The following is a 239,098-nucleotide window of genomic DNA, read 5'->3' on the forward strand; positions in this document are numbered from 1 at the left end:
TCTTCATCCAAGTACCTATGTCTTCGTCTGAGTCTTCGTCCAAGTTCTTCGTTTGCCCCTGGCCTCTGTCCGGCCTGCCGCTTCTTGCCGTTACCTAGCGGCAGGTCTGAAAGGGCTTGGAATGGTCGGAGGACTGTTCATAAGACCACCATTGCGTTGTTGGTCTTCCTGAAGCGTGCAGGTCTGGTGGAGGGTCAGTACCTTCAGTCACCCTCGTCTTCACTCCAGCCTTGTCCCTGCTCCGGATTCCATCGTTTGTCTTCACTCCAGCCTCGCTCCTGTCCAGCTCATGCTCGGATATGCCTCGCCTGCCTCGGCACCTCTTCTGAGTTACTCTGGGGTCGAGCTGGGGTCCAAGGACACACAATCCCCTAGAAAGTGGAACTGCTCTTCTAGCGCTTCCATAACACCTTCTTCCTTATATTATCAATGTTTCTTTTTAACTTCCTGTTCCATGTAACTTTTTTTCTAAAGTTATTTTATACCCGTTCTATGTAAACCGATGTGATGTGCAAACGAATGTCGGTATAGAAAAGTTTAAAATAAAATAAATAAAAATAAGAGGGATCTGGATGCATTATCAGAAGACTAAGTTCCCTGTACATACCTGGATCAGTCCAGACTCCTGGGTTTTGCCTCCCCTCCAGCAGATGGAGACAGAGAAGTTTTAACAGACTCCGTCTTATACCCCTGAGGTGCCACCTAGAGTCTGTCAGTATTTCCCTGTCTCCAGCAGATGGTGGAGGTGCAAAACATTTAGTCTGGGTTTAGGTTAGGTGTTAGTTGTCAGTATTCATTCCTTAGGAATTTAAAAAAAAAAAAAAGGAACTAGAAAATAGGATTTATACACGGTTATCTGTTAAGCCTCCCAGGGGGTTGCTAGGTCCTGGTGGGACCATCCCCCCTGGTAGCTGAGGCTTGAGCAGAAGGTTGAGAACCCTGTAACTGCCAGCAGACAGGGGTGATACCGGGGGCCCGGTTCACTCACCCTCTGGAGAGCCACACAAGAAAAAAAACCCAAGAAATTCGCTGAGGTAATTATTTTAATTTCTAGACCGGCTTAGCATGCTCTTTAGCCCCTCCCTACCTCCCAATGCCGTTTTCGCCATCTGGTCGCGGTCCTACAAGCTCCCGGGTACTTTTTTCGGCTGTGCTGAAATTTCGGGTCTCGCTTCTAAATTTAGCCCGGGGATCATGCCACGTGGTGTGGCCTGCTCTACCTGCGGCAGCGCGCAGCTGTCTCAGGCAGGAGTTTGCTCAGGTTGTTTGTCAGGAGGGGAAGGCAGTTCAAGCTAAATCACGCAGCTCCAAGGCATGCAGGGACCCTGGGAGGCCCGATTTACTGCATCAGCCCCCGGATCCATTTCTCCTCAGCGCAGGGACTGAGGCCCTGGTTAAGAACGTTCAGGGAGCAGGAGAAGGCTGCGCTGGGAGAAGAGAGTTCCCCATTACCTTTTTCGCCGCATCCTGCTGTCCCTGGGGGGGGGGGGGGAAGGGGGCGATTTGCAGGCAGATTTGGATGGTTCCTCCAGGGATGAACAGAAGGACTCGGATGAGTCTTCTTCCTCATTCTCCTCTGAATTTGTTTATTAATGCATAAAATATTTAAAGCGAGAAAAGCAGCAAAAGGACAGGGCACTAAGGTGCCTCGTGATGTCCCAGCATCGATGGAGGCTGGACGAGGGCCCTCCACTCCTTAAGCGTGTCAAGGTACCCGGCAGCCTAGAAACTTCCAAGGCCAAATGCCCTCTTCATTCTCTTTCTTGTCCGGGGGACAGTTCATCTTCAGATGGTTCCGATGCAGGTGAGTCTCTGCCACAGGCCCCTGATCAGGGACCGGATGCTGATCCGGATCTTCAGCCCCACCCGGCCAAGCAAGTGGGTGCACCCATGGTAGAGTGCGATGACCCCAAGGTGGTTCGTCTGTTCCGGAAAAAGGAATTGGGTCTCCTTATCCCTGCTATCCTAGCGGAGCTAGGTATTGAAGTCCCGCCAGAAGATACAAGGTTTGGAGCTATGGATCTGGTGATGGTGGGGCTCAGAGGCCCGGCTCGATCCTTTCCCTTTTATATGTTGGTTAGTGATCTGTTGTTTAAAGAGTGGGACACTCTGGATCTTGGTTTAAAGGTACGTCGGGCTATGGATAAATTGTATCTGCTTCCAGAGGAAGCGCTGGATCTGCTTAAGGTACCTAAGGTGGATGCCGTGGTCTCAGCGGTGACCAAGAAAACCACCATTTCGGTAACGGGAGCCACCGCTCTGAAGGATTTGCAGGATCGCAAATTGGAGTTGCAACTTAAGAAGATATTTGAAGTTTCAGCGCTAGGGGTCCGGGCCGCTATGTGCAGCAGTTTCGCGCTGTGAGCCAGTCTCCGCTGGGTGCAGGAGTTGCAAGCCGCAGCGTCACTTTTGGAGAGTGAGGCAGCGCAAGTGGGGTGACTGGAGGCTGCAGTAGCTTACAGTGCAGACACGCTTTATGATCTGTTGTGGACGTCTGGCAGGACTATGGTCTCAGCTGTCTCGGCCCACAGACTCGACTCCTCTGGCTTAGGAACTGGGCGACAGATGTCTCATCTAAGGCTCAGCTGGGTTCCTTACCCTTCAAGGGTAAACTGCTTTTCGGGCAACAATCGGTGGACATAATAAAATCTCTGGGGGAGAATAAGGTCCATAGGTTGCCAGAAGATAGACCCAGAACAAGAGGATCCTTCCCGCAAAGGGCGAGATTTCGGGGAAATCGATTTCGCTCTTCGCGCTCCGCTGGTTCGTCCTTTCGCCAGGGTCTTGGCCGTCGATCGTCATGGAACCAGTCCTTTCGAGGGTGCTGGTCTCCCAGAGATGGAGCCCCACAAACTCATGGGGGCCCCAAATCAGCGCAATGAAGCGAGGCCGATCCATTCTTCTGTTCTGAGAATAGGGGGAAGGTTAACCCTTTTTCTAGAGGAGTGGACCAATTTGACTTCAGATCAATAGGTCCTCAGCATTGTAGAACACAGTTATGCATTAGATTTTGCTCGGCAGATTCACGACCGCTACATGGTTTCCCCTTGCAGTTACCACCAAAAGTGCCGGGCGGTCCAGGACACTTTATGACGTTTACAAGACCTAGGAGCCATGGTTCCGGTACCCGCAGGAGAACTCAGGTGAGGATGCTACTCCATCTACTTCGTGGTGCCCAAAAACGAGGGCACCTTTCGTCCCATCCTCGACTTAAAAAGGGTTAATCGAACTCTAAAGGTACCTCGTTTTTGGATGGAAACTCTCCGCTCGGTGATAGTGCTGGTACACAAAGGAGAATTCCTGGCGTCCTTGGACCTGATGAAGCTTACTTGCACATTCTTATCCACCCGGATCATCAGAAATATCTGCGGTTCACGATACTGGAACATCATTTTCAATTTTGTGCCCTACCGTTCGGTCTGGCGACAGCGCCCAGAGTGTTCACCAAGGTGATGGTGGTAGCGACAGCACTGCGAAAAAAGGGGATTCTGGTACACCCCTACCTGGACGATTGGCTGATTTGAGTGAACTCAGAATGCCTTTGCAGGGCTGCGGTTCAGAGGGTGCTACAGATGTTGAGCTCGTTAGGTTGGGTGGTCAACCCCGACAAGAGTCACCTGGTTCCCTCCCAGTCCTTGGAGTTTCTGGGTGCTAAGTTCGACACGATCCTGGGAAAGGTTTTCTTACCGAGGAGAGATTGTCCAAACTTCTCACTCAGGTGGAGTCCTTGAGATCCATGTCTCGTCCCAGAGTCTGGGATTATTTGCAGATCCTGGGATCAATGGCCTCTACTCTAGAACTGGTGCCATGGGCGTTTGCACATATGCGTCCTCTTCAGTCAGACTTGTTCTCCCGGTAGAATCCGCTCTCACAGAAGTTTCATCTTCTCCTACCACTGACGGACTTGGCGTGTTCCAGTCTTCTTTGGTTGCTCTCTCCAAGCAATTTGTACCGGTGCGTGGATTTGGAAATTCCCTCCTGGATAGTAGTGACCACCGATGCCAGCCTCTCAGGCTGGGGAGCAGTTTGTCAGGGGACGGCGGTACAGGGACTATGGACAAGGACGGGGTCCTCCTGGTCGATCAATCGATTGGAGACCAGAGCAGTTTGGTTGGCACTGCAGGCCCTCCTCCCCTTAGTAGAGGGGAGATCAATTTATTGAGTGTTTTTCTATACTGAGCACCCCCCTTCACAGGGTAAAAGTATGGGCGTTTTATTTATTCATGTTACCAGTTTTCATCCCCTCTGCTCTTCAGGGGGGGGCAGTTTGGTTGTAATGGAAGTTATAGTTGAATTTTCTGCTTGGGTACAGTGTAATACTGACAGACTCTAGGTGGCACCTCAGGGGTATAAGACTGAGTTCGTTAAAACTTCTCTGTCTCCATCTGCTGGAGGGGAGGCAAAACCTAGGAGACTGGATGATCTGTGGTACGACAAGAATGGAAATTAGCAGGTAAGAACCAATTTTCCTATATAAACAGATTGGTTGGGTGGAGATAAAGAATCTTCACATTTTTATAGATGGACAGGGAGCACTTAGATAAACTCTGGTTTTCATCTGGTGACTCTGGAGCCACTGTCAGAGACAAGATGCTGGGCTAGATGGGTCACTGATGTGACCAGTTTGGCTATTCTTATATTCTTATGCATAATATATGTTTCAGAAATCATGTCACAATATCTGATGAATATATCCTATGTGACCTTTGGGGGTAGACTGCAAAAAACAAAAAAAACAACAAAACCCCAGGAAATTCATAACATTTTTAAAGCATTTTAAAATCTATACTTTATTGGATGAAGGTCATCTTAGAAATGATGACCTGAAAAAATGGTTTTCCTTACTACTCATCATACAAAAATAAATTCAAAATCACCTCACTAACAGTGACACAAACCCCCTCCGTTACCAGGCACTTTGTGAACACAAAACCCCGCAAAAAGTCACTCAGGTAGCAAACCTGCTATACTAACACGGCACAAATTCCCAGAACTCAACTTGCTATGAAAAGGCAGCAATGCAAATATTCTACTGGGCCCTAGAACATCACTACACCTCCTATTGGGAAAACAGAACAAGCTGGACTGCTACAGATCCCTACACTAAACACTAGCAGAATACCTCACCTTATTCACACGAGCAGAACAGAGTAGCTCACCAAATACTGATTAAGTTACCACAAATTAGAACCTGAAATATGCAGACAAAACCAGAACTCTTCTTTGTAGTCCAGTCTTATTCCCTGCCCTCCTATTTCTGCATAGGGCCAGAAGCCCACCAGCCCTCCACCTCCTGGTGATTTCCCATCAGCACCTCGCCCCCCCCCCCCCCCCCAAATAGGACTGAGGGGAGCGATGAGGACTGGTCAGTCTTTGGGCTCCCAGCTTATTTGGTTTTAAAATCTGTGTGTGTATGTTTTTAGTCCAGAACAATCAGAACTAGGGCTGGATGCGATGCTAGGAGATTTCATTTACAGCTATTTGAGGATTTGTCCCTGTTTTATATCCCTTCCTAACTCTCTCATTCCAGTCATTGCTGCAGTACTCCGCAACCAGGGGCCATTCACCAGGGTTAATTCCAGGCTCTAAATCTGGCCACTAGGTGTCCCTGTTGTGCAAGGGTTGGGCCTCCACGGCCTCCAAATCATCCCTATCCCCGAACAGCCCAGGGAGCCAAGTCTTGGCCCGAGAATCAAACCCAGCTCCTTTATATGGCACTGCACAGCACTTGCCACTTAACCACTGGACAAGGCATGTGTTTATTTTATTTTTTTTATAAAAGGGCTGCTTTAGAAAAAGTGATCCTTACTCGCCTTCTCCCTTGCCAAAGTGAGGTTTGTGCTCATCTGAACCTCATGACATTTTAGCATTCTGTTACAAGTAACATAACTAAGATTTGCAATACTGGGTCAGGCCAAAGGTCCATCAAGCACAATATCCTGTTTCCAACAGGATATTGTGCTTATCCCTGAAATCTATCTTGCCAGGAACCTGTACTGTTTGGGAACCTGCCAGGTGCTTGTGACCTGGCAGGTTCCCAAACAGTACATAGATTTCAGGGATAAGCAGTGGATTTCCCCATGTCTGCTTTAATAATGGTTCATGGACTTTTCTTCCAGGAACTTGTCCAAACCATTTTTAAACGCAGTTACACTAACAGCTATTACCACATCCTCTGGCAATGAATTCCAGAATTTTAATTACGCGTTGAGTAAAAAAATATTTTCTCCTAATTGTCTTAAATATATTACCTAGTAACTTAATTGAATGTCCCTTAGTCTTTGTACTTTTTGAAAGAGTTAACAACTGATTTGCGATTACCCATTCAACTCCACTCATTTTATAGATCTCTCTGAAATCTCCCCTCAGCAAACTCTTCTACAACCCTTTTAGCCTTTCCTCATAGGGGAATTGTTCCAGTCCCTTCATTATTTTGGTTGGTCTTCTCAGTACTTTTTACTCCTAGGGGAATTCTGCTCGGCACAGAATTTGTACAGAATTCCCCTCCTGCACAGAATTGTAATATTTTGTGCAGAATATGGAGAGAGGCCCAGCAGGCCACAAGCAGAGCCCATCCTACTCACAGCCAAAGATCATAGCTCAGCAGGCTGAGAGCGGGGCCCATCCCACTTGTGGCTGAGGATCAGAGGAGCCTGGCAGGCTGCGAGTGGAGCCCTTCCTGCACACGACTGAGGATTGGAGGAGCCTGGTGTGCCACAAGCGGAGCCCATTTCACTCACAGCTGAGGATTGGAGGAGCCCGGCGAGCCATGAGTGGAGCCCATCCCACTTGCGGCTGAAGATTAAGCTCGGAGAGAGAGAGAAGACAGCTGCAGGTTGAGTCCATCCAGCCTGCAACAGAATGAGAGAACCGGAGGAAGAGCTAAGAGCTATCCTTCAGGAAGAGCAACCCACCATGCTGCTATATGAAGAGACCATAATTTTGGAAATCAAAGAGATATAGAAAGAAAAGGCAGTTCTTATAGACCACTGTAGGTAGGGGACTGAGAGTCCATCATGCCTATGTGGTAGGGGTGGAGTGTCCTTTCTTTGGGGGTGAGAAGAATATCCTTGTGAGAGCATGTGAGCATGTGTGTGTGTGTGTGTGAGAGAGAGAGATATGGAGCCTACATTAGGGAGTGTGTATGTGAGTAAGAGATTGGGAGCTTGTGTGCATGAGTGAAGTTGTATGAGAGGAAGCCTGTGTGAAGCGATGTGTGTATGTGCAAAGAAGGGAGCATGTGTGAGGGTGTGTATGTGAGAGGGAGCCTTTGTGGAGGGGGTGTATGCACGAAAGGAAGCCTATATGAGGGTGTGTGTGTAAAAGAGAGACAGAGGTAGCTTGTGTGAGGAGGTGTGTATGTGCAAGAGAGAGTCAGCTTGTGTGAGAGTGTGTGTGTGTGTGTGTGTGAGAAAGGGACTTCTAGGAGAACTCTATTCAAAATATTTTTAAAAACTATTCACCTGAGTAATAACTTTTCTCTATTACATTTTAAATTAATGACTCAAAGACTGATGTATATTGTGTTATTTTAACTAATATAAAAGTATGCAGAATATGTGTGCAGAATTTTACAATTTTTTTTACACAGAATTCTCCCAGGAGCAACCTTTTCTAATTCTGCTATTTTTTTATTTTATTTTTTTAGATATGGGGACCAGAATTGCATACAATATTCAAGGTGTGGTTGCACCATGGAGCAAATCAGAAGTATTATGATATTCTCTGTTTTATTCTCTTCTCCTTTTCTAATAATCCCTAGCATTCTATTTGCTTTCTTGGCTGCTGCAGCACACTGAACAGAAAATTTCAACATATTGGGCCGGATTTTAAAAGGGTTACGCGCATAAGTTATGCGTGTAACCCTTTTAAAAGCCCCCTGCGTGCGCCGAGCCTATTTTGCATAGGCTCGGTGGTGCATGCAAGCCCCGGGAGGCACATAAGTCCCGGGGCTTTGCAAGGGGGGCGTGTCGGGGGCGTGCTGGGTGGGCAGCATGAATTTCGGGGCGGGGCAGGAGGCGTGTTGGGGCGGGCGCCAGCTCAGGGGCGTGGTCGAGGCCTCCGGACCAGCCCCTGGGTCGGGTGATGGCGCACCAACAGCCCGCTGGCACGCGCAGAGTTACGCCTGCTTCGGGCAGGCGTAACTCTGCCGACAACGGTAGGGGGGGGTTTAGATAGGGCCGGGGGGGTGGGTTAGGTAGGGGAAGGGAATGGGCAGCGCGCGTAGGGCTCGGAGCGCGCAAGGTGCACAAATGTGCACCCCCTTGCGCGCGCCGACCCTGGATTTTATAAGATACGCGCGTATCTTATAAAATCTGGCGTACTTTTGTTTGCGCCTGGTGCGCGTAAGTTTATAAAATCTACCCCTTTATCCATGATGACACCTAGAACCTTTTCCTGGGTGGCGACTCACTCCCAGAGATACTACCAAATGGACCACCTTCCTGCTCCACATCCCTTAGACAGTATTCCCATATTAAAACAAATGGCTCATGTCACCTCTGAAATCTTAACCTCAATTATCAATCTCAGTCTTAAAGGAAGGAATTGTCCCTGACTTAATAAAATGTGCAATAATAAGACCTATATTAAAAAAATATAACCTTGATCCATCTGACCTGAGGAACTATAGACCGATTTCAAATCTTCCCTTGATTGCTAAACTCCTAGAAAAGATTGTACAAAAGCAACTAACTGAGCACCTAGAGAGCAATAATATTTTTTATCCCGCTCGATACGGCTTCAAGAAGCATTTAAGCATGGAAATCCTACTGCTAACGCTCCATGATACAATACTGAGAGGTTTCGATAGTGGTAAAAAATGTCTGTTAGTACTACTAGACCTACTGCAGCATTCGACTTGGTAGATCACAACATCTCAATCAATCGACTCATAGAAACTGGATTAGCAGACACCACTTTAAAATGGTTCCTTTCCTACCTTAACAATAGATCTTTTGAAGTCAAAATTCAAAATTGCACATCAAAGAAAATAAACCTAGAAACCGGAGTGCCGCAAGGGTCCTCACTGTCTACCATGCTATTTAACATCTATATGTTACCAGTATGTCAGCTACTGGCAGGCATGGGTTTAACCTACTTTATATACGCCAACGACATCCAGTTCCTGGTTCCGATTCAAGACTCCATTGAAAAGGCACTTAAAACAACCTCAATGTATCTAAAGTAATCAACAACTTATTAAATCATATGAAACATACTTAATGTCAAAAAAAACAGAAATACTTTTTCTGGATAGAAAAATGGTTACTGACAAACTTCCACCGCTCAAAGTCGATAACACCCAGACCGAAACTGAATTAACAGCCTTCACCAGAGACCTTTTTGGACACTGAACTTAATTTAAAAAAACATATTGCCTTAAAAGAAAAAGATGGTTATCATAAATTACTAACCCTTAGATGCCTAAAACCACCACTACTGTCCCTAAACAAATTTAGAACGGTATTACAACTACTAATCTTTACCAATACAGACTATTGCAATTCTATCCTACTGGGAGTCCCAGCGTCTACACTACATCCTTTACAGGTTCTTCAGAATTCAGCTGCAAGACTACTGACTGGGAAGAAGAAAATAGATCATATTACACCTGTATTGATATCTTTACATTGGCTTCCAGTAAAACAGCACATTGAATTTAAAATCCTTTGTCTAAATCATAAGATCATTAATAATGAACAAACAGACTTGCTTAATGCAGCAATCAGGCTTCACGTCCCTAGTAGAAATCTTTGTTCCGCTGATCAGGGTTTGTTAACAATCCCCTCGATAAGAACAGCTCAATTATCCGATGTACAAAACAGAGCTATCTCTGTAGCAGGCCCTAAAATCTGGAAATCATTGCCTTACGCACTCAGCCAAACCCCAAGATATTCAGAATGAACCTAAAAACCTGGCTATTCACTAAAGCATTTGAGGAGTCACAATAAGATAGCATCCGAATAACACACTATATACTCTTGCCCAGTATGAACCTTTTAATCATAATTCTTATCTTCTTTTATTTTACTTTTAAACAAGTAATATCTTGTTTTATTTTGTACTATATTTATTTATTGTTTCTTATATAATCTGTTTTATTTATAATCCTTTACGCAAACGTTTGCATTTCTTGTTCCTATGATATTTGTGAACCATTATGATGGCTTGTCTGAATGATGGTATATAAAAAATCAATTAATTAATCAATCAATCAATCAATAATTTAGGTTGCTCTTTCCTACATGCATCACTTTGCACTTGTCCACATAGGGACGGTAACTTTCAAACTAGCACATGGATGCACGTGTGCGCACTCATCAGCCCGCACCCAGGGATGTGGCTATTTTATAACTTGTGCATGTATATGCATGCATGTTATAAAATAGCTTGGCTGTGCACACACATGCGCCAGATTTTAAATGGGCATGCACAACTGCAAGGAAATGCTGCTTCTACCGCATAAACCGGGGGATTTTAAAAGAGGCATGCGCCAACCCCATTTCCAATTTTACCGCTTTGTCCCCAGTTTGCCCAGTTGAGATAGTTCTTCCAACCCCGCCTGGTTTGATAGCCTTCACTTCCCCCAGTCAGCCCCGACCCTTAAAACCCCTGCCGATATGCCAATTTATCTTTGTTTTATAACTTACACAGCATCCATAGCAGAAGTAAAGTTACGCAGCAGGGAGCATCAGCACATGCGCATCTCAGCTTCACATCCCCGAAATGCCCAAGCTCCACCCAGACTCTGCCCCTTTTTGAAAGCTTCCGAGATGTGCACACTGTGGCATTTCCGTGGGTATCCAGGTGGCTTTTAAAATCTGCTCAGCTTGCACAAGCCCGCTATATTCACGCATCCCCTAATTAATGTGCCTGTCAGGCTTTTAAAATTCATGTTTATAAATGTCATCTACCCTTTGGATGCCCAGTCTCCCAGGTCTTGCAAGGTCCTTTTGCAATTTCTCACAATCCTCTTCTGATTTAACAACTTTAAACGTAGTGCCAGCTGACCTAGGTCACCCCAAGGAGGCTGATCCATTCCTGGTTTTGTCCCATTATATATATATAATTCTATTTTTTTGGAAGGAATTCAACTCCTAGCATGCAATGGGGCAAATCCAGGACCTCTTTGGTTTGACTTGTTTAGATGAATAACCTTCCTGGCATATGAGATTCCCCATCTGACTTCCTATAGGATTGCCAGCTGGCCCCATTTTTCCTCCGACAGGCGGATCCAGTCCACTGTTTCATGGAGATGTAGCTCTGATCTGTCTTAGTGAAGCCAGCTTACATGTCTCTGACTTCTTTTTTTTTTATCTGTCAGCCTCCTGAATATTGGATGTTGTTTTTTGCACAAACCATCTCTGCTTCTGTCTTCTTCTACCGTAACATGCCAAGCTACACACACGTGAAAACAAAATGCGTCTGTCTGTCATCTACTTAATAACAAAAGCCTGAACAAAGCGGCCAGGCTCTGCTGCGAAATAAAACTAGTATAACCATAGAAAACCAAATTCCTTTGTCCCAGCAACAGCTCCAGTCTCTGACCAGTGCAGTATCTGGTGGGAGCTGGAATGGAGGAAATGAGAGTTATTTCTGAGAAAAGCTGACTGAAAAGGGGGCTCTATAAATAGACTTGTCCCCTGATCTAGGTCATCGCTGACAGGTTGATCTATTTCTGCCCCCATTGCATCTAGGGACATGTTGTTCCTGTTTCTCTAGGAAAGGCAGGACTGCAGGACCATAGATGCCATGGGGCAGAACAAGGAGTCTGCTAGGGCTGACCCAGTCAGGCGGCAACCCCACCCATCAACCCAGGGAACAGGGCAAATCGTCATTTGAAGGGAAATCATAGCTAAGGTGACCACTTGCCACCAGCAGGACATAAGAAACATGCCTGGTTCACCCATTTCACAGCATTTTGGGAACATTTCCCTTGGCAGCCAAAAAAAGACTTAACCTCAAACTCCAAACCACTCAACCCCCACCCAAACTAGAAATTGCGCTATTTACATCCAAATCCCTGCAAATCTGCCTAGTCTACGCCCCCCCCAGGCCTAATTGAACAAAACCCCTCACCCATCACTGAATATTTCACGGTCCACATCAAAACAGACCTTCCTACCATTATACTAGGGGATTTCAATCTCCATGTGGATTCCCACCCTACCACCCCTTCCTGCGAGACTCTACTGGACACCCTTTAAAGCCCTGGGTTTCAATCAAATCATCACCGAACCCACACACAAAGCAGGTCACACACTCGACCTAATCTTTGTGAACTCTAAAATAACCATTGCCACCCCCCCTGTAGTCACCCCTATACCGTGGTCCGACCACTACCTCATTAATACCACCCTTGAAACCAAATCCCCCACACCCTCCACACAAAATCACCGTAAAACCATCTCCTTCCGCAAACAGTGTAGTACAGAAGAGCTCACCCTAGCCTTCGACAAAATAACCAACAACATCGACCTCACCAACCCAGACACTGCACTTCACTCCTGGAACAATCTCACAACGACCGTAGCCAACGAACTATGCCCCATCATTCACAAAGAAATACCCATTGCTCAAGGCGAGAAAAGAAAACCATGGTTCTCAACCAAGTTAAAAACAATGAAACAAGACCTAAGAACTAAAGAACGCGCCTGGCGCAAACAACCATCCACTACACTTAAAGCTAGCTACAACAACGCCTTACACGCATACCGTCATGCGATTACCCAAGCTAAGCGTGATTTCCATGCAGCAAAGATCCATGACTACCAATTTAATGCAAACACCTTATTCACCTATGTCGCCGAACTCACCAACCCTAATACACCTACTCTCAACGAAACTATATCCAACAAAAGATGCGAAGAAATAGCTCTCTACTTCAAAAACAAAATCGACAACATTCTACTTCGCTTCCCGGCTAACACCACCCCCCTCCCCCCCATCCCCAATGACAAAAAGATCACCCTTAAAGCATTTGACCTCACCACCAACATAGAAGTAGAAGCTACCCTAAAAAAGATGAAACCCGCCACACACACCTCAGACACCATTCCCTCAAAAACCCTCCTCTCTATCACCCCCGCAATCACCAAACCTATTAAGGACCTCATCAACTGCTCCATCACCGCAGGCAGTGTCCCAGACCCCCTCAAACTGGCCATAGTCAAGCCCCTCTTAAAGAAACCCACCCTCGACCCCACAGACCCGGCCAACTACCGTCCAATTTCCAACCTTCCCTTCTTATCCAAAGTCCTAGAGAGGGTTATTAACAAACAACTGACGGACTTTTTAGAAGACCACAATGTCCTCCACTCTCGACAGTTCAGTTTCCGTAAAGCCCGAAGCACCGAAACCTTACTACTGGCCATGACAGACACCATAATTAAAGGTATGGATCATGGAAATTCGTACCTACTCGCCCTATTAGACATCTCCGCTGCCTACGATACAGTCAACCATCAAATACTAATGACCCGCCTAGCAGAAATAGGTATCACCGGCACAGCCCTCTCATGGCTCTCCTCCTACCTCACACACAGAGAATACCTAGTAAAAATTGACAAGCACGAATCCTCACGCATACCTATCACACAAGGTGTACCCCAAGGCTCATCCCTATCCTCCACCCTCTTTAATATTTACCTCCTACCCCTATGCCACCTCCACTCCGACCTAGGCCTGAATTTCTTCCTATATGCAGATGACGTGTAGATTCTCATCCCGTTTCAAGGGTCCATAAGCGAACCTTTGCAACGATGGGAATCTTGCCTCGCCACCATAAGCGCCTCACTATCCGAGTTCCATCTAGCTCTAAACACCTCAAAAACAGAATTACTCGTCATCTCCAATCACCCTGAACGTGTCACCCTCCCCATGCGACAGAACACCCCCCAAAATACTACCACTGCCCTCTCTCAGACCCAGTTTGTAAGAGACCTGGGCGTCTTTATAGATCAGAACCTAAGTTTTAAACCCCACATCAAAGCTCTCCTAAAAGGGGGTTTCTATAAACTTAACATCCTAAAAAAACTCAAACCCCTCCTCCACACCCACGATTTCCGCACAGTCGTTCAGACCACCATGCTCACGAAACTAGACTATTGTAACTCCCTGTTACTAGGACTCCCTGCCTCCACCATCAAACCCCTTCAGATTCTACAAAATTCCATGGCTAGAATCATAGACGGTACACGTAAAAGGGACCACATCACCCCCATACTAAAGGACCTTCATTGGTTGCCCATCTCCTTCCGCTCACAATACAAAACCCTCACCATCCTTCACAACTCCCTACATAAACACAATCACACCTGGCTCGATGAAATGCCTCATTACCGCTCCTCCGATCGCCCCACAAGAACTACCCATACAGGCACCCTCCACACCCCATCCCTCAAAACAGCTCATTCAGCTCACCCCAGAGGGAGAGCCTTCTCAGTCGCTGGCCCTACCCTCTGGAACTCCCTCTCCACCCTCCTACGCCAAGAGACATCCTTTCACAACTTCAAGAAAGGAGTCAACACATGGCTTTTCCGACAGGCCTACCCTGACGCAAACCCTGACGCAAACCAAACGTAATTTCTCCCCCCCGCCCCCCCCCTGCCCCTCCCCCTTTCAGTTTCCGCTCGGCCCGGCCATCCCTCACCCTCCTCTCGCCTGTCTTATTCCCTTTCTCCTCCCTGCCCCCTGTCACCCTTTCGTTTCCGCGTCACCCGGCCGCCACCCTTCCCTAATTTCCCCCCCCTCCACCCCCCCCTTTTTTATATCCTCTGAAGTAACTATTTCCCAGTTTTACCGCCTTCTTCAACTTTCGACGCCTCCGTAAATCTACGTAGTTAAATGACACCTATACAGTTCTCCTGTACATAGTCTCCCCCTACTCTTTTGTATTCTCTCCCCTTACCTCCTTCTAACTATGCTTTCCCCTTCCCCTCCTACCCCTTGCCCACCCTCCCCCTCCTCTCCCCCCCTCAATTCGGCTCCCATGGTTTCATTTTTGTACTGTTTTATTTGTTCACTTTGTTATAATGTTACATTGTTATATTATATTATATTGTTATATTGTTTCACTGTATCTCCCACCTGAGTTCTTTGTAAACCGGCATGATGTGCTTCACGAATGTCGGTAAATAAAAGTTAATAAATAAATAAATAAATAAATCTCCACTGAGAAGGAGCCTGAAAAGGCAGGACTGGCTCCTTTTGACCCATCGTGTTGTGTTGCTGATCTATATTAAGCTCCAAGGGCTCATCGAGGCACAGAGAAACAGACCCCAAAATGTACATTTTCATCTGGATTACAAATATTCTGAAAAACAGAAATCCAAAGCATTGATAAGAAATAAATATAACTGAGTGGTTACAATATGCTATTACATCTGCCTAAATAAATAAACCAATCAACAATGGACTATGCCAAAGTCTGACAGTATCACTGGTGCCACCAAGAGGGCACTAGAAGGACTGTTGAGATTAGTTGTAAAGTAATTCTGCACAACACGCCCACAGCTGGGGCATAGCTGAAAACGGGAAGGATAAGTCTGAAAAATGCACCAAATAACAGAATCCTACTGTTACTTTTGCCGGCCTGCGGGACACCTTTGCGAGTCGGCGTACTCACAGGCTCCCCAACCAGCCCTGCGGCAGGACTCCTCTGCTTCGCGGCTGAACACCACCCATCCCTTTTCCTCCTGACGTGCTTAGGTACGCAGAGGCGGGACTCCGTTCCACTTAAAGGGCCCACGGTGGGAAAAGGCCTACGGCACCCGATGAAGACATCAGCCACCCAGACCTACTTAAAGGGCTTCCTGGCACTCATTCCTTGCCTCAGCAATGGGTCAACTACAGCCTTGTAGTACGAGTTGCTGCAGTCCTGCTTTTGTCTCCCCCAGCCCTGCCTACCTGCCTTGTCTCTGAGCCCTGCCTGCCTGCCTACCTCTTCGCCTCTAGCTCAGCCTCTCCTCAGACTGACACTCAGATTGGCCACGGCCTGGATCTTGACCACTCGCCTGCTGCCTGCTCTGACCACAACCTGGACCTAGCCCCCTCTCGCCTGCTGCATGCCTCTGACCTCAGTCTGAACCACAATCAACCCTGTGTACCAGCTATCTCTGACCCTAGCCTTGACTGGGACTTCCCAGTGCTCAACTTCACGAGACTCACACCTAAGTCCTGCTGGTCCCCGGAATCCAAGGGCTCAACCTAAGGGGAAAAGGGCTGCTAAAGGTGAAGCCCTAGACCAGCCTCGCATCAGCCCAGTCCCACCAGCTGCTGGGGAGGACCTACAGGGCCTTCACTGTAGGGTGGGCCAACCTCCCTGCAGCAACAAGGGTCCACAGTCATTACAGCTGGGAGGAGATGGGAGTATGGACGTAGGTCAGTGTGTATTTGTGTTATTTTTATTTTAAACTATCAATATTTATTGATTATCCAACACAAAGGGGCCACATGTGTGTGTGTTTTACTTTTACAGTATACCTTTGTATGTATCTGTAACTATATTTGTGTCTGCTAGCAACCAGGGACATAGAAACAAGAACATGGAAACATGGAATATGTCGGCAGTTAAAGACCATAAGTCCCTTCTGGTCTGCCCATTTTCATTCCTGCTGCATTGCCATAGATTCCAGTTACCTCAAGCGTTTCCCTCAGGGCTTTGCAATAAGGAATCTTCTCTGCTTATCTCAAACTTTATTTAATTCCATTGCTTTTTAGTCTCCACTATCTCCCCTCACCATCCATTCTGAAGAAAAAATTTCCGATGTTGTCCTAAGTATAGCTCCTTAGAGCTTCATACCATGACTTCTTGTTTGAGAATATTATTTCCTCTGAAAAAGATTTATTTCTTGTGTATTGATACCTTTCAGGTATTAAAATGTCTTCCACCACTCCTTTCCTGTAGAGCAGTGCTTCTCCACCAGTGTGTCGCCAAACACTGGCAGGTGTGTCGCGTCTCCCGGTGTCCCACTGCCCCATTTTACTGTCCTTCTCCCTTTTTCCAGCCCCCACAGGCCAATTGGAAGCCTCGTTTCTTCCTACCCCCACTGCCCAATGGGAAGCCTCCTTCATTCTGTCTGCCCCCGTGCAAGCCAATCGGAAGCTTCCTCCCTTCTACCTCCCAGTGGGAGTAGAAAGAAGGGAGGAAGCCTTTGATTGGCCGGTGAGGCAGGCATCACATAGCCTGGGGGTGGGGTGGGAGGAACGGCAGTGTCGAATCCCGACGAAGCAAGGCCGCCACGGGAGCCCATCCCTGTGGCGGTGAAGAGGAAAACCCGACCCTGACCAAGCAAGGCCGCCACAGGAGCCCATCCCCGTGGAGGCGAATAAAGAAGGCCCGCCGGAGTAAAGCCGCAGCAGAACTGGAGCCCATCCCTGCAGTGAAGAAGATGTTTTTGTTGAGCGTTTGTGTGTGTGTGGGTGTGAATGGGTGCCTGGGAGAGAGCTTGTGTCTGTGGGTGTGAATGGGTGCCTGGGTGAGAGCTTGTGTCTGTGGGTGTGAATGGGTGAGAGCTTGTGTGTGTGAGTGTGAATGGGTGCTTGGGTGAGAGCTTGTGTCTGTGGGTGTGAATGGGTGCCTGAGTGAGAGCTTGTGTCTGTGGGTGTGAATGGGTGCCTGAGTGAGAGCTTGTGTATGTGGGTGTGAATGGAAGCCTGGGTGAGAGCTTGTGTGTATGAGTGCCTGGGTGAGAGCTTGTGTGTGTGGGTGTGAATGGAAGCCTGGGTGAGAGCTGGTGTGAATGGGTGCAAGAGCATTTGTGTGTGATTGAGAGCTTGTATATAAGAGACAATGAGTGTGATTGAGAGAGAGAGACTGGTCAGGGAGGTGATGTGTTTCTGTGTGTGTGAGAGAGAGACTGGTCAGGAAGATGACTGGTGTGAGAGAGACAGAGACTGGTCGTGGGGTCTAATTGGATGTGTGTGTGAGTGACTGGTTGTGGGCGCTAAGGAAGAGGACTGTGAGGCCAGAGCTTCAGCAGCCCTCGCTGCTTCTGGTGAGTGCTACTGGCCTGCAAGGGTAAGTAAAGGTGGCTTTTTAAATTTATTTTTCTTGATTGACTGCCATTTTAATTATTGGGTATTATGCAATGTCTGTTTTGAAATATTTTATTGATATTTGGACATGTTTTAATAATTTTTATGTTTTTAATTGTTGGATATTATTCTGTTCAGCAGCTGTTTTGTAACATTTTTAGTATAGCTTTACAATTATTTCTGTGTGGGACTCTATAGCAGCTTGGCTTATTCTGTTTTCTCAATAGGAAATGTGTTAGTGTTTAGGGCCTGGTTTAATAGTTTTATTTCATAGATAGGGTTGTTACTGGTTGAGTGTGTTCCATAATACAGGTGTAACTTTGTGCGGGTTAGTTTGTGTGCATTATTGCAGATCCTGGGACTATGTTAGGTGCTGTATTTCTCTTTCCATTTCTCCAGGTTCGCACTGCATGCAGAGTGGCTTTTTTGGTTTTCCATTCCAGTTTCTGTCTCCGTATTTATAATTTGTGGTCTTTTTGTCCTTGGTGAAGGTTGGCTTTGTGTGTGACCAAGGTGAGGTATTTTACTAGCCTGTAGGCATTTGTATCAATCTTATTTGTTGTGCTTTCTCAATAGGATATGCATTAGAGGTAAATTACTGTCTTTTCATAACAAGGGCCCCGGGGTATTGTGCCTGGTAGTAAAGGGAGCTTGTTTTGCTTTTACTGAGATGTCATCAGAACCAGAATATCTTTTTTGTATGGTGAGTTGCACAGGGTAATGCCCTAGATCTGCTCTGCACTCATTGCTGGGGGTTGAGGGGGTTCCTGTAGATACAGAGTACATGTTTACATTTAGCCCTGTGACGATCATGGGTCAGTGTGTCACGCATGTGAGAACCATCTGTCAGATGTGTCCCGGACAAAAAAAAGGTTGAGAACCACTGCTGTAGAGTATATATACAGAATGTAGATCTTTAATATTCATCTCATATATCTTTTGGTGTAGGTGCTGCATGCCTACACCTAGTTTGGTAGCTGGGGTAGTTAAAAAAACTAACTACAAGAAACTGTTCCCTTTTTTCCTTTTTCTTCCCCTTCTGCAGATAAGCTGCAGATAAACATCTCACCTCATGGCTAACTCTTTCTCTATCTGTCACTTCTCCAAAAAGATGGACCCATATTTGTATATGTAATTAGTTAAGAAGTCTAATTAGTTTTCAGTCTCCTGCCTATTATTGGCTACAAGGATATGAACATGTAACATACCACTTAGCAGACTTTTGCCTCATAGCTTAGTTATTTCAAAGGACGGTTAATTGTAATATCCACTCTTTCAGTAGTAAACATATGATGTCACTATTAGCCAGTGAATGACTTCTAGCCAAAAGGATCACATACTTCTTAATTTAAATTTATAAGACACAACTCTTCTCCACTTATTTACTCTTCAAGGGAAAACACATCTCTCAAGTGCCCATCATAAACATGGGTTGATTGCAATTCTGCTGTCTTTCAAAAGGATATTTAAGAACCTAAGAAATTGTCATACTGGGTCAGACCAAGGGTCTATCAAGCCCAGCATCCTGTTTCCAACAGTGGCCAATCCAGGCTACAAGTATCTTGCAAGAACCCAAACCCGGTGTGCACAGGTTATAAAATCATTGGGCTGCATGCACACGTGCGCCGGATTATTTATTATCTGTGTGCGCAGTGCCCGCAAGGGGGGGGGATTATGCAAGTTTTGCGTGGCGACGCATTGCGCCTTCCCCAGTTCCCTACCCTACCCTCCCTTCCCCTCTCCTCCCCACCCCCTAAACCCTTACCTTTTTTTTTCTTATTTTGTTGCTTACCGCGCCAACGGAGCAGTAGCAACTTGTGAGCGCCAGGATTCCCTTCCCCGGAACAGTGGCAAATGGCTGCTGTATCGGGCCGCCTCTAGCCCCGCCCCTCCCCGCCCTCAGACTGCCCCTTTCCTTTAGCACGTAACACAAGTTACATGCATGGCTGGGCCCCTTCTAAAATGCGCACAGTGTGAGCAAGGCCAGGCCGCTAGCAAAACCCCTGTTATCCCCGCTCACAGGAGATTAAAAATCAGGCTGTAAGTCAACTTGATTAATAGCAGGTAATGGACTTCTCCTCCAAGAACTTATCCAAACCTTTTTAAAACCCAGCTACATTAACTGCACTAACCACATCCTCTGGCAACAAATTCCAGAACTTAATTGTGCATTGAGTGAAAAAGAATTTTCTCTGATTAGTTTTAAATGTGCCACATGCTAACTTCATGGAATGCCCCCTATTCCTTCTGTTATCTAAAAGAATAAATAACCGATTCACATTTACCCATTCTAGACCTCTCATGATTTTAAACATCTCTATCATATCCCCCTCAGCCGTCTCTTCTCCAAGCTGAAAAGTCCTAACCTCTTTAGCCTTTCCTCTTAGGGGAGCAATTTTTATCCCATTTATCATTTCAGTCGCCCTTCTATGTACCTTCTCCAGTGCAACTATATATATTTTGAGATGTGACGACCAGAACTGTACACAGTATTCAAGGTGCGGATTCACCATGGAGCGATACAGAGGCATTATGACATTTTCTGTTTTATTCACCATTCCCTTTCTAATAATTCCCAACATTCTGTTTGCTTTTTTAACTACCACAGCACACTGAGCCAAGATTTCAATGTATTATACACTATGATGCCTAGATCTTTTTCCTGGGTGGTAGCTCCTAATATGGAACCTAACATCGTGTAACTATTTATTTTATTTATTTATTTATTTATTTAAATCTTTTCTATACCGTCGTTAAGAGGGGTCCGTCGCAACGGTTTACAATAGGGCACATAAAATAGGATGCTGCAATATATTAATTTACACAGGTGCCAAAATGATTCGGTACATAGTTTTAAAAAAAAAAAAATTGGTTTGTGATACAATACTGTCCAGAATTTTCTCTCAGGTTTGAAAATAATGCTATCTTTAAAAGTGTTGTTTTATCTTAGAGTGATGGGCGATAAGATAAAGTAATAGAATAAAAATACAGCCACACACATATTGATTGTATTGGTGTGTGTTGATGTTTGTTTGTTTGTACCTCACACTTCGCTGGCTTCACTATTCCCTCTTCTCAATTTGATAAGCTTGCTTAAATAGCCAGGTTTTTAAGCTTTTTCTAAAGGTTTTGCTGTCTCTTTGTAACCTTAACTCCAATGGCATGGTGTTCCACAGGATGGGTCCTGCCAAGGATAGTGCTCTCTCTCTTACCTGAGTTAGTCTTGCTGTTTTTATTGATGGAATAGTAAGGAGTGCTTTGTTGGCTGATCTCAGGTTTCTGTTTGGTACGTGTACGCAGAGGGCTGTGTTCAGCCATTCCGCTTTTTCGTTATGTATTACTTTATGTATGGTGCAAAGTGTTTTGTATTGTATCCTTTGCTCAACGGGTAACCAGTGTAACTCAGCTAGGGTTTCGGTGATGTGGTCTTTTTTACTTTTTCCGGTCAAAATTCTTGCAGTAGTGTTTTGTAAAATTTGTAGTGGTCTGAGTGATGTGTTTGGTAGAGCTAGTAATAGGGCATTACAGTAGTCGGTGCTTGCAAAAATCAGTGCATGGGTTATTTTTCCCCTATGTGCAACACCTTGCACTTGTCCATTTGGATGCCCAGTCTTCCAGTCTCGCAAGGTCCTCCTGCAATTTATCACAATCCGCATGCAATTTAATTACTCTGAATAATTTTGTATCATCTGCAAATTTGATAACTTCACTCGTCATATCGCTTTCCAGATCACTTATAAATATATTGAAAAGCACTGGTCCAAGTACAGATCCCTGAGGCACTCCAGTGTTTACCATTTGTTTAAATGAAAGCCAGTAGCTCAAATAGTTTTCCCTGCCTAGCTAAGACAATTTGAGTAGCAAAGAAGACAGCTTCTTGCCGTGACTTTTGAAGTCAGGAAGTCTCTGAAATTTCTTTTAATGGTAGCATAATGAGTTGATATTAATTCTTATGGCAAAGATCACATTCAGATCCGTTTAGACCTTTATAAAGGACAGGATTCCCAAATTCAGTCCTGCAGATTCTCTCTATAGAATAGTTTATTGTTACCCAATTATTTAAGCCAATTAATTGTGCTAAAGAATCTAGGGGTTTACTTACTATTTCATGCACATTGATACTTTGTCCATTACTGTGTCTCAAGAAAAAGACTGATTTAAATTATATAATGATATCATGGTAAGAACTTGTAATTCTCATTATTACATTTGGGGTTAAACTTTTTCTCAGTATTGTATCCATACGCTTGCAGTAAACAATAGGCAGGAAACTAAATATTAATGAGAGATCTTAAGGAATTACATATAAAAAGGTGCGTCTGTCTTTGTTTGAACAGAGAGAGAGCCATGAGGTGAGACATTTATCTGCAGCTTGGCTGCAGAGGAGAAAATAAAAGTACAAAGGGAAAGAAGTTTATTGTTGCTCTGAGTTTTTAGAATTACCCTGGCAAGAAATTCCTTACCCAGCAGACGGAAATAGGTAGTCTTGTTATTTTGTAGCAAGGGAAAGTAAGGGGATTTTGAGATAACTCTTGGTTTTATTTTTTAGATAAGGAAACAGTATTAGCAAAGCTCTTAGAGCTCACTAATATTAGGCAAAGATTTCTCACAATTTTCCTCAGAATAGAGAGAGAATTGTTATTTTTTGTGAGGTTCTGATGATATTACCTCTGTGAGGCAAGTCTGATCTCCTGATCCATGTGGAGTGCTGGAAATCACTGCAGATTTCCCAATCGTCCTGCAACTGCACCGCAGAGAAATTCATCCATACCAGTCGGAAATCACATGAGGTTCAAATGAGAAACCATGCTAGTATTCTGCCAAGTATTTAGATGAGGACTTGAGTGGCTCAGTCTTAATTTGCTTGAATTGAGAACTGAAAGGAAGGGCAAGGCTTGTGGTTTTTCAGTTTATAATTTACAAAATGCTAATTGTTCTCTTTTACAATGCTAATATATCCTGCTTTGCTGTACATATGAACAAAAGAAGTTGCCATACTGGGTCAGACCAAGGGTCCATCAAGCCCAGCATCCTGTTTCCAACAGAGGCCAAACCAGGCCACAAGAATCTGGCAATTACCCAAACACCAAGAAGATCCCATGCTACTGATGCCAGTAATAGCAGTGACTATTCTCTAAGACAACTTGATTAATGCTATGGGTTTCTGTCTCCTATAGAATTTAAGAGCTCAATATCCAGTGCTACTTAGCCGGATAAGTATCGATTTATTTGGTTAAGTGGTGGCCACTTAATATTTGGCTACATTCAGCAGCTGCCACTTAGCCAGATATTTAGTGGGTGGGCATAGCACTATTTTTCCAGTTAACTTAGCTGGATAAGTAGCGATATTGGTTCTTATTCGGTTAAGCTGACCTGTTAAAGTCTGTGCTGCCATAGAGCAAGTCCAAGTCAGCTGAATATAACCTATCCAGCTAAGTGGCGGTTTTGAAAAGGATATTCAGCAGCATGGCCATGCTGCCGAATGTGCCATATAAGTTATCCAGGTAAGTTTTGTCTACTTAACTTACATAAACATTTAATATTTAATATCTACCTCTAAGTGCCTAAATGTGTTATATAAATGTGCACCCACTGATATTCCTTATACTACTTGATAAAACAAACACAAAACATTCCTTTTTCTGTTTCAGCCTCTACTCACCCTCCCTGAGAGTAGAGGGTTAGTTATGTGGGTGTTTTATACCTGACATTTCTACATCACACAGTGGTGGAGTTATGTGGCCCCTTCCATAGGTGGTGGTTTACAAAATAAACCAGGGGTTCTCAACCCAGTCCTCAGAACACATCTAGCCAGTCAGGTTTTTAGGATATCCACAATGAATATGCCTAGATTTGCATGCACTGCCTCCATTGTATACAAAATCTGTCTCATGCATATTCATGATGGATATCTTGAAAACCCCATATCTTCCTCTCCGATTCTACCTGTTACCCCGCACCTTTCTGTGAGCTCTGCCCTCAGTCCCACCCACATTAAATGATTTCACAGTTTGTTGTAAAGTGCTCTTTTCAGTTTTGTAATCGTTGCTTCCCTTTTACCTCATCCCTTCTCCGTTCACAGTTTATTAAGTCGTTCCAGTGTTATCAAATTGTATTAAGTTGTTATCTTGTAAACCGGAGTGAAGGCAACCCGCTATACTTCGGTATATAAAAGCCCCAAATAAATAAACCTGACTGGTTAGGTGTGTCCAGAGGAATCCTGCAGAAAACAGCACATTAGTTGAGGTATTAATCCTCATAGGGGATCAAATGGCATGTTATCTGCTTGGGGTATTAGTACACACAATGCATGATTATTCAAAGGGAAAACCTCTTAGGTTCCCTTTAAACTTACTCTTCCACCTTTTTCCTTCCCACTGTACTCCGATTTTCACCCAGGAAATGCAACTGGGCTTGTGGGTGCTGCAAATGCTATGGTAGGATTTGTTGGGTTCAGGCTAACTTTTAACTGTTGGCCTTCAAATTCTGTGGCTCCTGGGGGTGGGGGTGGGGGGGAGGAGGAGGAGGGAGACAAGGTTCTACCTCCGCTGTGTACCCGGGTCCATGACCCTTCTGGGGGGACAAAAACTCGACCTCCACTTTATTGCCGAGTCCACCCTTTTCCTAGAGAGGGACCAACACCCTAGGCCTTATGCCTCTGCTCCACTGCTGGGCCCACACCTCTCCTAGGAGGACAAATGCTTTGCCTAGGCCTTATAGGGAGCAGGAATAGCCTAGTGGTTAGAGCAATGGGCTGCAAATCAGGCAACAGGGTTCAAGTCCTGCTGTCACTCCTTGTGACCTTGGGCAAGTCACTTTACCCTCCATTGCCTCAGGTACAAACTTAAGATTGTGAGCCCTCTGAGGATAGGGAAATACCTACAGTACCTGAATGTAAACCGATGTGATATCTCAGATCAAATGTCGGTAAATAATAAATAAATAAAATAGCATGCCCTCTCTGGCTGAGCAGAATTCATTTGTCCAGTGATTATAGCTCTTCTAGGTTAATGACCTGCCATTTGGCCTCCCTGGCTAGGAGGCTTTGCATTGCTCAGTGATTATAGCTCAACCACATCCATGCCCTGACTGTCTCCCTTGCTGGGAGGAGCTCTTTCACATCATCTTTTGTCCCCACCCGGCAAGCCAGCTGATCAGAAAGGGTGAAACGTCCTCAAAAAGAATAGTGTAGCACAGGCAGAGAGGGGCAGTGTTAGCTACACTTGATTTCGGTCAAAAACACAAATCTTGTCAGCAGACGCGTAGCCGCAGGTGGACCGGGGGGGGGGGGGGGGGGGAGGGGGCTATGCGCTCTCACTTTTGGCTCAGGCACACACCCCTAAGCAGCAGGGTCATGTCCTATCTGAGTCAGTCCCTTAAAGGTGCAGCGTTGAAATCGCTGGCAGCCCATGATCACCTTTAAGGAGACTAACGTGGGGGCCGATGTAATAAAACCAGCTCTAAAATCGGATTTAAATTTCCGTGTGGGTTTTACGTTACGCTGGCTATAAAGGAAGGTAATGCCAGGATTTTTAAAAAAGCACTTTATATGGAAAAAAACAAGCTCTTTTTTTTTTTTTTTGGTTTTTACTCATTATCCATTTGCATGCCATTGAGAGCAAATCCACACTAAAAAAAATGAGGGAAGACACACATTGAATGGGGAGACAGGCTCCTCCTCTCTTCCACCCAAGTTCAAAAATTAGCTGGGTCAAATGGGGCCGAATCCCCTTCCTCCCGCCCACATTCAAAATATAGCTGGGCCTGGTTGAACTTACAAAAATCCCCTTTCAGAATCTGAAAAGGAGGTTCAGCCCTGCCCAGCCATTTTCTGAATGTGGGTGGGTGGGAGGGATGGGGGGGGCATCAGAATCAAAGGAAATAATTTTAAAAGAAGTTATACGAGCAAACGTGAAACACTATCATAGCAATTTTAAAAAGTTATCTACGTGAGTAAATGGGGTTGATTTTAAGAGCATCGCGCATGCCAAAATGCCCACATACGCACATATGTGGACCGCACGTGAGCAACACGGATTTTAAAAACCACGAGTTATGTGCATGTATGCGTGTGCGTGAGAAAAGAAGAAGGGGGGAGGGGAGGGGCATGGGCGTTCCGGGGCGGGGCCAACACATATGCACCTAACTCCCAGTTTTGAAACCAGCGGCCACAGCGCCCAGCGGCTTCTTAGCCACGTAAATTTACTGCTGCTCCTGATAAGGAGAGAGTCTGCAGATCTCGTGTTTTTGGGATCACACAACAGGGTGAGGGATCCAGGTCAACGGGGGGAGGGGGGGGGAGTGCAGGATGAAGAACCAGAGGAGTCTTTATGACCTCGAGATAGTCCATCGACTTGCTCAGTCAAATTGGAAAAACTGGGAAAGTCCCTCCTGTGAACGTGTTTTAAAAATCTGCTTTCGTACGCGCTTTAAATCCGGCAAAGTCCTAAGGGAGATGCGCAAAGTAGGTTTGCTAGAGTAACCTCTTAAAATTAGCAGCATACTTATGCGCAGTAGGCATATTTTAGGTCATGTGTGTGCAAGTGCACGCATGATTTCAAATTCAGGCGTTATCGCCACTCACGCATCAATATGTGCGTGCACGAGTGCATGCACGCTCGTTTTAAAATTAGCCTGTCAGTGCATTTCCACGTGAATATCCTATGGACAATTCAATGGCGTGTATTGTAGCAATTTTCAAAAGCCCACTTACGTGGATAAAGTGCATTCACTTGTGTAAAACCCAATTTTAAGCGTGTAGATGCTTTTTAAAATCGGTGCCTAAAATGAAATTAATCCTTTCATTGACAGTTGACAGTGGAGGGACCAATCAGGGGCCAGTGAAGGAATGAATAAATTAATATTAAGTGCTGAAATAGCTCGGAGCTGTACCAGCATTGATAGCAGCCCTGGTGTCTAGGGTCCCTCCCCACCCTGACCCCCCAAAATGACCCTTGTGGTCTAAAGAGGTCTTCTAGACTCCTCCCAAACCCTCCCCCTGGTAATTCAAATTTAAGTCATTGGGGTTCAGTGGGGGCCTGGCATAAAAGTGACCTTGCCCCTATCATGTGACAGGGGCAAGCTCCGGGGACTGGACCTAGGCCACATGTCCCCCACTGAATCCCAATGACTTATTTGAAGTACGGGGAGTAAGGCCATCTCTGGGTTAACCTGGGTGAGGTAGCAAACATAGGGGCAGGAGGTAGAGAAGGCAGGGTATTTGGAGGGAAAGTCCCCCACGTTTGAGCTCAAATTCACAGAGATGGATCAAAACCTGCCATTCAAAGCCTTGCTTAAAACAGGCTGTGTTTATTGGCTACAATAGGTGCCTCTGTCATTTATTCCCTGGTGGCTCCTGGGTTCTTGCCTATCATGATCTGAAATCTTTGCCCTCTAAACCCCATCTTCTGGTGAATTGGGAACAGAGGTTTTAGATTACGAACGAGAAGCTGAATTCTGGCCCTTTCTGCTTCACCCTCCAGTCTAATGTGTCTTTAAGGAGCTGTATAACCTGCCTTAACATGTTCTGTCCCAGAGACACTCTGAATGTCTAGGGATATGGAGGAAACTGTGCCCCCAGCCTGTACTCAGCTTCCCCATAGCTGGTCGGGTTTTCAGGCTATAAGCATCAGATAGATTTGCATACAGTGGAGACAGCGCATGTAATGCTCTCTCTCGTGTATGGATTGCGGGTGTCTTGAAAACCTGACCAACTGGCGGAACCAGAGAAAAATTGGGTAAACTGCATGACCGGTGCAAAATCAGGAACTGAGGGGGAACGTTAAGCTCTGTGTGGAAAGGCTTGAAGCCGGATCTGTGCAGCCAGCGTTTGGTCTCAGCCTACATTCGGGCAAAAAGATGGCAAATTGGACCTCGAGGAAGGGGAAACACTTCACTCTTTACTACTTTCCAACAAATGGGTCTCCACAGGTTTCTGATGTTTCCAAGGACCTGCACTAGAGGCAAACATGTTGCAGAAATTTACAGCAGGAAAGTCTTTTCACACCCAGACATGCCAGTTCATGCTGAGCAGGTATTCTGGCCCTCACCTAGAAGTACAGACTTTCAAACTGATTCTGTCCCCAGGCCCATTAGGATATCTCTCTGTTTAGACCAAAATAGATTCCATGATATCCTGCTGAAGTGGCTAGATCCAGCAGGGTGTCATGGTCTGGCCAACACCCTACACAGGAGTTTTCATTCCCTTCTCACAACAGTTTGATTACAAGTTGATCAGGGAATCCAGTTGCCGAGTGGTGTCTACTCAAAAATCTCATGAAAGTGTGGGTCAAGGTCCTAGTAAACTTGAGTCTACTGGAACCCAGACTCTGCAGTTGCCAACCCTGTGACTTAGGGCTGTACGTTACAAAAAGGATATGGGTTTGTGCTGAATCACCAAAAAGGCTTCCAGCATCCTTCCACACAAGAGAGGCACTACAGCTCCACTCACGCCTAACCCCTTCTGGCACAGCGCGCCATCATGAAACCAGAGGGGTGCACTGAACGTTACCATTCCTTGGGTCAGAGAATGGATTTACTTCAGTTAAGCAAAGGGGTCTTACATCTGTAGAAGTCCCTCCAAGTATGGTTGCCAACTGGCTCCAAGTCATAAAGAACAGGCTAATCCAGTCCTGGCTTTACCCTATTGCACATGACAGAGGGTAAAACCAGGACTGGATCAGTCTGTTCCTTATGACATGGAGCCACTGGTAACCTTACCATCAGGAAAACTAGTGCAAGGGTTACACAAACATTTCACAAGATGTGCATGACCAGGGTTAGGCAAAGGCTGGCCACAGGCTGGCTGAGCACTTTCAAGGTTTTGCAATGTGTACAGAATGGGGGTAGCTGGCAGCCTCTGGTTTAGGTGTTCACAGGTTCAGAAAGACTTCTTTTGGAGGCCTGCTTCCCCTTTTGGTCTGTATTCTGGAAAATTCGTTTTGTTTTCCTTCTGTTGACTGTTTTATAATTGTACAATCATACAAGGGCATATATCGGCTTCCATTGTTCTGTACAGCGAGCCTTGTAATAATGCATACATTTTAATAAGACTAGACACATTTAACATCAAATTTTGCCTGTACCAGAGCTACCAAGTGGCTCAGCCCTGGCTTTCTGACAATCCCATCCTGCTGTTTTCTGCTATCGTCCTCACCGATTTCAAATGGCAGAAGTAGGTGTTTGAATGCATTAGGAAGTAAGTTCAAAAACCAGGACCAGCCAAAACATCTCCCTCTTTGAGCTAGGTGACTTGATATATCTGGACATTCCCTAATTAGGGAGCCTGATTTACTGTGTATTTCTTCCCCTCTCTATGTCTATAGAAAAAAAGATTAGCGAATCAGGCTCTATCATTCTCATTCTTGTCAGGGAAACAAATATAAGGAGGAGAGAAGTTATCACTGAGACAGAGAAAGAAACTTAACTGCCACCAGTCATTTCCTGTCACTTCCGTATGGTTGCCACCTCATCCAGGTCAAGAAGAGGAGGCTTAGCCAGGCCTGGTTTTGTCCTTATTGTATGCAAGGAGTTATGGTTCTGATTTCCTTAAGAAAAGTAGGTCTAAATCTTTCTGCATGCAATGGGGGAAAAACCAGGACTGAAGCAGCCTTTCCGGGTTGAGCCAGGTAAGATGGCAACTCTGCCCATCACTGCAGCTTTTACTTGCCTATCATCTGGTTTCTTCTTTGGCCCAATTCCTTTAATGATGTCAGAGAGCATAGTCTATGACATCACAATTCTCTTCATGATACTGATAGATTGGACTGTGACCAACACTAGATTGTGATGTCACTTGAGGAATCCTGCAAGCAAACACAAGGCCAATTCCAATGGAAAGGATGTTTATAGCAGAACACAAAGTTTTCCTTAGGAGGTAATGTTCAAAGGAGTTATGCATGTAACTGTAATATACTACTGTAGCAATTTTCAAAAGCCATTTACAAGTATAAAGTGTACTTACACATATAAATCTTATGGATAGTTCAAGGGCATATATTGTAGCAATTTTCAAAAGCCCTTTTACACGGGTGAAAACAGAGTTGCTTACCTATAACAGGTGTCTCCAAGGACTAGGCTGTTAGTCCTCACACATGGGTGACATCATCAGATGGAGCCTCCATACAGAAAAAAACGTATGTCAAACTTTGACTGGGCACCCTGAGCATGCCCAGCATACCCTATAACACATGTCCGTGTGGGATCCCTCTTCAGTCTCGTAACATAGAATTACAATTAATATAAAAAATAAGAGAAACCCAACTCCGTGGGGTGGCGGGCAGGTTTCTGAGAACTAACATCCTGCCGTCCTCAAAGAACATCTGTTACAGGTAAGCAACTCTGCTTTCTCCGAGGACAAGCAGGATTGTAGTCCTCACACAAGGTTGAATACCTAGCTACAGGCTGCTCCCCAAGACAAAAAGGGGACCACAAGATACTTAACCATGTGCCAATGGGCAAAACACCACCAGTGCTGTTGGTAACAGAGGGAGAGATAGCCTGAACCCAAACAGGCAGCCCTAGGATGGGACAGTTGGATTCTACACCTTGAACAGGTACTGGGACCTGTGCTTTTCAATATATTTATAAATGATCTGGAAAGGAAAATGACGAGTGAGGTAATCAAATTTGCAGATGATTCAAAATTATTCAGAGTAGTTAAATCACAAGCGGATTGTGATAAATTGCAAGAAGACCTTGTGAAACTGGAAAATTGGGCATCCAAATGGCAGATGAAATTTAATGTGAACAAGTGCAGGGTGTTGCATATAGGGAAAAATAACCCATGCTATAGTTATACGATGTTAGGTTCCATATTAGGAGCTACCACCCAGGAAATAGATCTAGGCGTCATAGTGGATAATACATTGAAATCATTGGTTCAGTGTAATGTGGCAGTCAAAAAAGCAAACAGAATGGTGGGAGTTATTAGAAAGGGAATGGTGAATAAAACGGAAACTGTCATAATGCCTCTGTATCACTTCATGGTGAGACCGCACCTTGAATACTGTGTACAATTCTGGTCGCTGCATCTCAAAAAAGATATAGATGTGATGGAGAAGGTACAGAGAAGGGAGACCAAAATGATAAAGGGGATGGAACAGCTCCCCTATGAGGAAAGACTAAAGAGGTTAGGGCTGTTCAGCTCGGAGAAGAGATGGCTGAGGGGGGATATGATAGAGGTGTTTAAAATCATGAGAGGTCTAGAACGGGTAAATGTGAATCGATTATTTACTCTTTCGGATAATAGAAGGACTAGGGGCACTTCATGAAGTTAGAATGTGGCACATTTAAAACTAATCTTTTTTACTCAACACACAATTAAACTCTAGAATTTGTTGCCAGGGGATGTGGTTAGTGCAGTTAGTGTAGCTGGATTTAAAAAAGGATTGGATAAGTTCTTGAAGGAGAAGTCCATTAATTAAGTTGACTTAGAAAATAACCACTGCTATTACCAGTATCAGTAGCATGGGATAGACTTAGTTTTTGGGTACTTGCCAGGTTCTTATAGCCTGGATTGGCCATTGTTGGAAACAGGATGCTGGGCTTGATGGACCCTTGGTCTGACCCAGTATGGCATGTTCCTATGTTCTTAACCTACTGTAGCATCGGCCACCCCTATCCAGACAGTAATGGGATGTGAATTTGTGGAGAGAACTCCACATCATAGCCTTGCAGATCTCCTCCACAGGAACTGCTTGCAAATGGGCCACCGATGCTGCAATGGCTCTGACAGAATGAGCCTTGACATGACCCCTAAATGCAGTCCTGCCTGGCATAACAGAAGGAAATGCAACCTGCTAGCCAATTGGATATAGTCTGTTTGGCAACATCAATGCCCAAACTATTCTTATCAAAAGAAATAAAAAGTTGGGTGGATTGTCTATGGGCTTCTGTCCACTCCAGATAGAAGGCTAAGGCTCGCTTGCAGTCCAAGCTGTCCAGTGCTCAACCACCTTGGTGTGAATGGGGCCTGGGAAAGAATATTGGCAGGACGATTGACTGATTAAGATGGAAATCCATCACCACCTTAGGCAGGAACTTAGGGTGGTATGCAAGACCACCCTGTTGTGATAAAATTTTGTATGTGGATAAGTCACTAAGGCCTAGAGCTCACTGACCCTGCACGCTGAAGTGACCGCCACCAAAAATATGATCTTCCAAGTCAGGTACTTCAGGTCACAGGTGCTTAGTGGCTCAAAAGGAGCTTTAATAAGCTGAGTTAAGGTACCAAGACACAGTGAGAGGCCTTAGGGGAGGCTTCAATTGAAGCAGGCCTCGCATGAAAATGTACAACCGTAGGCTGTACAGAGATGGGCGTACTATCTACACCATGGAGTTGGTTTTCAAGCCAGCCTCAGATAGGTGTAGAAGGTAATCAAGCAGTTTTTGTGTGGGGCAGGAGAACGGATCTAGGGCCTTCTGCTCACACCACATGGATATCCTCTTCCACTTCAGTCCATAGGACTTTCTAGTGGAAGGCTTTCTAGAAGTCACCAGGACCAGAGACATCTTCTGAAAGATCAAGTGGCTGCAGAATCATTCTCTCAACATCCAGGCTGTGAGCAACAGGGTGTGGAGGGTGGGATTCTGCAGCCTGCCCTGATTTTACATGATGAGATCTGGGGAAGTCCCCAGACTGATTGGTTTCTGGATGGACTATTCCTGCAGTAGTATTAAGCAGACCTGTCTTGGCCAATGAGGGGCTCTGAGGATCATAGTCCCTCTGTCTTCATGAAGCTTCAAGAGAGTCTTCTCCATTAAGAGAAATGGAGGATATGCATACAGAAGACCCTTGCCTCATTGACGAGCCAGGGCGAACGAGGCTGGTTTGCCATGTGACCTGTACAGGAAGCAGAACTGAGTCACCTTCCTGTTGCAGGCTGATGCGAAGAGATCTACATCTGGGCTCTCCCAGAGGCAGAATATCAAATTTGCTGCCCTCTGTTCCAGGGACCACTCATGAGGTCTGAAGGCTCCACTCAGTCTGTCCGCTTCCATGTTCTCCATCCCAGCCAGGTACAGGGCCCTGAGCAACATCCTGTGGGACAGGGCTCATGACCAGATCTGGACTGCTTTCTGACACAGGAGGTATGACCCCGTGCCTCCCCACTTGTTAACATATCACATGGCTATCTGGTTGTCGGCCTGGATCAGGACAACACTGTTGGACGGCCAATCTCTGAAAGCCCATAGGGCATACCTGATTGCCCGAAGCTCCAGGAAGTTGATTTGACAGGCACATTTCTGAGTGGACCAAAGACCCTGGGTGCCGAGCCCATCTACATGAGCTCCCTACCCCATGGTAGATGCATCTGTGCTTAGAACAATTTGAGTGGGAAGACTCTGAAACGAGATCCCTGTTCCTGATTGGAAAGTACCCGCCACAAGGACAATGAGTCCCCAAGAGATGGGGTGACTCAGATGCAACCCTGGAGGCTCTGAGTGGCCTGGCACCACTGTGATCTCAGGATCCATTGGGCTCTGCGCAAGTATAAACATGCCAAGGGAGTAACATGGATGGTTGCAGCCATATGACCCAACAGCCTCAACATGTGCCAGGCCGCTACCTGTTGGCTCTGTTGGATCTCTGCCACAATGGTCGCCATGGCAATGGCCCTCTGGCAGAGCAGAAAGGCCTTGGCCTGAGCCCTAACTAGCAGGGCTCCTATGAAGTCCAAGTGTGGTGATGGACTGAGATGGGACTTTGGGTTGTTGAGAATGAACCCTAGTGACTCCCTCATCCGAATGGTCATGCGCATGGACTTGATGGCCTCTGCCTGAGACATGCTCTTGACCAGCCAATCATCCACATACGGGAAGACATGCACTCCTAGTCTGTAAAGGTGCACCTCCATCATGCCCAGGTATTTTGTGAAGACCCATGGGGTGGACACAAGCCTGAATGGCAACACTTAGTACTGGAAGTGCTATGTTCCCACCACAAATCGAAGATACTTTCTGTCACTGGAGAACATTTTGACGTGAATGTATGTGTTCTTTAGGTCAAGGGAGCATAGCCAGACCCCTTTTTGCAAAAGGGGGATCAAGGTGCCCAGGAAAACCATCTTGAACTTTTCCTTTTTTAGAAACTTGTTCAAGGTCCTTAGGTCTAGGATGGGATGGAGTCCTCCTGTTCTCTTTAGAATCAGGAAGTACCTGGAGTAGAATCCACGCCCTCTTTACCCTGCTGGTATGGGCTCAACTGCTGTGGCCATTAAGAGGAAGGAGAGCGCTGCTTGTAGTACCTCCTAATGCTCTACTGGCCCCCAATGTGGGCACAGAGGGCAATTTTGCGAGACATCCATTAGATTTAATTGGTACCCCTGACAGACGATGGACAGAACCCACTGGTCTGAGGTTACACTGGGCCACTGGTTTGCAAAGAACCACAGACTGCCCCCGACCTGAGGGTCCAACGTTCCGGGTACGGGCAACTGGCTTATGCTCCTCCAGCCCAGTCAAAACCCAGTTCCCGTAGTTGACTGAGGAGCTGGCTATGGTTTTGGGGCTCTCTGCTTCCTGGAAAGGCCACAAGAGCTCTGATGATGTTGACGGGATCAAGGAAGCAAAGAAAGACTTCCTTGGCCCCAGTCTCGACAGTCTCCTGGATGAGAAGGATGGGTCCGGAGTACTAATGGAGAATTGTTGGAGGGTTTCATGGAGGTCCCAAAGTTAGGTTGAGGGTTGCTGTGGCCCATCTCCGAAGAGCTTCTCTCCAGTGCATGGCATGTCAGCGAGCCTTTCCTGCACCTCCAGTCGGAGATCCAAGGCATACACTCATGCCATTCTGCGGGCGCCAATTCCCATCTCGAAAATATCATAGGTCGCAGGGACCTTGTGTATCCCGCACGCCAGACTATTGGGCATCAGCGACACGAGTGTCTTCCTGCTGAGGCAGCTGCTCAGTCACCTCCTACATCTTCTTCCAGATGTCCCGTGAGTAGTGGCTCATGTACAGTTGTTAGGCAGTGATGCGGGCAATAAGCAGTGCCCTGAAACACCTTCCTCCCAAGAGCATCCATCACTCTGTAGACTTTCCCCATGGTAGCCGAGGAATGCATCTGTGAGCGTTTGGCTCTCTTGAGAGTGGATTAGACCACCACCAACTGGTGAGGCAGCTGATGCTTATCAAATCCAGCAGCCTTCTGGACGAGGTAGCCCCCCCATCCTCCTTTTTGTTAATAGAAGGCACTGTGAGAGGGTGTTTCCATATCCTCATCAGCAACTCCTTAAGGATCTCATGTACCAGGACAGCCACGATCTCCTTAGGAGGTTCCTTGCACTGTGCCTGGCATCCTCTTCTGTCAAAAGTTGAAAAGAGATTGCTTCTGCCATTACCCTCACAAACCCTGCAAAGGTTAAGTCCTCAGATGGAAACTTCCTTCATTTTTCTGGAAGAGAAGGGTCTGACAGAAGATCAGAGTCCCCGGAGGATGACTCAGTTGGATCATCCCCCCAGGGGTCATAGAGATCCTCATCCTCACTGTATGCTACAGGGGATAGGACCCTATGTGCTAGCCTACATCCAGTGGTGCAGGCACCAGTAGAACTGGATGGGGGACTACAGGCCTCTGAGTCTCTGCCAGCTTTGGTGGAGCTTCCTCCTCAAAGGAACCAACAACCACCACTGTATCTGTAGAGGGAGGCCCCACTGAGCACTGATGCTGTCCCGGGAACTGACACCAGCTGGGTCGGTAATGCACCGATGAGCACATTGAGCTTATCCAGACGCGGAACAAAGATGGGCAGCACTGGCCCTCGTGCCATCTTTGCCACAGGACTGAAGCCCTGCAGCGCCCGCTCCACCGCCAGCTGGACTCGGCGCTCCAGCTCCTCCTCAAATGTTGCCAATGGCAACACAGACTGGGAGGAAGAAAGAGTGGCCATATCTACTTTGGACCCGCAAGGGGGACTGGCGACTGGCACCAGGACTGGTGGAGACTGTTGCGGACCCCGAGCATCAATAGAGGATGGTTTTTCCTCACCACTGGACTGCTTCAGGAAAAAGCCTGTGCATCCCCACGCCCGGCACTGTGCATCGATGGGAACCAGTGCCGATGCTTCTTAGGCTTCCTTCGATGCTTGGCCCGATCTTTCCCCAGTGCCAAGGTCAAAAACTATGAACCCAGCGTCCTCAGCCCCACAGTTTTTAAGTGTACTTCATTTAAAAAGGGACGCAATCTTTGAAGAAGATGTAACTTGTAGAATGCACCTTTGACCACTCTAGCAATTTGAGGCTTCATTGTTAGTTTTGGGATCAAGTAGGATTAGTTACTATCACTGGAGCCTAACATTGCTTTGGTAGTAAAGAGGGTTTATTACAGATTACGTTTAGTCAAGCAATTGAAACCATTCATTGACTATAGGCCTTTCGATCAGAAATTCTATGGTATTGAGTACCATCAACTATTGTCTCCAAAATAGGCCGGTTGATACAGATGTACTAAACAATACTTACAAAAACATCTGTTAATAAGTCTTTAACTTTCCTTTAAGCTTTTATGAGGAATATTCCACTGGCGCCACTCGTAGAGACTTGACTAACATGTTCCTCTTTTAAATAAGGACCATCATAACATCCAGTGGATGTCTAAAGTATCAGTGTTTTCACCGCTTATTGGTCATAAATAGTCATCAGTCCGAGTTTTAAACTTTTTAGGCAATTTTTAAATTTTTTTTTGCTTGTAAAAGGTGAAAAGAACAATTGCTTCCCATGTTTGTTAGTGCCCATCGCCCGACACGATATGTTTTGACACCACTGCATCAGGGGCTTCTTATTCATCTCTTTTCACAATGCCGGATATGCAAAGTTTCATTTTCAATACGGTCACTACTTGTATGGCTTCATGGAAGGCAATTGTGACCGTGTTGACAATGAAACTTTGTATATACAGCATTGTGAAGAGATGCATAAAAAGCACCTGTTGCAGTAGTGTCAAAACATATCATGTCGGGCACGAACATGGGAAGTAGTTCTTTTCACCTTTTACAAGAATGAAAAAAATTAAAACTTTAAATTTACATCATAAAAATGAGGACCTCTAAAGGGTTGGTTGTGTTCTGGTACAAGGCTATGAGATGTTTTCAGTTTTATATTGTTTTTAAGCTGTATGTGCTTTTTAATTTTATTACTGTGCACTGCTTTATGTGGCGCAGGGAGATGGTATAGAAAAATCTTTTAAATAAAATCATGGCTTAATTTATTTTTATGTCGCCTATGCACAATGCCCTAGGCAGCTAACAATAAAACATATATAATAAAATCCATAAAATATTAAAACTGACATAACATCAAAATGAATAAGATCAAATAAAATTACAAAGGAGATGGTATCTACAACTAAAACAATATGATAAAAATAAAATAAAATAATATTGCAAAGAAATTAGCATCTGCAGACCAGACATCCCATTTGTTGGAAAACATAAAAAGAGGAATTAGTTTGAAAAAGTTTATTGTAAGCTAATCAAACAAATACAATATCTGGTACACACGTGTGTACACTGATGTGCACCAGGACCAACAGTAAAAAAAAAAAAAAAAAAAAAAAAAAAAAGGTACAGTTTACACATTTTATCCCTCATGTCCCAACAGATTTCCCTCTCCCCACCCGCCAATTGACAAGACCAGAATGAAACAAAAAGGTACTCAAAAACTGGGAAGAATAAAAAAAGGGGGGTGGGCTCCCCAGCCTAGAACAACCCAACCCTTATACCTCAGGGATAATTAAGAACCAGGCTCCTGGCCTCAGGAGACAAAGATTGAATATACTTATCCCAAAAGGATACAAAGCACACTTTACCCTTGAGGGATCTGGTAGTATTAAAATTTTCCTTTTGCATTAATACATGTAAATTATTCCACCATGTCCGATATGCAGGGGCATCCGGAGTTCACCGGGCAGCAAGTACAGCTTTTCTCCTCAGTGACCCTGCCCCATGGACAAAAAGGCGATCTCCTTTATCTACCAGAGTCTTCCTTATTGGACAGTCAAATAACACTTCCTCAGAGGAAAAAGGTAGAGAGCACTGCAAGATACGTTTGCACATCAGGGCAAGACCAAAAATAGTGCCCCAAAGATCCCCTTTCTACAGAACATTTGGGGCAGATCTCAGATGGTAATTGCCCTGCTTTAAACAACCTAATAGGTGGTAAGTATGCCCGCCAAAAAAAAAACCTTATACTGTGATTCCCGCAGACGTGCATTCCCAATTAGTCCAGGGATCCTGCCAAATGCAGAGAGCAACTGCTTCTCCGCTATTTGCAATGGTAACTCAGCCCCTCCATCTAGCCAATAGAGGCCCAAGCGCTGGTGGAGCTCGGAATATCGATAGAGCCTTAGAAAATCGAGAAACACCCATTTTCCACCTCTCACCAATTTGAATGAAATCTTCAATTTGTGCCTTAAACTCCTCCCTACGATTACTACTTGAAAGAGATCGCCAATAATGGCAAAGCTGATGGGACGCAAAGCGTTTAAAAAAGAGGGATTAAATGGAGATGCATACGGCTCTACCCAACCATGATAGCTGTGGGCCAGTCAATTTTTAAATGGATCACTGAGACCCAGAATGCAATCCTCTTTTTGGCAATAGTCCCCCTTCCAGGAAAGGCACCAGGGTGAATGTCCCTTCTTCAACCGTGTTGCCAAGTTCTCAGCAATGGGGATCAATAGTGGAAAGTACTGATACGAAAAAACATGAGACACAGAAAGAGAAAGCATGCCAGCAGATAATGAGCACAAGTAGGGCTGGTCCTAGGCCAAGAGATACCAGGTGCAGGGAAGGTGCTCCCGCCAATTATGAGGGCTCTCTTGGCACTCTCTCTCCACAATGAATATCTGGACAGCCCTCTCTCCGATAAAACACTCAAAGGCACAGTCAGCTGAGCGGCAGTGTTCCCTCACATGGGAATGCATGAATGAAGCAGGCGCCCCCTTGACTGTGGCAGCGTCTCTCGATCATAGTCGCCCACCGCTCGGGCCAGCTGTAATCACAAATCCCATCTCTTCTAACCATTTTCCCTTCCTGTTGCAACACCACAGGCTTCCTGATCCCTTCATTACTCCACAACTAGGCCCCCTCTGCGCCTATCCCAGGCTTTCTTTCATTGTTCCCATCACCACCTCTGGAAGGAAGTTCCGTATATCCACGACCCTCTCCGTGAAGAAGTATTTCCTGAAGTTACTCCCGAGTGTACCCTCCTTGGAATCTCATATCATGACCCTCTTGTTCCAGAACTTCCTTGCCACGGAAAAATGTTCACCTCTGTTGCACTATTTTTACCTTTGAGGTATTTCTGAGCAGATTGGATGGACCAACTGGTCTTTATCTGCTGTCATTTCGTATGTTACTATGACCTGGTCACCATGTGGAATAATGCTGAACTGTTACTAAAGTGTGGTACTGTGAGAATTGATCTGTGATGATAATAGAATAGGTCTAGATACCGTATTCGCTTCTAGCTATGGGTGTGATTATATATGTGCGTTACATGAAATGGTTAAGCAATTAAAAACATCAGAACTCGTGTGTCTGCTGATTGTCACATCAGAAGGATGCTAATAAAAAATTGGGAGAACCTGCCCTGACCTCCCATAATAAGGGCAGATACTCTAGAAACCCAGTTCTGGATTTCAAAGTCTAATGTGAGCTGAACATGAGGAATCTGCTCTCTCCCAAACAAACAAACTGTGAGCTGATCCAGGTTTTGCAAGTCCCATGCTTTAAAGCTTTTCACACTGAGCAACTCCCAAACGGATCTGTAAGATGAAGCACCGGTTTATTTGCTCCTTTGGCCCTGGAGTCTGGCAGTCTTTTGCTCCCACAGTGCCTCTGCAGAGTCAGCACTGAAAGGGCTATGGGGCAGCAAAGGTCCATGAAAGAGGTTATCTGCGGGGTCAGCTGAACAAAGAAGGCAAAGTTCTAAGGTGACAAATCCCACCAGGACACCGCGTGACAAATGTTTATTTTATCTGGTCACTTGAAGGACTTGACACATTTAGACATTTTCCCCAGGACACAAGGAGCAGAGTCGCAGAGATTCAAAATCAGCCCTCCCCCCTCTTCCCAATCTCCGGATCACAAGGTGCGGGCAAGTGGTACTACAGCAGCTGCACTGCTGGGTTCTTTAATGACGCTGGGACTAAGAGTCCACGCATCAGCCTGCCCTGATGACAGGAGCCATCAGTGTGTGATTATCAAGTGTTACGCGACTGTAGGACATCGGGGTGTGCTCAGCCGAGCGCACTGTTAAACCTGAGATTGGACGTGCGTCCACAGCTCCTTTTGCTATAAGGGGATTAGCACGCCCACAGCACGCTGCAAAACTAATAGCGTTCATGATATGCAAATGCATGTTGATGAGGCTATTAGTTATTTACAACACATGTAAAAAATAAACGTGTGCTGGACCTGCACGTTTTTACGCTCAGAAATTAATGCCTGCCCAGAGCAGGTGTTAATGTCTGAGCAGCCCAAAAGGTTGTACAGAAAAGCAGAAAAATACTGCTTTTCTGTACATCCTCTGACTTAATATCGTGTGATATTAAGTCAGAGGATCCAAAAGTTTAAAAAAAAAGTGTTGGTAGTCAAGTTAGACAAATGGACGCTCAGTTAACGAGTGTCCATTTTCCTAACCCAAGGCTGTGCACCGGTTAGGAAAACAGACGCTCGTAAAATTGAACGTTCACTTTCCTAACCCGCGGGCAGCCGAACTCTCCTGGGTGCCCGCTGCCAAGGAGGCACTAGGGGCTCGCAATAGACCATAGCAGCGCAACCCCTCATTTAAATATTGCATCGCATACCCAGGAGAGGTGCCTGGGCACGCAATAGAAAAGCGGGCGCTCAACACTGAGCGCCCGCTTTCAATGCACTTTTATTGCATCGGCTCCATTGTGGGGGGTAACTTTCAAAGCCTTTAATTTTCATAAAACACAGGCTTATGTATGTAAATGTCTTTTTATAAAATTGTATGGGGGTTGTGCACATTAAAGTTTGCATGAACGTGATTTCGCACATACTTCTATGTGCACAAAAAAGAAGCATTTCAGGGCAGAGCTGGAATTACACAAACATACTTTTGATTTTAAAAAGTGTGCATGCAAATGTACAAATTATGCTCTGCAAAGAGCAGGTGTAACTTTGTGCAGGTTAGTTTGTTCAAGTTATATAATTTTCAGAACAAATTTATGTGCTAAATCGGCATCACATACAAATTTCTGAAATGCATAAATTACGTGGACTGTTATAAAATGACCTTCCCTGTGTGCAGGTCTACGTATATCTATCCTCACCCATTCAAGATTGCTCTTTCATCACTAGAAGTACCATTTAAGTGTAATTTGTGACAAGCATCTAGAATAAAACTGCAGTATTCACATAATAAAGTGATTCTTATTTTGAAATACCACGAACAGAGAAGCACCTTTACACATCCTCTGTATTATATTATAATATTTCTTTTACCTTCCACGTGTGCAAAACCCACCCCTGGCCACCAGAGGGCGACAGCAGCCACTGAAATGCAGAATTCTACTGTAGGTCTCAATGAGGCAGATTTGCTCATCTGGGCATTCTGCTTCTACTATACTAGAAACAGAGATACCTGCCAAGGCTTTCCACGGCCTCCTGCTCCGTCTACTGTCCTGCTCCGTAAAGTCTTCTGTTATCCTAACAAGGAGCCCCTCAGCAGAGAGAGAGTTAGTAAATCACTAAGCAGGTTTTTCAGGGCTTTCAGATCTACACTAAAGACTACACATCAACCTCTAAAACCTATCATAAAGAAAAATGTCAGCTTTGCTGACTCAAGAAGTTGGGGAGGTTGTATAGCTCTCATTTAGCTTTGGCTTTCCATCCCAGTGTCGTTCATCCAGCCAGAGCCGGTGCTAGGAAAACATTCAGCCTTATGCTCCTTCCACTGTTATTTTTCAGACTGATAGGCCCAACTCCTGCTCTTCTGTCCAAATATTTTGATCATTAAACTCAACAATGATGATCCAACCACCACCTCCTCCCAGAACACTCCTGTAAAAACACAGAAGTGGACACAGGAAGGCAAATTTCAAAAATCATTTTTGTGGGTAGATATGAATTTACCTGGCTGAAAGGGCTTTTTGAAAACTGTCCACTTTAAAAGTGCCTAAAAATAAGGCCGGTTCAAAGGGACGTCTGTTTGTACTCACTCTTTGTGAACTGGTAGAAAAGGGCAAAAACTGAAAAAAGAAACATATAACACTTCTAAATTATGTTTAAATATCTTTATTGACCACAACCACAAGAGAACAATAAAAACAATGTTCGCAAGAGTACTGAGGATTCTGTAGAAAACAGAATTGTACCACAACAGAAAATGTGCAGATATACAAGCAATCAAATAATGTTACTTGCAGTATCCATTTTTGTTTATCACCCCCTCCTTATCCCCCCCCCCCTTTCAATTCTCCATGACCTAACTAGGCCAGACATCTGTTTCTGCTACATCTGACCTTTACTCAACAACCCAACTTCCCCCTCCCTCTCTGCTCCATATGGTCCCTCCCCCTCTGTGGTACCAGGCGCTGCAATGAGTTGGTCAGAGCTCAGCAGTCTCTGAAGTATGACTCCTTTGAAAGGGTATTGGGGGGGGGGGGGTTAACAAGTTGTAGCCCGTACAGGTATTGGCTAAAGGGGTTTAAAGATGAGATGTTTCAATTTGTTTCTCTGCTTTTTTTTGTGGAAACCAGAGCATTTTTGTTTAAAACAAACAATTTTGTGAAATTTTTCTATTTTTTACAATTTCAAAATGGCTGGCATTCCCAATGGCAAGCTTTTGTGAGCGTGCACAACAAAGTATGAACACACGTGTCCCCGCAGAGGTGGGAATCGACCTCGGCATGCACTACATCAACATTCCCATGACCAGCAAGAGCCAATCAGAGGCAGGGCTGCTGCAAGGGCATTAGGAGAAACATCAGGCTTGCATCTCTCCACCCCCCATTAGATTTCACCCCACCCCACGAGATTTTGACAACTAAACTTAACAGTCAAGATGGCTCACCAACACCCCCACAAACACAGAACTGGACATGGAAAGGGCAATTTTCAAAAGCCAGTTTTTTTTAAGACTGCCCACCCTAAAAGCACCCTACAGCTTATGTGGTTCAAAGAAAGCCTGCTCAAACTTTCCCTTTCAGAAGTGGTGCAAAGCCCATAGGTAAAACTACTCGCAGACTTTGCACAAAAAACACACAGGTCTGGAAATTGCTCCTATACTTTGGCTGAATTTTCAAAGATATTTACATGCATATAATCTGGTTTCATGCGGGCAAATGGCTGTAGTAAAATAGTCTGGGGCTCAGGGTGGGTGGCTGCACGCACGGCAGCCAATTCCACGTGTACTTTTTATGCACCGGGGGAGGGGGGAGTCGGCACTTACGCATATCCTTTTTTATTTTAAATGTGCACGAGCAAGTTCCATGCTCAGAAGCAAGTTCCACAACTCGGCCAGTTACCCGAGGAGTTTTGAAAGGAACTTATCCACACAATTTCACTTTAAAAATACAGCGTTTGCTCAGACTTCACCTCTATGCGGGCTGTTTGACAATGACGCTCCTTGATATAAAATGTTGTTTATAACTGTAAAACACACATACTGCCACTTTGTTTCAGAAATCATGTCACAATATCTGCAGTCTGTGCCCTCTGTGATCTTTGGGCACAGACTGCAAAAAAAAAAAACCCAAAGCAATAATACATAAAATGTATAAATTAAAAATAAATCCATACCGTGCTGGCTGAAGGTAATCTCTGAAATGAATGATTGGCCTGGCTGGCTGGTCTGAACTGGGATATTTCCCTTACTACTCACCATAAAAATATTTTCACATTTTTTTGTTACCTCAGAAGCAGGGACACAAAGTCCCTCCATTGCCGGACACAAAGTGAAGTAATAGAGAACCCTGAAAAAAAGACACTCAGAACTTAACCAAAAGATAGTCCCGGGGGTATTCTGCACTACTGCGGAGCACAGAATTTGTGCAGAATTTCCCCCCTGCGCAGAATTGCCAAATTCTGTACAGAAAACGGCAGAGGAGAACCCAGCGAGTGGAACGTGTCCTGCTCACAGAGAAGATGAAGGCCCCAGGGGTGTGAGATAGAGTAGGGGGGGGTAAGTGGGAGGAGGGTGCTTAAGTGTGGGTGTCAGAGAGAGGGAGCCTATTTTAGAAGATTGTGAAGTAGTGTGTGTGTGTGAGAGAGATTGGGAGCTGGTGTGTATGAAAAAGGGATTGTGTGTATGTGAGGGTGCTTGTTTGTGAGAGAGCGAGCCTGTGTATGTGTGAGACAGAGCCTGTGTGAAGGAGTGCAAGAGAGAGACATAGGTAGTCTGTGTGAAGGTGAATGCGTCAGAGAAAGGGAACTTGTGAGAGTGTGCATGCAAGAGAGAGGGAGCCTGTATGAGGGGTGTGTGTGTGAGATAATGAGGGAGCCTGTATGAGGGTGCTTGTATGTGCACTAGAGAGATAGAGCCTGGGTGTGTGTGAGAGAGAAAGGGACAGAGGGAGCCTGTGTGAGGGGCAGTACTGAGAGCAGGGTCAAACTCTGGGACTGGCAATAGAGTGGAAGGGGTTGAGCCTAGAGGTGGAGGGGAGAGATACTGGCAGGTGGAGGAGTTGGGGCCTGAGAGGGCAAAGTGGCCAGGGGAGTAGGGAGAGCGAGTGGAAGGGACACTCTTACAGTGAATTTCTAGGGAAATTCTGCTCAAAATATTTAAAATTCTGCATCTCTAAGTAATAACTTTTTTCTGTATTAATTGTACAGATCTGTATTAATTGTACTGTATCATTGTACAGATTCCATTATCTCTGTCTCTCTTTATTTCAAATCTAAATAACCAATCTAACCCTGCCTCCACTGAACACACAGCGCCACTTCTTACTGCAGTTACAATAACCGATAGACTTTCTTCTCTCACAATCTAATTTCATTAATCCATTTTTCATCAATCTCAATATAGTTATCCACGGGACCTAGCTAGAGTGTCTAAGAACCTTTTTCACTTGCAACTCTGTCAATTAACCCTAAAAAATGCTAAACCAACATATCCCTATCAGACACCATCGTCTCCTTCACAACATGTCCCCTATTCAAGAACTACCAATTAGAAATCCCAGATCTCTCATTCCAATCATGATCTCTCCCCTAACACAGTTCCTAGGACTAACTCTGCTCTCAGTAACTCTAGTCAATGCACAATCTTTGACCAAAAAGACTCATATCCTCAACGACTATCTTTTAGACAGTAACCCTGATATATGTGCCATCACAGAAACCTGGCTAAAAAACTCGGACATAGCACTAATTAACCAACTACCCACTCACAAATACGACTTTTTCTCAATTCCCAGACTTAAAAAACGAGGGGGTGGCTTGCTATTAGCCACGAAGAAAGAATTCAGACTAACATCATATCTTATTAAGTTGAAATCTTCAATAGAAATTGGATTATTCAAATCGAACCTCCTTCAAATACTGCTAGTTTATGCCCCCCCAGGAACCCTTGATGCTGACGCCTCCCCCCTTATAGAAACCATTGTAAAACATATTAACACAGATTCCCCTACCATAATTATGGGAGATTTTAACTTACACCTTGATGCTTCCCCACTCTCAGCCAATTGTGAAGCCCTCCTCACTTCTCTTAGCGCTATGGGATTCACTCAGATTATCAATAATCCAACCCACAAAGCAGGACATACATTGGATCTTATTTTCATCAATGATAATTTCCTCTGCTCTAGGGAACCTACATGTACCCCCATCCCCTGGTCGGACCATTTCCTGATAACGACCCTCTCCTCCAAGAATAAATCTATCACCACTCAGCATCTCTCCACTATTCACTTCAGAAAATCTTGCGCTTCAGACATTCTCAGCGAGCAGCTCACCAAGGAACTCACAAACCTAGATATATCCAACCCCAACTCTGCCGTGCTTTCCTGGCATAAGATCACGGAAAAGGTAGCAAACAATCTGTGCCCTTCAACCTCAAAATTAATTAATCCAGCAAAAAAAGGAAACCAACCTTGGTTCACCAGTGAACTCAAACGGATAAAGCAAGAACTACGCCAAAAAGAAAACAGATGGCGCAAAGCCCCTTCACCATCTACGCTATCATCATACAAAGGAACCTTACATTTTTACAGAACATCCATCCTAAAAGCAAAAAAACAATACTATGCCAATAAAATCCATGACCTCCTATATGATGCAAAAGCTTTATTTTCATATGTATCACAAATCACAAAACCAATTCCTCCATCAATACCAGACGAACAGGCTCAATTCAAGGCAAATGAGCTAGCCTTGTTCTTTCAACAGAAGATTTCAAACACTATCGCACTTCTTCCAACCAAGACAAACCCCTCAGCCTCATACACCTCTAACCACACACTCAAGGAAGCTAAATTCGACAACTTTGAACTAACTTCCACAAAAGAGATCGAATCCATCCTAAAGAGGCAGAAACCATCCAGCCACCCAACAGACAACATTCCCTCCAAATTACTGCTACTCATCCCAGACTCAATCGCAGGACCTCTGACCAACATCATAAATTGCTGCCTAACACAAGGTCTGTACCCAGATAGTCTAAAAAATGCTTCCCTTAAACCCCTCTTGAAAAAACACAATCTAGACTCCAGCATTCTAGCTAATTTTCGTCCAATCTCTAATCTTCCTTTCCTAGCCAAAATTACAGAGAAAGTAGTTAACTCCCAGTTATCAGATTACTTAGAAGAAAACAATATCCTTTCCTCTTCCCAATATGGTTTCCGCAAATCACACAACACAGAAACCCTGCTCATCTCACTAACAGACCATATTATTATGGGACTGGACAAAGGACACTCATTTCTTCTAATCCTTCTAGACATCTCAGCAGCCTTCGACACGGTCAACCACTCCATCCTCCTAGATCGCTTGTCAGACATTGGCATAACCGGATTAGTCTACAGCTGGTTCAAGTCCTTCCTTGATAACAGAAACTTCAGGGTCAGGATCAATAACAAAGAATCGCCATTGACAAATTCTTCTCTTGGCGTCCCCCAAGGATCCTCCCTTTCTCCCACCCTTTTCAATATCTACCTCCTTCCCCTTTGCCATCTGTTAACAAGTCTCAACCTCATTCATTACATCTACGCTGACGATGTTCAGATTCTGATTCCCATAACAGAATCCATCACCAAAACTCTCTCGCTTTGGAAAAATTGTCTTCAATCTATCAACAATCTCCTCAACAACCTAAATCTGGTCCTCAACTCCGCTAAGACTGAACTACTATTTATCTCCTCCAACCCAGACAACCACCCTCCACAAACACACCACAGTTATCATCTCACCCTCACTCAAGTAAGAGATCTGGGAGTAATCCTTGACAACCGCCTTAACTTAAAGACCATGATCAATACGACTACCAAAGATTGCTTCCACAGACTACAGGTGTTGAAAAGACTCAAACCCCTCCTTTATTTACACGACTTTAGGACTGTTCTCCAATCATTAATATTTGCAAAAATAGATTACTGCAGTGCTCTTCTCACTGGCCTTCCCAACTCATCCATCAAACCACTTCAAATGATTCAAAATGCTGCGGCCAGAATTTTAACCAACACCAACCGAAGAGAACATATTACTCCCACTCTCCGAAACCTACACTGGTTACCAATCTACCACAGAATCCTTCACAAATCTCTCACCCTGATACATAAGTCCATCCATAACTATTTTCATCTTGACCTTGAATTCCCTCTCAAACTCCATACTTCCATCAGACCAATTAGAGAAATCCATAAAGGAACGCTACAATCCCCTCCAACCAAAGCTATTCGCCTCGTCTCGACTAGGGTCCGAGCTTTTTCTTTTGCAGGTCCAAACATCTGGAATAGCCTCCCCGCAGACCTCAGGCTAGAACCATGCCTACTAACATTCAAAAAAAAACTTAAGACTTGGCTGTTCCAACAAGCCTTCTCGGATCCTTCAGACTCACAATAGACAAACAACCTATTCACGAGCTACGGAACCATGCTACTATTTTGTTGCCTATTATTATGATTATCCTAACTCCTCAGATAATATTGTTTCCTGTTTAATCTGAATCCATTACAACTTTTGTGTTTAAGTTATTGCCCTTCTTGGGCCTTCTATTCTTCTTACTTCTAAGCTGTAAAGCCTCCAAGTTTATAGTCCTTGTTTAATGTAACTTACTGCTCTCTTCTGATTATTTTGTACTGTTCCATTTCTGTTACAAGTTTTCTCTATCCCCCGTTCGATGTAAACCGATCTGATATGGTATTTAACCATGAAGTTCGGTATAGAAAAATGCTAAATAAATAAATTAATTTAAAATGTAATTACTTAAAGACTGTCATGTAAATTGTGTTATTCTGACCACTATAAAGAATGCAGAATTTTAAGTTTTTGTGTGCAGAATTCGCCCAGGAGGAAAAAGGGCACTAGCTCACAAAACTCAAAACAGAACAACCCTACCTCCAAAAAAGGCAGTTATGCAAATATCACTTCAGGCCCTAGAAGAGCATTACTGTTCTTCCCAGCAGGGAAAAGGAGAGGCCTAGTGGTTGGAATAATGGGCTGGGATCCAGGGAAAACACTTTCTCCACTGACACAGCATGTGATCTTGAGCAAGTCTCTTTATCTCCTATTGCCCGAGGTATCCACATAGACTGTAAACTCTTTGGGGAAGAGATTTATTGTGCTTGAATTCTGAAAATGCTGTACGCTGCCTTGAGCAGTATTTGGAAAGGTGTGGGGAACCTGTCTTTCTTCTTTTTTGCATTAATGATGTTATATGACTTCTTTATATATGTTATGCTGATTTGTTTAAATAAAAAGTTACAAATAAAAAATAAATCTGAATTTAGTATTAGCCATACACCTCATACTGGGGGAAAAAGAACAAGCTAGAGTCCACAGAAACTATCCGTCGCCAGAATGCCTCATGTAGGTCGTACACACAGAACACAGAAAGAAACCTCACAAAGTAAATGACCACAATTTAATAGTAGAAATATACAGACAAAAAATGAATTCTTGTCCACTCCAGCCATCTGCAGGACAGGAGGAAAGAGGGAAACAACCGTAGGTGAGAGGCTGGATTAGGGATCAGAGGGTTGTGCTCTGTTTGCTTCAGGTTCACCTCCCCTCTCCTGTTGCCTGCCTACTTCCTGAAAAAGGAGGAGATGAAGCAGGAAGCAGAGGGGGTGTTCTCTGTAGCCTGAGATTGGGAGGGCACCGTCCAATAAAGTCATCAGGGCAGAGCCTTTTGTGCTCATGCAGAGCTGAGGCCCCTGCTAGCACCCCAAAAACTGCTGTGCTTTGGGTCATTGCCCAAGTTTGCTTTGTCCACATTAAATTTCATCTGCTATTTGGAAGCCCAATCTTCCAGTCTTGCAAGATCCTCCTGCAATTTATCACAATTCGCTTACTCCGCATAATTTTTTTACTCCGCATAATTTTGTGTCATCTGCAAATCTGATCACCTCACTCGCCGTACCCCATTCCAGATCATTTATAAATATAGAAACATAGAAATGACGGCAGAAGAAGATGAATAGGCCCATTCAGTCTGCCCAGCAAGCTTTTACACTTATTTTCTCATACTTATCTGTTACTCCGACCGCTGAGTTCAGGGCCCTTATAGGTAACTTTTTTTATTCTAATTTCCTTCCACCCCTGCCATTGATGCAGAGAGCAGTGTTGGAACTGCATCAAAGTGAAGTATAAGGCTTAATGTTTGAGGGTAGTAACCATCATATCGAGCAAGTTACCCCGATGTTTGTATACTCATACTGCTCAGATCAATGCCAGATGTTGTCTGGATGTAAATCCTATTTCTTCATCCCCCCCTGCCGTTGAAGCAGTCAGCTGCGCTGGATATGCATTAAAGTGAAGTATCAGGCTTAATTTGTTAGGGGTAGTAGTAACCGCCGCACTAAGCAAGCTACTCCCATGCTTATTTGTTTACCCTGACTGTGCAATTCAGTTGGTTGTTGTCTGAATGTAAATCATCTTATCTTCATTCCCCCTTGCCGTTGAAGCAGAGATCTATGCTGGATATACATTGTAAGTGAAGTATCAGGCCTAATTGGTTTGGGGTAGTAACCGCCGTAACAAGCAAGCTACTCCCACATTTATTTGTTTACTCAGACTGTGCTACCTTGTTGGTTGTTGCCTGAATGCAAATCCTCTTTTCCACATTTCCTCTTGCCTTTGAAGCATAGAGCAATGTTGGAGTCGCATTAACCATTTATTGAATAAGGGTATTAATCACAGGTAGAAGCCGTCATTCTCGCAAGCCACCCCATACCTCTTCTCTTCATTCCCATCTTCCAGGTTTTATGGACCCAGTGTTTATCCCACGCCCCTTTGAAATCCTTCACAGTTTTGGTCTTCACCACTTCCTCTGGAAGGGCGTTCCAGGCATCCACCACCCTCTCCGTGAAGAAATACTTCCTGACATTGGTTCTGAGTCTTCCTCCCCGGAGTTTTAAATCGTGACCCCTGGTTCTGCTGATTTTTTTTCCAACGGAAAAGGTTTGTCGTTGACTTTGGGATCATTAGAACCTTTCAAGTATCTGAACATCTATATCATATCACCCCTGCTCCTCCTTTCCTCCAAGGTATACATATTTAGCTCTTCAATCTCTCCTCATAAGTCATTCGATGAAGACCATCCACCTTTTTGGTCGCCCTTCTCTGGACCGCCTCCATCCTGTCTCTGTCCCTTCGGAGATACGGTCTCCAGAACTGAGCACAGTACTCCAGGTGAGGCCTCACCAAGGACCTGTACAAGGGGATAATTCACTTCCCTTTTCTTACTCGATATTCCTCTCTCTATGCAGCCCAGCATTCTTCTGGCTTTAGCTATCACCTTGTCACATTGTTTCGCCGACTTCAGATCGTTAGACACTATCACCCCAAGGTCTCTGTTGCGCCCGGTCGCAGACAGCTGCGACCTTTGCTGCTCACCTCAATTTGCCCAGTAGCTCCAATTCTGGCTAAGATGGCTGCCTCTGCTCGCCGACCTCCCTGGCATTCCCGGTCGCCATCTTGAATCTGGTGCGACCTAGTGCACGCGCATGCTCGTGCCTGCCTCCTTCTTATGCACGTCATGTTGGGAACCTCGGGGCCGTCCCCTCCGCATGATGTCACTGCCTACGTGTATTTAAGCCTACTGGACTTTCCTACCTACGAGTTAGCAAGGATTCCATCTTGCTCAATTCCTTCCTCTGAGATGCTTCGCCTCACTGTTCCTGCGTTCCAGACTGAGTGACTCAGGTACCCGCTCTTCGGGGGTCCTTGCTGCACTCAGGGCTATCTGCTCCTCGGAGAGCCTTATCTGCCTGTCTCACCTTCTCCAGCTGAGTTCTTCTCGCTGCTTCCTCGGGTGACCCTTCACTGTTTCTGCTTCGGGTCTCCGCTGCTGCTACAATGTATTCTCTACTGCAACATCATGGAGTGAGTACAAGACCTGCTCTACACTACTGTTTCCATCCTGCTGTGCCGATCCACGCTGTCTTGTGCCAGTTGCCAACATCTATCTCTGGCCTACCCCACGCTGCGGACCACTACCGGAACTATCTCGCACAAGGCCTGCCAAGAAGCAAGTATTCCCCGGGTTACCTCGCTCTGCGGACTACTACCAGAGAATCCATCCCAGTTCTTCCTACTCCAGGACTGAGTTTACAAACCCGCTCCTCGGGTTTCTCCATTGCTGTATAATAAATATTCTCTGACACCTGTGTCCATCACTGCTGAGACCCCGCCTGTCATGGAGAGTCCCCAGAGGGCTCCTCCCTGTGGGTGGAGTCAGCTCTCTCCACGACCCAAGGGCCCACAAACCAAGTTCAAACATAACAGTCTCTCCTGCACCCAAGCTTCTCGTTTTATTCACAAGCCTCCTATGCGGGACCGTGTCAAAAGCTTTGCTATAATCCAAATAGATGACATAGAGTGCTCTTCCTCGATCCAATTCCTTAGTCACCTAATCAAAAAAGTCGATCAGATTTGTCTGACAGGAACTTTCCTCCTTGGTGAAACCATGCTGCCTCTGGTCCATCAATTCTGCTGCTTGTAGATAGTTCACTATTCTTTTCTTCAGCAGCGACTCCAATACTTTTCCCACCACCGAGGTAAGGCTAACCGGCCTGTAGTTTCCAGCCTCCTCTCTGCTCCCACTCTTGTGAAGTGGGACCACCGTCGCTCTTCTCCAATCACTCAGCACCTCTCCAGTTTCCAGGGATCTATTGAACAGGTCACACAGCAGAGCCGCCAGTACATCTCTGAGCTCTCTCAGTATCCTAGGATGAACCTCATCAGGCCCCATGGCTTTGTCCACCTTCAGTTTTCCTAGCTCTTCCCATGCATTATCTTCCGTAAACGGAGTTTCATCCATTCCACTCCCCTCCAGTTTCTTGTTAACTAGTGATGGTCTTCTCCTGGGTCTTTTTTTTAGTGAACATTGAACTGAAAGTATTCATTTAATATCTCTGCCAATCCTTTCTTCCGCTTGACTTTTTGCTTTCTTGATTACTTTCTTCGTCTCCCTCAGTTCCACCAGATATTCTTTCTTGTGATCCTCCCTTTGGGATCCTTTATATTTCTTAAACGCTGTTCTTTTCTCTTTTATTTTATCAGCCACCTCCTTTGTGAACCAGATAGGTTTAATTCTTTTCTTGCTCTTCTTTACTTTTCTAGCATATAAATTAATCGCTTCGGTAACTGCTCCTTATAGTTTGGCCCACTGTTGTTCCACATCTCTTGTTTTCTCCCAGCCGTTTAGTTCTTCCTCCAGGTACTTTCCCATTTCAACAAAGTCCTTGTTTTTGAAACACAAAACCCGGGTCTTTGTGCGACTTATCCGTATCATATTAGTGATATGAGACCATACCGTTTGATGATCACTGGTGCTGAGTGGGCGCCCGTTTGGACGTTAGAGACATTATCCCCATGAGTGAGTACTAAATCGAGTATAGCTCCCTCCCTCGTAAGCTCCATTACCATTTGTTTGAACAGAATAGGGATGTGAATTGTTTATCTGACGATTGAAAATATTGGACGATATTTTCAATCTCGTCAGATATCGGGGGGTCCCCGACAGCGATAGGAAACCCCACGATTAATTTCATGGGTTCTCTTATCGTTATGGGGGGGGGGGGGGGCGGGAAGAGAGGGCACTTAAAAGTAACACAGCCTGACCCTTTAAAATTAGTTCTTTAGTATCCCCCCCAAAATTTTTAAGTACCTGGTGGTCCAGTGGGGGTCCCGGGAGCATTCTCCCGCTCTCGGGCTGTCAGCTGCCAGTAAACAAAATGGCATCGATGGCCCTTTGCCCTTAGCATGTGACAGGGTATCCGTGCCATTGGCCGGCCCCTGTCACAGGGTAGGAGCAGTGGATGGCCCGTGCCATTTTTAAAGATGGTGCCGGCCCTCTCTTTTACCAGAGCTTTATACTTACGTGATACAGATAAGGCATTTTGTACTTGTGTCACTTGAGAGTGTGTGTTTCCGCATCACTGGTCTTACTCTACCAGAGCCTACTGTAATCCTGTTGATTTTTGGGTTCCTTGTCATCCTGTGTAAGTGGGGGGGAGACCCATGTGGGCTGCACAATTGTGTAGAATGGGTGTCTGAGTCACATGACTTATCCTACCTGAGCCCACTGTAAACCTCTTTTTCCTTGAGTTTGTTTTTTTGCGGTAATGAGGAATTAATTTTGGAATACTGTATAAATATAACACTATTTTGTTACCAATATGTTACAAAATGTGTCAATGGGGAGTAGTTAGTTAGCTAGAGGTATGGTTCTGAATTTCCACTGGCTGTCTTCTTACTGTCTCTTTAGAAGGAAACAGCCAATGGGAATGATGGATCATACCTCTAGCTAACGAACTGCCCCCCAATTGACATTTTTTAACTTATTGGTAACATTTTTTGTTAGTGCGCACTAACTTTAATTAGTGCATGCTAACAACTAGTTAGTGCCCCTAAGTTCTATTAGGGGGCACTAACTCCGGAATTAGAAACTGGTTAATGCGCACTAAAGGGGCTTAATGAACACTAAAGGGGCTTAGTGCGCACTAACAGAAAATTCGGAAAAAAACACGGAAAAAAAAAAAGAGCGAACTGCGGGAAACCGAAATTTCCCACAGAGGCCCGAAAACAAATCCCGAACTGGAAAAAAAAAAAAAAAAAAAATGACGCACATCTCTAGTCATAACGCCTCTGTATCGCTCCATGGTGAGATCACATCTTGAATACTGTGTACAATTCTGGTCGCCACATCTCAAAAAAGATATAGTTGCACTGGAGAAAGTACAGAGAATGGCAACCAAAATGATAAAGGGCATAGAACGGTTCCCCTAAGAGGAAAGGCTGAAGTGTTTTGGGCTATTCAGCTTAGAGAAGAGACGGCTGATGTGGAATATGATAGAGGTCTACAAAATCATGAAAGGACTTGAATAGATAAATGTAAATCAGTTATTTACTCTCTCAGACAATAAAAGGACTAGGGGGCACTCCCAGAAGTTAGCAAGTAGCTCATTTAAAACAAATTGGAGAAACTTATTTTTTATCCAGTGCATAATTAAGTTCTGGAATTCATTGCCAGAAGATGTGGTTAAGGAAGTTAGTGTAAATGGGTTTAAAAAAAGTTTGGATAAGTTCCTAGAGGAGTCTATAAACTGCTATTAATCAATAAGGAATAATAGCTTGGGATCTTTTAATGTTTGGGTACTTGTGACTTGGATTGGCCACTGTTGGAAACAAGATGCTGGGCTTGATGGATATTTGGTTTGACCCAGTATAGCATATCTTATGTTCTTATGATTTGAGATGATTTGGAAAGGCACACACCTGTCTATATAAGGTCCCACAGCTATCAGTGCATATCAGAGCAAAATTAAAACCATGAAGTTGGAGGAATTGTCTGTAGACTTCTGGGACAGGATTGTGTTGAGGCACAGATCTGGGGAAGGGTGCAAAAAAATTGCTGCAGCATTGAAGGTCCGAAACAACACAGTGGCCTCTATCATTAGGCTTGGGGGTGATTGCACGGAACAACAGTTGCTACCCTTAAGAGAAACATGGGGGTATCCTGTAGTGCAGCAGATACTACCACAAGAAGCTTGTTGGACAGATTGGATTGACCATTTGGTCCTTTTCTGCTGTCATTACTATGTTAAGTTTGGAACCACCAGGACTCTTCCTACAGGTGGCCACCAACCCTAACTGAACAATTGGAGAAAGAAGGGCCTTGGTCAGAAAGGTGACCAAGAACCTGATGGTCACTCTGGCAGAGCTCCAGAGTTCTGCTGTGGAGATGGGAGAACATTCCAGAAGGAGGACCATCTCTGCAGCAATCCACCAATCAGGCATTTATGGTAGAGTGTCAGATGGAAGCCTCTCCTCAGTCAGAGACTGATTTAGGAGTTTGCATCCCCTAGGCACTGTTGCGCCATGCCCGGTGCCACTGGGTGTGCAAACCGTGTAATTGCACAGGGCAGCGCACCCGGTGCGGCGGCTTTGGGAGCGGGGAGTGGCCCGCGTTGCCACAAGTGGACCAGTTCCCACCGGCAGCAGAAGACATGGAGGCCCATGCTGCCACCGGTGAGATTGGATCCACTGGCAGCAGAAGAAAACATCACGTCCAGGTGCTCCTTCTCTTCCCTGCCTGTGCGGTCCCAGAAGAAAAACGTTGCCGGAGCTGCACAGGCAGGAAATAGGAGGAGCATCGCAGCCACTGCTGAAGAACAGCAGCGTTTGTGTCAGGGCTTCTGCGTTATTCAGCGGCCCAAGAAGAGAAGTCCTGGCAACAGGGCCACCTCTGATCCCACCTCGCAGCGGCCCGAGAAGAGGAGGCCCGGCAGGAGGACCACTGTGGATCCCACCTCAAAATGGCCCAAGAAGATCAGGGCTGCCACGGAGCCCATCATGTGGCGACCCGCGAAGTAGAGGCCCAGAGGTGAGAGAGAGGCTGAGGCCCTGTAGAATGTGTGTGTGTGTGAGAGAGTTGAGAGACTGTGTGTGTGAGTGAGAGCCTATATGATCGGAGAGACAGCATGGGAGAGCCTGTGTGTATGTGAGACACAGCATGTGAGAGTGAGAGCCTGGGGGGGGAGGGGTGTGTGTGTGTGTGTGAGTGAGACAGCATTTTAAAAAGAGAGCATTTTAGAGTGAAAGCTTTGTATGTGTGTGACTGCATGTCAGTGAGAGAGCCTGTGTATGTGAGAGCAGGGAAAAAAAAAAAAAAGAGACCCTGTAAAAGGAATTGGCAAAAGCCCAAGAAAGGGAAGGTGGGAAAAAAAAGCCTGTGACCAACCAATTAGAAAAGTAAGATCAGACAGTAAAGGTAAAAAAAAAAAAAATCATTTTTTAATTTTTAGTGATTGGGAGTCTGCCTGGGATGGGTGGGAATGTGTGAGTACACGCACACATGCATGCATGGGAGCCTTCCTGGAATGGGCAGGGAGCAGTGACGTAGCTACGGGTGGGCCTGGGTGGGCAGTGGCCCACCCACTTTCCATTCAGGCCCACCCAAATTTCTTTGCAAGACTCTGCAGCAAATAAAAAGCAGGCAGCATCAGCAGACACCCAAGGGAGAAAAAAAAATTAATAAAACCAGCTGATGTGTTACGGCTCCCGTGTCCCACAGCCCCAGTAATACTTCCCTTTACCTTCTTCCTGCCCCCACGGGCCAATGGGAAACCTCTTCCCTTCTTCCTGCCCCCGCGGGCCAATGGAAAACCTCCTGCCTTCTTCTTGCCCCCGCGGGCCAATCGGAAGCCTTCTTCCTGCCAGTGGGCGGAGGAAACCTGTGATTGGCCGGTGGGGCAGGAAGAAGGGGGCATCGGGCTGGGAAGAGTGGCAGTGTTCAAGCCATGGGCTTGAAGTGCAGGGCAGGGAGGTGACTGGGGTGTGTGAGAGACAGAGTCTGGGCAGGGAAGTGACTGGGGTGTGTGTGAGAGACAGAATCTGGGCAGGGAGGTGACTGGGGTGTGTGTGAGAGACAGAGTCTGGACAGGGAAGTGACTGGGGTGTGTGAGAGACAGAGTCTGGGCAGAGAAGTGACTGGGATGTGTGTGAGAGACAGGGATGTGTGTGAGAGACAGAGTCTGGGCAGGGAAGTGAATGGGGTGTGTGTGAGAGACAGAGTCTGGGCAGGGAAGTGACTGGGGTGTGTGTGAGAGAGAGTCTGGGCAGAGAAGTGACTGGCGTGTGTGAGAGACAGAATCTGGGCAGGGAGGTGACTGGGGTGTGTGTGAGAGACAGAATCTGGGCAGGGAGGTGACTGGGGTGTGTGTGAGAGACAGAGTCTGGGCAGGGAAGTGACTGGGGTGTGTGTGAGAGACAGAGTCTGGGCAGGGAAGTGACTGGGGTGTGTGTGAGAGACAGAGTCTGGGCAGGGAAGTGACTGGGGTGTGTGTGAGAGACAGAGTCTGGGCAGGGAAGTGACTGGGGTGTGTGAGAGACAGAATCTGGGCAGGGAGGTGACTGGGGTGTGTGTGAGAGACAGCATCTGGGCAGGGAGGTGACTGGGGTGTGTGTGAGAGACAGAATCTGGGCAGGGAGGTGACTGGGGTGTGTGTGAGAGACAGAGTCTGGGCAGGGAAGTGACTGGGGTGTGTGAAAGACAGACTGATCGTAGGGTTTAATTGGTGTGTGTGCACGCAGGGCCGGTGCTTCCATTAGGCAAACTAGGCAGTGGCCTCGGGCGCCACCATTTGTTTTGGGGGGGGGGGGGTGTTGCAAACTCCCACCAGCATAAGACGTCCTGCGACAAATCCAATACCAAAGGAGGGGGCGCTGTGCCAGAGCTGCTGCCAATACGTAATCCAGGGGAGGGGTTGCATTACTGAAGGTTCGCCTCGGGTGCCAAATACTCTTGCACCAGCCCTGTGTGTGTGACTTGTGCGCCCTAAAGAAGACGACCGTAAGGACAGAGCTTCAGCAGCCGCTGCTGCTCCTGGTATGTGCTTTCAAGGGAAAGGAGTAGGAGAGTTGCTGGAGATGGTAAGTAAAGGTGGCATTTTAAGTTCATTTTTCTTGATTGACTGCCATTTTAATTATTGAGTATTATGTGATGTGTCTGCTGTTTTGAAATATTTTATTGATATTTGGACAATGTTTAATAATTTTTATGAGTTTTGTTGTATGTTATTCTGTTCATCAGCTGTTTTGAAACATTTATTAATATAGCTTTACAGTTATTTCTGTGTGGGGCTCTATAGCAGCTTGGCTTGTTCTGTTTTCCTAATATGAGGTTTATTAGTGTTTAGGAGCTGATTTAATATTTGTAGTGTTGCCTTTTCATAGATAGGGTTGTTATATGTTCCATAATGCAGGTGTAACTGTGCAGATTAGTTTGTGTGCATTATTGGAGATCCTGGGACTGTGTTAGGTGCTATATTTCTCTTTCCATTTCTCCAAATTTGCACTGCATGCAGAGTGGCTTTTTTTGGTTTTCCATTCCAGTTTCTATTTCCATATTTATAATTGTGTGGTCTTTCTCTACTTTGGTGAAGGTCGGTTCTGTGTGTGTGCCTGAGGTGAGGTATTTTACTAGCATGTAGGCAATTGTATCAATCTTATTTGTGGATGCAGAGTGTATGTTTACATGACGATAGCTTAGTAAATGACGGGGCTGGATAGCCTTTTTCTCCTGTCTACCCAGTTATCCTGTTCACACTGCTAAGGATACATCCCAGCTGTCAGCCAAAGGGTGTGACCACCTTCAAGACATCTCTTTATCCAGAAAAGTCTTTTTTCTGTTCTTCCTTTGTAAAGAAATGGGGATGAATGTCAGCCCCTGGACTCGATTCAGCAAATGTCAGCATCAGAGGAAGACTAAAACTAAATAGTTGAGCCATAGGAAAGGAAAAGAAGTCTTCAAAGATATTTATCTGTTTTATTGATACAGATTAATAAGGCATTTGCTCAATTATGGTAAATATTTTGGTACAACATTCCAGAGGGTTTTAAAACAGAATACTGCGATGCATGATGAGATATTTGTCTTTATAGTAGAATAGTATATGGTTCTTTGTAAGTTATGGGATACTGCCACTTGAGATCTCTAAGTATAATTGAAATGCTTCCATAACTATATATTAGATTTAGCATTGGTAGCTGCTTGAAGTAATTGAGTTTAAAATATTAAAAGTATAACAGCTGTAGCAGATTATTTAGAAATCTATTGTCAGGTGTGTGTGTGAAAGTATTTATCAATAAGAATATGAATTCCATGGCTCAGACTTTGTTTAGTGCCCACCCATGTTAACCTTGGGCCCAGCCAAAAATTCATTTCTGGCTACGCCACTGGCAGGGAGTATGTGGGAATGTGTGGGATTAAATGGGAGCTTGTCTGTGTGTGTGAGAAAGAGAGAGAGAATGGAAGTTGCCTGTGTGTGTGTGTGTGTGTGTGTGTGAGAGCAACAGGGAGAATGGGTGCTGCAGGTGGATTCCAACCTGCCAGCAGCTCAAATGAAGATGAGGGCCTGGCGCTGTTGGTAGATCCCAACCAAGGAAGAGCTGGAGACGCCCGTGGGTTTGCCTGAGAGGGAGCTTCTATGTGCATGAGCTTGTGTATGTGTGTACATATAAGAAAGAGGAGGTTTGTGCATCCCTCTCCCACTAATCCATGACGATCTCAGGGTGACTGGAAATCAAAGTTGCCAGGTATGGAGAGTGTGAATTCTTAAAATCCCTTTTAGTTTTATTTTTCAGGTGTTATTTGTTGTCTGCTGTTTTGAAATATTTTATTGGTGTTTGGGACATGTGCTTGGGGGGAATGAGTGTGTGGGGGCCTTTTATTATTTTTCACTTTGAGGGAGCTACAGTTCAGTGGCTGAGACTGGAGTGGTGATATACCAGACAACCATACAACTGGCCTGCATGGGAGGGTGGCTAGATAGAAGCCATTACTGAATAATGAATTGTGAGTTTGAAAATTTAATTTTAGTGCATACTGTCTGGAACAATCTGTGTAATGTCAAGTAATCCACAAAAATCTGATGGACATTTTAGGGGGTTAAATACTATTGCTTGCAACTGTATTTCCTCCATTACACTCACAAAAGTATTTTTAAGTGCTTTCTGTGTATAAATACCTTCTAACAAAAGTAGTTTTAATCTCACGTGTTTTGGGTTTGTTTTTTCTGCAAATAGTGCTTGTTCTTTCGTGATTACCTGGCAACCCTGCTATGCAGTTGCCTGCTCCAGACCTGTGGCGCTCTAGGTGGCTGCCCAGTGCTCCCACTGCTCACGGCCCGGAGGCCTCCCTCTTCTTGTAGCGCGAGCGGGATGGGCTTTGCTGGCGGCCGCCGACCTCCCGGCTGTCATCCGGAGCGGACCACCTCCCCCCCCCCCCCCCCCCCTTAGTATGCCACTGACCCCAGGTCTTTTTACAAAGTTTCTAATAATCCACACAGCTACCAAAACTAGAGAAGCCACTGTTCAAAACATTCAGCCTCCCCATGTTTATTTAGGTTTGGACTGCATCCATGGTCTCCCCATACAGGTTACCCCAATGCCTTCTTGAAAGCCTGATACAGTCTTGCCACTGCTACACAGGTTTCTCCCTGTAGAGACTGAGGTCTCCACTAGATGGCCTCAGTTCCCATTGCCTTGTTTAGGATTATAACTGTTTAGAGGGAGACATTATTCCTAATAGCACCTCTCCCAGAGGTTTGCTAGAGTGGATAGCCCTAAATCCATGAGGGGGGGTTAGGAGTGAGAGGAGGGAGGCAGTGCAGTTTTGCTTTCAAAAGGGAAAAGAGTAATTTCCTGAGTAACTGCTCCTTATTCTTGTCCTCCCCCTTTACCTATGATAATATGGGGTGCTGAGTTATATGGTTCTTATTAAGGGTTGAGTATATGCTTATAAATATTATTGTAAACCTTATTGTTTCTTAAGCAAGAGAATTCTTGTCAATAATGTTTAATATGCAAATAAAAATAAAATTCTAAAAAAAACCAGAGAGTGTTTTCAATGTGTTCTCCAAGTTTAGGCCCCCACCCTAGATAATTAATGAAGAGACACTGCCCTACCTGGTCTCGGTTATAGACTGGAGGGAAGAGAGTTGTTTTTGCCTTTTTAATCAGAGTATTGCTGGGGGTTTTTTTTACCTGCACCTGATATCCCCTCTCCAGGGGTGGAGGTGGGATCTATACACCCCTTCATCCATTCAAGAGGAGGTTGCAGAGGACCTGTAGGTAATAGATCCAGTGTTTATGGCAAGCTTGAGTTTTTCCATCTGATTTGTGAAGGAGGTATTTTTGCTGCCCCCTTCCTTTTAATGCTTAAATAAAACACAACATATGCCAAATCATCAGTACACTTAAACACTTAACATTTTGTGTCACGCCTCTCCTCTTCAAACCCTGACCTTACCCCCTGTCCGCTCTTCTCCCTTTGTATCCACTTATCAAAGGCATCCCAAGTTCTTTGAAATGCCAGAAAGGTATCTCTCCGCAGACCTATCAGCCGCTCCATGGAGTAAATGTGCCACAGATGTTTATAAAGTCCATCAACTCCTGGCACTTTTTGCGTTCTCCAATGTAGCACCACTTCACCCTTCGCTGCTAGCAAGCAGACCTGGGATATAGTAACATAGTAATGACGGCAGAAAAAAGACCAAAATGGTCCACCCAGTCTGCCCAGCAAGCTTCCCAAGGTATTAACTGCCGCTCCGTGTAGGTTACCCCCATGTTTCTCTTAAGGGTAGTAACTGTCGCTCCGTGCAGATTATCCCCATGTTTCTCTTAAGGGTAGTAACTGCCGCTCCGTGTATGTTACCCCCATGTTTCTCTTAAGGGTAGCAACTGCCTCTCTGTGCAGGTTACCCCATATTTCTCTTAAGGGTGGTAACTGCCGCTCCGTGCAGGTTACCCCCATGTTTCTCTTAAGGATAGTAACTGCCGCTCCATGCAGATTATCCCCATGTTTCTCTTAAGGGTAGTAACTGCCGCTCCGTGCAGATTATCCCCATGTTTCTCTTAAGGGTAGTAACTGCCGCTCCGTGCAGGTTACCCCATGTTTCTCTGAAGGGTGGTAATTGCCGCTCCGTGCAGGTTACCCCATGTTTCTCTGAAGGGTGGTAACTGCCACTCCGTGCAGGTTACCCCATGTTTCTCTTAAGGGTAGTAACTGCTGCTCCGTGCAGGTTACCCCCATGTTTCTCTTACGGGAGGCAACTGCCGCTCTGTGCTGGTTAAGCTTTTTTATTTATTCCCATCCTCTAGCCTTTTAGGGATCCACAGTGTTTTTCCCATGCCCCTTTGAAATCCTTCACAGTTTTATAGTCTCCAGTTCAGCATTAAATAAAGAGAGCTCAGGTTTTAAGTTTACCACACACGTGGTGTCACCCTTTATTAGGGCTTGCACCCATTTCCAAAATGGGACTAAGATAGAGCACCGCCACCATATATGAGCCGTCATCCCAATGCCCCCACAACTCCTCCCACATAATCATGAGGACCGCTGATAAATTTTCCTCAGCCTATGGGGCGTAAGGTACCAATGATAATATACTTTATAGGTATTTCAAATTGCTGGCTATGTTGGTTAAAGGGGCCAGGGGGTCTCGGCAGGTGCATGCTCTTCGAGACGCGCAACATCACCTGGTAACGGACACGGAGGGTATAAGACGGCTGTTCTTTGAATATTACACTAAATTATATAAGTCGGAAGGGTGGGATGGCACCCAATGGGACACCTTTGGTGAATCATTTCACCTCCCGTCTCTGACGGTGGAATTTCGTCATTACCTCAATGAGCCGATCTCAGAGGAGGAGGTCTCTAGAGTTATACAAAACATGAGTCCCTTGAAGGCACCCGGGCCGGACGGCTACAGTGCAGAATTTTATAGGTGTATCAGGGAACCCCTGGTGAAATTGTTGCCTCAAGTGTTTACTTCGTTAACAACCCAAGGGGCTTTCCCGCCGAATGGTAACCAAGCATATGTTACCCTGATCCCCAAACCGGGCAAAGATCCCATGCTTCCAGAGTCATATCGCCCCATCTCCCTGTTGAACGTAGATCATAAGATACTGGCTAAGATACTTGCAGACCGATTAGGGAAGGTTATGCCTTATTTGATAGACCCGGGGCAAGTGGGTTTTGTTAAACAGAGGTATGCCTTGCGCAACATTCGACAGGTTACACTGGCCATGGCATTATGTAATAGAGTAGAGGACCCATACATAGTAATTAGTCTGGATGCAGAAAAGGCCTTCGATAGGGTGGAATGGGGATTTATGTATCACATGCTGCACTTAATGGGGTTTAGTGGGTTCTTTTTTCAAGCTATTGAACTGCTATATCATAAGCCAGAGGCCTGTCTTCAGGTAAATGGGGGGCTGACTGAGCCTTTTTTGGTGGAGCGGGGGACAAGACAGGGTTGCCCTTTATCGCCCTTGCTTTGTTTGTTGACTCTAGAACCCTTTTTGCGGGCCATACAGGCCCATGCGGGAATTAGAGGTATACAATTTCGAAATGGGAGTCAAAAGGAGATATTCAAGTATGCGGCATTTGCTGACGATGTCCTCCTGTTTCTTACCTCACCTGCACGCTCTTTGCAATACCTCCTTGGATTGTACACGCAGTATTCCGCACTATCTGGCATGCGAATCAATTGGAAAAAATCTGAAGCGCTGGCATTTCCGGAATCCCTGGGGGAGAATTGGGGCCCATCCTTTCCTTTGAAGTGGGCTAAGGGGTCCATTAAGTATTTGGGTATACATATTGCAACAAATAAACAAAAGATATATTCATTGAATATTCAACCCCTCTTGAAAATTACGCAGGAAAAGCTTTCGGGGTGGCATAATTTGCCTCTCTCACTGGGAGGTAGAATTGCACTATTCAAGATGGTACTGTTGCCCAAGTGGCTGTATGTTTTACAGAACTATCCTTTGTTGCTGCTTTCTCGAGATCTCAAAAAGGTGGACCAGCTGATACGTCATTTTATTTGGAAAGGGGGAAAAGCAAGAATACCTTTATGTTGGTTAAAACAGCCTTGGGCGGCGGGTTGTATGGGACTCCCTAACTTGTACCACTATGGGTGTGCGGCGACTTTGCATATAATCAGAGGATGGTTACTGGGGAAATCTTCTTGTATTAATGTTTTGGCAGAAAACACCTTTACTAATCCCCTGGCTTTAAGCTTTGTTCTCATGGTCGAAGGTACCAAGTTATCACCCTTGCTGATTAACCATCCGTTGGTGAAGCCTCTGCGAAGGGCGTGGGGGCACTCTCGAAAACTTTGGGGGTGCCCCCGCGCTGTACGTATTTAACAGCTCTACGGGGGAACCCGGATTTTACCCCTAGGTCCACTACCAACTACTTCGCCAGTTGGCGGACAAAGGGGGTCACATATCTGGGACACGTGTTGGATGCAGCAGGGGTTTATATGCCCTTTGAGAGATTACAAGAAATTTATGGGATACCAGCATCACATTACTTTGGCTACATGCAATTGGGACATTATGTTCGATCCCTGGGAAACCCTGAACAGCACCTGGCGACCTTTCAAGCGATTGATGGCTTCCTTAAGTTAGATGCAGCTAAGGAACCATCTCTATCCACATATTACCGGGGGTGGGCTAAAATGTCCCCTAAGGAATCATATGCGATTTCTGTGGATCGTTGGAATAGAGAGAGCAGTTTTCAGGTGACTACCCATATTTTTGCGGGGAGTGTGCCGGGGGTCCTACCGGTCACCAGTAATATGTACTTTCGTGAGATGCATCTCAAATTTTTACGCAGGGCATATATTTCCCCTCACATTGCCTTTAAGGCGGGATTAGCGGACTCAGATAAATGTCCACGTTGTGGTAACGGGAAGGGGACATTCGCTCATGTTTTTTGGGATTGTCTGTACTCGCAAAGGTTTTGGCAACAAATTACTGCTTACTTGGCCTTATTGGTAGCGGAACGATTACCTCATTCGCCGTATTTGTGGTTATTTCACTGTATCACACGCTTTTTAATACCTAATCCAAGCCTCAGGGCTCTGATTAAAAAAGCAGGCCTCGTGGGGAAAAAAGTGATCTTGCTTAATTGGAAAGAAAAAACAGGACCATCATTCGGAACTTGGCGACTACAATTTCATCGCTTGATGCAATACGAACATTTGGCTTCCAAAACGTCGCCGAGGCTCCGGAAACTCTTCCTGCAGACATGGGAAGTCTATCTGCAAAAACTGCCACACAGAGCACGGAGTCTGGTTCTCAATGATTGAGTCTACGGGTGGTGGATCGCAAATGGACTGTTATGTTTCTTGGCTATAGATCTCTGGGGGGTGGGACGGGAGTAGGGGAAAGGGAGGGGGCATGTTCCTTTGTCATGTTTTGATTGTCTCAGAAGTTTGTATGGGGGGGTATAGGGCTATAAGGGGAGAAAATGCTGATAGCGGTGATCATCCACATGGGAAAAGGCATTGTATACGTTTTTTTTTAATATTGTGGTTTTGTTTCAATTACACAGGCTACATTTGTTACATGTTGGTTTTGTGTGTTTTGATCACTCAATAAAAATATATTGAACATATAGGTATTTTTCCACCAAGGCGGTCGATATGGAGGACTTGGCCACTCTCCTCCAGGCACATTCTCCATCTTCCTCATAAACTCTTTGTAAATCATGCTCCCACTTCAATTCATAGCTGAGCTTCCCTTTCGTTAGCGGAAGCAACCAGGCAGATACTCCCTGTATCCTCCTCTCTTACTCACCAAGACCTCAAATGCTCAAAGATCTCTTGTGATACAAGTACCCTCAGTATCAGGCTCCAGACAGACAATGACGCACTTGAAGGTACCCCAAGTAGTCAGACCCATCCAAATGATAAATATCTCTCAACTTTGCAAACTTTTCTACTCCCTTATTCCTACACAGCTGACATATATTTCAGCCATTTACCACTCCTTGAAATCTCCGTATCCCTTCCCGGGCTGAAACCTCCACTATGGCGGATAGCAGCTAACGAAGAATGGTTCCCCAAGAAGTGCCCCTTTGCCTTACACCACACTTCCACTGTCCATCTGGTGTAGGGGTTAGCAAAATCTCTCCCCATCTTACCCCAAGCACAATGCCAGGGAATGTGGCTTATTGGGTAATTTCCCACCATATTTTTAGTCTCCCACCAATCCATCGGCGCTCTCAGCTGAGTAGCCTGGTAATAATTTTCCAAACTGGGAACTCCCAACACTCCCATCCCTCTAGGTGTATATAGTATCTGCTTCGCTACCCTTGGGAGCCGCTGATTCAGTCTGAAAGCCAATAAGCTTTTTTCTGCAGCAGTGGTAACATCCCCTTGGGTAGATCAACTGGTAAAGTTTGATAGTCGTGTAACAATCCGCCCAAGCGGAGAGATTGTAGGTCCCGCCCAAATTTGCATCTCGCTATTAAGTATTTGAAAGAATGGGTTAGAATTTAAGCACCCTAAAGTACTGCGATTGTTTGATATCTGGACCCCCAAGTACTTAATGAGGCTTTTTGCCCATTGAAACAGGAAATTCCATCAGATTCTCTACTTGACTGTCATCTGAACTGATGCTGAGAATTTCCAATTTGGACATATTAATTTTGAAGCCAAATATAGCTCCCCTCCCCCCCACATATAGGTTTTAACTACCACTGTGAACTTTTTTTTATTGCTGCATTGTTTTTTAGGGCTCTGTAAATACGTTTGCATAATTTTATGATTTTTCTCCTGTCTATTTGCTTGTAGGACTATTGAGATTGTCTGCAAGCTGCACCACTATTTGATTACAGATCTGAAACACTGGCAGTCATACAGCCACTCCCCTGCCCCACCTCATCAATTCCCCCAACAGATGGACAGACTGGATCTGCCATACAGTCTTTTTCTGACATCATGTTTCCATGTTTTTCCCTGCATACAACACACCATACCTCGTATTAAATGCAATAAAAGTGTTGCAGCTTTCTACTTTATTATATATACAATATATATTTATTATATATATATTATATATGCCCAAGACAGTATCAGCTTTTACTCTCCTACCCTGCTCTGCTTCCAGCCAGGCTGAGAGTAGCAGCTGACGTGCTTGTCCAAGCCAACCTACACCCCTTCTTTCTGTTGTGTTATTGACCAGAGAGCTGCTCGAATGGCTGTATCTCTTCATTCATTCGTCTTAATATTGCCACCCTGAATCCATAGTAACACTCCCTCCCTAGTTTGCTGGCTCTGGTACCTGTCACCCCCAACCCTCCCCTTCACACTCACTTTAAAACTAGGGCATTACCAAAACGCAGGACGTGAGAAGACAGTTTCAGGAGGAGAAGAGGGGACAGACACCTGGCTTGCACCTTTCTAACTCAAACCTGCTGACCCACCTCCACCTCCTTCCCTCTGTCTCCTACACTGCCTCCAGTGAATTGGAGGACGTAAAGGGGAGGCATCATCCTGTGGGAGCGCCAGAGCCAAGTTAAGGGTGCCTCCCTGGGCATTCAGTCCAGGAGCTGTCTTCTTCCTCAGAGCTGACGTTTGGGTAGGGCGAGCTCAGCAGTTGCTTGGGATGTTATGAGCTGAGGAATGCCCTGGGCACTGCCAGCACCACCCATCCCATGCAGAGAGACTGCAGCAGACCCCATCCTGCCGTGGCTGAAGAGAGGCTCAGCGTGGCTGCAGCAGATCCCATCCCGCTGTGGCTAAGGAGAGCGCCGGGAGGCGAGGGCGCCATCAGTTGGCAGGGCAAATGTTTACCCCGGGCACCATTTGCCCTAGAGCCGGTCTTGTTCTTCCTTATGGCATTGTAACGAGGTGAGGTGAAATGTTATAATAAACTAGTTGGTAGCTCAGATTTAGTTTAGTTTGCTTAGCTGAGGCTAGGGCTTTAGCATAGGTGGCATAAAAATAAATAAATGATTTTGGAATCTAGTGATGGAAATAATTCTACAGTATGTGTGCTTTTAAAATTTTATATTATTTCATGAAATATAATAAAGAATAAATACAAAATAAACAATAATACAATTTTGTGAAAGAAAGAAAAAAAAGGAAATATGTCACACATCCACATAAAAGGGGGAGAAAGAATAAAACATAAGGAAAAATTAACTACCAACAAAATACTGCCCAAGTGGCCCACCTGAACTCATATCAATCTGCCTAACTTTATCTAACCAAAGTCCTCCAAATGAGAAGGATCAAGGGAAATAAACTTGCTCTTCTGAAACAATACTTCACATCTGCAAGGGAATCTCAGGAAGGAGGCGGCATCCAAAAGCAAGGACACCTTGTTTTAAAGAATTAAACTGCTTCCTTCTCTTCTTATAGTCTCTCTGCAAATGTTGTTACCTTCTGACTGATGAAATACTAAATCACAGTCAGAGTCAAGTGCAAAAGAGACAACTAATGCAGCACTGAGGTAATATTGTCCTGAGACATCTGAAGAAATTGAGATAGCAGAACTGGGAAAAGATGCTAATGCATCAACAGCCCCTTCCTGTGAGATTACAATCTTTCTATTAGGAATATAATATGAATTAGAAAGCAGGAAAGTTTTCTCAGAGGAAAAATGCAAGACTTCTGTCATATATTTTTTAAGGAACTCTATTCCCGATAGGAACCGTGACCGAGGAAAATTCAGAAGATGGAGATTTTTAAATCTCATCTTGTTCTCAACTGATTCCTGGTGAAGATGCAAATTCAAAACGGTCCTTAATCACTGCAGCAGCATTTGACTACCGAGAATTAATGGCAGTTGAATGAGACGAAAGTAAAACTTCAGCATCATTAATTCTCAAATCTAAATCAGATAATTTAGCAGAAGCCTTAGATGTACAAGCACATCACTGAGCCACAGGTTGAGATAAAGTTAGTTCAAGGCGAGCTGTCGCCCTCCATATATCTCGGAGAGAGATTCAATGGTCCAAAAGCGCCTTCTGTATTAAATACAGACTCCTTGAAAGCGGGAGCAGGAACAGAGAAATGATGGACTGCCCGAGTTCCTAAAGCAGATGGAGCCGGCAAGGCTATTTGTCCCACATTAGAAGAAATGCCGTAAGAAAGTATTCCGGAAGGAAAGAGATTGTCAACGGTCCCTGGAGATTCACCCACCGAACCCAGGCCATTTTCAGAACCAGTCTTTCTGGTCTCTAATAACTGAGGCCATTTGGGTGACACCAGGTGGAGGGCAAAGGTCTGGGCTCAGACAACGCTGGTAAGTCAGGAATAGCTGAGGGATGTAAATGAGCGAGATGAGAGTCCACAGGTCTCCTTGCCGGGCCTGACGCCATTGGCGAAGAAGAGATTTTCGCCCACATCTTGCAGCGGGGACCAAACAAGTCGCAAGGGGCGCGCTGCACCGCCGCCGCTTTCGCGGGGGAATCCCTGCAGCTGACGTCATCCGCACGCGCCCGGCCGCAGCCTCCTCAGCACCTCCTGCAGACCGGAAAACGCCGGCTGTCTGCCTCCCCGATAAGGGTGATCTGGGGCATCTTCCCAGGCCACTTTTTTTTCTTTGACGTCTTCTTGGATCAGGTTTTGCGAATATCTGGTAAATAATCTGTTTCGGTTAGGTCCTTTTATTTCGAGGTTTTTGTTTTTTTTAGTGTTTGATCATTTTATGGTCCCATGTCTTATATTTCTGAATTGTTCTGAATTTCCTTTTTTTAGTTGTAACCCTCTGCTGGGGCACATAAAACGAGAGAGCGTCTGAGGACCGTTTATGAGCAGAGCACCGTTCGCTGTGAGTTCAAGAAATAAAAAAGGTCGAGCAGATGGTGTAGTGGATCTGGCCCAGAGGCAAAGGCTGTGTTTCTCGTGCTAGACAGGGAAATATAGTAACACGGTAAATCAGAGCAGAAAAGACCCAATAGCCTGCACAGTAAGCTTTTTATTTTTAGGGTAGAAACTGCTGCTGCACACAACTGCAAGTTCCCCCTTGCCTTCTGTTAAGGGTAGTAACTGTTGCTGCTCGCAGGTTTCCACGTTTCTTCATTTCCATCCTTTATCCATTAGGGATCCGCTGTATTTATTCCATGCCTTTTTGAACTGCATGACCGTTCTCGTCTTCACCACCTTTTCTGGGAAGGCATTGCATGCATTCAACACTTATTTTTAGAGTTGCCAACTTTTCCACAGACCAAGACTGGACACTTGAATACACTCGGGGAGAGGAATCACAAGAAGGAGTGTTTAAGTGTTTGTTCCCCCCTCATTTACATTAATTTGCATACATTTCAGATCATCCACATTGATCTAATGGTATCAGGCCTATTATAACATGCATTGTTTGTGGGCTTGGCCCTCAGAAAGTCATGAATAAATTAAATTATTATTACAAAATGGTAAACTTCCCCGACAAAAACAGGATGAAGTGCCAGCATTCAAACAGTAACAACCTTACTCATAAAAAGGCTGCGTTGCAAATATTACACCAGACCCTAAAACACCAATACACTTCCTATTATGGAAAAAGAACAATCCAAGCTGCAATAGATTCCTACACAGAAGCTACATGCTAGCTACCTCACCTCAGTCACACATGCAGAGTCAGACACTTGCCAAAAACAGAATAAAGAGACCATAGTATAAATAAATACATATGGCAAGAACTGAACTGGAAACACAACTCTACATGCAGTACAATAATGGAAAAACAGAAACATCACAATTTCTCATAAAACAACTAATAAAACAAGAAATATAAAACATCAATTGTAATAGTAAACCATATTAATAGAGTAAATAATTCAAAACATCTGATGAACAGAACCTCTAATATTTAAAAGCTCATTTAAACTTAAAAACTTAATAAAATTTTCCAGCCACCAATAAAATATTTAAAAACAGAAAACACACATGCACTCTCAGATAGGCTCCATCTCTTTCTGGCAAACACACTCACACAGGCTTCTTCTCTCTTTTGCACATTCATACACCCCTGCACATAGGCTCGCTCTCTCACTCATACACACCCCTTCACGTGGGTTCCCTCTCACACAAACACACATCCTCACAAAATCCTTCGCTCACATACCCCCACTCAGGCAAAAAGGCTCTAAATCACACACACACACACTCCTGTCACTGGGCCTGTCATTTGGCGCACGCACACACACACTCACAGGTCGCGTTGAGGTTATTAGCTGCTTACTGCTCCTCGGCTGCGACCCACTGGCACCTTCATCTTCAGCATGAGTGGGATGGGCTCCGCTCATGGCCCATTGGGGCCTCCTTCCCATGCCTGGAAACTTTTGATTTCCAGTCACCCTGAGATTGTCATAGATTAGTGGAGAAGAGTGAAAGTGCACACTTTATCCTCTCTCATATACACAAACTCCCTAACATATGTATTCATTCTCTCTCTCACACATTGACTCTCATGCACACCACTCCTCTCTCACACACAAACACACTGGTTCTCTCCCTACTCCCTCACACACATACACAGGCTCTCTTCCCCCTCCCTTCCCACTCACACACAGGTTCTCACACTCAGGCTCTGCCCCCCATAGAGACAGGCTTTTTCACACTCACTGGCTCTCCCCTCCAGACACAACCACTAGTTCTCCCACCCACACACTCACTGGCTCTCCCTCACATATACACACACCCACAGACTCTCACACACACACTCAGACTCTCTCTCCCTCATATACATAGCTCTCGCACACTCACTGACTCTCTCTCCCTCACATACACACAGGCTGATCTCCCCTCACCCCACTCAACAGGCTCTCTCAAATTCTAGGGCTCCTCTGCCATGGGCGAGAAGGGAGATGCTGAAGGCCCCACCCCCTTCTCTGCTCATACATTTGTCCGACAGGGTTTGGATATCCTGCTGGCTCTCTACTAATTCCCTGCCAGTCGCTGCTCCTGATGGGAACCAGTCTTCTTCGACCAGCAAGGCTTGGGCTCCCTGCCGATTTACTGCTCCCGGGGTACATCTTTTTCGGCTTGCAGAGCTTGGGCTCCTGTTGGCCTGCTACTCCTGAGGCACTTCCTCCTTTCTCTCTGGGCCATGAAGGTCGGCACAGCGCAAGTCTTCAGCCACGAATGGGATGGCTCCATTCACGGCCCACTGGGGCCTCCCTCTGTCTTCAAAGTCGCCAAAAACAAGTAAGCAGGCAGCTGATCGGTGCTACGCAGCCACAGCTGATTGGAAGGAAGTCAGGGATAAATCACCCTTTGCTCGACCGGGCTTTACAGTTTCCAGTTACCATTTGTAACCGGACACTGTACAACAGGCTGGAAAATCAGGCTGTCTGGTCCAAAACCGGGCAGCTGGTCACCCTACTTATTTCCCCTCTATGATTCCTTTGACTGCACCCTGTTATATTCAATGTCTTCAACAGACTCTTCTGTTGATCGATAGATGCCTTACATGCACCCACACCTCAGGAATAAGGAGGGTCTCACGAAGGTATCTCCAAATACGGAAAACCTATTTTCCAATTTGGGGTTTCTAGCTGTCAGACAAGAAATCTTAAAAGTCACTGCTTTCTCAGGGTTCACGTGTTCTATACAGCATTGATTCAGCAGTAACATCAACACCAAAACACTCTTCCTCTAGTACTTCTCTTCTCAAATTAACATAACTTTTTTCTTCTTCCACTCTAGTAGGGACTAAAGAATTAGTCCTTCCACTTCAAAAGAGATGGAATTCAGTACTCGCAGTCCTCATACAGCTTCTTAATGCTGGTTCCAAGTGATCTGGTAGTCAACGATTCCCCTTAGGTGGCACTGCACAGAGACTGGGGTCCAGCAAAAGAAAGAGAGAGAAGCTCCCCAACTTTGGCTTCTATCATCTACTCAAAAGACCAGACAGACCCCCCCCCCCCCCCAATCCCCACATTGACCAACGCCTTATATCGCACCCATAGAAAGCTCGCCCTAGTAACTCTCCCTCAAAATCTCTTAAAAAATGTACCAATCCCTTCTATTGACCTTACTCATAATGACATTTAGTTTATTTATTTAAGCGTTTTATATATCAAACGCTTCCAAAAGAAGCTCACAACAGTTTACATTATCAGCGTTCATATTCTTGATCAACAGTCACATACTGTGTGGCAGCATTCACATTCTAGGTTAACATCATATCAAATACATATTCTAGTTCATATTCATACAAATTCTAGGACATTGCATTAACAACTATATAGTCTAGTCCATATTTATACATTTTTGGTTGATACAAATCCCAATACTGATTCTGCTAACATATCACCATAACCCCAAAATATTAAGCATCATCCCTTAACAAACTCTAGTGACAAGGACCTGATTTAGGGTCCTCATCACATAGTATTCTGATCCTGAGGCCAATGATGCAACGGCCTGGGTCCTGAAAATTATCCCCCCATGGAGGCATTGTGTGAGTTATATTATGTATCTGTTAATAATATACTTATGTTTTGCAGGTTTTAACTTGTGAACCGCCACGATTGTATAGAGAGTGACAGTATACAAATAAATTAAATAAATATTGCCTTGCTCTTCTCTTGAGGTTTAATTTTGTGTCTGGGGAGATTCATTTTTGTCTCAAACTTCTGGCCTGTTTTGTCCATCCCTCTTCACATTTTCTGCATTGAACACTATGTACTCCATTACAGAAGGTGTGTGAACAGGGTTCCCTTATGTTGAATGTTTTCCCATGTGGATAAGAGAAACTTGTTTTTGTTTTGTTTTTTTTTAACTCATAACCAGCCATAAAATTCTGCTGCCCCACTGTCACCTTGTTATCACTCTAACTTATCAACCATCTCCCCAATCTTTCTCCCCTTAACACGGCAATGTGTTTTATGATTCACTTATATTTTCTGGCAATGTTTTATTTTGTTCTGGACCCAACAGAGTGAGTCCCAATGCCCGAAAACTGGTCAAGAAATGTATTGTTAGTCCAATAAAAAGCTATCAACTTACATTATTGGTTTTGTTTGCTAACCTTTCTTTCCATAAATGAAATGTCACTGCTTCACTCGTGATAGTTCTGTCTTCTACCCTTAGTATATAAAGTATTTACTGCTAAAAATGCACCCATTGTTAATCGCTGGCATATTTTTCCAGGGATGGGAAGACAGCAGCAGTCCCGGACTGTCTGTGCCAGGGTTTGTGCTGTATAGATCCAGTCTGGCGGTTGTTTTATTAGAAGCAGTGATTGCAGGACATCTCAGTAATAAGCCTATTCCACACTATTTACCCACCCGGTTTAATATTTTATCAGCTGCCACAGTTGCCAAGATAGAGACAGGCAAAGAGTTAGAAATAACAGAAAAATAGACTTGCGGGTCTGTGCAGAGAAGAGCCTGCATGCAAAATAGCCAGCATTTTGGGCTTTTGCACATTTCAATGCACGTAGGGTCTGTTTGCAAAAAGAATGAGGTAGTAAACTTTCGTAGGTTTACTTCTGCTGCAATGCTTTATCATGAAAAGCAGCTCACTGGTGCAAAAAAAAAAATCAGAAAACCAGTGCACAAAGAATGTCTTCATGGGGTTATCTTTTCTGGCCGGGCCCAGATGAAAGTTTCCCGTAAAAGCTTGCCGCAGACCTCATTTGCAGCCCTAGCACACTTTCACAGGAATGGGCCGCGAACCTGAGGGGGAAATCCCGCCAGTTAATGCGTTGGTCCCTACCGGCTCTCACGCCTTTGAGAGGCAGCTTTCTCAACACATTTACTGAGTTTTATTTTTCAAAATTAAAATGCTTACTCTTTAACACAGTATCTTTGGGATTTGAGGCTGCAATGTTTGCTTTTCTGCACCCCGGAGCAAATTCCTTGGCCAGGGCTTGTGCGTGGATGAAGAACGAGAGAGAGAGCGCCTGAGCTTACTTCTGATATGGGCGAACCCTGGACAATTCCGAGCAGGGGAGAGAGGACTCGCGGTCCCAGCTGCAGGACTCTCGAACTGTCCTGGCAGACTCGGTCTCTTCTGCTGCTGCTGAGGGGCAGGGGTGGTTGCTGGCTTCCAGGATAGTGTAAGAGAAAATCATATTGGTAAAGACATGAAAGGGGAGGGAGAGAGGGGTGGGTGTGTGTGTGTGTGTGTGTGTGTGTGACTTCTTTCAGGCAGGAGGCCCAGGGACTGGAGTGAAATAGGAGAGGAGGTGGCTACATCAGCTGCTCTCGGCTGATAGCTTAATCTGGTAGGAAAGCAGTATTTCAGTCTGGTCTCCTTTACGCATTTTGGCCAGGGGGAAGCCCCTTTCCATGAGGGACTGCACGGACTCTAGATTTTAAAGACCCACAGGGAGTTCCTAGGAGTGTTTTGTGTTGGGTTTGTTTTTTTTCCCCCCACAATAAACAGGCAGGAGTGCAAAGGCGGCAAATCAAGGAGAGAGAGAGAGAGAGAGAGCGAAGGGCTGCGGGAGGCTCCTCACCGGTACAATGGGAAGCATTGCTAAGGAGCCCACGATGGGGCCCGAGCTGGGGACCCTGCAGGAGCTGCAGCTGAGCGTGAAGGACCTCACTTACATAGACCACTGCTTGCTGAAGAGGGACTACCACCACAGGTACAGAGCGAGCTCTTTTCTCCCCCCCCCCCCTCCCCTCTGTGGGCACGTTTAGCATCCAGACCCCTGGCAGACTCGGGAAGCACCCTCCTCAGACCCTTGCCTTACCCACAAATCTGACATCTTCTCTTCAGAGCAACCCTAATGGTGTGAGAGTAACTGGAGGCTTAACTCTTCTGCTTTGGCAATGGCCATTACTTTATCGTGGCCCCAGTGGGGTTGGGTGGCAGGGGCGGTAGCGCAGGAAGGGACCGTGCTCAGCTCCTTCGTATCTCAGAGCCCGCAGGTGAAGAGAGAGAGAGAGAGAGTTACTCTGGTGAATTGTAAGGGAGTGAATGCAGGGAAGATAAGGATGTCCAGGGGTGGCAGCCTCTCTCCTGCACCGGGAATCACTGGGCTCACCTGAAGGCCAGGCTTAAACTGCTGGCGCCCTATTCCCACCAGCTGGCACGACTGACGCAGGAACTTTACTCTCTGCGATAAATAGGCACAACTTTGAAATCTTTTGGGTTAATTATAGGGAATTCCATATTCGGCAGCGTTAAGCTGGAAAACTCACAGGTTATCCAGCTAAATGCCAACTTTCAAATGTGTGCCCATTTATCCAGTTACATTTTAGTCACTTATCTTATTGTCCACCTAACATTTAGTCGGATAAAGTAGGGGCGTTTCAGAGAGGAGTTACATTAGCCAAATAAGTTATCTAGCTGATGCCGATATTCAGTTAGCTGGCTAACTTTAAGATTGCAGCTATCTTCAGTACTGTGGCTGCACTATTGAATAAACCTCTAAAGTCAGCTGGATAGGTTTATCTGGCTATCTTTGCTATCCGGACAGTGACTGAATATTACCCTCTAGCCTCTATTTTTTTTTTTTTTTTTAATCCTTGCTCCTGCATAACAGTTGGCAGTTGGCCAGAGCAAGCCAAAAATCTGCATCTAAAAATATATCACCTTAAGAATAACAAATAATTTTTGAAAACGGAAATAAAATCTGCTGACCCATTGCTTTTTTCCCCCCTCCTTGGCTGAGATTTTGCTTTCCGCTTCACTGCTCCCACGGCCTTAGTCCAAGTGGACTCTGGTTCTCCCAGGGTCGGAGGGTTTAGCAACTGCTGTCACACGAGATATCCATTATATTGGATGAAAAGAAGAGAAAATGTTTTGTCACGGCCCGAGAAAAGATATTTAGAGAGCATGGGGAAGGAACCACCATAGAGATGCTGCACAAGGGTCCTACACACAAACACGCACACACGCACACACGTCAGCAGAAAAGGACCAAATGCTCCATCCAGCCTGCCCAGCAAGCTTATGGTAGTATCTGCCGCGCCGTGCAGGTTACCCCCAAGCTTATCAGCTTCCCAAACCATAAAAGTCAGGGCCCTGGCTGGTTACTGTCTGAATCCAATTCCCTGTTATCTCTTGCCATTGAAGCAGAGAGCAATGATGGAGTTGCATCAACAGTATGAAGGCAATTCTGCTAATACAAATAATAGTAAAAATCAAAGCCCCCAGTATCACTGGGTGGGGGGAAGCCACATAGTTTTGGTTACTTCCTGTGGGAGTAATTTTTCCATGTTTCAGATTTGATTGCACTTGTGTAAGCGATGGAAAGGTAACTTTAACAAACCCCCCCTCATTTGACTTTGTCGGACAACACCTCAAAATAACTATTAACAAACCTCTCTTTTGTTTTAAAAGCGGGCTATGGCTTCCCAGGCAAAACAAGCAGATTTTAAAGGGCCAGTGCCACTTTTCCCACCAGGTACCCTGGTGCTCGCCTACTAAAAACTTGCTCTGATAGGGCCAGCTCGGTGGCAACTGCCGTGGCTCTGCTATGCAAAATTACCTAGGTTTGATTCCTAGGCCGGCAGGGGCTGGTGACGCTACCCAGGCATCAGCAGCCCTAGAGGAGAGGGACTCTCAGACAGCAGCACCTCGTAGCCAGACCTAGGCTGCGCGTTAGCTGAGGGTCCCGAAAGAGCCACATTTGTAGCCCCCTGGGTGAGGACTGATGCTGTGGTATCTGGGCTGAGTTAAGGGGGGGGGGGGGGGAATATAAAAAATAGAAATAATTAGTAGGACTGCTGCAAACTCAAGGCTTTTTGCCCATATGTATGTGCCCAAATGTCCTTGGGGGAAGGTTATTGTAATTGTGTGTGTGCTTTTCAAAGCTTGGTAAGCAACGAGTATTATGTGTGGAGTAGATGAGAGGGAAGGGGAGGTTGGGAAAAGAGGGAATTAGGGAAGAGTTTGGTTAATCAATATAAATTTTTGGTGTACCTTAGAATAATTGTGGAGGGTGAGGAGGGTTAAACTTTAGCCTTATCCTATGTATGACTTGCACGTGGTGTATGCATCAAGTGATTATTTGTTGTCTTAAATAAAACAGTTTAACCATTAAAAACAGTGGATGACGGCCTGGGTATCTACGAATGAAGATTTGGGAGGAAACAGCCTCATCCCACTTTGACTTACTCTGATGCTTGCAGTAGCGTATAATACAACAAGCTTACGCCATCATGCTCGCCCTACTCTGAGCCCAGCTTGACTTGCATTCCCGTCTCACTCTCCCACCTCGCGTTGCACATACATGCAAACCTCTTCTCACCTCCCCACACGCCCCTCCCTGGAACTGAGGATCCTCAGGCGAGCAGGGACACGAAAAGAACACATGCAGGACTGCTAGCCTGCAATGCTACCTTGTCAGGCTGGACTCATTCAGACTAACACTAGCTAGCACCACTGCACCATACACTCATGTCTCACTGTAATGTCCACCTTCACACCTCCTGACGGATGTAATGGCTAATTTGCTCCCCCGTACGAGTCTGTGTGGTCAGGATCCTCGGGACGGAGCGCTGCTGGGACGGTGTGCGGAATGCAGTGAGCGCTTGTGGGGAACGTCATGGGGGAAAATGTGAGGTGCATATTCTGAGCGAGATCATATTCTTGTTGCAGGTTTTTAAATAATGATGGGTATCCCCCCTCAGGCCTTAGCTTCTAACTCAGTCCCTTTGCCCACAGACTGCCCACGTTCGGCCACCTGAAAATTCCTTTCACTGTGTGACCCACCCGTGGGCCTCCTGCTGCCATCTCCTGCCAGACGGGCCGATGCAATAAAATTTGCGGAAAGCGGGCGCTGACTTTTCAAAGCGGCCGGAAGAGGGTTTTTTTTTCTTTTTTTTTAACTTTAAAAAAAGTACAGATAACAGTTTTTTCTGCTTTTCTGTACTTTTTTTCAGTGCGCTCAGCTATTAACGCCTGCTCCGGTCTAAGACGCACATTTATCTTTTTGCATGCGGAGTGAATGAGTAATAGGCTCATTCATATGCATTTGCATGTGATGATCGCTATTGCATTCACTCTGTGTCGGACGCGCGTTAAATAGGCGCTAATCCCGTTATTGCATTAGGGGGTGGATTAGAGCCTATTTAACCTGCGTCCGACAGCGGGTTAAACAGTGCGCTCGGCTGAGCGCACTGGATTGCATGGGCCCCAGAGTATGCAACCTGCACCACAGCCTGCTTTGTTGTGTTTATTTCTGACTTCAGTGAACATGGATGGAATATTTTCCTAGCTCCTGTATAACAGTTTTTGTTATTTCCTTATGAATACTGCACCTTTAATCGTTCTTGTTGTTTATTTAGCCATGTTTTTCCCAAGATCCTGTGGGCTAGGTCCCTGCATGTGATTTTAAGTATATTTAAATGAGGCTGGGTGGTTTCTGAATTGTGGGCGCACTCTTTAAGCTTCTTGCCTTTAGCTTGCACCACCACAATGGTGGGCGCACTCTCTAGGCACTTCCTCCACCCCTTTCCAGACGCCGGTGATGTCAGTAGAGTGACTCTGAATATCGGGAAAGGGATAATGAATCTGGTAATGTACTACATGATGCAGTACAGGGCTGGTCTAAAACCCCACATGGAGGTCGATTTTACAGGGTTTGATTATTTAACTCATCATAGGTGGCTCATCCCCTTCTGTAGGACATTTTGTTAAGTTCCCACATTTGGGTGACTTGCACCTCCACGTGACAGCTTTAGGCTCCTCACTGCAGATTCTCAAAGTGCCAGCACTTTGCATTCATCCACATGGGTGACGCACCCAGCGCAATTTAATTTAGATTTAGATTCTGCCTTTCGTGACTGGTCAGCCACGTGGAAGCAGATTACATTCCGGTACTGTAGGTGTTTCCGAATACCCAGAGGGTTCACCATGTAAGGGCTCTCTCTATTAAACATTTATCCCCACAGACGCAGAAACCCTTTATTAAATAACTCCCTGCGTTTGTACCTGAGGCAATGCAGGCTGAAGTGAATTGCCCAAGGTCACAAGGAATAGCAGTGGAATTTGAACCCTGGCTTGCAGCCGCTGCTCTAACCATCAGGCCACTCCTCCCCCCCCCATACCGTGAGCAGACTGCAGTTAAGGTGACCAAAGGGCTCCCTATCAGAAGCGCACAGGCTGAGCCAGCCCTGGTTTTACCCCCCTGCAGAGCAGGGACCAGTTTTTTTCTGTGCCTGGGGCAGATATTTAGAATTATGCCTCCCCCTGCATACACACAAACACACACTTTTTGAGTTTTAGTTGTAAACAATGTGGTTTATCATGCATTCCACATGACAGCGAGCCTGTAATACTGATATAAGTAGTGTAAGTTATTCCATAAGGGAAACGTCTTTAATGACTATTGTCACAGCAGTAGAACTGCCAGCCCAGAATACACACTTTTATGTGAGAAAATAATCAGGTACAATACTGCGCCATACAATAACAGGCTGGGTCAGGGGTGGCCTAGCTCATGCATGAATGGCCACAAACTAGAACACAGCAGTAAAGACCCTTTTAAAGCAAAGCAGAAATTGTCCCTCTGCCCTCCCCATCCACCACTCTGCCCAACCTCCCTCTTTGTCTCTCCACACTCTGCCCAGCCCGTCTCTCCCTCCACCCCTCACACTCTGCCCAGCACCTCTGAACACTCTGCTGTTTCTATGTCCCTCTATCTCCCCAGCCTCTTTCACTGTCTCTCTACATCCTCACCCTCTCTCTCTCTGGGTAGATGGGCAGACTAGATGGGCCATATGGTATTTTTCTGCTGTCCCAGTTGTATATTTCTCTCCTACCTCCAGACTCTGGCTGGCCTCTGTGTTTCCATACTCTGCCCAGCTTCTTTCTCCTCCCCACTCCCTCACTCTGCTCAGTTTCTTTCTCCTCCCCACTCCCTCACTCTGCCCAGCTTCTCAAGCTTCTCATTCTCAGGCCGATTCTGTAAAGTGTGCTTGGTGGTGTACACTGATTAACACGGGTTTGGCTGTGTGTGTTTGAGGGGTTTCTATTACTCCTTATACTGTAAGGGGTTTAGCCTCTCAAAAGTGTGCAGCCAAACCCCCTGAAAACTAATAGCGCTCATCACATGCAAATGCATATTGATGAGGCTATTAGTTAGTCACCTGGGATACTGAAAGTAAAATGTGCGGCCAAACTACTCATAAATTAACACCAAGGGCAGGCGATAATTTATGAGCAGCCCAGAAAAGTGTACAGAAAAGCTGAAAATACTGCTTTTCTATACACCCTCCGACTTAATATCCTAGCGATATTAAGTCAGAGGAACCAAAAATGTAAAAAAATTTTTAAAAATGCCAGCCGGTCCGGTTAGGAGAACAGACGCTCAATTTTACCTGCGTACATTTTCCTAACTGATCGCTACCCGCGGGTTCAAAAAACTGACGCTCGTAAAATTGAGTGTCGGTTTCCTGAACCTGCCAACTGAGCCATCTCTCATGGGCCAAGGAGGCACTAGGGATGCGTAATTCCCTAGTGCCTCCTTGTAGCACGACCCCTCATTTAAATACAGGATCGGCCTGACTCTTCGCATCCTACCCAGCCTCTCTCCCTCATCATCATACTCTGCCTAATCTTTTTCTCTCTCCCTCTCCACATTATGGCCAGTCCCTCTCTCTACACAGCCCCAGTCTCTTTTCCCTGCCCCCACACTTTCACTCTGAGTCTCCACATTCTGCCAGAACCCCAAAGGCTGCCCAGGCTTTCATTCCTCCCCTCCTTCCCACATTCTGCTTAGTCTCACACGCCCTCCACACACTCTGCCTAGCCTCTCTGTCTTTCCTTCTTTCAGCAGTTTCCCAAACTTCCCTGCCCCCATGCTCTTTCTTGTTTTGCCCCAGCCTCCTCTTTCAAACTCCCATGGCTAGCAGGTGGGCTTCAGCCCAAGATATAAATGTAAAAAACGACTGTTTTATGCTATTATTTACTCACTTTTTACAGCAAGGTAGGACCCCTTTTATGGTGGGTGTCCCATTGAGTCCTGAGCTGGTAGAGGCTTGTTGCACCCTAATGTGGTTTTTTTTTTTACTCTGAGCTCCCGGGCAAGGGAAAGAGGGCACCAGGTATGAGAGCCAGGAGCATCCCCACCTCCCAGGGACAGACAGACAGGCAGTGAGAACCCTCCTAATGGGCTCCCCCTGCAGTTGGGGGAAGTCCCTGAGGAGTTACACGGCAAACCCGGAAGGAAAGAGCGGTGCTGCAGTCAGGAGAGACCGAAACAGAGCGCTTCAAGGCAGCCAGCAGGGCATCTGGGTTTGTCATTACTTTATGTCCCTCACAGGTTTTTGTAATTTTGAACTTACTTTTTTTTTTTTTTATGGCTGCGATCCAAGCAGCAATGCCGTTTAAAGGGGAGCTACAGTTCGGGGCCCAGCGGAGGTCCCTCCCAAATCCCAGAGGTGCCCTGGTCGGCAGGTCAGCAAAGTGCACACCAGCAGCAAAAAGGGCCTAAATGTGCTCCAGGCCCTTCTTAAAAACTTGCTGTATTTCAAACGGGAGGGGTAGTAGGAGTTGCTGCTGCTTCCTCCTTTCTGATCGCAAGCATAGGAGGAGGAGAGGGAGGGGCCAGAGGCAGAGTCGTGGTTGTCAGGGGTGGCCCCCGCAGTCCTCCCTGTTCCGACGCCCATGACCACGCTGATGCCTGCCCTACAGAGATGCACGGTACAATGCACAGCCCCCTGTGCTGCTGCTTCCAGGGCAGCCACCCCGTTTTTCCCCTCCCAGGCCCGGCACTGATCCCCTGCGGGAATGGACCCGCAATTCCAGTTTAACCACAAACCTATGGCTGTGGTGGGGCTGAGCCTGCCCCTTTTGACATGGCATGGAGTGATCTAGCTACCTTAGGTTAATTAGCCATTTATTGTCTCCAAGCTAGATTTAATAACCTTTGGGTTCCTAGAGGCCCCACCTCCAGGTTTCAGGGACGTTAGGTGGCATATAATGTGCCATCAGCCTTTGTGTTCAAAATCAGGCTCTTTCTTTCAAACTTTTTTTTTTTTTGTCATAAAAGTGGAATTCACCAGCCAGAGAAGGAAACACATGTGATCTAAGCTCAGTATATTCATGGAAAGGAAATACAGGGATTATTTTCTGCTTCTGGGGTATCTGCAGGGCCCATCAGTCTAGCACCACTCTTGAGTCCTATAATGATCACTTCTGGTTATAATAAGACTGCAGGCTGTGATAGCTTTTACCAGACTAGATAATGATGTACCTTAGGTTCTGAGACCACCATGTTCTTTCTTAAGCTCTGTCTGCATGGTTTGGAAAGGTCGAGCAATACTTCTTTGGATACATTTTGCACTGCTCCAAATAATGAAAGGTATCACAGCTTGACAAAGTGGCCTTTTTTTTTTTTCTTTTCAAAAACTTATGCCTCAATACATCTATTAATTAGTCTATAAGGTGTCACCAGACTCTGCGCTCTCTGCAAGCAGCACGTCTACAACAGCTCTGCACGTTTATTTATACAAAAGCTGACGATAAACAGGACAAAAGCCCCAGTGCTTCACAGAATGAATCCTCCATCACCTTTCCCCCCCCCCCCCCCCACTTCTTCAGAAGGCTTCAGGTAAAATCTGGGTTAGTTATGCATTTCCTTCCACTCCTTAAAACCAGCCAATTCACATTCATCCATCATCAATTTCTATTAGTGTACATCACACACAGCCGTTCCATCTCTCTAACAGACTGTTATTGTTATGCCTGTCAGTCGCAGACGACTGCGACCGTGAGTACTCACGTCCTGCATCGCTCTCCTGCCCTCCCCGGGGCTGCTCGCTGCGCAGGGCTTGTCTGCATCGCCGCGTTCCGCGGGACTCTCCTCGGCGGCATGGACGCCGCCGCTCCCTACTCCGAAGCTGGGCCTTCCTAGGCACGTGCGCGCGTGCTCACAGGCCCCGCCTTTGAGGCCTCTTCGGCGGGAACCTCGGGGGCGTCCCGCTGTGATGATGTCATCGGCCTCTCATTCATAAGCTCCACCGTCGCCCCCTGCAAACAGACTTGGCAACAAGTCCCATCCTGATCTGAGCTCCTGCGGATCCCTGAGACGTCGCCTGCTGCCGCTCCTTGGACCCTGTCTCGGGGGTCAGTGTGCGCCTCGTTGGGGACTTTCTCCCCTGGCCTACCCCGCTCCTTGGGCCCTCTTGGGTCCAACCCTGCCTTGGCTCCAGCTACTTGTGTCTCTTCTGGATCATTGCAGTATCAGTGAGTTCGTATTCTGGCCTCCTCGCTTCTCGGAGCTGTGCCTGAATCCTTATCTAAGACTGTCAGCGCTTACCCGCTCATCGGGCCGCTCCTTTACTCCAGATCTACCCAGTCCTGCCCCACTCCTCGGGGGCCGGACCCCAGCTTGTCCTTGTCTGGCAACTGTCCCGTTCCTCGGGTCAGCTACTGCTTGTCTCTGGCATGACCTCCGACCTCTGGGTTCCCCTCAACACCAGCAGCTGAGGCCGAGACCAGACTCTCCACCTGTGGGTGGTCTACCTTCTCTCCTATGTCCATCACGTTGCAGCTGCGCCCCTTGGGGGTAACCTCCCGGAGAACCTGCTTCAGTCTTCCATCCTGCGGGGGCTAGATACTGGTCCCTGGGGCCTCTCCATCGCTGTGCCGATAACCCGCTTCCTGACAGCGCGGACCTGCGGGGCTCCTCCCCACAGGCTGTAACAACTCGCGCCTCAGGCCAAGGGTCCACAAACCATAACAGTTATTGTGACAATATTTAACACTTAATTAGGGAAAAGAATTTCAAATGAAAGATATCAATGAGACTGAACTGGTGTCCAAATAAAAAATCTGGAGCTTAAATAAACACTTTGGTCCCATCGGTGGAGCTGATGGGCCGGAAGTGCTGGTGTCTCCGTTCCTGGGGGGGGGAGGCAGAGACACAGCAGAGCGGGTGAAGGCAGTTCTGAATCTTATTGCCTGCTTGCACTTCTGCGATCTTTCATTAATGCTGGAAGCCTGAGGCCCAACTTCAGGGGAATTTCTGACACTTCCACAAGTGAATTTTCAAAAAACGAACACAACACAAACTTGGGCAAAACGTGTGTGAGCGTGTGCGCGCATGCAAACTGGTATTTTAAAACCAGATCCTCTTTCCCTACAGATTTGTGTAAACACACAGTCGCATCTGGACTGTCGTGCTCATACAGCACTCACATGTTTACGTTGGCGGGTGTGCCCACACACACATAGTCACACTTCTACACACAGATCACAGCACAGATACTCGGATGTCTTACACAAATACCCAGTGTGGACCCTGAAGATTGTCCCCCACCAAAGTGGGGGACAATCTTCAGGGTCCACACTGGGACAAAGTCCGTGAGTACTTTTTACTTGTGGAGAGCCTGCACACTTTAAAACTTGTAAAGATCCATACTAGAGAAGCACCTCTGGACCTTTGTTTTGGCTTTATGTGAGGGTTAATTTTCTTTGGAAAAATAGCGCTTGCAGACTTGAAAACGAAAATGGGCTTTATTTTCCGATCCTGCCCAAAACACAGCCCTGGAAATGTTTCCCCTAAATGGCGCTAGAAGCAACACATATTGTGGAACAGCGTCTGTTGCTTCTCGCCATGCTGGGAGGGGAGTAATCTTCAGACAGCCACAAGTAAATTACTAGTTACTCACCAGAACGGCTTTTGAAAATTGCCCTCAATATTAGTGTGCTGTACAGAGACAAATTGTAAGACTACAACTCAAAGATATCAAAGGCTTAGCAGAAATATAGATAGCTGGGTGGATGTGAGGAACGCCTGGTAACATGTCTACCTGGTGTGACGTTGGCAGACCTCAAGCGTCACCTAGATAGGATTTTAGACAGTGGTGGAGAGGAGCCGGCTGTCATGCTACATGCAGGCACCAACGACCTAGGAAAATGTGGGAGGGAGGTTCTAGAAGCCAAATTTAGGCTCTTAGGTAGAAAGATGAAATCCAGAACGTCCAGGGTAGCATTCTCTGAAATGCTCCCTTTTCCACGCGCAGGTCCCCAGAGGCAGGCAGAGCTCTGGAGTCTCAATGCGTGGATGAGACGATGGTGCAGGGAAGTGGGATTCAGTTTTGTAAGCATCTTGACAACCTTTTGGGGAAGGGGAAGACTTTTCCAAAAGGACTGGCTCCACCTTAACCAGAATGGAATTAGGCTGCTGGTGGTAAATTTTAAAAAGAAGATAGAGCAGCTTTTAGACTAGAACAAGAGGTAAAGCCAACAGTCACTCAGTAGTGCATAGTTCAGAGGAAAGTATCTTTGAAGGATACTAATGAAACAGGAAAGTTAGGACAGCCCAACAGAGAGGTTCCAATAAAAGCAAAAGTAGTCCATGTGCCTGTAAATAAAGAATCGCCTGAGCTAAAGGATTTCCAAATTATCTCTATCAACTGAAAAGCAGGATATTATATTAATACAATCAAAAAACACACTTTGAAATGTGCATGCCAATGCCAAAAGTCTAAGAAGTAAGATGGGAGAATTAGAATGTATAGCAGCAAATGATGAGATAGACATAACTGGCATCTCAGAGACATGGTGGAAGGAGGATAACTAATGCGACAAGGCTATATCGGGGTACAAATTATATCCCAATGATAGGGAGGATCAACTTGGTGGGGGTGTGGCACTTTATGTCCGGGAGGCCATAGAGTCCAACAGGATAAAGATCATACAAGAGACTAAATGCACAGTGGACTGTATATGGGTAGAAATCCCATGTGTGTTGGGTAAGAGTATAGTGATAGGAGTATACTACCATCCACTTGGCCAAAATGGGTCAGACAGATGATGAAATGCTAAGAGAAAATAGGGAGGCTAACCAATTTGGCAGTGCAGAAATAATGGGATATTTCAATTACCCGAATATTGACTGGGTAAATGTAACATCAGGATATGCTAGAGACAAAGCTCCTGGACGGAAAAACCAACTGTTTTATGGAGCAATTGGTTCAGGAACAGATGAGAGAAGGAGCTATTTTAGATCTAATTCTTGGTGGAATGCAGGATTTGGTGAGAGAGGTAATGGTAGTGGAACCACTTGGCAATAGTGATTATAACATGATCAAGTTTGAACTAATGACTGGAAGGGGGACAATATGTAAATCTACAGCTCTAACTTTACATTTCAAAAGGGAAACTTTGATAAAATTAGGAAAATAGAAAAAAACATAAAGGTGCAGCTGCAAAGGTTAAAAGTGTACAACAGGCATGAACATTGTTTAAAAATACAATCTTAGAAACGCAGTCCAGGTGTATTCTACACGTTAAGAAAGGTGGAAGAAAAGCAAAACAATTACCTGCATAGTTAAAAGGTGAGGTGAAAGAGGCTATTTTAGCCAAAAAAAAATCTTCAAAAATTGGAAGAAGGATCCATCTGAAGAAAATAGGAAAAAGCATAAGCATTATCAAGTTAAGTGTAAAACATTGATAAGAAAGGCTAAGACAAAATTTGAAATGAAGTTGGCCATAGAGGCAAAAACTCATAATAAAACGTTTTAAAATTAAATTCAAAGCAGGAAACTTATGAGGGAGTCGGTTGGACCGTTAGATGACCAAGGGGTTAAAGGGGCTCTTAGGGAAGATAAGGCCATTGCAGAAAGACTAAATTAATTCTTTGTTTTTGTGTTTACTAATGAGGATGTTGGAGAGATACTGGTTCCAGATGGTCTTCAAGGGTGATGAGTCAGATGAACTGAACCAAATCACTATGAACCTGGAAGATGTAGTAGGCCAGATTGACAAACTAAAGAGTAGCAAGTCACCTGGATCGGATGGTATACATCCCAGGGTTCTGAAGGAATTCAAAAATGAAATTTCAGATCTATTAGTTAACATTTGTAACCTATCATTAAAATCATCCATTGTACCTGAAGATTGGAGGTGGCCAATGTGATGCCAATATTTAAAAAGGGCTGCAGGGGTGATCCGGGAAACTATAGACCAGTGAGCCTGTCTTCGGTGCCGGGAAAAATAGTGGAAACTATTCTATTTATTTTTATTTTATTTATTTAACGAGTTTTATATACCGTCATTCGGAAACGTCAAAATAACGCCATCATAACGGTTTACAAAATAAGGTTATAGGGATAAAGGGGTTAACAAGGGGTGTAAAACATAACATGTTATTAGGCTTAGTAGTAAACAAATTCATGCTTAAGATCAAAATTAGTTCATTCTTATTTATTTTATTTATTTATTTAGTTTTTCTATACCGGCATTCGTGATTAGAAATTACATCATGCTGGTTTACATATAACAAGGGGGGTGTGAAACGCAGAAATGTAGATAGCTGGGTGAAAAGCATAGAAAAAGCATAGCATAGAAAAGCAAAGTTGTGCTGATATTCATTTAATCATGAGGTTGTAATGGAGGGCGGTGATGATTAGTTGATTCTTTGGGTGGTTTGATATGCTTTGTTGAACAACCAAGTTTTTAATTCTTTTTTGAATGTTTTTAGGTTTTCTTGATTTCTGAGTTTAGTTGGGAGAGAGTTCCAAAGTTTTGCGCTTCCAAGGGATATCGCTCTATTTTGAGTAGAGGTGAGTTGATTTGAGTGCATTGGTGGTGTTTTTAGGAGTCCTTTAATTGCTGACCTCAGGTTTCTACTTGGGGTATGGAGTTGAATGTAGGGGTTTAGCCAATTTTTCTGTTCTTCATATATATTTTTATGTAGGATGGAAAGGACTTTATATTTGATCCTGTATTTTATTGGCAGCCAATGAAGTGATATGAGGGTTGGTGTGATGTGGTCATGCTTTTTGGCATCTGAAAGGATTCTTGCAGCTGCATTCTGCAGGATTTTGAGAGGTTGAATGGTGTTTAGAGGTAAGTTGAGGAGTAGAGAGTTGCAGTAGTCTTTATTGGAGAATATTAATGATTGCAAGACTGATCTGAAGTCATTATTTGAGAGAAACGGTTTTAGATGACGAAGTGTAAGTAGTTTATGATAACCGTCTTTAATTTTTGTTGATATATGGTTTTTAAATGAAAGTTTTGTCGATTATTACTCCAAGATTGCGGGCATGGTTGGTTGGAGATAAGCTTGAATTTTGGTTCATGAGATTTAGAGTCAGTGAATGCAGAGAGTTGTTCTTTCTGTCAAGCTATTCTAAATATCACAATCACAGAGCATATAGAAAGACATGGTTTGATGGAACAGTCAGGGTGGATTTACCCAAGGAAAGTCTTGCCTCACAAATCTGCGGGGTTAATAAACCTGTGGATAAAGGTGAACCGGTAGATATGGTGTATTTGGATTTTCAGAGGGCGTTTGACAAAGTCCCTCATGAGAGGCTTATAAAAAAACTAAAAAGTCATGGGATAGGAGGTGATGCCCTTTCATGGATTACAAACTGGTTAAAAGACAGGAAACAGAGAATAGGATTAAATGGTGAATTTTCTCAGTGGAAAAAGGTAAACAGTGGAGTGACTTAGGGATCTGTACTTGGACCGATGCTTTTCAATATATTTATAAATGATCTGGAAAGGAATACGATGAGTGAGATAATAAAATTTGCAGATGATACACAATCATGCAGAGTAGTTAAATCACAAGCAGATTGTGATAAATTGCAGGAGGACCTTGTGAGACTGGAAGATTGGGCATCCATATGACAGATGAACTTTAATGTGGATAAGTGCAAGGTGATGCATATAGGGAAAATAACCCATGCTGTAGTTATACGATGTTAGGTTTAATATTAGGAGTTACCACCCGGGAAAAAGATCTAGACATCATAGTGGATAATACATTGAAATTATTGACTCGGTGTGCTGTGGCAGTCAAAAAAGCAAACAGAATGTTAGGAATTATTAGGAAGGGAATGGTGAATAAAATGGAAAATGTCATAAAGACTCAGTATCGCTCCATGGTAAGACCTCAGCTTGAATACTGTGTACAATTCTGGTTGCCGCATCTCAAGAAAGGCAAGCAAAATAGTAAAGGGGATGGAATGGCTCCCCTACGAGGAAAGGCTAAAGAGGTTAGGGCTGTTCAGCTTGGAGAAGAGACGGCTGAGGTCTATAAAATCATGAGCGGTCTACAGCAGGTAGATGTGAATCGGTTATTTAGTCTTGGATAATAGAAGGACTAGGGGGCACTCCATGAAGTTAGCATGTAGCACATTTAAAACTAATCGGATAAAATTATTTTTCTCTCAATGCACAATTAAGCTCTGGAATTTGTTGCCAGAGGATGTAGTTAGTGTAGCTGGGTTTAAAAAAGGTTTGGATAAGTTCTTTGAGGAGAAGTCCATTAATTGTTATTAATCAAGCTGACTTAGAGAATAGCCACTGCTGTTACTGGCATTAGTAGCATGGGATCTATTTAATGTTTTGGGTACTGTCAGTACTTGTAACCTGGTTTGGCCACTATTGGAAATAGGATGCTGGGCTTGATGGACCCTAGGTTTGACCCAGTATGGCAACTTCTTATGTTCTTACGTTCTTATGCCTACTGGTCAGAGCACAGTAAAAACTAGTTAGTCTGAAACTGCATCATCAGCAAGAGCCAGGAGACCCTGAGGGAGGTGCAGAAGGTCAGGAGGTCTCCGAGGGTCAGGCTGGACAGATGGGGGATCCAGCTCTCTCTCTTCCAGCGGCTGGAATGCCAAGCCCTGCTGCTCTCAGATGCACAAGGACAGGGATACCCTCAGTGCTGGTAAAGAGCTCATGTTTTACACAAAGGGAACAGTCCAGCAGCTGAACTGGGGTACATGCTCTTCAGAGCAAAGTCTTTCCCACTGTTATTGAATAGATAATAAATGCATTACTCTCGGAGCTATGTCCCCAGCACACTAGTTTTCTGGTAGGCAAGTGTGTGTGTATTTAGGGAACCTGAGGTGGTGGGAGTGGAGGGGTAACAGGAAACTTTGGGCAACTTCCCATCTCCAGTTGCTTGCCCAATAGTCCATCAGAGTCTGAGACATTGTCCTCCCTCAGCTGACACAATATTGCTAGCACTATTACTACTGCAGTGAGGCAGTGCATATCATTATTACTTCTGTGACAAAAACTTTGGAACAAAGAATCACTACCCCTGTGCCTGGAGCTATGCTACCTTAAGTTCAGGAAAAACGCATCACTAGTGCAAATTTAGCAATATTTATTTATAGACATTTCATATTCCATCTTTTCCCAAAGATAGATTACAAGTAAATGAAATGAACAGAGGCATTTGGCCGGCTTACAGTGAGAAACCGAATTATTTATTTATTGTCATTTGATATTCCACCTTGCCTTCCCCTGAGACCCACATCCTCTGGCCTAACCACTTCAACTCCCAGCTAGAGAATGTATTATACACAACTCAGACCCCAAACTCTCTACACAAATGCTGGATCCCAATGCTATTCTAGATGCAAAATATTGCATTAGTGATGCAGCACAGATAGGATGTGTGTGTGATAGTCATAATGCAGGGCAAATCAACTTGCCTAGTCCTGCTTGAGTCTTCAACAATATGGACTTTTCTTTTACAATGTTTTTAACCTTAAGTGTCTGTAAAAACAAGTGCGGACCAGCCTAATGGAGGATTTGGGTGGGCTTCTGGGTCAGTCCTCATTGTAGCAAGGGATGGGAGGCTTCTGGAGGTGACACTCACAGACCATTAAGGTGACCAGAGGGCTTCAGGTCATCGGGGGCAAGCTGAGCCAGCTCTGGGTTTACCCCCATCTTGTAGTTCCTGCTTTCCTTAAGACTTAGAGCTCGACGCTCATAGATGCAGTGAAGGAAAGGCCAGGCTTCACTCAGCCTAGCCCTTAGGACCTGGAGCTCTCTAGTAAGGGAGAAGATAGCACCTCCCCACCCCCACACACTTTGCTGCCCCCAGCTATTGACCCGTTGGGCCTGCTCTTGTCACTCCATGCTCCCTGTCTGGAGATCCCTCCAAATCTCAGGCCACTGAACAGTCTTCTCCAAGGGATAGAAATGAAGGCAGAGAATCTGACGAATCATGACTGAAAGCTCACGGCTCCTCCTACCCCTCCCCCCCAAAGGTGGCAGAGAGCAGGGCTAGGAATGTTACCAAATGGCTGGGGACTAGGAGAGCAAGAAGAGGCAAGCTAGCGGGGGTGATGGCTAGCATTAGTGAGTCTGTTGGTTGAGCAGTGGAGATGAGGAGAGCGGAGCAGATATACTGCAGATGCAGTGGGCAGAGACAGAAAAGCAAGGCCTGGGAGCCCTCTAAAAGTAAATGTGAAAGAACAGGTGGAGGATGTTCCTGGAAGTACTCAGCTCAGCACTGCTGAGTGAATGGAAAGGAAACAGGGCTGGGAGGACAGTGGGGGTGGAAAGCCCAGGAGTCACTTTCGGTATCCCAAGAGAGGTGAATAAACCATATCTCTTTGACCTGACAGACTCAATAATCTTTTAAATGAGCAGTGCCTCTCACACATGCCCAAAATGTTATTAAAATCTTTTACCTCAGCCTCCCCCCCTAAAGAAGTATTCTGTATTTCCTGGACAGCATAAGATACCTAGAAGTACTTCAGCCTTCTTGAGATACCCCAAAAAGCAACAGTGGTGTCCTGTAAAGCCAACCAGCTATTCCCTAACTCCGATCTATTCTATAAAGTCATTATTGCACCAATCATTAAACTCTTTCTCCTAAACAAAATGGGTCTTTTTTTTTTTATATAATTGTGTGGATTTAAGGGCCAGCTCTCCACAGGCTGGTGTGATCTATAGGTTTCAGCACAAAACTGTAAAGAACATAAGAACATAAGAAATTGCCATGCTGGATCAGACCAAGGGTCCATCAAGCCCCGCATCCTGTTTCCAACAGAGGCCAAAACCAGGCCACAAGAACCTGGCAATTACCTAAACACCAAGAAGATCCCATGCTACTGATGCAATTAATAGCAGTGGGTATTCCCTACGTAAACTTGATTAATAGCAGTTAATGGACTTCTCCTCCAAGAACGTATCCAAACCTTTTTTGAACCCAGCTACACTAACTGCACTAACCACATCCTCTGGCAACAAATTCCAGAGCTTACTTGTGCGTTGAGTGAAAAAGAATTTTCTCCGATTAGTCTTAAATGTGCTACTTGCTAACTTCATGGAATGCCCCCTAGTCCTTCTATTATCTGAAAGTGTAAATAACCGATTCACATCTACCCGTTCAAGACCTCTCATGATCTTAAAGACCTCTATCATATCCCCCCTCAGCCATTTCTTCTCCAAGCTGAACAGCTCTAAACTCTTCAGGCTTCAGCCTTTCCTCATAGGGAAGCTGTTCCATCCCCTTTATCATTTTGGTCACCCTATCATTTGTTTTAATCAGACCTGCTTACAGTGTACTCCCTCATTAGAAAAATAATCCACCAGCCCTTACTGAACTCTTAACTTGACTTGCTTCTATGTGCAGAGCAAATGGGAATTTATTTTACATTTTACTGTGTATTTTTGACCCATCTGTTTTTCTGCTGCAGCAGGCTGCTCCTACTGTTTTCCCTCCCCCTCCATGACATCCTTCCCTCAGCACAGAAGATGAAAATAGGACAAACAGTCTGGGTCTCAGGGAAGCACCTTTTGCAAGGATTTAGGGAAAGGTGTGAGACATTCTGACATGACATATTCAGCAAAGTCCCCTGCATTCTGCTCTTCTCCTCTCCTGGGCTCTGGTGGGGACTGGCTGGGGCAGGGCTGAAATGACACATGAACTCCTGCAGCTGCTCTCTCCTCCTGGAGGGGGACCAGGACCCAGCTCAGATTGGATCATCCTTCGGGGATGCTGCTATCTCTTGAATCCTGCATTGGTTTGGCCCGGGGGGGGGGGGGGCTGGTTGGCATACACAATGTATTTCTGTCCCATAGTCTTCTCTCTCTGACTGGCGGCGGGGCCAGACACAACCCGCACCATGCCCTCTGCTTCTCTGATTCTGCAGTATGGTGCAGTACACAGTGCCCAGCCTGCCTTCTGCTGCCACCCAGGTTGGTCTGCATGTGCAGCTATGCACCTCACCCGGTGGGGCTGTGGTGATGGGGGAGGGAAGAAATACGCTGCAAGCATTCTCCTTTCCTTCCTCTGCCCAGTAATAGTTGGTCTTGCTGCACTATCTAGAGTACATGGAGTCGGTGTACAATTTTTTGTGGGTGGGTCCTCACTGTGGCACCCCCCCACCCCCCAAGCTTTGCACCCTCCCCTGCAGGGCAGCTGCCCCTCACACTTCCCACTGGACTCATCTTCCTAGGGCTCTGAATCACAGCAGCAATAATAACTAAAGAGCAGACACAGCGCAGAGCTCGGCTTCTCTTCAATCCTCTTTTCCTCCCTTCTTCAGACACACAGCACCAAGCTAGGCTTCTCCCCTTCCCTCCTGCTTTCTCCCTCTTGAAGGGAGGGGCAGCATTTAACAGAAGAGGGGGGTGGTGTTTAACAGAACAAACTGTCAGCATCCTGCTGTGGGCCCAATCCTCCATATGAACCAGAAGACTGGCCTTGCAGGCAGAATGCTGGCAGAGGGAAGGGGTGAAGACAGGCTTGGGGGGTTTTGCTGGAGGGGATGGGGAGGAGGAACAGGGGGAGTGAAGAGCAGCCAGGCTCTGCCACTCCACTGACTGGCTTATTATGCATTGCCATCCCCTCTGGAGTTGCCGCCTTGTGCATTGCACGGTTTGCACACTGGATCATGCCAGCCCTGGCTTTGAGTAGGATAGAGAAGGGAAATGGGCTGATAGAAAATAAGAGAAATAGGCAGAAGGCCTGGGAGAGAAAGGCACACACTGTTAGGGGAGGAAGAGAAGAGGAACTAGGAGTTAGGGTTAGGGTTTGGGGAGGACTTTAGAGTGGTGGTGGAAGAAGGGAAGAGGGGCTAAGAGAAGTGAAAAGGGCTGGGAGAGGGTCTATATGGGACAAAGAGAAGGAGGATGATAAGGGATATAAGGTAAAATAAGGGTTGTGAGGAGAGAGGGGTGAAAAGCGAGCAGGCAGAGGGAAGGAAGTGTGTGAGACTAGAAGGTGATGTGAGAAAGTAATAAGCTGTGGAGACTGGAGAGCAACATAATACAGTTGTGTGCAAAAATGTAGGCACTTCTGGTTAAATTGTATGTTTCAATGAATATCAAAGTGAAAAGAAACTGACACAACCTCTACATGGTAAAAAGTCAAACATCGTTCTGCAGTTTTTAATGCAAAATTACTATTTACTGATTTTAATAGATTGAAAATAATAAAACAGAAAATATGGCATATACAAAAGTATGGATATCTTGCCAGTAGATTCATTGCTACTTTTTTTTTTTAAACAGTTGTTAATAAGGCCCAAAATGTTGATCGACTCATTAGGCTTTCAATTAGTCAGGTGAAGACAAATCAACAGATGAACAGATACTTTGACCATTCTAACCTCCCAGGTTGTGATTGCTGTTCTGTCTACTTTCAACAATCAGGGGCTCCTTTAATCAACAGCTGCCTGAGCATTTAAAAATGAAGATAATCCACTTTTACAAAGAAGGGGAAGACTATATAAGCTAGCAGTTTCAGCTGAGATTGGGACATAAGAACATAAGAACATGCCATACTGGGTCAGACCAAGGGTCCATCAAGCCCAGCATCCTGTTTCCAACAGTGGCCAATCCAAGCCATAAGAACCTGGCAAGTACCCAAAAACTAAGTCTATTCCATGTTACCGTTGCTAATGGCAGTGGCTATTCTCTAGGTGAACTTAATAGCAGGTAATGGACTTCTCCTCCAAGAACTTATCCAATCCTTTTTTAAACACAGCTATACTAACTGCACTAACCACATCCTCTGGCAACAAATTCTAGAGTTTAATTGTGCGTTGAGTAAGAACATAAGAACATAAGAAAATGCCATACTGGGTCAGACCAAGGGTCCATCAAGCCCAGCATCCTGTTTCCAACAGTGGCCAATCCAGGCCATAAGAACCTGGCAAGTACCCAAAAACTAAGTATAAAAGAACTTTCTCTGATTAGTTTTAAATGTGCCCCATGCTAACTTCATGGAGTGCCCCCTAGTCTTTCTATTATCTGAAAGAGTAAATAACTGATTCTCATCTACCCGTTCTAGACCTCTCATGATTTTAAACACCTCTATCATATCCCCCCTCAGCCGTCTCTTCTCCAACCTGAAAAGTCCTAACCTCTTTAGTCTTTCCTCGTAGGGAAGTTGTTCCATTCCCCTTATCATTTTGGTAGCCCTTCTCTGTACCTTCTCCATCGCAATTATATCTTTTTTGAGATGCGGCGACCAGAATTGTACACAGTATTCAAGTTGCGGTCTCACCATGGAGCGATACAGAGGCATTATGACATTTTCCGTTTTGTTCACCATTCCCTTTCTATTAATTCCCAACATTCTGTTTGCTTTTTTGACTGCCGCAGCACACTGAACCGACGATTTCAATGTGTTATCCACTATGACGCCTAGATCTCTTTCTTGGGTTGTAGCACCTAATATGGAACCCAACATTGTGTAATTATAGCATGGGTTATTTTTCTCTATATGCATCACCTTGCACTTATCCACATTAAATTTCATCTGCCATTTGGATGCCCAATTTTCCAGTCTCACAAGGTCTTCCTGCAATTTATCATAGTCTGCTTGTGATTTAACTACTCTGAACAATTTTGTGTCATCTGCAAATTTGATTATCTCACTCGTCGTATTTCTTTCCAGATCATTTATAAATATATTAAAAAGTAAGGGTCCCAATACAGATCCCTGAGGCACTCCACTGACCACTCCCTTCCACTGAGAAAATTGTCCATTTAATCCTACTCTATGTTTCCTGTCTTTTAGCCAGTTTGCAATCCACGATAGGACATCGCCATCTATCCCATGACTTTTTACTTTTCCTAGAAGCCTCTCATGAGGAACTTTGTCAAATGCCTTCTGAAAATCCAAGTATACTACATCTACCGGTTCACCTTTATCCACATGTTTAATAACTCCTTCAAAAAAGTGAAGCAGATTTGTGAGGCAAGACTTGCCTTGGGTAAAGCCATGCTGATTTTGTTCCATTAAACCATGTCTTTCTATATGTTCTGTGATTTTGATGTTTAGAACAATTTCCATTATTTTTCCTGGCACTGAAGTCAGGCTAATCGGACTGTAGTTTCCCGGATCGCCCCTGGAGCCCTTTTTAAATATTAGGGTTACATTTGCTATCCTCCAGTCTTCAGGTACAATGGATGATTTTAATGATAGGTTACAAATTTTTACTAATAGGTCTGAAATTTCATTTTTTAGTTCCTTCAGAACTCTGGGGTGTATACCATCCGGTCCAGGTGATTTACTACTCTTCAGTTTGTCAATCAGGTCTACCACATCTTCTAGGTTCACCGTGATTTGATTCAGTCCATTTGAATCATTACCCATGAAAACCTTCTCCATCATGGGTACCTCCCCAACATCCTCTTCAGTAAACACCGAAGCAAAGAAATCATTTAATCTTTCCGCGTTGGCCTTATCTTCTCTAAATGCCCCTTTAACCCCTCGATCATCTAACGGTCCAACTGACTCCCTCACAGGCTTTCTGCTTCGGATATATTTAAAAAAAGTTTTTACTGTGAGTTTTTGCCTCTACGGCCAACTTCTTTTCAAATTCTCTCTTAGCCTGTCTTATCAATGTCTTACATTTAACTTGCCAACGTTTATGCTTTATCCTATTCTTCTGTTGGATCTTTCTTCCAATTTTTGAATGAAGATCTTTTGGCTAAAATAGCTTCTTTCACCTCCCCTTTTAACCATGCCAGTAATCGTTTTGCCTTCTTTCCACCTTTCTTAATGTGTGGACAGCTGGTAATCCTACATGAAATGGTTTTTGACCCTTTGAATGTTCACCCAAAAGCCAAGGGAATCAGGCAATTTCCTCCTACTCCTACAGATGTTCAGCTTAGTTGAAACTAGAGCTTCCTGGTGCCATGAGAGTCTTCATTCCCAACTACTTGTGGATTTTTTTCCCCTATTTTACATCCCCCTAAACTCAATCTCTTTACAGTGAAGGTTCTGAGCTGGAGCCATGCGCCAAGGCTCCATCCAGGATCTTACAATTGTGGGCCCTGAATCCAGCCACTAGGTGTCATCCTTGAGCAATAACTATTAGCCCCTCCCCATTGGGGGCTATGAATACTGCCTCCACCATATCCCCAATCCCAGCTAATCTGGGGAGTAGAAAACTTGATCTGGAGACTGAATCAGAGACCTTCTGCATGACAGTATGCAATACTTACCAACTGAGCCACCAGGCCAGCCATAAAGAAATATATTATTAAAAAAAAACAAGATGTAAGGACATGAAGGAAGTTAGGCTGAACTGATCGCTCAGTGTTAAGAACATAAGAATTGCCATACTGGGTCAGACCAGGAGTTCATCAAGCCCAGTAGCCTTTTTCCAACAGGGGCCAATCCAAGTCACAAGTTCCTGGCAAATACTCAAACATTAGATAGATTACAAGTTACTATTGCTTATTGATTTATAGCAGTTTTTTGATTTTTCCTCTAGGAACTTATCCATTTAAACCAGTTACACTAACTGCTGTAACCACATCCTCTGGCAATGAATTCTAGAGCTTAACTATGCGCTGAGTGAAATAGAATTTTCTTCGATTTGTTTTAAATGAGCTACTTGCTAACTTCATGGCATGCCCCCTAGTCCTTCTATTATCTGAGAGTGTAAATAACCGATTTACATTAACCTGTTCAACTCCTTTCATGATTCTGTTGACCTCTATCATATTCCCCCACCGTTCTCTCTTCCTCAGACTGAACAGCCCTAACTTCAGCTTTTTGGGAGAACTGGGTGCAGGTTCCAGATCAGATCTTCTATTCCCAGGTCAGCTGGGGATACTGAAGAGAGAACATTCACAGCCCCTGACGGGAGGGTCTCAATGGCAGTGCCTAGAGACCGGACTTAGGGTGCACATTCCAGAGGGATCCATGGTTTGTTGTCACTGTGATCAGGCCCGGATTTGCCCATAGGCTTTGTAGGCATGTGTCTAGGAGAACTGCGATGATAAGGATTGCCTCCTCCTCCGTGGGGGTGGTCCTTTCTGTGATGAAGCGTCCTTTTTGTGATGAAGCTTCCCGTCAGACTTGCTCCTTTAAAGGCACAGATACAGGCCGGCGGCATTACAGTGCTAAAGAATTGCTGCTGGCCTGCCCCTGGGCCTTTAAGGGGCGGGTCCGATGCGACTTTGCTGCTCAGAGGATGGAGCGATGCTTAAGAGAGGGCTGCCCCACAGAGGAGAAGACGTCCCTTTCACTGTGGTACGTCCTGGGGGGGGAAATCCCCTTCCCCGCCACTGCACCCCTGGCCTCCCTCCATTCCCCACGTGGCCGAAGTCAATCTGGATTGGCTGAGTTAGGAGGGGGAAAGGGTGGGGAAAACCCCCGGGTAATTGCAAAGGAAGGTTCCCAGCCCCAGATCCAACTGAACTGAAATCCCAAATGAACAGGAGGAAACTGCTGAGGGGCAGCGGGGATGGGTGGGGGAGGATATGAAATCCCTGAATCTCCACTAGAGAGGCCTCACTCATGGGCACACTTGGAGCCACGGTCTAAGTAAAGAATAAGGCCTTCCCTGACGGCAGATAGCGCCTAAAACCTGGATTCTTTCCTGTGTGCTTCATAGGAAAAGGATCTTATTTGCAGTGGACGAAGCCCCTGGAAACATGGACAGTGCTCCCTTGGCAGCAGAGCCCTTGTTATAATCTTTCATCACCTGTTCTGTCCAGGAATTACTGCTGGCTTTGGGACACACACTTTAGCGTTGTATCTATATCTGACATCAAACAGGGACCTCGTAGAAGGGCTGCGAGCGGGGACCTTTGCCAAAGTCATATCTGCTAAATAGAATAACAGGGACTTTGTAGTGTCCCTGGATCAGCGGGGCTGAGTGGGTCAGGTTCCTAGGCCAGAGTTAATTCTAGGCCTCTCACCGTTCAGAACAAGGCCAGGGCTGCTCTAGCAATACCGAGGAGTAGCAGCAGCTCAGTTTACCAAGAACCAGTCCAATCCACGTCAAAATCAGCAGCAGCCAAATGCATCCTTCCAGTTTCAGAATAAGCCATCGCTGTGCAGAGGGCAAGCAGCATAAAGCCAGGTAGCCTTCAAGTTGCCAGGGACAGTTTCCTGGTTCCCAGCTACCCGCTTTTCAGGTTATTGCCTCTCCCCTCCCCCCAGCATCAGACTCATCCCCTTCAGCACCTCAGCTTTCCTTGTGCTGAAAATTCAGCAATAGTGGTTATGACACTGGTCTACTTCCGCCGAGCAGGCCCCAATTCAAAACCCCACCAATTGCCAGATCGAACAGAGTATTCCTATTACTTTGACTGAGCGCTTATAAAACAGTCATGACCTAATAGGAGGATAATGTGTTCCTGTAACCAGGGCTGGTGCAAGGGCATTAGGCACTTTCTGCCTTGTGCCCCCCTGGTCGCGTCACACCCCGGTCTCCTACCTCATTCACGGCCGCCGAATCTCTACTTTTCTTGGCCGCAAGCGAGATAGGCTCCGCTCGCGGCACCACACGGCTGCTCTTCGGCACCCGCTAATGGTCGGCGCCATAGGTGACCGCCTAGTTCGCTTAATAGGTAGTTTATAATTATGAATTGTTACCGTACAATGATGGCACTTAACCAAGTTGTAATCTATACCACCTATGTGTTTATCGTTGTGCCCCTATGTAAACCGTTGTGATGGTTAACCAACTTAACGACGGTATAGAAAAGTTTTTAAATAAATAAATCCTTCCTGAAAAAGTGAGGACATTGTAAGAGAGCAAGTGCTTTGTAATATGATGATGTTTTGTAGGAGAACACATTTTTCTTTTAGTCGCAAGTGCTGGCAAAAATATCTGGTGAAACATGAGTTTTCCCAGGAAAACAAAACATAGCAGGTTTGAAAACAAGCAAGTTGCAGCTTCCCCACAGATGCTTATGTTTAAAGATGTCCTAGCAAGAAGGAAGCTCTAATGAAAGCCAGATGTAAGTGGTGAGCGGGTGGGTGAGAGGTCAGACCTTCCATTCCCAATCCCACCGTCACATGGCCTGCGCCATGATGTGTTGCCAGGAGCCCCCGCGCCACCATGTGGCAATGCTGGGATGGTGCTGCCAATCTAATTCCAGGTTGCTAAGGTGGAGCTTCAGGCCTGATTTTCCGGGTCCCACTTCAGAGAATTGTGCCGCTGCAAGACAATAAGGATCCAGATGCCTGGGAATAGCAGCTAAAGGTCAGAACAGAATGCAAGGAAGCCTGAGTTATGCCACAATGGTTACCGGCAAAGTTGCCACTGCACCCAGGCCAACCATGACAGGAGCCTGAATGGAATCTGCTTTGATGTGCCAATAGGCAGAATATAAATCAACACAGCACTACGTGTACACGTACCACAAAGAAATCTGAGGTCGGCAAATAAAGCACCATTAACTATCCCATCTGTTAAAACAGCACAACTTACCCAAGTCAGGGACCGAGCACTATCCCTTGCCGGACCCACCCTGTGGAACACAATGCCTCTGGAAATAAGATTACAAACTATTCAAAGTAAGGTTGAAGACCTGGCTTTTCAAACAGGCTTTTTATAAAGAGAAAGAAGAAAGTAAGTAAGGAAAAGCTGGCATCAGCAAACTTGCACCCGGCACATAGTTTCTATGCGCTGGACTCCTTTTCAATCTCTCTGATAACCTTAGTTAAGATGTAAAATTTCAGGTGAGATTTACATGTAACTCAACCATGAAACATGTAACAGAAGGATACATATACGTAATTCATCAATTAGTCAGTATTTTAAAATGCTTTGTAACCGGGTCATTAATGGCACTTTTTAACTTTAACTGTTTTTTTAATTTTATATTATTTGTGCCTGTTTTGTAAACCGTTGTGATGGTAAATAACAACGGTATAGAAAAGATTTGAAATAAATAAATAAAGTAAATACTTGATAACTTTCAGCCACAACACTGTGCTCACAAACTGGTTTTTATTCAGTCCTCGTGACAACCAAGACTACTACTCACCAGTCTTATTACAGAAGGCTTGGAGGTAACCTGCACAGAGCGGCAGTTACTACCCTTAACAGAAACATGTGGGTAACCTGCACGGAGCGGCAGTTACTACCCTTAACAGAAACATGGGGGTAACCTGCACGGAGCGGCAGTTACTACCCTTAACAGAAACATGTGGGTAACCTGCACGGAGCGGCAGTTACTACCCTTAACAGAAACATGTGGGTAACCTGCACGGAGCGGCAGTTACTACCCTTAACAGAAACATGGGGGTAACCTGCACAGAGTGGCATTTACTACCATAAGAAACTTGCTGGGCAGACTGGCTGAACCGTTTGGTCTTTTTCTGCAGTCATTACTATGTTACTATGGAGCATGGTTGGCCAGGACTTCCAGGGTCAAAGTGTCAACTTGTCCCCTGCCCCCTAAGGGACCATCTACAAACTCCACAGAAACAGGACACAAACATTGTTAGACAATCCCTAACCAATTAGCACTGTTGGTACTTAAAGAAACAGCTAACAATTAATAATCAGATGCCATTACACAATAGCTCCTGTTCTGGTTTTGCCCCATTGCATCTACAGACTTGTAGTTCCAATTTCTCTAGGAAAAGCTGCACCACAAAGTCAAAAACCTGAAGTGCATCAGCTTGTCAGGATGGACTCTAGCACCCTATCATATGTGTTACTGCTTATGTGTATCACAGACCCATGTATTAAAAGCGATGGGCACTTTCGCTTGGCTCTGCTATGGAGCTCAGGGTGCCAGAAATCAGCATGGGGGAGGAGGTCTTTGAATCAGAATTGTAAATATGCATGGTTTGGGGGGTTTTATACATTCGCCATTACAGTGCAAACACATGCAAAGAGCAGTTCTGGAAGATGCTCAAGTACTGACCCATCCATAAAGGTGCAAGCTTTGGCCGCAGGGTCGAGGTGGTGAAGAGATTGACACAGCTGCGTCTCTGAAAGCAGTCAGCCCTCAATAACAAAGCCCTGATGCTTCAGTGGGAGCTTGGAAAGAAGCAGCCAGGCGGGGCAGGGCATCTTCACCCCCATCAGCAATGGTTACATGTGGAGGGTGCTGGTAATATATTAAAGAGTCTTGAGAATTCCTTACATAGCTTACAAGCCTCCATCCCTTAGCTTCCCAACTTTCACCCTGCCGTGTTGGACTTTGGTGAAAAGGAAGAGCTTTACATAAGAACATGCCATACTGGGTCAGACCAAGAGTCCAACAGTGGCCAATCCAAGCCATAAGAACCTGGCAAGTACCCAAACACTAAGTAGATCCCATGCTACTGATGCAATTAATAGCAGTGGCTATTTTCTAAGCAACTTGATTAATAGCAATTAATGGTCTTCTCCAAGAACTTATCCAAACCTTTTTTAAACACGGCTATACTAACTGCACTAACCCCATCCCCTGGCAACAAATTCCAGAGTTTAATTGTGTGTTGCTAACTTCATGGAGTGCCCCCTAGTTCTTCTATTATCCGAAAGAGTAAATAACGGATTCACATCTACCCGTTCTAGACCTCTCATCTTTAAAGTTCAGTTACTGTGTCACAAACAGTTGAATACGAATGAAAAAGTTTACTCCTACAAGAAAAAAGTGAATATCTTGCTTTTCCCCCCAGTGGTTTCCTATCTTAGGAATGCCAAGGACTAAAAATCAGCTTTACTAAATGTCTCCAATGCCAGGCGAGCAGTGCCAAACAGAGTTAGTTTTCTTTTATGCTGGGTGGATGAGACATGACCACTGGTTAGGAAATGCAGCAAAATCCTAGTCTAGGAGAAGCTAGAATGCAGCACCAGTCTGACCAGTAATAGGCAAAGGGATGCTGCCCATTTTGTACCTGCGACAAAAGAAACACGGGGAAGGATATCTACCAAGCAAGGATGAGGGATGGATCCAGTTAGGAATAAAGCTGATGACTCATTGTGTTAGAGCCTCATAATTTAGGGCACTGTTTCCCAACCTTTTCAGGCCCAAGGCGCACCTACAATAACAAAAATGTTGTGTGGCACAGCAGCCTCCACGGGCAGGCAGTGCGGACACGGAGAGAAGAGCAAGGGAAGCCCTGAAAGTCCCACCAGTCTCTTCCAAACTTTCAAACAAAGTGAGTGAGGGGGTTGGGAGACCCATGAACGTATTACAATGGGCCAGTTCCCTCTATATACAAGTGGAGAAGAAGGGAGAATTTGGCGTGAGGCAGCCTACCAGCTCAGTTAGTAACCTTGGCTGCCACATGTGGCTACCAGAGCTCCTCCACTGCTGCTGCTGCTGCTCTTAATACTCAGAATGGGCCACATCCAGCACTCAGTGCATGCACTGCCACCCCCCCCCCCCCCCCCCCAGGATAAAGACAGAGGATGAAAGCACTAAACAAGGAAAGACGAGAAAGTGCTGTGTGCTCTGAGCGTGCCATGCAAAGTGGGGCCTGGCGTGCCCTGCCTGCTGCCCATGAATTGCCCCACTCCAGGGCTCATGCTGTAGATAGGAAGGAGAGGCCGGCATGATTGCACGCGCCCTCAGAAAGCAGCTCCTCTTATGTTTAAGAGCCGCCACTCGCTGGTGACCGTTGCTCTGAGGTGCTGAAAGCAGAGCCCAGGCGCTGATCCGGACCTGCGCATCGGGCAGTGAGTGGTGACTTCTCTGTGGCACAGCTGGATCAGGTCTGAAGGCACATTGATGGGGAAACTCTGAATTAGAACAGAGAGAGAGAGAGAGAAAAAGACAACGCAACAAAAAATTAAACAGGTTAAAAGAAATCCATCAAAGTCATTGGGTTGAGATGATCTCTTTCTAAGGCTGAAAAGGTGCCAGCTTGTGGGGCTGCTAAGCTTTCTTTCTTCCCAACATGTCCTGGGGCCAGGATCTGGCCAGTCTATATCTCTAAAAAAAAAAAAAAAAAAAGGCATCTGCTCTGGCTGGCTGTGTTCTTATTTGGTTTAACTAATTTAATTGGCAGATTAGGACATAACGTCTTGCACCAGGCTGCATTTCTTATTCAGAGTAGCTGTCCTCTTACCCAACGCATGGCATCTCACGTTGATTATGTATTATGTTCCCCCCCCCCCCCCCCCCCATATACTCCCAAGATGCATCTGGCATCTTCAGTCACCATGTCCTGCATTATGCCAGGGGTCTCCAAGGTCTCTGTACTGGAGACTAAGTTATCGTAACATCTATCAAATTAGCACATTTCTTGAAGGCTGCCCACGAACTAACATGTTCCCTTGAAATCTAGGACATTTTCTACACCCTCTACCTGCATGGGCTCAGCTTTGCTTTCATGTGAATGAAAAGAAACCTGGAAGCAGAGCCCATGGACTCTGGGAGCAGAGAGGGCTGGAGTTGCCTGTTAGATGTCCTAGGTACAGGAGCAGGGCCCCACGTGACCCTTTGCTTTTAAGGGGCCGGGACATCGCTGCTCAGAAAGTGCCACCGGGTGCCCAAATGAAGGAGGCAGTTCCTCTTTCAACCTGCCAACCCCTAGCCAGCTGCCTACCATGAGAGAAATCTGTGCCTAGGAGACCAAATGCACTCAGCGGTTTTCCCTCCATAGACACCAACTGGGAGAAGTCCCTCTTATTTTCTCTTTGCCCCTTGTCAGGTTCCTGCGCAAATGTCCCTCATGGCATACCACAGCTTTAAAAGACTCCAAACCTTGCCTCCTGAGGCCATGGCTATCTTATCAGGGACCTTGGATGCCCAGACAGGACGGCAGGACCTGGTCAATCCCTTAATGCTGGTATGGGTAAAAGGTGAATATTATATAGAGCAGTGGCTCTCAAACCTGTCCTAGGGACTCCAGAGCCAGTCTGGTTTTCAGGATATCAACAATGAATATTCATGAGAGAGATGTGCACACAATGGTGCGGTGCATGCAGATTTATCTCATGCATATTCAATGTGGAATCTTTGAAAACTTGACTGTTTATATATTTATTGAGTCTCATCAATGTACTGCATGTACACTGTACTTTATAAGAGAAGGGTGTGGAAGGCAAAATATAAAATACATGTAAGCAAAGTTAGAGAAGAATCACTGAATCCTGTTTTTCCAGAAGTAAGACCCCTTCCCCACCACAGCTCTACCAATGCACCTCACTCCTGCTATTCTAGTACTGACCCACACACAGTATAACTGAAACCTGTCCTGCAGTACCCTCTGCTGTTCCAGTACTGAGATCCACCCCCATACACAGCTTTGCCAATGGACCGCAGTCCTGACCTGCAGCACCATCTGCTATTCTAGTAATGAGACCCTGCACCCACACACAGCTTTGTTGGTGCACCTTATTCCTGCCATACCACAATCATTCCAAGGTATAGGTTGGGCACCATCAACATTTAATGGTGAGTGAAATTCTCTCATGAGGTAAAAATCAGTGGTTTAATTCTGAGGACTGACTGAGGCAGGGCCAGTGCCAGGGTATTAGGCACCCTAGGCAAATCTTATAGCCTTGCACCACCCCCAGCCCTGCCCGCATCACACAATATTAAAAATTATATATTTATAACCATAGATTTTACATGAAAAAGGACATTCAAAGTACAGTGTTCTGAGGTAAAAATATCATTTACACAACATCTTATTATATTTATTTATTTATTTATTTAACATTTTTATATCCCGAAATTCATGTAGCAATGTTACATATCACTTCGGTTTACATTATAACATTAACAAGCGTGTAAGAATGCGATTACATCGAACAGGGAGATAAACTTGGATCAAGGAATTGGGGCATAAAGAACAATGAATACAATAAAGTAATGAGATTCTAGACTAAACCTGGCTAAATATCTAGGAGTCACGGTACATGGTGCACATATTTGGAAATATTGAGGGGAGATTATTGGTATGGATTAAAAGCTTGTTCGAATAGCCAAGTTTTGAGTCTCTTTTTAAAGGTGATTGGGCACGGTTCCTTCCGGAGTTCTGGAGGTAGAGAGTTCCTTTGCGCTGGGCCCGCTGTGGATAGAGTTCGTTTATTTAATGAGGTTTTGATGGGTGGGGCGAGGAGAGTATCTCTATAAGCTGCTCTCACCGGTCTGGAGGGTATATGTGGTTGAAAAGGGATATTGAGTTCCAGTGGAATGAGCTTGTGTATAGATTTGTGTATGATGCTCCAGATGCTGCAAAATGCTACTGCCAGGATCTTAACAAATGCCTGAAGAAGAGATCACATCTCCCCCATTCTCAAAAAATTACACTGGCTCCCAATTCACTTCAGAATCCTCCACAAGTCCATCACCATCATCCATAAAACCATCTACTCGCAAGCCCCTCTCAGCCTCCAAATCCCGCTCAGACTACACTCATCAAGACCAATCAGAGAAGCATACAAAGGATCCCTACACGTTCCACAAACAAAAGTTACACACCATCAAACATTCAGAGATCGGGCTTTTTCTACTGCAGGACCATCTTTATGGAATGCCATTCCCCCTGACCTCAGACTGGAACCTTGCTTATTAACATTCAGAAAAAGGCTAAAGACATGGTTTTTTAGGCAAGCCTTTCCTGATCACAACTGACTCTCCTAACTTTCTCACCAGACAGACAACATCAACTTGTAAATTTCCTGTCAACACCATGTAAATAATTCCTCTCATTGTTACTGCTGAAGAATAGGCTGAGCAGAAAACCAAGAACTCCCAGATGCCTTTGCTGTATTGGAGCCTGTCAGAGGTGAATGAACTCTGGGTGCTTTCTGAAGCATGGCTTGAAGAGAATCTCTGGGACAGATTTGCTGGCAACAACAAGGGAGAGGCCTATTTTAATGGCTACATTTACTTCACAATGCAGGGATATTCGTTCTGCAGGGAAATCAGGATGCAAGCCTTTATCTTGCAAATGCTGGTTTCAATGACCTGAAACCAAGTTGAATGAACCCTGGTGCCAACCTACAAAATTGAAACCTAGTTCTATTCAAGACCCAGACTGTGAGTTATTTACAATAAACAAAGAAGAACAACAGAAGAACAGAAGAGAATACTTGCATCAAAGCCAAAGTGATACAGGAACTTGGATGATGGGAGGATGGTATCAGGAAAGATTAGTAAATGAATGATTTTTTACATTTGAATGGAGCATGACCTCACAAGCATTTCCTATACATGATAGATTGTCATGACAATGGCCTAAGGTATTTTGTAAGGAAGTCTTTGGCCAGTTACGTCATTCATTCTGGAAGCTTCGAGAATGTTAGATTTTAATTATATAAGTCAGAGCAGGGCAGCGATTTATTGAGATGCTAGTTGGTATAGATAGTGGGCACAATTGCATCTCCCAGAACACTTGTCTTGAAACAACTGAATAAATTATATTTTGAAATCTGTTTCTGAATCAAAGTGTTCTGATTTGCCCTGTCCGGTGTACACGAAATTATGTACATTTTGGCTACCATGAAGGGACATTAATAGCTGTTGTTATTATAATTATTAGCTGTAGTGCTAAGTGTGGTGGACACACTTTGGTGCTAGGTTCTTGGGTTTTTTTATCCAAAGATATTGAGTTTCCCAGGTTCAGACTGGAGGTAATCCCGGAGCATTTTTGAGTTCAAGAAGAAGCTGGCTGGTTCCAGGTAAACATCAACAGTAATTACTTTTCCAACAAGACGTCTGTAAGTATTCTCATTTTATTATCTGTATTTTTTGCGTGTTTGTGTGCACATGTATAGTGATTGTATGTTTCATTTTATTCAGGTATTTTGTTTTAGTTAGGTATTTTGTTCTCTCTCTTTTCTGACTTTTTTTTTCCCCCCTTCAGTCCTTGTGACTGCCTTAAACTAGAAACAGAAAAAAAAAAAAAAAAAAAAGGGATAGGGGTATAAGCTATATATTTTTTGCACTGGTGTGGGTTAAGTAGATTGTGGTATAGGGTTGCCATCTAGTGGACAATATGAAAACTCCGTTAGAATCAGTTTTTCAGGCTAATCCGCTTAATCGTAAGGACATCACAGACTTTCACCGTAAGTGGTTGAAATCATCTAAAGTATCATCAGATTTCATGTGGCCACCAACAGGCTCATTACAATCTTCTGTGCTGTTACAATTGCTTAAATATATTAGAGATTCTAAGAAAGGGAAATCGTTAGATAAGCATTTGCAGGTATTTGATTTATGGTATAGGCAGAGAGATTCAGTTACTACAAACACTGAGGAGCCCCAGAAACCCCCAGCGTATGCACCTGAGAATCCCATGCTTCATGCCTCTAGTTATTCAGGATTATACCCAGCATTGCCACAGTTTAATTTAGGGCATTTTCCAGTATATACTATGCCTAAAGACTTAGGACCTGTTAATCCACAAGATGTAGCCCCAGGATATAAACCATTGCAGTTGGATCCTCTCCCAGTGACTCCATTATCAGTTGTTGATAATTCAGGAGAGGGTAAGTCTGGGCAATCTAAGTCCCCCAGTGCTGGTGCTTCTGTTTTGCCAGAGGTGGTAGTTAAGCCAAAAATGGTTTCCCCAGCTTCTGCATTAGAGAAAGCACCAGTGGTAGTGCAGCCAGTAGAGGGAAATGTTCCTCCTCAGGAAGAATTACAGGACGGATGGCAGGAGATAACTTGTATTTTGAAGGGGTTAATGCATCCATCTAACACTGTGCAACCAGGTTTAACTGTAGATGAGTTAAGAAAAAGGTTTGGAGAAGTGCTTACTCTTCCAATATCTGAGAGCATAGAATCAACAGGGGACAGTGCTATAAGTATGGCAGGAGTGGATAAAAGCGTAAGGGAAAAGGGTAAGATAAAATCAATTAAGATAGGAAATTATTTTCCTAAACAACAGCCACCCCGAAAATGTAAGACGCAGGGCTGTATAATTACACATGAAGGGAAAGATGAAGAGACAGCTTGTAGAGATGAAAAAGGGGATCTGGTTATGATAGTTCAGAGTGGGTGTAAACAGACACCAAAAGAAATAGTGGCTGAGAAAGAAGCTAGTAGATATTATGTGGATTTATGGGTAGATAGGTTATCTAGATGGACTGAGGACAGGAGAGGAGATATGTCTCCGTATCCAAAACAGGGTTCTTTATCTTCTAGAGATATGAATGTAGCTCGTCAGTGTATTAGAGGTCCTTATGGGGATCCTGAGTGGGATGATCAATATATGAATGATGGTTTAATGGTATGGGAGAAATATGAAAACCAAGCAGGGGCTGAAGTTGCACAGTATCCTCTGTTGTTAGGGAGACCTAATGAAAGGGGTCAGGTTCTCCCTCGGTATACACCATGGCAATTTACTGATCTGACTAATTTAATCCTGCAATTGCCTCCGTTAACCAAGGGTGCAGGGGCATGGATTCGTGATTTTGAAAAATTAACTAGTGGATTGACATTAGCCATTGGAGATATAAAAGCATTATTAGCTAGAATGCCTGGAATTGATGTAGATGCATTGTTTAGACAGGCTAGAATGAGGGAAATTACATTAGCTAATTCAGATTATGATGGTAATCCTTTTAATCATTTTCGTCAGAATGTCTGGGAAGCTTTAAGGCAAAACTTCCCTACACAAAGAGATTTATCAACTCTTATGTCACGTGTATGGGATGGGATAACTGATATCAGACTGCATGTGCAAACAATGCAGGAAGATTGGTTTAGGCAGATGGAACAGCCATTTGATCAGCTCGGAATGTTACCTCTGTTTTTCCAAGCTTTAAGGAAAACTTTACCAAAAAGTGTCCAACAAAAATTAGATCTTGTAGTCAGTTTAGACAGTAAATTATGGCCAGAAATGTTTCGTACTATCTGCCATTATGGGGATTTGTACATTAGGGAGAAAAATAAGGGCACGGATGATTTGACTAAAATTCAAACTAAGTTATGCTCTCTTCAGATTGAACAGCTGAAAAAACAAAAAGAGGAAGAGACAAATAAGGTGATAGGGACAGAAGGAGTTAAAGTATGTTCAGATAAAGAAGTTGTGTCAGAAATACAACCGGGACAGGATGGGTGTAATGTAGGTTGCTCCCAGAATTTCCCACAGAATCATTCCCAGAATCAATTAATAGGTGCTGTGATTACAGCCAGAGGAAATAATATTCGTGGTAGAGGGATGTTGCGAGGCAGAAGAGGGATAGGTGGAAGAGGAATGTATGGGAGTCCATCACAAGGAGCTGGGTTTGGACCTGATAGAAGACCAGGAATAGACTGCTGGTACTGTGGTAAATTTGGGCATTATGCATATGAATGTAGAGCCAATCCGGATAATAACAGTACTGGTAATAGAGGGAGACAAGGAGGATTCCCTCAGTGGGATCCTGCAAATGAGATTCAGAGATATAGAGCAGGAAATGGGTATAATCAATGACTTTTAGGGGTGGTGCAAATTAGGGCAGGAATAGCAGATCCCATGTTGACAATACATATAAATAAACAACCGTATACTTTTTTATTGGATTCAGGAGCAACCAAATCTGTGATCACCAGACTTCCTGAGGGAGTTGCATTGTCAGATGAAACTATCTGTACAATAGGATTTAATGGACAGGATAAGTTAGTACAGAGAACTGAAAAAACTAGTGTGCAGTTAGAAGGAAAAGAAGTGATGAGTCAGTTTTTGTATGCTCCAGAATGTCCGGTAAATTTACTAGGAAGGGATTTGTTACAAGCCTTGGAAATAGAACTCTCATTTGCACCAAAATCCTCAGCACTACATTTTGCAAGACAGTTTGTTAATATAACACACAGAAAGGACCAATTTCCTAATGTGCCTGAGACAGTGTGGGCAACTGAGAATGATCCGTATGGTAAAGTGAAGAGTATAGATTCTGTGGAAATACAATTAAAGGCAGGTTATACAGGACCTAAGCGTAGTCAGTATCCTTTATCTAGAGAAGCACAAGAAGGAATTAAACCAGAAATTGCATCTCTTTTGAAACATGGGATAATAGAGTCTAGTGGTTCACCATTTAATACCCCGTTGTTCCCAGTTTTGAAACCTTCAGGGAAATGGAGATTAGTGCAAGATTTACGTGCACTTAATGAAATGGTAGTGGTAGAATATCCTAATGTTACGAATCCAGCTACTATTTTACAAACTGAGCCATTAGGAAAATGGTACACTGTTTTAGATTTGGCGAATGCATATTATTGTGTGCCTCTTGCTTGGCAAAGCAGGGAGTTAACTGCTTTTCAATATGATAAGCAGAGTTATCAGTGGGCGAGATTACCGCAAGGGTATGTAGAAAGTCCATCTATTTTTTCTAAAATTCTGTCTAAAGATCTTCAGGGAGTACGTACTCAACTACCAGTGGGTGTGTCGCTGATTCAGTATGTGGATGATTTATTATTATCAGCACCTACACGGTCTGCATGTATGACAGCAACTGAAATGCTTTTGCAGACATTAGCACAGGCAGGATATAAAGTAAATTCAGACAAAGCACAAATCTGTCAGTTACAAGTTTCATTTCTAGGATTGAATCTAGGAATAGAGGGAAAGAGTATTGGTTGTGCATTGCATGAGCAAGTGTCAGAATTGGCAGTTCCGCAAACAGTGAAACAGTTAAGAGGTTTATTAGGTTTGTTAAACTTTTGTAGATTGTGGATTCCAGCTTTTAGTACCAAAAGTAAGTCATTGAGAAGACATCTTAAAGGCAGCCCAGCTAGTGAAGATAAATTGATTTTAACTGAACAAGATTTGGAAATATTGCAGGACTTAGTGCAGTCAGTATTAAATGCTCCTAGTTTGGCTCTGGTTGATTTAAAGTGTCCAGTTGATTTATGGGTCTATCAGGGTTCGAATGGTTGGACAGCAGCAGCATCTCAACATAATAACAGCACTCCCATTGCTTATTTTTCTGGCACTTTTGGAGTGGTAGAACAAGGATTTTCTGACTGTGAGCTAGGTATTGTTGCGTGTGCTGATGCTATAGGTAAATTGCAGTCACATGTGCCAGGTATTCCAATTATATTGCATACTTCTCATGCAGTTAAAACACTTATGGGAGATACTCATATTTCCTTTTCTGCTTCTAGGCTTGGGAAATATTCAGCTATATTATTGAATTCTACAGTGTTACATAGGACTATTACAAACGCATCTAAATTTAATTTTCTCCAAGATTTGCTAGAGGGAGCAGTTGTGCTTCCACACACCTGTGGAATCACGGCTCTGCCTTTACCTGATAAAGTTGTTCTATCTAATGAACCTCTAGTTGCAGGAGATTTTTGGTTTACAGATGGGTCTTGTACAAAAGCAAGTCCAGGGTTTGCTGCTATTCAATACAACTCAGATGATCAAGTTCTTAGATGTGAGCAGTTTTCATTACCAACAGAAGTGTCTGCGCAAGGAGCGGAGCTCTGTGCCGTTTTATGGGTATTATTATATTGTTCAAATGAGTCGGTGACTATCTTTACTGATTCACATTATATATTTTCATCTGTTAATGAACATTTGCGCAAATGGAATAGGAGGGGATTTATTTCAGCTTCTGGAGAACCTCTTTCACATGTGCAGTTATGGGAATTAATTTTATCACGTTTACAGGAAAGGGGAGAGAAAGGATTATTAACAGCTATTTGTTGGGTGAAAGCTCACCATGCTGTTGATACGTGGATCTATAGAGGAAATGCATTGGCAGATTATGCAGCACAAGAGGTTGCACAGACAGCTTGTCAGCCAGCAGTGAAGGAATTAGTGCAGACAAGAGCACAAAAAGATACAGGTTTAAGAACAGTCCAGCAATTACAGGAGTCAGCAACTAGTGATGAGAAAGCAAAATGGAAATTAGCGGGTTGTACAGTTGTAAAAAATTTAGGTTGGATCCATCCGGCAGGAACTTTGTGTTGTGCTTTGAATGTTTTAAATCTGATGTTACATGAAGCTCATTGGCCGTTACATAATAGTTCTCATACAATGTATTTGAATTTGTCTCAAAGTATATGGGCTCCAAATTTACAAAGCCTTTGTTCGCAATTTGTGACCAGATGTCCAATATGTGCTACTGCGAATCCCCGTAGAGGTGCAGTGACCCCTAGTGGACATATTCCAAAACCACAGGGACCTTATTTAGAATGGCATTGTGATTATACTGATATGATCCAATCCTGTTCTGGCTATCGATATTTACTGATGTGTGTATGTCCATACACTCAATGGCTAGAAGCCATACCCTGTAAAGCAGAAACAGGTACTTGTATGGCAAAAGCTTTAGTGACCCATATAATACCCAGATTTGGGGTGCCAGTGAAAATTGTGACAGATAATGGATCACATTTCAGAAATGAATTAATGCATGCAATAACATCAGATCTGAATATCAAATGCCGTCATGTATCTGTATATAGACCTACATCTAATGGTTTGGTAGAGAGAATGAATGGAATTCTAAAAACAAAGTTAAGACAACTGATGTTGGCTTATGAGCAAAATTGGCTCACAGCTTTACCTGCTGCACTGATGGCAATCAGAATGAGCCCAGTGAGATCTATAGGACTCACTCCTTTTGAGCTGTGTATGGGTAGAGCTATGAATTTACCTCAACAAGTTGAGTATCAGAAACATGCTAAGGTACCAGATAACCTGTTTGTTTTTCTTAAAAATTTGCAGGTTGCAAGTCAACAAATACAGGCTGCCAGAGCTAAGCAATCCAAAGTGTTAGAACCTTCGAGGGTGTATGCAGTAGGAGATCTAGTCTATCGCCGCAACTTTACCCACAGAACTTGGAAAGATCCGGTGTATACTGGACCATACAGAATAACAACATTAACTCCTACAGCGGCTTGTTTAGATGCTGACACTACTTTTACTCATTTAATTGATTTGAGATTGTGCCCCAGCACAGAAGCTACTTGATGAGACTTTATTTTTAAATCTGCTTTTGCAGTTTCATGGGCTTGAACTGACTTTATTTTATTTTAAAGGATTCTTAGGAGTATTTTAAGGACTGTTTTGTTCTTCAAAGAACTAATCTATGACCAACGGAAGTATTATTTAGTAGCTGTATATTTCAATTAGATAGGTTACTAAGTTAGTTAATTCTTGTGTTTTGTTTTCTTTATTAGTGATAAATTTTAGAAATCATGTATCTATTTGTTTTTTATTTACTCTGTTCACTTCCTCACTCTTTTACTATTCTTTCCCCTGACCGTTTGCTTAATTTCTCTTTACCTACACATATACCTTTTTCTACCAATATGTGGTATCAATTGATGTATAAACATGCTATTACATCATACCCCAACACTCCTTGTATTGCGTGTTCTCAACATTTTCATACCACTAAAATGGCTGGTTTTGTTCTGACAATACCACTATCTCTTTCAAATGCTTCTTGCTACTATCATGCTCTTGCCTGTCCAGTTGTTGGAATGCAAGCACAAGTTTCTTCCCTTATTTCTTCTGTTACTTCTTGTTTTTATGGTAATCAGACTTTTGGACCTCCTTATTCTATTCCTCCAGCTGCTAATGCTAATCAATATACTAAATTTGGTTTTTCCCCTTCTACAATGCTTTCCTTGTGGAATGCATCTGTTATTAATGAGACTTCCCCTTTGTGTCCTCAGCATTTACTTCGTCAACTTAGTTACCTTACTTATTCTTGTAGAGAGAAAGAAAAATGGACTATATGTGGAACTTCGGAAACTCCTACATTATGTGTTTCTGCTATTCCTATACGACCTTCAATGACTTGTACTTTTACTCATTTTGCTTCTGTTATTAACACATGGCCACCTCCTTTTTCAGGCCCTTTGTTTCATACTGCGTTTACCCACTTTCCTTTTTGTTTTTCACAAAATGGTACTGGACCTTTTCTAGGTCTTTCCTCTTGTGATACTGTCTATCATGCTATATATTTAGAATTTGGTTCACAGCCTCTCATGGATGTTTTCTGGCAATGTGGTATTTCTGTCTATCAGTTTCTTCCTTTTCGATGGCGTGGTACTTGTGCTATGGTGACTTTAGCTGCTCCTGTATTTATTACACCTCTTTCTATATTTTCACCCTCTATATTTTCTAAACGGGTACGTCGTTCTGCTTATTTTACTCCAACTGATGTCCCTGATGAATTTAAATTGTTTAGTAGAACTGAATTGTTTTTTGCTTCATGGCTGACACCTGGTGTTCAAGCTGCAGCAAATGCTAAGTGGATTCAGACTATTCGTTATCAGTTTATGCAGTTTGTTAATTTGACTACTGCAGGTCTTAATGCTATCAATACTGAGCTCAGAGCAACTGCAATTACTGCTCAGCAAAATAGGTTAGCTTTGGATTCTGTCCTTGCGTCGACTGGAGGGGTTTGTGTTATCATTGGTACTGCATGTTGTACCTATATTCCTACAGCAGCTTATGAACATAATATGTCCTATGTTTTCCAACACCTTCGAAATCTATCGCATGTTATGTATACACAAGGTGGTATAAATCCTGATACGGATTCATGGTTAGATTCTATATTTTCTTGGCTTCCTTCCATTGCTTGGTTACGTAAATTACTATTTTCTGTATTTGCTATTTTCTGTATACTGATTTTTGGCTGTTGTTGCTTCCAATGTTCTTTTTCACTGTTATCACTTATTCGTTCTCGTTCTTCCCTATTACACATACCTACTTCTATCCCTGGTTCTCAATATGAGACAGTTCTTCTTGCAGAGACGCATCTTTTATAAACAATGTAATATGATAGGTATTTTATTTTTTAATAATTTTTAGTTCTTGTTTTATCTTAGTTATATTAGTATATGATGTACTATTATATGATTTGTAATATGCAGACTAATTTCTAGTAGGAATAACTCACTCTCTTCATACTATTAGTTTAAGTATAGTATTTTCTTCTTATGTAATGCAAATTTTAAGTGTAAGACTATCATTATGACAGTATGATATTTGTATTTTAACTATAGAACTGGAGAATTATTCTTGTAATTCAATTTGAATACTGATGTTTAATTAACTAGTGAATGCTTGTGGGAGCATCCTTCATATTAATTGGGAATCTAGAGGGACATACACCTATGCACTACACCTGATAAATACCAAGGTTAGGGGTTAGGTTACACTTTTAAAGTTCCTCTGTCATGGCTTAGCATCGAAGACTGATTGATGTGACACCTATCCATTAAAGGTGTCACATAGAGGGAAATGAAGAATAGGCTGAGCAGAAAACCAAGAACTCCCAGATGCCTTTGCTGTATTGGAGCCTGTCAGAGGTGAATGAACTCTGGGTGCTTTCTGAAGCATGGCTTGAAGAGAATCTCTGGGACAGATTTGCTGGCAACAACAAGGGAGAGGCCTATTTTAATGGCTACATTTACTTCACAATGCAGGGATATTCGTTCTGCAGGGAAATCAGGATGCAAGCCTTTATCTTGCAAATGCTGGTTTCAATGACCTGAAACCAAGTTGAATGAACCCTGGTGCCAACCTACAAAATTGAAACCTAGTTCTATTCAAGACCCAGACTGTGAGTTATTTACAATAAACAAAGAAGAACAACAGAAGAACAGAAGAGAATACTTGCATCAAAGCCAAAGTGATACAGGAACTTGGATGATGGGAGGATGGTATCAGGAAAGATTAGTAAATGAATGATTTTTTACATTTGAATGGAGCATGACCTCACAAGCATTTCCTATACATGATAGATTGTCATGACAATGGCCTAAGGTATTTTGTAAGGAAGTCTTTGGCCAGTTACGTCATTCATTCTGGAAGCTTCGAGAATGTTAGATTTTAATTATATAAGTCAGAGCAGGGCAGCGATTTATTGAGATGCTAGTTGGTATAGATAGTGGGCACAATTGCATCTCCCAGAACACTTGTCTTGAAACAACTGAATAAATTATATTTTGAAATCTGTTTCTGAATCAAAGTGTTCTGATTTGCCCTGTCCGGTGTACACGAAATTATGTACACTGCCTAAATTATTGTTTCTACTCTTCTTCTTTTCCTAGTTCTAATTTCCCTTGTTTTATTGTAACTTACTCTTCTGCCTCTCAACACCTGTTTTTCGTTCAAAGTTATCATTCCCCCTTGTTTTATGTAAACCAGCATGATGTGATTTTATCATGAATGCCGGTATAAAAAAGCCTTAAATAAATAAATAAATAAATAAATAAATAAATGATTGTTAGTACTTTTACATGCACTGCTATTGTGTCAACCAGAAAACCCTGCAAAAAAAGCACAAAAAAACCCCACTTGGAACCCATATGGTATTAGGCCTGTTGTAAAGTGCATTGGGTGTGGGCTTGGCCTTCGTAAAATAATGAGCAAACTGAATTACAATTAAAATATAGTAAACCTTCCATACCAAAACAGCAGTAAGTGCAAGTGCTTAAACAGCAACAACCCTATCTATGAAAAGGCAACACTGCAAATATTACACCAGGCCCTAAGCTGCTATAGATCCCTTCAAGGGAACTACATACTAACAGAATACCTCACCATAGAGGAGGAAGTGACGTCACCGGAACTGATGGCAGCACAACCGCTGAGCTCCTGGTCTCCCGCTGAGAAAATTTTAGTGTATGGCTTCCAAACGCAGCGAAATGGAGCATAAACACGATCGATCAGGTGACCAATACTGTGCCTTCAATCCCCAATGACAAACAAGGGCAGTTCCGTGGATTTGAGGCAATTCTCTTACTCAGCATCGGCCCCTAGGGCAAATGATGACAATTCAGATAAAATGGCGGCCAGGCCCGAGTTGGCAGTGACTAATCAGGAAAATACCTCGCAGTCTACAAAACCTTGCACTTCCCAATATGAGAACATCACCAAATCTGATTTCATCCACTGGTTTGAAGAAATCAACACTAACATTGGAGGGGTTAAAACTGAGCTCTCTCAGTTTATAGCTAAACTATGCTAGGATATAGGTGCCATTGGAAAAGGGTAGATGATATAGAAAACCAACTAGAGGAACAAATCGTATCCACAGACCAGCTCACCAAAAAAGTTAAAGATTTGGAAAAATTTTCTGAGACAACCCAAGAAAAATTGGAAGACTTGGAAAATAGATCTCGTCGATGTAATCTCCGCTTCAGAGGCATTCCTGAACTTGATGAATATAAAGATGCTAAAGTGGTCATTAAGCAACTCAGTAAATTTATTCTCTCCAAACATAGAGAAAATGGCGAGCTGGAATCTATACCTTTAGAGAGAGCACATCGGGCTCCGGGAGCCAGGAGAAATAACTTACCAAGAGACATCATTGTCTGTTACAGAGACTATCAACAGAAGGAGGAAATATTTCAAATAGCCAGGAGGGACAATCAAATACTACGGCAGGGCCACCAAATATTGGTTTTCACGGATTTGTCTCCACTCACAATACAAAAGAGACGAAACTTCCATAATGTTACTGAAGCCCTACGCAGGGAAAATATAAGGTACAAATTGTTGTTTCCCTTTGGCTTATCTTTTACACTGAGTGGCACTATGTCTAAAGTGAAAACAACTGTGGAAGCGCTGCACATTCTCAAGGAAGCAGATATTTTTGTATCTGTGCCCCCGGATTCTCAACATGATCAACCCTCTGATTCTGTTAAGGAAACACCAAGATGGCAAAGGGCTACGTCGGGGCGAAGAAGGCTGCGAAGAAATTCGGGGAGCTCAACTTCCTCCAGAAATGCACCTTCCTGAGCACCTCACCATGGAATATACAATGGATCATTTTTGTCAATTTGAAGGCCTCTGAGGTTTCTACATGGCAACCTCACTTCATTTCATTTGGACAAAGCATGCTATATTGGCAGCATACTGGTGGAAGTGCCTGGCATCAAGGTCAGGCCTTTACGGGCTACATACCTATGACCTCAGGATCTACAACCCACGGGATTAGAGCTACTGGAGCTCCATTCAATAATATGGCCTTACTTTGATGTAATGACCTGGTATTGAGTGTATTGGTTTTCGTTTTTAATAATGCTGATATGTTTTTATGATGTCTTGGATCCATACAAGTATTGTTTACTAAGGGTATAATAAGCTTGAGCAGGGGTACTACGGTGGGCCGGACCGAGACTCACTTCTTTCTCTCATACATCAGGCTGTTATTGTGCCAGCCTGATATGATTGGTAGGGATAGGGGGAGGGGGTGTGGGGTATATTGGGAACTCTGGGTTGTACTGCGTATGTTTCTGGGTGTCCACCTTTATCCTTTGTGGGGTATAACTCAGGTATATTTATCTATATTGCATCCTGGTGCTTTAACCGGGTTAGATCTAGTCCTTCGGGTACTCTTCTCTTTTCTAATTGTATCAGCGCTGTTTTTTTCTTGACATGGGCATGTTTCAAGGGATGCATGTGAACCAATTTTCATCATGGGTACATTCAGATTAGTTTCTTTGAATGTAAAAGGCCTGAACTTCCCATTCAAGAGAAATATGCTTTTCAAAGAGGCTAAACGTCTTCAAGCAGACATTCTTTTTATTCAGGAGACACATCTTAGAAGTAGGGATGGCAGGCTATTGCGGGTAACCGCCACTATCCACAGGTCTTTCTCACTCCTAGCAAGGTGTACAATAAATATGGGGGCGTTTGCATATTGATTGCTCAGCATGTTCATGCAGACTTTCAGGTTCATTATCAGGACACCGAAGGAAGAATTTTAGTCCTACGTATGGCTTCTTTCCAAGGGACATATCTTCTGGTCAATATATAAAGCCCCACACACGAACAACCTCCATCTTATCAAAATTTGCAACAAAATTTAGCCCAAATATCAGGGGATCATATCATAATAGCGGGTGACTTTAATATCACATTGAACCCTATATTAGATACGTCAAAAGGTAAGAATTCAGTATCCCATAAACAAGGTAGAGGCTTGAAACGTCTTATGGCGCATTTTGAGCTTATAGATATCTGGCGCTTTATGCATACCAATTTAAAGATTTCTCATTTTATTCAGCAGCTCATGACTCTTATTCTAGGATTGATATGTTTCTCATTGACAAACTGCTTATATCTAAAATAGTGGCTACCAATATTGATATTATCACATGGTTGGATCATGCACCTGGGCTGTGTGAAATAAATGCATTTCAAGAAGATATGGGACAGTGCTTCTGGAGATGTAACAATTCTTTATCTGAAGATAAAACCATAGTCAAACAGATTAGAGATAAAATTCGGGAGTATGAGCAGTTGAATAATACCAGAGAGGTTACACCAATGACTGTGTGGGAGGGCTTCAAGGCAGTGATCCGAGGTCAGTTGATAGCACAGGCTTCCTACAAGAAAAAAACACAAAATCAGCAAAGGCAATGATTAGAAACCCAAATCCGAGTTCTAGAACGAGAGCATAAAAAACATAGATTGCATGAAGATTTCCAAAAGCTATATTTAGCTCGGCAGCAACTACAACACATAAATATGTCTGCAACAGCATACCATTTAAATCTCACTAAAGAGCGTTATTTTGAAGGCGGTAACAAGGCGGGCAAGCTTTTAGCACGTGTTAAAAAAACAGAAGTCCCAGGCCCAAATTCTAAAAATCTGACATGCCCAGGGTCTGTTACTCTATAAAACTAATCAAATAAGGGAGCGGTTTGTACAATTTTATACAGATTTATATAGATTAGACTCTGATATTAAATTAGATGATGTCTCGGATTATCTATCTACGATAACTCTTCCTGTACTCATTGACCAGCAGAGAGAGTATTTGAACATGGAGGTCACAATAGTAGAAACTACTCAGGCGATTAAGGACTTGAAGCCCGGGAAGGCACCCGGAGTCAATGGTTTTACAAGGAAATTTTACAAAATGTATAGTGAACAAGTGGTACCTTTAATTACAAATGCATTTAATTCCTTGTTAGTGAACTCACAATTGGGCCCGCATTCCAACATAGTGGGTATAACGATTTTGCCAAAACCGGGCAAAGATGTCACGCAATGTGGCTCCTATCGCCCTATATCGCTCCTAAACATTGATTTAAAATTATTAGCAAAAATACTAGCTAATAGATTAGGGAGATATTTGCCTCCCCTGGTTCAAGCTAATCAATCTGGCTTTGTCCCTGGTTGCATGGCTTTGGACAATGTGCGCAGGGTTTTAAACCTGATTCAGGTTGCAAAAGGTAGACGATTGACATCCATTATGATGTCTGTTGATGCTGAGCAGGCCATTGACCGGGTACATCGGGCCTTTTTGTTTCAAGTTTTGGAAAAATATCAACTAGGTCCCCATTTCATTAAATGGATCCAACAATTGTATGCATCTCCAGAGGCACTGATTAAAGTCAATGGAGGCTATTCTATGAGATTTATGGTGGGGAGGGGGACGAGACAGGGGTGCCCCCTTTCTCCTCTTTTATTTGCTTTGGTTTTGGAACCCTTCGCTACCAATATTCATCATAATGAGGCCATCAGGGGAATTGATGTGGGGGGGATATCATATAAAATTTCGATGTTTGCAGACAATATACTTTTCACCTTAAGCCAGCCCCACACCACTCTCCTAGCTCTAGCTACAGAATTAACATTTTATAGCACGGTGTCAGGGTTCAAGATGAACTATGATAAAACTGAAATACTGCCGATCCACATTACTGATTCGGGACGTCTCAGCTTACAATCCTTATATCCATTTAAATGGGCCCCAAACGCTATCCGATATTTAGGCAACAATCTCATGGGTTCAGGGGCTGATCTGTTCCAACTGAATTATGATCCGTTAGCGAAAAAAAATTATCATGATTTAGTGGTGTGGAATTCTTTGAATCTATCTTGGTTGGGAAAAATCGCTACTGTCAAAATGCATATTCTCCCTCGATTACTATATCTATTCCAGACGTTGCCCATCTAAATTCCTGATAGTTACTTCAACCTTATGTGGAAACGTATCTTTGATTTCATTTGGCGGAGGCGCCCACTGCGCATAACCAGACAGATATTATACCGTCCAAAACTGAATGGGGGGGTTGGTATGCCACGTGGCGGCGCAATTGAAAGCGATTATAGATTGGCATATAGATCACCCCAAGAAACAGTGGGTCACCAAAGAAGAAACCTTAGCTTGCTGTAGGAGACTCGCAGGGCAGACATGGCTCCCCCGCCCAACTAGACACCTGGGCCGAGAATTATCACCTTACACTTCTCACACTTTACGATTTTGGGGTAGATGGAAAAGTGAATTGACAGGAGCTCAAACTATATATAGGAGTTCACCTATATGTGATAGCCAAGATTTTCCACCTGGTTTACAACAGGGCCCCTTCTCTCGATGGCACAGATTGGGCATTCGAGAGGTGGCACAGTTTATTGCTCACAACGAGCTCATTACCTTTCAAACACTCCAAGAAAAATTTAACTTACCCTCCTCTGATATATTTATGTATTCACAAGTTGCACACTATTTAGTTACAGCTAAAGTCAAACAACTGCTACCAATTAGTAAATCATTGTTTGAAGGGTTATGTTGTGTAGCAGGGACGATTAAAAATTTGATCTCTAACATGCGGGAAATCCCTAAACATGTATCTGCTTGGAATAAGCATCTTGGGGAGGATATGGACGAAAAAGATTGGGACATTTGTTATCAGTGCATTGGGAAGAGCTCTGTCTCTGCTCTGTTGGTGGAAAATGGGTATAAGTTATTTTTTTCACTGGTATATGACTCCTTATAAATTACATATGATTTATCCCACTTTGTCTAGTCAATGTTGGAAGAAATGTAAACAAGAAGGCACATTTTTACATATGTGGTGGGTGTGTCCGGGAATCAGCAAACTCTGGGACTCTGTTTTTCAAATGCTATCGACAATATTTGATCGCCCAGTAGCCAAGGAGATCAAAGTGTTGTTTACTCTCTTTTCCTTATCCGGATCTTAGCAAGGCTCACCAGACATTGGTAACTCACGTGCCCCTGGCAACCCGGCTGACCATAGTGGCTGCATGGAAAAAAGAAGCTTGACCATTGGGCCCAGAGGTGTGGCAAAGACTGGCTAATATTTATTATCTAAGTAAACTGACTGCTATACGACAGGATCGTTTGGAACATTTCCAGACATTGTGGCACTCTTATGATCATTGGGTGCAGGGCAACCCTGGTAGCTGAACTAAGTTTATCACTTGCCATATATTTTGCTAGTAACTTAATGGAGGATATGTGGACATTCTGGACATTATACTCCATGAACGTAGAATACTATACCCAGAGGGGTCGGGGAGGGGAACTTGGGAGCGGGGTACGGATGGTTAGACATATTTCTGTTTCAAGGTTTGGAGTTTATGTGCTATTGAGTCCATTGTTGTGTATGTTTTGTTATTTGAAAAGAATACCTCACCTCAATCACACACGCAGAACACAAACAGACCCTCAGAATAAACTGCAGAGCAAAGAGACCATAAAGTCTAAATACAAACAAAAATTGAACTGGAAATCACAACGAGCAAGACTGGGTATGTAGTGCAATAATGAAAAAACAAACATTACCATTTCTATAAAGCAATCAGAATAGTAAAACCTTGCTAACACAAAGAATATATATATATATATTTCAAAACAACTGACGAATAAAGCATCCAACAATTAAAACTGTTAAAGAATTGAAAAAATACCTCCCCCTCTCCATATTTGGGACCAATTGCTTTCCAGTCGCCCCGAGATTGTCATAGATTAGTGAGGTGGAAAGGGGGTGCCTACCAACTTTCTCCTGTCTCTTTCATATGCACACATATGTTCATTTTCGCATACGTGCTCCCTCGCTCTTCTTCCCCTCTGCAACGTACGAGCGGAGGCAGCACGGTAGATGGGACTCCTCCTCTTTCTTCCGGCTATGGCTGCCAGGGCTGTTCCTCTTCCTTCCTTCAAGCCCGAGGGTGCTGATGCTGCAGCCCTGCTCCTTATCTGCTGCAGCCTCTGTGCCTTCCTCTTCCTGCCCGTGTGGGCAAGAAGAACAAGGGAGCACAATCGCCGTGCTCCTGCCACCTCCCAACCCATAAACCGAAGGTACCCTAGTGGCCGCCTAGTCTGCCCGAGTACCTCCACCGGCCCCTGCATTAAGGCGTTTGAAAGAAGGGGAGAAAAAGGAGGCAGAACGACACATACACCCAGGGACGGAGGCTGAGACAGACACACCCAGAAAGAAGAGAGAGACACAAGGGTCCGTCTGCTCGTTTATTTATTCAGTTGCTAAATGTATTGTCATTTTTGTTACAGAGTTTTTGTGAACCGAAGCCTAGCTCTGGAGAAGATCAGATGTTTTGGCTTTGACATGGACTATACTCTGGCAAGTAAGCACTAGGCTGGAAATCTGAATAATGTATGAAAGAATTTCTCTAATTTAGTGTTTACAGGGAAAATGTTCGAATATGCCTGGCCCGTGTGCACCCCAGGACATATAGTGCAAAGGGGAAACTTAAGTTGTATAGTGCTACTCATTCTAAGGAGGTGACACACTGCCACACAGACATCACATTCATGACTATGTTATGTTACGTTGTACTAAAGCATTTACACTAATGAGCGTTTCATGCTTATCCTCCATGTTACAAAGGACAGGCTGAGCCAGTCCTGGTTTTATCCCCTTTTGGGGACCCATGGTACTGATTTTCCCATGGCGAATAGAATTTACGGGTCTGTGCATGGAGAGACCCGCATGCCTGCAAGATAAAGAGGCCTGAGAGGATGACAGAAGCCCGCCCTGCAGAAAGGAGTCACGCAGGTGCAGCAGCCAGGGGAGGCCATCCCAGGCCATCGGCTGCCCAGACACTGCAGTGAGAGACTTCCTGCAGAGCCAGCTGGTAACTAGAGGGCTACGCCCCCTTTTCACCCCCTTTCTGAAGTGCCCGGACTTCTCATTCCTCTCTTGCTTGAGGAATGGCCTAATGGTTAGGACAGCGAACCCTGAACCCGGGTCCAGATCCCACTTCTTCTGCTGATGTTCCTTGTGACCTTGGCTTGGACTCGTTACTTGTTTCCAGCTGCCACAGGTACCCGCTGTAAATTCTTTGGGGGAAGGGACTTATCATGCTTGAAACAAATGCCTTGAGCTAAAACTGGGAAAGTGGTCTAAAAATAAAACATGTTATTACTACCTGCCTTTCCATTCCCCTCTGGCCCTCACTCAGAAATCACTAAGCTTTCTCAGCCTTGGCATAGGAGACAATCCTCTGTTGAACACCCTCCCGTCAGTTCTAATTTTGAGGCTCTGTTATAGGCAGGTAGCACTTCCACTCCCGTCAGGCCTCTTCAGCCTAGCAGAGCCTCATCCCTAGGGGCTGGGGCCGCTGAAGTCAGCCCTGCCCTGCTGATTTATTTATTTATTTAAAACATTTTTCTATACCGTCGTTAAGTTAAATACCATCACAACGGTTTACAGAAGGGCACGATAAAGAGAAATATGGGTGGTATAGATTACAAATTACTCATGTGCTATCATAGTACGGTAACAATTTAAAATAATAAACTGGGTGTGTAAGTTAAACCTGATTGTTAGGAACAAATTAGGCAGAAAAACAAATGGGAACAAATGGGGCAGAAACATCGCAACAATATTCAGCAGGTACCCTTCTGGAGCAGGTATCAGGTCTCTTCAGCACTGGTGGGTCTGGGGAATTTCACTTCTAGGCCATCAGGTTAAGGATGTGCCAAATTAAAGAGACTAAAAGCTCTCAGGCGAATTCTCACGGAGGGATGGGCACACCTGACTGCACCATCCTAATGCACACTCATCTGCACTGCAGAAAGGAGAAGTCCAATAGCTCCATGTCATAAGAGAGAGAGGCTGATCCATGCCTGGTTTTATCTCATTGCATTCATGGAATTATAATTTCTCTGTGAAACTCAGGAACCACAAATTCATAAATGCAATGAGGCAAAATTAGGTCTGGTCCACCCTGTCCCTTGGGATGTGCTCCCTTTAACAGGGACTGAATCAACATTCTCTTCACCAGCTAAACTAGGGCATGCTCCGTTAGGCTTCATTAATTTCAAGTCGTCAGGAGCACTTTAGCCCAGCTTTCCCAATCTTTTCAAGCTTAAGACACACCTACATTAACAAAAATATTGTGCAGCACAGCAGCCTCCACAGAGCCAGCAGTGCAGACATGGAGAGGGCTCATATGGCCATAAGGAGAGCCAGGGAAGCACTGAAAGCCCCACCAGTCTCTCTTCCAAATGTTTAAAGAAAGGGCGAGAGGGGGTAGGGATGCACATAAAGCCATCACAATGGACCATCTCCCTCTGTGCACAAATGCAGGAGAAGGGATGAGCCGATGTGGTATGGGCAGCTCACTCCGTCACCTTGACTGCCGAATGTGATTGCCGGAGTCGGAGTGAGTCGCATGCAGTGCTCAGTGCACAGGCTACCTGGCTCATTCAGCCTGGAGATAAGACAGAGGCTGGAAGGATTTCAAAGAAGGAGATTCAGGAAGGGGAAGATGGTGCTGTGCGTGTGGCATAAAGCAGGGCCCACCTATTCTCGCCCTGCCTGCTACCCATGAATTGCCCCACCCCAGGGCTCATGCTGTAGATAGGAAGGAGAGGCAGGCATGATTGCACGCGTCCTTAGAAAGCAGCTCCTGCATGTTTAAGAGCCGCCGCTGGTGACCGTTGCTGTGAGGTGCTGAGAACAGAGCCCAGGCGCTGATCCGGACCTGCGCATCAGGCAGTGGTGACTTCTCTGTGGCACACTGGATCAGGTCTGAAGGCACACTGGTTGGGAAAGACTGTCCTAGATTGTCACAGAGAAGAAGGGCAGTTTGCCGAGTTAATTTACCAGCAACACCTGGAGCATGGATGCTGGTAAGGTATAGGCAGATGACATCAGGCCACACCACCGTGTCTTCAGAGGCGGCAGCTGGGTGATGCCTCATTCTCAATGAGTTGCTTTAGTGATTGTTGTCTTTGACAGGGCCCTGGCGGTATCTCACCTGCAGTTTATTTCAAAATGTAATTATGAGCAGGTAAGAACTGTAAAAAAATTCACATGCAACCTCTTATTAGTATACCACTTATGTTTTAGAATTACATGGTGTTATAAACTACTGGAAGTTCACTGCCAGCTCATTGCTAAGAACCTTACTGTGCCCAATGAGTTAGCAACTTCTAGCACAACGTTAGTCGCATGTTAACCGTAAAGTTCATACTGCAGGACCCTATCCCTTTCCTTCCGCCTGACAGAGAGCTTTGCTTACTTGGTGCTTTTGCCTGCCATTGAGAAGCTCTAGTTTTCTCCTTGTACCTGGCTACCATGTTAACAGTCACCCATTTCCTCCTTTCCTACCCCTTCTCCCTCCCCCGCGTAGACCCCCTGGTATAGCTTCCCATTATACTTGCCTATAAGACAGCACCAAGGCCCCGACGCAAGTGGAGGTCTTTCCTTACCAGTCGTAACCTGCCCTGTCTGCTCCTCCCCTTGCAGTGTATAAGTCGCCGGACTATGAAGAGCTGACCTTTGAGCTGCTGCTGGACCGGCTAGTTTCCATAGGATACCCTCAGGAGATCCAGCAATACAAATACGACGCGACGTTCCCCACCAGGTGAGAAACTTCCCTCAGGTGTACCGGGATGACAAGCGGGGCAGACACAACGCTGCTGGAGACTGGAAGAGGGTGGCAGGGAATGGGCGACACCTTCACATGTCCCATTTCATATACACATCCTGTGAGCACCCCTGCTTGCCTTGTTGGAGACAGAGCGAGAAGGACCTTTCTGTCTGATTGAGTATCGGCAGGTCTTGGGTCCTTTGCAGTGACATGACAGGATGCATTAGCAATTTGGCCTCAGAGACACGGCACGTCGCAAGGCGCTGTGCTTCCTTTGACAAGAAGACTTCTCTTATTTCAGCCCAATGATACTATTTTTCTACTTTCTCCCTTGCCGATGTCACTGACTCCAATTCATGTCACTGGAGGGTAGAAGAGAGGGGATCCTTTTCTCTCCCAGATCTCTCTCTCTCTCGTGGGTTTTCCGTTATTGGCATTAGGGTTACCAACTAGCTCCATTTTATAAAGAACAGGTAAATCCAGTTCTGGTTTTACCCTATTACATTCATGGCCAAGCAATTCTGCTCTTCTTAAGAAAAGTCCCTAATGACATGGAGCCAGTTGGCCAGACTGAAGGTGGGAAGAAAGCATTACATGTGAGCGTGCCAGTGCGCTGTAATTCTCCTATCACAGACCCATGAGATCTGGAGAACCAAGATCAAGCTCTACCTCCACCATCCGAGAGCAAATCACATTTCCCTGTGCTCTGAGCTGCAACCACTTTGGCAGTAGGGCCTGTTATCTATGTGATGTATCTTGTACAGTGAAATGTACATTTGGTAGTTCTTTGTAACTAATGTTCTGTAGGGGGCAGTTCACTGGGAGAATACATAGCACAAGAAGGGCTACATGTCTCTGCATGCATTTATCAAAATGGGAGGTGAAAGTCCCAAATGACTTCCTGAGCTGGTCTGACTTGGATAACGTGGCAAGTGAGTGTCTGGGACAGGGTCACCAGACGAGCCCATTGTCACTGGGAGATTTTTGTCTTGTTCGGAAAGCAGAATATATATTTCCAGTCCCATGGTCTCAATATGACAAGTGGAACTGCTCTGGGGTTAAAAGCTGCAACAAGTGAGAGAGATAAAAAGATTCTCCAGTGAATTTGGAGTCATCTAATTGTCTCTCAAACATGGTAGCCCTTATTCAGGGTTAGTATAAGACTAGAACCTCCAAGGCTTCAGTATTCACAGCATTCCCAAGCTGTATTTTTCTGGAGTCGCCAACCCCGGATGGTAAAGCTAGTGCCCCAGAATCCCCAGCAAAATCATTACATGTACAACAAACTTCCCAAACTTTTTATCAGAGTTTGGGAGGTCCTTGGAAAGTAAGCAAAACATCTGAATGGGCTCTGGGTTCTCAACAATACAGCTCTGCGTCCCAAGAGCACTGATGTAGGATTCCAAAGAACAGGACAGACTAAACATTTCCTTAAGGACCTAGATAGAGTCAGCTGGCAGGTGGCATGCTGTCTGAGACTGTGTTTACCCCTAACTCCCCCATTGGATACCAGGACCTTAGCTGAATTCCTGACTTCATCTGTCCCACAGAGGCCTGGTGTTTGATGGCCTGTTCGGAAACCTGCTGAAAGTTGACTGTAATGGAAACCTGCTGGTTTGTACTCATGGCTTCCGCTTTCTGAAAGGGTAAGTGATGGGGAGATTCTTGATCAGGGAATAGCTCCATAGGCTGTTAAAGGGCCAGAACATGATGGACTGCTACAATTCCTTGCAGAGAAACTACACACTAGCCTAAGGGTAGGCAATTCCGCTCCTGGAGTAGCACAAACAGGTTTGGTTTTCAGGATATCCACAATGAATATGCCTGAGATATAGTAACATGCACTGCCTCCATTGTATGCAAATATAACCCAAGTATATTCACTGTGGATATCCTGAAAACCAGACCTGTTTGTGGCACTCCAGGATTGGAGTTGCCTATTCCTGCACTAGCAGAATACCGTATCTCTGTAACACATGTAAAACACAGAGAGACCCTCACCAAATACAAAATAAGTGACCACAGACTAGAAATAGAATTATGCAGACAGAAACTGAACTGGAAACCCTCAAGAAGCCAGACTCTGTATGCAGTGCAACACTGGAGAAACAGAAATAGAAATGCATTTTCTCCTATGCTGTGCAAAATATAAAGATATCAGGGATGTACAGTTCCCAAAACTAAGAGAGAAAATCAAAGATTTCCTGAAAATATTGAGCAAGAAAAACATTCCTGACTTGAATGTATATTAATAACATTCTAGCAATTATTTATTAAAATCGTTAAATCATGTTACAAGTTACCTCGAGGACGGCTCCTTGCCCCTCACATATCCTCTTGTATATTGCACTTTATTTCGTTCCCCTTTCTTGTTTCCTACTCCCAGTTAAAGGCACCCTTGTTATAATGTAACTTTATACTCCTTCAATTGTCTCTTGTTTGGTTGGTTGGTTATAGTTACTGTCTGTTCGATGTAAACCGAGTTGATTTGATTTGTATCAAGAAAGTTGGTATATAAAAGCAATAAATAAATAAATAAATAAATAAATAAATTAATTAATTCCTGGGAGGAACAGAAGAAATAGCGGCTATAGCAGCAAAATATGTGATATCCTGTGATCAGACCAGAAACATAATGTAACCAGGGACAATATGGACCAGAACCAAAACCTGAGACTTGTCCCTGATATTATACTTTCCGAAACATGTAACTTTACTGTTCTTATTTAGTAATTCTTTCTTCACCTTTTTATTTTACTCATTCTGTGCATTGCTTTGGCAATACATATGAAATTGCCATGCCAATAAAGTTTTCTGCATATGAATCTGCTAGACTAGAGCAAGGCAACATCAATCAGGTTGTTGCTGGAATAAATAACCACTTTGTGTCACATCAGCTTTCTCCCACAGAAGGAAGCTCTTGGCACAATGCAAGTCTTAAGAAGAGCACTAGCAGTAAATTTGAAGATCTGAGCTCATGCCCAACATGCTCTGACTTAAGAGTGAAGTTTATTCCTGGCATGGTATGCATAAAACAAACCCACTTGGAGACACTGCCCCAAGAAACCTCAACTCACAGGTTGGAAACAGGCTGGGACTGGGGGTTTCCTTTAGCTAAGAACATTTATTTATTCTACTTTTAGTGCACATCTCATCATAGTGTGCTTTCTCAAATTCTCAATCCATTTGCACACCATTTGCTTACTGCATCAAGAGTTAACTCAATTTTTAATGCATGAGTAAATAAACTGTGCAGTAATTTTTATTCTCATGTGACAGGAGGACATTAGAGATTTATTCCTGAAAGAAATGTACTGAGTTGTCAAGTGACATCTACTTGTGGATTAGGATGATGAGTCATTAGGGCAAATATTTCCTAAGGGGATTTGGTATATTCCTTTAAGTAATGGTGCGAGAGAAATCCTCGAGGGGGAGTGTTATGTGGGTCAATATAAATTGGTTTTCAGTGAGGGAAAGCAATGCCAAACATGGGAGTCCAGTGGATTATTGCTGGGCTTCTTAGTGGTGTCCGATGGCACTCAGGAGGAAAATGGATCACAATAGCCTTGGGGAAATTCTATGGGAACTGAGTGACCTGTGCGGATGGGACAATAAGCGAGGATTCTGTGAGTAGTTGTGAGCTTTGCATCTCTTTTGGATGGAGGAAGATGGGAAGGTATTTTTGGTACTATGCTATCTGAGTGAAGATCTGGAGGAAGCATGTTTTGTTACTAATCGATGCTGTGAACCCTGAGTGGATCAGCAAATGTTTGCATTTGTTTAACTCTGGCTGCTGGAAACCCCAGAAATAAAAGTTTTCTTTGGTTAAAGATTTGTTTGAGATCCTCCTTTATCTCAAAGTATGGGCTTGAGAGAGGCATCTGTCAGTCCTTGGAAGAAGTTGGGGGGTGCAGTCAGAAGGGGGGTCACAAAGGGAAAAGAAATGTTGTGTTGAGTTTTCTCTGTCCAGCCTGATAAATATAATCCTTGCCTCTGTACCAGGGACCTTTATATTATCTGATTGACCCTTTTTTTTTTTTTTTTTGTGAGGCCATGAGAGACTGGGGCTTAGCTCACAAACAGACATCAGACACCTCTCTCCTTTTTATATGCACCAAAGAGGGGGTTAAACTCACATTTTATAACTTCAGCCTCTCAAGTAAGGGCTAGGGAGATTTCCTGGCCCTCACTGCTACTTTCTCTTGCATCCTCTTCCTACAGGTTTAGATTTAATTTTGTAAGCTGCGAAAGGAGTCTTTTGTACTACATATGAAGATGCTTTGTCTAATATATAAATTGTAATTTTTTTAATTAGATTTTGCAATAATAATACAGGAGAACCTTGTTTTAGAAATACATGGCAAATATAAACAAGCTGCAGCTTATTTAATAGAGGGTAGACAATAAATGAAGAAAAATATCCAGCCATCATGAAGAGGAGAAAAAAAAGGGAAAACAAAATCAGAAATATTACATTCACAAACTCCAAATGAGAGCCCGCCCACAGAAAGTTCATGGAGCATCACTTATACAACCAGCAATAGCAACTTTAGACTGCAAAAAGCTTTCTAACTGAATAGGATCCCCAAATATTTATTTCACACCTTGATACTGAATTAGGTATTTGCAAGGAAAACGCAACACACATGTTGCTCCCAGATCTAAAACCCTGGCCTTTCATCAAAAGAAAAACTTTCCTTCGCCTCACTGGGAAATATTTTGACCCAAGAAAGATTTATTTACTGTCCTGAAGAACAATTGCATTGTCTGTTTATGTTAAATTTGAGACCTAGTTTTATACGGAATATTGTTTTATCTGTCTTCTGGTTGGTTATTCAATTGTTTATTTGTACCTCGCTATGAGTGCAGCGTTTGATAAGGCGAGTAACAAATATTTTAAAATAAAATAAATCAATAATTACTGCCCACTGTCAGTCCTATTTCTAGGGGAGCCCGTTTGCGCAGCCAGCAATGCAAACTGACCCCCTGCCGCTCATACCCTCCTCGCCCAGACCAAAGGTTCCCGTGTGCAGGCTTTTGCCCTGGCACTGGCTTGTTTTCCATGCTGCAATCATTTAATGCCTGTGGCTCAGGCATTTCTCATGTGCTGATCCCATCCTGGGTGCGAGGAGGCGTTGTCGTTCCCGGTCATGGAGCCACAGCATGAAAGGGCTGCACTCTCCCTCCTCCATCCCCATCCTCGCCGGGCGCGGTTTTGGATGTGCCTCAGCAAACCAGGGATAGGCCCCAACAGCTGTTTGTCTTTAAACGTGTGTGTGAGTGTGCTTCCAAAATCCCAGGGCTTTCGGGGATTTAAAACCTGACCCCTTTGGAACCCTGTACAAAGAGGATTTTTCTCAAGTTAAATGAGGAAAGATTCCTCCTCTTATTTATTAAAAATATTTATATTCCGCCTCTAAACAGGGTCCTTTGCTAAGTGGATTACAAAGTGAGTGGAACATGTAGAGCAATAAAATGAAACAAACAAAGCACAGTCATTAAATAATCAGATATACAAGTAACTTCCAAGCTTTATACGTAACCATCGTGGACATTCTTCCTTTAGAGGGGAAAACAGAGCGCTCGTGGTCCCAAAATGCATTGATATAAAGTAGTGTGGTGGTTGTGTTTAGTCCACACAAATACTTTGAAATAAAGGTTAACAAATAAAACCAAAATAACTGGACCGACTTCAGGACTCCCCTAACCTGCCCTGGGTCTGGGGACCCCACACCCAGTCACAATGAATATGCATGAGGTAAATTGTTCCTGGTGCCTGCAAACGTAGCTCTATAGTCTAAAAATCGTATGGGCTGCGGATAGTCATTGCATGGCATCTGCGCATGCACAGTGTAATGACCTTACCTGGAGCTGGGATTGGGGAGGGCGAGGGCACCGGAAAGGCTGATGGAGGTCTCCCAAGCCCCCACCAGCACAACAAAGAGGAGCGGCGGCTCAGGCAGCGGAAATATTAAGAGGGGTTTCTCAGGCCCTCCAGAAAAAGGAAACGACAACAGAAAAATAGACTCACTGGCAGAAGAAGAGCTGGTGGGGGGTTTCCAGGCCCCATCCAGTTCAGGCGGAAGAGAAGCCGTGGCAGCCAGTAGAAGAGCTGGTGGGCGTTCCCAGGCCCCACCAGCTGCACAAAGATGATGTCGGGGTTCAAGGTGGGAGAGGGTGAAGGAGAGAGGAGGGCCAGAGTTGGTGGAGGAGGGAAAATAAGGAAGGGCCACAGCAGGTGGGGAAGGAGTATGGAAGAATAAAGAAGAGGAGAGGGATGAGCAGGGGAGCAGAGGGATGCAGTGGGAGAGAGGGGAACGGAGAAGGAAGCAGTGGGCGAGTGAATGGGAGAGGGCTGCAGGAGGGGACCTGTGGGAGAGAGGGGAAGCAATGGGAGGGTGAGAGAGAAGGAGAGCAGTGGAAGAGTGAGCATGGGAAGTAGTGGGAGAGTGAAAGGGGAGCAGTGGGGGAGGGGAAGAGCGGGAGGGAGCAGTGGGGCAAGTGAGAGGAGAGGAAAGAGGGAGCAGCGAGGGGGAGGGGGAGAGAGGAGAGATAGCAGCGGGAGAGTGAGATGGGTTTGGTGGGGGAAGAGTACACATTTCGACACCTCCATGCATCACTATCGACCATGCACACACACCCCCTAATCTCCCACCCCCGCAGCCACCCCCACACACAAACATGCACTTGCCCACACACATGCACCCCCAAATACACCTCCACTTGCACCCCAACAGTTGCACCCCCAAACACTTGCATGCATTTCCATACCCTGCATGCATATGCACCCCCCCACACACACATGTACCCCCCCATGGGCACATACTCCCACACACACCCATGTTTCCCACACACATGTCCTCCCCTGTCCACATACACCCACACATGCCCTCCACACACTGACTCCCACCCCCATACATGCACCTTCAGTTATTTCCTGACATCCACCTGTCATTCACTCCAATCACCCCAGCCCCGCACACATACACCTGGGGGGAGGTGAGGGGGAGAGTGTGCAGACACACACCCAACTCACTCCCCCCAGACATGCACACACACAGAGACATCCAATTCATCCCTACTATCACTCACACCAGCCATATAACAACCACATAGACACATATCAACTCACCCCCATACACACGGGGGAGATTGCAAGGGGGAAAGAGTCCATTCCCCAATACATACACACACAACTTCACCCTCACCTTCCCGCAACATACACACATGGAGGAAGAGGAGGGAAAATGGGGAGTGCAGTGGGCGAGAGGATGAACGTGCACCTATAAATACACACTAACACCCCCCACTCTCACACAGGTGAGGAGAGTGAGGGTGGGTGGAAAATGAAGGTGAGTTCCCCCTCCCTCCACACACACATACACACTCCATGCACATCCTGATACCACTTACACATTCACCACTCGCAGCCACCACACATACACACCATTCCCGCACAGATGAGATGAGGGATGGGGGGGAGGGGGGAGTAGGAGAGTACAAGGGAGAAAGTGCCCCCACACATCCCTCCCCACACCAACCCAACAACACATACCACCTACACCACTCCATACATATATACATACACTTCACCCATCACCAACCCCCCCCCCCACTACCACCCGAACCTTCCCCACCTTCATACACCTTTTTAAAAAAAATTTTTAATTTTATTTTTAATTGCGTTTCAATATTACACACAACAAAATACTTAGGATAATCTTCTCAGTCATAATCATATAATCCACATAGGAATTACTTCCTTATACTAACAAAGTATTCAAAATACTATTATCCTAAAACTAAGGAAATTATTAGGAAAATAGAGAACAAGTAAGATTTAGTAGTCTAAAAAAGTGAATTCTATGGATGCCCCATAAGAATATTTCCTGATGTAGTGCGTACCACACAGATGAGACGGAAAAGGTTTATTGATATGCGAAAAGAAGTTTTGGAATGAGGTGCTCAATTTAATTTAAAATATCCTTGTAGATGTTTTATTAAACATAGAGAAGTCAGATATGTCTTCAATTTCCCAGATCAGCTTCAAACTTATTTAGACACTCATTCTTAATCCCTCATGAATAAGTTTAAAGAGGGGAAACTTAATTAAAGTGTGGAAATAACAAGTGAATTGCACTTTTAATATTTCCTGTGTTGTGCTCTAATAACAAGAAAAATCTTGATGCCGCATGTAAAACCTAGGATTACCAGAAGTCCCTTTCTTGGGAATAGGATGCTCCACAGCCTGCCTTAGCTGTTTTGGAACCAATTCATCAATTAAGAGAGAGGTTGACCAAGGTTGTCAAGGTGTCCAAACACTGGGATGTAAGCTGCCAATAGACCCATGCAGGACAGGGATCCAAACAGCAGCAAGAAATCTTTAAGACCAGGAGGGGCGAAGCAAGCCCATGGTGTCTTCCCAGTGAAGGGACAGTAATGCTGGAATGAGGAGGATTTGGAGCTAGACTAGCTTGTACGTTTTTAACGTTTTCCTGGCAATAGTCCACGAACTTATCACAATCCAATTTTACCAAATCCAAAGATCCTTTAGCTGGGGTGATTAACTGATTTACAATAAAAGCTCCACAGGGCAAGTTAAAGACCCCTGCAGGGCATTAGTGTAATAGGTTTTACATGCGGCATCAAGATTTTTCTTATAAATTTTCCACAATAATTTGTTCTTGTCATGTGCTACAATAGACTTATTTTGATTATTTTAGTATATGTTTATTACAATTTACTTTGCCTATTTTATTGTGTTTTATTTGGATTATTTGCTTTAATGTTTATTTTCATTGTAAATCACTTGGTTAATTTGCTTTACATGCAATATATCTGATCTAATAAATGATAATAATCTTGTTTCTAGAGGAAGACTTTTGGCCATTCCTGTTTTTTGAATCTCCATCCCAATGAATAGTGGGATTTGTAGTCCTGGGATCTTCCATTTGTCATTGGCATTACAGATCCCAACATGCATCAGGAGGGGATGTCAGAGGGCCATGATGAACAGAGCCTCCCTCCAGAGTTCAGTCAGCACTTGCAGAAAAATATTTTAGAATACTAGATGAGTCGTTGTCTTATGACTTCTAAGAAACATTTTGTAACACATTCTACATTTTGCCTGGGCTTCCCTAAAAGCCAGGGATAGCACTTCCATTCTGATACCAGTGCTCATTGCTAGCGGTTCATATCTTAGTCAATAGGATATGAGGGATAGAAAAATTGTGATGCTGGTAGCCAAGAAATTCCTGACATGTTTCTGTTTGTAGGTAGGGCTCCCTGCAAAGGGAATATGAGGAACAAGATGGAAAAAATGCTCTAAGGCCAGTGATAATAAATCAGCCTCCTAGAGTAATATGGGAATTACTCATACATGAGTTATTAATTTACAAATGTCTCATATGTTTCTTACTTGCTCTCTTGAGCTTTTTTTTACCGAGTTCAATTGCATCTCACTTAGAGCTGGCAAAGTTAATTCTGCACAATATTCTCAGGGTAAAATCTGGAAGTGATCTATACTAAGTCCAAGTTTCTAGCCGGGAATAACTTGAGAAATAACTTGAGAAATTCGGTACATTCATTTTACAAGAGGAGTGGAGCAGATGTGGAAGTGCCGTCATGTTGCTGGTGTCTTTGTAGCCAGGCTGTATTGATAGCCCGGGCTGCATGGTTTTGGATGCGCTGTTGCTAGGCAGAGAGGAAGTTTGGTCCCCCGGAGCTCAGGCATATGTGGGTGTCCGGCTGGAGACAGAGCACTGAGGTTCCAGGGGCTAAGGTGGGATGTTTACAGGGTGCTGTCATGGCTCTAAATACTGCTTCAGTGACCTTATCCTTCCTCAATGACATGTGAATAATCCACTTTATAAATATGGCAATGTCCAGCATAGCTGGTTGCCTCCTGCATTCTTTCCTAACATCCTCTGCCTTGACCTCACTCAGCACCCAATGGTGTTCACTGGCTAGGATTCAGAGTCAATAAGGGGTGCAGAGTGCAAATTCTGCCCAGAGTTCCTGCCTCTCTCAAGTGTGCATGGTACGAGGCACTGTTAGCATAGTCTATTGTTGTGGCTATTGTTCCACATGCCATAGAGAAACCCATGTGTTCAATACACACACATCCTTGTACAGCTTGGATGCCACTGGATTGGCTGCAGGTTGCTTTGTGATGTCATACCTGTGATGTAACAAATGCAAAAAGACTATATATCATCCATTAACAGCACATAAATTGTAAACTATATATTAGAAAACTCCATATATATAATGTAGAAATCTTTATTAAATAGTCTTTAACAAAATATATTCACCTGTTCAAAATTAGATATAACTCATCCCATAGTATCACATTCAACAATAAAAAAAAACTCACCATATAATCACAAACACCATCAACCACACATACCTTCAATCTCATGCACTCATATCACACATATTAAAACACCATCAAAACATTCCCGATATGTTTCGCTATACATTAGCTTCTTCAGGGGTGTAAATGTTTTATACAATAATTCTGTGCACAAGAACCTCAATATAGCGAGTCATTCACTCTTCCAATCAGGTGAATACATTTAAAACAAGTTCCACCGGAGAGCCAGAAAGTTCACATGATAAACCGTCTTTCCAAGAAATTGTCACAGGGACAAATCGGCACTCTTCTTATGTCTCACAATGGATCCCAAAGTTGGTCAATCCCTTCATAATTGATGAAGATAATCTTCTTTTCAAATCGAACTAGCAGGACAAATGTCCAAGTAGGTTTTGACAAGAAAATAGCAGATCACCCAAAAGCTGAATTGCTGTTATTGCTCTCCACGGAGTATTGTCTCAGACTTGAAAGGAAATCAAATGCGACGAAATTCATCAACGGAGCACTGCCATCTTTCTCAAGGTCAGTCACTCCAGGGGAACTTTTTAAAAGTGTATTCATATGATTGGAAGAGTGAATGACTTGCTATATTGAAGTACTTTTGCACAGATTTATTGTATAAAAAATTGTTTACACCCCTGAAGAAGCTAATTTCATCGCGAAACATGTTGGGAATGTTTTTGATGGTGTGTTAATATGTGTGATGTACGTGTATGAGATTGAAGGTATGTGTGGTTGGTGGTATTTGTGATTGTATTGTGAGTTTTTTTTATTGTTGAACGTGAGTGTTGCGGTCTCCACCGCTTCCCCTTCTCTTACTCTGAACAGGGCTCACCTCCACTACTGGAAACGCCGCGTTCCGCACGCCCGGGACCCCTGCAGCTCCGCCGGTTCCTCATGGCGTCCGCCATTGCTTGCCCGTCTCCCCGCTGCCTCGCGCGCGCGTGAGGACGCACACTATGTGCGCACAGCTCCCGGAAGTCTGGCGCCGCCTGTGCTAACGACGCCACGCCCTAAGACTGATTTAACCGGCGTCCGGACGCCTTCTCCTTGCCTTGCAACGAGGTTCACTACTGCCTAGTAGTTCTGAGTTGCGCTTTCGTCTGTTCCTCGCTCCTGAACTGACCTTTGGATTGCATTGACTCTGCTTCAGCTTGCCGCCTGCCTCTGACCTCGGACCGTTCCTGACTCTGCTTCAGCTTGCCGCCTGCCTCTGACCTCGGACCGTTCCTGACCTTGCTTCAGCTTGCCGCCTGCCTCAGACATTGGTCCGTTCCTGGCTCCGCTTCAGCCTGCTCCGGTTCACAGCCAGCTGCAGGTCCTGTTCCAGTGTTCAGCCTGCTCCGGTTCACAACCAGCTGCAGGCCCCATTCCAGTCTTCAGCCTGCTCCGGCTCACAGCCAGCTGCAGACCCCGTTCCAGTCTTCAACCTGCTCCGGTTCACAGCCAACTACAACTCTGTTCCAGTGTACAGCCGCTCCGGTTCACAGCCAGCTCCAGACTCCGGTCCAGCCTACAGACTGCTCCAGTTCGCAGCCTGTCTTCAACTCCTGTCTCATGGTCCAGCTTGCCACAGGTGTTGTTGCTGCCCGCTGTCCTACCTTCAGCTGGTCCTTAACCCGCATTGCTGGCCTACAGACTTTGTGTTCTCGTTGGACTTTCATTGCTACACCCTCTGCCCAGGCTTTCTCTGTTTATAGACTCTGAGCTTTTCTCCTAAGTCCCAAGGTTCCAGGACCCTATGGGCTCCTCCTGGGGGGTTTCTGGTTCCCGGGTGAACACCGCTAGCCTGTGGCTCCGCCTCCTGGCCTACCCTGCCTCCCTGGGTAGACCGGCCCAAGGGTCCACTATCCTGACTGCAGCACCCAACTGCAACAGTGAGTCAAGTTAAAGCAATTTTGAATAGGTGAATATAATTTGTTAAAGACTGTATTTAATAAAGATTTATAAATTGTATATATGGAGTTTTCTAATATCATTTATGATGTATATACCTCTGTTGTATCAGCCAAGAATTATGTGTACCACATGTGTGCATGTCTTACCTGTGTATGTGTGCAGTAAGTTTGCATGCATGCTATAAATCAGGGCTTCCCAAAACTGTCCTGGGGACTCCACAGCCAGTTGGGTTTTCATGAGATGCATGAGATAAATTTGTATATGATGGAGACTCAATATATGCAAATTTAATCTCATGCATATTTATTATGGATATCCTGAAAAACCCAACTGGCTGTGGGGTCCACAGGATAGGTTAGGGAAGCCCTGCTATAAATGCTTTTGCTAGGTGAGTTGAATGTCCTGCTTCTAATGCACATTTCTGTAAGAGACAATTTATTTCAAAGGACTACAACAAGTTAGGGATTTCAATTCCAAGTATACATAAGCATATTCAGTTCATGGTGCTCACAAGCAGATCCATTCCACAAACAGAATATCCAGTGCTCAAACAGTTTGGTTACTTCACATTAATATGACTTCAACGTCACGTCTGATGAATCTCAGTGCTTGGGATCCTAAGCAAGATTCAGCAGCCCTCAGGCAACTAGAAAGGGGGAACTGTTCCCAGAGATCTCGTTTCAAGGACTAGAGCCCAATCTGGTTCCTCAGGGGCATCGCACGGGTCCCTGCATCAATCTCAATAACCCCCCTCCCCGTGAACCTATAAGCACATTTTCAGGGGAAACTGCCTATGGGGTTCCTGTCCACAACATAAATCACACATGAGGATTTTAAAATGAAATCCCTATGCATTATCTGTAATGCCATCTTCTCCTGGCCCTGCCCCTTTGCAGCTTAGATAAGAGTACCCAAGCTGTGAAACTGTGTGGGTACCTTACCCACTGGGGGAGGGGGGGGGGTATAATTTTCATGCGCCAATTTCATCTGTCTGAGTAAATTTATTTGAGAATTGCCCTCCAGTTTTTTGGGTTGGTTTTTTTTTAATGTTATAAAGGCTGAATTTACCAGTACTGTCCAATGGCTCAGGAAATAGGGCTTCAGTCTCTGGCCCAGCAAGCCCCCACTTTAAAACCAGTCCCTGATACCTAGATTTGTACAGCACCAACCCAATAATGCCTGCATCCTGTGGCATCATCAGGAATAGCTTACTCCATGAGCAAAATTCCACAGCAAGCACCTTCCATTAAATACCAGTTGCAGAAAACTGGTGCCACAGCCCTAACCACACCAAAAATGGTAACAATAAGGTACTGGAAGCACAAAAAACAGTATGTTTATATTTAAAATTGGAAGAGGAATAAAAAGTACACTTAGAAGTAGCATTAATATTTTAGTTTTCTTTAGTATTGATGATGTACACAGCCCTATACAATGTAAATATAGACAAATCAATACAGACGTGCAATGAATATTTACCACAAGCCATATATAGATGAGACAGGTCAAAGAGTTCCCTGCTCTAGAGAGCTTAGTCTAGGCCAAAGGAAGGGAGCATACAAGATATGAGCCACCTGAAACATTAAATCTAGCCCTGCTTGGATGCAAAGGGAAGAGAGGTCAGAGGGTATTTATAGCACTGTGTTGCTGTCTTCTCGCCCAAATGTAAGGGTAGATGCTATTGTTATCCAGGCTGGCAATGAGTGATCCAACAGCTGGGAAGCCCAGCGAACCTGGCAGCATTTCAGCCTTTGATCAGTGCACGTGGATGCTAGGAAACGTTAAAGGCATTACATTTTATGGTGGTTGGGTGAAAACATAATCCAGTTGTTTGTTTCTGACCCCCACAGGGATATACTGAAGGGTAAGTGGAACACAATGTTCCTGGACAGCAGAAAGGAATTGGAGGCAGGATCTAGCAGGGCCAGCTTGACTTGACAAATACAGCATGCTTTGCTTGCCACCCCTCCCCTTCTGGGCATGCGTAGACCCACCATTTGGAAAACATAGAAGCCCAAGCCAGATTGGATGGGGTCCTATCTTTAGCAGCTCTCTGTAGGCGACGTGCTGCGTTCCACACAGTAAAGGACTTTCTCAGAAAGAAGCCTGGTCCCTGAAGAGAGGCTGAAGTTTAAGAACATAAGAACATGCCATACTGGGTCCGTCAAGCCCAGCATCCTGTTTCCAAAGGTGACCAGTCCAGGCTACAAGAACCTGGCAAGTACCCAAAAGCTAAGTATATCCCATGCTACTGATGCTAGTAATAGCAGTGGCTATTTTCTAAATCAACTTGATTGATAGCAGATAATGGACTTCTCCAAGAATGTATCCAAACCTTTTTTAAACCCAGCTACACTAATTGCATTAACCACATCCCCTGGCAACAAATTCCAAAGTTTAATTGTGCGTTGAGTGAAAGAATTTTCTCCGATTAGTTTTAAATGTGCTACATGCTAACTTCATGGAGTGCCCCCTAGTCCTTCTATTATCCGAAAGAGTAAATAACCGATTCATATTTACCCGTTCTAGACCTCTCATGATTTTAAAGACCTCTATCATATCCCCCTTCAGTCGTCTTTTCTCCAAGCTGAACAGTCCTAACCTCTTTAGACTTTCCTCATAGGGGAGCTGTTCCATCCCATTTATCATTTTGGTCACCCTTCTCTGAACCTTCTCCATCACAACTATATCTTTCTTGAGATGCGGTGACCAGAATTGTACACAGTATACAAGATGTGGTCTCACCATGGAGCGATACAGAGTTATGACATCCTCCATTTTATTGAGCATTCTCTTCCTAATAATTCCTAACATTCTGTTTACTTGTTTGACCGCCACAACACACTGAGCCAGCTCTAGTATTAAAGGCAGTTTTCCAGATGTCATCGGGGTGGATTCTCACCAAGTTATACGCTCCACATAAATCCAGCTTTGTGAAGATGGTAGCACCTTGGAGATGATCAAATAGTTCAGAAATCAACGGCAAGGGATATTTATCCTTACGAATGATAGAATTTTAGACCACGGTAATCGATGCACGGTCTGAGTGATACTTCTTTCTTGGTCACAAAGAAGAATCCCATTCCGGCAGGTGACGTGGATGGACGGTAAAACCCTTTTGCCAGATTCTATTCGGTCATGGCCTTTGTCTCGGGTAACGACAGAGGATAGTTGCGTCCATGAGGGGCGTGGTTCCAGGAAGAAGGTCGATTGGACAATCAAACCGACAAAGAGGCGGGAGGAGATCAGACTTTTGTTTAGAAAATACATCCTCATAGGCGGCATATGGAGGAAGTATGCCAAAAGAGGTGGTAACCGAAGGAATCGTCGAAGATGGAGACACCTTCTGAATACAGGATTGGTGACAGGCTGGACCCCACTCTACCAGTTGTAGCGAAGTCCAATTAAATTGGGGGGAATGTTTCTGTTACCAAGGAAGTCCAAGCACAATGGGATGGATTGACATCCAACACCAGTAACTCAAGTTCTTCAAGGTGTAAGGCCCCTGTACGTAACTGGACAGGTTCAGTGGTCAAAGAGATACGGCCATGAAGTGGCTCTCCGAAGATAGAGGTGATACACAAGGAAGGATTAAGCGAACGGGTTTTAATACCCAGGAGTTGCACAAGATCTATGAGGATAAAATTACCTCCTGCTCCAGAGTCTACCAGAGCAAAAACCGGAAAGGACCGAGAGTCCCAAATTAGTGTGACTGGAACTGAGAGTTTGGGGGCCAGAGAAGTTGCACCCAAGTTCAGGGCCCCTACTGTCTATGCCCCTACTACTATGCCCTGGAGATTCCCAGACAGATGGGACAATTTTGTAGATGGTGGCCTGGGTCTCCACAATACAGACACAAGTCGGCCTGTCTTTGCCAGAGGTGCTCTTCCGGTGCCAGTTACCCTCGACCCAATTGCATGGGTTCTTCCGCCTTGACCACTCTGCTGTTACTAGATGTGGAGTTAGTAATGGGTGGTGAACGGGAGCAAACCTTCACGGGCCTCTTGGGCATCCAACTCTCCCAGTGACACTCTTGAAGGCGGTGGTCAATTCGGCCTATCAAATCTATAAGGTCCTCCAAGGAGGGAGGGAGCTCCTTGTTGCGCCCGTCGATCGCAGACGGCTGCGCCCTCTATTGCTCACCTTTTTCCTGCCTGACTCAGTTCCTTTTGGGAAGATGGCTACCTCTGCTTCTCCATGCCGACCCCTCCGGCATCCCCAGTCTGGCATGGGCGACTGTGTTCGCCATCTTTCTCCCGGAGTCACCTAGGGCACGCGCGCGCCCGCAGCCCCTTCCTTTACATGCGTCATGGCGGGAACCTCGGGGGAGTCCCTACCGCATGACGTCACAAGCTCTGATATTTAATCTCCGATCACGATTCCTAATATGAGTTAGCAAGGAATCCTCCATGCTGATCTCTCTACACTACCGGATGTTTCCACTCTGTGTACTCTCGCTCCAGGACGACTTAGGTACCTGCTCCTCGGAGGCCTTGTCTCTCTCCTATACACCCTCTGGGGTTATTTGCTACCAACGAGGACACCTAAGGCACCCACTCCTCAGGGGCCTTGCCTCATTCCTACACCCTCCGGGGTTACCTGATACCAACGAGGAAGGTACCCGCTCTTCGGGGGCCTTGCCTCGCTCCTGTCTACCCTTCAGAGTTGCCTACCTCCTACAAGGATGCCTAAGGTACCCGCTCCTCGGGGGCCTTATTTTGTCCCAGACCTCCGCTCCTCAGGGTTTCTCTCCTACTACAGCTACCAGCATCAGAGAGAGTACTACTGCTCCAGTTCTGTCTCTGTATTGTCTCATCTTTATCTCCATAGATCCTCGGCCTACCCCGCATCGCGGACCACTACCAGATCTACTCTCACTGGCCTTTCCATCTAGGCCTGGGTTCTCGGCCTATCCCGCTTCACGGACCACTACCGTACCCATCTCCCTTTCGGGACCTGGTGAGACAGTGTGCTGCCTTCCACTCTACAGTCTTCGGACAGAACATTACCATCTACGTTGCAGTATAATAAAGACTCACTTTCTCTGTGTCCATTTCTGCTTAGAGCTAGCCTATCATGGCAAGTCCCCGCAGGGCTCCGCCCTGTGGGAGGTGCCATCTCTTGCAGCAACCAAGGGCCCACACCTCAATGTCCAAAACACAACACTCCTGAGCAGCCAGCTCATCTTTTAATTGTGAGGAGAGACCATCCAAGCAAATAGCTCGAAGGCAGTCCTCCTGCCAAGCGAGCTCAGTAGCCAAAGTCCGAAACTCTATTGTATAATCAAAAGACTTCATTGTCCTTGACAAAGATGTAGTAGGCTGGTGCTTGCTACAGCATGCTGCCCTGGATCATCAAAGGTCCGTTTGAATACAGCCACAAATTGAACCAGTTCTCTTAGCAAGGAGTCCGAGCGTTCCCACAGGGGGGAAGCCCAGGCCAGGGCCTTCCCTTTGAGGCGAGACAGGATAAATGTGACCTTTGTCAAGTCGTCCTGGAAGACAGAAGACTGCAGAGCAAATTGCATATAGCACTGGTTTATGAACCATCTGCAGAGCTTGGGGTCGTCGTTGAAATGTGGAGGCACTGGAAGTACCAATAAGGCACATGATGAGGATGGAGGTGGCTGAGAAGGAGAAGCCAAAGTAGAAGCTAAATCCCGGTTCAGGACATTGAACCGGGTATGGAGACATCCAGTGGAGGCAGCCAATGCTTCCAAGAACTGCTGCTGTACTTGTACCTTGGAAGTCAGGTTGGTGATGACCTGGGAGGCACTCGGCTCCACTGAATCCATGGCCTTTGCAACCTGTTGCATAGGAGGTGGATCTTTGGGCTGCGGTGGGGTTGATGCAACCTGTAGGTGAGGGCCTATGGGTCCCCACCGTCAGCAGGCAGAGTGGGCTGAAGCTGTTACTCTTTCGGATAGTAGAAAGACTAGGGGGCACTCCATGAAGTTAGCATGGGGCACATTTAAAACTAATCGGAGAAAGTTCTTTTTTACTCAACGCACAATTAAACTTTGGAATTTGTTGCCAGAGGATGTGGTTAGTGCAGTTAGTGTAGCTGGGTTTAAAAAAGGATTGGATAAGGTCTTGAAGGAGAAGTCCATTACCTGCTATTAAGTTCACTTACAGAATAGCCACTGCCATTAGCAATGGTTACATGGAATAGACTTAGTTTTTGGGTACTTGCCAGGTTCTTATGGCCTGGATTGGCCACTGTTGGAGACAGGATGCTGGGCTTGATGGACCCTTGGTCTGACCCAGTATGGCATTTTCTTATGTTCTTATGGAGGCCACTGGTGCTTCACCTATACCAGCCCACGTTCCCCTCGGGTTAAGCCTTCGGGTGCCAGGGCCGGCAGGACTTAGGCGGGCCTCAAGGTTAAGTACAGGTAGAAGATGGTTCAGCCCAGAGACAGCAGCCAGCAGATGGCGTGGTCCTATCCTGGACGGGATATGGAACAGGAACTCAAGCACCAAGGAACTGAAGGTGCCTGAGCAAAGGGAGTCCGAAGCCTAAATAGTCCGTGTCCAGAGGATAGTGACAGAGGAGTCACTGTCAAGCTTGAATGGAAGCTGGCGGCACTTGGAAGGTGTAGCAAGTAACGTGGAACTCTGGACTTAAGAAAGTCTGAGGCAAAGTCATTCGTAGCAATGGTCAAGGCACGGAGAAGGCAGGCATGGTCAGATGTAGCAATGGTCAAGGCACGGAGAAGGCAGGCATGGTCAGACGGAGCAATGGCCAAGGCATGGAGAAGGCAGGCATGGTCAGATGGAGCAATGATCAAGGCACGGAGAAGGCAGGCGTGGTCAGATGTAGTAGTGGTCAGGCTTGGAGAAGGCAGGCAAGATCAGGCATAGCAGTGGTCAGGCTTGGAGAAGGCAGGCAAGGTCAGGCAAAGCGATGGTCAGAACCAGGAAGTCAATCAGCACACAGATGAGATGAACACAGAACAGGAACCAAGAACTTGGAGAAACAAGAACACGAAGCAAGGCTTACGGAGAAGCAACGAGTACGAGGAAACCTGGAACAGGAGACCAAGGAGATCTGTTGCAAAGGCAACGCTTCAGTGCGAGGCCTGAGCATTTAAGCGCTGAGGGAACTGACGTTATCATTCCTGTCATGGGCCCTTTAAACGTTTCACTGGTGTGCGTGCATGCGCCTAGGGAGGGGCGCGGCGCTGGCGGCATCTCTCTGCGAACCCTGCAGAGAGGCCCGATGGATGGAGGCATCCTGGCTGGAGGTCCCAGGAAGTGGAGCAGGGCTGGAGGTGCTGGCGGAAGTCCGAGGTCGGGAGTGGCAGCCCACTGCTGTCAGAGATGAGGAGCTGGAGCCCGAAGCTTATGTAGAGAGGTGAGAGGGCCGCACTGCGGGGCTGCCACGGGCAGCAAGCGTAACACAACCATTTTTCACTGGAAAAGAAGTTTTAATCCAGAACAGAAGTTCATGAAATGAGGCTCAAAGGGGTAGACTCGGGAGTAGCATTATAAAATATTTGTTCTTGGGAAGTGCAGTGGATGTATGGGCCAGCCTCCCAGTGCAAATGGTGGAGATAGAAACAGTAACAATTCAAGGAAGGCTGAGGGAAGTGCAGATAATCTTTATTTCTATGAAGCGCGACGGGAAAGCTGGAGATCTACTCTGGTCCATGGCACTACATCAGAAATGGACCCAGGCAGACTAGATGGGCCCTTATGGTCCTTATCTGCTTCAAATTCTCTGTCTCTCTGCCGAAGTGGAGGCCGATTAGAAGGAAGAGAGGTTAAAGCCAATAACAAACCAATCCTGATTAAAAATGCAGAGACACCATCACGTCCTGACAGGTAACAAGTCAGCATCTCAGCATAACAGATAACCTTTGTCTTTTCTTTGGTCCTGTAAACTTGTAATGTCTTCTCTTTTGAAGCACCAGGAGAACGTTAATGTAGTGTGTCTTTATTCCCTATTAAGGGTGGAAATCTGGAATTACTATCCCAACAAATTCATCCAGCGAGATGATACGAAGCGATTTCACATCCTCAACACCCTCTTCAACCTGGCAGGTATGTCCTGCTCTCTCAGCTGGCCATTTGTGTTTCATACTGCTTTTGCTTTTGTTTCCAGTTCTGTCTCCTGTGGTTCTGGGGACTGAGGACTCCTGATTTCAATTGTCACCACCCAGATCTCTCTTTCCCCGTCTGTCTCTCTCAGGGTGCGTAGCCCATCAGAGGCTGGCTCCAACTGAGGTGGAAACCCAGAGGTGAAGAGGAAAGTGACAGGCCAAAAATAAAAGAAGCAAAAAAAAAAACCACCGAGGACCTGACTCATTAAAGCTGTTCTCCCATTTTGTGTCTACGGGAGAAAAACTAAGTGAATCAGGCTCTTAAGTCACAGACAGACACAACTAATTTGTTCAGACATAGAAACATGATGGCAGAAAAAGACCCTATGGCCCATCTAGTACAATGACAATTTATTTTTATTTATATTCCATCTTTCGGCCCTTCAAAGTGGATTACATTCAGGTATTGTAGGTATTATCTAGTAGAGATGTGAATCAGAACCAGAATCAATTCCGATTCACATTGTGAAATTTTTTTTGTGCGGTCCGATCGTTTTTTTTTTAATCGGCTGCGCCCGAGCTGATAAACAAAAAACCCACCCCGACCCTTTAAAACAGATCCCTTAGCTTCCCTCACCCGCCCGATCCCCCCCAAAACTTTTTAAAAGTATCTGGTGGTCCAGTGGGGGTCCCGGGAGCGATCTCCCGCTCTCGGGCCGGCGGCTGCCACTAATAAAAATGGCACCGATGGCCCTTTGCCCTGCCCATGTGACAGGGTCTCCGTGCCATTGGCCGGCCCCTGTCACATGATAGGAGCACTGGATGGCCTGTGCCATTTTTAAAGATGGTGCCGGCCGTCCATTACTCCTACCATGTGACAGGGGCCGGCCAATGGCACGAATACCGTGTCACATGGTAGGGCCCCTCAATGTCATTTTGCATCTGAACAGGTGTTTTAGGAGGGACTTTCAGCACCTGGCAGCTAAGTTTAAGCACCTCTGTTCAGTGCAATATTTAGGTTCCTAAAAACAGCAGAATACAGGAGTCTAGATTAGGTTCCTAAATAAAGGTGCCTAGCAATTTTTAAAAACTTGGGCTCCAAATGGCTTTGCCAAGGTTAGGAGGAGTGTCAGTGGGCGAAAGAAGGGTTTGAACCCCCGTTTCCTGGCTCCGTCAGGCCCCTCCTTCTAAGGCATCATGCTCTGTCCTTGTTCTGGCAGGGTTGGTCCTGGTACTCTGGGTGGGATGTCTTCAGCTCCCCCAAGCACTTCCTCCTGGTGTCTCTTGGTGCCCACACTTGCCTTGTCTTCATCCAGTACCGACAGCGCACCTGATCCATGGAGCTCCTGCTGCATTTCTGTGCAGGGTTAAAACTGGTTTCAGATACCAGCCTGCCTTCTTTAGCGTGAAGGCCACCCTCATTTTTGTCAGTAAAGCAAGCATTCTTTTCACCTCATTCCCTCTAAATGCCATCAGACTCTTGCAAATATCAGGAGTTACGCATTGCCTTCCTCCTTCCCTCTTAAAAATGTTTCAGATGTTGCTATGTGTGGGATCTTGCCAGATCGGATCCTCACCCATCCTATAAGGCAGGCAAAATGGGCAATTTGTGCTTTTAAGGGTCAATTTTCTAAATCCATGAGGGGATAACTTTTAAATGCTGTTTCTACAGGGGCTGGGGAGGTAAGTACGTATTTGTGTAAAAACTTCTTAAAATTAGCTTTCAGTTACTAAGTGCTCTTGTCATTTTGACACCCTAAACTAAAGCATGTTAGATTGTTGGTTTGGGGTGAGAATAACTGTAATTCTGGGTGTCCTTGAACCACTGGGAAGATTTTGCAAATTGTTATTGACCTTTCTTCAAACGCTGGTTATGCTAAGGGTGATGGGGCCAGGGGCTCCTCGGTGGTAAAGCAGAGAACTGCTGATTTTATTGCCCATCCCATAGCTGAAAATGCTTGTGACACTGACAGCCACACAGCAGCCAAACCCGGCTGGAAAGCCAGACGTACAGCCTTTCTATGTTGGCATTGAGTAACCCTGTCACAGTTTGGGATATGCTCTCCCTGCCATTTCAGGACCCTAACTCTTTTTCTCTCTGTCTCTCCAGAGACCTATCTTTATGCCTGCCTGGTGGACTTCTTCTCAAACTGCCCCAGATATCTTAAGTAAGACCTTCTTATTTTCTCTGAGTTATCTTTACCAACAGCAAAATTTCTCCAGGAATTTATGAAAGTGTTTTTTTTTAAAGATGTCACTTCTTTAGACAAAGAGCAGTGAAACTAAAACCTTTTGTTGATGGCCGCAACACTGAATAACTGCAGGATTCAATTGGACGATACCAATTGAATAATGCGTGGCTTCACAAACGTTTTCTCGTTTAGCAGTTGCCATTGTTAAGTGCAGATTGCAGAGACAGAAACAAGTCAGCACACGCAAGAGCAGGATTCAGACCCGCCTGGGGCTTGTTAACTTTTCACAGGAACCATTCACTTCAGAAAGCAACCTTCAGGTCTGTAGGGAGAGCACAGTGCAAGTAGTGGTAAATCTGAGAGGCTGAGATCACACCCAAAGCCTTTCCCGGTGTGCACAAAACAAACCCGTACGGGGACACTGACCAGTTTAGATTACGTCATATTATGTAACCAGAGGGGGGGGGGGGGGGAGAGTTTAGATTGCGTCATGCTACGTAATCAGAGCGAGGGAGAGTTTAGATTGCGTCATGTTAGGTAACCAGAGAGGGAGAGAGTTTAGATTGCGTCATGCTACGTAACCAGAGAGTTTAGATTACGTCATATTATGTAAGCAGAGAGGGGGAGAGTTTAGATTGCGTCATGCTATGTAAGCAGAGAGGCTCTGAATTCTCTCTCAGAAGTTGGATCAGAGAGTTCTCCATAGCCCGACTATAAACACATCCCATTAACCTTCATTAGCTCAGGTAGGAGGCAGTGGGGGAGGGTGGGGGCTTTGCCAAGCTTGCTTTTTTTTTTTTTTTTTACAAAGGTGACCTTATAAAACCAATATCAACTGACATTTTTAGTTTACAATGGACACAAACAGGGGTTGAAGTGGCACGAGTTTGAAACGTGTAAGCAGTAGAACTAGTCGTCAAGACTTCAGCCCTGGCTACAATCTTTCATACACATTCAGAATTCAGTACATTCAGCCTTTTATGTGTATGTGTTTTTATATCTTAAATAGAAATCAATTGCCTCCCAGGAAGGAGTAGAGCCTCTCGGAAATCATATTGCCCTCAGGAGCTAGCCATGCTCACTCAGGACGGTGCTTTGCCCTTCTGCAGCTGGGAGGAAAATCATGTTAGCCACAGATCGTGGTGCATTGCATGACATGCTGTGTTTGTTTCACAGATTGGACAAGGGCTACCGCTACGGGAACCTCTTCATGTCTTTCTTCTCGATCCTGCAGGACGTGCGCGATGCCATGGACTACGTGCATGACTCGGTAAGGCTGCGTGCACGACTCAGGGGGCCCCCCAGCCCCTCCAACTCTGCCATTATCTGCCCTCTGCCGCTTGCTGGGGAATGCAAGAAGCGACCAGTGCAAGAGCCAGATACCGATCCGGCCACAGCTGCGATAAGGGCTGCTCCTTCTCTGCCACACTTTTAGAAGTGCAAAACGTTTGGGATCATTATTTGTGTACATGCTTTTTCCTGTCACGCTATCCCCCTTTCTAGAGGATGCAGGGTAGAGGCTTCAGGCACCACATTTTGGGGGGGGGGTTAGTGACACAATAATGCACAGAAGTTAATTTCCAGGAATTGCCTATTGAAAGAGCATTTGGCTTGGAAGAGCTACATTCATGGAGCTGAACACGGTGAAAATTCTTTCTGAAGTTTGAGCTATGTTTAATGACATTATCTTTTCACACCTGCTGGTTTCCTCCTGCTCCTGTGAGTTCCAGTAGGAACCAGGGTTGAGATCTGGCATTATGTGTTGCGGTCCCGACCGCCCCTCTCCTGACAGGGCTCAGGCCCGCCTACCTCCGCTCCAGTAGTCGCCGGATTCCGCCCGGTCCGGGCCCCGGTGGCCTCTCTCTTCCCACGTGGCGGTCGCCATTGCGGGCCTGCTCCTCTCCGGTCTCGCGCGCCCAGCTTCCGGAAGCCCGGCCCCGCCCTCGTGGCTGACGTCACGCCCGGCTCCCAATATAACCGGCGTTCAGACGTTCCCTAAACGCCTTGCAACGAGGTTCCCAACTTCTTAGTTGATTCCAGTTGCGTTCCTGTTGACCTCCAGCTGCCTGCCTCTGACCCCGGTTTGCTTCTGACTCTGCTACAGCCTGCTGCCTGCCTCAAATTCCGGGTTGCTTCTGACTCCGCTGCAGCCTTCGGCCTGCCCTGCCTTCACCTGACCTTCTGCTCAGCGCAGCCGGCTCCCAACCCTACCCGGGTATCACGAACTCTTATCTCACTCTGCCTGCCCTGGTTCCGGCGTCCCTGCTGGTCCAGACCTTCGACCCGCTCTTCCTCTGCTGCTGATAGGCCTCCGGCCTTCTCTCCGCCTCAGCCTTTCTGGACATTCTTTAACAGCGCCTAAGTCCCAAGGGCCCGGGTCCCTACGGGCTCCTCCCAGGGGGTCCCCGGCTCTGGGTGAAGCTTTGCCAGGTTGCATCTCTGCCTCCCGGCCTACCCTGTCACCCTCGGTAGGTCGGCCCAAGGGTCCACTATCCTCTCCAGCAGCATCAAGCTGCAACACTATGAGCCTTTATTCACAACTATCCAGGGATTTTTCCCACATTTAATATCCTCCCTTTCCTCACTTTATCCCAGTCTTTGCAGCAACAGTTCTTGGCCAGCAATTCTAAGCCCTATATCTGACCACTAGGTGTCGCCATTGCACAACGACTAACTCCCCCCTCCTCCATGGAGCTGAGAGCTCTGCCTCCATAGCATCCCTAGCCCCTGTGGTCCTGGGGAGTGGTGTTGGAACCTGTGGGAGGGTTCCAACACCACTAGGGAGTACTCCCGATTCCGGGGAGATGTGTGAGCTTGGATCATGACGTGACTGCAGAGAGGAGCTCTGTGGAAGCACCGCAGCAGGCAAGATGTGTCCAAGCATGGGAGGAGCAGGCTGACCACCGCCCTAACCTCTGCTGAACCTGCACACACTGGTAGAACCCAGCAATGCAATGCTGGTCTCTGGGGTAGCCCACCGGCCACTCATTAGCCCTTTTGGACCTGCCACTAGAGAGCGGCAGATGCAGCAGGATGGACAGAGGTTGAGGATAGGTGATGGTACTGGAACTAGGAACAAGACGGAACCTTGGACTTGGACTAGGCTTGAAGACTTGAACAAGGCAAGGATACTTGGAGCTTGGAACTCAGATGAGACAAGGACACTTGGAGCTTGGAACTCAGATGAGACGGGGACACTTGGAGCTCAGACACTTGGAACTTGGAAGGACTCACACGAAGGCTTGGAACTTGGAAAAGCTCACACAAAGACTTGGAACTTGGAGAGGCTCACACGAAAACTTGGAACTTGGAAGGACTTCAGGGAAGAACTTGGAACTCGGATAGAACGAGACAAGGATTCTTGGAACTTGGAACTCGGATGGGGCGAGATAAGGATTCTTGGAACTTGGATGGGACAAGACCACTTGGAAGGAAGAAGAACAAGGACTCAGGATACTCAGACTTAGACAGGCACTGCCCCTCAGGGCGCCCTACACAACTGACGTGGGCTGATCGCAGACCACCATGTCCCATGGCGCACCCTACACAACCTGAAGAGGCTGGTCGCGGACCATGTGGAGAGTGGAACAAGCACAGGACTGAGGCTCAGGACGAAGAGGAATCTGGGCAGTGCTCAAAGACAGGTCCAACTGGAAGAGGACTCCAGCCACCGGAAACGGATGCCGGATTGATACGGATTTACTCCCTGGAAAGGTCAGCTGGAGACGAGGTCTGGGCGAGCGAAGCTGAACCTGGAGCTTAAGGACTGATGGCATTTCAGGATCAGAACCTAACAAAGGACATCAGGAGCGAGACTTGGAACAGGGTTGGAACGTAGGACATCGGATACGAAAGGACACTGGTACCTTGGGACATCAAGACATCTAGGCTTTGGGACATCTATGGCATCTGGACATCAGGGACCTCTAGAGAGGAGGACCACAGGGACAACTGGAACATAATGGATGAAGACATCCGACGACAAGGGGACATCTGGACATCTGAAGACAAGAAGAGCTGGACATCAGGAAACACGGAGACATCAGGACATCTGGAGACAAGAGGATGGGATCCGTTGAGAGACCAGGACATGGAACGGAGATCAAGACGAAGGTTCAGGAACCATGGACGAAGACAAAGAACACCAACGCCATAGAGTGCCTTGAAGAAGTGAAGAGGGAACACAGAGGACTCCTGGAATGAAGAGCTGGAACTGAAGATTCAGGAGAGGTCCGACTCCATGACCAACTCCTTGCGAAGGCAAAGAGGAACTGAAGGCTGAGCCCTTTTGTAGGGCTGAAGAGGAACACCCAGGATGACATCACAAGGAGGAGCCAGAAGGACTGGCCCTTTAAATAGGCTGAAGAGGCGCGGCTCCGCGCCTAAGGAGGCAGGACCTTGGAGAGCGACGTCCTGCTACAGGAAAAGGAACCAAGGCCTTGACGAGAGCGGCTCTCTGCCGCGAAGAACAGAAGATAGATGGCGGCTTCCTGCCACGTGAAGAGGAGCTTTGGGGCAGCCTCTTGGCCGCAGAAGAGGATGGCGTTGTCGGCGCCCTCCAGGCTACGGGAAGAGGGACGTCAACGGCGGCCCCAGGCCGCAAAGAACCAGCGGAGTTGGCGGCGGCCTCCAGGCCACATGAGAGAAGCAAGTTGGGCCTAGCCACGAAGAGGCCTTGCAGTCAGCGGCGGTCTGCCCACTGCAGAAGAGGAGCATCAGCGGCAGCCACTTGGCTGCGAAGAAAGTTCAGCAACGGCGGCCTCCAGGCCGTGAAGATGGACGAGCCTTGATGCAGACAGCAGCGGCAGCGAGGATATGTCAGCAGCCTCCGGGCGTCGGAAGGCAGCGGAGAGGTAAGGGACTGCTTGTGAGCCTATCCCACAAGCAGGATCGCAACAAGCGGAAAACCTGAGTCAGGAATCAAACCCAGTTCCCCCCTCATGGTGGTATGCAACACTATCACTGAACCACCAGGCTGAAACGTAAAAAGTCATCTTTTTATCCTGGGGGGAGACTTTTAAGAAATAAGAGGCGATCAAATTAATTTCCTTCTCTACTCAAATAATGCATCCCCAGCTATCAGAACAGGGATAAGGGTAATTGTGGTGGGCAGAGTATATGTGTGACATAGTAACATAGTAAATTATGGTAGATAAAGACCAAATGGTCCAACCAGTGTTGCTTATGGTAGTAACTATCACTCTGCAAAGTACCACCATGACTTCTGTTAAGGTTGGTAACTGCTGCTCTGTGCAGGTATGAGGGAGGGAAACTTGCTCTGCTCCTCTGTTCTGTTTGGTGGGTAAGACTAGAGATGTGTGGCCAGTTTGAGGTCATCCTTGAACCAGATTTCTTTCAGCCTGGTTCAAGTTCAACAGAATTTTTGGATTCTCCCCACATCCACTGGGGAAATGTTTATCAGATTCATCAGAAGATGAGGCAGGGGATGACTCCTGTACGTGGTGGAAGGGGTGAATGTGGCATGAGTGAAACCTCTATTGTCTCCTTTGCATCTCTCCCACAGGGCTACTTGAAAGAGACAACTCTGAAAAGCCTGGAGAAATATGTCGTGAAAGATGTGAGTCCTATTAAAGATTATTTACACGTAGAAGTAAAGGCTTTTTGCAGACGTCAGGGAGTAAATTTTTTCTCTTTGTTTACAATTATTAGAGCTTTGATACAAAAGCGTGAGCAACATTATGAACACATTCCGAGCAGGCTAACAAATACACAAAACTCCCTTCTGTTCTGCTGTGTTCTTAGCACACAAGCACGTACATTAAATATTTTACGCGATTTTCCATAACAGTATACAATTCCACAATAATACGTGTGAGAGAAAGCTGGTAGTAAAAAGTAATGGTTTTAAATCCAAATATATTTATTAACATTTATAATGTTTATTATCCACCTTTATTTATTTATTTATTTATTTAAAATTTTTATATACCGACATTTGTTTGCACATCACATTGGTTTACATAGAACATGAATAAAATAACGGTTACATAGAGCAGGGAGTAAGAAACAACTCAAAGAACCTTTACAGGGAGTAGCAACGTTAAACCCCGCCCCCCCCCATAAATAAATAGGCATCGAGAAATAACTGTAAAATGGGGGAGGGCAGGGGGAGGGAGGTTAAGATGAATTAGGGATGTTTCAGGGAGGGGGAATCGTAAAGTCCAGGGGGGGGGAGAGAGGATTATGTAAAGGCCTCTTTGAATAGCCAAGTTTTTAGTTTTTTCTTGAATGTCTGGGTACAGGACTCTTGATGAAGGTCGGCTGGCATAGAGTTTTTTTAAAGTACATTTTCACCCAAGGCAGTGGGGTAGATTTTCAAAAACGGCGCGTTGGCGTACTTTTGTTGGCGCTCCAGGCGCCAACAAAAGTACGCGGGATTTTAGTAGATACGCGCGTAGCCGCGCAAATCCTGGATCGGCGCACACAAGGCTACTGATTCCGTGTAGCCGGCGCGCGCCGAGCCGCGCAGCCTACCTCTGTTCCCTCCGAGGCTGCTCCGAAATCGGAGCGGCCTCGGAGGGAATTCGCTAACGCCTTCCCCTCCCCTTCCCCTCCCTTCCTCTACCTAACCCACCCCCCCCGGCCCTGTCTAAACCCCCCCCACCTTTGTTGGGGGATTTACGCCTCCCAGAGGGAGAAGTAAATCCCTGCGCGCCAGCGGGCTGCTGGCGTGCCTAGACGCAACCCAGGGGCGGTTCTGGAGGGCGCGGCCACGCCCCCGGACCGCCCCAGGCCGAAACCATGCCCCCGGGCCCGCCCCCGAAACGCCGCATCCCGCCCCGAAAATGGCGCGCCGCTCGGCCCCGCCCCCGACACGCCCCCCTCGGAAAACCCCAGGACTTACGCGAGTCCTGGGGCTCTGCGCGCGCCGGTAGGCCTATTGAACATAGGTGCACCGGTGCGCAGGGCCCTGCTCGCGTAAATCCGGGCGGATTTACACGAGCAGGGCTCTTAAAATCTGCCCCAGTGTGCGTTGGTAGTAAGCACGGGGTTGTAGTCTGCTGGTACATATATTGTACTTGGTGTACAGGGTTTTAAAACTAACACTGGTACAGCTAAACAGACTGATTTATATAGGATGACCACCACACATATTTTTCTAACATGCCAATTATTTACTTTTTTAAAAATCTAGATGGATATTTTTCATACCTCGAAGAGAGACCACATTGTCCTATCCAGCCAAGGTCATTTTCTCCATTGCAAGGCATTCCCATGGTCTGTCAATACAGTCGCTAACATTCAGTCCATGCCTGGCTTTCCATTTAGAAATTAGTCCCACCCTAGCTGCCACCACACGAAGAGTGATTCATTTTAGCCTCGCAGCATCAATCCCTTCGACAGACATACCCCGCAGTATTGCTTCAGCACGCAGTGGGATCTCTTTTCAAGCTATTTTTCTAATCTGATTGCATATTAATCTCTAATACCATCATATATGGATATAAGTTCCATCTTCTTAATATCCCCTCCAACAATTACTTTATAAGAAACGATGCATGAAGAATGTGAAGACCTTGTGCCTAGTGGTTAGAGCTGCAAACAGAACCAGGGAAGCCAGGGTTCAGCTCCCACTGACCTTCCCTTGTGACCTTGGGCAAATCACTTTACCCTCTAGCGTCTCAAGTACCAACTTAGATTATAGCCCTCTGGGGCAGGGAAGCACCTAGCATGCCTGAATGCCACTCACAATTGCATCCAAACCTACCCATCCTCACAGGTATTAAGTACCTTCTCCTCATCTTCTGAATGACAAAACTTGTTGCCATATTGCCTGCCACTGCTCCTGACTAGTCGAGATATCTACTGTTGGGCCTTTTTCCATCTTTCACAATAATTCAGCCAGGTTGCTTCTAAATTCCCTGGAAAATTCTCAGTACTGGATATCAACTCTTTCTTAGTTTTCCTGTTCATAAAGACCTTTTCAATGCTTAGTTCCACTTCATGTTCAGACTTCCTTTTTTTTTGCCTTGCTTTGTTACAGTGAATCACCACCTATAAGCAAAACATTTATTAGAAGAAAGCCCAAGTTTTCCTTTTAGCTCATCAAATGGTTCAAGCCCTCCTCCTTTACATAAACCATCACACGTTTCGGTTTCCGTAACTCTTCTCTGCCCAGAGATCCATATCTTCCTGTGTTTATCCCAAACAGGCTCCCCACTTTATTCCTCTGTTTTGACTCAGTTTCTCCCAATTACGTTTTTACTGCCACAGGGTTGCTCCATTGTAACCCCAAAACTCTTTATTTTCATTACCTTTCCACCAATATAAACGTGATTGCAAGGGCGGGCACCAGACTGGGCATGCCGAGGGTCCTTCGTTTTCAGGTTTTATTGTATTTTTCCTGGGAATTTATCCGTGCTTATTACAAGAACAAAAATGCAATTTACCCAGAAAAATGACAAGTCCTTGTTTTTCCACTGCTCTCGCCTGCTTTTTGTTCTTGTTCTAATGACCGCTGATAAATTCCCAGGAAAAATAAAAACTGAAAATGACGCTCCCTAGGTGTGCCCAGGCCTCCAACTTAGTCTCTTTTGTCCAGTGTCTTGGGACTTTCCATTCAAAATAAAACAAAAATACCTTTGTAATCTCTGCAAATTATCTTTCAGTACATCTGGAAGTAGTAGCAGAGCTTGGAGATAATATTTTCGTATTACTCCTACCAATACATGATATCTTGACAACATTCTATATCATTGTATATTTTATGCATTAAATCCAGATAGTTTGCATTTTACAGTTCTTGAGTATCTTTTGTTAATGTTGCCCCTACGTATTTAAGAATACAAGAAGTTGCCATATTGGGTCAGACCGAGGGTCCATCAAGCCCAGCATCCTGTTTCCAACAGTGGCCAATCCAGGCTATAAGTACATGGCAAGTACCCAAACACTAAGTAGATCCCATGCTACTGATGCTAGTAATAGCAGTGGCTATTCCCTAAGTCAACTTGATTAATAGCAGTTAATGGACTTTTCCTCCAGGAACTTATCCAAACCTTTTTTAAACCCAGCTACACTAACGCACTAAAAACATCCTCTGGCAACAAATTCCAGAGTTTAATTGTGCATTGCATGAAATAATTTTTTCCAATTTGTTTTAAATGCGCTACTTGCTAATTTCATGAAGTGCCCCCCCCCCCCAGTCCTTCTATTATCTGAAAGAGTAAATAAATAACCACTTAACATTTACCAGTTCTAGACTTCTCATGATTTTATAGACCTCTTTCATTTCCCCCCTCAGCCATCTCTTCTCCAAGCTGAACAGTCCTAATCTGTGATTAACTACTCTGAATCATTTGTATCATCTGCAAATTTGATTACCTCACTCATCATATCACTTTCCAGATCATTTATAAATATATTAAAAAGCACTGGTGCAAGTACAGATCTCTGAGGCTCTCCACTGTTTACTTGAGAAAATTGTTTTTTAAATCCGTTTTTGTTTCTCCCTGGTCATATGTAAGGGCTCCTCCCTATAATTTATCTGTATATATCCTGGGATATGTAAGGGCTCTGCCTAAAAGTTCTTGTTTTATTGTGAACCGATGCGATGTGCGAACGGACATCGGTATAGAAGAGACTTTAAATAAATAAATAAATCAGTTTGTAATCCATGAAAGGACATTGCCTCCTATCCCATGACTGTTTTGTTTTCTTAGAAGCCTCTCATGAGGGGCTTTGGCAAATGCCTTCTGAAAATTCAAATACACTACATCTACCGGTTCACCTTTATCTACATGTTTATTAACCCCCTTCAAAAAAATGAAGCAGATTTATGAGGCAAGACTTCCCTTGGATAAATCCATGCTGACTGTGTTCCATTGTATATAATTTTTGTATCACAGGGACAGGGCAATCAGAACACTTCGATTCAGAAAAAGATTTTAAAATATAATTTATTCAGCTGTTTATAAGAAAGTCCAAGACAAGTGTTCTGGGAGATGCAATATGACTGCCCTCTATTAGTAATAACTTGCATCTCATCTAATACAGGAAGAGAGCCTTCTTTTATAATTAAAACATACAGTATTGCCGAAACTTCCAGAAAGGTGTAACCGCCCATAAACACATGATGCTGTTGTCATGACAATCTATCCTGTATAGGAAATGCTTGTGATGACACCCCCCATTCAATTGTAAAAATCATTCTATACTAGTTTTCCCTGAACCATCCTCCCATCATACAAGTTCCTGTATCATCCTGGCTTTGATGCAATGTATTCTTCTGTTCTTCTTTTGATATTCTTTAATTGTGTAAACACATAGCAAGTCTGTGGTTTCAATAGGAAACTCAGCATGAATTCCGTTTCTTGGCACCAGGATTTAATTAAAACTGTCACCTCAGGGGCATCTTCATTCACCTGGCTTCTGTTCGTTGAAATAGGCATCTGTAAGACAAAAGCCTGCATCCTGGACCCAGTTGTCATTAATGTCTTCCTGGCCTGTAATTATAGGCTTTGCAGAGCCTGCCAGTAGGTCGATCTCAGGGATATTCTGCAAGTCATGCTCAGAAAAGCACTCAGAGTTCATTCACCTCTGATAGGCCACAATACAGCAGAGGCATCTGGGAATTCTTGGTTATCTGCTTGGCCTATTCTTCATTTCCCTCTATGGGACACCTTTAATAGACAGGTGTCACATCAATCAATCTTCGATGATGAGCCATGATAAAGGAACTTAAAATGTGTCCTAACCACTAACCTTGGTACTTATCAGGTGTAGTGCATAGGTGTGTGTCCCTCTAGATTCCTAATTAATATGAAGGATGCTCCCACAAGCATTCACTAGTTAATCAAACAATAACATCAAAACTAATTTTCACTAGGTAGCTATTAGCTCTATAATGGAGCTATACAGATACCTGCATTATAAAAAGGACCTACTTCATAATAACATGATCACGTATGTTATCTGTCAGAATCAAGTAAGTACATAATAGTGGTATAGTATGTAAAGATATGTAAAGATAAGTACACAGAGAGACTAGTATGAAAGTACTATGTTTCTCATATAATACTAGATATCTTGGGCAAATCTTTTCAATGAATACTCTTATTATGAACAACTACCCAGGATAATATTCATTAAAATGGCAAACAGGGATATAATCAATGCACCTTACCAGAAAAGTAAAGAAACCAATAGAATAGAAGAAACAAGAATCAATAGAAGAACTCATACTGTGTTGTGCATACATGTTATAAAGGTGTTGCAAAGCATAAGACATATTTTAGTCATATGCTGTAGTGATGGAAGATCAAATACAAAGGCATATGCATGATAGGCAAAGGCATAGCAAAAGTCTGAAACATCATACTTAATTCTGTAGGGTATTTATAGTGCTATCCAGTATTATGACAACAACCCATAGCAGTGAAAGCACTCACTGTATGGACAGTCCTAATTCACTTATGGCAGTCATATGTCCAAGAGATAATACATCTGTGTATGGCAAGTATTAATTATTAAGGTAGATGATGGCTAGTAATACTGCTTCGTCTTCAAATACTTCTAGGGGAAATGGGGCTAATACCCTTCTCAAATGATGGTAAGTCTAAATATATTGGGGATAATCATAAAAATAAATGAAAGCTGACTCTGTGAGAAAGTCTTTAACATATTATGTGAACTACTTTGCAGAATTGATAAACCATCAGTGTAAGACTTTACACAGGGAAGGAAGGAATGTAATATAAATAAAAAACAGAACTAAGGAAAATTATATCTTCCCTTTTGGAATCCTAAATAGAAACCAACTAGCTTATAAGTCACAGATAGAGTTTATAGTGAAAGGACCAAGATAAGAAGAAAAGAACAATGAGCAATTAATATACCCAAAGATATAGTAATAAAATGTTACAGATCCCCATAGCAGAGCTCCTCATGTGTAAGGTATGTATTTGTTTCAAGGAGAACAATCTCATAATAAACATCACAAGCTACACTAGTAAAAATCTTTGTGAAAGAAAGTGAAACAGTCATTAGGTAAAATCTAGTAAATAGTGTCATAGGAAAAAGATATTCAAAGACGGGTTCAGCGAAAACATTAGAATAAGAGATAGAATATCGAGATATTAAAGATCAGCAAAGTGATTATTCTAAGTGCAAGCTGCAAAACAAAAGAATAGGAATAGCTTATAACTTAGGCTAGTGTGGAAGAGAAATATAAAGAGATCTCCCACTTGAACCCTACATTATCATATTTGAATCACACTGAGACACAGCACCCTCTATGTGATCAAAGCAGCTTCCATAGATAAAGATAAAAAAAAAAAACCTAGTACATATGCGTTTAGCTGATTCAGCATATAAGTATTATAAAGTCTAAGACTGGAAAATACTACTTAACTTGGAACATACAAACTAATAAAAACAGTATCACTTCAAATAATATCATTAACCTGAACACCTAAGTGCTGACAGAGAATGAAAGAACCGAAATTCTGCATAAAGTCATTCCCACAGAACAAAGAAAAAAGCAAAAATCAGGTATAAATTGTAAGCCTTGCAGTCCATATAATATATATAAGAAAGTCTGTGACCAAGAATAATTTCTGCATTCAGTGCGTATATAGTTCTTTTAGTAGGATTCAGTGATGATGGCAAGACAGAATCTCTTAACTCCTTAGATTAGATGCATGTGTTTGAAGTCAAACCTAAATAAAAGTGCAACAAATCCGATTAAGTAGTAAGAAAATACTTTTATGTCACGTACTCCCTATATTTAATTTGCCAAATAATCCCCACATTATTTCAAAACATCATGCAATGGTCTAGACCACAAACATAAATACTCAGACTGTACATTAAAACATATATGTCACAGCACTGACCACATAATACATGCATTCATTCATTCCTCATTGTACACATGTAACATAGACCAGACAACATGACAAACTTTTGAGCTCATAAAGAAAAAAAGTACTTTAAAAATATAAAAGAATCGGATCGATCCACAAAAGAAAACAAAAACTCAGGATGAAAATTAAAATAGATCTATTCAAAAATTGAAAAGGAATCAAACTGGAATAAACTGCATTCTTCATCTCCCATAGCATAGAGACAGATGTACTTTGTGCTTTGGTACCCTGAAAAGAAATCTAATATATAACAGTTAATATAATGATTAAAATTAAATTTAAAAATGACATTACAGGTTCCTTAAAAATCAAACTACTGTTATACCTTAATTCAGCAAAAAACAGTCATAAAGCTACTTTCCTTTCTATGATGGTCCACCTCTAGGAGGCGCTGTCCCCTGTGATAAGAGCTACTTCCTTTTACAAATCTAAAATCTTTTTTGTTTTCCTATGCTTGTAAACTCCTAACTCGCCTTCTAAAAGAGAAACTTAAAACAGACAACTTTGCACTTAATTAGAAATCAATTAGAAATCATTTTATTTCCATCCAATATGCATATGTTCCACAAAGTTCTTACTACCAAATCCTGTAAATACCCTAAATAGAAATACGAATCATTTCCAAAAGCACAGACATATCAGCTAGGAGTCTGGAAGTCTGCAAAATAAAAGGATGGCACATACTAATATGCATTAACCAAAAGTTTTTCTTACTGGCACATAAATAGATAATAGGCATTGCTGCTTAACTCTCTGCTGTTCACCGTCTCACAATCTTTCTCCTTTACATATCGTCTAACCAGTCCACAATACAAACATGTAATACCTGAACTCCCATCAAAATAAACAACCTAATTCATTCCCTTTCTTCTAAAAGTTAGCCGCTAGTAAAATATAATCAAAACTGGGAACTATCTATCATCCTGAGAATATAACATAAATACTGTAATTACCACATACTGCCGCATAAAGGTCATGCATATTAATGCCGTCCATTCATTTCTGACCTGTGTTTAATTTAAAATAAATCATATCTTCACACAATTAAATGCAACTAACTTACATCTTTTTTCTACTTTTACCCAAAACATTCTAAATTTCCCAGCACACAGCCTTCTGCATATTCATTCGTACCTACCAGCAGCATCATAAAAATAAATCTCTTCCCTCTTTAACATTACGTCATCTCTCATCCCTAATATTCACTTTCCCTATACTTTCAACACAAATTTCTGTTTTCACATTAAACAGATCAATTCATTAGTCCCTCTTCTATCACCTTTGCACTCAGTCCTATAACATACTTAAATCTCAAACCTCTCAGCAGAACTGTAAAATCCATTTTAAAAGTGACTCACTCCCAGGTTTTTTTTTTCTTTCTTCTCAAACACATTCCTAAGGGGGGTTCACCTCCTCTCCCGCCAAACAACTGTTACACTCAATGAATCGGTTTGTTAAGTGATAAAAACACTTAAACAGATCATTTCATTAAACTGGCATCGCTCTCATTTAGTATATCTATAGATTGTTTTCCTTTCTATCTCTCTGCCTATACCCCTGACCAAAGAAAAAACGATACATCCCTCTCCAATGATAAATCAAATCTAATTATGAATGGCTTTAAATAAACACAGGTTCATGCTTTCGTTCTTACCAAATGAAATAAAACACACTGCACATAGTGCTAAAATCTCTTCACAATAAACTCTCGTTAATCACACAATTCTAAAAGCATCTCTGCATTAATGGTGGGAAATAAATCCAAAAACTAAGAGAAACAGATAAGTATAAGAAAAATGTGTGAAGCTTACTGGGCTGCTTATTCTTCTTCTACGTTTACAGTAAACATAAGAATCCTTGTGGCCAGCCATGGCTACATCATTCAGCCCTGTACCAATTTTAATTTATTCCCTCCTTCTCCTTCTGAATCTACACACTCACAACTGCTCTACTCAGCCGCTCCCCAGGTGTAAAGTGAAACTGCTGCCGAGCCTAAAGCCATGCGGTCTGAGGACAAAAGACCCCAGACTGACTAGTGCTGGCTACCCCTCTGTTTTTCAACTGTTCAATCTGAAAATAGCATAACTTAGTTTAGATTTTAATCAAATCATCAACTCATGTCCTGTCTCCCTAACATACATTAAAAAACATTTTGCAAAAAGTATTCTGAACCCGATGCAACACACAATCTATATACACTGTACAACAAATAAAATAAAAACATTGATACTTACAGATTTTTTCCTTTTTTTTTTTTTTTTTTTCTTGGTACATACTCACAAAATGGATCCTACTTCATTCCACATCTGCTCCGAACTCATAATATTTCGGGATAACCTCCAGTCTACCTGGGCAACTCAATCTTTGGATAAAATACCCAAGAACCTAGTGCGAGTGTGTCCACCACACGTAGCACTACGGCTAATAATTATAATAACAACAGCTATTAATGTCCCATCTGGGGTGCCAAAATGTATATAATTTTTGTATCACAGGGACAGGGCAATCAGAACACTTCGATTCAGAAAAAGATTTTAAAATATAATTTATTCAGCTGTTTATAAGAAAGTCCAAGACAAGTGTTCTGGGAGATGCAATATGACTGCCCTCTATTAGTAATAACTTGCATCTCATCTAATACAGGAAGAGAGCCTTCTTTTATAATTAAAACATACAGTATTGCCGAAACTTCCAGAAAGGTGTAACCGCCCATAAACACATGATGCTGTTGTCATGACAATCTATCCTGTATAGGAAATGCTTGTGATGACACCCCCCATTCAATTGTAAAAATCATTCTATACTAGTCTTCCCTGAACCATCCTCCCATCATACAAGTTCCTGTATCATCCTGGCTTTGATGCAATGTATTCTTCTGTTCTTCTTTTGATATTCTTTAATTGTGTAAACACATAGCAAGTCTGTGGTTTCAATAGGAAACTCAGCATGAATTCCGTTTCTTGGCACCAGGATTTAATTAAAACTGTCACCTCAGGGGCATCTTCATTCACCTGGCTTCTGTTCGTTGAAATAGGCATTTATAAGACAAAAGCCTGCATCCTGGACCCAGTTGTCATTAATGTCTTCCTGGCCTGTAATTATAGGCTTTGCAGAGCCTGCCAGTAGGTCGATCTCAGGGATATTCTGCAAGTCATGCTCAGAAAAGCACTCAGAGTTCATTCACCTCTGATAGGCCACAATACAGCAGAGGCATCTGGGAATTCTTGGTTATCTGCTCGGCCTATTCTTCACCATTAAACCATGTCTTTCTATATGCTCTGTGATTTTGATCTTTAGAATAGTTTCCACTATTTTTCCGGGCTCTAAAGTCAGGCTAACTGGTCTATAGTTTCACACATTACCCCTGGAGCCCCTTTAAAATATTGGGGTTACATTAGCCACCCTCCAGTCTTCAGACAGGTGCAATGGATGATTTTAATGATAAGTTACAAATTTTAACTAATAGATCTGACATTTCATTTTTTAGTTCCTTCGGAATCCTGAGGTGCATACCATCCGGTCCAGGTGATTGACAAATTAAAGAGTAGCAAATCTGGCTTACTACATCTTCCAGATTCACTGTGATTTGGTTCAGTTCATCTGACTCATCACTCTTGAAAACCATCTCTGGAACCGATATCTCCCCAACATCCTCATTAGTAAACACAGAAGCAAAGCATTTATTTAGTCTTTCTGCAATGGCCTTATGTTCCTTAAGATCCCTTTTCACCCCTCAATCGTCTAATAGTCCAACCGACTGTCTCACAGGTTTCCTGCTTTGGATACATTTAAAAAAGGTTTTATTATGAGTTTTTGCCTCTACAGCCAATTTCATTTCAAATTCTTTCTTAGCCTGTCTTATCAGTGTTTTACACTCAACTTGACAATGCTTATGCTTTTTCCTATTTTCTTCAGATGGTTCCTTCTTCCAATTTTTGAAGGATGTCTTTTTTAGCCAAAATAGCTTTGTTTACCTCACCTTTCAACCATGCTGGTAATTGTTTGGCCTTCCTTCCACCTTTCTTAAGAGTAGATTTTCAAAACCGTGCACGTGCGTCCATGTGTGCACGTTCCCAGCCTGTGCACATGCATGCGCCGATTTTATAACAAGTGCGCGCCCAGTGCACGCATGTTATAAAATCTGATGGCCGTGCGCACATGTGTGCCGGATTTAAAAATCCACGTGCACATGTGCGGGCGACCAGCGATTCATGCATGCAGGAGAGGGGGATTTTATAACCTACGCGCAGCAACGCAATCGAGCCTCCCCCAGTTCCCTCCCAGTCCGCTCCAATTAAGGAGCGGACTGGGAGGGAGCTTTCCTATCCCTAACTCTACCCTTCCTACCTCTTCCCCTCTCCTCTCCTCTCCTCTCCTCCCCGATCCCTAACCTAACCCTACCTATCCCTAATTTTTTTATTTTGTTACTGCTCCTCCAGAGCAGAAGTAATCTTCCGGCACGCGCTTCCCCGGGCCAGCGGATAATGGCCCACCCCCCCAGCCCGCCCCTTCGGAGAGGTTTGGCATTTTGACGTGCAAGGGGGGATATGCATGTGGCTGGGCCCTTCCGAAAATGCGCACAGTGCATGCAAGGGCCAGCCACACACACACAATACCCATTATTTACGTGCGTGGCCCTTTTAAAATTGGGCTGTTAATGGACTGTGCTTCTAAGATTGCATTTTTAAACAATCTCCATACCTGTTATACACTTTTAACCTTTGCAGCTGCACCATTCAGTTTTTTTCTATTTTCCTCATTTTATCAAAATTTCCCTTATGAAAAATAGTATGAGAGCTGCAGATTTACTTATTGTCCCCCTTCCAGTCATTAGTTCAAATATGATCATGTTATGATCACTATTGCCAAATGGCTCCACCACCATTACTTCTCTCACCAAATCCTGTGTTCCACTAAGCATTAAATCTAAAATAGCTCCCTCTCTTGTCAGTTCCTGAACCAATTGCTCCATGAAACAGTCATTTATTCCATCCAGGAACTTTGTCTCTAACACAGGACTTCCCATTTGCATACAATGGAGACTCAGTATATGCAAATTTATATCATGCATATTCATTCTGGATATCCTGAAAACCTGACTGGCTGTGGGGTCCCCAGGACAGGTTTAGGAAGCTCTGCTCTAACATGTCCTGATGTTACATTTACCAAGTCAATATTGGGGTAATTGTAATCTCCCATTATTACTGCACTGCAAAATTGGTTAACTTCCCTGATTTCTCTTAGCATTTCACTGTCCATCTCATCGTTTTGGCCAGGTGGACAGTAGTATACTCCTATCACTATACTCTTACCCAACACACATGGGATTTCTACCCATATAGATTCTACTGTGCATTTAGTCTCTTGCATACTCTTTATCCTGTTGGACTCTATGCCCTCCCGGATATAAACCACCACACCCCACCAAATTGATTCTCCCTATCATTGCGATATACTTTGTATCCTGTTATAGAACTGTCCCATTGGTTATCCTCCTTCCACCAGGTCTCTGAGATGACAATTATGTCTATCTCATCCTTCACTGCTATACACTTTAACTCTCCCATCTTACTTCTTAGACTTCTGGCATTGGCATGCATGTTTCAAAGTGTGTTTTTTGTTTGCATTAACAACCTGCTTTTCAGTTGATAGGGATAATTTGGAATTCTTTAGCTCAGATGATTCTTTACTTATAGGCACATGGACTACTTTTGCTTTTATTGGAACCTCTCTGTTGGGATGCCCAAACTCTCCTGTTTCATTAGTATCTTTCGAAGATACTTTCCTCAGAAGCTTACTCTAGAGGGAATAGCCAGGGCCCTAACCTCAAACAGCACACTCCCTTCTCGCAGTGGGTCACCTGGCAGATTTTAGTCTCTATGACAAGGAGACACTAAAAAGTAACTTCTGTTTCTGTGACCATTCCTAGAAATAAGATCCGTGGTCACTTCTCAGGTCAGTAGTCTGATACTCATTTCAGTTGTGTGTCCTTAGGTCCGGATACCCCTCCTGCTGAGCCGGATGAAGGAGGTGGGGAAGGTGTTCCTTGCCACCAACAGCGATTATAACTACACAGATGTGAGTATTTCCAGTCACATTAGTTCTCCAGGTCATCAAGGACAGGCTGATCCAGTCTGGTTTTACCCCACTGCGTGCAGTCCTGATTCCATTAGTGAGTCACCAAGAAAAGCAGGACTGCAGGTTCATGCATGCAGAGGGGTAAAAGAAGGACTGGATCAATCTGTCCTGAAAAGATGGAGCCAGCTGGCAACCTGAGTCTATGAGGATCTGCTTTCTGGACTCAAACACTAAATGAACATTTATGCTCTGTGTGTGGTATTTATCCCCAGCAGTACTCTCCCAGTAGGGTTGCCAGCTTAGCTGATTCCAGGTTTTACCAACACACTGAGCCAGGCCTGGTTTTATCCCATTGCATGCAGAGAAAATGAGCTTTTACATTTTCTAGGTAAATTAGAGCCACAAGGCCCTGAGTGCAATCAGGCCAAACCAGCATACCTGGGAACTCTCCGGATTTGACCCAAAGACTCCGGCATTCTAATGGAATTGCCGGGTCTCCGGGCGAACATCTACAATCTCCGGGTGCCCTGCTGCTGCTGCGCTAGGGAAGCAGCCAGCTTGGAAGGCGCCTGATTGGCCTACATGGGCCAATTAAATGCCTGCTTTCTTTTCCCTGCCCTGTGATCTATCGGAGCACTGAGAGGAGAGAGTCACCATGCTGGTGGCTGAAAAGAATCTATAAGTACTGCGTGGGGAAAAGTTTTAGAACTTAAAAGTTTTGGGGAGAAGGAAACTATCGGGGTATATTATTTAGTGTGTTTCTGTGTCTGTATTAAATAGCTAGTGAAAGGGCAGGCAAAAACCAGGAGTTGTGTGTTTGTACTTCCCTCCCTCCCACCACCTCCCCAGCTCATCCTTTAATTTTTAGGCAGGTGACACTGTCACACTAAAAAAATAATAATAATCAGCCTTTTAACTTAAATTCAGAAATTTCCCACACCTTATCAAGAGTTTAATCATTCCCTTGTAGGTCACTACCAGATAAATAGTGAATAAACTAATAGATTTAAAGGACCCAAATTGTACGTATTCCTACTCCCATAGCAACCTAAACTTAACAAGGAACTGAACAAATTTAAGATGAAGGCAGCAGTCTAGCAGCAAGAGGGGGGCCTCCCTGTCCTTTGCACTGAGCATGATATTTACTTGCCAGTGAGAAGTTGTATGTGTGCTCCTGTCTGTCAGAGAACGAGTCTGATCTCTGGAGGCTAGAGCGGCAGATCTGGAGGAGCTAAAGTAGACAGAGGTATATAGATGAGACCTTCAGGGACATAACAGCCAATTCCCAACTCCAGTCTGGCAGCTCTGGTGATGCCTTGAAGGAGAAAGCGATCAGAGACCATCAACCTGGTGCAGTGGGAAAGGATCCTGTAGCAAGGACCTGCTCTCCAGGAGGTACATTGTCCTCTTGCACAGAGGATGTGTCTCCCAGGACTACTGCCCAGGAGGGAAGGGTTAGGTCGGCCATCATAGTTGGTGATTTGATTATTAGGAATGTAGACAGCTCGGTAGCTGGTCGACGTGAGGATCGCCTGGTAACATGCCTACCTGGTATGAAGTTGGCAGACATCACGCGTCACCTAGATAGGATTTTAGACAGTGCTGGGGAGGAGCCGGCTGTCGTGGTACATGTGGGCACCAACGACATAAGAAAATGTGGGAGGGAAGTTCTGGAAACCAAGTTTAGGCTCTTAGGTAGAAAGCTGAAATCCAGAACCTCCAGGGTAGCATTCTCTGAATTGCTCCTTGTTCCATACGCAGGTCCCCAGAGGCAGGCAGAGCTCCGGAGTCTCAATGCGTGGATGAGACGATGATGCAAGGAAGAGGGATTCAGTTTTGTAAGGAACTGGGGAACCTTTTGGGGAAGGGGTGAGTCTTTTCTGAAGGGATGGGCTCCACCTTAACCAGGGTGGAACCAGACTGCTGGCGCTAACCTTTAAAAAGGAGATAGAAAAGCTTTTAAACTAGAACAAAGGGGAAAGCCGACAGTCGCTCAGCAGCGCATGGTTCAGAGAGAAGTATCTTCAAAGGATACTAATGATGCATTAGAATTTGGGCATCCCAACAGTGAGGTTCCAATAATAAGAAAAGTAGTCCAAGTGCCTGTAACCAAAAACTCACCTGAGCTAAAAAAAATTCTAACTTAGCCCTATCAATTAAACAGCAGAATGAAAATACAAACAAAAAACAAACTTTGAAATGTTTGTATGCTAATGCCAGAAGTCTAAGACGTAAGATGGGAGAATTAGAGTGTATAGCAGTGAATGATGACATAGACTTAATTGGCATCTCAGAGACATGGTGGAAGGAGTTTAACCAATGGGACAGTGCTATACCGGGGTACAAATTATATCGCAATGACAGAGAGGAGCACCCGGGAGGCGGTGTCGCGCTTTATGTCTGGGATGGCATAGAGTCCAACAGGATAAACATCCTGCATGAGACTAAATGCACAATCAAATCTTTATGGGTAGAAATCTCCTGTGTGTTGGGGAAGACTATAGTGATAGTATACTACCCTCCACCTGGTCAAGATGGTGAGACTGACAGTGAAATGCTAAGGGAAATTAGGGAAGCTAACCAAATTGGTAGTGCAGTAATAATGCGAGATTTCAATTACCCCAATATTGACTGGGTAAGTGAAACATCAGGACATGCTAGAGAGATAAAGTTCCTGGATGGGATAAATGATAGTTTTATGAAGCAATTGGTTCAGGAACCGATGAGAGGAGAAATTTTAAATCTAATTCTCAGTGGAGCACAGGATTTGGTGAGAGAGATAACAGTGGCGGGGCCACTTGGCAATAGTGATCATAATATGATCAAATTTGAATTAATGACTGGAAGGGGATCAGTAAATAAATTCACATCTCTAGCACTAAACTTTCAAAAGGGAAACTTTGATAAAATGAGAAAAATAATTAAAAATAGTGTGCAATTCTGGTCACCGCATCTCAAAAAGGATATAGCTGCACCAGAGAAAGTGCAGAGAAGGGCATCCAAAATGATAAGGGGCATGGAACGGTTGCCCTATGATGAAAGGCTAAAGAAGTTAGGGCTGTTCATGATAGAGGTCTACAAAATTATGAAAGGTTATTTACTCTCTCAGATAATAGAAGGACCAGGGGGCACTCCATGAAGTTAGTAAGTAGCTTATTTAAAACAAATTGAAGAAAATTATTTTTCACTCAGGGCATAGTTAAGCTCTGGAATTTATTGCCAGACGATGTGGTTACGGCAGTTAGTGTGACTGGGTTTAAAAAGAAGGTTTGGATAAGTTCCTAGAGGAAAAAACTGCTATTATTTAATAAGCCATAGTAGCTTGAGATCTATCTAATGTTTGGGTACTTGCCAGGTACTGTGACTTGGACTGGCCACTGTTGGAAACAGGATGCTGGCCTTGATGGACCCTTGATCTGACCCAGTAGGGCATATCTTATGTTCCTGTGCCTGTGAACCAGTGGTATGCCTTCTCCCTTTTTCCTGACTGTGCTGGCAGGAAGAAGGGAGGAGGCCTCCGATTGGCCTGTGGGAACAGGAAGAAGGGAGAAGCTGACAGCAAAAGCAGCAGCAACAGCAAAAGATGCTGCTGCAGCTGCTATTGGCTGTAAGGAGGAGGTTACTACTACTGGTGAGTTTTGGGTAGGGAGAGTTAGTGAGTGAGTGGGGGGTATGTGTGCGTGTGTGTATATGTGAAGGGGCATGAATGTGTGTATGTAAGGGAGGGCATGTGTGTTTGTGTATATGTGTGTGTGTGTGTGTGCGTATATATATATATATAGATATAGATATATAGATATATAATGTGTGAATGGGTATGTGCATGGGGAGGGAGCATTATCAGGGGAGGGAAAATCATGTCTATGAGAGTGAGTGTGTGTTGTGTTTGTTTAGGAGGAAAAGAAGTGAAAGTGTGAATGAACATGGGTGTGAGGGTGAGTGGGCGTGTGTGTGTGTGTGTGTGTGGAGGAGGGAGAGAAGTGAGTGAGTGAGCATGTGTGTGTGAGGGGGTATATATGTGGGAAAATGAGAGGAGTAAAGGTATATGTGAGCATGAGAGAATGAGGAATGAGATCATGTAAGAATGAGCGGGTGTGTGTGGTGTGAAAGTGATTGTGACATGTGATTGTGAACATGTGAGTGTGTTAATATGTGAGTGTGTTAATGTGTGTGTGTGTGTATGAGAATACGTTTGTGCACATCGAGTCCCTCGCCCCTTCCTCTGCATTCATGGTAATCTCAGGGTGAATGGAAATCAAAGGTTCCCAGGTATGCAAACCAGGCCTGACTCAGTCTTGCCTATGTGCGATGAAAATGGCATTCTCCTGTTTGATTTTTCTTTTTTCAGGCGATAATGACATACTTGTTCGAGTCTGCGGATGGATCCAACAAGGTGAGTCTGATTCCAGCACCCTGAAAGACAACAATGTGATTCCCGAACCAATCCTTGAGGCATATCTGGGCAAGTTGGGTTTTTGGGCCAGCAACAGTGAATATGCATGAAAAATACAGGCATAGATGGGACCCCAATAGATGCAAATACAATGCTGAGAAAAAGGCCGAGAACCCATTTGGATGGTCTGTATGTTAGCACAATTTATTCTCAAAACAAGATTAGATCCTAATCTAAACTGGGGTTCTCAACCTAGTCTTCAGGAGACACCTAGCCAGTCAGAGTTTCAGGCTATCCACAATGAATAAGCATGAGATAAATTTGCAAATACTATGCAGATTTATCTCATGCATACGGTACTCACTGTAGATATCCTGAATGGCTGTGGAGTCCCTAGGAAAGGTTTGGGAAGCCCTGAGATACATCCTTTTTGTATGTTATTTATTCAGTAGAGTTATCTTGATTATTTATTCAACAATAAATATCCCTGTGAAAAAGTACATGAGCCCTTTATTCTGGTGGTACCTCCTTAAGCAGCAATAACTTAAACATTTCCTGTAAATGTTGACCAGTCTCTCACGCAGCCCATGACCCACAGTATATGCTTTGATCCAACAGACAGGGACAAACACCTCAAAGTCTGAACTGAATCCTTCAAACAAAAAAATAATTCCAACCCCAAAATCATCCTCGGTAAGATTGCTCGTTCCCGTAAAACACCCATGACAAATCTGCAATACAAAGAATGGAAACCCACAGAGCGAGTATTCCTTGTACTTACATAAAACCCAGAGATGGAAAAGCTAAGAAAAACCACCACCTAAGTCTGAAACATTGCAATTGTCGAGAAAACTCAAAATCTAGGTTTCTTATCACATTATGATCCATGCCTGACACCTTCGATCACCCATCAAACCCCCCTTACCACTTTCACCCACCTTTCCCTTCACACTATCATTGGAATGCCTTTTATAATTCACATATATTTTCTGGTAATGTCACCGTTTGCTCATTCTATTCTGACCTGAGGAGGAAATTATTAGCTCTCAAAAGCTAGGGATCTTCATTTTCAGTTTAAACCGATTTTCTACTCGTAAATTCCTGGATTTTTATAAAGATGAAGATTGGTTTAAACCAATTTTTACCCTAATTTCATAGGCATCGGAAGTGGGGGGGGGGGGGGGGGGGGGAGCGGCTGCAAGGGCCATGGCAACCGGAACAGCAAAAAGACATGATGAAGGCTTTAGCTTGGTGCTGTCACCCCCCTCCCTCGGCGGTGGTGGTCACTGCTGCCACTGCCCCTGCCCCTGCTCCCTGCTCACTCACCCAGAATCCTGGCCTTGCGGTGTCTCAGTTCCTCTTCCTGCTCTCGGCTGCTGGCGCCTGAATGACATCATCAGGTGGCGACAGCTGTGGAGCAGGAAGAGGCCCAAGACCTTGCAAGGCCTTGATTCTTTCAGAGGTAGATGACGGCATCGTGGCAGCGCTGGCAGGGGGGGGGGAGGGGACGACGACGGAGGACTGAAGGACGTGGGTGAAAGGATTGAGGGGGGAGGGAGTGAAGGGATTGTGAAAAGAATGAGGGGATTGTGGGTGGGGCAGTAAAGGAATGATGGGATTGTGGGGGAAGGTGTGAGTGAGGGTATTAGAGGGAAAGGAGGTGGGGATGAGAGCAAGTGGGAGTTAGAGGGAGAGGCTGAAGGAAAGGAGGGATGCTAGAGGAAGGAAGAGGAGGAGGCTGAGAAGAGAGACCTGGTTATCATTTTTGTTGGGGGAGGGCTCCCTTTTCCACCTCCTCCTTCTCCTTTCCACCCCCTCCTTTTGCTCTTTATTCTCCCTCCTATCCATATCCATACCCCTACCCTCCACAAGAAAACCAACAAAGGCTTGGTAGGCTCAGCATATAGAACTGAAAATTATGTTGGGGCGAGAGAGCCTTTGTTGCCTTTTGGGGGGCAGACCTCTCCTCCTTCTCTTCAGCATCCCACCTCACTATCCCCATCACCCTTCTCGTTAAGCATCCCAGATCTCTCCCCCCTTCCCACGCCTTCTTGCTTTCTCCCCATCTCTTTCTTCAGCAGCCTATATCTCACCCCATAGCCCTTCCCTATCTCCACTTCCCTGTCCTAACTTTTCAGTACACCAAACTAAGCTCCAATACTCACCTGGAAAAATGGTAATTTTTTCCCCCCACTGATTATCTCCCATTTTTATTCTTGTGAAAGTAAACCCTGATAAATTCCCAGGAAACATAAAAACAAAAAATGGAGGTCCCTAGGGATAGCTGAGTAACTTTCTTAGGCTGGAGGCAGTAACCACACTGACTCCAGCCTTTCTTCTTACGACCTGCAGCTTTATTTACAATTATCAGCATACAAAGGCAGAGACTGCTTACCTCCAGCAGTGTACGTCCCGCCATTACCTTATACCAGAGAGGCTGGGCACTGCCTCTTATCCTGCCCACGCAGCTTTCTCCCACTATGGGTTTAAGGTGTACCAGGCTAGATGCCTGGTCCCATATAGGGTAAAGAGGGGTTTATAGGGCTACTCCTTTACAAGCTGCTTAAAAACTGGATGAAGTTAGTCCAATAAAAAAGGTATCACCTTATTTCCCTGTACGTACCCGGATCAGTCCAGTCTCCTGGGTTTTGCCTCCTCTCCAGCAGATGGAGACAGAGAAGTTTTAACGGACTCCGTCTTATACCCCTGAGGTGCCACCTAGAGTCTGTCAGTATTTCTCTGTCTCCAGCAGATGGTGGAGGTTTAAAACCTTTAGTCTGGGTTTGGTGTTAGGTTTTTAGTTTGTTGGTATTCGTTCCTTCGGGAATCTTAAAAAGACAAGGATTTAGTAAAAACAAAAATAAAGAGAGAAGATATCTCTTTAAGCCTCCCAGGGGTTTGCTAGGACCTGGTGGGACCATCCCCCCTGGTAGCAGAGGCTCTGGAGCAGAGGGTTGGGAGTCCTGTAACTGCCCGCGGCAGAGGGTGATACCGGGGAGCCTGGTTCACTCACCCTCTGAATATCTGCACATAAGGGAAAAAAAAAACAACGCTGAGGTGATTTATTTAATTTCTGAGCTGGCCTAGCTGTCTCTTTCGGCCCTCCTTCCTTCCGTCGCCGTTTTCGCCGTCTTTTTCAGTTCTACGAGCTCCCGGGGGTTTGTCTTGGTTGCACTGGTTCTTTTTTCGGGCCCCAATCCTAATTTAGCTCGGGGATCATGCCGCATGGTGCGGCCTGCGGGCCGGAGTTTGTACCGGTTGCTTGTTGGGAGGGGAATGCTTTTCAGGGAAGCCGATTCCGGCGAAATCGCATCACAGCAGCTCTAGAGCATGCAGGGACCCTGGGAGGGCAGAATTGCTGCGGAAGTCTCAGGACCATTTTCTCCTCAGCACAGGTACTGAAGCCTTCCTGCGAATATTCATGGAGCAGGAGCAGGAGAAGGCTGCCCTGGGGGAGGGTAGCTCCCCGCCACCTCTTTTGCCGTGTCCTGCCCCTGGGGGCGGGGCGACTTGCAGGCAGCTCAGATCTCTTCCTCAGAGGAGGAACAGGGAAAAGACTCGGATAAGTCTTCTTCCTTGTTCTCCTCCAATTTTGTTTTGTTGCTGCATAAAGCCTTCAAAGCACGGAAAGCAGCAAAGAGCCAGGGTACTAAGGTACCCCATGAGGTCCCAATGTCGCTGGGGGCTGCGACAGGAGCCTCATCACTCCACAAGCGTACAAAGTCACACAGTGGCATAGAAGCTCCCAAGGCCAAACGCCCTCTCCGGTCCCTTTCCGGTCCTGTGGACAGTTCAGATACGGACGGTGCAGATGAAGGGGAGTCTCCTTCGCAAGCCCCTGGTGAGGGACCAGATGCGGATCAGGATCACCAGCTCCAGCCGGCCAAGCCAGTGGGCGCGCCTCTAGTGGAGGGCGATGATCCCAAAGTGGTCCGCCTGTTCAGAAGGGATGAACTCGGTCCATTTATCCCGGCCATTCTGGAGGAGCTGGGCATTGAGGTTCCTCCGGAGGACTCACGGTTTGGGGCTATGGATCTGGTGATGGGGCTCAGAGGTCCAGCTCGATCCTTTCCATTTCATATGTCAGTTACGGATTTTTGTTTAAGGAGTGGGACACTCCGGACCTTGGTTTAAGTTGGGCTATGGACAAGTTATACCCACTTCCAGAGGAAGCGCTGGACCTCCTTAAGGTCCCCTAAGGTGGACACCTCGGTCTCGGCAGTGACCAAGAAATCCACCATCCCGGTAACAGGTGCCACTGCCCAGAAGGATTTGCAGGATTGCAAACTGGAGTTGCAACTTTAAAAGCTTTTTGAGGTTTCCGCCCTAGAAGTCCAGGCCGCTATGTGCAGCAATTTCGTGCTACGAGCCAGTCTCCGCTGGGTGCAGGATTTGTAAGCAGCAGCATCCCTTTCTGCAAGTGAGGCAGTGCAAGCGGGGCGCCTGGAGGCAGCGGTAGCTTACAGTGCTGACACGCTTTATCGTCTGTTACGGACTTCTGGCAGGACTATGGTCTCGGCCTTGTCCGCCCGCAGGCTCCTCTGGCTTAGACACTGGGCTGCGGATGTTTCGTCTAAAGTTCAACTGAGTTCCTTACCCTTCAAGGGTAAGCTGCTTTTCGGGCAACAATTGGAGGACATGATAAAATCTCTCGGGGAGAATAAAGTCCATAGGTTGCCGGAGGATAGACCCAGGATGAGAGGATCCTTTCCTCAATGGGCGAGATTTTGGGGAAATCGCCAGTTTCGCTCTTCATGGTCCGCCGGTTCGTCCTTTCGACAGGGTCCCGGCTGCCAATCTTCTTGGAATCAGTCCTTTCGAGGGCGCCTGCCTGCCAGAGATGGAGCCCCACAATCTCATGGGGGTCCCAAGTCAGCACAATGAAGCGAGGCCGGTCCACTTTTCCATCCCAAGAATAGGGGGGAGGTTATCTCTTTTTCTAGAAGAGTGGACCAACTTAACCTCAGATCAGTGTGTCCTCAATATAGTAGAACAACTGTTATGCATTAGATTTTGCTTGGCTGATCTATGAGCGGTACATGGTTTCCCCATGTGGATACCACCAAAAATGCCGGGCGGTACAAGACACTGCGGTGGTGACAGGATCTAGGCACCATAGTTCCGGTACCCGCAGGAGAGCTTAGGTGAGGGCAGTACTCCATGTACTTCATGGTGCCCAAGAAGGAAGGCACCTTCCGTCCCATCCTAGACTTAAAGAGAGTCAATTGGACTCTAAAGGTGCCTCGTTTTCGGATGGAAACTCTTCACTCGGTGACAGCATCTGTACACAAAGGGGAATTTCTAGCGTCTCTGGATCTGACAGAAGCTTACTTGTACATTCCTATACGCCCGGATCATCAGAAATATTTGCGGTTTGCGATCCTGGGGCATCATTTTTAATTTTGCGCTCAACCGTTCGGTCTGGCGACAGCGCCCAGTGTCTTCACCAAGGTGATGGTGGTTGTGGTAGCGGCCCTGCGAAAGGAGGGGATTCTGGTACATCCCTACCTGGATGATTGGCTGATTCAAGCGAAGTCAGAACATCTTTGCAGAACAGCGGTGCAGAGGGTGCTACAGATGTTGAGCTCGTTGGGTTGGGTGGTCAACCCCGACAAGCGTCACCTAGTTCCCTCCCAGTCCTTGGAGGTTTTTGGTGCTCAGTTCAACACGATCTTGGGAAAGGTTTTTCTTACAGAGGAAAGATTGTCCAAGCTTCTCACTCAGGTGGAGTCCTTGCGATACATGCCTCATCCCTGGGTCTGGGATTATTTGCAGGTCCTTGGTTCGATGGCTTCCACTCTCAAACTGGTGCCTTAGGCCTTTGCGCATATGCGTCCTCTTCAGTCAGCTTTGTTCTCCCAGTGGAATCCACTCTCCAAACAGTTTCATCTTCTCCTCCCACTGACGGATTCGGCACGGTCCAGTCTTCTTTGGTGGCTGTGTCCAGACAATTTACGGCGGGAGGTGGATTTGGAAATTCCCTCCTGGATAGTGGTAACCACCGATGCCAGCCTCTCCGGATAGGGAGTGTTTTGTCAAGGAATGGCAGTGCAAGGCCAATGGACAAGAACGGAATCCTCCTGGTCGATCAATCGGTTGGAAATCAAAGTGGTTCGGTTGGCGCTGCAGGCCCTCCTTCCTTTAGATGGATGATCAGTGATCTCCAACAAGGCGACGATGGTGGCTTACATCAATCGTCAGGGGGGAACCAGAAGTCGTCCGGTGGTGGCAGAAGCTCAGCTTTTAATCAACTGGGTGGAGCAACACCTCTACAAGATTGCGGCCTCTCACATTGCCAGGGTGGACAATGTGCAAGCCGATTTTCTCAGCCGCCACCAGTTGGACCTTTCGTCTTCTGTGCACACGCTGTACCATGCCCTCCATGGATCTCATGGTGACGTGCCGCAATGCCAAGGCTCCTTGATTTTTCAGTCGGCGACGGGAACCAGGAGCAGAAGGGGTAGATGCTCTAGTCCTTCCCTGGCCAAAGGATGTTCTGTTGTACGTCTTTCCGCCGTGGCCGTTGGTCGGAAAAGTTCTGCGCTGCATCGAAGCTCATCTGGGCAAGGTGATACTCGTGGCTCCAGAGTGGCTGAGGCGTCCGTGGTTTGCCGACCTTCTGAATCTAGCAGTGGATGGTCTGCTGAGATTTCGGCTGGCTCCGAATCTCCTGCAACAAGGCCCCGTTTGTTTTGGAGAGATAGATCACTTTTGTCTAGCGGCATGGCTTTTGAAAGGCAGTGATTAAGGAGTAAAGGTTACTCGAATGCGGTTATTGCCACGCTCTTACATTCCCTTAAAACTTCTACCTCCATGGTAGTTTGGGGAGTGTTTGAATCCTGGTGTCTAGACTACGAAGTGCAGCCATCCAGGGCTTCAATTCCGGATGTTCTGGATTTTTTACAGGCTGGATTAGCCAAGTGGCTGGCGTTTAATTCCCTACGAGTTCAGGTGGCAGCCCTTTGTTATTTTCGTGGAAAGGTGCAGGGGGTTGCACTAGCCTCTCATCCAGATGTGGCTCGTTTTCTGAGCGGGGCTAAGCATTTGTGTCCTCCTGTCCAGAACCCCTGTCCTTCGAAGAAGCTCATTCTGGTTCTCTGCACCCTTTGTAATGCTCCTTTTGAGCCATTGAAATGAATGACCCTGAAGAATATGAGACTGAAGGTTGTTTTTCTTGTGGCTATCTCCTCAGCAAGGTGTGTTTCTGAGCTTCTGGCCTTATCTTGCAGGGAGCCCTTCTTACATATTTCTGAAGCAGGAGTCTCCTTAAGAACAGTTCCCTCCTTTCTCCCGAAAGTAGTGTCCTCCTTTCATTTGAATCAGTCAGTGGAGCTCCCTTCTTTCACAGGTTTGGATTCTTCTACTCCAGAGTCTAGGGATTTAAGGAAGTTGGACGTAAAGAGGGTGTTCTTGCATTACTTGGAGGTCACGAACAGTTTCCGTCTTTCGGACCATCTGTTCGTTCTGTGGAGTGTACCCAGGAGGAGTCATAAAGCTTCAAGGGCCACTATTGCATGCTGGCTAAAGGAAGCTATTGTTTCGGCTTACCTTGTTCAGGGCCGTCCGATTCTGGTTGGTCTTAAAGCTCATTCTACTCGATCACAAGCTGCCTCGTGGGCGGAATGTCAACAGGTGTCGCTGCAGGAAATTTGTAGGGCGGCTTCCTGGAAATCTACACACACTTTTGCCAGGCATTATCGTCTAGATGTCCGGGCCCCTGAACCCGGTTCCTTCAGGGCCAGTGTACTCCGAACGGGACTCTCTCAATCCCACCCTGGTTAGGGAAGCTTTGGTACATCCCAGGAGTCTGGACTTATCTGGGTATGTACAGGGAAAGGAAAATTGGTTCTTACCTGCTAATTTTTGTTCCTATAGTACCACTGATCAGTCCAGAGTCCCGTCCATGGGAAAACGGAGAGTCTGCGCGTCCGATAGTTAGTCATATTTCTGCAAGTTTACTGAATGCCCCCCTTTTTAGGGAAAGAGTGTGGGCATGGTTTCGTTCATTGAGTTGCAAGTTTTTCATTCCCTCTGCTCTTCAGGGGGAGGTTGTTTATGTGGAGGTTATGCTTTAATCTTTCTGCTTGGGTACAGTGTAATACTGACAGACTCTAGGTGGCACCTCAGGGGTATAGGACGGAGTCCTTTAAAACTTCTCTGTCTCCAATCTGCTGGAGGGGAGGCAAAACTCAGGAGTCTGGAGTGATCCGTGGTACCACAGGAACGAAAATTAGCAGGTAAGAACCAATTTTCCTATAATTTATTTTATGTTTCTGTTTGTTAACTTTTATTTCTGTTCAGACATACAGTACATGCTGAGTGGACTTCTTAGTGGAAAGGCAGAGCTAACATTTTATTTTTTCCTTGTCCTCTTCCCTCTCCCATTCCCTCTCTCCTTCTCATGCAGGAGGATGGAGAGATGCCCCGTTCTTGGCGTTCTTACTTCGATCTGATAGTCGTGGATACCCGGAAGCCACTCTTCTTTGCGGAGGGAACCGTCCTAAGGCAGGTGAACACGGTAGGTGACCGCCTGCATCACAGGGGGCAACTCTCAGTCCTATGGAACAGAAACTGCAGCCAGGGAATCCAGAAATCTGATTGGTAAAATAAGTGTGCATTATTGCATAGTGGTGCACGTTGCCACTGTTGCAGGAATCAGTGCCATGTCAGCTTTAACAACATAGAAACACAGAAACATAGAAATGACGGCAGAGGAAGACCAAACGGTCCATCCAGTCTGCCCAGCAAGCTTTCACTTTTTTTTTCCCATACTTATCTGTTTCTCTTGTCCCTTGTAAGTGACTTTTTGTTCTATTTCCCTTCCACCCCTGCCATTGATGTAGTTAGCAGTGCTGGAGCTGCATCTAAGTGAAGTATCAGTGCTGGAGCTGCATCTAAGTGAAGTATCTAGCTAATTGTTTAGGGGTAGTAACCGCCGTCATAGCAAAATACTCCCATGCATGTTTATCCAGCTTGTGCATCTCAGTCCTTGTTGGTTTTTGTCCGAATATAAATCATTTTTACATCATTCCCCCTGCCGTTGAAGCAGAGAGCTATGCTGGATATAATTGAAAGTGAAGTATCAGGCTAATTTGGTTTGGGGTAGTAACCACCGTATCAAGCAAGCTACTCCCCTGCTTTTTTGTGAATGCAAATCCTTTTTTTTTTCCATTTCCTCTTGCCGTTGAAGCATAGAGCAATGTTGGAGTGGCATTAACCGTGTGTATGTTTATTTAATTAGGATATTAATCTCCAGGTAGTAGCCGTCATTCCCGCAAGCCGCCCCCCTACCTCTTCACTTCATTCACATCCTCTATAATTTATGGATCCACAGTGTTTATCCCACACCTCTTTGAAATCCTTCACAGTAACGCATATGCAGTTATTCCTTTAATAGCCCTTGTCTGTAACGCAACAGCACTGCCCAAAGTGAAAAAATATCACCTGGCAAATGTCTGAGCACCATTTCCTTCGTATCTACTTGCTCCTAGATCTTTTTTTGTCCTAATGTATTTTGTTTCCTTAATTTTTGCACTTTTAGGAGTAAAAGATACATACAGTTTCATTATAACTAATTAAAGTTCACCTTCCTTGAGCCCATTTTTCAGCTCTCTCTGCAGTGTTCATGCTTTACGAGTATTAGCATGACGTCTGCACAGGGCTCTGATGAAGATCCACTTTTCAGCTGTCCATGCTGTGTTTATGCTTTACATGTATAGTGTGATGCCTGCATGCAGGGGCAGTTCTATAATGAGGGAGGGTGAGGCGGCCGCTTCAGGCGGCAGAATTTTGAAGCTGCAAAAAGTGCCCCTTCAAAATTCTGCCCAGCCTCCTCTTCACCCTGCCTCCCCCCACCCCCCAACCATTGTGCCACCCTCCCGATCCCCCTCCAAGACTCACAAAAACCTCTGGTGGTCCAGCTGGGGGGGGGTGGCCCGGGAGTGATCTGCTGCTCCCGGGCCGTCGGCTGCCACTAACCAAAATGGCGCCGGTGGGTCATTCATTGCTTCTACCATGTGACAGGGGCCCAGCCAATGGCCACCAGCACCATTTTGGTTAGTGGTTATGGCTACTGCAGGTTTATAACACCGGAGTGAAGGAGTATGGGACAGCAAGGTGGGCAGGGGGGCGTCATGCCCCACAGAGATACACATACATTTATCACAATTTAAGGGGAAAACTCTACAACTTTACAGACCTAAAATGGAAAGAAAAAGTGTTGGAAATCTGCTTTGTCTCTTCTCTTTTCTACACTTACTTGTGAAACAGAACTGCTGGGTTTAAAAAGGTTTTGGACAAGTTCCTGGAGGAAAAGTCCATTAATCACTATTAAGGTAGAGTTGCAGAAATCCATTGCTTATTCTTGGGATAAGCAGCTTGGAATCTGTCTATCTCTTGGAATCCTGCCAGGTACCTGTGACATGGCTTGGCCACTGTTGGAAACAGGATGCTGGGCTTGATGGACCCTTGGTCTGACCCAGTATGGCAAGTCTTATGTTCTTATGCTCTCAGATTTCTGCTCTGCTTCTCAGGATAAATGCAATGAATATTCATGGGCTGCATTTGTATGCAGCCCATGAATATGCATGAATATTCATGGAGCATGAACTCATCAACTGCTCCATCACACATGGTAGCATACCAGACCCATTCAAACTTGCTGTAGTAAGACCACTCCTTAAAAAAAACAAACCTTGACCCATCAGACCTAGCTAACTACAGACCCATTTCCAACCTGCCTTTCGTTTCAAAAATTTTGGAAAGAGTCGTTAACAAACAACTCTCCGACTTCCTAGAAGACCACAACATCCTCCACCCCTCACAATTTGGATTCCGGAAAGCATGTAATACAGAAACCCTACTACTATCAATGACAGATACCATCCTCAAAGGTATGGACCATGGAACCTCATACTTGCTCGCCCTCCTAGATATCTCGGCAGCGTTCGACACTGTCAATCATCAAATCCTAATGACCCGCCTGGCTGAAATAGGCATTGCTGACACCGCACTTTCATGCTTCTCCTCTTATCTTAACCACAGAGAATACGTAGTAAAAACTGACAGACACCAATCCTCACACATCCCTATCACACAAGGTGTCCCCCAAGGTTCATCTTTATCTTCAACCCTATTCAATATATACCTCTTACCCCTCTGCCAATTACTATCTGACTTAGGCCTCAAATTTTTCCTTTACGCAGACGATGTGCAGATTCTTATCCCAATCCAAAATCCATTGAGGAATCCATGCATTTCTGGGAATCTTGCCTCACTTCAATAACTTCAATGCTATCCAACCTACACCTAGCTCTAAACTCAGCAAAAACAGAACTACTCATCATCTCCACCCATCTTGACTGCTCTCCTCACGACACACCACAGAACACAACTGCTCCACAACACAAATTACAGGCTGTAAGAGACCTCGGCGTCCTTATCGATCATCAACTAAATTTTAAACCTTACATCAAATCCTTCATAAAGGGAGGTTTCTACAAACTAAATGTCCTCAGGAAACTCAAACCTCTGCTCCACACCAACGATTTCTGAACTGTAGTCCAGACTACTATGCTCTCAAAACTGGACTATTGTAACGCCCTCCTACTCGGCCTCCCTGCTACCACTATCAAGCCACTCCAGATCCTCCAAAACTCCATGGCCAGAATCATAACAAACACCCACAAAACAGAACACATTACTCCAATTTTAAAAGACCTGCACTGGCTGCCCATCTCCTTCTGCTCACAATACAAAACACTGACCATTCTTCACTGCGCACTACACAAACTCAACCACACCTGGATGGAAGAAATGCCTCGTTTCCGCACTTCCAACCGCCCCACAAGAAGTGCTCATGCAGGTACCCTACACATTCCTTCCCTGAAGGCTGCGCATCTGTCCCTCACCAGAGAAAGGGCCTTCTCCATAGCTAGCTCCTACCTCTGGAACTCCCTCCCCCCCTCTCTCCGAATAGAACCGTCTCTCAACAAATTCAAAAAAGGAGTCAAAACATGGCTCTTTAAGCAGGCATACCCCGACTCAATCACTACGTAGCCCTCTCCCAATTGGACCTCTCTAAGACTCCCACTGCCAGCCCTCACCTCCTCCCCTCTCCTCTTGTGCCCCCTCACCCTCCCCGCTTTCTCCTTTTCCATATGTACCCTCACCCTATCCCCCTGGAATTTCTGCATTTTGTAACCCCTGTATCAAGTTCTCAATGTTAAAGATAAAATTGTTTTTTTGTACAAAGTTTCTCTTTCTTTCTACTTTCCACCCTACCTATTCAGTTTTTATGTTATTATATATAATCATATAATGTTTTTATGTTGATCATATTTTACACCGTTTGCCTTTAACTATGATATGTTATTGTTCATTGTATTTCCTCCTTTTTCAGTTCAATGTAAGCCGATATGATGTGCTTCACGAATGTCGGCAAAGAAAAGCCTGCCTATAAATAAATAAATAAATAAATAAATTTGCTCTAGAAATCTTGTTAATTAGATTAGTTTAGTTTAGTTTGATTTCTTAACCACATTTCTAGCCAAGGCGGCACTACAGTTTGCATATCTTGGTTATTTTGAAAAAAAAGACCTGATGGAGGGGTGGAAAGGGGACTGGAGACAGAATTGCGATTCATGTGATGTGCACATTTTTTGTTCCTGTGATTCATATTTACTTGGGAAATTTTCACCATAAGAGCATGCCAGTGTTAGTGTGATTTCTCCATTATAGTGGCTCTACCCAACCCTCCTCTTCAGCTCGCAGTGAAGGACCTGAATTCTGAACAACACTTTGGCTTTTATTAACTCCTATGTTTGTTTGCAGGACACTGGAAAACTGCGCATTGGGACTTACACAGGTCCTCACCAACTTTGTGCTGTCTACTCTGGAGGTAAGCTCCGAGCCTCTGCTACAGTTACATCCCGTGGTGAGAGATTACCCCGTGCTTACATCACATGCTACAGGCTATAGATACCACAAAGGAACCAAACGTTAGATGCACATCCCAGAGAGTGACCTGCAGATAACACAGACAGACCAATGGTCAGATGTACATCCTGCACAGTGGCCTGAGATCACTTAGATTTATTAGTAGTAAAGTACAGTAAACTGTTCACAATATGTGATGCCCATTTACATATCTGTTAATCCTCCGGCTAACCTCTGGTCAAATATTGCTGTGCAGGATATCACAAAGGAACGGTGCTGCAGTAACACCAAAAGGAGCCATAGCAGTAGAAGATTTCCAGTACTGCAGGTGTTCAGGATTGAAAGCCTAGATGCAGTGGTGTACCTAAAGTATGTGGCACCCAGGGTGGATATTACCTTAGGCACCTCATCCCGCCCCCCCCCCCCCCCCCCCCTCAGCAACCCCTGGTTCACTCCTTATCTATCTCCTGTGGATCCCCTCACTCAAAACTAGCAAAACTGATAAGAACATTTCCAACGAGCTGATGAATAGAATAACATCCAATAATTAAGAGCTCATACAAAACTTACACATTTTTCTAAACAGCAATAAAATATTTCAAAATGGCAGATACATCAGACATCTAATAATTAAAACTAATAAGGACTGAAAAATTCCCCACTCTCCATAGATGAAATCTTTTGATTTCCAGTCACCCTGAGCTTGTCTTGGATTAGAGGGGCAGCACAAAGTTTCTTCACCCATACACAACCTAGGAAGGCTCCCATACACACACACACCCCAGGGATAGAGAGCGGGGATGTTTGTGGGGGAGGGGAGAAGCCCTATATATAGAAAACCTCCCATACCAAAACAGCACTAACTGCCAGCACTGATTTCTACCTTTGAAAAGGCAAAACTGCAAATATTATACCAGGCCCTAAAACACCAATACACCTCCTATTAGGAAAACAGAACAAACCAGCTGCTATAGATCCCTACACAGAAACTACATGCTAGCAGAATATCTCACCCCCATCACACATGCAGAACAGACACAGACCTCACCAGATACACAATAAAGAAACCACAAGTATAAATAAAAATATGCAGACAAAAATTGAACTGGAGACCGCTACAAGCCAAACTCCTTATGCAGTGCAATAATGGAAAAATAGAATCACCATTCCTCATAAAACAAGCAATAAAATTACTCTCTCTCTCTTTCTCACATACACACACACACACACGCTCTCTCATCATGGTCTCGCTTTCTCATACACATACATTTTCACTTTTTTACATGTACTCTCTCACACACAACTCACATGCTCTATTAGTCTATTTCATACATGTTATTGCTGTCTCACACCACATACTATACACTCACACTTTCACATGCCCTTTCTCTTACATGCTCTATTACTCACACACACTCTGTGACTCATGTGGGGTCTCTTGGTCTCTTCTTTGACTGTTGATGGAAGCCCTGAGGGCCTGTTCCACTCTTCACTTGCTAGTGGGATAGGCTATACCAGGGATGACCTTAAGAGAGATGAGGGGCCCCGAATGAATCAGCCAGAAAGGGGCTCCCTACCCATGATTGAAGGAGGGGTTCCCTTCCTCAAGATTGTATTGGATTCCGGCGCAGTCGCTCCAGTTTAGCCGTCCTCCACATCACTCCTCCCCCAAGGATGATCCTGGTTTCTGCCAGAAGTCAGTTTCTTCTTTTTGGCCCCGGGGCTTCTTTGCTTTTTGGCTGCTGACATATTGAGTTCTGTTGGTGTGGGTGGGGTGGGTGATGCCCCCAATGACACCCCCTCCTCACCCCCTTAGAACGTCATTGCATAGGTGCTGTGAACCACGCAATGCCAGGTATCAGACAGTGATAGGCAACTCTGGTCCCCCAGTCACAAATGCCACTTGATTTTCAGGATAAGCTAAAATATGCTAATCAGCAGAGTCCAAAGACCAGATGTTTGCAAATACGTGTGACTTCTTGTCCTCTTTTTCTACAGGGTAGGGGCACATTAGGGTGCGTGTTACATCCAGAAGAGAAATCCAGTCACAAAAATACAGTTCATTATGGCTTCCTCTGATTCCCAAACTCCTTTCAGGATACCACACAGGAACTTCCCAGTCCGTGAGACTCCCTCTTTTGTACCTGAATCAAACTGGCAATTTCTCTTTCTCCTCTATATACACGGAGCATATTCCATGCACCAGAATAAGATCATTTTTACTCCAATGTCTCTCTAAGGTTTCTTCTGATAATTGACTCTGGGGCTGATGTAAGAAGGTGTGCTCGGCAGATTACTGATTGACAGGGAGCTCTGCGCACATAAAATGTGCATTCTGCCGAGACCACCTTATTACATCAGCCCCAGAGTCTGAAAGGCGGAATATAAATTAAAATAAATAGTGCCCTTTCATGCAACTCCCGTGCTGATGATGGCATTAGCTATTGCCCCCCAATGCAGAGAACAGTGCTGGCTTCCCTTGTGCTGGAAACCTAACTCCTAGTCAGAGCTGGAATAAAGTTTACAGGGCTAATGTTATGTTCCAGTGTTGGATCCTGCGGTCCAGGTTTGTGCATAAAATATGATTTGTGTGTACAAAAAATGTTTTCTGCATGCATAAGACTTTTATGCGCACTGCTTGTTTTTTTTGTGTGTATAAATCATGAACTTGAGAGACTCCTTTTTCCATCTGAGTTTAAAATATGCACTCTTCCTAAGCAAAAGACTGAATAGAAACATTTTAATTTGAGTTTGTGTGCTTTTTAACTTACAGTGCATTATCATACATTTGCTTACTGCTTCAGGACTTAAGTATTTTGTACCGCATGGGTTAAAATTCTGGTCCTGTGGTAGAAATCACTGCTGCCAGAAACTCCTCAGTTACATAACACACACTCCCTGGTATTTCCACTTCTCCAATAATTCATAAATCTGGGTAACTCCCACTAAAGCAAGGAACTAGGGAAAGCTTTCCCCTTACTAGGACTCTTTCCAAGATCCCTGCTCAGAGGCCCTCAAGTTTGCTCCAAGCAGTTACTCCCTCTTTTAACATAGTAACATAGTAATAACGGCAGAAAAAGACCAAATGGTCCATCCAGCCTGCCTAGCAAGTTTCTTATGGTAGCAACTGCTGCTCTGTGCAGGAACTCCCATGTTTCTTTAAGGGTAGAACCTGCCGCTCCATGCAGGCTACCCCCAAATCTTATGTTAAGAGTAGTAATATTTACAATCAAAAACCAAGCAACTATCAAACCAATAACAAACTTACTGCGAACAATATTTTTACGTGGGAGGCAGGCTTCTTGATAATTCAGACAATATTGCTTGAATATGCTTTGCTTTTGGACTTGGCCTTCTGGTATCTGTTTGTTTGTTCTGTAATCTTAATATCTATATGTACTCAGTTATGTCAGTAATGCAAATATATATTATATATATATATATGTTAGATAATAGGATTAATAATGGCAATATTAGTAATACAGTGTGACACATCCATTACATAAACAGTCCAGTGTGGAAAGGCTCAGGGTAGCAGCGTTTTGGTCTGTTAGTCTTCTTCTGTGTTCCTTCTTCTCTTTTTTGCTTTGCCTGTTTGAATCAGTCTTTTATTCCTCCATATAGTAAGGGACCCCTTGAAAGTAGATTGGGTCAGAGGTAACCTTATCTTTCTGCCAGCAGAAAGCAATTGTGTTATGATCTGCAAGCAGTGGGGGATGTGTAAGCAGAAAGCATTGTCAGGCTGATACAATACCATGCGCTGGCCACAGTGCATGGCGTAACACGCGATTGGATACATGTCCGTAACCCCCGAGGCAAGACAGGGCTTAGCGCGGCCAAAACACGTGTCCAACTGAGCACGTAGCTAATAGCACTCATCACATGTAAATCTGTGTTAATGAAGGAATTAGCTATTCTCCCCCCATGCAAAAAAAAAAAATGTTGCACCTGATGTGCTCATTTTTACCCTTAGAAATGAACGCCTGTCCCGGAGGAGGCGCAATTCTTGAGCAGCCTAAAAAGTGTACAGAAAAGCAGAAAATACTGCTTTTCTCTAGTTCCTACGATTTAATATCGTGGTGATATTAAGTTGGAGGAACCGAAAGAGGAAAAACCTTAAAATAAATAAATAAAACCGTGTGCTGGCAGTCAGGTTAGGAAAAAGGATGCCCAATTAATGAATGTCCAGTTTCCTAACCCATGGCTGTGCACGGGTTAGGAAACTGGACAACTTGTAAAATTGAATGTCTGTTTTCCTAACCCACTGACCGCCACCTCTCCTGGGCACCCGCTGCCAAGGAGGTGCTAGGGGTGGACAGTTTCCCCAGCGCCTCTTTTTACCATAGCAGCCCATTTAAATATTACATCAGGTGCTTCGGAGAGGTGCTTCGGTGCACGTTAGGAGAGCGGGCGCTTAATCATGAGCACCATTTTCCGCACGCCAATATTGCTTCAGCCAGTGTATGGGGGGATTAGGTGTCAGGGACATTTCTTTGCATCCCTGCACATTTGTAAGTTGAGTTAACCGGTTCTGAGTTGACCAGGCCCAGAACCGGTTCTCTCCATGCCTCTGTATTGTTTGTGTGTGGCTCTGAATTCATCAATAGTCAGACTCAGGCTAATTACAACCTTTTATACAGTTACATGTAGCTATTTGCAGCGACGTGCTGGGGGCTTCAAAGTCCTTCTTTAACACAGACTCTATTTTCCTGTCCTGCGCATCCTTAAGGGCCTCTCCTCCTTCCATTAGTGCTCTTGGACACTGAACAAGCCAGAGCATCCACTTTCAGAAATCTGAACTTATCTCTCTTCTGTGACACTAAGGGATACAGTTTAGCTAAAGAGCAAGTCTCCCTTAATATTTGTTTCAGGAGAGATGTACTCCAGATCAATTAAACCCTTCACAGCTCTATGTAGAGGAAAGTATTTTGAGAGTTCTTATACCATAATCAGATCCTCGGCTGAAATGGCCACCTCTTTCTTCTTAATCGCCGTAATATTTAAGGTATGCGAGAATTGAGAAAACAAGGATGAAAGCTCCTCTTTTATGAGAAAGACGCACCATAGAAGAGCCATTCTTTCCCTCAGAAGGGAACTCATCCTCTTCCAACTGTCCCTCGTTAAGCATATCTGTAGGCCCCTTAAATTCCTCCAGGGAGTCTTCAGAATCAGAAAGCAACTCATCTTTCTTCTCTTCCTCACCCTTGGGCCTTTTTCTGTAAAAAGCTCCTGTTCCAGAGGGAACAGGAAGCATTGTAGCAGAAACCAGGCCCTTACTCTTCCCCATACAAAAACCTGATGTAAACCTTTGAGAAACTCTGCTGAAGCCCACTCTCTGTTCTCAAAAGCTCAGCCTCAATGAATTGGTTAAGTCTCTAAGGTGCCACCCATGTCATTTCTGCTGAAGTTGAGGCCCAGGCCATGGAAAAGGCCTGCAAGGCTGAAAAGGTATTATGGTTTGCTCCCCCAGAGTGGAGGAGTTAGCAATCTGTTAGGGTTTAGACTGCGAAGTTAGTAATCTGTAAGAGTGAACTCCCCAGGAGGGAGGAGTTAGCAATCTGATAGAGGTTTGCTTCTCCAGAGGGGAGGAGTTAGCACTCTGTTATAATCTCTGTGCTGCGTTGCAATCTGTTATGGTTCTGATGTCTGATGGGCGGAGACATTAGATGAGAGCTAGCACTCTGTTATGCTCAGCTCCTGAAGTGGGAGGAGTGAGCACACTGTAATAAATAGGTGAATCCTTGGGCCGATGGCAGCACCCCCAGGAGGATATCCTGAGAGGGACCACCGCCTAGGCTTGAGTATGGAGATAGACACAGATAGTTCTTTTATTAGACAGGTTAGTAGAACCACCAGAGGTGGCAGTAGTGAGCTGGTATGCCCGGCAGGGCTGAAGTCCCTCAGATACTGGAACTGCGATCCCAGGGTTGCTGAGCTGTAGGGAGACTATAGATAGTTAGTAGACAGGGTATGCTGTATACATATCCAGTAGTAGACGACAATCTCACATATAATCTTAAAGAGGCTCAGTTGCTGGAAAGAGGCCCTCGAGGAGCGAGTACCTGGTTCCAGGGACAGGTCTGAGAGAGCGGTGGCAACTCACGATTGTCTGTATCTGTAATGGCTTCTAGGCAGTAGAGAATCTTCAGAGTCTTCAGGAACATAGGCCCTCGAGGAGCGAGTACCGGTTCCTATCTGCAATCTGAAATAGAGAAAAGAGATAGGGATGTGAATCGTGTCCTCGATCGTCTTAACGATCGATTTCGGCTGGGAGGGGGAGGGAATCGTATTGTTGCCATTTGGGGGGGTAAAATATCGTGAAAAATCGTTAAAAATCGTTAAAAATCGAAAAATCAAAAAATCGAAAAACCGGCACATTAAAACCCCCTAAAACCCACCCCCGACCCTTTAAATTAAATCCCCCACCCTCCCGAACCCCATCCCTCGCCGGAACATCGTTAAAAATCGAAAAATCGGCACACTAAAACCCCCTAAAACCCACCCCCGACCCTTTAAATTAAATCCCCCACCCTCCCGAACCCCCCCCCAAATAACTTAAATAACCTGTGGGTCCAGCGGCGGTCCGGAACGGGCTCCTGCTCCTGAATCTTGTCGTCTTCAGCCGGCGCCATTTTCCAAAATGGCGCCGAAAAATGGCGGCGGCCATAGACGAAAAAGATTGGACAGCAGGAGGTCCTTCCGGACCCCCGCTGGACTTTTGGCAAGTCTCGTGGGGGTCAGGAGGCCCCCCACAAGCTGGCCAAAAGTTCCTGGAGGTCCAGCGGTCCAGCGGTCCAGCGGTCCAGCGGTCCAGCGGTCCAGCGGCCTCCTGACCCCCACGAGACTTGCCAAAAGTCCAGCGGGGGTCCGGAAGGACCTCCTGCCGTCCAATCTTTTTCGTCTATGGCCGCCGCCATTTTTCGGCGCCATTTTGGAAAATGGCGCCGGCTGAAGACGACAAGATTCAGGAGCAGGAGCCCGTTCCGGACCGCTGCCGTTCCGGACCGCCGCTGGACCCGCAGGTTATTTAAGTTATTTGGGGGGGGGTTCGGGAGGGTGGGGGATTTAATTTAAAGGGTCGGGGGTGGGTTTTAGGGGGTTTTAGTGTGCCGGCTCACGATTCTAACGATTTATAACGATAAATCGTTAGAATCTGTATTGTATTGTGTTCCATAACGGTTTAAGACGATATTAAAATTATCGGACGATAATTTTAATCGTCCTAAAACGATTCACATCCCTAAAAAGAGAGCGAAGCCCCCGAGGAGCGGGTACCCCTGGTAAGTCCGAGGAGGCAGAGTAGCTTGGATGAATCTGTATTCATAGACCGAGTTCGATAGTCCTTAGTCCTTGCTAACTCGAATAGTAAGCACAAGTGAAGACCTTTTATGTTGGAAGCGGATGACGTCAATACAGGGGAACGCCCCTGAGGTTCGTGCCCTTGCTGCTATATACTTCAGAGCGCACGCGCCCTACTTCATCAGGAACATGGCAGATCCGCAGCGTCGAGCCGGTCCGGGGACACCGGTGAGAAGCGGCATGGAGATACCGCAGCAGCAACCCGTCCATCAGGCCCGGAGGGAGTCGCCATAGAGGTAGAGAGGGTGGAGCGAAGGCGAAGAGCAGGCCCGAACGCAACAAAAGGGAGGAACTATCCCTTTAAGGGCTGCTGTCGTACTGCACTCCTACCCTGAAACAGCTGATGCTTGATCAGCGGGATTGGGTAAGGGAGTATCTAGCTTCTTTTCACTCACCTGGTAGGCTGAAGCCAGCATGGATGTCTATAAGAAGTGACGTCAGCAAACCTGTTGATCCCTAGCTCCATCTGCTGGTTAGTGGATATAACCCACTTGTCTGGAAGGGTCTGACTGGATGAAGAAGGGTTGCAACTTTAGCTGCAATTTTGAGACTAATATCACTCCTGTTCTTCTTATACTATAGAAATGGTGAAATTGTCCACCTTTAGCTTGGATATACCCTCAATAAGAAAACCTCAACCTGTTTCCAATAAAAAAAAAATCATTACTTGTCATTGACCCTTTAATTTCTTTCATACACTGGAGGCAGTCCAGAGAAGGACAACCTAAAAGGTGGAGGGTCTACATAAAATGACATATGAGGAGTGATTGAAGAACCTAAATATGTACACCCTGGAGGAGAGGAGGAGCAGGGTTGATATGATACAGACTTTCAGATACTTGAAAGATTTTAATGATCCATGGTCAACAACAAACCTTTTCCGTTGGAAAAAAATCAGTAGAGCTAGGGGTCACGATTTGAAACTCCAGGGAGGAAGACTTAGAACCAATGTCAGGTGGTATTCCTTTACAGAGAGGGTGGTGGATGCCTGGAATGCCCTTCCGGAGGAGGTGGTGAAGACTAAAACTGTGAAGGATTTCAAAGGTGCATGGGGTAAATACTGTGAATCCATAAAGGCTAGAGGATGGGAACGAAGAGAAGAGCCAAGGGGGTGGCTTGCTGAAATGGTGATGGCTACTACCTGCTGATGTTGTGTTCCGCGGCCGTGGCGCCCCCCCCAACCATGGCCTCCTACCTTGTCCGCGGCGTTCTTTCGCTGCGGGAGCCCCGGGGGAGGGCTCTGACTCAGGCCGTCGCTCCAGCGCGGCCTCCGATGCTGCTCGCTGCAGGGGGAGCTGTCCTGCTCCCCCCTCGCAGCGTCTCTCCTCCACAGGGGAAAATCCAAGATGGCCGCCGCCATCCTTAGGCGCGAGGCCGCGCCTCCTCTACAGATTTAAAGGGACCTAATCCCTTTAACTGGCTTCACCTGTTCCTGATCAGCCTGGGCAGGGGAAGTATAAAGGGAAGCTTCCTCCGCTCATTCAGTGACTTGGCAACATCCTTCAGCGCTGTCTAGTCGGCTTGCTTCGGTGAGTTCCTTGAGCTTTGGATCTTGTTCCTGTTTCGTCTTGGTGTTCCCAGTTCCTGACTTCGGATTGGCTTACAGTGATTCTCTGGTGTGCGACTTCGGATTGGCAAGCGGTGATTCTCTGGCATGTGACTTCGGACTGGCAAGTGGTGATCCCTCGGTGTGCGACCTCGGACTGGTGAGCGACGACTCTTTGACACTCGACCTAGGACTCCTTCTAGACTACCGTCTCCAAGGGCCCGCCTAAGTCCCAGCGGCCCGGGTCCCTATGGGCTCCTCCCGGGGGGCCACGGGCTTCCAGGGCGAAGCTCCAGTCAGCCCTTGCACAACACCCTGACCTCTCAAAGGTCCACCTAAGTCCCAGCGGTCTGGGTCCCTACGGGCTCCTCCTGGGGGGACCACAGACTTCCAGTGGTGAAGGCACAGCTCCTCTTCTCGTCTCTTCATCCGCCTCCGCAGTTGCTTCAGGCCCCAGTGCCAAGGGTCAGCTGGTCCCGTCTTCTGCTCTGCCTCGCCACCCGAAGAGAGAACTTACGGATCCTCCGAAAGGTATACCATCCTCCCATCTGCCAAGGGTTCACAAGCCTGAGCATAACAGGTGATTACTACCCTTATGCAATAAGTCTTCACATGGGTAATGCAACTCCAACATTGCTCTCTGCTTCAACAGCAAGGGGAAATGTGGAAAAGAGGATTTACATTCAGACAACATCCAACAAGGCATTGATCTGTGTGTTGCATCCGTCGGTCACAGACGGCTGCGACCACTCTGCCTCACCTGTTTTTTGCCCTTCTCCGCCTCCATGGGTAAGATGTCTGCCTCCAGTGCCGAGTGCCGAAACCCTCGGCGTTTCCAACTCAGCATGGGCGTTCCCATCTGCCATGCTCCTTCCCGTGGCCTCCTAGGGCATGTGCGCGCACGCTGCCTACACTTACCTACACGTCATGGCGGGAACCTCGGGGTCATCCCCACCGCATGACGTTCATACCTCCGGGTATTTAAGCCTCCGCTCTACTCAGAACGAACGAGTTAGCAAGGACCGGTTTAGCTACTCTGACCACTTCTAAGCTGCATGCTTAGACTCCTCGCTACACTCTGGGGTATCTCACTCCTAAAGAAGCTCTGGGCACCCGCTCCTCGGGGGCTCTCGCTTCCAACTACCCTTCAGGGTTTCTTCCACTAACTAGACAACCGCTCCTCGGGGGTCTTTCTTCTCTTTTCAGGATTCTGCGCTTCCAGGTACTCGCTCCTAGAGGGTCTATCCAGCTCAGAGTATCCTGCACCATGGACCTCGGGTCCCACCGTCACCATCCACCAGGGGGATTCCTGCACTATTCTTCAGTGAGTACCTCTATGATCCAGCTCTCCAATTCCACCCACCAGGTTTGGCTTATCCCACTCTGCGGAACACTACCAACCTTCTACATCTGGGTGAGACCTAGTCATCTGAGGCTGTCTGAACTTATTGGCACCTTGCTGGACTTCTGTGCCATATCCTCCTGCACCATTATCATCATTCTACAGCAGTACAATAAAGCTTTCCATCTCCAGTGTCTGCTCTCTGAGTCTAGCATATTGCTGTGGTTCCCCACGGGGCCCCTGCCTGTGGGAGGAGTCATCACTACTGCGACTCCACACTATGCCTCAAACCCAACACTGTGCAGTCTGGGTAAACAAGCATCGGGGTAACTTGCTTGATGCGGCGGTTACTACCCTTAACCATTAAGCCTTATGATTTACCTTTGATGCAACTCCAAAATTACTCTCTGCATCAAAGGCAGGGGGTGGCAGGAAATTCGAATCAAACAGTTACCAACAAGGGCCCTGAACTTGGTGGTCGGTGAAACAGATAAGTATGGGAAAATAAGTGTGGGAGCTTGCTGGACAGACTGGATGGGCCGTTTGGTCTTTTTCTGCCATCATTTCTATGTTTCTATGTTACTTATTTGGTACTCCTTTGGATTACGAGGAAGATGAAACTATAATCTGCATAAATAAAATATTCAACCCTCAGGGACTTTAAAATTTTACCTAAGGGGTACAGATAAATATAAAATAAGATGGCTGAGAAGGCCAATCCTTGTGGCACCCTGAACTCTATTTTCTTCCATGATGATGTATTGTCTCCAAATCAAACTTGTTTTCTTCCCATCAGAATAGAGGTGAACCAGTCTAATATCCCTACTGATTGCAAACAACTTCACATAACAACATGGTTGAATCAAATAGTGCTGAAAAATCAAGCTGGATACAGTAACACTGTTGGCTGTTACAGAAAGGGCGGTCTTGAGCGTGGGCAAGCTCAGAGGCCTTTGCAATCTGCTGCGCTGCCCTGGCTGGGAGCGCTAGGGGTGAGATGTGTGCCCCTTGCGGTAAGACGGACCTCGTCTAGGGTTGGAGGTGACCAGGCCCCTGCCGACCTGCATGCCTGGATGAGGCCAACCACGCAAGGTTGGTCTCTAAGTGGTCCTCTGACTACTCCCAGTCCTTTCGGACCTGCTACAGGGAGCAGCACAGGCGGCAGGCCGGACAAGAGACGAGGGCGGACAAGGGCTGCAGCTTGAAGGCTGAGACGAAGGCTTCAGGACTCAGGAGAAGAACACAAGGCATCGACATCCAGAAAGGCGAGCAGATGGAAGCTCCGGTCTTATAAGGCATCTGAGACTAGAGTAGGTGAAGTCTCAAGGCAACAGAAATGTCCAAGGCAAGGATGACTCTTACGGACCTTGGGAAATCCAGACAAGACGAAAAGGACTTGGAAGACTCAGACAAAGACAAGTGGGCACTGTTCCTCAGGGTGCCCTACACAGCCCACTACTCAGGGCGGACCCAATGGGCCATCCTGTTCTCTACACGCCCTACACAACCTTAGAAGGCTGGTCACAGACCACGCGGGAGCGGGGCATGCTCAGGAAAGAATCCAACTGGCAGGGGCTCCAGTGACCGGAAACAGGAACTGAACGGAATGGATTTACCCTCGGGGGTGGCCATCTGGAGGCCTCGAGGAGCTGGAACATTGCAGGAACAGACATCAGGAAGATCAGGTACATAAGGACCTCTAGCCATAGAGGACGTCAGGCCTTCTGGAACATCAGGAGGGCAGAGACGGAGGTCGTCAGGCTCAGGAAAAGAATCCAATTGGCAGAGGCTCCAGTGACCAGAAACAGGAACCGACGGAACGGATTTACCCTCGGGGGTGGCCATCTGGAGGCCTCGAGGAGCTGGAACATTGCAGGAACAGACATCAGGAAGATCAGGTACATAAGGACCTCTAGCCATAGAGGACGTCAGGCCTTCTGGAACATCAGGAGGGCAGAGACGGAGGATGTCAGGAACATCAGGACATCAGAGGCTGGGATCAGGAACAGCAGAACGAAACGAAGCGGGATCCCTTGGAATACTGGAACACCAAGCAAGAGCAGGAACATGGAGTCCAAAAGGAAGGAGCAGTTCCTCAGACGACTGGCTCATCATGAAGGCAAAGCTGACTGGAAGTTGAAGTCCTTTTACAGGGCTGAAGACATGCAACTCCCTTGGAGGAGTTTGGATGGGTCACATCTAGCTGGCCCTATAACTGAGGAGACGTGCTGCGGGCCGGCCCCTAGGGAGAAGGGTGTGGCCCAAACCAGGAAGTCCATGCAGACCCAAGCAAGCCTCAGCAGGCCCCAAGGACATTGAAGGCCTCCCAGGCCCTGGAGCAAATCCTGGATAGTTCATAGGCGAGACCCCAGCTTCGGAGTGGCCTCCAGGAAAGAGGTGAGAAGCCTCCCATAGCACAGCTACAGGAGGATTCATAACACTGGCCAGAGTAGGGGTGCACTCGTATTGAATTTCAAAGGGAGTTATGGTCTGTGAAGAACTGTATTTATTTATTTATTTAAAAGGTTCTTATATACCACATATACACACATTGGTGGATCTAGGCGATTTACAATTAACATACATAAAATCAATAACATAATCAGAGATAAAACAAGCAAAGGAATAGTAAAGATACAGATAACTTAAGGCACTTCTAAGAAAAATTAACTCTGGGGGTTTGGAAAAGCCATAGAGAATAACTAAGTTTTTATTGCTTTTTTGGCAGTAAGTTTGTTTGTTTGTTTGTTTGTTTGTTTGTTTATTTATTTATTTATTTATTTATTTAATTAAAGGTTTTTATATACCGGCATTCATGATAAAATCACATCATGCTGGTTTACATTAAAACAGTGGTGCACAGAAAGAAAAAACAAACTGGAACTGTAGTGCGGAAGAAAGCAGTTACAAAAAACAGGGATGCTTAAACTGGGAGAGGAAGGAAAAAGAAAAGGTTAATAGCATTTTAAATATTTACAACGAACAGTTAAATGAGCTGGTTGTGTTATAGAACTTGAAGTTGAAGTTGACGGATATAGTTTGGTATGGAGTTCCATAATTTAGGACCAGCCACAGAGAAGGCACAGATTCTAGTGAGGTCTAAATGGGCAGTTTTAACAGTGGGTATGTCGAGATAGGTTTTTTTCGGAGGAACGAAGGTGGCGAGGTGGTCGATATAAACGGAGAGTAGAGCATACCATATTGAAGAAGTATTATGAAGTAATGAGTGAATAATTTTCAAAATTTTATATTGTATTCGTTGAATTGGTAACCAGTGAAGTTGTTTAAGTATGGGGGTTATATGAGCATTTCGAGGGGTATTGGTAAGGAGTCTAGCAGCACAGTTCTGAATTAGTTGAAGTGGTTGAACTGAGTATTCTGGGAGACCGAAATATGGAGAATTACAATAGTCAATGCATATTAGAATTAGAGACTGTAAGACTGAGCGACAATCATTGGGAAAAAGTAAAGGTTTGAGGTTTTTTAGTAATTAAGTTCTGTAAAACATAGATTTTGTAACAGTTGAAATGTGAGATGACATGGAAAGTTTAGAATCAATAGTGACACCTAAGTTGCGAGCATGGTTGGCGTAATTGTATGGTGTGGTTATCAAAAATAAATGTTGAGGGTGGGGTGCAAGCAGAGCTGGGAATGGTAGTGTTATGGTTAATGGTGTTTGGGTGGATCCTTGGACACTATGGCAGCTGACCACGCCCACGGGGGGCAGTCCCGTGAGGGACCACAGTGTCAGGCTAGACTCTGAACACACAAACACAGATTTGAATCTTTTATTAAACAGTTTGAATGGCCACCAGAGGTGGCAGTAGTGAGTAGTGGTGTAGAGCCTGGCTGGGCACGTCTCACACAGAACGCTGGAACAGCAGATTCTCTGCAAGGCAGTGCTGAAGGGGAAAGAGATAGAGTTATGAGCACACAATAAGAATAACATTCAGAGTCCCAATGTAGAAATAGGAGAAGCTCCGAGGCAGGGAGAGCAGGCCCTTGAGGAGCGAGTACCTGATCCTTTAGAGCAGAGAGACTCGGTAGCATTGTACTCACTTAGCAGTAACAGAGATTCCACTAGATGAGAGTTCTGGCACCGGAGCAGAGAGCAGGCCCTCGAGGAGCGAGTACCTGGTTCCAGTGAAGCAGTACTGTGGAAAGAGATGGTTTCTGTACTCACTGATGGTAGCTGTAAGTTAGCTCTTCCAAGTAGAAGGATAGAGGTTGCAGGCAGCGACGCAGGGAACATGGGCCCTGGAGGAGCGAGAACTGGTTTCCTGATAGCACCTGAAAGAAGCAAAGAGACCCCCGAGGAGTGGGTACCCCGTTAGAGACCCCGAAGGGTAGTAAGAGTTCCAGATAACTCTGGAGTGGCAGAGTAGCTTAGGAAGGAAGAGCGAATCCCACCCATAAGAATCCTGTTGCTAACTCAACAAGCTAGCAAATACTATAGGCAGATATACCCGGAAGTCGTGATGCCAGAACAGGGGAATGCCCCTGAGGTTCGCGCCAACGTAGAGTTAAAGACGCCTGTTTTTCCATATATATGTTTTTATGTGTGTAGTGAAACCCAAATAATATAAAAACATATATATGGAAAAATAGGAAGGCGTGAGAAGCAAGAAAGAGGACACATATAAAATAAAATAAATGTGTTATAAAAATTGAATGTAAAAACCTTTTGAAGTAATAATATTTATAAACATTGATAGGTGCTATTTGTTTTTTAATTGGTATGAATGTAGTATGTGTGAGAGATGTATGAGTTAGTTAGATTGTAATTGTCTAGATAGATGTTTATGTACATTTGGTTTGAATAAATATGTACATTGAATTTGTAAAGACGGTATTTTCTCTATGTGTGTTATTGATGTATTCATGGTGAGGGCGCACTTTTTCACTTGGCCATAGGTACAAAATGGCCTGGCTACGGCGCTGGGTCTGTGACTTCTTACCAAGGGCAGTCAGTGAAACAACAGTTATGGAGGGAAGTAAGAAGGGGAAATCTCTGGATAGCTTTGAATGAAGGCTCATTGCACCACAGTTTTATTTGTGGACAGTTAGATTTGACCTTGATGCACAAAGGAACAAGAGGAAGCAGCTGGGCTAAAAAAAAAAACCCCCAACAAAACAGAGAGAATCAAGAAAAATAATTTGTAATGGTTATCAGTGTCTAATGGGAGATGACTCACCGCTTGTGCTAACCTCTTCTCCTTCTCCTGATGGCAGGGTCATCAGATATAGTGTGCGATCTTCTCAGGGTGAAGGGTAAAGACATTCTCTACATTGGCGATCACATCTTCGGGGACATCTTAAAATCCAAGAAGCGGCAAGGATGGCGCACGTTCCTGGTGGTGCCTGAGCTGGCAAAGGAGCTTCAGGTCTGGACAGAGAAGAGTGGTAAGTCACAGCCCTCCTCTCCTCGGAATGAAGAAATGGAGGTCTTAGGTCTGAATCTACAGCACAAGGCTGTAGTAGCCAAGGTTCATCTCAGAGAAACCGGGATTCCCTGCAGCTCCCGTTCCCCTTTTGATTTTCTCACCTTGGATAATGAATAAGGCAGGTATAAATCTTTTTAAATTGATAAATTTGACCAACATAAGAATTTCCAAGGATGATATTATAATGAACTTTCAAAAACCACATATGACACAGATACATGGTTTGTTAGGGCAAAAGACCAAAGAACCAGTGAGTCCATCTTATTCCGATTGTCGTGTGATCTCCAAACCTCATACGACGTCTCTGGATAATTCTGATGTTGGAGGGTCTTCCTTTAGGTTTCCAGGTAGGCATAGAGATTTTGCTCATGGGGGGGGGGGGGACACATTAGGGTCCCTGTATCAGCAGAGAATAGCAGGTAGAAAGAGAGGACACTCAGAGCAGCGATTGTGGTCACATCAGGATGAGACTGGAGAGCAAGTTCCACATTAATCCTGGAGGAATTAACATGTAAGGAGAAGTTTATGTTAAACAAATTTAACTTCTCTGTTCAGTTTGAACACAAATGCAAATTCATTCACATTTAATCCCCAGTGTAAGCAGATTTGGGAGTAAAGCCAGTTAACTAATCCAGGAGTGGTAGGGTTTGTATAGAAAGCAGTACTAAGGCCACAAGCCCCACAGGGGAGCCTGAGCCCTATTCACCATGCCTCACCTCTCTTTAATCCAATCTAATTGCTCCCACATCCAGAGCACTTTTTTTATTTTTATTATTAGGCACCCCCACGTAGCAGATTGGCTGGTGAGAGGGAGGGGATGACAGGGAGGAGAGGTTTCTGGGTGGGAAACTCTGGCCCTGATTTTAGTTGATGGGGAAACTGTGATGGTAACACTCTTGCTCCTCTGGAGACAGTATTGGAAGGTCTTCTCCACAACCCAGTCCCGTGCTGCTGTCTCGCCATCAGTTAGCAAAAGAAAGATGAGGAACAAATGATTAAGAGTCTCAGAGGCTGGCACTGGCGTCTCATAGAAAGGGAGCAGTATATCAGTCCGTGGCGTCCACCCAGATCGGAGCCGGCCTCTGAAGGATTAGAAGAGTGAATCTGAAGCATGCGTTGCAACTGTCCACACACCTAAGCTGAGGTTCACAGTAAAAGGGACTTTATGTTCCAGTCCTTGAACTTTCACCTACTCAAAATACTTGCTTCCAAAACTAACATCAATCTGTGAGGAAGAGGCCTTTTTTCGCAGCCGAGATCCAATCCCACCCATCTGTGTTTATTCTTTGCAGAGCTCTTTGAAGAGCTGAAGAATCTGGACATTTTCCTGGCCGAGCTGTACCAGTGAGTATCACGCTTCTTCCGTCTTATGCCATCCTTTGTCAGATCCGGCAGGCCTCGGTGCTGAGTGAAACGTAACGCAACTTAAGGAGAGGAGGGAGGCAGAGGGGAGAGAAGGGAAGAGAGAAAAGCAGGAGGGGAGGGAGAAGAAAGCTTAGGAACAATGAGAAGAAAACTTGGTAGAAAGGGTGAGGTGGAAGGAAATAGGGGAGGAGAAAGCTTATTAAATAGGCATGGAGAGACTGTAGCTGAACATAAGCAGTGCCATGCTGGGTCATACAAATGTCCATCGGGCCCAGCCTCCTGTCTCTGGCAGTGGCCAGTCTGGGTCACTTGAAAGAACCCAGCAGATCTCAATGGGGAGATCAATTCCTTCTTACGCCCAGGAGCAAGAAATGGCAATGCCCAAGGCTACCTGGCTAATAATTGTTAATGGACTTGTCCTTCAGAAACTTGCCCAAGGCTTCTTAAAATCCAGCTCTAGTACTGGCCTGGCCCACATCCTGCAGCATAAAGATTGTTATGGCAGAGCGGACGCATTGGGTGCATTGTGTTTTCTTTCCTCAGAAACATGGATAGTGGAAGCAGTGAGCGACCAGATGTCACCTCCATCCAAAAGCAGATCCAGGTAGAGAGGTGGGGGAATGGGCTTCTTATTGCTGAGTGTGTTACTCTTCCTCAGACTCCAACCTGCCACTTCGTTTTTGATTAAGCCTTTCATATTTTGACCTAGCGGGCTCCTCCTTCCCCCCCCCCCCCCCCCAGCTCAGTCAGGGCCTGCTGCAACCAGGACTACATTGCCCAGAAGTTTCATCCACAGCTTCCTCGGGTTTTCCCTCCACTTAATTTTCTCTCCCATGCTCCTGTGGCTGAGAGGCAGACTGCGGTCACCTCATGAACTTGGCACACTTGCACTCTTGAGTATTAGCTGGGACTCCCATCTGGGGGCGCTGGACGCTGCCTCTATAGCATCCAAAGCCCCAGTTGGACCTGGAAATCAAATCTGGGTCTCCCATAGGGTGGCCCTCAGCACTGCTACTAGGGCCATCGCCTTTCCTCCCCTTTTCCTACTCTGAATGTCTTGCTTTCCCACCGTGGCATGAGAGGGGAGCGCGCAGTGAGTGAGGCGGAGAGTTCAGCATGAGTGTCCTTTTCCTCTCCATTAATTCTGGGCTGCAGTTGGATATAGTCACCGGTTACCAAACAACCTCACCCTCTCCAGCAATTTATTTGCTTCAGTGTGAAAACAAGGGGCTATTGCCTTAAAATGAACTTGAGCCCACTTTGTGAAGTCCCCCAAATGGTCTGGATTTTCACGCTATATCCACACCAAACATTCCCAAGCATACAAGGGAAGTTTTGAATTGTGGTAACCCTGAGATTAGCAGGGGGAGGAATAATACAATACCAACATTCTCCTTTCACCAACACTCACCCTGCTAATCCACACTCTCTCTATCTCCCCCACAACCACTTCCCCCTCTCCAGGGATGACCCCAGCATTGTTGCTCTTCCTCCCTGCCACCCCCACTATAAATCACAGCAGCCTGACTTCTGTGCTCCTTCATTCTACCCTCAGTTCAGTTCCAACATAAGAACATGCCATACTGGGTCAGAACAATGGTCCATCAAGCCCAGCATCCTGTTTCCAACAGTGGCCAATCCAGGCTATAAGTACCTGGCAAGTACCCAAAAAGTAAGTGTATCTGATGCTACTGATGCTAGGAATAGCAGTGGCTATTTTCTAAGTCAATTTAATTAATAGCAAGTTCTCCTCCAAGAACTTATCCAAACCTTTTTTAAACCCAGCTCCTCTAAATGCACTAACCACATCCCCTGGCAACAAATTCCAGAGTTTAATTTTGTGTTGAGTGAAAAAGAACTTTCTCTGATTAGTCTTAAATGTGCTACATGCTAACTTCATGGAGTGTCCTCTAGTCCTTCTATTATCCGAAAGAGTAAATAACCGATTCACATTTACCCGTTCTAGACCTCTCATGATTTTAAACACCTCTATCATGTCCCCCCTCAGCCGTCTTTTCTCCAAGCTGAACAGTCCTAACCTCTTTAGTCTTTCCTCACAGGGGAACTTTTCCATCCCCTTTATCATTTGGTCACCCTTCTCTGTACATTCTCCATCGCAACTATATCTTTTTTGAGATGCGGCAACCAGAATTGTACAAGGTATTCAAGGTGTGGTCTCACCATGGAGCGATACAGAGGCATTATGACATTTTCCGTTTTATTCACCATTCCCTTCCTAATAATTCCCAACATTCTGTTTGCTTTTTTGACTGCTGCAGCACACTGAGCCAACGATTTCAATGTGTTATCCACTATGACACCTAGATCTCTTTCTTGGGTGGTAGCACCTAATATGGAACCTAACATCGTGTAACTAAAGCTTGGGTTATTTTTCCCTATATGCATCACAGGAAAATTAGTTCTTAACTGTTAATTTTCGTTCCTGTAGTACCAAGGATCAGTCCAGACTGCTGGGATGTACCCAAGCTGCCCTAAAAGGGGTGGGACCTGGAGAGTCTCGTGCAAAGCACACTGCTACCAAAAGAATCCACGCTCGGATCCTGCACATCTAACCGGTAATGTTTAGCAAACGTGTGCAGGGATTTCCAAGTGGCCGCCTGACAAATTTCTTGAGGTGAGACACATTGGCTCTCTGCCCAGGATTCTGCTTGCGACCAAAGAGAATGCACCTTAAGACCATCCGGGACTGGTAGTCCATGACAAATGTAAGCTGAAGCAATAGCGTCTTTCAACCAGTGGGCAATGGTAGTCTTTGAAGCCTTATTCCCTTTCTTAGAACCACTCCACAACACAAAAAGATGATCAGACAATCGAAACAAATTTGTGATCTCCAAGTACCGCAAGAGGACTCTACGGACATCCAATCTCCTGAGATCCTTATTCTCATCAGGAAACGCCGGTAACTCAACCGTCTGGTTGACATGAAAGGCCGAGTCTACCTTTGGAAGAAAGGAGGGTACTGTGCGAAGAGAAATACCCGAATCAGAAATACGCAGAAAAGGCTCTCGACATGACAAGGCTTGGAGCTCCGAAACCCGCCTAGCCGAACAGATAGCCACGAGAAACACCTTTAAGCGTTGTCTTTAAGCGTAGCCCGCTTCAAGGGCTCAAAAGGTGACCCGCAAAGGCTACGGAGAACTAAATTTAAACTCCAGGACGGACAAACCGCGCGTACTGGTGGTTTCAAGTGCTTGGCCCCCTTCAAAAACCGTATCACATCCGGGTGTGCAGCAATGGAAATACCATCAACCTTAACCCGAAGACCGCCCAAGGCCGATATTTGAACCCTGAGCGAACTGTACGACAAGCCCTTTCGTAAGCCATCCTGTAAGAATGACAGGATGTGAATTGTGGCCCGTCGCGGGGACAAACTCAACCCGCGACACCAAGAATCAAAGACTTTCCATACTCGTAATTAGATAATAGAAGTAGAAGTTTTTCTTGCATGAAGAAGAGTAGAAATAACCGCCTCTGAGTACCCCTTCTTTCTTAACTGCCTCCTCTCATAAGCCAGGCCGCTAGACAGAATCGGTCAGCCTGATCGAAAAATACTAGACCCTGCCTTAGGAGGTTGGGCAAGTGACTGAAGCGTATCGGACCGTCCACCGTTAGATTGATCAGATCGGCAAACCACGGTCTTCGCGGCCACTCCGGGGCCACTAGAATCACCGGCCCCTGGTGAGACTCTATGCAACGCAATACCTTTCCTACCAGTGGCCAGGGAGGGAACACATAGAGGAGAATGTGGGCTGGCCACGGAAGAACCAGAGCATCCACACCTTATGACCCGTAGTTCCTTCTGCGACTGAAGAAGCAAGCTGCCTTCGCATTCAGATGAGTCACCATCAAGTCCAGGCGGGGGGTTCCCCATAGTCTCGAGATCATCCACAGCGCTTCCTCGGACAGTTCCCATTCTCCGGGATCCAACCGCTGTCGGCTGAGGAAGTCCGCCTGAACGTTGTCGACCCCGGCTATGTGAGATGCTGCAATCCGGGCCAGGTGACGTTCCGCCCAGCCCATTAACATGTCCGCCTCGTGGGCCATGGGATGGCTTCTTGTGCCTCCTTGCCGGTTTATGTAGGCCAAGCGGTGCCGGTTTATGTAGGCAAAGCGGTGCCGGCCTCCTTGCCGCTTGGCCTACATAACCGGCCTCCTTGCCGGTTATGTAGGCCAAGCGGTGCCGGTTTATGTAGGCAAAGCGGTGCGGAAAGAATCCACACCGCTTTGCAACGTACCAGTGGTAAGAATTGTTGCAGTGTTAGTCGGACCGCCCTGGTCTCCAATCTGTTGATGGACCAATTTGCTTGTAACGGAGTCCAAAGACCCTGAGTGACCTCGACTGACAAACCGCCCCCCAACCGGAGAGGCTGGTATCGGTTGCCACAATTATCTATTGAGGGTTCTCAAGGTCTACCCCTTGCAGTAAGTGATCCGGAGTGAGCCACCAGTCCAGACTGGATCTGGCAGGTTCGAGCAGAGGCAAGGGAAGCTGGAACTCCTCGGACTTGGGATCCCAATGAGACAGTAGTGCTCTCTGCAAGGGTCTCATATGCGCAAGAGCCCAAGGAACTAATTCCAGGGTAGATGCCATAAAACCAAGAACCTGTAAATAGTCCCACACCACTGGTGTGGAGAGGGACAGCAGCCGCCACACCTGAGACATCAACCTGTTCATGCGCCCGAGAGGTAGCGAGACTTTGCCCACGACGGTGTCGAACCGGGTCCCTAAAAATTCTAACACCTGGGCTGGGATCAGTTGACTCTTTGCATAATTGACAACCCAGCCCAGGGACCGCAGGCGACGCAAAACCGAACAAACCGCCGCCCTGCAGAGGGCTTCCGACTTCACTTGTATGAGCCAGTCATCCAGGTAGGGATGTACTAAGATCCCTTCCCGTTGTAGGCTTGCGGCCACCACTACCATCATCTTGGTGAACACGCGGGGAGCAGTCGCCAACCCGAAGGTAGGGCGCAAAACTGATAGCGTTGACCCATGATCATGAATCTCAGAAACCGCTGATGGTGTTCTTGGATCCCTATGTGGAGGTAAGCTTCTGTCAAGTCCAAAGAAGCCAAAAACTCGCCTTTGTGGACTGCCGCAATTACCGACCTCAACGTCTCCATGAGAAAACGAGGTACCCGCAACGCCCTGTTGACCTGTTTGAGGTCCAAAATCGGCCGAAAAGCTCCTTCCTTCTTGGGCACCACGAAATAAATGGAGTAGCGACCGGTCCGGCATTCTGAACGGGGAACTGACACAATGGCTCCTAGAGCCCTTAACCGAGTTAAGGTCTGAAGAACCACTTGCTGCTTCTGGAGCGGTCCGCAAGGCGACACTAGAAAGAGATCCCGAAGGGGACGAGCAAAATCCAAAGTGTAACTGCGACTTATAATATCTAGGACCCACTGGTCTGAGGTAATTTTGACCTATTCCTCGCGAAACTGGGATAGCCGGCCCCCGATCTTCGGTATGGAGGAATGGGCCGGTGCCCCTTCATTGTGTTGGTTTGCTGTTGTGGGCGAAGGCATGGGCACCGGCTCGCTGAGGACGTCTGCCTCGAAAGGAATACGACCACGACTGTGCCCTTGAAGCTGTTTGCCTAGGGATATACGCAGATGCACCCCTACCCGACCGGAAGCGACGCTGCCCCCTAAAACGGCCCCTGTAGCTACCGGGCTGATCTGGGTTTATCCTCTGGCAGCTTATACCCCTTGTTGTCTCCCAAGGCTTTTATGAGTTGTTCCAGCTCATCTCCAAACAGTAGCTTACCCCGGAAAGGGAAGGACCCCAGTTGAGATTTAGACGAGGCATCCACCGACCAGTTATGGAGCCACAGGAGACGCTGTGTGGACACCGCTGAAGACATAGTGAGCGACGAAGTACGCAGGAGATCATACAAGGCATCTGCCGTATAGGCGACCGCTGATTCCATGCGGTTTGCCTGCTCAGCCTCTCCCGGGGGAAGGTCTTGGGCCGTCAACATTTGTTGAACCCAATGTAGCAAAGCTCTCTGCATAAGGCTACTACATACTGCGGCCCGCACACCCAAGGGGACACGTCAAATATTCGCTTGAGCAACACTTCCAGCTTCCTATCCTGAAGGTCCTTGAGCACTGTGCCTCCTGTCACCGGGATAGTAGTATGCTTGGCTATAGCCGTGACCGCCGAGTCCACCTTTGGAATTTTAAGGAGGTCAAGCGAATCATTAGGAAGTGGATTCAGTTTTTCCATGGCTCTGCTAACTCTTAATGAGGCCTCTGGGGTCTCCCACTCACGGGATACAAGCTGGAACAGCTTCGGTTGAAAAGGAAAGGTTTGCGGCTGGGCGTGAAGCCCCGCTAAAGCTGAATCACTCATAGATGTATCAGACATTTCCTGTGAGAGAGAAAGTTCCAGCTCCTGAAGCACATGCGAAATCAAGGGATCCAGCTCTTCCCTTCGGAAAAGACGGAGGACCTGGGGATCATCCCCTTCCACCGGGGTGGCATTGTCACCCGTATCCCCCATGCTGTGGGTGACTGCATCCTGAGACCCTGGGTCCCCCAGGGCAAATGAGTCAGGTAGCCCATCCCCCGGGTTAGAGTAAGGGACGTGAGATTCCGCCCTTCCCTGACCCATGGAATCCTTAAGGATCTTAGCTGGGCTAGAGACTGGGATTCCCACTCAGTCTCCGCCTCCATATAAGCCTTATGCAATAATAATATAAATTTTGATGAAAATGGGTGCTGTCGCTTTAAGGACCCCCCCGGGGGAATGGACGGAAGAGGAGCCGTGTCAGAAGGCAAACCGCGCGGTCTGTGCGGACTTAGGGCCGGCGGGGATAGAGGAGGAGGAGGGAGATCTTCTCCCTCCTCAGAGAAATCAGCATCCCCGTCCGAAGGAGGCAAGATGGCCGCCGCTCCCACGCTAATCGGGAGCGAGCCAGGCCTCTGCCTCTCGGCCACGTGAGCATCACGCGATACTTTCGGCCTTGTAATGGCCGCCCCCCCGTGCCGGTACCGATCGTCGCGAAGGCCCCTCGCCCCCGGGGAGACACCGGGAGGAGAGGTCTTCGCGGGAGAGCCGGAGCCCCGGCTCTCCACAAGACATACAAGCTGTCCCTCTCGGCATTGATCGCAGCCGGGTGAAAGCTCCACCCCCTCTGGAGGCCCGGGAGACTGCAGGCAGGCAGGCAGGCACGGCTGAGGTAAGAAACCCTGTCTAAAGGAATAAACTGCTAGCAAGTCAATTAAATTTCAATCTCCCCCCTTTTTTTTTTTTTTTTTTGAAAACTGACTACTCAACCCTCAGGGGACGGCGCTGGGGGAACAGAGGAATTGAGTCATCTCTGAGGGAGGGGGAGAGTGACCGGCCCACCGGTAAGTCTTCCCCCTCTGCTCACCGGGCTACTGCTCTAATAACTCCAGGAATTGGCTATAGGGCAATGCCCTGCCTTGCCTGCCCTTAGCTGGCTGCTGCAGAAACTGCTAAAAAGATTCAGAAAGAAAAAGTAAACTAACACCTTTTTTTTTTTTTTTTTTTTAAATGATCTAGTCAAAAGGTCTTTATGGTAAAATCAAACCTGTTGGGACAAGTCCCCAGGAATTTTGAGAGAATCAGGGCCGCAGGTTATGCCTCTCAATCTGCTGGAGTCAGAGAAAATACTGAGGGATCCCAGGTGGCAGCCCAGGTTATATGGGAGGTGCTTTTCAGCTTTTCTCTGACTCCATCTGCTGGAAGGGAGGCATAACCCAGCAATCTGGACTGATCCTGGTACGTACAGGGAACTTACACTTATCCATATTAAATTTCATCTGCCGTTTGGATGCCCAATTTTCCAGTCTAACAAGGTCTTCTTGCAATTTATCACACTCCACTTGTGATTCAACTACTCTGAATAATTCCAAGTCTGAGCCATGTCTGTGGCAGGCCCTCTCCCGTTTCTTCCCAGTGTTCTCCAGCCTCATCTTTTGCCTCCTGTTCGCTGCAGGCTTCATGGTTGGAGCAAACACGGTAGAACAGAAAACAATTGCTCTCATCCTGTTTCCTAAAGGGGAAGAGCTAGAGCAGTAAACAGAGATGTCTAGTGTTCTCCCCGAGATCCAGCAATTGATACAAATTCCCATTCCCACAGTGCCTGGATGAAATCCAGACAGTGCCTAGGAATGCTCACAAGCAAGGTAACGTTCGCTAGTGTTTGCTCTACGAACCAAGTTGCCCTGAATGCCAAGGCCTGTTTGGGGACATAAAGGACCACATTAAGAACCACTGGTTTTAGACCTGACTCCTAGTCACCTCCCAATAACTTATGCAGAATCTGTGACAGAAATCACACCCCCTGTACAAGTCTCTTGGGCTCTAGCCCCCAGGTTATAAAGTAATTTCACACTCGGGGCTGGTGAGGACGGCTCTTGGTACGGTGGTTTATTGGAAGTGTCACACCTCGCTTACAGCCATTCACTTTCCTCCCTCCTGCCCCTAACCCCTGTGCTTCCTTAATGCAGAGAGTCACCCATGAGATGGACATGTGCTATGGGAAGATGGGCAGCCTTTTCCGCTGTGGCTCCCGTCAGACGCTCTTCGCCAGCCAGCTAATGCGGTACGCAGACCTCTATGCTGCCTCCTTCATCAACCTCCTGTATTACCCATTCAGCTACCTGTTCCGAGCCCCACCCGTTCTGGTAAGTACATGCAGGGACAGAGGCAGGACCCATCCAGGGGACTCATAAGTAGGCAGTATTTTAATCAAGATAAGTCTCTAACAATGCCTTGGGTATGAACTTATGAATATAAATACTTACTTAAATGTAGCCTTCTGAATCGATGTCGAATACAGCTGCTCAAAGTCTGCACTATAGAATTGCTGTAATAAAGTTTTTCTTGCCATGGGCATTCTATCATATTGTATAGCCAAAGTACAAGTTTTCTTTCAAACATAGGCAGACAGTGGGTCGGCCCCATTGGACCTCCTGCAAGCAGCAGAAGTGTTTAGCTCCTGGACTTTTCTCCTGGCGCCTCAGCCGGCGAAGGCCGGGGATGCAGCTGAAGCAGAGGGGAGAGAGAGGAGCAATACAATAGATATTCAGATGCTTCAAAAGTATAAATAATGCACACAAGGCAAGCTGTTGTTTCAGTGGAAAGGAAGCTCTAGCACAAAAGATCTCGCTCTGAGGTTCAGCATGAGGTGGTAGACTTAGGAGTAACTTCAGAAAATATTCCTTCACAGAAAGGGTGATGGACGCATGAAACCACCTCCCAGTGGAAGTGGTGGAGCCAGAATTCAAGAAAGCTTAGGATAAGTACAGAGGAAGGGAAAGCCAGAGATTAACTGGGGTATCTCACATTGTAACTGGGAGTAAATTGGGCAGCCTGGGTGGACTTTACAGTTCTTATCTGGCTTCATATTCTAGATGTCAATCACAGTACCTAGGAAGAAGGGCGAGCTACCTGTTGCACATCGGTTAACACCCACTGGCTAACAGCACATTTATGGCAGGCTCCAAAGAAAACTGCTTTCTGTGGCCATTGTTGCTGCAATGACTGGGCTAGAAAATTGGGGCAGGGGAGTAAAATGATGGGGAAATCCCCCCATCGGTAGCTATGAATAAAGACTATAGCACTGGTAGGGGCTATTTCCGATTGAGTGGCAGGACTAAAGGAGCAGAGGAAAACGAAGTGTGAGAGGTAAAGGTGGATTTCAGTTAACGTTGGGGCCTGATGCTTCTGCCCTTGTAGATGCCACATGAATCCACAGTAGAGCATCTCCGTTTGCAGACGAGTGAATTTGGCCTCCTTTCTGGGCATCGCATGCCTCAGCTAAGTTTCAACAGACACCAGGTGCGTAGATCCATCCCCCATGCGCTTAAAGAGCTGCCCCTTGCTGCACCAGGATAGGTCCTGGCCCATGTGTAACACTCCCTGGGTATGACTTGTAATGCAAAACAGAAACCAGGAACCATGGTGAGTTAGGCAAAGAGTCTTCTGCCTCTTTTCTTCCTTTAGGGAACGAGTGCCCCCACGGTACAATAACCAAGATTTAAATGAAGGCAGGAAGGCTCTGCATCGGTGGGACAACCTCCGACCTCCATGCCACAAAAAAAAAAAAAAAATTGATCCTTGGATTTTTCTGTCCAAAATGGTGGAGCATTGAGTGGAAATCTATTCTGATAGATTTTTTTTGTCCAAATAAGCTTCAGTTACAACTGAGCGGGGCTTGGGAAATGGTTTTCTGTAAGAAACTAGATCCTCTCCATCCACCAAGGGCCACATCTTATATCAGTTGCTGATAACATTGCTAGCTTCTATTAAAAAGGAATAAAAACACATGCTGATTTTAGTTATGAATGTTAATTTTGTAAACCATTATGCTCATTACATGGAACAACAGTATATAAAATGTCTAAATAAATAAGTAAACCTGTTGATAGATGGGAAAAAAAGACAACCCTGAACAGCACTGCTCTGTAATGTGCTGTCCCTCTATCAGTGGCAACAGCAAACCTGTACCATTCTGAGAGAAGCTCAGAGGGGCTGTGAAGGCACCTCTCATCTAAAACAAAAAAAAAGTGTCAACCCACACTTAGATGAAATTTTGCCTGCCCCACTTATCTCAAAGTTGATTCACACTGACTTCGTAAAAGGCTGCCTGAAAGGTTAGTTTAATGCTCTTGCTTTCCATAATGAAGTTTGTATATAGTTTGTACAGTGCCTTCTACAGCAGGTGGGAGCAAACTGGGGGGGCTTGAACAATCCTGGAAGGAGGCACATTGGCTGCACAATCAAGGAAGAAAAAAGTGGCTGTGCTGTGGCATCTCTATGCCATCGAGGCACTGCAAGCTCAGGAGGGAGGACGCTGTCAGAACCTCATCGTAAGCACGCTCTGCAGCTCTTTTGGTGGGCCAGGGAGAAGAGCTGCTTACTTTGCGGCACTGGACACAGGAACAAGCCCAAGAGGAGCTGCCACCCTCAGGCCTCAGCCTGGGAGGAACTCCTGCGACTGCCGTGGCCCTAGGCAGGGAGAAAGCTGGCAGCTGTTCCTGCCGGTGGGGACGAAGACAGAGAAGTGGTGAGGTGGGGGAGGGGAATGGGCAAAGAGGAGGCGGGGAAAGGAGAATAAAGGCAAAACTTGTAAAAGAAAAAAGAAGGAAATCAAAACATGAGAAAATGAAGATGAGCAAATGAAGAAAATAGAGAAAAATGGGAAAAAAAATTAGTGAAATTAATATTTAAAAAAAAAAGTGGGGCATGGTGGGATGGAGTTTCTCTCCGCTCCTATAATATTGGGGCTGGCACCTAAGTTTTTTGAAAAACCTTCTAGCCCTTACCATAGTGATGTGTGGCCTGTGTGTATATATGATCTATGTCTCTGTGTGATGTGATGCCTGCCCATTTGGGCTGATACAATTTGAAGTGCAAAACAAGGTGCGTCCAAACTGGGCACATGTTTTTTTTCAACGTGCACACAGCCCCCTCTCCTGGGCGCTCGATGCAATAAGCAAACGAGCTGCTGCACAAAAAGGACGCACGAGGGATAAATTGTGCATCAGGCACCCAGGAGCGGTGGTTGTGCACAGATTAGGAAAACAGATGCTCAATTAACAAGCATCCATCTTCCTAACCGCACACAGCCACGGGTTAGGAAAAACAAACAGCCACTTGTAAATTAAGCATCAGTTCTCCTAACCTGACCGCTATCAAGATTTTTTTATACAGCTTTCTGTGGTTCCTCCTACTTAGTATCGGGACGATACTAACTTGGAAGAACTATAGAAAAGCAGTAATTTCTGATTTTGCTGAGTCCTTGATGTGCATAGACTTAATGCCAGCATGTACACACACAGCTGTCTGGACTGATCCGGGTACGTACAGGGAATTGATGCTTATATATTTCATTAAAAAGTATTATAGCAAATCCTTAATTCATCAGTCCAAAGCGATAGGTAAAGAGCTACTTTCTTGTAACAGGTGTTCTCCTAGGACAGCAGGATATTAGTCCTCACCCATGGGTGACATTAGATGGAGCCTGGCATAGAAAACTTTGACTAGCACACTGAGCATGCCCAGAATGCCACTATCCATGCGGGATCCCTCTTCAGTCTTATAATATAGAATTTGCGAAAAAATAATGCACCAAACTCAAAGAAAAAACCAACTCTGCGGGGTGGCAGGTGGGTTTCGTGAGGACTAACATCCTGCTGTCCTAGGAGGATACCTGTAACAGGTAAGCAACTCTGCTTTCTGCTAGGAAAAGCAGGATGGTAGTCTTCACACGTGGGTAAATACATAGCTCAGGCTGCTCCCGAACAAAAATCAAGACCGACAGGCATCCAACCAGGTGTCAACGTGCACAACAACCTCACAGAGGGAGACAGCCTAAGCCCGAAGAAAGCGTCCAAAGTAGGAAGAGTTGGTTTTCATGGCTGAAAAGGATTACGGAGGACCAACTGATCGAAACTGCTGTCACGTTGACCATCCTTGTCCAGATAGTAATGAGCGGCAAGGGTGTGGTGGGAACTCCAAGTTGCCGCCCTGCAGATCTCATCACTAGATACCACATGCGAGCGAGCTACCGAAGCTACCGGACAGAATAAGCCTTGATATGGCCCTCATGTTGCAGTCCCACTTGAGTGTAGCAGAATGAAATACAATCTGCCAGCCAGTTTGACAAGGTCTACTTGGACACTGTAACTCCCAATCTGTTCTTATCAAAGGAGATAAAGAGTTGCGTGGACTAGCAATGGTCTGCCATCCGGTCCAGGTAAAAGGCTAGGGCTCTCTTACAATCTAGGGTGTGCAGTACTCTTTCTTGATGAGTGTGTGGCCTTAGATAAAAGGTGGGCAGGAAAATAGATTGACTGAGATGGAACTCAGTGACCACCTTTGGTAGGAATTTAGGATACATGCGTAAAACCACCTTATGAAAAAGTTTTGTATAAAGTGGGTATGACACTAAAGCCTGAAGTTCGCTGACCCTGCGGGCTGAGGTGACTGCAACTAGGAAGTTGACCTTCCAGATATAAGTACTTCAGGTTGCAAGATCTCAGGGGCTCAAACGGTGCCCTCATGAGATGGTCAAGACTACGTTGAGGTCCCAGGATACTGCTAAGAGCCGGATCAGAGGCTTGAGCTGAAGTAAGCCCCACATGAAACGCCCCACAAGAGGATGGATTGAGAAGGACGAGCCATCCACCCTCCAGTGATACACTCCAATGGCACTGAGGTGAACTGTCACAGAGGTGGTCTTCAAGCCAGCCTCGGACAGGTGCAACAGGTAGTCCAGAAGTCTCGGGGTGCAGCAGGAGAATGCATCCAAACCATTTCCCTCGTACCAGACTGAGAACGTCTTCCACTTGAGGTTGTAAGACTTCCTGGTCGAATGTTTCCTGGACTCCACCAGGACCCGAGACATGCTTTCAGAGAGGCCCAGGGCCTTCAGGGTCATCCGGTCAACATCCACGCTGTGAGGGACAAGGCCTGAAGGTTGGGATGGCCCAGCCTGCCCTGATCCTGCATGATCAGGTCCAGGGCGGTCCCCAGACGAATTGGAGTCCATGAGAATAGATCCTGCAGAAGCAGGAACCAGATCTGCCGTGGCCAATAAGGCGCAATCAGGATCATAATCCCTCGGTCCTGTTGAAGTTTCAGAAGAGTCCTTGACACCACATTTAGGAGACCAGTGCCCCAGTGATGAGCGAAGGCATCGGAAACCGGTCGGCCATCCATCCTGAATAGGAAGCAGAACTGATCCACTTCCCTGTTGCATGGGGAAGCAAAAAGATCTATGTCTGGGGTCCCAAAGGCAGAAGATCGGATTTGCCACATCCTGTTTCAGGGACCATTTATGGGGCCGGAAGGCCTGACTCAAAGCATACGCAGTCACATTTTCGGCCCTTGGCAGGTATATGGCTCGCAGGAGAGTGCCCTGCAAGAGAGCCCAGGACCAGATCTGTACTGCCTCTTGACAGAGGAGAAACGAACCTATTCATCCCTGCTTGTTCAGGTATCATATTGCCACTTGGTTGTATATTTGCACCAGAACTACTTTGTTGGTCAAGTGATCCCGAAACGCCCATAGAGTGTATCGAATCACTTGGAGTTCAAGGAAGTTGATCTGAAGATACTGCTCCTGTGAGGACCATTGACCCTGGGTACTGAGGCCCGCAACATGGGCTCCCCAACCCATGTGGGACACATCTGTATTGAGAACAGCCTGAGGTGGAGAAACTTGGAAAGGCATTCCCACTTCTAGACTGGATAGGGTCTCTCACTACAAGAGGGATTGATGAAATGGCGTGGTGACCCTGATGCAAGCTCAAAGGTCCTGGGTGGCCTGACACCACTGCACTATGTAGTCAAGCAAAAGGCATGACATGAACCGGTGCTCACATGTGCCCCAAGAGACACAGGATCCGGTGCGCAGAGGCCTTGTGGCTACGAGAAATCTATTCTGCCTGGTACACCAGGGTCAGCGCTCTGTCCTGGGGCAAAAAAACCCTTTCCCTAGACCATAACAAACTTGGCCCCAATGAAGTCCAGCTGAAGTGAAGGAACCAGCTAGGACTTTGGGTAGTTGATTAGAAACCCCAAGGCCTCCAGGATCCGGATGGTGGAGTGAGAGAATGTAACTCTCCCTGCCTGGTGTCGCTCTTGATGAGTCAATTGTCTAGGTAGGTAAGCTCCCACTACTGCTAGGCATTTTGTGAAGACATGGGGTGCAGATACGAGGCCGAAAGGCAGTACCTGATACTGATAGTTCTCCTCTTCTACTATAAAACGGAGGTATTTCCGATGGCAGGGAGAGATCATAATATGAGCGCAAGCGACTTTGAGATCGAGGAATCAAAGTCAGTCCCCAGTCCTGAGGAGAATTTGGGCACCCAACGAGACCATTCTGAATTTTTCTCTTTTGAGAAACTTGTTCAATGCCCTTAGATCCAAGATAGGGTGAAGGCCTCCTGTTTTCTTGGGAATCAGAAAATACCTGGAGTAAAACCGCTTGTCCTGCTGATTTGAGGGAACAGACTCGACCACTCGAGCCGTTAAGAGGGTGGAGAGCTCTTCTCAAAGTATTTGCTGGTTCGCCACAGACCTTCATGAGGGACATGGAGGAGATTGTGGAGGGCTCTGTTGGAAGTTCAATCTGTACCCCTGCCCAATGATGGACAGGACCCCATTGGTCCGAGGTGACTGAAAGCCATCTGTTGACAAAGATTTGTAGACTTCCCCCCACTGGAGGGTTGTTCCACTGGGGGTATGGATTGCTGACAAACTCCCTCACTATCAGTCAAAACCCCGTGGTGGGGCTCTGCTGCGCGGGCAGGTACGGTTGAGGGGTGCATGGCTGCTTTACTTTGAACCTAGCTGGCACCCGCTGGTGTCTCACCTTTGCAGCCAGTGGATAATACTTCCACGGTCTGTAGAAGGGGCGACTTGAGGATTGCCGTGATGGCTTTTTGCCAGAGGACTGAGGGTCCGAATTGCTGGTAGCTACTGGAGGGTTTCATGGTAGTCCTTCAGCTGTGCTACTGCTTCTTTGATTTTATCTTCGAAGAGAGATTCTCCCCAGTATAGGACAAGTCCACAAGATGGTCTTGTACTTTGGGCCAGAGGTCCGAAGCCAGGCCATGCATCTAGCTCCAATGCCTGCCACTGCCACTCTTGCCGCTGTTTCAAACACATCATAAGCCAAATGGATCTCTTGTTTGTCACACTCTAGGCCTTGTTGGATCACCTTCAGGAAATCCTCCTAAAGTTGCTGTGGAAGGCATTCCACCAGATCCCGAACTTGTTTCCAGAGGTTTCTGGAGAATTGGCTCAGAGCTGATAACATACAACATGGACCCCCTGGTCCAGGGCCCTGTGCTCACAGCCTGGAGGGACCAAAGCAGGAGTCCCAATCTCTTCGATTTTTTTTAGGTGGATTCCACCACTATCAACTGGTGTAGAAGCTGGCGGCGTTTGAATCCTGTCGTGGGTTGCACCAGATAGCATCTGTCTTCCAGTTTACTGGTGGGATGGAAATGAGGTGCTCACATAGCTGGACAACCAAATCTTTAAAGATGCCATGAACTCGTACTGCGACCACCTCTTTTGGAGCTCCCACAAATTGCAGGACTTCCAGCATCATGGAGATGAAAAGGCATCAATTCTGCCATGGCCCTCACGAACCCGACCAAAGTTAAGTCTCCACCAGAAGACTTACGCCTCTTTTCAGGAGAAGATGGCTCGGAGGTTAAGTCCTCTGAGTCCTCCAAAGACTGGGATGCCTCACCCTCCCAAGGGTTGTAGGTGGTATCTTCCTCACTCTGTGTGCCCGGGGACATGAGGTGGAGACCCCAGTAAGCTTTTATGTAGAGACCCCGACTGTCTCGGCAGCACCAAAGGCACCGCTGGAACTGGAGGGTGTACTGGCACTGAAGGTCCTATGGGCACTGGGAGCACCGAGGGAATCAGTGGCGCCGACAGCATGGATCCTGAAGGACCAGGGAGGGCTAACACCAGTTAGGGTGCCTCAGTCAGAAGTGGTGCCTTTGACCCCCAACGGTCTATCCTCGTTGTCACTCACCAGGATAGCCACCGGTGGAGGCTGCATCGAGGGGGCCCAGGGCATCAGGGAAGGCTGTGTCGGAAATAGATCCAGCCACTCCAACAAAGGTGCAAGCACAGATGGAGTGGGCTCCGCTGGCAGCTGTCCCTGTGGAACTGGTGGCTTGATGCCCTGCAAGGCCCAGCTGACTGCCAACCACACACATCTCTTTAACTCCTCCTCAAATGCTGATGAGGACAGGACAGCAATCAGATCCTCCCCGGAACCGCAAGGGGGATCTGTGCCTTCCACCGGAATCGGTGGAGATCACCATGGCCCTTCGGGTACCATGGAAGACGAGGCTTCCTCAGCCTGGGACCGCTTCAGGGGCAGCATGGTTTAAGCTGGTGCCTTCCCGTGGTCAGACGTATGCAACGATGAGGATCGATGGTGATGTTTTCTTGGTTTCCCCTGATGCTTGGCCCGGTTTTTTCCTGGAACCAAGGGAGATGGCGAGAATCCAGGCCTAGAACGAGAAGAAACACATCGGAAGGTCCCCCTGCACCCAGTTCCAGTTGAGTATCTGGTAGCGGAGGAGATGCCAAATGGGTCACTAGGACCTCAGACCCTTTGGTGTTGATGCCCCCCGATGCAGATGTCGAGGGTTCCAACTTTTTGGCGCCAAACTTTTCCATTTTATCAAGGCGTGCACAACAGCTCTTAGGAGTCATCTGGGCACAAAATTTGCAGCCCGGGGCATCATGTGATGCCCCCAGACACAAAACACAGACCTCCTGAGGGTCTGTGATGGACATAGTCCTGGGGCACTTGGAGCAATGGCGGAAACCGGATGACATAATGGGAAAATGTGTGGCGCATGGTCAATATCCGGCGGCTACCAGGACGCAGCACCAGCGGGAATCAACTGCGAGCAATGAAAAACTTACTGCAGCGCCCGATAACTAACCCTGAAGTGCAGAGGGACCCAATGGTACTCAGGAAGGAAGAAAATAGTTTACCACATTAAAAAAAGAGCACAAGCTCCACGCTCGTGAGGCTTCAGTGTTGCGGAAAAAGAGAATGAAGAGGGACCCCGCATGGATGTGTGGATAGTGGCATGCTCACTGTGCCAAAGTTTCTAGAAACTTTGACCAAAGGTTTGTGGGCCGGGCTCCATCTGATGTCACTCATGTGTGAAGACTACCATCCTGCTTCTCCTAGAAGAAATTAATATTTCTTAAATAGTTAAGAATTTTAAAGTCCATCGAGTATGTATAGTATGTCATCGTGTCATTTACCAGCACTAGCAGGAAGCACATATCTTCTGTACCACCAAAGGTGAGGGTGCTTGCTGTAGGCCTCCTAGAGAGGATGGGCGTGTTCCCTACACACTAGACGATAGACCATTTAAAACCTAGGTGAGTAACATTGGTAAAGGGTGCAAAAACAGCAACCAAAATATACAAAGTAATTTAGATTGTAAGCTCTCAGGGGACAGGGAAATTCCTATAGGTACCTGAATGTAATCTGCTCTGAACTGCCTGAAAGGCAGACTAAATCAAATGAATACATTATTCTTGGACAAAATATGCAAATAGAGCTGCTGCATATTCAGTCTGGAGAATCTAAAAACCAGATGGTATGTGGCTCTTGAGAACCAAAGCAGAGAAGCCCATGATCAGAATAAAACCAAAGCTAACCATGTGGTCCTGCCTTCTTTTTCTTCAGAAGCTGAAAACGATACTTCAAGGAAACAGCGAAGATGAAGGAGAGGACTGAGCTGTTTTGCCAAGGTCACCTTAGACTCAAGCCACAGCTGAAGCCTCGCAATCCTGCTGCTCCATCTGCAAAGGAAAGGGAGCTCCAAGGGGAAGAGGACTTTATCATTAGGGCAATCAAAATTGTCACAGCAAAGTCAAATTCCAGAAACAATCAGGGGTAGCGAAGACAGATACCGTGGAAAAAGAAGAGACAGGCCCCCCATCCCCACAAGAAGAGTAAAAGTGTAATCCTAATCACTTCACAATGATGCTAAAACAGAAGTCATTCAGCTACAAGAGAGAGTCTTGCCTTATGCTAATCCCAACAGGCCCCAGGCAGAGGCTGTTACCTGCCAGAGAAAGGAAGCAGCACTGCATCACGGTGCTGGTAAGATTTTCTTTTATTACAGAGAAGTGCAGCAAGACCACGCAGAAATGGATAACTTTGTACAGCCAGCACTTGCAGGGTATTGTTTGTGCTGTATTCAAGGTAGCTTGGATGATTCCAGGGAATGATTCTGTGTTTTCCAGAAGAGCCCCATGTTTTGCAGTGTTTGTGTAAGCTTCCTCCAGGAAGTCTCCCCCCCAATGAGCATAATCACAGCTGACAGGACACCTTTCTTCTGTGTAAGCAGTAAAAGAGCACGAGGTTAATTCTGTTGCCATTTAATAGCCTGGTGAGAGGAATTGTGATTAGAGGATCCAAGCAAAGAAAACTTCACAGGGATTTTAGGATTTCAAGAATTAGCAGACATCCCAGCCTTTTATTGGAAAGAGTGCTAAAAAAAAAAAAGTGATGCAGTACTGACCAGAACCAATCATGGGAGGTGGCACGATACAAGCAATGGTTAGCACCCCCTGCTGTTCTGGTTTTGAGACTCCCCTCCCTCCCACACACTTTAGCCTTACCCCGCAGAAGCCCTGCGGTTCCAGTCCCAAGACCCTCCCCCAACAGCTCTGCCCATGTACCTCTTGCTCCTCCAGGCTGGAGACCCCACACCCAGATCTCTCCATCTTGCCCTCCAGCCTGCTCTACAGCTCTACCAATAAAGCTTACTGATAAACCAAACCTTTGGTCATTCCTCAGACCTGTCTGTGTTGACGACTGCATACTAATTTGAAATGGTAAAATAGGACCATCTTTAGGTTATAGCAGGGCCTGGTAATGAAATGGGGGGCTTTTGAGAGGCCCTGCCCTCACACACAAGGCTCAGAGTTGCCAAGTTACCCAGTTCCAGGAGGGAGACCTTTTAGACAATCCTGGTTATGAAATTACATCTCAAAAGCAGTGTGATATTTAGCGTTGGTCATGCTACCAGTTGAAATCAGTGCTGCAGGTCTTTTAATACATCAGAATGGGTTATCAGAAGTCTAGGACTGTCCTAAAATCTTCCTAGAACTGGAGCTGTGAAATCTATTGCCACCATGCTGTCCTTGTAACTGAATCCATGAATGGCCCAGCAACTTCCTCCACTTTGGCAGAGACGTGGCGATGAGGCCTGGATGCCTGAGTCAGTTCCCCACACCCGCTGCCAGCCTATGCTACACAGAACCATCTTTAGGCCTGTATGGTGCAATGCATACAGGACCTTGTGATGTCATACCTGTCTAAAGATGGCCCTGCAGGAAAAGAAATATTCATTTGGGACTAGACTAAGGCTGCTTTAGTTTGATATGTGACCCAAGGTCGGATTTAAAGGCCATTTACACGAATTACATTAGGGCTTCCCAAACCTATCCTGGTGACCCCACAGCCAGTCCAGTGTCCAGGATATTCACAATAAATAGGCAAATTTGTCTCAAGCATATTCGTTGCAGATATTTTCAAACGCCAACTGATTGTGGGACATTGGCCTCTAGCAATCATCTGTTGAATGCAAGGCTAGCACTCCATGCTAACTTTCAGATGCTCGTGTCCATCTCCCATCTTTCTGCATACCTGTACATTATCACTCACACTAATCCCTTATGCTCAGTACTTGCAAAAATTGGGGATTTTGTATGTTTGTCTACCAAAGACAGTGGAGGACTAAGGAGAAAGACAAAAACTGTACTGGCTAGGGCGTGATCTCTTGTCGCATACTATGGCTGGCAGCTGGATGGATCCTTGAGTCTGTGGACAGATAACTAGGCGGAGTGCATGGGCCTGTTGGTCTTTCTGCAGTCATCTACTATTACTATATACTCTAACTTCACATTGTCAGATTATCTTCATGTTCATTTATACACAAGCTAAACCTGTATCTTATGGTCTATTTTAATTAAAAAAAAGTATTGTGCAGTGCTTACAATAAAATACTTTCTTCTGCATTGGAAAGGGGGAATTATGACAAATATTGTAACGTTTAGAAGGCTTCAATAAAGCACAAGATGGTAGTATTTTCCATAGAAAGAGAATTTGAGAAACAAGGGCTCATGAGAGAAGTTAGGAGAGGATCAGAACAAATACTTTGAGAGGGAGGTGGAGACCAGCAATAGCCAAAACTGACAATTCAAGTACTTTGGAGATAAATACAGAAAGTGATGGTGAAGTTATGGTTGGGGGAATGGGGTGGTTGCCTAGGTTTTTGGTTTAGTCATGGAAAGCAGAGTTGCTTACCTGTAACTGAGGTTCTGAGGACAGCAGGATGTCAGTCCTCGCGGTTGGGTGACATCATCAGATACTGCCCATCATGTAACTTTGATCTCAAACAATCTAGAGCTTTCAGCATGCTATACGGAGCATGTGCAGCTGTAGCCACCTCCCTGTCTCGAGCATAGTCCCTCAGTCCATGATTTAGTAAACACATGGAAATAAAAACCTAACTCTCAGGGGAGGCAGGAAGGTATTGTGAGAACTACCATCCTCAACAAATATGGATATTTCCAGACATTGCCAAAGTGACCCAACAAAGAAGAAAAGAATTCCTGGCTCTGAAACAGCTTGTTGAACAGATTGGTGCTCAAATGGTTGTTCGCTAACCATGCAAATGTATGTCAAAATTGAAAAATGTGAATTATACCTATTCTGAACCATCGGATCTTAAAGTGTTCTTAGAGGCCAAGATATTAATTGGGAATAATGATAGTTAAGAGTGTTGTCGCATAAAAGAAATGTTGGGACACTTATAGTTCCTGTTTCCTTAAAAAAATTTCCTTAAATAGTGCTCAACTCAAATCTTGGTTTCCGCTACTTTCATGGTACCAGGATATCTGTAATGAAAGATAAAGATTTGAATATCAACTTGTATTAGTGAATGTCACTAGAAATTTATAATATGAAAGTACTTTCTATCTTTATACTAATTTTTCTTTAATGTATTTTAAAATAGATACCCGCATTGTTTCTTTGGCATGGCATGAAAATTTAAAAATTAATAAAAAAGTGCAAATAAAAAAAAAAAGAACTGCCATCCTGCTGTCCGCAAAGAACTGTAAGCAACTGTTTTCTCAGAGGACAAGCAGGATGGCAGTTCTCACACATGGGCGAATCCCAAGCTACAGGCTGCTGAAAACCTTTTAGTGTGGAAGCACCACTATTTCTTCCTCTTCCCTTTTTGCGGTGAGGCAGCCGACCTATAAGGGCTCTAGGGAGGGAAAAGTTGGGTTTTCACCTCAAAGAGACTGGTACAACAGACACAGAAACCCACTGTGCAGCAATATCCCCAAAGGCAGGGGCATAATGCGAGCATGGGGCGAGAAGCCCACTGAGCCGCACAAAAAAACCAACAAAGTCAAGAACTTCCTAATAGTGAACTCTGACTAGCACCAGGAGGCCTAGGAGCCAGAGGGTACAGAAGGCCCATGACAACTGAAAATCAGCTGGGGCTAGAGAGTCCAGCAGAAAGAAAAAACTGTGGTTTATTATCAACCAAACAATAAGCCACTTTGGGCATCACTGCATGCCCAATCTATGTCCAAAAGGAACAGTGGGCATGGAAACAAAATGTCTGCCCAGAGTAGCAGTGGCAAGAAGTATCCGGGTCTGCAGCAGCCCCCACCAGCCAAGATACTACAAGAACAAAATCAGACCACCAAGGGCAGATGGGATAAAAAATCCCAAGTGCTGAAGCATGAAGAGCTGCTCCTGCCATGGTGCTGAGCAGGGCAGAGAGCTGCTACTGAAACTCAGCTGAACAATGTAGTTCAACAGCAGGGGAAGCCAGGTGAAAGGGAAGGACCTCGGCCAGGGAACTGGCCAAAACAGGGGAAGGATTGTTTACTCTTCTATGAAGATATATGCGACGACCACCACTCCCCATGTGGCCTCTGGCTTCTTCCTGGACTAAAAGTCACAAGAGGTGACCACCACAAGGAGGCAGACTCCTAAGCTGCAGGACAAAGGAAATAGCCTCTAGGCTGACTTCCCAACCATACGAACCCCCTGCCAATCCCAGCAGAGAGTTGCTGCTGAGGCAGGTACAGTCCACAGGGCTCATCTCCCCTCAGTAAAATTACCGAGAGAGTCCTAGACTTCAGCAGGATGAGAACCACCTAGGGAAGAAATCCATAAACCTCTCTGCTGAGAGCAACAGGAATGCTGTGGAAGAGGACTTCATTACTGTTTGGGAACCCTGAGGGTACCAGAGGAGGAACAGTCTGATCAGCAGAGCAGAATGCCCACCAACTGAGCCTAGGTAACAAACCTATGGCTCAAGATAAACCATTGCTCCACCTGATAATGACGTGGCACACTAGCGGAACTGTCCGCATGGTATGTCGACCAACAAATGCATCTACTGACAGGGTCACACCTGAAAGAGGAGAAAACCCTTGATTGCAATATGGCTGGGGAGCTGCTTTTGAGTGATCCTCCACCCCTAACCCAAGTAGCCCTAGATATGGGGAGCTGTTGGAAGGCAAATCTGCCAATGAAGAAATAGAGGGAGGAGAAATCTCTCCTCAGAGGTAGAGTGCCAACCAACTTAATACCAATGGGTAGGAATGGTACGAAGTGAAATTATGCCCATGGAGTTCAGCAGGTACTGAAGAGGCACTCCGCCCATGTGAGAGGAATCCTCGCCTGCTACTGGGGAGCAGATTTCTAGGAGAGGGAATCCCCAACTACAAAAAGTCCCAATCTAGGAAGCTCATCGCCTGCTACAAGGCATTCCCGCTACTCAATAATGCAACAGGGAAACAAGAGCTCCCAACTAGCAGTCTTCGGATCCCATGCAAAAACAGAGGGCAGCTGCCACTCAGAGGCTAAGCCAACCCAGAGGATGGTATGTGAAGAACCACCCTTTCTCTGAGCAGAAAACAAGGCATTGAGAGGGAACTTACTGAAGACACTTCTTGAAAGTCAAAAGCCCTCTCACCCCCGAAGTGGGGGAAGCGCACTATTCCACTGGATCCATTAACTTCTGGAAACCCTTACACTCTCTGGAAGAGAATGGGGCACAATCGCTGACCTATGATGTCCTTTCAGTGACCAGAACAGTCATTGGTGGTTGTCTAGACAGATACTAGGGCCAACATGGCAACCAAGCACAGGAAAACCCAGCAAAAATGACCCAGGTGGCCCAAGTTGCTACACTGATTCACATGAATCAATGTCTATCATTGCCTCAGTCGGAGCCACGCACTGGAGAGGGAATGTGACCTGAAGGTTGCCCCTAAAGGGGGATATAGAACATAAGCCAACGAGGGAGGGAGCCTGTAAGGGTGTGTCCCCTCCTGAAAGGGGGAGGGTACTCTAGTATCCACCACAAAATGGAGTGAATAGGATTGTATTCGTGGCCAAGAAATCCCAGCGCACTGGTAAGGAATGTTGGCTGGCACAAGAAAACAAGCACACACACTAGCAGGCACCTAGTAATGGTGGTGCTCCTTTACTGAATCTACATCCTGCAATAGCAGCACTATGTACCCACGCTGCGGAACTCCGTCGAGCTGACAGTGATGCGCATGTACGGAAAGATGCAGTATCCAAGGACTTAGCAGTCCATACCATAGTTTAGATGGCACAAAAACTGCAGTGGTGGACCACTTGTGGGGTGTTATTGGTGTCCAATAGCACCCCTGGGTGCCAGACATATGAGGCACTAAAAAGCACCCTTGGCCCCACCTGCTGTTGGCTCCTAATCACGATCAAGAGCCATTGCCATGATGCACCTAGCACAGGGAGTCTGGCATGGAAGTTTATCTTGGTTTGCATGGTGACTGTGCGTGATACCAGAGACACCCTGTGTAATATTCCTCCAAGCCTTCCCCTAACTCAAAAATGTCACTTCAGACTCAGCCCAAGGGATGGGACGTTTACTATTCCCAGAACCCTTCATATGTTATTTACTTCTAGTTAATTCCTTTCTGTCTACTTCCTGGCTACTATAGCCCTCAAGTTCTATCCCCTTGTTATATTTATTTATTTATTTTGAGTTTTTCTATACCGGCATTCACGATGAGAATCGCATCATGCCGGTTTACAATTAACAAGAGGTGAAGGAACATAACAAATAAATGAAACTTTAACAGGTGCTCAAAAAAGATTGCAGTTACAATAAAACAAGGGAAATACACAACTTGGAGGAGTGAAAAGAAGATAGGAATTTAACAGGGAGAGTAAATTTACCAATTAAAGGTGTGAACCAAGTTATGGAGTTTGCAAAGTTATTGAAATGCATATATGTAACTCGGCTTCGGCTTTCTTGTTTGGTTAACTAGTTAACCCCTAAGTTCTATGTAAACCGGTCTGATATGAATCCCTTCATGAAGACCGGTATAGAAATATGTTAAATAAATAAAATAATATCTACCACATGCGATGGAAGGAAAATCTATAACACCCAGGCACCACTCACAACAGGAATGAAGTGACCATACCCGTGGCGATGAGGTAGTGCCACCACTCACAGCACCCTGGCACTCCTCTGTGCCAACAGTGATGGGAGTGCCCCAGAGGGGCACCTGGAGAACAGAGGCATATACTCTTATCAACACTCCTGATGGCAGCTGCAGCATTCACTGTGCTCAAGCGAGGGCAACAGCGCAAACTATTACCCTTTGTTGATGACACTCCCAGTGCTTGCTAGCATCCTGAGATGCCTACCTGCCAGACAAGAGCACCCATGGCGCTCAATGTAGAAGGTGCCCTGGCACACAGACGCCTGGCATGTGATGACGACCTTGGCGCTAGATGTGTCCATAGCATGTGATGGCAACCATGGCACTTGGCAGCAACCCAAGCGCTTGATGCAAACATGGTGCTCTATGTGCACGATAGGGGACAATGGCGCCAGTGGAATCCAAGATGCCCATGCTGCTTGATGGCATCTATGGCATCCGTAGCATAGTGCGCCATGTCATGGTGCCCGATGGCAGCAAGGGCAACGTTTGTGCCCAACATCAAGGGCACCATGGTGCTCGCTAGCATCCATGGTGCCCACTGGCACTATGGGATTGGTGACACCATGCTCCAATGGCACCTTTGGTGCTCAATGGTAGCTGTCAAAGTTGCTAGTTTGCAGCATCGATGGCTGCTATGGCAAAATGCTTGGCGTTCCAATGCTGCTCAATGGTTTCAGTGGCATTCATGGTACTTGATAGTGTCTGTGGCACTTGCTGGCACCCATGGTGTTCAACAGCATCGAAAGCAACCATGTCTGGAAGTACTTATGATGCTTGCTGGCCCTGAAGGTGCCCATGACACATGATGGCCTCCATGATGCTAGACTGTGTGATGATGCTCCTGATGCATGAAGGTTTACATAATACTCAATGGCACTGATGGGATGCAATAGCGTCCATGGCCCTCAATCTAAGACGCTGACTGACTTACATGGTGCCCAGTGCAGTCATGGTATCCATGGTGCTCAATGGCATCCACAGCACTCGATGGGGTCAAGGGCATCCATGGTGCTCGATGGTGTTCATAGCCCTAGGTGGCGCCCCAAATGCTTGCTTCGCTCCTGGGGCCATCAGTACTCTGGCATGCATGTGTGCAGGCAATCAATTCCGGGCATGGCACCCATAGTGCATCAACAAAGTTGATCGCCCAGGCTCGTACTCACCCTCTCTCCAAAGGAGTTGCATTGTCAGATCAATCTGACATGCAGAAGAGGAGACCACATCATCCAAGGCAGTGGCCAAGGAGACTAGTTCCCTGGAGTGTAAGGAGGATGAGCTCTCCTCCCCCACAGGAATATCTGGTCCTGAATTCCTCCACAGTGAATCTCTGTTGAAGCCCAGTGGTCAGACAGAATTTCCTGGATCTCCTGGCTGGGTAAGAACTCAGGCAAGATCCTAGACCAGAGGCTTACATGGACCACACATGGACTGCACACTACAGTCCGAACAGGTATCTGACAAAGGCAAAAACAGCCCAGAAGAGGACACAGGAATATGCTGCGTGCAGCATTATTTATTAATTGGAAACCTCTGTCAACTGCAAAATGCATTAGGCCTGCCATATGCCTGACAGAGAGGTGCTAGGAAGAGAGAAACAAATTAAACCTAAACTACTGCAAGGGAAATGAGGAAAGCAAACACCAAGGCTCTGCCTGAAAAAAAAAGCTGCTTGAAGCTCGAGAACTGTCAGTCTTGGCTGTGAGGAAAGCATAGCTGATTCACAAGCACACGGCTTAGCAGAAAAATGACCGAGTGACTCAGCCTGAGAGACAGGGAAGTGCCTACAGCTGCACATGCTCAGTAGGGCATGCTGAAAGCTCTAGATTCTTTGACATCAAAGTTCTGTGACTGGTTCCATAAGATGTCACCCATGTGAGCACTGCCATCCTGCTTGTACTCTGAGAAAAGCATATACCCATCCACACAGAACCTGGAGGCCTAAAAAGGAGGCATCAAAGCAGCCTGCTTGCACTGACAGCAGTATAATTGTGCCAAGATCACCTGGAAGATGGCAGAGTCAACAATAGGAAGCAGTGATAAAACGGATATGGTGGCAGAAACTGGGAGAAGTGGTACATTGCTTAGTTTGGGCAGTGGGACAACTTGTCTACACTCCCCAGCAAAGGGCAAGAGAGATATGGAGAGACTGCCCGTAGGTGGTCAAGTCCAGAGGATAAGGAAGTATTATAACCAGAGTTATAGTGTGAGCAGGGGCAATTTGTCCTGTCTGCCAACATTTACTACGTAGTTTATGTGGAACCAGGTATTTTAATAGGAAACAGGTCATCCTTTGACTCCAATTCTGTTGGCATGTGGAAATTTCCATAACCAGAGGGAAAAATAATTTGGTCACATTACATAAAAATATTCCATATCAGTTTAATTATAAACACTGTACATATATAACATCGCTATTTAAAATTACACTTTTGAATATAGCATATTATTTACATTACAACCTGTTTGAGGCACAAATGTGACAAGTTAGTTATCTTTATAGTTAAACATGGAAATGTTCATATGCTATTTCATGGGTCCTGGAGTAATAACTGAGCGCATGGTTTAGAGATAATTTTAAAGTTATACTTTTGTATCTTTATGCTTAAAGCATATAGCAACAACAGTGAATCAATGATCCTTGGGCCCCAGTGCAGATTTACCTCCCTCCTCTCACTTCCCACAGCTTGCCCTCCCCTCTACTCAGTGCTTTCATGGCACTCTCTCACTGTCCATGGCCTAGTGTTCTCATCCTACACTCCCTTCCTCTACCCAGAGCTCCTACCCCATATTACCCACCTGCTTAAAGCTTTTACCACATTGTTAACCCCTCCCCCTATTTCCAAGTGCTCTCAACCCACATCCCCTCCCCAAACCAGTGTTCTCACCCCATATTCCGCCCACCCTTGTTTAGGTCATGCCTTCCTATGCTCAGATTTCTCAGCCCACAACTCCCTGCCTATTGCTTTCTCCTCTCCTCCCCTGCCCAGTACTTTCATCATCCCTCAGAGCTCTCCTGTCTTCTCTGACCAGAGTGAAGCGAGAACAAGAGCAAACACAGCAGGGGAGTCTGATCCCGTCTCATCCTGCGTGAAGTCCTGCATATGAACTGACTCTGGAGGCTGGGCCCTGGTGCAGCTGCTTTCCCTGTTCCTTCTCCCCCCACCCGCATAGCATTAAACTATTCAGCTGCTTGCACAGCATACGTGATGAACTGAACTGGTGTTGAATAGAAGGATTAAAAAAAATAAAAATAAAAAATAAACAAAACCCCTATGTGTCTGTCCCACTGCCTTCACCATAGTCTTGTGAGTTTCTATTTGTCTGAATAATATTAAGCAAAGTGTGGCATTATACATCTGCTGTAAACTGAGATACCCCAAGCCATGTGGTCACAGGGGTATCTCAGAAAACACCTGCTGCAACTTAGCAACTTTTGGTTTCCGACAAGGAATTGGAGGTACTTTCTGTGAGACGGGGTAATTGCGATGTGCATGTACGCGTCTTTTAGGTCCAGAGAGCAAAGCCAATCCCCCTGTTGGAGAAGTGGTAGTAAGGAGACCAAGGTTACCATCCGAAACGTCTCTTTCCGAAGATGTTTGTTTAGAGCCTGAAGGTCAAATATTGGGCGAATGCCTCCCACCTTTTTTGGAATTAAAAAGTATCGGGAGTAGAAGCCATGTCCCCTCTGGGAAAGAGGAACCGGTTCTATGGCATTTGCTTGCAGGAGGGAAATTATTTCCTCTGGCAAATAATGAGAGTTGTCGGAGGAGGCCCACCCCGGCCGAGGTGGAGTGTCCAACGGGTCGGAGAGGACGTTTAGGTGATAACCTTGAGCTACGACAGACTGGACCCATCGTCTGTGGTGATCTTTAGCCACATGGTGGTGAAGTGGCAGAGCCGGCCGCCGACAGACAAAGATAGCAGAGGGCGATGACATTCGCTCTCTAGCGGGAAGTCAAAATCCCGCAGGACTAGGCTGGGCAGGAGGTTGTGCCTTCTGAGTCCGTGGCTGTCATGGTGGAGGCTTCTGGAATGGATGGGACAGACGAGCGTTGCAAGTCCCTGGTTTCGGATAGAGACGTTGAGATCAGTCATTGCGGCTGTCCACAAGGGCGAGTTTTTGACTTCTTTGGATCTGACAGAAGCTTACCTCCACATAGGAATCCAAGAACACCAGAGATTCCTGTGGTTCATGGTTTTGGGAGAGCATTACCAGTTTTGCACCCTACTATTCGTGCTGGCGACGGCTCCACGAGTCTTCACCAAGGTGATGGTGGTGGTGGCAGCATGCCTTCGGCGGGAAGGGATATTAGTTCATCCCCACCTGGACGACTGGCTCATTCGAGCGAAATCGGAAGAGCTTTGCAAAGTAGCGGTTCAGTCTGTTTTGCACCGTCTGCATTCGCTAGGCTGGGTCGTCAATTATGCCAAGAGCCAGCTGGTTCCGTCCCAGGTGTTGGAATTTCTAGGAGCACGTTTTGACACATTTATGGGCAATGTTTCCCTGCCTCTGGTGAGGATGGAGAAGATAATGTCTCAGGTTTGACGCCTGTTGGCCCTTCCCTTACCCAAGGTGTGGGACTATTTGCAGGTTTTTGGTTCTATGGCATCCACCCTGGAGTTGGTTCCTTGGACTTTTGCTCATATGAGACGTTTGCAGAGGGTACTGCTTCCCGTTGGGACCCCAAGTCGGAGGAGTTCCACCTGCCCTTACCGTTGCTGGAACTGGCCAGGACCAGCCTGGATTGGTGGTTGATCCCAGATCACTTGCTTTGGGGCATGGACCTGGAAAATCCCCAATGGATAATCATGACGACGGATGCCAGCCTGACTGGTTGGGGGGCAGTCTGTCAGTCACAATCTGCATAGGGCTTCTGGTTACTTCCGCAGACCAAGTGGTCCATAAATCGGTTGGAAACCAGGGCAGTTCACCTAGCACTGCGCCAATTTCTTCCACTTGTCCGGCAATGGGTGGTACGAATCCTATCCGACAATGTGACCACCGTGGCTTACATAAACCGGCAAGAGGGTATGAAGAGTCGACCGGTAGCCTCCGAAGCGGACATGTTAATGGCCTGGGCAGAATGCAATCTGGCCCGCATAGCGGCATCTCATATAGCCGGAGAAGACAACTTTCAGGTGGACTTTCTCAGCCGACAGAGGCTAGATCCCGGAGAATGGGAGCTGTCCGAGGAGGTGATGCGGCTCGTGACGAGCTGGTGGGGGATCCCCCGGCTGGACTTAATGGCGACTCAATTGAATGCGAAAGTGGCTCGTTTCTTCAGTCACAGAAGGGAACACGGATCGGAAGGGGTGGATGCCCTGGTCCTTCCATGGCCTCTCAACATTCTCCTCTACCTATTTCCTCCTTGGCCGTTGGTGGGAAAGGTTTTAAGGCGAATAGAATCCCACTGGGGGCTGGTTGTTCTGGTGGCCCCAGAGTGGCCAAGAAGGCCGTGGTTCGCAGATCTGATCAACCTAGCAGTCGAGGGCCCCTTGCGTCTGGGTCATCTACCGAATCTGCTGTGCCAGGGTCCCGTATTTTTCGATCAGGCGGCTCGGCTTATGAGAGGCGGCAATTGAGAAAGAAAGGCTATCCAGAGGCGGTAATTACCACTCTTCTAAGCGCACAAAAGACATCTACCTCTCTCACCTATGTTCGGGTGTGGAAAGTGTTTGATTCCTGGTGCAGTGGGTTGAAGGTGTCCCCACGGCAGGCCACTATAGTACACATTCTTGCATTCTTACAGGAAGGCTTGAAGAAAGGATTGGCATATAGCTTGCTCCCAGTCAAGGTAGTGGCGTTAGGCTGCTTACGAGGTAAGGTTGAGGGTACCTCAATCGCAGGACATCCGAATGTAGCTCGTTTTCTGAGAGAAGCAAAACACTTACGCCCGCCGCTGCAGGCAATTTGTCCTTCATGGAGTTTGAATTTGGTTCTCTGTGGACTTTGCAGTTCGCCTTCTGAGCCCCTCAAACGGGCCACTTTGAAGGATTTAACTCTCAAAACGGTGTTTCTTGTGGCTATCTGTTCCGCTAGACGCTTTTCGAAACTTCAGGCGTTGTCATGCAGAGAACCATTCTTATGGATATCGGACTCTGGGGTTTCGCTTCAGACAGTGTCTTCTTTTCTGCCAAAGGTGGAACGCCGCCAAAGGTGGTCGCGGCGTTCCATGTCAACCAGTCTGTTGAGTTGCCAGCCTTTCCGGATGTGGATAAGTGTTCTACTCAGGGCCAGGATAAGAGGAGGTTGGACATTAGACGGATTCTTCTACGGTACTTGGAGATGACCAATTCCTTTCGACTGTCTGATCATCTTTTTGTTTTATGGAGCGGTCCAAAAAAAGGGAGTGTAAGGCTTCCAAGACTACAATTGCCCGATGGTTGAAGGATGCTATTGCTTCAACGTACATATGTCACAGGCGACAAGTGCCAGAGGGTCTTAAGGCTCATTCTAACAGATCGCAAGCGGCGTCTTGGGCAGAGAGCCAATGTGTATCACCTCAAGAAATCTGCAGGGCAGCTACCTGGAAATCCTTGCACACGTTTGCTAGACATTACCGTTTGGACGTCTGAGCCCCGGATGTGGATTCCTTTGGCAGCAGTGTGATTTGAGTGGGACTCTCCGGGTCCCACCCCATTTAGGGAAGCTTGGGTACATCCCAGCAATCTGGACTGATCCTGGTACAAACAGGGAAAGGAAAATTGGTTCTTACCTGCTAATTTTCGTTCCTGTTGTATCAAGGATCACTAATCTGCTGCACCCCTACACCCCTGGGAACCCTGCCTCTCCTCTCTGCCACAATTTCAGATAATTGAAAGAAACAGACAGTTCCTCACCCTCAAACCCTTCTCAGCAAATACTTTGCAAGGGGCACTCTTCCTTCCTCTCTCCCCAACCTTTTGCCTTCACAATGATTTGAAACATCCTATGTGGCCCTTCTTTTGAAAAGCTTGGGGACCTCTGCTCTATGGTCTCACACTTATCCTGAGGATATTCTGATATGCCCCTCACCTCTTAAAATGATTTGGGCATATATGCTGGCCCATAAAGAGGTAAAAAGGATGCTATGGGAGTACTGAGCATAGTACTCTGATAAACTTTCCTTCTAATAAGATCAAGGGTATGAAAATCTTTTCCCAGGGGCACCAAAGAGTACATTTTAGACCTCTTGGCCCTTTTGAGAGCAGATTCAACTACAACTGACAGATGAGGCAGTTGCTTCTTTTCAAATCCAGGAGTCTTTTGGACATGGTATATTGCATCCACTTTCACTGGTGACATGGCAGGCTTCTCACATTCTCATCTTAATCTCTGGAAGATTCTTATGGATGGGCACTGGCACAATTTCCATGGGGGAATCCACAAACTGGACAATGTCAAACATTTTTGCCTCTACTCTTCCAGCTTCTGTAAAAATAGCTAGAATAACTATTCTCAAAAAAAAAATTGGCAAGGGTGTTTTCCATACTCTCTTTCTGCAAATTCTCTCTGATCCATATGGGTATTCCCAGGAATACTCAGACGCTGAGTCGGAATCATATGTTGGCTGTTTGATCTGACTGTGCATGTGATTAGAAGACAAGGCTTTTGCGAGGGTGTCCTCTTCTCTGTTGTATCTAGACCCTCCACCTTGGGGAAAAAATCTCTCCCTTCACTGATGTACTTGAAACAATGGTGCAGCAGTTCCTGATGCAGATTCCTCTCCAGGAACTAGCAACAAGTTCCTTCTGCCTGATACCATAAGAGCCTCCAGCAAAGGTTAGATCTCAGTCTGCAAGCCTATCAACTATATTAATGCACCAATGCTTACACAACCTTAGAATCCAACACTGCACGGATCCTTCTTTCCAACTCCTCAAAAACTGTCATTACCAATACCTCATGGGAAACAAAAGTGGTCCATTTGCTTGGGATAGCTGAGATATATTGGTGGATAGCATCTGCATCCTTTGAGGCTGTCGCAATTCCCAAGCCCAATGCAAGGGTGGGCTATCTTTTTTGTAGGAATGCCTAGGGGGATTTATAGACACAATGTCCCGGAATCTCATACCAATGAGGATCAATGAGATGTCCTTTAGCCTTCACTTGATATTTGTCATTGGTACTCCTCAATGCTGGTACTGATGAAGAGAAATCCTTCACTTTTGTATCGGGGGGAGAGTTAGACAATCTACCTCTGTGGCCTTTATGGGTATTTGACAGAAGAAAATCAATGCTTCCTTGAGATTGATGCCCCACCAGTGCTTAGTGATGCTCCTGTGAATTTTGATGACAATGGGCTGGACTTGCTTTTCCCAAACAGTTTTTCAATCAGCTATCTTCCTGTATATTGAACATTGTGAGACATTATGGTCACCCTGTAGGCCGAACATACATGGGGATCAGTGATAGATATGTGACTGCACTGGGGTGCTTGCTGAAATCGCTGGTCACCTTCTGTTTTTGGGACATCGGCTGAAAACTAAGATGAAATTGAAGGGGAGACAACATCTTAAACAAACAGCTAATCCCTAAACTAGATATACTTTGGAGGTCTGGAACCAGCTTTCATCATCTCACCTCATGATGAAAGCTGGTTCCAGACCTCCAAAGTATATCTAGTTTAGGGATTAGCTGTTTCTTTAAGATGTTGTCTCCCCTTCAATTTCATCTTAGTCTATCATTACAATTTAATGATGACTTCCCAGCAGTAAAGAGAAGAGTTTCAAATGGTGGGAAAGAAGGGAAGTTGACATGGGTGGGTCAATTGTTTAATTCTCACGGGTGGATAGAATTTGCATCCTTAAAAGAGAAATATCAATTGTTGGATGCTGATTATTAAGCTTATGTCCAAGTTTGACATCATATGAAATAGATAATGGATCAGCATAAAATAACTGAGTTATTCTGTTTTTCAAAAATTTTGCAAAACTGGATTACCATCTAAAGGGTTTATTTTTAAAAAGTATAAGGAACTGAAAAACTACAAGTGAAACTAGCAGGATTGGGAAAATGATTTATCTTGTACAGTGGATGTTACTGCCTGGGAAGACACTAGATGGCGGATTACTAAAACATCAATTTTCCACAATTAGCGGAAAATTTCTTTAAACTCTATTTTCAATGGCATTGTACACCTCAGAGGTGAAGTAGAATTTATAAGACTACTTCTTATCAATGCTGGAGGGATTGTGATAACAATGGGACATATCTGGTGGATTGTCCCTTTTTGGGAGGGTGTTATTTTGGATTTTACCAATGTTTCATTAGTAAAAGACCAGAAGTGTTCTTATTCCACACTCCAGTGGATGAAGTGACAAAGGACATTGCTAAATTGGTTACTCAAATATGTGTGGCTGTGAAGTGTGAAACAGCAGTGCACTGGAGACAGAAAAACCCACCTACCAAAAAAAAAAAACCAAAAAACAAACCACAAACTTTCCTTGTATGATTATGGGGAATTTATCAAATGGAACAATTAAGTGTGCTATGAAGACACTGTTTCATCCTTTGTTTGGGTGCGGACAGTATTCCAGTAGTGGGATAATCAGAAGTGCTCCCTCTTTTTGAGCCCTTGATCTGGAACTACTGAAAGGTGAGGAGGGAGGAGTCTTGGGGAAAGCCTATAAAAATATGCAGTAAATATGTTTTGTCTATTGTTAGCTGTATAAATAAAAAAAAAAAAAGTGAAATTAAACAACTTGATTTAGAACAAAAACTGACCGATGCACACAACAGCCACATGAAAAAGAATAGGAAAACTTAGGAATGAAC

The 239,098-nt window shown here is 45.5% G+C and overlaps 1 protein-coding gene across 2 annotated transcripts; it reads left to right on the plus strand.

Annotated features, from left to right (window-relative positions):
- Positions 1–75,150: 75,150 nt before the first annotated feature.
- LOC115092864 (cytosolic purine 5'-nucleotidase-like) lies at positions 75,151–223,296 on the plus strand. Of its 2 annotated transcripts, XM_029604239.1 has the most exons (18): positions 75,151–75,579; positions 125,045–125,118; positions 128,250–128,367; positions 129,924–130,019; positions 148,601–148,692; positions 150,802–150,859; positions 152,060–152,153; positions 156,408–156,461; positions 169,762–169,845; positions 174,194–174,238; positions 182,646–182,756; positions 187,070–187,136; positions 202,654–202,824; positions 204,158–204,209; positions 204,774–204,834; positions 212,736–212,912; positions 213,967–214,068; positions 222,485–223,296. In XM_029604239.1, the coding sequence occupies exons 1-18, from the start codon at positions 75,455–75,457 to the stop codon at positions 222,533–222,535; spliced, it is 1,632 nt and encodes a 543-aa protein (XP_029460099.1). In that variant the 5' UTR covers positions 75,151–75,454; the 3' UTR covers positions 222,536–223,296. The 2 variants fall into 2 exon arrangements, with proteins under 2 accessions (XP_029460099.1, XP_029460100.1); XM_029604240.1 differs by lacking the exon at positions 213,967–214,068.
- The last annotated feature ends 15,802 nt before the right edge of the window (positions 223,297–239,098 follow it).

This window comes from Rhinatrema bivittatum, chromosome 5 (assembly GCF_901001135.1).
Source record: "Rhinatrema bivittatum chromosome 5, aRhiBiv1.1, whole genome shotgun sequence".
Lineage (NCBI taxonomy): Eukaryota > Metazoa > Chordata > Amphibia > Gymnophiona > Rhinatrematidae > Rhinatrema > Rhinatrema bivittatum.

Coding starts and splice junctions, on each gene's coding strand:
- LOC115092864 (XM_029604239.1), top strand. CDS start 75,455: ATGGGAAGCATTGCTAAGGAGCCCACGATGGGGCCCGAGCTGGGGACC. Junction 169,846..174,193: donor GCGATTATAACTACACAGAT/GTGAGTATTTCC, acceptor TTCTTTTTTCAG/GCGATAATGACATACTTGTT. Junction 174,239..182,645: donor CTGCGGATGGATCCAACAAG/GTGAGTCTGATT, acceptor CTTCTCATGCAG/GAGGATGGAGAGATGCCCCG.